Below are 212385 nucleotides of genomic sequence, written 5' to 3'. Positions count from 1 at the left end.
AGGTCTATTATGCTGCAGTGCAACCTCTTTATTTAACAGTGAGGGCCCTACACTGGTAGGCACGTCCTGCCACGGCCCGGCACACAAAGGGTTAACCACATGGCTCTGTGCCATGGCTTCATGGGAATGGAATGTGGAGTGCTGTGTGTGCAGGGCTCCTTTCCCAGCATCCCTCACTGCCCAGGCGCATGCTAATGATCAGTATTATTGAAGCACAATTGATGGGCTAGCAACCAAACAAGAGAAACTAATTACTACTAAGGCTTTATTGTCCTTTAATTACCGAAGCTCTATGGCAATTAGTGCTGCACAAAGACACAGCCCTACTTTAATCTCAAATAAAATGTGATGCAGATGAAAAAATTTGGAAGATGAAAGGTAGATAAGATAATTTGGCTTTCGGTTCATTCTGCAGAAATGATGCCTGATTTGGGTAAAGCGTGGAACAACAAAAGAACTGCTGAGGACCGTGCTAATTTAAACTGAAAATCATCTCAAAACAGATTCAGCGTGTGATATTTCAGTGACCTTGGACAGCTAAATAGCCAAAAAATGTGGATGCTGAAAACCTGTTTCCAAGTTACTGTAGAAAATATTCAGGCAAGCCTCCAACACTTGAAGTCATTAAAATATGACTTACAAAGTTGCCGTTATGAAAAAGAACAGTGTCTTTGCAAAGTCACTCTTTAGCTGTGTTACACCTTTCTGAGCTACTTCTTTACTGAAAGAACTGTTCAGACCCAGCTTGGGCAGGGGAAAGTGAACCTGTGTAATATTTATAGTGGCTAGGACTCAATATGTAGCTATGCTCAATATCAGTTTATTCTCAAGGAGACTGTGACAAGATTTCAACTTGGGACAAGATAACTTCAAATTTGAAATTGTTCTCTTTGTTCTCACTTTGAGCAGTTGCTGAATACCCTCCCCCCTTCTGCATCAGACTTTTCACAGTTTCGAAAGTATCATATCCATTTTAAACATCTAAGCGGGTTCATGCATTGTTAAAGGAGTTTCAAAATTAGTGTAAAACATACAGTAAAGTGAAGCTACACGTGTCAGTGATAGCCTCTACTAATTAAAACTAGAATTCATAAACAAAGTCACAGAGTCGAACAATATGCAATTTATCTGGAATTTGGCAATCTAGCTTCTCTGTCAACAATCATGCATACACAGCTGCTGATGAATTTCAGTTACAAAACTCTTAGCACACTGCAGAGTGCAACAAAACGTGGCAAAGAGGACAATAGTTGCGATATGCACTAACAAGAAAATAATATATAAAGGAGCAGGCAGTATAGTAGTTAGGTAGTAAGTCAGAGGTAAAGCTGGAATAAAAGGCACAAAAAGTTATGGTAATGGTTATACAGTGTGTGTTTTTTCACCTCTTCAGCCTCATTGTGTTAGCAAACCAAGTAATCTATCTGTTGTTACTTATTACATTCTGATTCTTAACCAGCTTTTTAGTATTATTGAATTATCTCATTTTTTATCCTTATTAGTTTATTTTTTACATTGACTTGCTTATAACTGCTACATAAAGCGACACACAAAAGAAGGAAATTGCACAATGTTTTTGTCACACAGAAAGCTGTGTGGGGGTAAATGTAGGTGATCTAAAAGAAGTGTGTTTAAAAATTTTTTTCCAGTGATTATTTTGCATTGAATCTAAAACAAATTTACATGATATAAACTCACACGTTTCTTAGCAGGTAGCCCCTCACCTTATTTTAAATAAAGCAGCACATTAGCACTTTGCCCGTGTGACTACATGTATTTTTCAGGGGAATTTAAATTATTATAATTCTTTTATGTAATAAGATTAGAAATAAACATTCATTTGCATGCAGCTGAATGAATTATACCACATGAGAGCATGACTTCTAATTTCTTATTTTTTTTCTTTTTCTTTTAAAAAAGTTAATTTGAGGTTGTTGGATTTTTTTTTTAAAATCATTTAGATATAAGGAAACTGAAATAACAAGGAATGACCTACATGCCATTTTGTGTAGGAAAGATTGTTCTGGTTTTGGTTTCATATGAACTTGTGTATATATGACAAACCCAGAGTAGTGCATGCTTTACTTGTACTAGTTAGTTCTGTTCATGAAAACTACGTACCTAATGGTAGATTTGTTAAGATATGTATCCATGTTATTGACACAAACAATATTAAAAAAAAACTTCCCCTACATTAACCAGGAAGGATTATTCTGTCATTTATGAGCATTAAATAAACCTTACAGTATATACAGCTTCTTCCAAAGAACACATTACCTACTCCCATACCTGCCTTGCCATCACTCCATAATAAATAACAGCAAATTCATGAATGCCTTCAGGGCACGTCCAGTTAAATTCATCTCAGGGCTAAGGGATACATTCAAAAGGTTGTTAGTTTACTGAGAATCATTTCATAAATTGTTAATGGACCCGTGTCATTACTCTTCTTTTAAAAGAAAGGAGTAGGAATATAAACAATTACTTTCCCTGGTGCCGTGAGTTTAACTATTATTTGTAACTCTGTCACCTGAGGAAAACCTAAGGGGAAACAGTTTGTCCAGGAGTGCTGACCTTTGACCCCTTTTGTCAGGTTGCACCAACCTGGATTATTATAGTAGGGCATGGGAACCAGCAGTGTGTCAACAACCTGATCTAAGTTTACAAACATTAGATAAAGTAAGATGTTAATAATTCATTTACAAAAGAATGATGGGTAATTTTCCATCTGTCGCGAATATAACTTTAACCATGCATTATGAAACAGAAGAGATTAGAGGTGGTGGTATATTGTCCACAGTGCAGCTCTGCAGACAAGGAGGTAATGACCTAGTTTCCCCAGAGGTCAGCTCCCACAGTCTGTTGCTGGACTTTAAGCCTTTAAAATCTGAACCACTAAAAGATTAAGTCCATGTGTGGTTTTTCCTGACTTACTTCATACAAGGAAAATGCTCACTCAATAACAGACACAGTGCCTGTAAATCTGAACTAGCAGCGAGGAAAATGCTGAGATATTACTTGACTGACATCATGTCCTCATTGTGTCATCCACCTTGCAAATCAGCCTGAAGCATAATTAAGGAAAATCACCACAGGGCTTACATGCATTGACTCTTGATTTGGTAAAAGAGACATGTATACCTTTTCCCCCTCTGCATGAATGGCTGCAGGAAGACAGAGAAGCTCAGTGAGAAAGAGAGCAGACTTGTCAGTCTGACCACGTTTCATTTAGCACTTAATTTCAAGGAAATTTAAGAGTCTTTTAATTGCCTATAGCATTTCAGCTCTCATTCTGGGTAAGAACATACTGTAAGTCTGCAGGAGCTTACGTCACTGTTCTTTCACATCATTAAAAAGGGCCAACAATGTCTGAATAAAAACAAAGAGTGCGTTATTTTGATTGCCTGTGTTTAGTATGCGCGATCACAGCAAGTCGGCGACATTCGATCAAGATTTTTATTTTTATGGACATATCTTATCTGATACATATGAGCGAGTGCATGTTTTGTGCACACGCAGGGAAACAGGACCTATTCTTACTCCTAATCAACGTGGCACACGGCATCATTTGACATCGAAAATTGTTTGTCGTTCAGGCGGAGATATTATGAGTCATTTCTATATAAAGAAATTCAAGCATCCAATCATGGTCCCTTTCAGATGAGCAATTAGGACTCTTTTTGAGTGCTCAAATTACATATGTTTTTATCAAGTGGGAGAAAAAAAAAGAAAGAAAAAAATAGGCTAATTTGGATTCATGCATCTTTTCATGCAGAAATAATAACTGATAAACACATTTTATTTTTCAGTCAGTGCATTTTTTTTTAATTTACACAGAGTGTGCTAACATGTTATATTTGTATCATTTCATTTCATATAACAGATACTGGTATCCCTAATTTATTTAGATCTGTATGTATAATATGGAACGACCATAAATTTCTATAGAAGTAAGTAAGTAAGTAAAACAATAAATAACTAAATTTTTAATGCAGATTCTAGGTAATCTCTATCATGCACGGTAGTGAAGGAGTTCTTTTGTTTCCATGTTCCAGCCACTGATTAAATGAAGCATACTTGATCTTTATCTGGGTTGAAGTATGATGCTTGCACTGGCCTTATCCAGGTCCTGTAAGCTCTGAAATAAGAAAAACATCACAAATTTAAAGGACACGTCGAAATAGTTTCAGATTTTTATATTGTTTCGTGTATTTATTTATTTATTTATTTATTTTTTATGTATAAAACATTTTACAAACTAAAGCGCTTTTTAATAAAAACAGTGGTAGAAGTGACAATTTCAATTAGAATATATTGGTTTGTTTACTGGATGATCAGGAAATATTACAAATAATCAAAAAGAGATCCTGTTATTCACTGGATAATTGGAAAGTATTTCACTTATTTAGCCTACATTATACAAGCTCTTCTTCTTTGTTTTAGCTTTTAAATTGGGAAAAACTAGTACACCCAGTATGTCTTTGTAACTTTGCAGACTTAAAACACTAGAGTGGGAGGACTGCTTTAGCGTCAAGCAGGATATGTTTTTGTTAGCAGGAGTTAAAATGTTCCTAGTGATTAAAACGATCATACAAGTGTCCATAAATTTAACTACAAAGCTATTTGTACTATAGCAGTTTATAGCAATCCTGTATTTTGTAGGTAACATATTTCTTCCCTATGAAACACTGACTACTCTAAATTGGCCTTGTTTGTTTTTATAGACAAAACATTTTGTCCAAAGGAACATTTTAAATCCACAGCTAAATTTTGACAGGAATTTGAATGAAAGAAGCTTAAATTATTATTCTACCCAGCACACAAAACAGTTAGTCAGTTTAGCTCACAGTTCAAGGCTATGTTCCCAAAGCCTTCTCGCGTCAGCCTTTTTAAAGGGACAAAAATATTTTACTCCTACTCTGCAAGAAGATTCACGTAGAGAGAAATGACTGTAATTACAAAATATGCAGAAAAAAATGGTAAAATGGTTAAATTCCTGAAAAGGTTACTGCTCATTCTGATGCCTCATTGCAATTATGCGTCACTGTACAATGCTTTAAGTCAAACCAAGGTTTTATTGCAGTGGACACACAATGGTGTGCTTTGTGTTGGCTAGCAAGCCAATCTGGACTATATTCTTGCTCAGTGTTTATGTGCTATTAAACCCCGCCATACCTTTTTGACAGCATTAAACACCTGGGTGATTTGAAAGAATCTGTTATGTAATTTTGACCTATTGTAGCGAAGGTGCCTGTAGGGAGGCCTGAGTGCCTTATCATGTCTAAACACACTTAGTAATGACAGAATGGAGCTCTGTCAGCCTGGTAGGAGCGGCATTGTTGCACACTGGAAAGCAGAATGGAGAACATAGTTTGTCGGTGGATCCCTTGAGAGATTGTAGATTAGAGTTTTATCGACGCTACCTCGCAACAGGATGAAGATTTTCTTCCAAAGACAGACAGAGTTGAGTCAAAGTACGTGTACTGTATGGGTCTCTCTGTTGGACTTGACTGCTTGCATGAATAAAATATGGCTGTTGAACACACTGTTCAACACTCAGGGAACAACAATATCCTTTTAAGAGTAATTTCACTTAGGCTGTGTATCCTCACCAGCCTCACCCCTTCTTTATTCCTTTTTTTGCAGACACAAACAAACACAGAGACTCATATTTTCAAGGGTGAGAGAATGCTACATTGCCATTACCAGTGAACAGAGAGGCTAGGAGGAGGGAGAAGAAAGAGGGAGGGGGAGTAGGGTGGAGGGGTGGGATGGGATAAAATCCATCAGATTTGATGGCATGGTGATGTAGATAATGTTTTCTCTTTTTAGCTCAGCTCACAGAAAAGATGGCAGAACACAAGCATTTTCACTCTCTCACACTCTGTGTTTTGAATGAAAGGGAGCACAGTGTACTGAGTTTGTGCGTCTAACATGTCTCTTTGTGCACAAACACCGTGCCCTTATACCTATCCAAATGATTGCCCCACCATTATGTGATTTAATGGTGGAAAAACCTCCCACAAAAAACAAAACAACATATACTCTTAATCCCGCTACAGCACTCTGGCAGAGGAGCTGGGCTTATACTCTATGGTTTAAAAAAAAAGAAAGAAAAAAAAAGAAACACAATTATCCAGTTTCTCATCTGTTTGCACAAATAGGGCAGAAAAGCCTTAAAAACTGCTCAACGCTACGGTAATTTGCTGCAGAGAAACATTGGAAAACAAATGTGTTCAGGAAATGTAGATGGGTTTTTAAGGTCTGAAAGCCACAGCTGCTTGGCAAGCAGGAACTGGCTCCTTTTGTCTTTTATCTTCTTCTGTAATGTGCACAGGTGCTGCTTAATTCAATTGGAGAACGTTGCCATGGTTTTACATTAATATATTTCCATGTTACCATTACGACTGTTGTCATGGAGATGATAGGACCTATTTGAACTGAAAGCAGTGATGGTTTTATGGGGGTTCTGCTCTCTCCCTCCTCTCTCTCTCTCTCTCTCTCTCTCTCTCTCTGTCTCACTCTCACTCTTTCACTTTTTTTCCCTCTTTCTCTCAGTCTCTCTCTTTCATTTGGTTGCTCCATGTCAGGTCACATGGTATGCAGCCAGATTTAAGGCTTGACTTCACTGTTCATTTCCCCCCTTTTTTACTGCTTCTAACTTAGCATTGCTGGAACAGAAGATGCATTGCTATCGTACCTGGCAACCAACACACCGAGGGATAAAACACAGCTCTCATTTGCTCATACGGGACTTTCACAGCACAGTGTGCTTCTGCTGTGATGCAAAAAATCATATCCAGTATTGTACTTATATGACAATGAAAAGAATTTTCACTTATGTTCCCACTGACTTTCATTACCATTGAACTCGTGTTGACTGAATGTCTTTTGAATCCCAAGAAAAATGCTTATATGTAAAAATAACCAGGCTAATCAGGCACAAAGGCTGGATTGCACTGGAAATGGAATTTGCTCAAAATCAAAACAACTGTATGCAATGCAGACATTTTTTTGAACATAGTCTACTACAAACATCTAATCGAGACACGGTTATTCCAATTAAAGTAATTGCACACTTTCATAAAATCAATACTGCTCCCTGGAACCGTAATTGCTTCTTTCAATCAATTTGATGCATTTTCTAGAACAAAAGGCAAAGCAGGGGTATTCAATTTACTCAAGCATACCAAAGTTGATGGAATGCTTGTATTGGCCATTAAGGCATTGCTTGTTTTCTTCTTCTTCTTAAGGATGCCAGTGGAATATCTTCAGAGGCAAGTTCAAAGTCACCTTGTTATCTCTGGATTTTGTCTTCGATACCACTGTAACTCATTATATCTGCAAGCACAAGAGGAGAAACATATTAGCACCCTGGTACCTTTCTGAAATGAGATGCAAAATGTGCCACAATATGCAGTAACTTTGTTGAAATCGACCTTAGTTTCTTAGTTTCAGTTAATGAATGTACTCACGCATAAACACACACACGGACACACGTACACAGGCTAACTTACACCTTGAAGGTCCAAATGAATACAGAGAAAATCTAACAAAAGCACCCATGAGAAACTGGGCTATACTGACAGCTTTGATCCATCAGCAAACCATGATGCAAAGCAAAGTCAAATGTGCCCTACTTTTCTTTGCATTGACTGAGCTCAAAACATTTTTCAGAATTTTTACACATACAGTATTTTAGGCTGCTCCTCCCTCAGCACTGTTTTGAAATGAAGCAAGTTAGAATTAGAAATGGGTTACAGTCTGTCTCTTCTTCTCACTCTATCTCGGTCTCGCACACAGACACACGCACGCTCGCATACAGACATGCACACGTGCACATACACGCACACACAGAGGGGAAAAGACAGAAAAACCCATGTTTAAGGCACTGCAATTTTTTCCCTTTTTCTGCATTTCATTCCCTCTTTTTTTCAGATAATGAAAAATGTCGGATATGAAACTCTGGACTCGCAGCGCAGCACCCAGCTTTCTGCTATTCTTATACAAACACAAAGTGACAAGATGGTTACTCTCTCTGCACACTGACAGTTCATTCCAGACTAGGAAAAATGTCAAAAATGTTTAGTCACGGCTGAGTGGACTTAATTACCATCCTCTAGGCTGCCTCAGAACTCAGTGCCACTAATGGTCCCGAGCTACAGATAAAATTCCATTTACAAGAATGTTTCAGCCACAAGATCTGATTTGGCCAATATGAAATATTTACTTTGATGTAATTAAAGTGACAATGCTTATCACCCATCCTGGTCCCCAAAAGAAGGGACTATCCCATTTAGATAAATATGAAAACAATGATTATTGGCCTTTTAGATCAAGTTGAGATTAAATTTAGCTTTTGCTGTGTCTGGAGATAATAACTGGAACAGTGTGAACTTTAATGAATTATTTGCATACACTGACAATCTTGGTCTTAACAAGGTTACTTACAGAGATAAAGCTGGCAATGTTTCAAGGAACCCTAAAGATAACTTATTTAAATTAACTTTTCATGAGAAAAATGTTTCTATAAAGTTTTATTTAACTTTATGTGTGTATCTTATAGCTTAAAGGTACATTACATATTTTAGTGTTACTCCTGTCACCTTGATTGACTTTAACATTTAGACCTATTGATATCTTCTGGTAATCTTCAGCAATGCTCTTGGACACAATTTTACTAATTCTCTTGGCTTTTAGAAAACTATGTGTACTTTCTGCCTTGATACAAGCAATATTTAAGATTTAAAGTGCAATCTTTATGACATGCTGCTCAGTCAAGTACTAAAGTGCTACCTCATCACTGACAGAAAATGTGTGACTTGATTTATTCATTGCAACAGGAAATCTCAATCAAACAACATCAAATGTTTATGTAAGTCTTAACCATAGGCTGAATGTAAAAGATAGCTGTAGACACAATGACCTCCCTGTTAGTTTGAGTCTCTTTTTGAGATTTTAAGTTTAACTTTATGGTCAATGGCAGCAGGAGTGACCACATTTGGACATTTGGAGTGTGGTCTACTAAGGTATTAGCTAAGGTTGATAAGACTGATTAACAAGCAAATACATAGAATGTATGGATGCACTGCACACATACAGAGATACCTGCTCTTTAGTGATTAAAGTAACATAAAACTAAAATACTTTAAAGTAAAGCTGAGCATTTCAGAATGGGTAATTAGTTACTTTTCCAAGGCAGTTGGAAAAATTAGGCTAGTGACGAAGTGCCTAAAAATCTGCATCGTCTCTTAAGGCCACCACGTGGCGATAGCTTTTGCTGCACAAAGGTTTTTGCTCCCCCAGAAGACTATAAACTACAAACATTTTCGTATTGAGTCTTGGGGCTCAAATATTATATTCCTATTAACTGGTAAATTAAGTCTATTTTGTAAATGTTGATTTTTACGATGCTTTAATCAATTGTTACAGTTGTTACTCAAAAACACTTACATGTTTTGTTTTTCTGCATGCCTAGCATACAAACAACTGAAGAATGTTTGTAACACATTGTAACTGGAATGTTATTACTGAATTTAGTTTAGTGTGTTAAAATGTAACGTGATTACAGTAATGAGATACTTTGGAATGTGTTCAACCCAGCACTGCTCGTCAAATCTGTTTTTTGCAACAAAGACGTCAACAGTGGAAATGCTCATCCAAAGGCTTCAAGCGGGACTTCAGAAACCAGTGGGCGACGTCACAGAAGTCCATCTTTTATTCTGTCTGCCTGTTTCTGTCCGTTTCTGCCTGTCTGTTTGCCTCAAGTGGCCACTGAAGGAACTGCAGTTTTTTTGCACTTCATTTTGGATTTGTTATTCAGTTCTTGAGTTTGCATGGTTGTAACCCAAGCAAGACCTTTTATCTGGTCAAAACTACACACTGTAGTAAAGCTAGAATTAATTTTTAAAAAATAAAATAAAATACATTTTCTGTAGTATTAAAATGCACACTTCATTTATAGTTTCCCTGGTGGTAGCAAGGCGAGCCTACTCAAGACCACATGTGGACATTGTGCCTATCTTTGCAATAACATTCATTTACAGTCATTTTCCGTGCTCTCTAATTTACCTATAATGCTGTCTAAACATAAAAATCGTTTATTTAGTTTTAATTTGTTTATGAGATATCTATCTCTGAGACTCCTGCCAACACAGCGGTAACATCATGGAATAATTATTAATAGATTAATATGCATATTTTAATCTGCTCACAGTGTAGTGCACTGTTTGGAAAGTTTGATACTTTTAAGCTGAGACCTCTGCAAATTAGACTGCATCCCTCACGTCAGTCCAATAAATAAATAACTAAATAATTTTCACTGAGATTCAGTCTCAACCAAAGTGTTGTGTTTGGCTAACTGTCAAACACAACACTATGTTTAATGCTAAAAACCACAAGAAGCTCCTGTTGTGACGCTCAAGCCTGAGCTGCTGTATGGGCCATTGTACCTCTCCTCATCCTTCCCATCCATCATGAGAAAGTGAGTTCATGTGCATTGCTGCTAACATAATGTTCTTAAAAGGCTGGGAGAATGGCTCACCTAACATGCAAGATGGCACAATAAAGAAGAACCCACTGACATTAATGAAAATGTATACCATTTAAAACCAGTGGAGGCAATGGCTAAGTGGAAGACAGAGCATTATTTATTATTAATAAATGGCTGAGTGACTGGCTGTTGATGGCATGAGCTATTTTAATACCATCCCTGTATAGCCGATGGGCTTTGTTGCCATGTTTTTCTTCAGTTCCGTTGCTTGTTGGATTTGTCGGCTTGATATCTGGTATTTTTGGATAATTCATGTAACATGTCTGTGGCCAAAAATGAAGTCTTTTCATTGAAGATTACAGCGACAGATATTTTAAGATCTCTGAGTATCAAGAGCTACATCAATTTATTAGATACATTTAAGTTGAAACTTTTTTTTTTTTTTTTAAATTTAAGGCCATTTAAAAGGAACCAGTTAAAGGAGGCTCCAAGGTTGTAACTGACTGTGTGTATTAAAACTGCCATTGTAAGGTTTCTGGCAAAAGACTTAATAGCGCATTGATTTTTACATACAAATGTGCAGAACTGATGATTTTTATTCAGTAATAATATATAATGTTATTTATAAAAATACAAAATAATAAATGGCTTCTTATAAATCTTATACACTGAGGTATTTCAAGTCTTCCCCAGTCCTAGTTTTATAGCCCATATTTACATCAGTAAGACTAATATGCAAACCTCCCTCCTTACACCATCTTCATCCTCCGTTCATCCCTTCCACCCTGCTCTCCCCCCTCCCTCATCTCCCTCAGTTTGTAACCTGAATACAGTAGCGCAGTGGACCAATCGATCACAGGGAGTCCTTTTTTTTCTTCCCAGCAATTTTCCTCTGAGGAAAGGGGGAATAATGTGAGCTAACAGTGTGGAAAATCAATGCTCCACTGGCATAGAATAACTTGGAGTCTGGCTGGCAGAGAGTACCGGGCTCCATGAGGCCAGTTTGAGTGATAAAGCCACCCCACGTCCCTCCTCTCATCCTGCATGATATGCAGCTGCCCCTGCAGAGCTACACTCACTCTCAACAGTAGGTTAACAATTTTATTCCCCAAATCCTGCGGATTTATAAGGTGTACACTTACGCCATAGGGCTTTGAGTGCATAATGGATGTGCGAGTGTGGCTGTTGTTTTCCAGTGTTTTCCTATATGCTTTCTACACACCAGAGCTCTATGTAACCTATAACATGTAAATCACTTTGATCCGTTGGTGGCCCAGTCATTTCAAACCAATGCTGTGCAGCTATTCTTTGCTCAAAGCCAGAGAGCTTAACCCCCCCCCCCAAAACTTATAAAGATAAAAAAAGTACCGTAATGCCAAATTACGATACTGTTTATGCCAACAAATTTTTATTAGCATGCCAAATAAGTTGGGCTGATTTGCATAAATGATGTAGACATAAAAAAAAAAACCTTTTAAGATTTAGTGGTTTAACAATATCTTTTATTCTAAACTTGGATAAAGAGCTGAATCACGCTAGAACCGTCAGACAGTTTGAAATATGAAGATATTTTTCAGTCAGAGAAACTGATTTGTTTTTTTAAAGTAACCCCAACACTGGAAGAAAAATGAAAACATTTCAAACCAAATCAATATGCAGTGCTTGTGTAGAGACATTCACTGACATTCAGAACTCACTGTGTATGTACAAAGTTTGGGCACATGCAGAACTGCAGGATGCCATTGTTTCAGTTTGTGAAAAGGTTTCATAATCAACAAGAAACTGTTTGACACCCTGTCATTTTTCATAACAGTACTGCCACAGGTACACCGCAAAGTGTGCTTGTCTGCCTATATGTGTGTGTGTGTCCTTTCAGTGGTATGCAATCCTTTCTTAAGCAACCACCCACACTGACCCAGGCAGTCTCAAACCTGCTGATGTTGCTTTTAGTAAAGTTAGATAAGCTCAGAGAAAGAGAGAAAAAAAGATGAAATGTGACCTAAAACCAGATAGATAGGTAGACCTATCTATCTATCTATCTATCTATCTATCTATCTATCTATCTATCTATCTATCTATCTATCTATCTATCTATCTATCTATCTATCTATCTATCTATCTATCTATCTATCTATCTATCTATCTATCTATTATAAATAAATTGATTGCCAGGTAACAACACAAGTTTTAGTTCCACACGAAAGCTCATGCATATGATTTCCTTCAACACAACATAATTAAGAAAGTTGCTGGTCTCTTCATTAGGAACTGCATGTTGTAACAAAGGATGGATCCGCATGGGAGACACCAGTCACATCTCGTCTTGCCAATTACACTTTGCATGATTCCTCCCCCAAATTAGGATGAGCCAAGATGGAAAATGATTCTTGGCATGTCGTGGGCCCTAATTATCCATTGAACAAATGGAAATATCACTGATGTTGTGTTCTCAATCCAACCGTAGACAGAGAGCAACAAAGCACTCTGACAGTTTTTTGGCTTGCGGAATAAAAATGTAAGACTGCCGAAAGCAGCATGTTGCGATGAGCAGCCTGGGAGCTTAAATACATACCTTGTCATTAAAATTGTATATGTGGTCGATGCAGATTTCTAGCTTCATTTTTGGTCTGATTGGATAACTTGGTCTGATGATCACAAGACAAGGAGGTAATGAATGCTAAGCTCATTGGAGCTCAGAAGAGACAGCAACCTTGAAAAACAAATGGCACTGTATTGCAAGAAGTTTTTAATTGTGCTATTGTATCTGAAGAGCATAACTTGAATCCAGAATGTACTCCTGCGTGAACAGAGGGGAAAAAAAACCCCACACACATACACACAACCTCTCAAACACAGACTGGGAGAAGAAAATATCACCCATCGAATTTCCAAGCATCACTTCTATAGCAAGACGCGAGCAGATCTCAGCAGCTACCTCCGAACACTTGTTATTCACAAATACACACCGCAATGAGACAAATATTATTTTAAAAGAAACTTTAGATATGTGGTGCATCTGCAAATTTGACTTTATAGGAATAGCAGTGAAATAACATTACCATAAGCTTGGTGCAATGCATGCATAATAGATTGTTGTTTTCACTCTGCATATGGTAGGAGCTGGATTCGCTTCAAAGTGCACCAAATTTGCATGATTCGATGTGAGGGATTCTGGGATTAGAGAACACCACTTCCTCCCCCCACCCTTCTTTCACTCAGCTATAGAAAGGTATCACATTCCCACAGATGGTGGGGAACATTGTGAAAATGCAGCCATTATGATACAAAAGAGCAAGCACAGGAAACTAAGAAAATAAAACAAAAAAAGCATTTTTTTTCTTTGTCATTTTTTATTTTGTGATGCATGTTTTTAATGAATATTAACAGGTTCCGGCATCAACTTTGTAATTTCTTTTTGTTCAGTTTTGAAGTAACATTTTGTCAAGATTTCTGAATACTCTGGTCAAAGATGAGATTTTTTTTTACCTCTTCCTGCAAGTTTGGAAACTTTTAAGATGTTGTGATTGAAAAGGAAAGTGACAGCTCTTACATGTGCCAGAACAGACCAGCATCAACACATGACACATACACACACACTTCTGTGCGGGTGCTTGTTGCTGACATTCCTCACCCTTGTCTACAATCACTTAAAAATGACAGAAAACAGAGAAAGCGAAAGAAAAGCCTGTTTGACTGTAGACAAGCCCCAGAGGCTGTTTCTGAACACTGTCTGGCAAACAAGAACAAAGTGATTCACAAAGCATTAACAGCACTCAGAGCTGTGGTATTTATGAAAAAGCAAATGGCACAAGAGAAACGAACTGCTTCCTTACAACACTTGTAAATTATTTTCTCTCTCTTCCTCTCTGTCTCTCTCTCTTTTTCACCTGCCTGTTGTCTTGTCTTGTGTGATTTTGGTGATACGCTTTCCTAAAAACACGAGGTAAAGGCGCATGTCAAAGGCGATGGGGGTGTTTAACCTCTTAAGCCCCAACGACCCCTGATACGGGGGCAAAAGGCAGGAGATCAGTTAGGCTTGGGGCTTAAGCGGTTAAGGTAGTGTGCACTTTTATGCAAATTGCATGTCCATCAGTGATGAGTAGTTCATCTTCTCACTGGATAACCTGATTATAATTTAGATCAGGGTGTCCATCTGTTAGGTGAACACCCACGCAAGGCATTATGCATATAGGATGAATGAAACCATGCATTCCCCCCCCAGTTTCTCCCTTAGAGACAACGTGAGTGAAAGTAGGCAGAAGGAAGGGTTTATCTTTACTGGTCTCCTGCAGTTTTACCATCAATTCCTGTTCATTTTTGGAGATAACTGGATAGATTTGAGGGTGTAGTGTCCAAAACTGAATAAACTGTAATAAGTTTAAAACATGATCCTGACATCAACCATTTGCAGCAGATTTCTGTGCTGATGAATCCAAGCCAGCTGAGAGATATCATTAATATGTTCACCAGTCTGAGGACTGAATCATTTCTATATTAAAGACAAAGGTTTGTAGATGGTATTTTACAGCTCCTGAAATTTGCCACTGGCAAGTATCATGTTACAGTGACTGCAAAACACAGCAGACAGATTGGTTTGAAATTGAAAAGTCATCTACCAGAATTTTGTGCCCTGCATGTATTTGACTGGTTGATAGAATTACACCGCACTGGTAAGATCTTAGCATGTTTTAGTAAAGTTGGAACCCAACAACATGAGAACACAGGTGCCTAATAAATGAGAGGGCTGTCACTGGTCTAAACAGTGCATCAATGGGTCGGTGAGGCTGAGCAGGGGTGTAGCACAACATTCTGGGCCATATTTATAACTAGTCTCTGTGGGCACCCTTCCTATTATAATCAATAGCTCTCATATTAAAAATAACTGAGCAAAGCTGTAACGCTTATCAAGGTCACACCACATAAACAACAACACCCGGTGATGTCAGTGCAGTCTCACCAGTAGTCTACAATTATAGTGTGATTCTGTTCGTAGCGGTGGGAATCACACAGTACTCTTACTATACACAGGACACCTTAACAATGGCATCACTGTATAGTGATTCTGCTATTCTGTAATACTTAAATGTAGTTACATCATGGAATATGTGAGAGAGAGTGAAGAAGAAAAACAACTAAAAAGGCATTCATTTACTGCATTATGGTGTCAGTGCGAGTGTATTATTATTATTTTCTTTAGCCAAGTCAATTCAGCTCAGTTTAATTCAGATTTATATGTAAATATATAAAACTAATCTTTCAAACACAAGCAACAATAGTGCCCTACAAGACCCTACAATACTTACACTACACAATAGTGTGTAGTGTACTTTCACGCTGGTTAAATGAGGTTTGCAGCATTGTGCTCAAGGCAAAAAGACAAAAAAAAGTTTACATTTTTATTTGACTAATTGTTATTCCCTAGATACAAAATAATGTTAAAAACAAGTCCCCCCTTAGTTTGGTAACACCTGCACTGGAGAACTGCTTATAGTATTACTTTACCAGACTTCCCTATGGTTTTTTACAGCCTATTTCTTTAAATATAATTTTCCTGTTTGAATAGTTCAAAAATATTTCAACTAAAAATAAATATTATATATAAAAAAATGAAAATTTTCCATTTTAATTGGGTTACAATTGCTCTCCTTCTCAGCTCTTGAAGCTGCCCTACTTTGAGCCCTTTGAAAATGAAGGTCCTCAAAAGAAGTAGAAAAAAAATCCCACAGGTCGCTTGACCAAGCAGCTTATTAAAACCTATTGTTGTATTAATAATTTCTGCTGCCCTTTTTTCCCCTTCCTGATCTCTCTTGAAAAAGAGAGTTTTAATATCAATCAGACTTTTTTTTACCTGGACAAATAAAGGATACATATTTCAAAATTAAATGGCCTATAGCGGTTGTGTGAATGACTGTAAGCAAAATTTGATTTTCACTCCTAGAAAACAGATATTCTTCACATGCATTTAATGTTGTAAAAGACTTCATTTTAACTGATCCTGCCTTTAGATAATTTTTGCCTAAACCTAAGCAGATTTATTACAGTGTGATATAATATAACATTTTCAGACATAAGACTCTAACCCTGGTAAATGGTAGAAAGTTATGTGTGGTTGTGCCTTATTATATCACAAATAAAATCAATCAATTCATACCAAACTGGCTACCCTGCTGGTAAAAGTGATAAAAAGTGAGAAGTGTGCTCCAAAGCTGAATAGTTTCTACCACAAAGTTGGCGGCACCTCAGGCAGTTTGTTAATAACTTTTAGTTGCCATTTCATGAGCTCACTTTGACTGCATGCTTGGTAACATTCTTGATGGCTTGGTTTCTGAAACTCAGGGCAGAGTGTTTCATGATGTTAAGCTTTGCTGTGTTGCCAGATATAATGAATCTAGCTATCATGCAGAACTTCTGGCTGACTGCCTAGCTCACACCATCGTTAAACAATGTTTGCATGGTCACCTTTTTGTTTTCCATTAGTTTACTTCTCTCTCTCTCTCTCTGTTGTTTTTTGGTCCTCTGACTTCCCACTCTTGGGAAGAGACGCGGCTCTGTCATAGCGCACATCTGCAGTTGCTCAGCCTGATCGGCTACATTCAGGAAAGAGTCCCAGTTTCCAGTGTAGGGGTGAACTAATTGAGTTGATGTTTTTGGTGTCTTTAAAACACTGCATTGTAAAAATTCAACAGTAAAGGACCTGTCCCAGCAACGCTGAATAATTCACTGAGTGCTCTCAGCGGGGACTACTTCTTTGGAAGAAAGAGGCTCAGATCAAAACTGCACCACATGTTGCTTGAATCTCAGTCATAAATCTCAAAACCTGATTACCACTTGAAGTAAGTGTTTTTAATGCAACTTTGGAGACCTGACCTTTAAAAATCCAATTAACATCTGTGGTATAACGCGTCCCTTTTTAACCACCGTGTGTCCACTGTTATGCTGGAATGTCTTTTTCCTGCTTTACTGATAGAACTTAGGCAGAGTTATTATCTGTAGTGCTTTGGATTAAAATTTGTTTGATCAGCAAACCAAGGATTTCCTTTTTTTCTTTTGCAAATCTACAGGTGACATATCTTCCATGAGTTTCAGGGATAATCTGGTTCTGTACAGAAAATAGTTTAATAAAAAATAAAATCTACTCCCTGCAGGTGTACCTGAGTAGTTGACAGAAAAAGAGAGGAGCTGTTGAAGTGTGTCCTTCTGGCAGCTGGTGGAGGATCAAGTCTTGTGATGCCCCTGACCTAATATGGCTAGGTCTGGACTATCAGCTGAGAATCAGGTGCTTACTAAATATTTAGGAGGATAAAGACTTCCTGCTGGGCTGAAGCAGTCATCATAAGGCTTGGATCAGGCTTTCTTTTCCATCGCTGTTTCTCAGTCACACTCTGCATACAGCTCACCCGTGTGTCCTTGTTCTCTACCAGCGTTGTCTTCTGTTCCGCATATGATCACATCTACTGTCGGCATCCAAGAGATTTTGTGTGGGAAGAAACATTTAAAAAACAAACAAAAAAAGAGGGTTTCAGTTCTCAGAGAGGACTTTGAGTTTTCTTTGAATGCTTTAGATGCGATTGGTATGAACCATGTTGATAATTTCCAGCAGTTAAATTTTGTTGTCATTAAATAATATTAACAAAGGTAATTCCATATTTTAGTGCTGAAGAATATTGATTTCACACACTTTATCACTGATGGATGTCTTTGGCATGTAAAATGATTTTTTTGTATGTTAAATTAAGCGTTTTGAGCCAAAATAAACCAAAAACTAACAATGAGGAGAGCTAAAATTTTACAGGCCCCATCGTATGATTACTGTTGTTTCAAAAAACAAAACATTTTGTAATTATCCATCATTTTGCATGTTTTCTGTCTCTTACAGAAGTGTGGCAAAATGACTGTTTACCTTCTCCTTTTAATTTCAAAAAATGATTCCTTGCACTATGTTTCTGCTACATGCGCAAAACAGGCGCACCTCCAGAATTTTTTCTCAGGGGTGGCCATATGGGGACCAACCCTGAAATAACTGTGGTGGCACACTGAAAACAGAATTTCCATGTTTATGATGCTTTTGTCAAATATATGTTACTTAAAAATATGGCAAAAATGAGTGAAAGAAAAGAATTGTATGCCTAGTTAATTTCCTGCTTTTAAAGCTGACATCACTGAAAATGGGTACATATGAAAAACAAATAACATTTTGAATTGATAATTATCTTTTATAAATAATAAGTAAATGCCTGAACTCATTGCACGATTTCTTCTCTTTTGGTCATGTTTGTTAAAATTATTACCAGCATGGGGCAGTCTTGCCAGGGTGGGCCACTGTTGGGTTCCAGCATTTTTTCCTGGGTGGGGGTCAGTGCCCCCCCTGGCCCCCAGCTTGAAGGTGCCCCTGAAGCAAAATTCAGTAACCATAAGTAACCTTGACCTACAAAAAATTCCTCTGAGGAACCACCCACTAAACAGGAAGCACATGGTTGTACAGTGTGCCCTTAGAAACTTGATGATGATGATTCAAATGATCCAAATCTAAAGAGTTTGTGTTTTTTTCCCCTAGCAGCGGGGTTACAGTATTTTTATTTTTACACTAACTTTCAATTTTAATATTCAGTTTAAATTATAGTGTACCCTACTGGCAAAAGTTCTAAACTTTGCTGTAGCCGCTGATTGCATTCATGTAAAACATAGCACAGCAAATTATGAATTTTTAACCATGAAGCAGAAAAATTATGTCAGGGTCTAGATACTCTTGAAACTGGGAACATGCACCATTAAGCATAAAGTTGTGGTTGCAATACAGCGCACATTATTCACATTGTCCGTGCTTGGTGATCATTTCAGCCTACACACATCAATACTCAGTCACTGTCACAGTACCCCCCTACAGTTAACAGGAAGTCATCTGATTTGACTGTGGATGACATGCCTCAAAGGACCCGGCCACAATTGAATCTTGGCCGAGCAGGGACATTGCCTTGATTTGCTCATTCGATCATCTGACTTAGTAGGCAAACATATTACACCTCTGTGTAACATTGATAAAAGCCCAAGCCTGAAGACATCTACATGACCCCCCCACCCACCCTGCCTGCTACTAGCTGTGTAGCACCCTAGCACAAAAGGTAAAAGGGCCCGATCATAGCTGCGTGCCATTTTTACTTTTTTTCTGAGCATGTAGCTGAATCCTTGCTGATTAAATTCTACCATAAATGCTTCTGCTCAATGAAATGCAAGCAATTAAAGTAAAAGCCTGATCAAATGGTGGCTCACCGTCAGTCAAATAAGGTGACATGTAATTGAAAATGCTGCCGTTCTCTTGCTCTCTACTGCCCCTGTAATATGAATCCGTTTAAAAACAGATCAAGTTTCCCTACTGCAGGGGAGTAGATGATACTTAATCAACTAATTGACACAACAAAGACCTTTTCAAATGTGTGCGTTCAGTAACATCTGGTCCTTCTCATGTTTAAGGCTAAATTATTTACCAGCCATAGAATTCAGTGTTTGGCATCCAAACTAGTAACAACTCAACATTTCAGCTACTGATGTGAGTGTCAGGCAGCAAAGGTTAAAAGGTTAAACTGAAGTAAACCAAAGTAAAGACCCTGGTAGTACAGCTGATGTAAAATACAACTTCACTTTGTAAGTGTGATAATAAACATGCTGGCACCTTCTGCAAAACTGATCTTTGCGACAAAAAGAAGAAAAGGCCAAAGACTTCGTTTCATTGATCGGCTATAGTATTAAACGTTATTACTCGTCAGGCTTTGCAGATCAAAGGTAATTATTCATAATTCACCTTTCCAAAATCCGTTGGTGTCGCTCTGCACTACAACAGGAGCAAAGAACACAGAATACAATTTAATGGATTACCATTTTTCCTGTGCTTTATGACACAATGACACAATTACCTTAAAGCTTATTTTCAAGGCGGGCAAAAGAGGATTGGGTGACAGAAAAATAAGGCGAGTAATACTCCCAGCTGCATTTAACTCTGACAAACTTACAGGCTCAAGGCATTAACTGTTACCTACTCGTTTGTGTCGTGCTGCAGAGAGTGGGAAGGGCCTTGCATGCTGTAGCTACAGGTCATTGTTGGCCCACAGATGAACTAAGTGACAATAATTGAGTTAAGAGGGGAAACAAATGATGTCACGAGCGCATGAAGTGGAACGAGTCGACTGATTTATTTTTCAAAACAATACATGCCAAAGCAAATCAGTTTTATTAGGAGGTATACGGGGGTGGGGAGTCAAACTGTAGCTTTAATTCACTCAGCTTCAGTGTAGCTCCAGCATAAGCAAAAAGTTTCTTTATGCGTGATTGTAGGAGGGCAAAGATTGCAAAATGAGAGAGTGAATACTTAAGAGGCAGGAATACGATTATCTGTGACTTTTACTTAAGCATGGCAGTATTATCTGCACATCTTTTAAAAACAAAGGTATTTTTTTATGCCAAGCATGCTCTTTTAGAATATTACATTCTATTATTGTATTGTTACTGATGCCTTAACATTAATCAGGTCCAGATGTTTTTCTATTAATTAATCAATAAATACAGATAAATACGCCTTCCTTGGAATTAGTTAAAGTGTTCTTGAGCTGTAGTTCTCCAGGTTTCCTTTGGAAATGCTTTTTCACTCTTTTGACCATTTCAATGGGAATGTTTTTTGAATGAATCACTCAAGTATAAAAAAGGCACCTAGCTTAAGGGTTAAACCAGCATTGTGTCAACACATAACAGATAAATTAGCATAAAATTAACTCTAAATTCTACTTTTAGGCTGTTACTACCATTTGTAAAATGCATTATTTGTTCCCCACAGAAAGTGCCGAAGATTACACAGTTTGACAAGCATCAGCGAGTATTTTTGGAAATATTTTTGAATCCCAAAGAGCTCTTAGATGAAAACTTGGCCTATCTCAGCAAGTGCATCCTTAAAAAATACAAGGAAACTGGACAATTGGAAGACAATAGAACACATTGCAGGCCATCTCCTGTTCACTGAAGCCTCATCAGAAATGATCTCAAGGTGGCTGTCAAGAAGCCATTCTTAAGGAAGGAAACAATGAGAAACAGTTGTGGTACTGGATGGTAAATTAGCAACAGGTCTTATGGAGTGATGAATCCAAATTAGTATGTATATGGAGGAGGTCAGGAGAGAAGTACAACAGTGTGTGTCTACAACCATCATCATTGTAAAACACGGCGGAGGCTCTGTCATGGTTAGTAGTTGCATTTCAGCCAGTGGTGTTGAGGATCTTGTCAAAAATAAAGAGATTGTGAATGCAGCAAAGTTAGATTTCGATCCACCATGCAGTACCACCTGGAAAGCATCTGATTGACAATGGCTTAATTTTTCAGCATGTCAGTAATCCCGAAACAACTACCATATATCTGGACTGAAAAAAACAAACAAACAAACATAATGGTAGACTGTCTCCATCAGTCATAGATTGAACTCATGACAGAAGTCATTTTGACAGAGAACAAAACAAAAGGCAGTAAATATCCAAAGAAGAGCTTTGAATGTCTTTCAGGAAGCCCGAAGAACTATTCCTGAAGACTACTTAAAGAAATTACATGAAAGTTTACCTAAGAAAGTTCAGGCTGTGTTGAAGAATGAAGGTGGTTATGCCAAATACTGACTTCTAAGCTTCTTAGCTTCTTACAATGTTTCCATGTATTTATTTATTTATTTATTTATGTAATTCCATTTATGTTTGCACATGTTTCAAAAAAAAAAAAAAAAATGCTGCACCTATTTCCAGTTTTCCTAGCAAGACTTTTGCTCAAGACTTTTGCACAGTGTGGTATATTATCCTATCTTCCCTGCATCACTAAGTCTGATTCTGGTAACTGTGCTGAGATTAACTTAGTTTACTTCATATACTGTGTGTTTTCATGGTGATCAGACAACGTGACCGCTGTTTCAGGAAATACAACAGACACAGTGCACACTCTTTCTAAATACACTAATATACAGCACAGGTTGATGGTGTCACAACATCATCTGAAAGAAGAGCACTAATGATGTGAAATAGGACTGAAGGACATTTTGAGTTGTTGACATTCAGCTGCAGGAAACTCAGTCCACTCCAGCGATGGGGGGAAAAAACAGAGGAATGATTAAAGTGATAAAGGTTCTGTCTGCTCTTGTGCTTTATCTGACTGATAACTTCACAGAAGAGATACTAATTGCGCTCAGGATGAAAGTGGCCACAATTATATCCATATAATGGCACAGATGCATCCATTTCAAAGAGAGGTTGCAACTTCATATGAAGTTTGGCTGATGAAGCGCGAGTGTAGGGCTTTTTGTTCCTGCATGTTTACATTTGACTGTTTGAGATTTCACATGCAACTATTTTGGTTTTATGAATTTGTATGCAACAATGATTTAATTTAGGTCATTGACGCTGTTTCTATATATGCCTGTAACGCTCTAAAAAGCCTATCAACTTTTGGGATTTTGCACATCTGGGATTAAAAAAAAAAACGAATGAAAATTTTGAAATATATTTTGAAAGGTCAACTGCTACACGTCAGTCATGGTTGTTTTCACAGCTGAAGGGGATGTTTACCTTCCAACATCAGTTTAAACCGGATCTAATCACTTCTGTTGAAATTTTAGGCTGCACCACATTAAAAAAAAGAAGCTATTGCCCCAGTTTTAGTGCGTCAACAGTCACAGGCATGCTGCAGTGGTAACTACTGTGAAAAGTTTTCCTGTCTGTAGGAGTGCGGTAAGGCTCTTCTTGTACTCAGGTAAAATATGACTCACAATCCCAGATGACTCATGTGGTGAGCTGAAGTCACACCAAGGTTTGCAATATACAGGATGGGTATAGTTTTGACAAGATTGGAGCTTCTTCCTTTTGTTCTACTTTTTAACTCTTGTCTGGGGGATGGCTGTGTTGGGTGGTGTGTGTGTGTGTGTGTGTGTGTGTGTGTGTGTGTGTGTGTGTGTGTGTAAGACTCGCTTATCTCTGGAAAAGCTTGATATGAATAACTGTGCAGAAGAAACTAGAAAGTCTGTTAAATATGCATTTAACAGCAACGAGAAATACAGACAGTTAAACTAGCTTAAAGGGATATTGTAGCTTTAGATATCACAGCAAATGATGCGCTGTGAATGCACCCCAAATGCCTGGGGCCAGCACAGTGACTAATGCATTTAGCTGTGATTAAACAGGCTATACTGTATATTTAATGTGAAAACTGGTCACATTTTCCAAGAAATAAAAGGAAAAACATGGGGGAAAAGGGTAGTTATATAACTAATATTTATAACTATTATTTTGGGTCTACTTAAAAAAAAAATTGATGTATTCTCTTTAAAATTCATCAAATAGCTCACACCATTTAAAATGCTCCTACTTACTCTTACTTTTGTTTTCAGGGCAGGGTGTTACAGGAAAAGGGCGATACACTAACTTGTTATTTACTTGTTATTGTGGACTAAGCTGTTTCCATTGTTTGTCACAATGCAATCATACAGAAGAACAAAGGGATGCCATCTAAAACAGGCTTGAGCTCAGGAAAATGTACGGCCAGCACAAAAGGTACCCTAATTGTGTGCTGCAGCTAAACACACACACAAATATGTGAGCACACGCCACAATTTAAAAAGAAATGAATGCATTAGTGTTTCTTTGCACTTTTCAAACGCTGCAGTTTCTGGGTCACAGCAGGGGGAAGAAAAGAGCCGTGTATAACTGCATTTAATACAGTAAATTTATAATTTTTCATGGACACATGCATACCCTGTAAAAGCATTGCATTGTGGTGTCAAAAACACCCTATGCCACCCTATGGCTTATTACTCACAAGCCATCTCTGTGTGCAACAATTCAGATTTGGTAACTGAATATCAGACAGCCGCAAATACATGACACTTCTTCTGTTCTTTTAAAAGGAACTATAAATGCTCATTCTATTTGAGATGATGTTACACTTCTTCACAGAAGCAGAAGTTGGAAGTTCTGGTCAGTCTCATATTCCCATGAGCACGAGCAGAAAGGACATCAGATCCCAGCGTTGACACTGGATTCTCTCACTGATGTTTACGAGGTAACGGAAACAATCCCGATGCCATAGTTGTAGAAACTCATTCCTTCTGTGTTTTCGGGTCAGTGGCTTTCATTAAATGTAATGGGGTGGCAGTAAATTATGAATGAAGAACCACTCTGTGGGCGAAGAGGATGATGCAGATTATTCATCCCTGCTTCCTTCGATGCCACTTCTCAGCAGAGGGATTTCACGCCAAAGGGATGAGGACTGTATTACTCAGTAGTGTAAAGTAAGTAGATTACAGGCTGCAGACAGCGACTGGTATCACCATCTGGATTATGGTGCGGATCAGGGGGTCCCCAAACTTTTTTATAATGTCAAAGACTACTATCGATATACGGTGGATTCAATCTTCAGTTGTTTAATCTGAAAAAACTTCTCCTGAGGGCTTTCTTTTAGTCACTGTTGAATCACTAATGTGTGTGTATTTCAAATGTATTTATGTAACTTTTGATCTTTGACCGAATATATTTTGGGGGGTTTTCTTTTAAGACAGGCTTCTGATCAAAGTGACGGTTCAGTTTATAGAAAAACGGGAAGGCTACATGGATGCTCGGCTTTGCTTAAAGATGATGATAATAATGATGCGTGGGTGGAGGAACTGAAACAGCCTGGGAGTGATGGCGATGGAGAGAACAATCAGACGGACAGAGGATCCTGAACTTCACCATTACTTCCTTCCTCCTTACTTCCTCTGTTCGCCATGACTACAAGCGAGCTTAGCATGAGAATAAATGTTTTTAATTTACTTTTAAAACACAGCCGTGCCTGGCAGTTTGTGGGCCCTAGGCTAAATATCAGCAGCGTGGCAGGGAAGAATGATTGCTGCTGATCATGCAGTATGCAGGCTGCTGATGACTTTATCGGAACAGATCAAGTTATGGATGATTAATTTAGAAACTGAATCAATGCTTGCCGTTGGCTTCATTGGAGGCCTTGCTGACCTTACAAACCTTCATTATGTAGTGCGAGGCGACATGCTAAAGCCAATTCCCCCCTTCCCAGCATCCTCGCTTTTTAGCAAATTATCTTGGAATTTCCTTTAATTTCCTAGATGAACTATGCTTCCTTTTTCATTTGACTTTATTTACCTTTGTCCAGCTTACTGAAGTCACATGTGTCTGTCCCAATTCCTGATCTCATGATTATAAAATGTTATCAGTGAGCAGCCAGCTGCGCACGACCCGGATAGGAAACACTGATGTGATCTTGAGTGTTAAAAAGATACCATACTGTTTCCTGTCTGCTGTCTGGCAGAGGTATAGGTGGAGAGCAAACCACATGCAGAAGGAGAGAAGAGTAGGGAGGGGCCCCTAGAGGAGAAATGAGGTTGGGCTCTGACGAGGAGGAATAGTGAAAAGAGAGGAAGAGAAGGGGGGAAGCAGAGGGTGGGGTAAAGAGGAAAGGGGTGGATTGAGAGGAAGGAGGAGAAAAGAGGGGAACCGATATTGGGGAAAAAAAGGTAAGGTGAGGAGGGGGAGAAGGGTGCTTAGAGGGGTCTAACTCTGGCATAAAAGTAAATTCAAATACATTATTCATGGATCTCTGTGTCAAAATATCATTTACGTGTGCTGTGTTGACTCATGGCTCGTAAAATGAGAAGGACATGAAAAGAAAGAAAAGGAGGAAGGAAATAAACAACTCAGGAGGCTTTCTCTATTCTTGGCCAGAAATAAAGAAAAATAATAATAATAATAAAAGGAACCTCAGTGCAGTCGCCTCAACTTATTAGGCATCAATAATTTATCGTACCCTTTGTTTACTATTCTTTATCCATGTAATAAGCAGCACCCCTTGTCAGCTGAAGTCTCAAATGTGTTGTCAGAGTTTCTAGGTTTGAAAGGGACGTTGTATTTGCGAATGTTGCATAAACAATATAAAGAAGAATAAAATAATATTATTTAGGACTGTAAAACTTGGCAAACGAAGCCACGGATTTGTGAGGGTGGCAATTTTAAAATCAACCATACTCGCCCTCTCAATACATTTTTGAGTCTTCAATCATCTGATTAAAATATGGGCCAGCTGTTTGTGAGGTTTGTTTTTTTTTTTTCTTCCCCCCACATTTTAATTTTCTGGATTTCCTGTATAATGAGTGCTGCTGCTGCTGCTACTGTAACCATCATCAACCTTCCAGTTGATACAGTACACCAACACCACAGCAGCCCCTACAGGTACACAGCGGCGCTGCCATCAGCTCCAGTCAGGTTTAATTACAGTAATAGAGGTTTCCAAACTGCAGGTTGATTGCAAGATAAATTCAAAAGGTCACGAGACGATTAACGGGATAGGGAAGCAGACAAAACGTTTATACTGCGCAAAATTAAATTCATGATTCCGGGCGCTTCTATTAATCTTTGCTTGTGAATTACTGGCTAATTTTACCTCTTTAGACATCTAAAAATAAGATGGGCAGGGCAGGAAAATAAACTTGCACATTAAAATAAAAAATAGAAAAGAAAAAATCTCTTTGTAGGTCGTGAATGACGTACGACCAAAACAATGGGCCACAAATACTTTGTTGTAAAGGTTTTAAAAAAAAGAAGCTACGATCTTGTTTTGGTGATTAAGTGTAAAGGAGAAAAATCCAAGAACAACTGGGCTTCGTTTTCTGTGTGGAGAATAAATACAACCTTGTATTCTGATTTAATAGAATGAAAATGAATAAAACAATGTTCCACAGACTTTTCCTCTGATTTCTTCTCTTCTTACCCCAGGTTTTCGTACACATGTGTGCCTATACACACACACACACATATATATGTATATACATACACATACAATATATATATATATGTGTGTGTATGGGGGGATGTGGGTGTATCCACTGACGGTAGGGGCACATATGACCTGCTCCACTTTTATTTTGATTTATAAGGCTAGTAGAGAGCATCATCACAGAATCGCTTCATCTTCTCTCCTTTATTACACCACATTTGTTTTCATTTTACTCCCAAGGCCTGGCTGAATACATTACAGATATCCCATGGGGCCGTGGGGGCCAGCATCTTCACCACAGGAGACAATGGGATGACGGGAAGGGATTTGCGAGCATGCTTCATCATTACAGGCATTAGTATTATTTTGACTTCAAAACACTATCTGAGGGATTATCATTATTCTTGGTATTAGCACAGCAAGCGGACACGTGGGTCAAACACATTGATCGTAATAAGAAAAGTAATTATTTGTCAAGCCTGCTGGCAATAATTGGAGACATTAGTGTCAGGTGTCCGTCAGAGAGGCCAGCGCTAAAGAGCTAAATTCTGTTTCTAATCAGAAAATGATGCTTTACATGCTCACCTGAAATTTCCCCTTTCATTTGGAGCTCTTCAGTGTGTGCTTTTACCTGACTTTTTGGTGAGTCAGGGTCCAACCCCTCACACCCCACAACCCCCAATTCTTCTCGCTCATTCAAGACTTTTCTTCTTCTTCTTTTTTTAAGCCCGGGGGTAAAGTGGGAGACAAAATCTGATTCACTGGGAGTGGGACATTACAGTGGAGATAATATGGCAATTGGGTTTAGCATAGAGAGGTCAATGGCAGGTTAATGCACAATGCAATACATCATTCAGTAGCAGATCTTAGAGGGGAGGGGCCTAGAGGTCAAGAGGTGGCTCCGAGTCTTGTTTTGGGGCACAAGAGCACAAGATGAGTTGAATTATGTCCATTTATCACGTTTGTCATTTGATTTTGTCATGATGCTGGAGAAAGGAAACCTAGGTTGTACAAGCTTTTTATATCTTTGTTACAACATCAACATTTTCTTTAATAGTTCATGAAACAGGTCCATATTTAATTTCAGAAAGCTAGACATCCTTAAAAAAATAAAAAAATAAAATCCCCCCTGTCCACGTTGTGCATATATCAATTTGCTGTTGTTCATAGCTACATGGCCACATCTATAAGCCTGTGTTTGAGGACAGTAGAAAAGGAATAATACGGCCATAAACGTGGGCAGATGACCTTATTTGAAGCTCTCACAACTCCAGTCATCACCACCGTCACCTGCTCGATTACAGTCGCACCGAACCATCTTTTTTTCCACCTCATTCACACGTTCAACATTCACAGCCAGCAGTGAAACTGATAGCATCTACATCATTTCAAGGACATACAATAACACCCACCAGCCAAGCCTTGTTACATGAATACATAGAGGAAAGGTTTCCAGCAACACTATTCCATGATTGAATTCCCAAGGACGAGAGGAAGAGGGAATAAAAGGGGAAGCAATGGAGATGAAAGAAGGTTCGGATGGCTGAGAATGCAAAGTGAAACATACCTCAATTTTCTTTTAATAAAACCAATTTATGAAAATATTTATTTCTAATCTTGTTTATGGGTTTGAAACATGCATGTGCAAAAGTATTCAGCATACAAACCTTTCAAACTGTCCAGTATTCCACACAACATTTGAAACCAGCTGACAGTAAGAACAAATGTCAGATCTTGAAAAGCCCACCGATGAAATCCCACTGGCTACTAAGCTTGCTATAGGCATGACGGCTGGACATGTAAATTGCACGGCCTTTCCACTCCTGGGGGTAAAATTAGTCCTCTCTACTCACTGCACCCCGTATAATAACCCATATATAATATCTCTCCTTGTTTGAGGATTCAGGGGATGCCTGTCAATCATCTCAAAGGAACACAGAATATATTTACATAGTTATACCACAGTGTAGCATCTCAGAGACACTGACAAGAAATATTGTCTGAATAATGCCATTTTTATGAACAAGATTTATGAGACTATCAGATTTCCTAATTTTGATCTAAACATTAAAGCAATCTAATGAAACACTTAATCTTGGCTATTGTTAGGAAGTGATCCATCTTAAGCAGCAATTATGTTTCTCTAATAAACTTATTTGACTGGAGGATGATTTAAAAAAAAAAGGTTTCGTTTGCTGAGATCCTCGAATGGAGATAGCCACCCAGAGGATAAAAGAGGTACTACAGTTCATGCATGTCTATTACTCTAATACCAAACTATTCCTGTGCATGTCTGCCTGCACTGCCATGCACTTTAAGGAATCACTATTACTTTAAAAGCATTTGTCAAAACCTTTATCAGCATATTTCATATCAACACTGAGGTTCTTTTTCCTATTAAGTAAACCAGTTATGACAGATCCTTTCTTTAACTGTTATTACAGCCCATCTGTGGCCTGCAGGATGCTCACCAGCTACTAAGGCTTCCTGTTTACAGCCCTCTTCCTGTTACTGCGATGGCCGAAATGTCACTAAAACCGCTGACAGAGCTGCTGACACCGCAAGAGCCTCGCTATATAATACTTAGTTAAAACACTTTGGGAAGCATTTCACATCATTTAGGTTGTGCTTGTTAATACTTTATTTAACATTAATGCTCCTTTTATTTGTACTTTTTAGATCATTTATTTAGATCAGATTGTTCATTTGATTTTAGTTTCAACTACTTTTTCTTTTTTTCAGTTTCATTTTTATTGTGTAACATGCATTTCGGTATCTGTTTAGTGCTATTTGGAGGAAAGATTTAAGAACTTAAAACAGGTATTGCAATACAGTTTATTCACTATCATGTCAACATAAAACCTCCACACATGCATAATACTAAATAGGATTCTGTGCATTTTATTTATATATATATATATTTTTTTTTAAGGGAAAGAGTTTTGAAAAGGACCACACCCACCCTAAACAGTAACTTTAGAACTCTTTCATCCAAACAATAAAAATATAAAATTATTATTTTGTTCTCATTTACAAAACTGAGTTCAAAACATATCATAATTTAAGGATTATGACAGAATTTCTTCTCCAATGATAAAACGACAAACAGCTTTAAATTGATTTGAATGGAAAATTTCCAAGAGACCCTCTTAAAGTTATTTCTATATCTTTATAAATTATAAAAATACTGGCATCTGCCAGTGCTACCCCCTCAGCCTCCTAGTAGACACACCTATTATATTTCAAAATCCTACATCGCCTTGTTCTCAAGTTTTTGCAATCACAAGATTTTCAGAACACTTGACCTCTGACCTTTAAGGGGGAAGATACTGAGATTCAACGATTTTCTAGTAGATACACCTATGGTATCAATTTGATACCATACTTCGCCTTGTTGTCGAGTTACAGCAAAAAAACATAAAGCAAACCACAATAAAAAATCCAAATATGATTGATATGCTTTTTGAGTTTTTTTTCCTGTTTTTGGTTTTTACACTGATACCCACACAGATGAGAAGTGTGAAATGCATAATATGCAGTTATAACAATATTGTTGCTCAACGAGGATTTAAAGCTAATGCATGTCAGGCAACAATTACAGTGAAAACTCTCCTGAGCAACTTTATTAAAAAGCAGATGGTAATAGCAGTAATTTCATTCTAAAATATTTCATATATTTTCATTCATTACAAATACAAAAAAACAACTCCAGAGATGTTAAACTCAATGTTATCAGTGTAAAATTAAAGCAGCTTTGCATCCTTCGCTAAGTCACAACAGTGCACATTGAGATGTAGGGGAAATAAAAAAACAAACAAAAAGCATTGTTTATTTATCAGTCTTTATTTATGAAAATAGCTTTTTTTTAAAATGCATTTGTACAAATACAACAGGAGTGAAAGTTTCTTATTGACTACATCTCATTGTTCCCATGTCGTTTTTGTTATCAGATGTATTCACACTTCGTCATTTCAGGCACGTTGAAGACAAAACCAAAGACACTGTATAACGGTGGATACAAAACCTGTATTTAATACCATGTGCAAATGGCTAAAGTCTTACTGCTGATCATCTTTGTGACTAAAGCACAAATACCTTAAACAGCGGGTCCTTGGAGAACAGAAAAAAAGTGTAAAAAAAAGAGGAAAAAAATGCCTGGAATTGTGTGACTTTGCAGACTAAAATAAAACTATAAATAGTAAATAAAGCACTGATTGTAGCAAGTACTCATCTCTGAACAGAGTCCAGTATTTACTTTCAGTGTATGGCAATCTCTTATTAAACGAAAAAGTGAGTCCGCCTTGTCTATCTTGAGTCTGTCTTTATGGTTGATATGAAATGAGTACGATTTTTTTACATTTGTAAAAATGCTTATTCTTTTTAAAATGTCTTTGAAACATTCATTACTATCACCTCTGTGCCTTTGGTAGAGACTAGAGGAATCAATGTGGAAGAGAGACTCGGGTATCCCTGATGGTTGGTGTGTGGAGAAAAGTGTCCGGGCACCATCCACCAGCACACGCTCGCACTCACCGGCATCAGAACACTGCCAAGGTTAAATTTAATTGGGGAAAATGCATACCTTTAATATCCTACACTTTCCCCAAATGTAAACACGAGTTAAACATCTTGTAAAGTGCTCAGTTTAAACTAGTACCATTCAAATATTCCTCATGAAGAGACATTCACTGCATTAGCATGAAAAGCACTAATGTGATTTTAAATATTTAGACGGCTTAGATTTTTTTACAAAATCGATTCACTTCTTCAGCTACCAAGTCAAATCTCCTTTTAGATAATGCCCCTTGAAAATATGTAATAAAAATATCGTATTGACACTAGCACAGGCATTTTTTGTTTTTTTACAAACCCCCCAAATTTTCCCTCGTCCAAAATCTGACTTGATATATACACATGTACCTCCCAGCCAAAGAAGAACCTGCTAACACATCAAACGTAGACACCGTCCTGAGCAGAAATGTAGTGGAAGCTCCCTTTCATTATTACTCTTTTAACAAGGATAATTTGGATTCTATATATAATATATATTCATTACTTCTACACAGATTTTTCCCTGTAGATGAAGACAGACATCGTACCATTTCTTATACCGGGTCACTGCTTTTAGAGCTCTCCTCCGCCCCTTTGGCAGAGGCTAGAGGAATCAATGGGGAAGTGAGATTCAGGTATCCCTGCTCTGAAGGTTGGTGTATGGTGAAAGGTGTCCGGGTGCCATCTGCCAGCACACCATCGTCCACCTTCACCCGACAGATTGCATCCAGGACGCCCAGTTTGTTACCAGAACCTGACGTCAAACTGATGACAAACCACAGATGATATGAAAATTGCCCAAATTACAAATATCAATCAATATTTTAGGTCAGCAAGCTGTTCTCTTAAAGTTGTCTTACCTTAGTGCAGACGTATGTAGGATGCTGTCAGTGAGAGCATCAGTGGGAAGCATTTTTCTGGCATTCTGTTGATCATTTAAAATGTATTAGCAAGCATGCCAACATATTTTTTTTAATACAGTGAGATGAGAAACATTTTTACAGTTTTTTTATTCTTCTTTTATTAAAAAAAAAACAAAAACAAAAAACACCAGTCATTTAGTGAAATGGCAATCCTGTCATTTTTAATATGAGTATAGAAAAATATTGCAACAACATAAAGATGTATAAAGAGCTACCTCCATGCTGTAGAGTGACTGGACATTCCTCAGAGCACGCTCTAAAGAACTGACTTGATTGGAGAGTTTCAAGGTTTCGTCCTGCAGTTGTTTGTTTTCCACTTCTAAGAGGTTAACCCTTGAACACAATAATGTTCACAGCATTCACTCACAACTTCACAATAATTTTTCCAACATATTCTTCACATCTTTAGTTACAAAAACATTCAGGCTAACAACTAAAAAACATGATTCTGTTGTGTTAAATACTAAATATAAAGCTTTCCAACCATCTCAATATATGTACAAGTAAATGTGATTTCTTAGCACTGCATTATGCAACTAATGAAGTTAACAAATAGTATTTTATACTTCTGGTTGAAATAATTAAAAGAGTAATATTCATACTGTTCTGCATCATGTACATGTGTAAACAGTGACTGAGGATACCTATATTGGACTGTTGAGGCGGTCTTCGTGGCCTTGCTGCCCATCTCCTCGGCCTCAATTATCTTCTGCACCAGTTCTCTCTTCTCCTCCAAAAGCTTCTCATTGACTTCCATCACTAACTGGATCCTCTCTTTGTCCTATCACAATTCAGAAGACAAGAGAAAAATGAATGAAAACAGATTTTGAAGAACACTTTTCTACAGTGCTTCACATCTCTTCAGGAATATTTAGGAGTCAGCATTCTGCTTCATGTGTGACCTTCTGAGAAAGCATGGAAGCAAGCTCGAGATCATTCTCCAGTTTCTGGATGGTGCTGTCTCTCTGTTCGGTTGACTTTAGAAACACCAGCTTAGCCTGACGCAGTTTGGTCTTGTGTTGACTCTGTTTTTCATTGTACTTTCTGGTTGGTGGAGCAGAGGCGATTGAGAGCAAGAAAGGCAAAAGGTTAATGTAACCTAATTACCATTTACTTTATTTTATATTATGGTTGTTAGATGCATCTAACCTGACATGCACGTCGAGTTGGAGGAGAACCTGCTGCAGCTCATCCTGCAGTCCTTTACAATCCTGCTGACTGGCCAACAGCTCCTCCTGCAGCTTTTGACGTGACGCCTGGCTGTCCTTTCCCTACAGAACATATACATTTCAACAGATATTACAAGTGCATAAAATGTACAATCGTGTTAAACACAGTGAAGCGCTGACAGCAAACTTCTTGCAATATGATAGATTTTTTTTGTATATCTGTCAGCAATTAAGCAATCTTAAATAATGTACTTAATAGGTTAAATGTGCCCTGTATAGCAGCTTACTGTCAAAACTGAGTACGCATTCCTCTGAAAAACTTTCTGGTTTGCAGCAAAGGATTGAAATCTTAGCTCGAAAACAGAGGAAGTGACAGAAGATACATACTGCGCAAACAATGTTTGATTTGGGCTGTCAGCAGGGCGCCTTAAAAAACAAACAAACAAGACACTTAATAACACACTCCTTTTAAGGCGTGTAGCAAACTTGGAATGGGTGTATGTTTTGACTGTCACTTTTCAGGGAAAACTTTCAGTTCAATGAGACCTCAAGTGCCACAGCAGATCTTAGGAAGCACGGTACACCATTCCTCACCTCCTCTCTAGCATTGCTAAGCTCAGCCTCCAGGACGGATAGACGGGTGTCCAGCTGCTGGACACGGTGGCTGAGCTCTGCATTTGTCCTGGTCAATGAGGCCTCCTTATGCCTCAAGGAGCGAACCTGTTGCTGCAGCTCCTCCTCGCGCTGTTCTAACAGCTTCCTGAGAGGAGACCGGAAGAAGAAGAAGAAAAAAAAAAAGACTATTCAAAGCTCTTAAAAAGCAGGTGAAGAAAAAGGACAGTGTCAGCTGTGCTGCACTTTGTGGAACCTGGTGATGTGCTCTTCCTGCTGCTGGGCTCTCAGAGCTAACAAGGCGTCAGATAGATCCCTGCTTTCCCTCTCCAAGCGGTTGGTCTCGCCTGCACGAGCTTCCTCCACACGCAGCTGGTGCTGGACAGACTTAAGCTGCTGTTGTAGTTCCAGGACCTTCCAAACCACAACAGAACCACAGGTTTTGCTCAAAAACACAAGCTCCTAACTTTACACCCATCAACAAAATATGTCAGGATTTCCTTATGATGTCAAACAAACAAAAAATACTCCACAATGTTCGCAAATAATGTTGACTGCAACCGCTTCTTCATCTTACTCAATGTTCAGAAAAGCATTAACTTCATTTGCTTAGGACCAAAACATGTCATAGACTGGATATTCCATTAAGCGCTCAGTATGGTGTCACTGGTTATTTCACTGATAAGAACAACTACAGCAAGAATAACATAACTGTTGAATAAAACCACTTGGAGCCTTTAATAACAGTTGACACACTGACAAACCAGGCGATCCAGATTTCACACCGGACTAGAGTCTTTACAGTTATGCTAACCTTCTTGTCAGCAGCGATGAGTCGTGCCCTCTCAGCCTGGAGGTCCCCCTGCAGACTAGTAGTGGCATTGCGGTTTGCGGAGCTACGAGCCAGTTCCAGCTCCAATTGCCTGATTTTCTGCTGCTGATGTTCACACTCGGCCGCCTGACCAGTGACTTTCTGCTCCATCTGTACCAGCTTTGTCTGGACCTGCTTCACTTCTGCACTAAGCTGAGAAAACATGTGGGAGGACAGCAGATGTAAAAAAACAAACAAACAAAAAAAAGATGTTGAGTGTTCATTTACATGTTGATTGCAGTTACACATTTGTTCATAAGTTAATATAAGTATCTAGTAGCTCAAGTGAGGGTTGTCCACACAGAAAGTGATCTGCATGTCGCGCATCACCTTGCTGCTGATGGTTGGTTGATAACGAAGATTTCAGGTTATGATCGCCCAAGTAACACTCCTATGTAGTTACCAGTTTCATATGTCAATCTACAGTATTATTTGCTAACACAGTAGTCACTTCATTTGTGGTTATTTTTCCCATCATCACTTTAAAATCATCCAGCGGTCTTTGGCCGTCATGTTGCTGTGAATCGCTTCCTATTTAGACATCTCTTAACAGTGGAATGAAGATGAGGAAGTGCTAAGTAAATTAAGTGATAAACCGAGGGTTTCAGGGAATACTCACCTTGAGTTTTTCCTGATCCAGCAGCGTGTTGTGTCTCTTCAGGTCCAAGTTCTTCTCTTTCTCATAGCGTAACTCTTTCTCTGCTGAGGTAAACAGGCTCTGGGCCCTCTGCAGGTCTTGCTTCATTTGTTTAGCTTCTTCTGTCTTCTGCTTCAGCACCGAATCTTGGGACTAAAGATGGACACTGTTGTCAGTGTTCATGTTTATGCTGATTTAGCAAATGAACAGAGATAGTCAACTTCTGTAATTTTAATGGAACATTAGTGAAAGAAGGCCATCTGAAGCTTCTGTGTTAATGATGAAAATAATTACAACATTATTACTTTTATCATTATTATTACTACAATACAAAAGAGAGGTAGACTGCCATAAAATTCCGGCTTTCTGTCTTTCAGTAAGATTGCTGAAGTTGCTAATTAATAAGAATATTAAGATGTCAGCTGCTTAAAGCATAAAGGCTAATGCAGCTGCTACAGTATGACAATTATAGCAATAAAGAGCCAGTTACATAATAAACCTACAGAATAGATTTTTGTTTTTCATATGTACCTTAATATGTGCCTGGGCTTCATTGACCTGAGCCTCGAGGGCCATTTTGTGCTCAAGACCCTGCTGCCGCTCCTTCTCTAGCTTATTCTGTAGATCACTCAGCTCCTGCCCCAAAGAAGGCAGTGAAAACATTTATATCCATCTTCTATAGTTCTGGCATAAGAAATACCCCATTTACCCTAACCCACCTAAAGAAACCAATCCAGTTACCTGAGCCACGCACTCTTCTCTGCGGTTTTCCACTGGACTGACTCTAGGTTCAAAATGAGCTATGTGCAGTTCAGGCTTCTGGCTGCTGCCAAGCACTTCCTTCGTGGTGGATAGTTGGTCTTGGTGCCACTGAAGCTGCTTAACGAGGCGCTGGATCTCCAGCTCCAATCTCTCCTGTTTGCCCTCTGCTGCTAGCTTCTCCTGAACACTAGAGCTTAGCCTGGCCTGTAGCTCTGCAGTCTGCATCCGCTCAGAAGCCATCTCATCTCTGGGAAATATTCACATATATGCAAAGTAAGTAAGCTACAATGTTCCAGTCTTATCTCATCACTGACTATGAAAAAAGGTACAAGTAACAACTGAAGCAGTGATATCAGTTCTCATCCAACAATGATCCACTTCAATCCACATCTCATAAATACCATACATGTACTATATATTATTTGAATTTCCCAAATATGCAATGAATAAAATATCTTATCTTATTGTAGGACTGGAACTAAAAAACAACCTCAGGCTGTTGTGTGCTGTCTGGAGGCTGCTAAGTTCAGCAGTAAGCCGGTCAGCTTGTTCCTGCAGCTGGCTGACGTGTAGCATGTTTTCCTTCATCTCTTCTTGGGTCTGCTTACTGTCTTTGTAGCACTGCAGCTCTCCCTGGAGTCTGCTATAGGCACGCTCCATCTGGGAGACCTGACAGCCACAGAGTTAAAGACAGTAAGGTGATGAGAAACTCAAGTTGGGGGGTGTAAATGTCAAACTAATGCATGCTATAAATTCATACTGACATATTTATACTGACACGTAATGTACAGCCCTGCACGAAAGTCTTGTAAAATAAGTACATTATTTGGAGAATAGTTAATAAATGTACTTCTAATTTTCAGTGTCAGAAATACCTTATGTTAATGCTAAGAGTCTGAAGTTTGTTTAATATGCTATAATTTTGTATTACCTAATAATCATGAACCAGTCAATTTGAAGCTGGAAAATCTTTTGTTTCATATGATAACCAGTGGAATTCTAGTCAAGAAATGTTCTCTTTTTAATAGAGTAAATACAAAGAACACAAATATCAGTTTGTTATTTTATCATATGCATAATAGCCTGCATATACAGTGGTTATCATCCTGCAAGGGTGTAAAGAGCTAGTTCATAAAGTCAGATTTGAAAGAGAAGGGTGTCTTTCAGAAATCCCAAAGCCGCTTCAAGTTTCTCTGTTTATGCTTCCAAATTTTCTCCTTCATTTCTTGCCCCCAATGAATGTCCCATATATCCATAATCATAAATAAAACTTGAATAATTAAATAAAGAAATCCCCAGTCTCTCTGTAGTGCTTTTTAAAATTTCTGTCCATTCACCACTTAAACACAGTGAAGACGCCTACAAACTTAACAGCACACTTGCACTTGAGCTTTTTGATTTTATCTGGGATTTATTAGACTCATTGGTAAACTTATTTAATTAATTAGGAGTCAAGATATTTTAGTATTATACACACACCTGTTTTCATATACTCTAAAGCTGTATTGTGTGCAAGGTATTTTTACTTTTTAAACCATTTACACCAAAGGCCTATTTCTGCCAAAATGTTTCTAGTCTATAACCATTTTCCTCTGAAGAAAGACTGTGACCGTTTCATTATGTTTAAAATGAAAAATTAACAAACCTTTTCTTCCAGAAGTGTTTTTTCCACCTTGACTTGAGTGAGACTCTTGATGAGTGTTTTCCCCTGTTGGCATTCTATATGAAGGCTGTTGTTCTCAAGTCTCAGTTTGTTTCGCTCTCGCTCACTTATCTGCAAAGCCTTTGGTGTAAAGAACCAAAGAATAACACCCAAAGAATACACGTGGTAACTGTGTGGCATTTAGTTTGTAACATTGTTAAAAACATTCTGAAAATACAACCATAACTCTTTGCATCAGTCCTAAATTGAATTTCTGTGTACGTGTGGCGTTTCTGTTCTGTATTTCACACAAGTTTTAGTTTTTACCTCTTTCTCTTTCTTCAGGGCAGCCTGTGCAGCACTGAGGTCCAACTCCAGCTGTTTCCTCCAGTCTTTCTCCTCAGTCAGACGAGCCTCAAGCATAGCCAGGCTCTCTTGACCACTGTTCCTTAGGTGCTTCATATATGGTGGGACAAGAACACAGAAACAGACATACTGCATAAAAACAAACAAAAAAGTTATTCATGTCACATCATAACTCGCACCCCCTTTGTACTTTGTAGTGAGCTTTACCTTAGTTACTCATTTAAATTTGTGACCTCCACGGCTACTGCATTCTTACCGCACATTGTTGTGTAATGATTAAAGGGCATTTCTTACCAACTTTAAGTAGGATTCGGTGGTTTTGACCTCTTCTCCATTCTGCAACATTTTCTCTTGGGTTTTCTGCTTCTTTATCTCTGCCTCCAGGTTTGTGATCTGCATAGAAATGTAAGACTATTAGTCATTAGGTAAATCTGTAACTAAACTATAGTAAACTGCCATTAGTAATTAATGACTGTGAAAACAGCTTTCTTTAGAGTTTCTGGTGCAGGGGTGTCAAACATAAGGTCTGGAGCCAGAACTGGTGTGGCAAAGACAGACAGACAAATAGACACACACACACACACACACACACACAACCCCTTTCAGCTATCTTAGTGAGGACCTTCATTGACATAATGCTTTCCCTAGCCCAGGGGTGGGCAACTTCAGGCCTCGAGGGCCGGTGTCCCTGCAGGTTTTAGATGTGTCCTTGAACCAACACAGCTGATCTAAATTAGCTCCTCAACATGTCCAGAAGTTCTCCAGAGGCCTGGTAATGAACTAATCATGTGATTCAGGTGTGTTGACCCAAGGTGAGATCTAAAACCTGCAGGACACCGGCCCTCGAGGCCTGGAATTGCCCACCCCTGCCCTAGCCCCTTACCCTAAACCTAACCATAACCTAATTGTAACCCTGACACTAAAACCACATTTTGAGCCTCAAAAATGCCTTTAAATGCCTTCAAATTTGTGAGGACCGGGTTGTGTGTCCTCACAAGTGACTGTTGGTTCTCACAAGTACGGTAGAATGCAGATTTCAGTCCTCACAAAGACAGCTAGACAGGAACACACACACACACACACACACACACACACACACACACACACACACACACACACACAATTATAGAAGCATATGTTTTTTTTTGTTGGTTTGTTTGTTTGTTTTTTTACAACAGGTCCATGGTTAAAAAAAATTCTGTGAATTAACAAAAAATGTGTTTTATAATTACATGACAGTCTGGACAATGGGCTACCAGAACTTTTTCTGTAATTTTACACATTTGTTTTTACAGGCTGTTTGTGGCCCACAATGTAAAATGAGTTTGATATTTGATATTTGAACCAGTTCTGATAAGTACCCTTCTTCGCAGGCCCTCGAGTTCTCCCTCATGTCGATGCCTCTCCTCTTTGCTAGCATTCTGGGCTTCCCCCAGCAAGGCCTCCAGCTCCTCGTTCCTCTCCTCCAGCTCTTCATGTTCCTTGCGTAGCCTCTGCAGTTGTCGCTGCAGGTCTTTCACCTGCACAAGCCCATCTTCCACAGCCTCTTGACACCTAACCGTCAATAAATTACAATTAAACAGCCAGAGAGAGCAGATTGTGAATACCCATCATAATGTAATTATCCAGGAATTCAAGTTTTTACCGTTTGTGAATGTGGTCTTTTTCTTGAGCTGATAAAGCAGACAGATTGTTTTGTTGGTCACTGCAAACACTTTTATCTTTTCTATCTTCTTTGGCTGCATCATTCTTTGCCAAGTGAAAAAAAAAATACAACACCAGTCAGTGCCAAGCTTCTATCATAACTTATTTTATTCATTTTGTTATAATAAATTAATAGGTATGTTCTGTAAATACTAACCTGGTCAAGGAGATTTTTCTTCTCTGACTCCAAAATACGCACTCTGTCCCTCAGAGCTCTGTTCTCAGCATCTAGTTTGTCATTTTGCTCTTTAGCCTGCTGCAACTTCATCACATCTGTGGAGTGAAAAATGTATTAATGTGAGATTAAAATGCCGGTGATCAGCAAATGTGATCACCCCTATAAAAGCAGAAGGTTTTGGCAGTTTGCAGTATAGTCATAGTAATAGTGGTTTACATATTTGTCTAACAAGTCATAGATGCCCAGTTTGATCTAAGGAGAGGATACAAATCCCCTGAGGGTTGCATGAGGAGCGGTATAAAAATCTGCCAAATCAAATATGCAGAGGCACAGATTGTGGAAACCTCTTGAGACAAGGAAGCAGCAAGAGTAGCTGTTTTTTCTGCTCTGGAGCAGGTATGTGTTAAAACAATGCCAGTCATTCACCCCGAGGTCTGACCATGCAATGTTCTGAGAAATTCAAAAGAACCCAAGAGCTACAACTCAGACTCTACAGGCCTCATTTAGCATTTTAAATGTTAAAGTTCATGACAGCACAGTTAAAAAATGGCTGAACATGATATGGTGATTTAGAAGGACTGCCAAGAGAAAGTCTCTTCTATCTAAAAAAGAAAAGGGCACGGCTTAGGTTTGCAAACAGCGCAAAACTTCTGAAAAAACTGCCCAGATGAGACTAAAGTAAAGATGCCTGGCCATAATGCATGGCACCCCGTTTGGTGAAAAGCAACACAGCAGACCAGCACAAACACCTCATAGCAACTGTCAAGCATAGTGGTGTACGAATTATGTTGCAGTCACTGAACTGAATATCAGGCAAAGGGGAAATATTTGTAACATTTATATAATGATTTTTTTTTTACTCCAGTGTTGTAGAATTACAAGTAGCTTCTCTCTAACAGTGACTAAAGTCTTAAAATGTATTAAATCTAAAAGAATAAAAAATAAACAATTTACTAGATGAGTAAAGTTTTTACATTATCCTTATTTTTCCTATGAATACAGATTAAATACAAGCAAAACTAAACAAGCACAGTTTATACTGAGATACAAAATATCTACATAGTGATTTTTTTGTCCACCTAAATTTAAAAATAGTTAAAAAAAAAAAAAAAAAAAACATCTGAAAAGTTTCCATCAATCTGTCTCACCAGAGTGTTTAAGATTTTCCACTTCCTTCCTCAGGTTCTCTACTTCTTGGACGGTTCCCTGAAGCTCAGATCCTGAGATTAAAAGCACATTTTTAATTCTGTGGACCACAAATATGCTTGGTGCCAATTTGTGTCTATTCATATTAACATTCAGTAAAGTCAAAGATGAGGTATGTTACCAAAATCTATGGGTATAAATAACAGGTAACTGACATTTCATTAGGGGAAGACATCAAAGCTACTGTTATGCTGACTTTAAACACTGGAAAGGTTAATAGGATGTGTGTGCAGGGCAGAAATTTAGGACCATACTGTAACTGCAACATACCGCTTGGGTCTGGGTTGTTGTTTTTGGCAGCATCCAGTTCATTAGTGAGTCTGCGGATATCCTGATGAGCCATCGCCAGCCTCCGGGATGCTTCTTCTAAGTCCCGTTCCAGTCGCTGACGCTCATTTCGCTCTTGGGAAATCTCCTCACTGTGGGCCTGATGTACAGGAAATAAGGGATTAACAACTGGAGTAGGAGAAAGGGGAGGAAAGAAAAATGGTAGGAATGGTAGACTGGAGATGCATGGACCCAACATGCAATTGTTAGAGACATGCATTTTCAGACTGCGAGTAATCATCTCTGCAGGCCTGGAACAAAGCAGGGGAAATTAAGTATATATTTATATCCCAGCATTCACCTGCACAGAGAGACCAGGAAGACCAAAAGTGCACATGCTGTTACCTGTGTTATGCCATCACTGCCCTATGATAAATTATGTTCTTTAAATCAGTTTTTTTTTGTGACAGCCACAGTAGACAGGAAATTGTTGAGGTGAGAGGAGGGTATGACATGCAGCAAAGGTCCACGCAGACAGTCAAATGTTTTGTAACCATTAAGAACCAGGGACACCCTTAAAAAATGCATTTATAGATGTATTAGTGAAATGCTCTGCAGCACAGCAGTCATGCAGATAACAAGGTATATTATTAATGTGGAAAACATTTCAAAAAGCAGTGGCCCTCTGAAACAAGCCGGTGAAGTTTGGCTCTTTATCATGATACCACTGTTAAATTACTTAGCATAAGCTATAAAGTGGAGACCTACAGGGTTAATACTGTGCTTGCTCTGACCAGACCTGCGAAGGCCAAACAGCTTCTTCCACGGACTCTGGGATGAGCACTGCTGAGAGGAAAAACCACTGTATACACACTCACAACAAACACTATTCGGACATGGATCTCAGCCAGGGCAAAATGAACGCCACTTCACCTTCACTGCGTTATTGAAGGTCTTCTGGAGATCCTCCTTTTGCTGTCTCAGGTCATCCCCCCTCATATGGCAAATAAACTCCTGTCCAAATGTCACAAAGAGACAAGGCCTTACTTAGCATTTTACATACACATACAGTCTTTGCACGTGTTAGCTTTAACCATTGCTTTTCACTACAAGCATGAAGCCTTTGGGCATACTATTTTACTCTATTAGCTCTCAAAACATTTCAAAATTACGTTGGTCCCACGAGATAACTGACATCCAAATAAAGCCTTTGATTTACGTAGGTCAGCTCTTTACCTGGTGGTCAACTTCCTTCAAGTTAACACTGAGACTCTGACTTTCCAGTCTCCTCTCAGTAGCCTCCAACCTTTCCAGCAGTGTGGCCCTCTCCACCAGTAAATAGGCCACTATCTCACTGGGGCTGGTCAAGCCCATCTCCACCAGGTCCTCCTGAGCCAGCATCTCTGCCAACTCCTTGCTCTGACTCTCTAGAAGAAAGGAGGGTTTTCTTCTGGTCAGCAGTTTGTCATGTACAATTATAAAAACCCCCCACATACGAACAAATGATGCTCTACAGCAACATAGTAATTACAAAGTACATTTCCACTGGTAAGCAAAGCTAGGGTATAGCCCAAAGGAAAAAATGCCCAACACATTGTACTACAGTTGTGAAAAATTCACCCAGCTGGTGTTGAATCTGGTGAAGTTCATGCTGCAGCTGTTCATTGTGTCTTTCATATTCTGCAGCCAGGCCCTCTCGCTCTTCTAACAGCCCACGAATATGTGCAACATAGCTCTCCAGCTGATAGACAAAAAGAATTGCAGTGTAATTTAGCTGTGACACTGATGTGTCCCGCACATGTTCATGATTGTACTTCATGTGAAAAGTGACACGTTCTTTTTAGACTGTTTTTTTGGGCGTTTCATTACACATCATTGGCTCACTCCATGATGAAAGTTGGTCAAATAAAACAACAAAGGAGAGTCTCACCTCCTTCATCTCATTGGCTTGCTGCACACGTAGGGTCTGCACCTCTTGGGTAGCTGCATGAAGCTTCGCCTCACTGTTGAGAAGCTGCTGCCAAAGGTGGCACTGCTTCTCTTCTCCACTGGCCCCTGGCGATAAGCCATCCTCCTGGAGCCGCCTAGAAATCTTGTCCAGCTCCGTCAACACCTGAAGGTCCAGAGAAGGTCCAGTTATCATATTTTTTAATGCAATGTTTACCTGCAGCTTTTAAGAATTTATACATGTACACTCCTTCCAGTCATCTTGCCGTTGCATATGCAGCTTTGGGTATTATAATTCTTTGTTTGCTAATGTTTATTCAACTCCAGTGTTATTTAAGTAAGAGTGAAAAGGTTTTACATTTTGAGTATTTTTCTATACAGTTTTCCTGCTAGCTAACTACAAGACTAAGCATAATGAACAATGGTATATCTTTTTGCAGTGGCACACGGTTCAATGATGTGACATTGAACACATGTTGCAGAATTCAACACTGTACGTTGTAGGGCTGGTAACTGGAGCCAGCGGTCATGCAAACTGCATACTACTCTGGGAGCTGTCACGGCTCCAACAACATCTTGCATATTGTCACAGGTTGGGTATCAGGTCTCATGTACTTGTTGTAGTCAAACATTGCACCACCTGGTCTATGCTATCGCGGACTAAATGGTTAAAAGATCAGAAATTTGGTGATTGTGCGTGCAAGATTTATTCGCCACCAAAACCAGTTTAGGTACAGTGTTTTCATAGTTGAAGAAAAGTTACATTGGCCAGCACATAGGAGCATAGCAGATAGGTCTAGTGTATCTCAAAAGTAGCCAATGCTGTGTTACCTCTTTATTATCCATCGTTACAAATTAAGTTTGGCACAGCAGCGTCTGTAAGGGATGAATTTTATCTCCATCAGTCGAAGTACTGATCCCACACAACATTTCTGCTAACTCAGGCTCCAACGATGCGCCAGAGATCAGCAGATCCTCAAACTTCAGCACTCACATTGCTGGAGTAATCCATCCAGTATCTCATGTCCGCTCTGTGAAAGACGCGATTCTTTAGAACAGTGCTGCCAGGTAGGACAGGCAGTCATAAGCTTAGAGATTATCTACCTACTACAGGCACATGCATTTTAACAGCTGACACACATTGCATCACCCGAGGCTATGCAAAACTCCAAACTGGTGAGCTATTTTATCTGCTGTTTCCTTAAATGGTAAGGATAACACATCTAGCCCTAAGCTTCCTCTCCAACATTTAGGAAGATTTCATGGAGCAGGGAGATCTATGAAAATTCCCTGCAATAAAAACAATGCAAGTGTCTTCCCAATAATAGACAAGGATCATTTAATTTTGTTAAAAAAAACATCTTTTTTTCCCGGCTAACCTTTCTTTCCAAAATGTCTGACGACGAGGAGCAAACGGGGATTTTTATATTTCTTTTGGCAAGATCTCCAGTCAGAGATATGTAAGAATCACAGATGTGTTAACCAAGACAAGCTGTTTTAGTAAGATATTACACAACGAAAACAGACAGATGTGACTTCCCACGATGCTAGTTAGCAAAGTTCTTTCCAAACTTACCAAGGCATACTTCACATTGAGCTAACGCTAGCTCGCTAACGGTAGCCATAGCTTTTACCACTGGCCGCTTGGCAGCAAAAGATAGACTCTGTGATATCTTAAGACTCCTACTTAACCCTAACTTCTCCGAGGCGGTAAAGCTGAGCACATAATGCAAAGTTAAAGTTCTACGAACCTTTTAGAGTAAATACGGACGGCTGTGGACAGGCTTGGCAGTGTAAATTGGCTTCTACCAGCACCTAGGCAACGGACCGTACCATTAAAAGGATGCAGAGGGGACAATCGATCACGAAACGTCACCACCAACACAACACTTAGGCTTTTAGAAGATTAGCTATTAGGGATCTTGCTGATCTAGAATGAAAAGAGAATGACGTTTATCGTCATTATACGGCCGTACAGATTGACTTTGTACTTGGCAATCTGGCAAGTCAATAACCATGAATACAGAAGAATCCCACTCTTTCCAGCTATATTAGTTCATAGCGTCTTTAAGGATTTCTCATTTCTCAGGTCATACTCGAAAACTGTAGAGGGCGACAAATGTTTGACAACTCGAAGACTCCTTATCGAACAACTTCATTGCTTGAGACTAGGGTTAAAGTATTTGCACATCAAAAATTACTCTAGTAGTATGTCCATCCACATTTTCTTTGACGCACATTTCAGAGTTTTCTGCAGTGTTATAAATGATATGACTTGATATCATGATTACTTAATAAACTTTATACAGTAGTTCAAGTAGATCATCCAAAAGAACTAAGAAACATGTCAAATAGGAACACTGAAACATGTTCTCCACCTGCTGGTGAAAAGAAGCAGCTGCATGAACCCGGTGCAGCTGTGTCCAAATCCAGCCATTTGCAAAATTTCAATCCTGCCCACATATCACTATAGGTTCTTAATCAATTTTGGCCTGTCAAAATGTGGTATGCACAGTGATGTGCACCCCAAAGCTCACCTTCACAGCACCTTTAAGCTAACAAGCATAACTGACAGAAGGCTACAAAATGAAAGCTCAAGTTCAAGGTTCAAGGTTCTTTATTTGTCACATGCATAGTTATACAAGTATAACACACAGTGAAATGTAGCCTGACACGCTCCTCGACATGTGCAAAAATTTTGGGGGGGGGGGGGGGGGGGGGGGGGGGGGTGTAGAGGAAGAACATTATATATATATATATGTATATATATGTATATATATGTATATATATGTATATATATATATATATATATATGTATATATATATATATATATATATGTATATATATATATATATATATATATATATATATATATATATATATATATATATACACACACACTGGGTGAATGTGCAGTAGTAGCAGCAAGCAGGTGAATTCTGTACATTAATATGAATAGATATCTGACTATTTTACAGGATAGACAATATAAACATATTTAAAATTAAAGGAATTGAAATGTACATTGTGCCTTGGTTTAGAGTTAAACACAGACAAGTTCAGCTGAAGTGGGAGACTTGTTATCATGCAACTTTAAAGACTGCAAAGAAAGGTCTGTGTATTCATTTGGAGGTCAATATATGTAATGCAAGGAAGAAAAAAAATAAAGATTTATTACTTTACCTTTAGATCAGGACGTGTTTTGTTATATTTAATATCTCATTCTACCAGTGGCTCCCAAATCAAGCTTGTTAAAACAGGTTGCTGTGAGGTGGCTGTATGATAGCCTTCTTGCTGAATATATGATATGCTAATTTTGCTTGACTAAATGGTATAAAGCCTAAGAAGTTCTTTTGATGACTGTTTGGCTGAGGGTTGTGTGTGAGCCACACTGTACATGCAAAAGCTACATGAGACATATATTTTTGATGAAATTAAACTATATAAGACAACCCCTTCATTTTATTTATTTATTTATTTATTTTCCAGAATGGCCTTTAGTGAATTCGATCCAATACAGAAATGTGTGCTCATGGTTGGCTGTCAGATAGGCAGATGTGTTATTCAGACTATACACCAAAACATTGTGCATCAGAAAAAAACCATTTTGCTGTGAGACAAAACTGCACATTCCAGGGTGGCCTTTTGTTGTGGGCAGTCTGAGGTACACCTGTGCACTACTCATGATGTCAGATCAGCATCCTGATATGGCACACCTGTGAGGTGGGATGGATTATCTCAATATAGCAGATGTGCCCACTACCACACATTTGGACTGATTTGTGACCACTGTTTGGGAGGGATGGTTATATTGTGTATCTGGAATGAATTTTAGGTCTCTACGTCCATCCCATGGGGAATGGGAGCAAAAACAAAAGTGTTGCGTTTATATTTTTGTTCAGTGTATAATACAATCTCTACTCTTCTTGTTCGCGCTCACCTATGCTGATGTGGACTAAATGTAATGAAGAGGGAAAAGGAGAAGAAAGAGAGAGGTCCTTTTCCATCTGCTGGAGAGGAGCTAAAATAAAAGGTAGCCAAGGAGTACAAAACACATGAGCAGCAGTAATTTATTTACAATAAAACAGGCCCAGGGAATTTAAAAAGCAATAAAAGACAAACAAGAAGCCCCACTTATATATTATATGCACAGGTGTAACAGTCTTGAAACAGATGCTCTAGCACCAACCATCACAGAAATCACACTTTTCACTGGTTCTGTCTCACTGGGAAAGGCCTTCTACAGGGTTCCAACACTGGTTCCACAGACAATTCCAGTCCCATCTTCTTAGTATCCTTCTGACCTATCCATCCTGTTGCTGCTGATGCTCCGCTGTGGCTTGCACTCCTTCTGTACAAGCTCCTTGACTGTCCTCACCTCTTATCTTTATGCAGAGTGAGCAGGTGTGGATAATTTCTTTGAATAGTCACTGGTAGGTACATGTAACAACCTCAAAATAAATGCAAAAAATATACAAACATGCATAAAACTATATTATAAAACCAAACCAACAAAGCACACAGTATAAAAACATGAAAACTACTTCCACCCTGTAACACAAAGATACTGATTTAGTACCTGACAATCTGGCAAGTCAGAAAGAATGAATACATAAAAAACCCTGTCAGTGTCATGCTTTATTTACTGTTCTCAGGTCATAGTTTTCTTTGTTTCTCATTAGTCCATAAACACTAGAAGGCAACAAATTGACTGGATTTCTTTCATTCATCCTAAAATGTGAACTACAATAACAAAAAGGTGTTGGTGACTGTATTTGTTCTGAGGACATTTTTATTTCTGATCATCAGTTTTCTTTTTCACTTGTCCTTTGTTGTGTCTCTGTCTCCTGTTTGCTACATGGTTCGCTCTTCTTCTACTACTGTTAAATATTCTGACACTTTTAATGCATTTTTATTCCCTCAAGATAATGTTGATGTCTCAACAAAATGGGGTATTTTTGTTTTACAAAATATATTTTTTAACAAAAAGTGTGTCTTGTTATAGCCAGGTAAGCTGCTGTTTTGAACTCCTCTCCCTGGATAATTGCCAGTACTTGCTGTTTAACCCTTTATTGACCGGCCCTTCAAATTTACCTGTAAAATGGGCCCGCCGGTGGGCCCATGGTCAATAAAGGGTTAATGTATTCTTGCTGAAAAGTTGAGTGCTTGCAGAAATAATATTAATAATGGATTGGATTTATATAGCACTTTTCAAGGCACTCAAAGCGCTTTACAATGCCACTATTCATTCACTCTCGCATTCACACACTGGTGAAGGTAAGCTACGGTTGTAGCCACAGCTGCCTTGGGGAAGACTGACAGAAGCGAGGCTGCCATATCGCGCCATCAGCCCCTCTGGCCAACACCAGTAGGAGGCAGGGTAAAGGACACAACGACCAGGACAGAGAGCCCAGGGATCAAACTGGCGACCTTCCGGTTACAGATACGCTTCCCAACCCCCTGAGCCAGGATCCAGACATCCAAGACATCCAAGAAAGGTTCTCCACTATAAAGAACTGGTCATGATTTATGCCTACTGGCTGAAGAAGCTGACTGCACTCCATGAGCGTCTGGCAGCACAAATGAACCAACTGCCAGATCCCCAGTATTCCCCCCAAGTATCCCCAGAAAGGACCGGTCTCATCAAACTACCGGCCAGTAATCTCCCTCAGTACCACACTGAAGCTTGTGTCAGGCGTTAAAGGACTGGTGAGTGTCAGAACACCTGTCCAGAATGAGATATCAAACATCCATGAGTGCATCAGGACGATGGCCCCAACCGACTGCGTGCTTAGTGAATACCTCAGGCAGCAGAAAGCAGAGTAAGAAAAGGACCAAGAGGAGGAACCATCATGGAATGAAAGGCCCCTGCACAGTATGTACCACCGGTAGATAGAAGTGGCTGACATCCATAAATCCTACCAGTGGGTGGACAAAGCTGGACTGAAAGACAGCACAGAGGAACTGACCATGGCGGCACAGTAACAAGCTCTAAGTACAAGATCCGTAGAGGCTGGGGTCTACCACACCAGGCAAGACCCAAGATGCAGGCTGCGTAAAGACGAGGTCAAAATAGGACAAACCCCACAGGGTGGGCGAGAATGACCGAGCTAAGATCCTGTGGGACTTCCAGATACAGACAAAAAAACTGGTGATGGCTAACCAACCAAAGATAGTAGAAGTGGACAAGCAGAGGAAGTCGGCTGTAGTAATAGATGTAGTGATTCAGAGAAACAGAGGAAGAAGGAACATGAGCTTGAGAAGTACAAAGGGCTAAAAAAAAGGGCTTGAGAATATGTGGAGGGTGAAGGCAAAAGTAGTCCCACTGTCCCACTGTCCCTCTCCCCTTCTGTTTTTCTTTTCCTTCCTCTTCTTTCTCCCTTTCCTATCCCTCACTCATGTCTGTCCCGTCTGTAACATCTGAAAATAAAATATAATAAATAATAAAAACAAAGGTCGATCAAATGGACCAATACGGCAAGGCCATGATGATCCGTTTGGCAAAGTAAATCCATTGGGTATCCTTGTTGGTCTTCAGACAACAATTCTGATGGCTAAAGAACCAAATGGGACAGGCAAAAAAACAAACAAAAAAACAAAACAAAAAACCCCCCAAAAACAAATGATTTTAAAAACATTAACAAGGACATATGGTACTGAACAAGAGATTAACAATTAGATTTCAGAGTACAAGCAAAAATATGTTATTTCTAAGAAACGATAAACCTTGGGTGCCAACAAGGTCTATTGCTATGAAAAAAAGTTAACATTGAAGCGGTGTTAATCTTCTTTATGACCATGTGGTTGTCGTCATGCTGGATAAAGAAGATACTGAAGTCTGTCTTGTTGCATTACTAATATGTAAACACAAGACTCATATCATCATGTGAGCAAAAAGAACAAAAAAATCAACCTTAAATGTGCCTGATATGACACCTTATTAGAGAGAATAAAACTCTAAACACACAAGGATCTGGCATCCTTTAACTGGCCTGTTCAGTCAGTGGTTGTGCACAATCTTTGGAGCAAGAGGTGAACATGGACAAACTGTCATCTACAGTTTATGTGTTGATTGTAGCACTTTGTGCATTTCCGCACTTTGGCACTGTTTTTCACGCACATGCTTTGAGAAGAGGTGGCATTTCGACAGGTGAGTTTCCTTTGTCTTTGTTTGCAATCTGTCTACTTATTGATTGTTTCTAAAATCAGGAGAATGCCCATGGCACCTTAATCTTGCTCTGTAATGTATGGGAATGACAACTATTGTAGAGACCAAATATGCTGTAACTATGATGGTGGAAAAGTCTGTGTCCCTCCTGTTTTCAGTACATGTTACAATGTTTAATGTCTTCTTAAGAGTGTGTGTGAACAATCTCATTAAATAAAAGCACTCGAAGTAGTACAAAAATTACGTTTCTTCTAATAAAAGCCACATTTGCATTTTCGAGAGCTCCTTGTCTAAATGGATGTTCTTGTTTTTTTTTTAAATAGCAAAGCCAGGAGTGTGTCCTGTCAGGTACTACATACATGCAGATTGTACCGAATCTTGCTCTAAAGACAGTGACTGCCACGATAATGAGAAGTGCTGCTCCAACGGATGTGGACATGAGTGCATGGCTCCAGTCATAGGTGAGAAATGAACAAAGTAGCTTTGTATTATATCTAAATATGTAGATTTTTTTCTCATTTGCTTTCTGTTCAGCAACCAATTTGGCAACCACAAATCACAGACTTCACACCTCATTTCCTACAGCTGATCACACTTCTTTCTCACTTTACAGCGTCAAGTCCATATTTTCTGACTGACTTTGTTTTCCTTTCAGTGAAGCCAGGATTGTGTCCTCACAGGCTTCCCGCAGCCCTTGGACCATGTGTTGAGTCTTGCTCGACAGACAGTGACTGCCACGATAGTGAGAAGTGCTGCTCCAACGGATGTGGACATGAGTGCATGGTCCCAGATATAGGTGAAAAAACAACAAAGCAGCAAAGACCACCCCAAAGTGAAAATGACCTACAGGATATCTGTTTATTATATCATCTGTATCATGTATATGAAGAATAAATTGTAAATTTGACTTAAAACTACAGTTTAATCATGATGGTACCTCATCACCAGTATGAGGTACAGTAGCCTCCCACTGGGAAACAGAATCAGGGCAAAACAGAGAGCTAAGAACTTGAACTAAAGATCACTAGGGTGAAAAAAAAGTTAAATAATGAGTCGCAGGGTAGAAATGATTATTGAATCAGACGACAGTGCTGAGTACACATCATCTTAAAAAGACAATAAAATGTTTCATATTTGTCACACACTCTTAGATAAGATTTTGGTTCATTTTTTAATCACAAATCACAGACTTCATACCTCATTTCCTACAGCTGATCACACTTCTTTCTGGCTTTACAGCTTCAAGTCCATATTTCCAAATATCTTTATACTGACTTTGTTTTCCTTTCAGTGAAGCCAGGAGTGTGTCCTCTCGGGCATCCCCCAACCTTTGGACCATGTGTAGAATCTTGCTCTAAAGACAGCGACTGCACTGATAAAAAGAAGTGCTGCTCCAATGGATGTGGACATGAATGCATGGCACCTTACATAGGTGAGAAATGAACAAAGTGACTGTTTACAGCATATCTTTTGTATCACATCATATAAAACAGCTCGACATACACTTTATTTAATCCCACACTGGGGAAATTCAAAAGTTACAGCAGTAACTTAGTTACAGTATTTTTATTTTAAGAAATTTTTAAGAAAAAAGAGAAGATAAAAGATGATGAGTTGTGGATCATGTTGTGAAAAGTAGTTCTTCTTTATGACCATGCGGTTGTTTGGATGCTGCAAACAACCACGTGGTCACTGGGGTTCAATGTTGGGCAAGTTACTTTAAAAAGTAATTAATTATAGTTACTAGTTACTTCTTCAAAAAAGTAACTGAGTTAGTAACTGAGTTACAATATTCTAAAAGTAATTAATTACTTGAAAAGTAACTATTGCGTTACTTTAAAAAAACGTTTAACCCTCTGGGGTCCAGGGTATAATTGGCCATTTTTAACTACTTTTGATTTTACCTCGACATTTTACCTTTAAAAACTATTTACTTTGTCTTGTTTGGTATTATTCTTTTTAGCACAACCTCACGTGTCTGAATTTACAGTTATGTTTTTATTTTGACATACTGTATTAACACAACTGATCTAAAATCAGACAAAAACATAAAATCAGAGTAGAAAAGTTATATTTTTTACTGTAACAACCACAAACATGAATCATATCTCATAACTTTAAATGCAAATATAAATTGTCAGTTTTAAAATCCTATGCACAAGTTTTGCAAACAACAAAGTTATTTGCATCCATTTACCTTTTACCTTGATTTTTCAAATAACCATTTCAAACTATTTACAGAACAATCAGCTGTTCTGCATTCAATAAGATGCCACACAAATTATTTGTGCCACTCCAAAAAAATAATTTGTTTGTTTTTTTGCTCATAAGCAGAGAGTGCTTGCTAGCGCTGCCCTTAGACCAGGGGTGTCGAACTCCAGGCCTCGAGGGCCGGTGTCCTGCAGGTTTTAGATCTCACCCTGGGTCATCACACCTGAGTTCATTACCAGGCCTCTGGAGAACTGCAAGACATGTTGAGGAGGTCATTTAGCCATTTAAATCAGCTGTATTGGATCAAGGACACATCTAAAACCTGCAGGACACCGGCCCCCGAGGCCTGGAGTTCGACACCTGTGCCTTAGACAGTAAACGTGACGAAACTATTGAGGAAAAAACGCCGCGTATATATTGTTTATCATGACTCTGGTTTTACGTGGCCCATCGACACAATTTAAAAACTGGTATATATCACCTTGTTGCTTTGTCTTTAAGTGGTCGTGTGATTGGCTCACCACGACTACTTTATTCTTCCTCAGTCAAACAGCAGCACTCATGCAATTGTTTTGCCCCCTTAGCTCCAGGTGTTGTGCTAGACAGTGATTGTGATTACCGTCCGCGGGAGCGCGCGCAGCTGCTTAAAGCTGTAGCGTCCAGATTACTTACGTAGTCAGCTACTTCCGTGCAATTGATATAAAATGCGGTAAGCTGAACACAGCTTCAACCGTCTGCTTGTTGAAAAATAGTAACGGACCGCGTTTTCTTGTTAGTAACTGTAACGGCGTTGTAACGATAGGAATAGTAATTAGTTAGATTACTCGTTACTAAAAAAAGTAACGCCGTTACTAACACCGTTACTTGTAACGCTGTTATTCCCATCACTGCTGGGGTTTAATAGCCTCATGGGATATTTTGCAGAGGGAAAGTGTAACACTCTCTGGTTAAAGTTCTTTGTCTTTAATGTTTTCTTATTTTTTTCAGTGAAGCCGGGAGTGTGTCCTCTCAGACTGTTGGATGACAGAAGGTGTGCTGAATCTTGCTCTAATGACATTGACTGCCCCGATAATGAGAAGTGCTGCTTCAGTGAATGTGGTCGTCATTGCATAGAGCCTTACATGGGTGAGATATGAACAATGATAAGTAGCTAACACTCCCTAAACACTTTTTAAGTGGTTAAAGGCATTTTGTAACAAATCATATTCTCTATTTTGGTGTATCTGTAAAGTCCCCCGAGCGGTGGTCACTTGAGGCCTCCACATGTGTGCCAAGTAGTACTATCATGATGGTCAGGGTGAGGGTGAGCTCTGCTGATTAGAAATCCCTTTTTTCTTTCGTTAACGTTATTAAGACTTTCTGTTTCTGATGATAATCATGTCTCTTACAAAGAAAAAGTGGTCTGTTTGCATTATTTTCTTGTTTTCTTATTTACATCATGCAATCTTACCTTAGTGTAAAAACACTGTATTCAAGAAACAGTGTTTCACAATGAGTAGTATATCTGTTCCACTTCTAATAAAAGAGTTATAGAATGATGCATTGTGTGTTGTTTCTTTATGTAAAACAATATAAATTGCCCCTCACCTGTTGATTTGCTACACATTTGTAATAGGCCTCTGATTTCAAAAGTCTGTGAGGTTCAACAGATCAAATGCAAACGTTTATGATGCTTAAATATTTGTATTTAACATTCAAAATGTAACTAAAATCAGTGCAAAATAAATTTTTGGTAAAGGGCTAAAAAACACACACAGATACAAAAAAAACAGAACCAAAAATAAGATAAAAGTCTGATAGAAACACTGAAACATGTTCTCCACCTGGTGGTGAGGACAATAGGTCATGCATTCAGGCCATGCCCTGTATGCACACTCGCCACACCAGACTCCATTGCTGCCAAGCATGCTGAAGAATGTTTAATGTCTACTGAAAAACATTTTAGACAAGCCTGTGAAATATTGGAAGAAGAATATTCTGTGGTAAGATGAGCCCAAAACAGAAATTTCTGTAGACCATAATACACACCATGGAGTTCAAAAAGCACTGCATTTCACCCCAAACAGTTTGGAGTTGGGAACATCCTAGTGTGGGGCTGTTTTTCATGCTTCCTATAACTAAAGGAAGGATGAATAGAAAAATGTAATGACACATTCTTGATTTTAAGAAAATCTGCTGGCATCTATCAGTAGACGATTTGCCTAAAATCCCACCTGAGCAATGCATGTGACTAGTTTCTCCACACAGGAGGCGTCTTGAAGCTATCATCACCAAGAAAGGCGTTTGCATGAAGTATTAAATACATTTCCAGCAAGGATGCTCCCCTGTGTCATTTCTCATTATTACATGTAATTTATGGACATATATGGGTTGATGTCTTTGCATGTGTGAATTGGATGGGTTGTTGATGACATCGGGTGAGAATTTCATGTCAATAACACCTTTAGAAATGAGCCTTGTTACATGCTCAATTATCCAGGTAAAGAAATCCCCAAAATTTGATTTTATTCATCTGGACGTAACGTTTTCAGTGGGAGAAGCAAATCTACTTGTAAACAGTATGTTTACATAGTGACTGAAAGTTTCTCATTTCAGTCACTCGAAGTCAAGAAGTCAATTGGTTGAATGACGTAACATTTCTCCGACTGAGAATGATACTGTTCATTCTGTCTAGATGAATAAAACCAACTTTTGGGGGCTATTTATTTAGAAAATTGATGACACATTGTCACAAACGGCAGCAAGACTGCCCCCGTGCTCACTTGGTTGGCATCCACCAGGATTGTAAATGCACTATCAAAATATGGAGCTGCTAAAACAGGAGGGAAGCACAACAAAGGCTTTACATTGTCAAACGCTAGCTGACATTGTTGAGATGAAATTATTTCAAGTGCCTTAATTCTATGCTTTATATGAACTAAAATGCCATATAACCATATAGTGTAGTATTAAGTGGACACGGCCCTGAAATAAAGGCATTAGACTACATGTCCTTGGGGCGTAGAATGCTGTAGACTCTCACCTACGCTTGCCTGGGAAAAAGTAGATAACAGGGGACCATCTTCTAGGGGAAAGTTACTGAGACACTGTTGTTTAGACCTGCATATGGCCAATAAAGCATTCATTCATTCATTAATCACTGAAATGCTGCCAGAGCATTTCTTAAACCAAATGGTATGACTTTATGAGAATAAGGAACTAAAGGGGTGGTGAAAGGTGATATTTCCTGTTCCCGTGCCTACAATGGCACCTGCCAATAACCTTTAAGCAAATCAAATTTACTTGAAAATGTGGCCGATCCAACCTGGTCAATACAGTCATCCATTCGTGGGAACAGAAAAGAGTTTGTTACAGAATTGACTTTTAAATCTATACAAAATGTTTTATCTGGCTTTGGCACCAGGATAGATGGAAAAGCAATGTCATTTCAGAGCATAAAAGAAACTTCAGCACCCATTTGTTTAAGCTTTTCCAGTGACCTGCGATAGAATCACTTCTTAACTGGCTGTACATCTCCAACATCAATATCATGTTCAACCCAGTCAGTGCAAAATGGTACATCACCAAACAAACAGGTATACTTTAACCACTAAGAAACAGACAAAACAGGGTGCACAATGTCCTTAACACTCTGACTAGAATTTTGGTCACTTATATGATACAGTTTGAGTTTGTTTATAAGACAAAGCTGAACTGACTTTGTCCAACAAACCAATTTGAGCCTGAACAATAATGCATGAAAGGCAATTCTCTTCATGTATTAATCACCAGGAGATGTGGCATGTCCATTTGACAGCTGGTACTTTCTCACTTTTACTTGAGTAAAGAAGCTTAATCGGTACTTCAACTTTTACTGGAGTAGGTTTTTTTTTTTAACAATAGCATCTGTAATTCTACTTAAGTACAGAATATCTGTACTTTTGCCAACTCTGGTCATGAGATGGTAAGGACTACAGATGAATTTAAAAATAAAAAAAAGAAAGAAGGAAGGAGCACAGGAAACTAGTGAAGTGCCAGGGGCTGAAGGAACAACTGAGCAGATGTGGATGTCACTTATATGATACAGTTTGAGTTTGTTAATAAGACAAAGCTGAACTGACTTTGTCCATTTTGATGTTGAAACTAAATAGTTCAGATCAGAAAGCTTCTCTGACCATATGAAGGTCTGTATATCAGGCCTGAAGTGGAGATCCCACAATTGGAGACGGCACCACAACTTGATCCCCAGGATTAAACTGACGATGTTGTGTGCCACAATCATTCACACTCTTCATTCCAGTCTGTGCCTTTTGCCATAAAACCAACTACAAACAATTGGCGTCTAAATCCATTCACAATGACAGCCAAGGTTTTAAGTGGTTCTGAATCAACCCCATTATCCTTTAATGCAGCCAAGGGTCCATGCGCACTATGTCTGAACACAAGCTCATTAGGGCTCAAGCCTGTGCTCTCCTGGACTGCCTGTGTGTGTAATGTTTATGAGAACTCCTTACTGAAACTGGATGTAAATATTTGACTCTGTTTCTCATCTTAATATAATACCTCTCATAATGCATTCTTGAATGATTTTTTCATCGTTTAAGGTGAACAAAACCGATTGCTTGGTAGACCTGTCTTAAATTGTTTCACCACAGAAGACTGTTCCTTTTCTCAAATACAGGTTATCAGCTTAAAGCATTAATTTTTATCAAAAGCATTAGTTAAAAAATGTACAATCGCTAAAGAAGATAAGTTTTAATAAATGATAAAAAAAAAAATATATATACACATCTTGCTACTTGGTCCTTTGATCTTAAGAATTTAAAAATATCGTCAATTTCTAATGCATTTTGGCCAAAATCATCCAACATGTAAACACATAGTGCAATAAATTGTAAAGATAACTGTTAGTAACAGTTTCTTATGCTTTTTAAGGTGAGGATTAAGGATCCTTTTTACTGCGCTGTGTTGTATTGTCCTCCCTGACTAATAACAGTTTGTTATCAGTCGTTCCTTTTAAGTCAACGTTTGCGCCCGTTTTTAAACTTTCATCCCTGGATAAATGCCAGTACTCGCTGTTTAAAGTGTTCTTTGAAAAGTTGATCTCTTGTGGAGATCAACTCGTTTACACATCCATCTCCATCCTTTAAAGGAACTTTTGTTTTGTTTTTGTCAGGGCTCTGTGTGCGGGCAGGCGGAGGTGAGGATCCAAATGCAGGACTCGGAGGCTGAATACAACTCAAAAACCTCAGCTTTCTTGCTGGCAGAAAACAAAACGCGAACTGAACAATGAATACTGAGAACAGAAACACACAGGCACAATCTGAGAGTACAACACGACACTGAGCAAAGGCAAACACAGGGCTAATATACACAGGGGAGTAATCAGGGAATGGGAAACAGGAGAGAGACACAGCTGGGAGAGGTTAGGGCTAACGAGACAGGGGGAGCGAAGCTGGACACACTGACATAAGACATAATCTTTCAAAATAAAACAGGAACCAATAAACAAAGACGCAGACTAAGAAACATGGACTTTACACGGGCAGAATTAAACCTAACCCAGAATAAGCTGGAACATACTAAATATCATCATCATCACCTGACAATAGATCAAGAAAATAACCAAAAATACAAAATCAAACCAAAACATGAGAACTCAAAATGCTGGGTCAGAACTGACCCAGAACCATGACAGTTTTTTTCAACATTTCAGTAATACATGTGAGGGACGCCTATTTTTTTTAAAACCTGGCTTCAAAGAGCAGAGGTAATCCTGAGGTATTATTCAGCAACCTTGGATTATGAACTCCTTCTTAACCAGCTTTAACAGTTCTTTCAAATTAGGCTGTAAAAGCCTTCTTGTTGTTTGTTTATCGTTGTTGTACTCCAGCTTTTTACCTGTTTGGTTACCTGAGTTTTCAGTGTTAGCTGACTGGATGAAAGCATCCTTCTGTTCTCACAAAATTTGACCTGCACCTTTGCTCAAAAATGTGTTTCAGTCTATCTGACTCTGTGTGCTCAATATAATCAAGGATCCACTAGAATCTGCTTGTTTTAAGAATCTTATATATCCACCCACTTAAAAAGAACAAACAAACAAACAAAAAACCATTTAGCTAACCTTAAACATTACCATTTACTTTTAAGAGTTTAGAAAAGGTTACAGCTGTGCAGCATACAGCTGTTTTACACAAATACAGCGTTTGTGAAAATGAGCTCATTTCAGTGAAACAGCTCTTCTCAGTGAAGTTATGAGAGAGTGTTCTGCTTTTCTGACGATGGACCTGACCTCTGCCTTTTATACTAGTGAACACCACATTACTTAAAGTATTATTTATAAGTGTTCATTTGTCTCATCATAAGTACATTTACTTGTTTTTGTTAGGAATGTTTCCCCACTTTTGATCACTTTGGACTATTTCTTATGCCATAAAAGAACTGCTTAAACACTCAAACCTTACATGTAGTACAAACATATTGTGTTTTGGGCTGGTACTGTACATCCTGACAGAGTACAGTAGATTATGTGTGCTGGCACCACTTTATCACAATCAGGGGACCGAATCAGATAGTCTGGCCGTCCAGTCTCCCAGCAGAGTGATCTGAAATCTAATACAGACTAAACTGTGTATCACCTCATGCTCATGCAGAAGGAAAATACAGTTGTGCAGACTCATATTATCTCACTAAGTTGTCCCTATCACGTCTCTCATGGTGAATGGACCTCACACAGTGATGTTTCTGATGTCTCATAGAAACAGACGAATCATCAACAACAGATAGAAGAAGAAAAGTTTGTGCAAGAAATGAAAGAAAAAAAAACTTAAAACGCATTGATGGTAATGTGATCAAATATAGTGCATTAATTTGTTATCCTAAAAAAACAGCAAAATCACTTAGACTATTAGAGACTGAATGGAATTCTAGTAAGAGGTGAACAAAAACGAGGGATATCTATACAACCCTGAGGAAGAACAAGGAGAAAAAACAACAATAAAAAGACGATAAAGAACACTTTACAGCTAAGGATAATTTTGTTATATGAATGTCATAGTGAGTTGACTCCTCCTTATCTAAAGGCACATTCTGGTCCTATCTGAACCACAGGAACAGAAAAAATAAAAATAAAATAAACAAGGATACAAAGCACATAAAGAAACAAAAGATATTGTGATTGTGTTGTCCAGTTCTCTTTCTAAGAACTTTTAAAAATCTTGGTTACCAACAAGGTTCAACAGTATAAAAATAAAGTTAACATTGGGATAAAGTGGTGTTAATTTCTCCATGACTATGTGGTTGTTGTCATGCTGGATAATAAAGATAATGAAAACTGCCTAGTGGTTTGACTAAGATGTAAACACAAAATTTGTATCATCATTTGAGCAACAAGGAACATAAAAAAACTAAATGTGTGTGATATGAAACCTTATCAGACAGAATATAAGACCACAAGCACAGTGATCCATCATCCTTTAACTGGCTGCTCAGTCAGTGGTTGCGGACAGTCTTTTTTTAAAAAAAAAAGAGGTGAACATGGACAAAAGCTCGTCTACAGTTTGTATATTGATTGCAGCACTTTGTGCATTGGTGCACTTTGGCACGGCTTTTTCTAAGGTGAAACCTAAACCTGACGTTTTAATAAGTGAGTTTCTTTTGAGTATTGTTTCTTTCTGAAATGTGCATGTTTGTCACCTCAGCTGTCACCTGATTTACCACAGCTGATCCATATCCTTTTTTGCCTCACTGCCTCGGGCTACTGTGGCTCAAGAGTTGGCAGTTTGTCCTGTGATCTGATGGTTGCCGGTTCAAGCCCCAGCTCGGACAGTCTTGGTCGTTGTGTACTTGGGCAAGACACTTCACCTGTTGCCTACTGGTGGTGGTCGTGGTACCAGTGTCCGGCGACCTCAAGACATTTTGATTCATTTGCTGCAGGGTTCAATAAGATTTTTCAGAGGGACAACCTAACGCACACTCTGGTTAGAGTTCTTGGTCACTTTTGATTTCTCATTTCTTTCAGCAAAGCCAGGAGTGTGTCCTCGCAAACGCTGGGACTTTGGGCTGTGTGTTGAATCTTGCTCCAATGACTATGACTGTCGCGGTAAAGAGAAGTGCTGCCCCAAAGGATGTGGACGTGAGTGCATGGCTCCTGTCGGAGGTGAGAGATGAACAAAGTAGCAAAGATCACTCCAAAGTGAAAATTATCTGCAAGATATTTCATTTATTATATCATCTACAATAGAAAGAAGAGAAAAAGAGTGATTGCAAAGGATGTCTCTACCTGACTTATTTAATTGAACTATAAAAAAACATTTACTTGCAACTTCATGAAACTTGAGAGGTCAAGAGGTCAGTTTTAAATATGTACGTTGTATATACATACGTGTGTGTGTGTGTGTGTGTGTGTGTGTGTGTGTGTGTACGCACATAGGACAAAAAGTATGAGATGGAGGTCCAGCACTGTGACAATCAGAGCAAAACAGAAAGACACGAATTTGAAGTCAGATAGGGTGAAAAAGAAAATTAAATCTTGAGTCAATAGACAGAAATGTCATTGAGACGACAGGGAAAGAGGATGAGTGAAAAGACGGCTGGAGCTAATTAAGCGTTTAAAGACATATTTGCAATTAACTTGAAGATATTTTAACAAGCAAGTTTATTTTGCCTCAGACATGTTCAGTTTATAATCTGCTGCTTACTGTTTATTACTAAAATGTGCATGTTTGGTTTGTTTCATTAAACAGCCAAACTGGCAATCACACAGCATCAGAACTCTTATCTCATTTACCACTTTACCACAGCTGATCTATGTCCTTTTCTGCTTTAGTGCCTCCTCCCAAACCAGAATGTCCACCGCATCTTAATCTTGCTCTGTCACGTAAGGGGTGTAATGACTGTCCTAGAGACCACACATGCTGCGTCTATAATGGTTATGAAGTCTGCGTCCCTCCTGTTCTCAGTACGTCTCACAATGTTTGATTTCTTCTTAAGAGGCTGTGTATTTAATTAAATCTTTTTAAAATTTTAAAATATAAGAAGTAGTTTAAAAATAACATTTAGGCTACATTTACTGCACTCTCTAGTTGGAGTTCTTTGTTTGTACTAATTTATTTTTCCTATCAGCAAAGCCAGGAGTGTGTCCTCGCACGCACCTGACTGTTGGACTGTGTGGTAAACTTTGCTCCAATGACAGTGACTGTCCCGGTAAACAGAAGTGCTGCTCTACCAAATGTGGACGTAATTGCATGGCACCATACATAGGTGAGAGATGAGCAAAGTATTCTTGCACACTTAACCCATGTGTGACCTCATGAAAAAAGGGACCCGTTTTTTTTTAAAACGCTGGGACTTTGGACTGTGTGTTGAATCTTGCTCTCATGACTATGACTGTCCCGATAACGAGAAGTGCTGCCCCAATGGATGTGGACGTGAGTGCATGGCTCCTGTTGGAGGTGAGAGATGAACAAAGTAGCAAAGATCACTCCAAAGTGAAAATTATCTGCATGATATTTCGTTTATTATATCATCTACAATAGAAAGAAGAGAAAAAGAGTGATTGCAAAGGATGTCTCTACCTGACTTATTTAATTGAACTATAAAAAAAACATTTACTTGCAACTTCATGAAACTTGACAGGTCAAGAGGTCAGTTTTAAATATGTACGTTGTATATACATACATATATGTGTGCGTGTGTGTGTGTGTGTGTGTGTGTGTGTGTGTGTGTGTGTGTACGCACATAGGACAAAAAGTATGAGATGGAGGTCCAGCACTGTGACAATCAGAGCAAAACAGAAAGACACGAATTTGAAGTCAGATAGGGTGAAAAAGAAAATTAAATCTTGAGTCAATAGACAGAAATGTCATTGAGACGACAGGGAAAGAGGATGAGTGAAAAGACGGCTGGAGCTAATTAAGCGTTTAAAGACATATTTGCAATTAACTTGAAGATATTTTAACAAGCAAGTTTATTTTGCCTCAGACATGTTCAGTTTATAATCTGCTGTTTACTGTTTATTACTAAAATGTGCATGTTTGGTTTGTTTTATTAAACAGCCAAACTGGCAATCACACAGCATCAGAACTCTTATCTCATTTACCACTTTACCACAGCTGATCTATGTCCTTTTCTGCTTTAGTGCCTCCTCCCAAACCAGAATGTCCACCGCATCTTAATCTTGCTCTGTCACGTAAGGGGTGTAATGACTGTCCTATAGACCACACATGCTGCGTCTATAATGGTGATGAAGTCTGCGTCCCTCCTGTTCTCAGTACGTCTCACAATGTTTGATTTCTTCTTAAGAGGCTGTGTATTTAATTAAATCTTTTTAAAATATAAGAAGTATTTTAAAAATAATATTTGGGCTACATTTACTGCACTCTCTAGTTGGAGTTCTTTGTTTGTACTAATTTATTTTTCCTATCAGCAAAGCCAGGAGTGTGTCCTCGCAGGCACCTGACTGTTGGACTGTGCGTTGAATTTTGCTCCAATGACAGCGACTGTCCCGGTAAACAGAAGTGCTGCTCTACCAGATGTGGACGTAAATGCATGGCACCATACATAGGTGAGAGATGAGCAAAGTAATCTTGCACACTTAACCCATGTGGGTTAAGACCCAAACGGGTCCCTTTTTTTACGAGGGTCACACATGGGTTAATGAATCAAACTGAGAAAAAAATGAAAAAATAAATAATTTGATATACATTTGCTTGGGACTGCGTGGAACTTGAGAGGGCAAGAGGTGGTTTATTTCCAGGAAAGTTGTGTTACATTTCTTCATGATGACCTGGTTGTTTCGGTACTGCAAACACCCTCATGGTCATTAATTCATTTGAGGGTTTAGTAATCTAATGAGATCATATCTAGAGGGAGAGTTTTTCTTTAATGTTTTCTTATTCTTTTCAGTGAAACCAGGAGTGTGTCCTCACAGACGCTTCGATAACATAATGTGTGGCGAATTTTGCTCTAATGATAGTGACTGCCCCAATAATGAGAAGTGCTGCTTCAGTGGATGTGGTCATCAGTGCATGGCACCTTACACGGGTGAGATATGAACAAAGTACCAAACACTCCCTAAACACTTTTCAAGTGGTTTAAGGAATTGTGTAACTAAGCTTATTCTTGACTTTGGTGTGTCTGTAAAGACTGGTACCTTGTCTGAGGCCTCCACATGTGTGCCGAGTACTACTATCGTGATGGTCAGGGTCCAGGACATCAGACGTGCTGCAGGACAACCTGTGATCACCTGCAGTGAGCTCTGCTGCCAATCTATAAAAAAACATCATTAAACTTACTGTGACCATCTCTGCAAATGAATCCAAAGTGCGATAAGCACTTCCTGTTTCTGATGATAATCATGTCTCTCTGATTTTTTTCAAACTGACATATTTGTCTTACAAATAAAAAACGGTGTGTTGGCATTTTATTCTTGTTCTCTTATTTACAACATGCGAGCTTACTTCAGTGTGAAAATATTGAAGAAACTGTGTTTCACTATGAATAGTATATCTGTTCCATTTCTAATTACATAGTTATAGCATGATGCCTCGTGTGTTTCTTCTTTATATATATACCAATAAAAATTGCCCCTCACCTGTTGAAATGTAGCAAGAACGGAAAGTGCTTATTGTCAGAGCACAAAATTATCCAGATGGATTATCAAAACATTCTGTTTCTCACTTGTGTCTCAAACTGGATTTTAAAAGCATTCATTCTTTCACAAATCTTTGTAAAAGCAGACTGCATGACTAGGTGCTTAATTTTATGCACCTGCAATAACTGGACTGAAAACCCCTTAATTCAGAAAGAAAGTGGCCCCATACTTTCATCAACATAGTGTACCTGCTTGAAAGTGCTTAAAATTGACACGTCACTAATGTAATGAGTCAACAAATCAAATGCAACACTTTATGACACTCAAGTAATTGTATTTACCTTAAAAAGTGTAACTAAAATTAGTGCAAAAAATGGTAAAGGGCTTCCCCTTTTATCTACAATCACTAGAATCACTTGGAAAACAAGTGATTTCCTGCTTTGAAATGTAAGAAAAAGAGAAAAGTTCTTTGAAGTGGTGGTGACCAGATGCCTCTCCAAACCACTGGAACACAGCAAGCCTGCTCCACGAATCACCATTAAACCCCCGACCCAGGGACGGTTTTTGAAAGTGTAACCTGACTATGTGAAAACTAAAGCACTGTTAAAACTTGGATTATAGATTTGACATGAGGACATGACTGTATCTGTACTTTATTCGAGTAGTAAACGTCAGTAAAACAAAGGAGCTGATAGTGGACTTCAGCGCTAAGCAGGAGAGGAACTACCAGACCCCCGTCATCAACGAGTGCCCAGTGGAGAGAGTGGACAGCTTCAAATACCTCAGAGTTCACATCACGCAGGACCTGTCATGGTCCTGTCACATCAACACCGTGGTGAAAAAGGGCCGTCAGCGTCTCTACCACCTCAGACGCTTGAGAGACTTCCAACTGCCCTCCAAGGTGCTCAGGAACTTTTACTCGTGCACCATAGAGAGCATCCTGACGGGAAACATCTTAACCTGGTTCGGGAACAGCACCATGCAGGACAGACGAGCTCTACAGAGGGTTGTGCGGTCAGCTGAGCGCACCATCCGCTCCGAGCTCCCTGACCTGCACTCAATCTACAGCAGGCGGTGCTGGACCAAGGCCAGGAAGATCGTGAAGGACCTCAGCCATCCCAACAACAGACTGTTCTCTCTGTTGAGGTCAGGAAAGCGATTCCGCTCCCTGAAGACCAACACAGAGAGACTGAGGAGGAGCTTCTTCCCGCAGGCGATACGGTCTCTCAATCACACCACCACACAGTACTGACCCACACATATAGTTCTTACACACACACTGGACATTCTGGACATTGTTTTCACTTCATCACTTAAATCACTTTAAGCACATTTGCACTGCACAAGACATAATGTGGATTGCACAACACTGGTCACTATATTCTTCATTACCAGTTGTACAGCTGCTGTTATTGTGTATATATATATACATATTTATATTTCTTCATACATTCTTATATAGTTCTATACTGTGTATTGTGTATTTTGTTGTACAGTTATTTTATTTTCAACTTTAATTTATATATTTATCTTATTCTTTCCCAGTTAAATTTACCCTTCATTCTAATTTGTGTTGTACAGTTATTTCATTTTTAACCTTAATTTTTTATATTTTATTCCTTCCTAGTTAAATTTACCCCTTTTAATTTTACATATTTATTTCCTATCTTATTCATAGCCTTTTCCTTTTCCTTTTCTTTTTCTTTAGGTCACAAGCAGTTGTCTAAGCATTTCACTGCATATCGTACTGTGTATGACTGTGTACGTCACAAATAAAATTTGAATTTGAAATTTGAATTTGAATTTAGTTCTTTCCTGACAATTTTTTGCCTTTTCTCCTTACATTTTCAAAACATGCTTTTTACTTTTGGTTTGATGCATTTGACGGGAGTTATCATTTCCTGTCTTTAAACAACAAACCAATTTGAGCCTGAAAAATAATGCATGAAAGGCAATTCTGTTCATGTATTAATCACCAGGATATGTGGCATGTCCATTTGACAGCTGGTACTTTTTTCACTTTTACTTGAGTGAAGAAGCTTAATCGGTACTTCAACTTTTACTAGAGTCGTTTTTTTTTAGTAGTTTTTTTTTAACAATAGCATCTGTAATTCTACTTAAGTACAGAATATCTGTACTTTTGCCAACTCTGGTCATGAGATGGTAAGGACTACAGATGAATTTAAAAATAAAAAAAGAAAGAAAGAAGGAGCACAGGAAAATAGTGAAGTGCCAGGGGTTGAAGGAACAACTGAGCAGATGTGGATGTCACTTATATGATACAGTTTGAGTTTGTTAATAAGACAAAGCTGAACTGACTTTGTCCATTTTGATGTTGAAACTAAATAGTTCAGATCAGAAAGCTTCTCTGACCATATGAAGGTCTGTATATCAGGCCTGAAGTGGAGATCCCACAATTGGAGACGGCACCACAACTTGATCCCCAGGATTAAACTGACGATGTTTTGTGCCACAATCATTCACACTCTTCATTCCAGTCTGTGCCTTTTGACATAAAACCAACTACAAACAATTGGCGTCTAAATCCATTCACAATGACAGCCAAGGTTTTAAGTGGTTCTGAATCAACCCCATTATCCTTTAATGCAGCCAAGGGTCCATGCGCACTATGTCTGAACACAAGCTCATTAGGGCTCAAGCCTGTGCTCTCCTGGACTGCCTGTGTGTGTAATGTTTATGAGAACTCCTTACTGAAACTGGATGTAAATATTTGACTCTGTTTCTCATCTTAACATAATACCTCTCATAATGCATTCTTGAATGATTTTTTCATCGTTTAGGGGGAACAAAACCGATTGCTTGGTAGACCTGTCTTAAATTGTTTCATTACAGAAGACTGTTCCTTTTCTTAAATACAGGTTATCAGCTTAAAGCATTAATTTTTATCAAAAGCATTAGTTATTAAAAAAATGTACAGTCGCTAAAGAACATAAGTTTTAAGAAATTATAAAAAAAAAAATCTTGCTACTTGGTCCTTTGATCTTAAGAATTTAAAAATATGGTTAATTTTTTAATGCATTTTGGCCAATGTTTTTTAACATGAGGGATAAGGATCCTTTTTACTGCGCTGTGTTGTATTGTCCTCCCTGACTAATAACAGTTTGTTATGAGTCTTTCCTTTTAAGTCAACGTTTGCGCCCGTTTTTAAACTTTCATCCCTGGATAAATGCCAGTACTCGCTGTTTAAAGTGTTCTTTGAAAAGTTGATCTCTTGTGGAGATCAACTCGTTTACACATCCATCTCCATCCTTTAAAGGAACTTTTGTTTTGTTTTTGTCAGGGCTCTGTGTGCGGGCAGGCGGAGGTGAGGATCCAAATGCAGGACTCGGAGGCTGAATACAACTCAAAAACCTCAGCTTTCTTGCTGGCAGAAAACAAAACGCGAACTGAACAATGAATACTGAGAACAGAAACACACAGGCACAATCTGAGAGTACAACACGACACTGAGCAAAGGCAAACACAGGGCTAATATACACAGGGGAGTAATCAGGGAATGGGAAACAGGAGAGAGACACAGCTGGGAGAGGTTAGGGCTAACGAGACAGGGGGAGCGAAGCTGGACACACTGACATAAGACATAATCTTTCAAAATAAAACAGGAACCAATAAACAAAGACGCAGACTAAGAAACATGGACTTTACACGGGCAGAATTAAACCTAACCCAGAATAAGCTGGAACATACTAAATATCATCATCATCACCTGACAATAGATCAAGACAATAACCAAAAATACAAAATCAAACCAAAACATGAGAACTCAAAATGCTGGGTCAGAACTGACCCAGAACCATGACAGTTTTTTTCAACATTTCAGTAATACATGTGAGGGACGCCTATTTTTTTCAAACCTGGCTTCAAAGAGCAGAGGTAATCCTGAGGTATTATTCAGCAACCTTGGATTATGAACTCCTTCTTAACCAGCTTTAACAGTTCTTTCAAATTAGGCTGTAAAAGCCTTCTTGTTGTTTGTTTATCGTTGTTGTACTCCAGCTTTTTACCTGTTTGGTTACCTGAGTTTTCAGTGTTAGCTGACTGGATGAAAGCATCCTTCTGTTCTCACAAAATTTGACCTGCACCTTTGCTCAAAAATGTGTTTCACTCTGACTCTGTGTGCTCAATATAATCAAGGATCCACTAGAATCTGCTTGTTTTAAGAATCTTATATATCCACTCACTTAAAAAGAACAAAAAACAAACAAACAACAAACAAACAAAAAACCATTTAGCTAACCTTAAACAATACCATTTACTTTTAAGAGTTTAGAAAAGGTTACAGCTGTGCAGCGTACAGCTGTTTTACACAAATACAGCGTTTGTGAAAATGTCTGTTGTGTCATTGAGCTCATTTCAGTGAAACAGCTCTTCTCAGTGAAGTGATGAGAGACAGTGTTCTGCTTTTCTGACGATGGACCTGACCTCTGCCTTTTATACTAGTGAACACCACATTACTTAAAGTATTATTTATAAGTGTTCATTTGTCTCATCATAAGTACATTTACTTGTTTTTGTTAGGAATGTTTCCCCACTTTTGATCACTTTGGACTATTTCTTATGCCATAAAAGAACTGCTTAAACACTCAAACCTTACATGTAGTACAAACATATTGTGTTTTGGGCTGGTACTGTACATCCTGACAGAGTACAGTAGATTATGTGTGCTGGCACCACCTTATCACAATCAGGGGACCGAATCAGATAGTCTGGCCGTCCAGTCTCCCAGCAGAGTGATCTGAAATCTAATACAGACTAAACTGTGTATCACCTCATGCTCATGCAGAAGGAAAATACAGTTGTGCAGACTCATATTATCTCACTAAGTTGTCCCTATCACGTCTCTCATGGTGAATGGACCTCACGCAGTGATGTTTCTGATGTCTCATAGAAACAGACGAATCATCAACAACAGATAGAAGAAGAAAAGTTTGTGCAAGAAATGAAAGAAAAAAAAACTTAAAACGCATTGATGGTAATGTGATCAAATATAGTGCATTAATTTGTTATCCTAAAAAAACAGCAAAATCACTTAGACTATTAGAGACTGAATGGAATTCTAGTAAGAGGTGAACAAAAACGAGGGATATCTATACAACCCTGAGGAAGAACAAGGAGAAAAAACAACAATAAAAAGACGATAAAGAACACTTTACAGCTAAGGATAATTTTGTTATATGAATGTCATAGTGAGTTGACTCCTCCTTTTCTAAAGGCACATTCTGGTCCTATCTGAACCACAGGAACAGAAAAAATAAAAATAAAATAAACAAGGATACAAAGCACATAAAGAAACAAAAGATATTGTGATTGTGTTGTCCAGTTCTCTTTCTAAGAACTTTTAAAAATCTTGGTTACCAACAAGGTTCAACAGTATAAAAATAAAGTTAACATTGGGATAAAGTGGTGTTAATTTCTCCATGACTATGTGGTTGTTGTCATGCTGGATAATAAAGATAATGAAAACTGCCTAGTGGTTTGACTAAGATGTAAACACAAAATTTGTATCATCATTTGAGCAACAAGGAACATAAAAAAACTAAATGTGTGTGATATGAAACCTTATCAGACAGAATATAAGACCACAAGCACAGTGATCCATCATCCTTTAACTGGCTGCTCAGTCAGTGGTTGCGGACAGTCTTTTTTAAAAAAAAAAAAAGAGGTGAACATGGACAAAAGCTCGTCTACAGTTTGTATATTGATTGCAGCACTTTGTGCATTGGTGCACTTTGGCACGGCTTTTTCTAGGGTGGAACCTGAACCTGACGTTTTAATAAGTGAGTTTCTTTTGAGTATTGTTTCTTTCTGAAATGTGCATGTTTGTCACCTCAGCTGTCACCTGATTTACCACAGCTGATCCATATCCTTTTTTGCCTCACTGCCTCGGGCTACTGTGGCTCAAGAGTTGGCAGTTTGTCCTGTGATCTGATGGTTGCCGGTTCAAGCCCCAGCTCGGACAGTCTTGGTCGTTGTGTACTTGGGCAAGACACTTCACCTGTTGCCTACTGGTGGTGGTTGTGGTACCAGTGTCCGGCGACCTCAAGACATTTTGATTGATTTGCTGCAGGGTTCAATAAGATTTTTCAGAGGGACAACCTAACGCACACTCTGGTTAGAGTTCTTGGTCACTTTTGATTTCTCATTTCTTTCAGCAAAGCCAGGAGTGTGTCCTCGCAAACGCTGGAACTTTGGACTTTGTGAAGAATTCATTGAATCTTGCTCTCATGACTATGACTGTCCCAATAACGAGAAGTGCTGCCCCAATGGATGTGGAAATGAGTGCATGGCTCCTGTCGGAGGTGAGCATGTTTGGTTTGTTTCATTAAACAGCCAAACTGGCAATCACACAGCATCAGAACTCTTATCTCATTTACCACTTTACCACAGCTGATCTATGTCCTTTTCTGCTTTAGTGCCTCCTCCCAAACCAGAATGTCCACCGCATCTTAATCTTGCTCTGTCACGTAAGGGGTGTAATGACTGTCCTAGAGACCACACATGCTGCGTCTATAATGGTGATGAAGTCTGCGTCCCTCCTGTTCTCAGTACGTCTCACAATGTTTGATTTCTTCTTAAGAGGCTGTGTATTTAATTAAATCTTTTTAAAATTTTAAAATATAAGAAGTAGTTTAAAAATAATATTTAGGCTACATTTACTGCACTCTCTAGTTGGAGTTCTTTGTTTGTACTAATTTATTTTTCCTATCAGCAAAGCCAGGAGAATGTCCTCGCACGCACCTGACTGTTGGACTGTGTGTTGAATCTTGCTCTAATGACAGTGACTGTCCCGATAACGAGAAGTGCTGCCCCAATGGATGTGGAAATGAGTGCATGGCTCCTGTTGGAGGTGAGAGATAAACAAAGTAGCAAAGATCACTCCAAAGTGAAAATTATCTGCAAGATATTTCGTTTATTATATCATCTACAATAGAAAGAAGAGACAAAGAATGATTGCAAAGGATGTCTCTACCTGACTTATTTAATTGAACTATAAAAAAACATTTACTTGCAACTTCATGAAACTTGAGAGGTCAAGAGGTCAGTTTTAAATATGTACGTTGTATATACATACATATATGTGTGTGTGTGTGTGCGTGTGTGTGTGTGTGTGTGTGTGTGTGTGTGTGTGTGTGTGTGTGTGTGTGTGTGTACGCACATAGGACAAAAAGTATGAGATGGAGGTCCAGCACTGTGACAATCAGAGCAAAACAGAAAGACACGAATTTGAAGTCAGATAGGGTGAAAAAGAAAATTAAATCTTGAGTCAATAGACAGAAATGTCATTGAGACGACAGGGAAAGAGGATGAGTGAAAAGACGGCTAGAGCTAATTAAGCGTTTAAAGACATATTTGCAATTAACTTGAAGATATTTTAACAAGCAAGTTTATTTTGCCTCAGACATGTTCAGTTTATAATCTGCTGCTTACTGTTTATTACTAAAATGTGCATGTTTGGTTTGTTTCATTAAACAGCCAAACTGGCAATCACACAGCATCAGAACTCTTATCTCATTTACCACTTTACCACAGCTGATCTATGTCCTTTTCTGCTTTAGTGCCTCCTCCCAAACCAGAATGTCCACCGCATCTTAATCTTGCTCTGTCACGTAAGGGGTGTAATGACTGTCCTAGAGACCACACATGCTGCGTCTATAATGGTGATGAAGTCTGCGTCCCTCCTGTTCTCAGTACGTCTCACAATGTTTGATTTCTTCTTAAGAGGCTGTGTATTTAATTAAATCTTTTTAAAATATAAGAAGTAGTTTAAAAATAACATTTAGGCTACATTTACTGCACTCTCTAGTTGGAGTTCTTTGTTTGTACTAATTTATTTTTCCTATCAGCAAAGCCAGGAGAATGTCCTCGCACGCACCTGACTGTTGGACTGTGTGGTGAACTTTGCTCCAATGACAGTGACTGTCCCGGTAATGAGAAGTGCTGCTCTACCAGATGTGGACATGAATGCATGGCACCATACATAGGTGAGAGATGAGCAAAGTATTCTTGCACACTTAACCCATGTGCGACCCTCGTGAAAAAAGGGACCCATGCATTTCACGAAATTTCACGAATGCATGGTACCTATGTATGGTGCCATGCATTCATGTCACACATGGGTTATCTAATGAGATCACATCTAGAGGGAGAGTTTTTCTTTAATGTTTTCTTATTCTTTTCAGTGAAACCAGGAGTGTGTCCTCACAGACGCTTCGATAACATAATGTGTGGCGAATTTTGCTCTAATGATAGTGACTGCCCCGATAATGAGAAGTGCTGCTTCAGTGGATGTGGTCATCAGTGCATGGCGCCTTACACGGGTGAGATATGAACAAAGTACCAAACACTCCCTAAACACTTTTCAAGTGGTTTAAGGAATTGTGTAACTAAGCCTATTCTTGACTTTGGTGTGTCTGTAAAGACTGGGATCTGTACCTTGTCTGAGGCCTCCACATGTGTACCGAGTACTACTATCGTGATGGTCAGGGTCCAGGACATCAGACGTGCTGCAGGACAACCTGTGATTACACCTGCAGTGAGCTCTGCTGCCAATCTATAAAAAAACATCATTAAACTTACTGTGACCATCTCTGCAAATGAATCCAAAGTGCGATAAGCACTTCCTGTTTCTGATGATAATCATGTCTCTCTGATTTTTTTCAAACTGACATATTTGTCTTACAAATAAAAAACGGTGTGTTGGCATTTTATTCTTGTTCTCTTATTTACAACATGTGAGCTTACTTCAGTGTGAAAATATTGAAGAAACTGTGTTTCACTATGAATAGTATATCTGTTCCATTTCTAATTACATAGTTATAGCATGATGCCTCGTGTGTTTCTTCTTTATATATATACCAATAAAAATTGCCCCTCACCTGTTGAACTGTAGCAAGAATGGAAAGTGCTTATTGTCAGAGCACAAAATTATCCAGATGGATTATCAAAACATTCTGTTTCTCACTTGTGTCTCAAACTGGATTTTAAAAGCATTCATTCTTTCACAAATCTTTGTAAAAGCAGACTGCATGACTAGGTGCTTAATTTTATGCACCTGCAATAACTGGACTGAAAACCCCTGAATTCAGAAAGAAAGTGTGGCCCCATACTTTCATCAACATAGTGTACCTGTGTGCTTAAAATTGACACGTCACTAATGTAATGAGTCAACAAATCAAATGCAACACTTTATGACACTCAAGTAATTGTATTTACCTTAAAAAGTGTAACTAAAATTAGTGCAAAAAATGGTAGAGGGCTTCCCCATTTATCTACAATCACTAGAATCGCTTGGAAAACAAGTGATTTCCTGCTTTGAAATGTAAGAAAAAGTTCCCTCTAAGCCTGAAGGGAAAAAGAAGAAATACACACATGTAAAGGAAGCTCTTAAAACATGTGATTATCCTAATTGGGCTTTCATCAAGTAAGCAAAGATGCACAGAAAAGAAGATCAGAGACCAACTAGGGAGGATAAGAAAGACAAACGCAACAACATTGTCATCCCCTATGTAACCGTTTTATCAGAAAAACTCAGGAGAGTCTTCTCCAAGCACGACATCACAGTTTACTTCAGACCCAGCAACACACTCAGACAAAAACTGGTTCATCCCAAACACAAAACTCCTAAACACAATCTTAACAATGTAGTATATGCTGTACAGTGTAGTGAGAAATGCCTAGACCTCTACATTGGAGAGACCAAACAGCCACTTCATAAACGCATGTCACAACATAGAAGAGCCACCTCAAGACTCAGCTGTCCATCTACATCTAAAGGACAAAGGCCACTCCTTCGAGGACACCAGTGTTCACATTTGGGACAGAGAAGAAAGATGGTTTGAAAGAGGAGTGAAAGAAGCCATTTATGTCCACTGTGAGCGACCATCTTTGAACAGAGGCGGTGGTTTACGACACCAACTGTCAGACGCCAATACAGTTTTAAGATCACCTCCCAGACGCCTTAACACCCACTCACCTGATGAGAGGTGTAACATCTTCAAGCAACTTAAAGAAGTCCAGACGCTTTTCTTTCCAAGCTCCTTAGCCATATTGTGAAAAATGCAAAACAAATTGAGGTAGACTAAGTATATTAGTTAAAGACTGATATTCCGCTATTTAGCGCAAGATAAACAAGTTAGTTTGCTGTAATGTCACAGGTTTAAAGCCATAGTTCGGTTATATCAACTAGATATAGTTGATATGTGTGACCCCCCTTTTGTGAGTGTGGACATTTCCTCTCGTTGCTCTTTAAATGCTTTGCTTCTTTTATTGTTTTTTATCGATTTTTATGCTTATTTTTTCCCTTTTTTCCATATGAGCTTACCTGCGATAGCTTCTGGACACTTATAGATCATTAGGACTAAAGCGTTCTTAACAGAAACAGCAACATTTTTATAGTTACCGTATCTTCAGCGCTCCGTGTGTCTGTGGCCTACACACAGCTAAAGCCTGATTACAGCGTCTGGTCACCGAACAGCCTCAATAGCCTGGAAAGGTGCTAACCGCTAGGCTAACTAGCAACAAGATGCCTTCCCTCTACACAGATGACTACCACAGCCTCCTGCAGAAGATTGCAGTACTGGAGACAAAAATTCATCGCTTAGAAGTAAACGTGGAGGTAAATGGACTGTGTGGAGATGAAACAACCTTGCTTTTGATTCAAAACAATGGCGATGAGCAAGCTAGTACACAGCTAAGGAGCACAGATAACATGACCAAGAAAGTAGACTCTGTGCATTATAAAAAATCCTCAAGCAATAATCCCCCCTTGGACTGTCTTGGTGCAAAACCAAGACATAAATCATGTCTCCTGGAAGGGGGAGGACGTATCACAGGCAGGGCACAGCGAGCTGAAATCTCTGAAACCGACTGGCCTTCACTTCCTACGAGACAGAAGCTCTTCTACCCCTGTATACGGGAGGAAACAGGACTGGACAACCGTGAATAGGAAGGTTAACAACAAACCTCCAAAACAACTGAATGTGAAACTGCAGAACAGATTTGCTCCACTATCAAAGGACCCTGGATCTATATCGGACAACCATCCATCTAAAAGTAGCGAAGTAAGGTCTGAAAATCTGTTGAAAAGTAAAAGGCCACAGGGAAAGCTAAAGGCTAGGCCTGAAACTCTGATTGTGGGTGACTCTGCCGTAAAGGATGTACAAAGGATGTGCGGTAAGAACACTAAAGTCCTCTGCTTTCCTAAGGATATGGTCAACAACCTGAAGGAGAGAATTCTTCAAATTGCAGATGAATATCCAACTGTGACAAACATTGTTCTGCATACAGGGTCAAACAATGTGTCCAAACAACAGACGGAGGTTCTGAAACCGGACTTTACTGGATTATTAAATACAGTAAACTCTCTGAATGCAGCTGTATTCATCAGTGGACCTTGTCAGGTTTATATTGTTGATTGTCATTTATGCTTAGAGTTTTATAATCAATGTCATGTTGGTAGAGGTTTGAGCCTTAGTAGTCTGTGGAGACTCTGTGTGCCTCCCAGATCACTCTGGCATGCAAACACAACTTAAGGTCAGGAGAGAGGTTATATCTGCTTTGTTACGTCCCCACAGGAAAGCCAGGCGAAGAGGGTGGGGGACAGTAACAGTTGGATCCGGGTTGAAATGAAAAGAACGCCAGGCAGAGGTAGTTACCACAAAATATATCTTTATCATAATCAATTAATTCAAAAGAACTTTGCCTACTCGTGTCTTGCTTTTGCTGTGTAGTAAATTGTCTTGAACGTTCCAGCGAATAGGTTTAAGCTACAAACCTATCAGACCTGTACCGCTCGTCAGAGGAGGAGACGAGCGATTCGGCAGGTTGTTTGCACTGAATAAATGGCTTATATCAGCATGTACTGACCACTCAGTGCATTTTATCAACAATTTTAATATTTTTTGGGAATGCAGGCATCTGTTTAAAGCAAATGGATTTAATTTTAACAAGTCAGGGGTGAAACTGTTCACCTCCAACTTGTTTTATTCCATACGTCATCCATCTGTGCTTGGTGCCAAGGCTGAGATAAACAAGGAATTATCTCATAAAGAGGAACAAACAGTACTCCAAGAACAGACAAAGCCCAGCAGAAACCTTGAGGAGGAGCCTCATCTGCCCCCACCTGGGATGAGCTTCAGAAAGGAGAGACATCAGAGGGGTCCCTATTTGCCTCCAACTCTCTCAACAACACCAACAACCAGGACCAGGGACCATGACCTTCCCTAGTCCCCCAAACCCCTGACAGGCCATCAGCCTCCTCCCGCTCCCTTTCGACCTCCTCGCCACACCTGAAATTCACTGAGGAGATGATGGAGCGGGTCAATGCTGGGCTCAGATCTACCCCCCAGCCCAATCCCTTTTTGTCCCCCATGAACCCCCCACCAGAGCAACCAAAGGTTCGCCATCGAGCCCCGCCTTCAACAGAGCAATCGAAGTTACATTGCCCAGCCTCGCAAATACGGCACAGCCTTTTTTAATGATCTCAGTGAACTGCTGTCTGTGATCTGTGTTGACTGTGTAATTATTGTTGGGGATTTTAACATCCATGTGGACAACCCTCAGGACAAAGGGACTAAAGACCTGAGTAACATTCTGGGCAACTTTGGGCTGACTCAGCATGTAACAGAGGCCACACATAATAGAGGACACACTCTTGACCTACTGATCTCCAAGGGCCTGAGCATTTCGAAGGTTACTGTGTCTGATGTGGGCCTGTCTGATCATTACTGTGTTTTCTTTGAAAGTAAAATTTCAGCCCACACAAATATATCAACAACAGTAATCACAAAACGGTGTATAACTGAATACAGTAGTGAGATATTTAACCATGTCTTCCCCTTAACACCTGGCCTGTCCAGAGGTTCAGTCAATGAGCTCGTCAATAGCTTCAATGCTAAAATGTTAAATGTAATGGACACTATTGCTCCCATTAAGGTGAAGGTTATCTCTGGAAGGAAAAAGTCTCCCTGGAGAAACTCCACACTGGTGAAAAATGAAAAAAGAGATTGTAGGAAAGCTGAGCACAGATGGAGAAAAACAAACCTCCAGGTTCATCCATCCATCCATTCGCTTCTGCTTATCCTCCTCCAGGTTCATTCCAGTTATAATTGTGAAGTTTCTCTTTATAGATGTCAATCTATAAAGAGAAACTTCGCAATTATAATTTACAACTGAGGAGTGCAAGGAGGTCCTACTTCTCTGACATCATCACCAAAAACAGTCATAATGCTCGGGTCTTTTTTTCTACAGTTGACAGGCTAACAAACCCTCCTGTGTCAGTGACAGCTGAACTTCATTTGACATGGCCTGCAATGACTTCGCCAAATTCTTCACAGACAAAATCCAAAAGATTAGACAAGCAATTGGTACATCAACAGCATATTCAGGATATGTACCGTGTCCACCGAAAAACTGTTTAAACACCATGAAACAGTTTCACCCTATTAACAGCAAAGACCTGGAGGACATCTTAGGTCAACTGAACTCCTCTTGCTGTTTAGATGTCCTGCCAACACGTTTTTTCAAAAAGGTCTCAAAGACTTTGGAGTCAGACCTGTTACAGATCGTCAACTTTTCTTTAATATCAGGTGTGTTTCCAGAACCACTAAAAACTGCTGTAATTAAACCTATACTGAAAAAGGACAATCTTGACAAGACACAAATGAACAACTACAGGCTGATCTCAAATCTCCCATTTTTAAGTAAGATCATTGAAAAAGCAGTTTCTCAGCAGCTCAGTTACTTCTTAAAACAGAATAACTGCTATGATGCCTTCGAGTCAGGTTTTAGACAGAACCACAGCACTGAAACCGCTCTGACCAAAGTGTTTAATGACATATGTCTGAATACAGACAGTGGAAAAATGTCAGTCTTAGTTTTACTGGATCTCAGTGCAGCATTTGATACAGTTGACCACAACATATTACTCAAACGACTGGAGAACTGGACAGGTCTTTCAGGAACTGTACTAAACTGGTTCAAAACATACTTAGAAAACAGGAAATACTTTGTATCAATAGGTAACTTCACATCTGAGCAGACAAGCATCACATGTGGAGTTCCCCAAGGTTCCATCTTGGGACCCCCTCTGTTTAACATTTACATGCTCCCACTGGCACAGATTATAAAGAACAACAAAATAAACTATCATAGCTATGCAGATGACACAAAAATATATATCACAATGTCACCAGGAGACCGAGGCCCTGTACAGGCTCTTGGTAAATGCATTGAGGAAATTAATGACTGGTTGTGCCACAATTTTCTCCAGCTAAACAAAAACAAAACTGAAGTAATAGTCTTTGGTGCCAAAGAAAAACGATTACAGATCACCAGAGAACTTCAATCTATACACCTAAAAACCACAAACCAGGCGAGAAATTTGGGTGTAGTGATGGATGCAGACCTAAACTTAGAAAAACACATTAAGACAATAACAAAATCAGCTTACTACCCCTTCAAGAATATTTCAAGGATAAAAGATCTGATGTCTCAACAGGACCTACCTGTCCGTCAGAGGATAGACTTTAAAGTTCTGATGCTGGTCTATAAAGCTCTGAATGGTTTAGGACCAAAATACAACAGTGACCTCCTGACCCAGTATGAACCTTCCAGATCCCTCAGGTCATCTGGATCCGGTCTTTTATCAGTTCCCAGAGTCAGAACCAGACACGGAGAAGCTGCATTCAGCTTTTATGCTCCATATATCTGGAACAAACTCCCAGAAAGCCTCAGATCAGCTGAAACACTCATTTTGTTTAAATCCAGGTTGAAGACTCACCTATTCTCAGCTGCGTTTGAATAAAGCACCAAATCCACACTTTTAAGCTTAAATTTCAAAACTTATATTTTAACTACTGATTTTATCTATTGTTCTGATTTTATCTACTGTTTTTTTTAATCAATTTTAAATCATGCTTTTGTTGTTTTTGTTTTTTAATGTCTCTGTAAAGCACTTTGAATTACCTTGTTGTTGAATTGTGCTATATAAATAAACTTGCCTTGCCTTGCCTTGCCTAGAGGTGAATCTGAAGTTAAGTTGATGATGCTGAGATTTATTCACCAAATTGCACCTTCATACCAACTTTATAGTGTCTAATATAAAGACAGCAGTCTAGAGGATTGAAATCAGCCAGGACAACTCATGAAACATCTGTTAAATTAAGGTGTGTAAATCCACAAAGAGGAGTGAACCTCAGTAGGCCAGCTGATTACAGCCCGTACACTAAGAAAATTAACTGGAGCTCTCAATAGAAGTTATTGTGAACTGAGCCACTACAACTGATTCCTCCACCTACTGAATCCCAGTTTAACCTCTTCCCTACTCATTTTCCTGTTTACAGGTAAAGGCACCCTCTACGTGGTAGCCAAAAGAAAATAGAGCTATTTTTTTCTTCTTTGCTAATGTCTTACTTTACTGATTCAAGCTGAGTGCATTCTTTAGAATTAAAATACAGACTAACATAAAGTTTGTATTCCCATAAAATAATATTATTTCATCATTACATTAATGTAGAGCAAGGTTCTGTCGGCATGCCATAAAAATGGGTGGTAGAAAGGTTCTTCAAAGAGCTACTTTTACTTTCTTGTTTTGAGTGCATTTCACAGCTGGTACTTTTTCACTTTTACTTGAGTGAAGAAGCTGAATCAGTACTTCAACTTTTACTGGAGTATTTTTTAACAATAGTATCTGTAATTCTACTTCAGTACAGGATGTCTGTACTTTTGCCAACTCTCGTCATGAGACGGTAAGGACTACAGATTAATTTTGTTAAAAAAGAAAGAAAGAGGGAGCACAGGAAAATAGTGAAGAGCCAAGGGGCTGAAGGAACAACTGAGCAGATGTGGAAAGAATAAAGAAAGAGCAGGACACAGCACAGCAAGCAAAGCCACATGAATGGTCCTGTCCACTGTAAACGAGACAAACTGATCCCTGATCTGAATGCACTCTAGATCATTTTTTTCTTGTGCCATGACTGAAAATTATGTATGTTTTTTTTCCTGTCAAATATCTGGATTGTTTCAAACAGGTGTTAGTTCACATGGGATAAGTGAAGACTTTTTAAAAAAAATTCCCATATGGTTGTCAGAAAGGTGTTTATGGCTTTTAAGCAGCTTTGATGCTTTGAGCTGGTTCTAGGCCCAGCCATGAGTTGCCCATACCACTTGGTCTGATCCATTTTGAAACACGTAGCAACCTATAATAATGGATTGGATTTATATAGCGCTTTTCAAGGCACCCAAAGCGCTTTACAATGCCACTATTCATTCACTCTCACATTCACACACTGGTGAAGGCAAGCTACAGTTGTAGCCACAGCTGCCCTGGGGCAGGCTGACAAAAGCGGGGCTGCCATATCGCGCCATCGGCCCCTCTGGCCATCACCAGTAGGCGGCAGGTGAAGTGTCTTGCCCAAGGACACAACGACCGAGACTGTCTGAGCCGGGGCTCGAACCAGCAACCTTCCGGTTACAAGACGAACTGCCAACTCTTTGAGCCACGATCGCCAATTATGCGAATATTTTGTTATTCACATAATTATCATATGGAGCAGTTGGAGAAATGCTGGGTTTCCCAGCAAAGGGAATAAGGAGGCCCTGGACGGAACGCCCACAGCCAACTGAGGCAGAGGCCGGCCATCCAGGACGTGTTCAGGGCCTGCTGATGCCACAGCATACAAGGCCAAAAATTTAAAGAGACTACTTTTTGTTTTTATGTTTTCGAAATTTTTTCTGAATCATTTGTGATATTTATCTTGAAAGGTGCTATATAAATACAATTTTACTGACTTACTTAATGTATTCATTTTGTCTCATGATGGCTTTTCATTAGAGCTATTTCCTTACTTCTAATTAGTTTGGAATACTTTTTACAATTGATCTACAAATGCAATAAAAACATGTTGGGTGTTACATCACGAGACAGCAGTAAATTTTGTGTGCTGGCGCCATTTTATCAGAGTCAGGGGACCCAATCTCATACTCAGGCAGAAGGAGCTCAGTGAGACTTATCTGAAGATCTGAAATCTAACACACACTAAGCTGTGTGTCAGCTCATGCAGAAACAAATTGTAATTGTGCAGACAATCTCACGAATTTCTCACTGTTCCTACTGTCACAGATATGACATAGTGATGTTTCGTTGGTATCATCTACAACAGATAAAAGAAGAAAAAAGTGACAAATTTGCAAAAAGCCTGTCTGGAACTTGGTAGAAAGGCTAAACAGACAAGAAATGAAAAAAAAAATTCAAATGCAGGTATATGGATTTGTTTAGAGTCAAAATATTAATTTGTTATCCTACAAAACAATAATGTCATATACATTAGGTGAGACTGAACAAAATTCTGGTATCAGAAATAATGGATATGCGTACAATAAATACTCGTTGTTAAATGTGATTTAGATAACTTCATAGCTTCATCTGAAGAACAGGAACAATCAAAAAATAAACAAGGACACAGTGTACACAAGGAAGCAGGGGACTGAACAAGATAGTAACAATTATATATGAGAGAACAAGGAGAAATATGTGATTCATTTGATACTTTTATAAATCGTAGGTACCAACAAGATATAGCAATATAAGAAAGTCAATTGTGGGAAAAATCTTCTTAATGTTCTTCATGAGCATGTCGTTGTTGTCTTGCTATATGAAGAAGATATTAAATACTGTGTAGATGTTTTACTAAGATGCAAACACAAGATTCATATTATCATTTCAGCAACAAGGAACGTAAAAAACAAAATGTTTCTGATATGACACCTTATCAGAGAGAATATAAGACTACAAGCACAACGATCCAGCATCATTCAACTGGCCACTCAGTCAGTGGTTGTGCACATTCTTTTGAGCAAGAGGTGAACATGGACAAAGGCTGTTCTACAGTTTGTGTATTGATTGTAGCACTTTGTGCATTGGTGCACTTTGGCACTGTTTTTTCCACAGTGAAAACTGGTGGCATTTTCACAGGTGAGTTTGGGTTTTTCTTTTTTACTTAGACGTGTTCAGCTCATAACTGTCTTCTTAACAATTCTTTCTGAAATGTGCATGTTTGTTAGTTACTTATATGGTCTGTTTGGGGACCACACAGCATCATAACTTTTGGCCCAATTACCACACCTCATTCATATCCTTTTCTGCTTCACTGCTTCTTCTAAAACCAGAATGCCCACGCCATCTTAAGCTTGATCAGTCATGTAAGGGGTGTGAGCACTGTCCTAGAGACAGACTTCTTGAGAGAGGGTGTGGAGTAAATTTTTGGTCAAACATTCTCAGTTTATAAAATGAGAGATAAAAAAGTTTCTTCAAGTTAAATCCACATTTACCACCCTCATTCCGTGAAACAGAATTCAAGAAAAACAGAAGAGGAAGAGGAGAGAGGAATTTGCTGCACTTCAGGAATAGCTGCTGCACAACAAAATACTGTGATAGTGACTGGCAGGGTCAATGCATGCAGACAATATAACAGCATGCAATCTTTGACCACAAAAATGAAACACAGCACTAAAGTAAAGTGAAAGGAAAGTGAGATCAAACACAAACACTGCCTGCTTACGGATCCTTTCTGAAATGTGCATGTTTGATTTTGTCAAACAGCCAATTTGGCGACTGCAAAGCATCACAACTCTTATTCCTCACAGCTCATCCATGTCCTTTTTTGCTTTTCTGCTTCTTTCAAACCCAGAATGTCCACGCCATCTTAATCTTGCTCTGTCACGTAAGGGGTATGAGGACTGTCCTAGAGACCACATATGCTGTGTCTACGATGGTGAAGAAGTCTGTGTCCCTCCTGTTTCCAGTATGTGTCACAATGTTTAATTTCTTCTTAAGAGGGTGTGGTAAATTTTTCATTGAGTCTTCTCAGTCAGTAGAATGAGAGAGAGTCTAAAAATCAAATAAATTCCAGTAAAATCCACATTTACTGCACTTTCTGATTAGAGTTCTTTGTCTGCACTAATTTCTCTTTCCTTCCAGCAAAGCCAGGAGTGTGTCCTCGCCGGCGCTTGCACAACAGGCGTTGTACTAAATCTTGCTCTAAAGACAGAGACTGCCCCAATAATGAGAAGTGCTGCTCCAACGGATGTGGACATGAGTGCATGGCTCCATTGTCAGGTGAGATTGAACAAAGTGACATTTTAACAACCAAGTTTCTTTTGACTCAGATTTGTTCAGCTTATGATCTACTGCTCACGGTTTCTTTCTAAAATGTGCATGTTTGTTTTGTTTTGTTAAACAGCCAAACTGGCAATCAGACGGCTTTATAAGACTGACTTCATTTACCACAGCTCATCCATGTCCTTTTCTACTTTACTGCTTCCTCCAAAACCAGAATGCCCAAGCCATCTTAATCTTGCTCTGTCACGTAAGGGGTGTAATGGCTGTCCTAGAGGCCACATATGCTGTATCTGTGATGGTGAAGAAGTCTGCGTCCCTCCTGCTCCCAGTACGTGTCACAATGTTTAATTTCTTCTTGGTGTGTGTGGCAAATCTTTGGTTAAACCTTCTCAGTTAATAAAATGACAGATAATAAAATTTCTTCAAGTTAAATCCACATTTACCACCCTCTCTGGTTAGAGTTCTTTGTCTGCACTAATTTCTCTTTCCTTCCAGCAAAGCCAGGAGTGTGTCCTCGCCGGCGCTTAGACTTTGGACATGGACTGCTCATTATAACATTTTTCAGTTGTCTGGTTTCATTACTAATATTAAACACAAGCTATGTACCATACACGCCACTATTGGAGCATGGTTGAAAATGAAAGTGTGTCTTAAATGACATGTTATTAGAGAGACTGCAAATCTGTGAGCACAAAGACCCGGCATCCACTAACTGGCCTTCTCAGCCTGTGGTTGTGCACTAGTACACAGACAGTATTTTTGCACACAGGAGCACATTCCTTTGAGCAAAAGATGAACGTGGACAAACACTGATCGACTTTGTCAGTTTTTTGTTTGTTCTGCTAGAACTTACTGCAAATTAACAGGCAAATTTTCTTTGGGGGGGGGGCTCAGATGTGCTCAATTTATAATCTGCCTGCTTACGGATCCTTTCTGAAATGTGCATGTTTGATTTTGTCAAACAGCCAATTTGGCGACTGCAAAGCATCACAACTCTTATTCCTCACAGCTCATCCATGTCCTTTTTTGCTTTTCTGCTTCTTTCAAACCCAGAATGTCCACGCCATCTTAATCTTGCTCTGTCACGTAAGGGGTATGAGGACTGTCCTAAAGACCACATATGCTGTGTCTATGATGGTGAAGAAGTCTGTGTCCCTCCTGTTTCCAGTATGTGTCACAATGTTTAATTTCTTCTTAATAGGGTGTGGTAAATTTTTCATTGAGTCTTCTCAGTCAGTAGAATGAGAGAGAGTCTAAAAATTAAATAAATTCCAGTAAAATCCACATTTACTGCACTTTCTGATTAGAGTTCTTTGTCTGCACTAATTTCTCTTTCCTTCCAGCAAAGCCAGGAGTGTGTCCTCGTCGGCGCTTAGACTTTGGACATTGTGCTGAAATTTGCTCTAATGACAGAGACTGCCCCAATAATGAGAAGTGCTGCTCCAACGGATGTGGACATGAGTGCATGGCTCCTGTCATAGGTGAGATATAAACAACATGACAGTTATCCACAGGATATCAACTGCTGCAACACATATCACGTTGCAAGTTGCAAAAAGGCTGTCACTGACCATTAATTTGTGCAGACATAATTAAATATAGGAAAATATATATACTAAGATTAATAATTTAATATATGTATACTTGGGACTGCACGAAATTTGAGAAGGTGAAAACTTGTGTTAATCTCCTTTTTTTGCTTGGGGGTAAGTTGGGTACTGAACAACAAAAACCATTAAGACTCTTGTAATGATGCAGTATCAGACTGCACAAGTCTTGTCTGATATATGGGAATTAGAGTGTAAATGTGGGGTGGTAATATGAATTTAAACTAGACTTCTCCAGGAAACTCATTCCTTAGCAGGAAGAAAGAGGTCCAATAGCATCATTCCGTGAAACAGAATTCAAGAAAAACAGAAGAGGAAGAGGAGAGAGGAATTTGCTGCACTTCAGGAATAGCTGCTGCACAACAAAATACTGTGATAGTGACTGGCAGGGTCAATGCATGCAGACAATATAACAGCATGCAATCTTTGACCACAAAAATGAAACACAGCACTAAAGTAAAGTGAAAGGAAAGTGAGATCAAACACAAACACTGCTGCTCATTATAACATTTTTCAGTTGTCTGGTTTCATTACTAATATTAAACACAAGCTATGTACCATACACGCCACTATTGGAGCATGGTTGAAAATGAAAGTGTGTCTTAATTGACATGTTATCAGAGAGACTGCAAATCTGTGAGCACAAAGACCTGGCATCCACTAACTGGCCTTCTCAGCCTGTGGTTGTGCACTAGTACACAGACAGTATTTTTGCACACAGGAGCACATTCCTTTGAGCAAAAGATGAACGTGGACAAACACTGATCGACTTTGTCAGTTTTTTGTTTGTTCTGCTAGAACTTACTGCAAATTAACAGTCAAGTTTTTTTTTTTTTTTTGGGGGGGGGGGGGGGGGGGGGGCTCAGATGTGCTCAATTTATAATCTGCCTGCTTACGGATCCTTTCTGAAATGTGCATGTTTGATTTTGTCAAACAGCCAATTTGGCGACTGCAAAGCATCACAACTCTTATTCCTCACAGCTCATCCATGTCCTTTTTTGCTTTTCTGCTTCTTTCAAACCCAGAATGTCCACGCCATCTTAATCTTGCTCTGTCACATAAGGGGTATGAGGACTGTCCTAGAGACCACATATGCTGTGTCTACGATGGTGAAGAAGTCTGTGTCCCTCCTGTTTCCAGTACGTGTCACAATGTTTAATTTCTTCTTAAGAGGGTGTGGTAAATTTTTCATTGAGTCTTCTCAGTCAGTAGAATGAGAGAGAGTCTAAAAATTAAATAAATTCCAGTAAAATCCACATTTACTGCACTTTCTGATTAGAGTTCTTTGTCTGCACTAATTTCTCTTTCCTTCCAGCAAAGCCAGGAGTGTGTCCTCGTCGGCGCTTAGACTTTGGACATTGTGCTGAAATTTGCTCTAATGACAGAGACTGTCCTAATAATGAGAAGTGCTGCTCCAACGGATGTGGACATGAGTGCATGGCTCCATTGTCAGGTGAGATTGAACAAAGTGACAGTTATCCACAGGATATCAACTGCTGCAACACATATCATGTTGCAAGTTGCAAAGAGGCTGTCACTGACCATTAATTTGTGCAGACATAATTAAATATAGGAAAATATATATACTAAGATTAATAATTTAATATATGTATACTTGGGACTGCACGAAATTTGAGAAGGTGAAAACTTGTGTTAATCTCCTTTTTTTTGATTGGGGGTAAGTTGGGTACTGAAGAACAAAAACCAACCGCACAGGAGCACATTCCTTTGAGCAAAAGATGAACGTGGACAAACACTGATCGACTTTGTCAGTTTTTTGTTTGTTCTGCTAGAACTTACTGCAAATTAACAGGCAAGTTTTTTGTTTTGGTTTTTTTTTTGGGGGGGGGGGGGCTCAGATGTGCTCAATTTATAATCTGCCTGCTTACGGATCCTTTCTGAAATGTGCATGTTTGATTTTGTCAAACAGCCAATTTGGCGACTGCAAAGCATCACAACTCTTATTCCTCACAGCTCATCCATGTCCTTTTTTGCTTTTCTGCTTCTTTCAACCCCAGAATGTTCACGCCATCTTAATCTTGCTCTGTCACGTAAGGGGTATGAGGACTGTCCTAGAGGCCACATATGCTGTGTCTATGATGGTGAAGAAGTCTGCGTCCCTCCTGCTCCCAGTACGTGTCACTATGTTTAATGTCTTCTGAAAAGGGTGTGGATTAAATATTTGGTTAAATCTTCTCAGTTAATAAAATGACAAGTAGTTTAAAAATAAAGTTTGCACATACAAATTGTGCTAGATCTTGCTTTGATGACAGAAACTGTCCCTTTATTCTGAAGTGTTGCTACAATGGATGCGGACATGAGTGCATGGTACCAGACATAGGTGAGATACGAACAAAGTGGCAGTTATCTAAAGCAGCGGCCCCCAACCTTTTTTGCCCCACGGACCGGTTTATGTCTGACAGTATTTTCACGGACCAGCCTTTAAGGTGCTGCGGATAAATACAACAAAATAAAACAAGTACCAGTACCCAAAAAAGAAAATTTATTCATAACACACTGGAAAAGAGCCAGGGAAACCGATTTAATGATAAAAACGATAAAAAATAACGAAACCCTAAAAAAACTATAAATTTCACACCCGAGCTTCAACTCTCGCAGCCCGGAACCAAACGACTCACGGGCCTGTACCAGTCTGTGGCCCAGGGGTTGGGGACCGCTGATCTACAGGTTATCTGTTATCATGTCATCTACAATAGGTAGAAGTCAGAAAAGGCTGTCTCTAACAATTGTGCACAAAAAATAGAAAATGTTTAATTTCATACACATTTCCTTGAGATTGTATGAAACATGAAAGAGTGAGAACTTTAAAAAAAAGCTTGTTAGTCTTCTTTATGACCATGTGTTTCTTTGTGTACTGCAGACCAGAGACTTACTGCTGTCATTTTGTGTGAGACTGTATAAGTTTTGCCTGATATTTGGGAACTGGAGTGTACACGTTGGGTGGAATCTAACTTGAAATGAGAGATTAATCAACTGGATCTCCATGAGAGTCATACCTTAGTCGAGAAGAAGGAAGTGCAGTAAGCATCCTTCAGAGAAACAGGGTGGCCACAGCCTAAAACACAATCAAATGTTTCACAATTTCCAGAAACTCTTAGAAGAGATTTTTATTAATTTACTGCAATTCAGGGTTCAATAAGGTCAAAGGATATCTTTCAGAGGGACAACCCACCACACTCTCTGGAGTTCTTGGTCTATACTCATTTCTCTTTCATTTCAGTAAAGCCAGGAGTGTGTCCTCACAGACACTTGGGCCACGGACGTTGCCTTGAATCTTGCTTTAATGACAGAGATTGTCCCTTTTTTGAGAAGTGTTGCTCCAATGGATGCGGACATGAGTGCATGGCTCCCTACAAAGGTAATAGATGCACAAAGCAGCCAAGACCCTTTAAATAATTCACCAAGTGGTTAACGGTATTTTGTAACTAATCATATTTTTGGGTTTGGTGTATCTGTGAAGGCTGGCTGCTGCCCCCTGCCTGAAACCACCTCCATGTGTGCTGGTCAGTGTCCAGGAGAGCAGAAGTGCTGCAGGACATCCTGCGGTCATGCGTGCAATGAGCCCCGCTGATTAGAAAGTACCAAGTCAATCTACATTAAACATCTTTACAAATTTACTGTGGCCTTCTCTTTAATGCAATACTTTTTTTCTTTCTGTAATATTATTAAGACTTTCTTTTTCTGATGATGACAAATGTTTTTGTAAAGGCAGACTGCGTGGCTAGGCACTTGATTATATGCGTCTGTGACAACGGGACTGAAAAAAACACCTCAATTCAGAGAACAGGGAGTGTGGCTCCAGACCTGCTGCTTTTACTTAAATCTACTTCAAAACAAGTGATTTCCTGTCCCATTAAAGATAATATTCATTACTTTTAGGTATCTTTCTTTGTATTTGTTTGTTTGTGAGAGTATTTGGGTATCGTGTTTTGGACAAAGTTTGCATTTAAAAACAAAAAAGAAACCATGTTGAATTCACTCTGACATAATTTATCTCTGTATCTGATTGTTCCTAGTAGGGAGATTGAAAAGAAGCAATAATCTCTCCATGTGAGCTCAGAGGCTTCAGAGGGCAGTGAGATATCAAATCAGAACAACCTGATTTGTATTTTATTACAGTTTCCTCACAGTAACATCATGCACTATGATTTAATGGAGTTACAGTTTCAAACTTCCAGAAAACAAATCTATGTTCAAACTAGAGCTGCAAAAATAAAAATAAAATAAAAACACCAACACTGCTATCAACAAAAATGGTATTTTAAGCACAGCTATCGAGTTTTTATAGTCAGTGCATGCCTGGTTTAGACACTGCCCATTGGTTTACATAAACAGATATAATATGATGATATTCCATTTATAGTCGCATATAACGTTTGAGCATAAGCTAAGAAACAAGTCAAGATAGGAACACGAAAATATGTATCTGACAACCTCCTTTCTTACAGAAAACATGACTCATGTTCGTCACTTTGTGGTGAAAGGAAGCAGCGGCATCAACCCTTACTATACCGTTCTCGTGTGATTCCTCTGGGAAGTAAAGTATCTTAAATTAGGCTGTGAGTGATATGGATTTTGGCCCGTCAAGCTGTGCGCCCTCCTCCACAGCAGCCTCAAGCTAACAAGCTAATTAATAGGAGGCAACAAGAAAGAAAGCTTAAGTGGGAGACTGACTATGGTGCACCTTTACACCACAGATAAAATACATTATTAACACATTCAAAGCAAATGTAACATTTTTTCTTCTGTAATTGGCAGCAGTTAACAGCATCCAACATTATTAAGGGTAATTTTGTGCTGAGGATGTTTAACAATGTCATAGATTTGTATAAATGATACCTGCTGCTAAAGCAAAACACACGGCTGTTTCCATTATTGCTCCCCATTCTGTGCAGGGGAGGAATTTAAGTGCTAAAAGCGGAAACTCAGAAGTAAATAGCATGAACATTTCACAGTTTGTGAGCACACAAAAACTGCAGAAAAATGAGTTTGTCAGAGTGGCCATATGTAGGATTTCACACACTCAATTTGGAAAGCTCTGTTGAAACAACCAGTTAAAATCAATCGTTGACATCTTTCAGTCCTATTTCCAAATAAAAAATATTTCAGTTTTAATCAAATGTAATGATTTGTTTTTATCAAGCCAAATCTTCATTTATTTATTCTTTACTTTGTTTATCATTTCATTTTATCAGTGCATCCCTAGTTTTAGCACAGCCTACTAATTTACATAAATATGATACTATGTGACAATATTCAGTCAATGACAGCATGTAATGTTGGAACAAAAACTAATAAACAAGTTAGATTGGAAGACTAAGACATGTTCTCCACCTTGTGGAGAAAAGAAGAAGTAGCTGCTTGAGACTTACCAACACTTCTTGTAGAATTTCTGTGGGAAGTAAAATATTCTGCAATGGACTGTGTGGTCTGCACAGTGGTGTACACGCCAAGCACACACCCAACTAAACTGAACAGAGAGGCCATCCTCCACATCACCCTTAAGCTAACACGCTAAACAATAGTTATTTTGTAGAGTCATAAAGTCATCTCATCCAGTAAATGCTGTAAATCATCATCAGAGCATAAATTATTAGTCTTAAACAGAATCATTATTAATATTGTGGACACCTTATGTATGTAATTGATGTGTGATTTAAACAATCTAGGGCCCAACACTGACCCCTGGGGGACACCAGAAGCATAACTTCCTTCTCTAATATATGAGCAAGAATTCATTTAACTTCACAAACTGGTGCCAGTCTCTTTAAAAAAAAAAACAACTCTGAAATTACTTTAAAACTCCTCATCTGATCTATTGTATCAAATTTGTTTCTGAAGTGTGTAAATAATCCAACCGCATATTGTTTTTGTTTTTTTGTCTATGGAGTCTAATAATGCTAGATGGAAATGCGGGCTGGTTCACTGGTTAAAAAGAAAATAAACCGCTTCGCACATGTCAGATACTGTTGGAGGAGAAATTGATTCATTTGCTGGAAGCACTAAAATAAAGTGAAGGTAAAATTAGGTCACATGACGAAAACTATTGTTCATCATAACATTTTTCAGCTGTCTAGTTTTATTACTAACATGTAAACAACATTAGAAGATTCATACCACAGTACATGCCATATTTTATCTGTAACTCTACAGGCACAAGGACCCAGCATCCTCTAAGTGGCCTGCTCAGCATGTGGCTATGGACTAGTGTACAGTATTTTTTGCACACAGCAGTACATGTTTTGAGCAAGAAGTGAACATGGACAAACACTGGTGGACAATTTGCGCATTGGTTTTAGCATTTTGCGCATTAGCGCACTTTGACACTGTTCTTTCAGCGAGCGCTTGTTGCAAAATAACAGGCAAGTTTCTTTTGACTCAAATTTCTTCAACGCATTATCTGACTGCTTACGGATTCTTTTTGAAATGCGCGTGATTGTTTGTTTAGCAACCAAATTGGTAACCACTCAAAATCATAACTCATGTCTCCTTTGGCACGGCTGATCCGTAATGCTTTTCTGCTCTTTTCTTTCAAGTCTCAGCTGTCTAAAAGTCAGTCAAAAGGCCCGTGTACCACACTCTCCCGTTCTATCTCTTTGTCTATACTGATTTCTCTTTTCTTTCAGTAAAGCCAGGAGTGTGTCCTCGCAGGCGCCTGGGCTACGGACGGTGTGCTGAATTTTGCTCTAATGACAGTGACTGCCCCGACAAGGAAAAGTGCTGCTCCAACGGGTGTGGACATGAGTGCATGGCACCGTACGTAGGTGAGAGATCAACAAAGTAGAAAACACCCCCATGTACATCCCAAGTGTTTAAAGGTATTTTATAACTAATCATATTTTTTTGACTTCGCTGTGATCAGTGAAGCCTGGCGGCTGCCCCCTGCCTGAGACCACCCCCATGTGTGCTGAGTACTGCTATCACGATGGTCAGTGTCCAGGAGATCAAAAGTGCTGCAGGACTACCTGTGGTCATGCATGCAGTGAGCCCTGCTAAGGAAGTCCATCATCTACATTAAACATCTCTCCTTTTTAAACGGACACATTTTTCCCACAAAGAAAAAGTGGCCTGTTTGCATTTATTCCTTGTCCTCTTTTTTTTTACCGCGTGTATTCTTACTTCAGTGTGAAAAACAGTATATCTGTTCCATTTCTAATTAAAGCCTTAGAGTATGATGCATTGTTTTTGTTGTTTTTGTATGACCAATAAAAATAGCCCAATCCTGTATAACCTTGCTATAAATGTGTTTTTAATAGATCCTGGAATTCACAAGCCTGTCGGGTTTTTTGAGTCCGTTTCCCTGCAAAAACAAATGATGAAATGTAGCAAGAATGGAAAGTGTTTCCTGGCAGAACACAAAATGATTCAGATGGACAATGAAAACGTTCTTAGTTTTCAGCATTGTTGCACACTTGTGTCTCAAAATGTATTTTGCTGTTTGTTATTTAAAGAACATTTTAGTTTTTTTTTTTATAAATTACTAGTTTGACCAAAGAAAGTTGCAACAATCAGTGACAAGTTCCTTTACTATATCATGTCCGAGGAGAAAACTTGCAGTTTGTAGCAGATCACATATGAACATCAAATTCTACATGTGGAAAGCTGCTTTTCGCTTTGTTTTTGTTCCACACTGTTGGCAAACACACAGGGGTAAGAACTGCTGACCTGGCAAATACAGAGAGACCTCTGTGTTTGTTCCTTCAGAGTCTGTCATCAGTGAGGCCAACTATGTTTACACAAAAATGTGGGCACTCAATAGGAAGTAATAATGTTCCAACTCCTGTTTAATTTAGAGTTGGGAACTTTCATGTCTAGTAATTTGAAAAATGATGTTTGGCAGTTTATTGAAAAGGCAGTGACAGTAATAACAATACAGAACATAGTCAAATATTCAAATGGAGCTCACTGTTTTACAGAAATATTTTTCTAGGAAGGAAAACAAACAAAAATGTGTGTAAAAGGCTTAAACAAAAGTAAATGCATGGCAGTATTTTATTTAGTATTTAACATCTACAGGAGCTGCTCAGCCATAGAACCCAGGACCACAAAGCTCCAGGCACAGTTTTAGTGCTGATGTTAATCCCAGCGGTGTTTGGAGTTCTGCAGTTGAGTCAGCAGTTTTGGTGACTTTTAGACTGTATCACCTCAGCCCTTGGTGAAACCCCTCTGAAGATCTACATGTCCAACAAGTTGTGGCCAAGTTGTTGTGGCTCCTAGATGCCTCCACTTTGCTATATCACCACTTCACCTGATCATTAAATATCTTAAGAGGGAAAAAATTTCATGAACTGACTTGTTGCGGTGGTGGCATCCTATTACACTACCATACTCAAATTTAGTGAGCTCTTTAGAACAACCTTTAACAAATAAAAGCAGACTGCTTGGCTGTTACCTGCAGCAACAGGAGTGAAAGCACCTGAATTTAGAGAAGAGGAAGTGTGGCTCTGTAGTTTTGTCCATAGTGTATTTGTTGTAAGACAACGAAAGTGCTTAAAACTGATGACTTAATAATTCAACAAATAAAAGGTTTTTATTATGCTCAGACAATTGCATTCAACATTCAAAACTGTAACCAAAATCAGTGCCAAATAAATATTTGGTAAAGGGCAGCTCGGTTTTACTTGACAATGATTGATATCCTGTGTAGAAACATGAAAAAAGTTCATTTTATCACTTTTAAGTCTATACTTTTTAGAATTCGTTTCACACAATATACGACATCATACTGGAATGAGTTTTAGAGTTTTTAATGCGCTGTCATGAATGAAGTTTCAATTAAGATAAGCAGCCTAAAAAGAAAAACGTTAGGACATCCTGAAGTGACTTTGACTTGGTGTATCTCATAGTGGCGGAGATGCCAAATAAGTCTTAAGACCACTTAGAGACCAAAAGCGATTATATTTCTGAGTCCAGAGGCTTCAGAGTGCAGTGAGATATGAAATCACTGTTTCCTCAAAGTATCAGTATGCCTTAATGACAGTGTGGCATTATGTTGTAATGGGTTATAGTTTTAAAAATCCAGAAAACAAACAAACAAACAAAAAAAAAAACCCTACCCCAAATCCCCCAAAACGAAGGGGTATTAAAACACTGCAGCCCATTGCTCAGCTTTGGTTCCTCATATTTATCAAACAAGAACAAATCTTCAACTTCCCGTCTACTTTTTTTGTCCTTAGGCAGCAAGAAATTGCTTTAAAACACAAATGTATCCATCTTATTCAATTCAACAACAAAATCCTCAAGTTGACAGGTTTTAAAACATTCATAGCAGTATTTGTCCCAGTTCTTCCCTGTATATTATATATTTTCCAGTAGTTCAACAAAAGGAAAACTTCCTTTCTAAAAGATGCCACTTGGCATGCTCACAAAGCCTCAGAGTGGCGGGACGCCCCTCATCCTTCGGATGACGTTAGCGATCCGCTTGGCCAGTCCTGGGTTGGGCTCTTCGATCTGGAAGCTCCGCGTTAGTAAGTTGTATAGAGAGCCGTAGCCCACAGCCACTACAGTGCATGTGAGGCAGATGACATTGTAAGGCATGCTGAAGTCTGGAGTGGGCAGATTGACAAGCAGAGGCTCTGTGTAGATGCGGACAAAGTAGCTGGACTCTTCTTTACAGGGAAAACTGGTGAGAGAGGAAAATTTGATCATCCCATTTTCTAGATAAACGTGTCTGTGCAGAAACTCAAACAGTCCGTGAATAAAACACAATAAATGTCATTTTCATCAAGGTGGGTGGGAGATGGGGCTGTGTACTTACAAGCTGCTGAAAAGTGGTCGTTCCCGAGTGCTGTTTGTATGCATGGCGACAGTGCTTGGTACAAGAGAACTAATAACTGAAGATCTAAATGTTAAAGACAAGGACAAGGACTTTAGACAATAAAAGTCTGAAATTAATTTAAAATCCTAAAAAATAAAAAGCAAAAATCATTTGAGAAGCAACACATGTCACACATGCAATCCTACGTGCATACCCGACATAGAAACCGTGGTTGGGATCGGGTGGGTATTCAGTCCATTTGAGCAGAGCCCTCTCAAACTGCACTGTAACCTCAGTCACAGAGTTTGGAGGAAGCTGGATCAGCATCTCCAGCAGGTGGGGCTTCACACGGTCCTTAGATGGCTCGTAGTGGATGTAGCCTAGCAGAGGAAGAAAAAAAACAAGTGACCAATAATACACTGATTAAATGTTCAAACTAGAACTGCACAAACACAAAGGCTCTGGCATCTGCTGTCAAGAAAATTGTATTTTAAACAGCTATCAACCCAGAGTTTTTACAGTCAGTGAATCCCTAGTTTAGACACAGATCACTGGTTTATATAAATTACATAATGGGACAATATTTAATCAATAACAGCATGTTATTCAAGTTAGAAATGAACACCAACATATGTATTTGATAACTGTTTCTTACAGAAAACATGACTCATGTTCTCCACCTTGTGGCAAAAAGAGGCAGCTGCATGAACCCTTACTAACCATTCCTGTGGGTTAATGTGGGAAGTCAAGTATCTTACAGTGGGCTGTGAACAGCATGACCGACTTACCCCTGTAAGGTCAAATGTATCATATTTGAAACATGAGTTTTTGAGACCTTTACATCATTAGTGTGATTTCTTTAACCTTAAACCCTTTACACATTTTTGCTGAAGATGAATAGTCATCAATAAATTGCACAGAAATGCTGGTGTAGCAAAAATCATACAAGTCAAAACTCATAATTCATGACAGGTTCAATAAAAACTCCAGCTTCAAGAAAATTAGATTTTTCTGGCAATTATTTCATGGTTCAGATTTTACAGGGTTAAGTAAAAGACTGAATAATAATATCCATCGTTGAAGAAGTCAACATCAAAAATCAAAGCCTGCAAAGATGCTCACATGTCCACAGGACATTTAAGCTAACTAACAGAAGGCAACAAAAATGAAAATGAAATCAAGTTGAAGGCACACAAGTTCAGCTCAAGTGGGAGTCTGACTATCGTGCACCTCTACAAAGTGTAAAGAGAAGGCTGTGTATTCATTTGCCACTGGCAATTTGTGCTTTTAAAAGAACATAATTAGCATCATCATGTTGATGTTTGAATCAAGGTATGGGGGTCAGAGGCAGGGGACAGCACCTTCAGAAAGCCACTAAACTGAAAAGATGCACTCATGGACTGTTTCTTTGAGCTGTAAGTGCAACTTTCATTTTTATGTGCAGGTGTTTCATGGCAATAGACAAAGCTGCAAGAATCAACTAAACAACATGATGTAAGATCTACTTTTCTTCTTTTATTTAATTAAACCTCCTAAGAAATGATCCAGTGGTCATATTCAGATCCATGAAACAGTCCCAGTAAGACTTGCAGACATAGAAACAAAAAAATAAAGATGTATTGCTTTACCTTTATATCAGATCTATTCTACCAAAGCAGGCTTGTTAAATAGGTTGCGGGGAGATGGCTGAGTGATAGTCTTCTAGTTGAATTTGTGATATGCTAATGCTAAACAGCGCAAAGGCTAATAAGATTTTTTTGTAGACTGGTTGAGGTCCTCTCCGTGAATCGCGACCTTATCGTGGTGGAGGGGTTTGTGTGTCCCAGGGATCCCAAGGTCGATGTTGTCTGGGGGCTTTTGCCCCCTGGTAGGGTCTCCTGTGGCAAATTGGTCCTGGGTGAGGGACCAGACAAAGAGCGATTCAGAAGACCCTTATGAAGAAAACATTGAGGGAACAGTTTACCCTGCCCGGGATAGGGTTACCGGGGCCCCGCCCTGGAGCCAGGCCCGGGGAGGGTGCCCGACGGGCGAGTGTCTGGTGGCCGGGCCTTAGTCCATGGGGCCCAGCCGGGCACAGCCCGAAAAGGGGACATGGGCCCATCCTCCCGCAGGCCCACCACCCGCAGGAGGGGTCGGGTCCATTGTGTGCCGGGCAGCGGCCAGGAGCGGAGGCCCTGGCGGACTGATCCCCGGCTGCCAAGACTGGCAATTGGGACATGGAATGTCACCTCTCTGGTGGGGAAGGAGCCTGAGTTAGCGCGTGAGGTTGAGAGGTACCGGCTAGATCTAGTCGGGCTCACCTCTACGCATGGCTTGGGCTCTGGAACCAGTCTCCTGGAGAGGGGCTGGACTCTCAGTCTGGAGTTGCCCCTGGTGAGAGGCGGCGGGCTGGGGTGGGTATTCTAATATCCCCTCGGCTTGCTGCCGGTACGTTGGGGTTTTCCCCGGTGGATGAGAGGGTTTGTTCCCTGCACCTTAGGGTCGGGTAACGGGTCCTGACTGTCATCTGCACTTATGCGCCGAGCAGCAGTTCAGAGTACCCTGCCTTCTTAGAGTCCCTGGGTGGGGTGCTGGAAGGTGCTCCACCTGGAGACTCTGTTGTCCTGCTGGGAAACTTCAATGCTCACGTGGGTAATGACAGCGAGACCTGGAGGGGCGTGATTGGGAGGAACGGCCTCTCTGATCTGAACCCGAGTGGTGTTTTGTTATTGGACTTCTGTGCAAATCACACTTTGGCCATAATGAACGCCTTGTTCGAACATAAGAGTGCCCATAAGTGCACGTGGCACCAGGATGCTCTAGGCCGCAGGTCGATGATTGATTTTGTAATCGTATCACCAGACCTGCGACCATATGTTCTGAACACTCGGGTAAAGAGAGGGGTTGAGCTGTCAACTGATCACCACCTGGTGGTGAGTTGGATCAGGTGGTGGGGGAGGATGCTGGACAGACCTGGTACACCTAAACGCGTAGTGAGGGTGTGCTGGGAACGTCTAGCAGAGGCCCCAGTCCGCGAGATCTTCAACGCACACCTCCGGCAGAGCTTCAACAGCATTCCGAGGGAGACTGGGGACATTGACTCTGTGGGACTCCGGAGGCAGCCGACAGGTATCGACAGGCCAAGCGGAATGCGGCTCGGGCAGTGGCTGAAGCAAAAACTCAGGTGTGGACGGAGTTCGTAGAGGCCATGGAAAAAGACTTTCGGACTGCCTTGAAGAGATTCTGGCAAACTGTCAGGCATCTCAGCAGGGGAAAGCGGTGCTCTACCTGCACTGTGTATAGTGCTGGCGGAGCGCTGATGACTTCGACTGACAAAATTGTCAGGCGGTGGAAGGAATACTTCGAGGACCTCCTTAATCCCACTGACATGTCTTCCGAGGAGGAAGCAAAGTCTGGGGATGAGGGGAATGACCCGCCAATTTCTGGAGGCGAGGTCACTGAGGCAGTTAAACAACTCCTTGGTGGCAGAGCCCCTGGTATTGATGAGGTCCGCCCAGAGGTCCTGAAGGCTCTGGACGTTTTAGGGCTGTCCTGGTTGACACGCCTCTACAATGTTGCGTGGAAATCAGGGGCAGTACCCCTGGAGTGGCAGACCGGGGTGGTGGTCCCCATCTTTAAGAAGGGGGACTGGAGGGTGTGTTCCAACTACAGGGGGATCACACTCCTCAGCCTCCCTGGGAAAGTCTATGCCAGGGTGCTGGAAAGGAGAGTTAGTCTGCTAGTCAAACCTCGGATACAGGAGGAACAATGCGGTTTTCGTTCTGGTCGCGGAACACTGGACCAGCTCTTTAGCCCCTCAAGGATACTTGAGGGTGCATGGGAGTTTGCCCAACCAGTCTACATGTGTTTTGTGGACTTGGAGAAGGCATTTGACCGTGTCCCTCGGGGTGTCCTATGGGAGGTGCTGCGGGAGTATGGGGTGTCTGGCCAATTGCTACAGGCCATTCGATCCCTATACAACCGTTGCAAGAGCTTGGTTCGCACCTGGTGGGTGATGGGCTCCGCCAGGACTGCCCTTTGTCACCGATTCTGTTCATAATTTTTATGGACAGGATTTCTAGGCGCAGCCAAGTGGCGGAGGGCTTTCACTTCGGTGGCCTCAGAATCTCATCTCTGCTTTTCGCGGATGATGTGGTTCTGTTGGCTTCATCGGGTGAAGGCCTCCAGCTCGCACTGCAACGGTTCGCAGCCGAGTGTAAAGCAGCGGGAATGAGGATCAGCACCTCCAAATCTGAGGCCATGGTTCTCAGCCGGAAAAGGGTGGAGTGCCCACTCGGGGATGAGTTCCTGCCCCAAGTGGAGGAGGTCAAGTACCTCGGGGTCTTGTTCGCGAGTGATGGGAGAAGGGAGCCGGAGATCGACAGACGGATTGGTGCGGAGGCTGCAGTGATGCGGACGCTGCACCGGTCCGTCGTGGTGAAGAGGGAGCTGATTGTAAAAGCGAAGCTCTCAATTTACCGGTCAATCTACGTCCCTACCCTCACCTATGGCCACGAGCTGTGGGTGGTGACCGAAAGAACGAGATCACGGATACAAGCGGCGGAAATTAGCTTCCTCCGAAGGGTGGCTGGCCTCTCCCTTAGAGATAGGGTGAGAAGTTCGGCTATCCAGGAGGGACTCAGAGTAGAGCTGCTGCTCCTCCACATCGAAAGGAGCCAGCTGAGGTGGTTCGGGCATCTGACAAGGATGCCTCCTGGGTGCCTCCTGGGGTTGGTGTTCCAGGCATGTCCCACCGGGAGGAGGCCCCGGGGCAGACCCAGGACACGCTGGAGAGATTATATCTCTCGGCTGGCTTAGTAACGCCTTGGTGTTCCCCCGGATAAGCTGGAGGAGGTGGCTGGGGAGAGGGAGGTCTGGGCTTCTCTGCTTAGGCTCCTACCCCCGCGACTCGGCCCCGGATAAAGCGGATGAAGATGGATGGATGGATGAGGCTCATATGTGGACCAAACTGTACATGTGAAGGCCATATAAGACATACATTTTTGATTGAATTAATAATTCATAAGTCAGCTGCTCCATGATATTCTTATTTCCACAGTGGACTTAAGTGAAGTTAAGGACATTGTACCGGACCAATATCCTGTACTACACTGTGTACTCACTGTACAGGATATTGGTCATCTTTCAAAGGAAAATTGTTTTTGGGACAATGTAAATTTATTATTCTGATTGCAAATGAACAGTGCACACATCCTTTACTGCTTTCTAAAAATACTCACTGGGCTTGTTGTCCTTTCCCTTGCTCGTCACACTGAGCGTGTGGATGTAGAGACGAAGATACCAAGGTACCGAGTCCAGCAGCAGTACAGGGAAAGACCTATATGGGTGGTTGTTGTACATTAATGTGTGAATCTCTCCTGTCTGCAGCCCGTATCCAGCCACATAACGCTCAGCATGGAGCAAGGGACGCAGCATTTCACCTGAGGACAGAAAGTCAGACTGATTTTAATAATTCACTGGGTGTAAAACAAATGTGACAATCAAAAAAATGCCTTAAAATTGTGTGAAGTGTGTGCATTTTATTATCTTGTTCTTGTTTCATCATACATTCTTCAAGACAATATTCTGACTATTATACACAGCTTTATACATTATACAGTCTCTACTCTTCTGGCTCACCCTCATTGGACTTCCATCGAATCAGCAGGTTGAGGGAGCGCACAGTGCCAAAGGTGGTTTCTTGGGTCAGATCGTACACAGAGAAGGTCCGTCTGTCTCCCAGCACCACTGCCTGGCTCAGCAGGGAAGTGGCTGGGCTGAGCTCAAACTGCTCCCCCTGCAAAATAAAAACAGGTTTGTTCCAATCATAACTCTTACAGAGCTTCAATAATAAATTTGACATTATCTATACATACAAGTAGTGCCGTTTATCAACAGATAATCCACTAGATCAGCAACACCTCCATGTTCATATAGCTGTCACAATTCGATGTTTTGTATTCTAAGGTTTGAATTATCTAATGATTTAGATTTGCATATTTTATATTAAAGGAAAAGCTAACCTGAGGGTTGTCTGTGATGTCGATATATAATTTACTGGAGGAGGCCAACGGACAAGCTTCTGTCAGGGTCCGAGAGAACATCTTGAACAAAGACCACTCTGAGGGAAGAGACAGCTTGAATTAACAAAAGCCAGGGGAATGTTACCAAAACCCAAATATGGGACAGAGAACAAAAAAAAACGTGCTTTCGCTCACCTCGTTTGGTCTGTCCAGAGTTGTGCAGGTCAAAGACTGAATTCAACGTCTGTCTCAGCTCCCAGGATGTGGTTTTGCACTGCCAGTCCTGACACACGGACCTGATGTGCACTGCCTGGGAATGAAAACTGCTGTGGAAGAGTTTCTCTGACTTCAAAAGGACAGCGAGACCAGCCTGTTCGGAAAACATAGTGAGGAGAAAACTTAATACGCTAACAGATGGCATTGATGTCCCGCGCTTTTTTTAGGAAGAAAAATGCACATGTAAAAGGGGGGGGGGGGGGGGGGGAAAGAGAGAGAAAGAGAGAGGGACATTTACCTTGGATCCACATGGCAAGAGTTTCTTCCAGGGTGTCAAATTCTCTGTGCAAACAATTTCTCGTGGGAGGGTGGCATAGCGAAGGAAGCTGTGGTCTGTCACTTTAACACACACACACACACACACAAATATTGCATATGCAGTACAGTGAGTCCTGGGGCATCTGCAGTGCTGTAATGGGTATTCAACTGTCTAACATGCACCTCAGAATAAGAATATCACATGCCCAAATAAAATCTAATATATATATTAAAAAAAAGAGGCACCTGAGTACAGGTAAAGCACTCATTTTATTGCAAAAGGTTTCTTTAATGCAAACAGGACCTGTGTAAAAAGTGTTCATCTGTTTACTTATTCCCAAACAACAACAACAACAACAAAAAAACACAACTAAACCAAGTTTCTAACGGGGTGCAGCACACCTGACAAGCCTGACAATCATATCACCTGTAAAGTCGACCATTTGCAGTAACATGAGGTGTAAAATCACTAGAAACTAGGGCTGGGCCATATTATACCGTTGACAGTAATACCGGTACAATGCTAGGCAACGATAAGAAAATAAAATATCGCGATAGAATATGGGTAAAACGCGCATGCGCAGTGCCTTTGTTTTCGCACATGGCAGAAAAAGCATGGCGGCAACAGAGAATGAGAAGGGAGAAAGCGGATCGTTGAGTGAAACGGATGAACCACAATTGGTTTGTAAAAAATGGTGCAACTTCAGTGGTGTGGAACTGGTTTGGCGTTTGTCCATCAGATACCCACCAAAGCACATTTTTTTTGTAGAACATGGAAGCGGGCCGTCGTTTTTGCCGTATTTGTCGGACTAAGGTGCTCGTAAATCTGGGAGTAATCTGTGTCCTAAACTCCGCTCCCTTCAGGTCCCAAAGTCAAACGAACACTGCAGCATCACTAAGAGTTAAAAACTGTCTAAATTCTTTCATCTTTAATAAAATGATCAGAATTGCTGCTTTACCAGGTGTAACTATGAAGTTTAACATCCAGGCATCCATGAAAACAGAATTTATTACATTTAACGGAGTTAGAAGTTAGCAGGAAGTTAGCGGAAGTTAGCTCGCTAGTTTTGCTAGTTACCTAAGCATGATATAGCATGTTCTGACTGAGAGATTTCTGAAAAAATTCAAACGTACAGCTCTGCTATCACTTCCAACATAAATGAAGACAGGAAACTAAACAGCAGTGAGGTTTGTAAGGTTACTGAAGTTGGGCTAGGTGGTATTTAATGATGTGCTAGGTGATCGCTAGCGACACAGCTATGTTAGCATAACATAAACAGTGAAGCTGGAGGATGAACGCTAACACTTTTCCACTCGTGAAGGTTCCTGATGGTTAGAGACAAATGCAATCGCATGGCAGGATGCTGTAAACGGACCAAACTTCAGTCAGGAGAACAACTGAGATAATCCATCCACAATAGAAGGTTAGTCGTTAACATACTGCAACAACATGGGAATAGAGCAGCTGTGATAGAATACAGCATTAATGAATCAATGGTACAGAAGTGGAGGAAGAAGAAGATGAGTTGAATAAAGTTTGATTTATCTGACTGCTTTGTTTTGCTTAATGTGTCTTATAATCCCGTGCACCTTATGGTCCGAAAAATACGTATTTGACTTTTTTATTTGGCACACTGCAGTTTAATGTTGCAAAGCATCTCTTTTTAACTTCAGTGGATATTATACATGGTTATGCTCAGGATATGTCAGCCCATTTCTACTGGAAATGCCTTTTGGTTAAACTTTCAACAGGGAATTTGCATTTGCACTGTTAAATTTTTTATAAAGCTTTAATGCACATAAAAAACAGCTGCTTGTTTAAGTGAAAATAAATGGATGGGGGTTTTTTTGCGCTAGTAAAGTTGTGGAGTTGTATTTTGTCTTGCATCAATTATATCGTCAGTTATATCGTTATCGCAAATTTTCAAATCTATATCGTGATTAATATTTTTGGCCATATCGCCCTGCTCTACTAGAAACAATAGTTTAAAAAACAAAACTAAAAACAGAGCACATGTCTAGGTTAGATGAGGAAGAAGGTTATTGCACTAAATCTCTGAGACTCAATTGAAATTGAAAGAAATTTGCTACACATGGTCGTTTGGAACAAATGAGAATCTTCCTAGAGGTTGCCAACCTTTCAGAATTCCTCTAAGAGCACTTTGAACAGTCATCAGTGAGGTTAACAAAGTTTTGAGCAAAATATTCAAGCTACCACAGTGTTTGTGACTCTGACAGACACAAGGTAAAAATGACAGACTGATCTCCAGTAATCTGAAGCACTTTATCGCAGCTGATGCTGTTAAAGTTGTATGAATCATAACTGACCAGTGATGGAACAAGTTGAGAAGAGGATTACTGCAAGAGGATTTTCTCTAGCACTAATTCTGTATAATAACGTGATATTAGACAGTTCAATGGTGGCTGATGACACAATTAGCTTTTGCAGAGGTTCATTACTAGAGATGTTTCTCTAAATGCAAAAAGGAGACTGACTGTACCGTTGCCTAGTCCCAGGGGTTTGAAGGAGGCACTGGGCTGAACAGTGTTGGTGGAGTCAATGAAGTTCAGTGATGCACAGAAGATGCCTGACAAAACATTGGTTAGCTCCTTCCATGTAGCATCGACACTGGGAAAGGCAGAAAAAAGGCATGTGGAAATGTTAACATGATTTAGCAAAGGTAGGTTAGGCAGCAACTATATCAAAACAAACTGTAGTCAAAAGTTGTGGGAGTAGAATTTCTGGCAGTTTTACATGGGTGGGGGGAAAAAATCAATACAGCAAACCATTACGATACTTTGTATGGTGATATTGTATCGATACAGGGTCACCAAATATTGATACTCTGGGAATATAACGAACAAGAGGGTTCATCACATGCACCACCATCCTGAGATTATGTTAGCTGAGCAAACTTGCATTAAATTCAATGAAATTCACATTTAATTGATGTATCATCTGAAACAGATTGCATGTAATTCAATCGCAGACTGATGACAGATTATCTCCGTCTTAATGCAACAAGTTTATGGCCAGTTTTTACTGAGAGTTATTTTACTGCATAACTTTTTACTGCAGCAAAAAAACTACCTGAACTGTCTGCTAGTTCGGCAAATGCTTGAGAAACATCACTGTCATTATAAGAACTAAAGGAAAAACACAAAAGCAAAAAACAGCAAGGACGGTTATGGATGAGCAAAACTGGTAGGTTGGTGGTTCAATCCTCTACTTGTCTAGTCTGCATGTCAATGTATCCTTGGTCCACATACTGAACTCCTAGTTGCCGTTGATGCCACCATTGGAGTGTCATGTGTGCATGGTAGATTAAAAATGCTAAGGCATAGAAAAAATGTTTACGAAAGCAGGTTAATGAATGTGTTTGTGAATAAGTGAATGAGGCTCATAGTAAGAAGGGGCTTTAAATGCTCAGAGTACAAAAACACTATATAAGTACGGGTCTGTCTCCCCTCCCCTTATTAATCCACACATTCATTTCATCTCTGTTGTACTCACTCTGTCACTGAGTCTTGGAACCAGACCCAGAGCTCAGCTCCAGGTGGGGATGGTATAAAGGGTTGCCCCCACTGCATGGTCCTCCAGTAACCTTGTGTAAAAGAGATGTGCAGTTCTCTGACTGAGAACTTGGAGATGACCTGGCCCAGAGACTTGGGGAAAAGCCGGTAGTGGGACACTGAGAAATGCAACAACGTGGTTTAGAGTTAGAAAGACCAAACATTGTTGTAATTTTGAGAACAGGAGAAAGAAAATCTTATTGAATGAATGTGGGGTGTATTAAACTCGTATAATATTTCCAATAATGTATAAATACTCCTGAAACCAACTAAACAGGAACAGACGCAGATTTTAACAGGAAGGGGATATCAATAAATGAACAAAAATATGGTGATTTATAAAAGAAAGTCAACTGACGGAAAATGCAGATGCCCTATCACGTGGTATTTTTAATGTTTCAATCTGACAGATTATAGGAGCATCGAGAAGCAAAAAATGAACCCTCATTCCGAAACATTTAAATGCTTATCATTTTATACATTTACAGCTTTTCTGTCAGCTATTCGACAGACTCAAGTATATTCAAAAGTTACTTCTATAAGAAGATAAAACATTTACATGTGTGTATTTTCTTATTCGTGCCTAACAGAGTGTTATCTCCCTACTAGCAGTTAGCTTACCTTTGTTTTCTCTCATGAAGTCTGTGTCCCACAGGGTGCGGAACTGGAAGCTGGCATAAATATCTCCGGAGTGCAGAGGTCTGATGACCAGCTCTTCTTGGAAGTCGTCTTTAGGCTGTGGTACCGACGAAGGTACCACTGTTTCAGGTGCAGAAGTGCCCTGAATGTCGGCTGCAGCATCAACCGTAGCGGCTTCTTTAACCTCGGTTGCTTCCCACCGTCTCTCCTCCACCGCGGGCTGGTCAGCCGTTTGTTCCGCTGTTTGTGCATTATGGTCAACCCCACCGTGGTGGTCATTAACTGGCGTCGTTTCATGAATGTCTGCGACAACAAACACGGACAAACTAAAAAGAATAAGCAGCCAAGACCAGCAGCTGCACCTGTGAGCAGCCATTTTTCTCGAGGCGGTGGTTGACTTCCGCGTTAACGCGTCATGAGTAGAATCAGCCAATGAGCTGCTTCCATATGGAGTCATTCTTGGCACTGACACGAGGCTGCTTTGTTTTAAGCCAAAATATTTTCTTAAAAATAAAAACATAAAAATAAATTATATATATATATATATATATATATATATATATATATATATATATATATATATATATATATATATATATAATACATGCTAATATGTAATATGTTTCTGATTTATTTTAAGCAAATTCTAAAATAAAATAAAGAAATACATTTTAAAAGCGATCAGTTACATGTGAAGGCGATATGGAAGCGGTATGGCAAATTATAATTTATATGTAGATTAGATAAATTATATTTATATCCATGTGAAGACAATAAATGAATCCATAGATAAATGTAAACTACAGTAAATGCACATAATGTGTCATATGTCAATTTGTGAATTGTAACCAATTAAACAATTACAGGCCTGAAAATTCTCAATTAATTTAGCCTATCAAACGTCTGCCCATCTTAATCTGTCATTTTACAGCATTACCAATGCTGCTTGCAAATATATTAAACCTTATAGACCCTGAATAAATGGTGCTACTGGTGTGTTGCCAAAACTCATAAAAAAGCTACATTAATAATTAATAAAGGCCATAAATTCAGGTTATCGGTGTGCGAATAAGCATGGTGCTCTGTTGAATATTTGGTCGCGTTGCTGGACAGGGATGGGCATCATCAACCCGTTGGCATCATCGGGGGCAAATCACCCCTCCCTCATCCACACATCATCGCGCACACAGCCCAGACTCACACGCACACACACACACGCACATACACGCACATACACAAACACACACGGAATTTCGGCTCAGCCATGGCTCCCTGTTAGGTACTCAAAGCGGCTGTTGTCAGAGCGAATTAAATCTACTCTCGCTCGTTGCTTTCCTCCTGACCTTGCCTGCCTCCGGTTGGGTTTTTAATATTTTATTTAGGATTCCTGCGCTGCCTCCCCATGGCTACATCGGATGGACTAGACGGCTGTCTGCAGCGAGGCAGATCTCAAAGTGACCCGAACATACTCACCGAACCGGGCATCGAGTTGGCTCACGGCACAGGTAAGATAGGCGTTATTTTGTCTACATTCATCCGCTCCATATGCGAGTTTTTATTTTTATTTTATTTTATTTTTCTAAGGTTGCCGCTTCTTTGGCGTTGCAGACCTCCTTGTTTGCTTAGTGGGATGTCAGAACACTAAGGCACAATTAGCGCATATGCTCCCGACACTGGATGTAGAATATGACTGTAACGCTGAATCGTGGAGCTGCATGTTGAAGACGAATGCCATCTCAGCGTCTGTGAATGGCTGCATTCCCCACCAGATTTGCGCCTTACAAAGACGCCTGTAGCCCTTTTGGCTGATATGGATGCAAGTAGTATTTGGGAATCCGCGTGTTGGCCGTTTAATGTGATATTACCGTGTGCAACTTTTACTCTATTGCCTATCTATTCCCTTCCATGCTATCCCAGCCCCTTTATAGTGAACCCATGCTATTTAGCATCACAAAATCTGCATGCATGTGTGGTCCATGATCCAAGCTTAACGAATGTGTTGTCCTGTCTGATCCACTGCTATAGCGTTGTTATTAAGAGAGATCCATGGAGGGATTCATGTTTTGACGTGTTGCATTAAAAAAGAAAGAAAAAAAAGCACATGCTTCTCTTATTGTAGGCCTATGCCTAGAGCTCTGTCCCTGTATTGACAGCACTGAATCCCCACCCCATACCGAACTGATCACTGCTGCGATCAATAGCCGACAATCCACGTGATATAGGCTATAGGTGGAAATGTACCCAACTTATCATCACAGCCTTGTACTGGTACAATCGGACTGGCCAGTTATTGATCCTTCAGGTGATCTTTCCAATATGGTGTCCTTGTTTGTTTCTCTGTGGGTTAGTCATCTAATGTTACTCATCTTTCTGCTTTATGGAAGAGGATAATGAATTAAACTTTCATTAATGACAGAACACCAGGGAGCACTCATGCCGTGCTCTCCTCTGGTGAGCTCCTGGAAGTGAATTTGGTTGTTATTGTGCTGGAAGAACTAGTAGCCTATGCATTCACCTGAAATACACTGATTTATTTTATTTTCTTTTTTTTACGTAAGTGAGACTATTTATGGTCATACTGTGTGGGTTTAGAAAGAGTCATTGCTTACACCCACACATGGCGAGTTTTACGCACATGAATGCTTGACTGAATGATTCAGAAAAAAAAGCAGAGTAGTTCACCTTTCAACTTATCACTAACGAGACTCGCTTTTTCACATTTCCAAAATCACACCTGCCTGCACTCATCAACTGGCCATAGCACGTTTATAATGGAGCCTTGCTGAATTCAACCCTCCCAGGGATGATTTAATTCACACGTAGGTGAATGTGATGATGTCACACTGGGTCTTTGACACACCTGAATAAACAACGCAGCAGTTTGGCGGATCAGCCAGGCCAGTGATGAGAGCTAAAGCTGTCAGGGAACGCTGAACGTCAGCCTACATCCCTGGAGTATGCACAACTGCATCACAGTTTCAGACACGAGTTTGCTACATGAAAGACGGAGTAAATAAAGTTGTAACAGCAAAGACAATATCGGTGTCTGGTGGCCCAAAGTACACAGCATCGCCCACCCCTTCTCTGCGTGGATCACCACTGCACTAATGTCTGGGGCACTAGTCTTTGCCAAAGTAATCCTTTGGCAGAGACTGCCTTTTTTTTCTCCTCCCAATACAGTAGATCTCGCAGCTGCAGAGGCTTACAATGTGTTCATACACTTACTCAATACTGGGAGGAGAGTCAATAGAGACAACAGTTACAGCTGACCATCTCAGAAAATCAGAGTAGTGTTTCCTTTTGAATGAGGCTGCAGTAATACTACAATACAGACTCACCCTCTCAGAGAAGGGCAAGTCGATCAGTCACATTGCAAGTGTCCAACAATGCAAATCCTACTGTCTTTTAATAAGGCGCAGAGAGTGACATTGCATTGCTCTGTTGGGAGTTTATCTAAATTAAGGCAACCTCTTTGAACAGCAGATTTACAAGAATGATTCAGAGTTACAGGAACATAAGTCCAGGAACAGGAGCAGCAGTATAAACACGTTTAATCAGTTCATTTGGACAAGGAGCCCTTAGATTCCCCTGCTAATAAAATGTCACTTTCGCTCAAAGTTCCACTTAGTCATTGCAGAATGTCGACCAAGGTAATGGTGTGGAGAGGACACCTTGACGCTTTGCGGACAGGGAGCTTGTCCAAGCAGGGTTATCCCTATGGCTTCGTTCCTCAAAATAATTCTTTTCCCCTGTAGAAAGACGCAAAGCTGGAGAAACAGTGGAGATGAGTTGAATCACACAAATATCAGCACAAGCAGATTTATAGTGCACATAAATCTGCAGTTAGAGACTATTTCTATTATTGATTAAGTTTCACTTTTTTATTACTTTTTTATTACATAGAATACAATGCACATTACAGTTTCCAAAGTAGTTATCTTCAGACTGTTAAATTCAGTTCACAAAGTTACAAAACACAGAAAAGAAGAATATCCTCCTCATGAAGAAATCACGTCATATATCCACAGTAAATTCTAAAAATAAAAAAATATATTCAGATATTTTTAATCTTTTAAATAATTTCTCAGTTTGTTTGACATTTCATTGATTAGTTGCAACACTTTATAAAGATGGCCAACTGCCCCTTCACTAAACACCATCCTTTGGCAAAAGACTGTAATAATTCATGATGAAATCACTTTCACTTGCAACCCCTCCCCACCTGCAGCTATAGACCACATTGCTCAAGACCACTTCTGTTCTCCGCTCACATGACGACTTATCCAATAAGTACCTGCTGATCTGTGTTTTTTTTTCTCTCGTTTTGTTTTATCATTCTCTCCTGGTCTTACTGGTACAAGAATAATCCTCTCAGATCTGTCAAAAAAAAAGAACAACTGAAGAATTCAGGTAAAAGGCGGGGACCTGCCTAATGAACAAGAAGATATGTCAAACCCTGCGGAAGCTGATATTTAGCCATGACAATGACTCACCCCAAACCCGAGCGCTGTGTCGTACATAATCCCTCTTATATTCAGGGCTTGGTGAGCAAATATGGGAAATTATGAGTCAGCAGGTCTTATATAATGTTCCCGCAATTAACACAACATTGTTTGAAAGTAATAATGTAAACAAAAAGGTATTTGTGCCACAGGAATTCCTTACATAACAATGGTTTAAGACCCAGTTTCAGATTTCAGCGAGTTGCGGCGGAATAAAGAAACTGTAATTACGTAACAAACAGAGATATATATGACCCTACCTTAAGAAACAGCCCTGCTTCAATTTAAAAAAAAGGAACTTTGACATTTTCAGGTGAAGAGAGGGTTAAAGATGCAAGAACATGGACTCCTTAGAAGTTTAAAAGGCACTCTTAAAAGGAGACAACCCGGTGCTGGCAGGCGGCACATTTGAAGAATGGTTTTCGTTCAACTGTAATGAGGCAGTCAAGTATCTTGATGCTGTGGAAGAGGGAGATAAAGAAACGCTGGATGTGGCACAGCATTTGGTGTGGCCTTCAACTGGCGCTGGCTCTAAACAGATAATTACACTGCACACAGTAACTATCTAGCTATCAATCCAAACTACTGGCAGTTCATCAAGTTGTTGGGACGAGTTGTTGGGCTTGCCCGTGTTGACAGGTTTTGTGATGAGCAAAACTCCACCAGTATCTGGGGCAGTTTTATAATTATTTTCTATTCCGAGTAATTAACTGTAAATTAAACTGTTTGAAATTGCAGTTTTCATTTAAGACAGATTAAGAGGCAGGCGTTCAGCGGTATGTGATGCCATTACAGCCACACATTCTGTCTTCCTGTGAGTCTATTTTTTCCCCACCGAGTGATTGTCAACATCCTCAAGAGTGCAGAGAAAAGGGTGTGAAGTTGTTGTATTCTGCTGCGGGTCGTACGTGTTAAGTGGTTAAAACAAAAGAGAGAGCGACGGTGACCGTGAAGTGGATACAAGTGAGAAAACAGAAAACGATCCCTCTGTTACAGTTTAGCCCGTGACACCATGCTGTCTGTGCTTAGATAGGTCGCCAGTATGCAAAACACAGCCTCGAGTTTTTATTCATGTGGATGGTTTTTTTGGAGACTTTTAATTTAAACAGGACATAAACTTCATCATACACATGCAGCTCAATACTGGTCTCTCATTTTTGATTTTTGTTTGTTTATTTGTTTGTTTTTTAGCTGCGGTCAAGTTGAAAACTGTAAAACCCGAGGATCTATCAAGCTACATGCACACGTATGGCTGACATAAACAATTTTAGAGATCTGGATGAACAACGAGAACATATTGTATATAGATTTGCACTTTGTTTAGAACCTGCAACTTTATCAGACTCAGCCAGGAAAGCTGTAATTCACGCTGAAGTCACAACTCATTCATCACGGTGAGCCTTAAGGGACTGTGAGTCAGTCAAGGCTACCTGTTAGTAGTAGCCACTGGAGAGCTATTTATTCTTCCCTCCACGATGCACAGAGGTCCCTTCAGAGGCCAAGAGAAAAAGTACATCTAATGTCAAGTTGAGAGGAGCGTTCTGGTTGCCATAAAAGGTATTTGTCATATTCAGAAACATATGAATCTCAACAAATATTGAGTCAGACTTTCACCCAGGAGCCAGGGGTGCACTGTTAGTGCCCACATGTCATATATATATATATATATATATATATATATATATATATATATATATATATATATATATATATATATATATATATATATATATATATATATATATATATGTATTGTCACAGTAACATGCTAACATGCCAAGTTCTGAAGTTTTCAGGCAGAACGCCCTCAAGGCTAACTTATCCTTTGTGTGTAAAATGTTCAGACATTTCTGATTGTCAAACCTAATGGATCATGTCCACTGTTAATGTGATGAACTACTCTGCTAGGGGCACTTGTGTGAACTTGAGCGTAACTGGCTTTTCATTTTCTATAAATTACTTCAGAACAAGTTAGTCATAGGCAACTGCAACATGCCAAATACAAGTGAAATGAGCTCAGGGGAAAGGGTCAAGCATCATTTGGCTGTACAAAAAGAAAAGTTAACATTCCACAATTTTGTTTTAAAAACAATAAAAAGGGAAGAATTTGTCTTGAGTAAAATGAAAACTAACGGGTACACACACCCCTGTTCTCTGCTGGCCATCGGGGCGGGGGGGGCTGGGAGGAGGTGTTGGCCATCCGATTGGGATCTGGGATGCGGGGCCTCCCTGTTGCTGCGGAGCCTAGGGCGGTCTGCTTGCCTCCACCCCGGGGGAAAGGGTGACATCTCCTGGGTCTAGGTGCTGTTTCCCCCTCCAGGGGCGAGGGTACCTGGACCTGGGGTATAGAGTTTGTTTGGGGAGTGTGATTGTGTGTACAGTGTCCATGTATGTCTATCCCTACGTTGGGTGAGTGCTGAGTGTGCATGAGGGTGGGAATGCATGTTTGTGTCTGTGTGTGCCTGTTTGTCTGTGTCTATATGTCAGGTCGGGTCTTACACTCCACCTCTCTGGGAACTCCCAGGCCCTCCAAAGGCCTATCTCCCCTCACCACACTCCCTGCCGGTAACTGATGCCCTCAGGGGTTGGTGTGTTGGTGGTTCTTGGTGTCCGGGGCTGGGCGCTCAGGTATGTACCAACTCACTCCTGGTGACTACTTGGCGGGGCCTGGTGCCTGTTGCTCGGTCAGGCCTCTTCTGGGGCAAAGGGGGCAGAGCCGGCGGGCACGCCACTGCAGCCCCCTCTGGCTTCTGCTCCGTGGCTACTGGGTGACTCCTCATCTGGGGCTCTCCTCAGCTCTTCCCAGGAGGGTGGCACGGATGCCCCTCCGGTGGTCCTCCTTGGGCTCTCGCACTCTGGGGCCTCTGGATGTCTGGGGCCTGGATCTCCTCCATGCCTGCTTCATGCCCTGGGGGACAGGGCTATGGCTCTCTACATCCTCTAGCAGACCATTACACAGGGAAACCTTTTGAATACAAGCGCGCTGATCCACACAGGTGTGCACACGGGTGTTCACTGTTCATAGACATAAACTACACCTTTATTGGCTGCTATTTCCAAGCACATTGTGCGCTGTCGGTCCTGCTTGCTATACAACAACATTCAATATTTAGTATTTACTGCTGTTTACACTTAGGTAGATTAACGTGATGGTGTTGTGTTTAGTATGTTGCTCTGTTTTGTTTTTTTCTGCTTGTTTTCTCTTCTTTTTCTCTCAACAGGTGATTCAGGAGATTTTTTTCTCTTCTTTCTCTTTTTAAGTGCCCTTTCTCACTGTCCCTCTTCCCTTCTGTTTTTCTTTTCCTTCATCTTTCTTTCTCCCTTTCCTATCCCTCAGTCATGTCTGTCCCGTCTGTAACAACTGAAAATAAAATAAAATAAATAATAACAACAAAGGTCGATCAAATGGACCGATACGGCAAGGCCATGATGATCCATTTGGCAAAGTAAATCCATTCAAAGAATGAGACATAATTAGATTTTCAAAGAAACATCTACAGAATGATAGCGGTTCTTGAGATCCATCTTTGTCAAATAATAATTCAACTGACATGGATCTAATGGCATCAAATCTGTGTAAATAAAACCACAGGAAAATTCCAACCAGACTGCACTGAGCATAAAGTAAAGATCAGATGTGGGAACATCAAAGTCGGGAGCTGTTTTTTACTTACAGTGGCAACATCCACCTGTTGAAAGAAACTTTGTACATCAGAAATCCGAAGACCTGTGGCCCTCACAAAGATTTCACTATAAATCCCTATGGAGGGGGGAAAAAAAGCTTTGCTGCCTTAAACACAGAAAACTCTCAGGCTCTCAGCACAGTCACTGTAGAAACCATGGGCTTCAAATATTCAAATCTTTTCCACCAGTTTTAAAATTAAAATAATGATTCTTACTATCATGAATTACTATCATTAACATTTAGTATTGGGTATCATTAAGGATGGGAATTCATAAGAATTTAGCGATTGCGACTCCGTTATCAGAGTCACCTATCGATTCTCTTTGGGATATCATTAGCTCGGCTTTGAGAGTCAACACAATCTCTAAGCAGAATATCAAAGACATTACATCTGTTCACATTAATGTATGCTGTGTGGTCTGATATTTGCGCAGGTATTTCCCCTCTTTGTTGTGATCAGTGTTGGGGTCATTACTCAAGAAAGTAACTCAACACAAATCCCTATCCCAACAAGGACACACACATGATCTTTCTCTTAGTAGAACACAAAGCTGACAGCAAAAAGCAAAGATGAAAACCAGCAAAAAGACACTTTAAAACAATTGCCACAGTGATTCTACTGAAACATGAGTTTATTACCTGTTAAAGTTCAGGGCCTGGTTGCTGGGCTGGGGTCAGCCTTTACTGAGCTTTATCAGCACTCTGGGTTCTTGGCTAGCTTAGTCTTAGCTTGCTGTTTGGCTAGCTTAGTGTTAGCATGCTGTCTGTGCAGGTGCTTGCGAAGTGCTGACGTTATGTTAGCAACATAATGCAGCTGTTTCTGTCCTAGATGCAGTTTACACTTTACCATCACGCTCTTGTCCATGTGTAAGATAAAAATAAAAGTAATGTCCATAATGGCTACCAAGAACCGGTTCTCAATTCCCATCCCTAGGTATCATATCACTCAACACTGCCGCTTAAAAAACTGAGAAGTCTATTAGTCATTTAGTCTCTTCGTGTTAAAAAACGGTGATGATGGGATCTCATGCTTATACCAAGTCATCACAGTATACCAACTAAATTCATTGCTTTTTCTCCTTCAAACCAAATCAGGCCACAAAAAAGTCATGTTAGCCTTATGTAAAAGAAAAAAAAGTCCTTTCTTCATTTGGAACCAAAATGAACACTGTGCTAACAATTCTGTCACATTTAGGATCCACAACTGCTGAGTGGTGAGCTAAGGAGATATGTTGCATGCAGATGCTTTGTTGAGCTCTGCTCTCCATAGATGCCTTTACAGTCTCCCAGTTCCCCCCGAAAATGGAGCGCATTAAATGACGACAGCAGCAGAAGTCCTACATCATGCATGCTCCCTGTGGATGCGGGAGCAGATTAGGCATTTGACAATGTTTGAGCCATGTGTTAGTGCGGCTGTTGTTTGGGCCATGTGTTGCTACGGCTGACACCCGTGCGCCTGTGTGGTTTTTTTTGGCAATTCAATCCATGTATGCATTCATTTGCAGAAGATGTAGCAGGTTTGCGCAGACGTGGAAAGAAAAAAAATCACAGTGTGTGCTAGAAAAGACAGTCACCCTTTTGAGAACAAAGAGTCGAAAAGCCCCGTGCACCTATCAGAGACCCCAGGGTAAAGGCAGCATGTGATGGAGCTATTAAGCCTCTAAAGGCCGGGGTTAAATTGAGTTCAGGAAGTTGCATGCACTATGTTGTGAAGGGTAAAAAATTTAAGAGAGAGAACTCCTTTTGGCATCGACTCTGTGGAGCAGTGGAAATACATTTCGCAAGAAAGCAGAAAAAGGAAAAAAAATGCCGGGGAGAAAAGGAGAAGGAGGCTAAACTAGTGAGGCAGAGAGGAGATGGAGGAGAGAGAAAGAAAGGAGGAGGTGGCAGCTTTTATTGAAAGAAAGCCAAGATGTTATCCTAATTGCAAACTGGCCACAGCGAGATGATGGATAGGCTGTAAGAGACCAGTTGCAGGCAGTGACTGTGTGGCTCTGGCTGGAAGACCTCTACAGCGTTCCACAGATCCTATACAGACCCTATACAGACCCTAAAGTGATGCAGTTAAACCAAGAATGCTGATATGCCAGATTTTTTTTCCTCTATCATTTTCCTCATTGATAATTACCTCAGATGTTTAAGCCAATTTAGTTAATTGAACTGTTCCTTTTAGTTAAATGTTCATTTCGACAAACATAAAAATGAACTTGCAAAGACTTCAAGGCAAGGCAAGTTTATTTGTATAGCACAATTCAACAACAAGGTGATTCAAAGTGCTTTACAGAGACATTAGAAACAAGAACAAATAAAAAGCATGATTTAAAATTGATTAAAACAAGCAAATAAACTAACTAACTAATTAACAAACAAACAAACAAACAAACAAAACAGTATATAAAATCAGAACAGATAAAATCAGAACAGTAGATAAAATCAGTAGTTAAAAGTAAGTTTTGAAATTTAAGCTTAAAAGTGTGGATTTGGTGCTTTATTCAAATGCAGCTGAGAACAGGTGAGTCTTCAACCTGGATTTAAATAAACTGAGTGTTTCAGCTGATCTGAGGCTTTCTGGGAGTTTGTTCCAGATATAAGGAGCATAAAAGCTGAATGCAGCTTCTCCGTGTCTGGTTCTGACTCTGGGAACTGATAAAAGACCGGATCCAGATGACCTGAGGGATCTGGAAGGTTCATACTGGGTCAGGAGGTCATTGATGTATTTTGGTCCTAAACCATTCAGAGCTTTATAGACCAGTATCAGAACTTTAAAGTCTATCCTCTGACGGACAGGCAGCCAGTGTAAAGACCTCAGAGCTGGACTGATGTGGTCCACTTTTTTGGTCTTAGTGAGGACTCGAGCAGCAGAGTTCTGAATGAGCTGTAGTTGTCTGACTGATTTTTTAGGTAGACCTGTAAAGATGCTGTTACAGTAATCAAGCCTACTAAAGATGAATGCATGGACTAGTTTTTCCAGGTCCTGTTGAGACATCAGATCTTTTATCCTTGAAATATTCTTGAGGTGATAGTAAGCTGACTTTGTTATTGTCTTAATGTGTTTTTCTAAGTTTAGGTCTGCATCCATCACTACACCCAAATTTCTCGCCTGGTTTGTGGTTTTTAGATGTATAGATTGAAGTTCTCTGGTGACCTGTAATCGTTTTTCTTTGGCGCCAAAGACTATTACTTCAGTTTTGTTTTTGTTTAGCTGGAGAAAATTGTGGCACAACCAGTCATTAATTTCCTCAATGCATTTACCAAGAGCCTGTACAGGGCCTCGGTCTCCTGGTGACATTGTGATATATATTTGTGTGTCATCTGCATAGCTGTGATAGTTTATTTTGTTGTTGTTTATAATCTGTGCCAGTGGGAGCATGTAAATGTTAAACAGAAGGGGTCCCAAGATGGAACCTTGGGGAACTCCACATGTGATACTTGTCTGCTCAGATGTGAAGTTACCTATTGATACAAAGTATTTCCTGTTTTCTAAGTATTTTTTGAACCAGTTTAGTACAGTTCCTGAAAGACCTGTCCAGTTCTCCAGTCGTTTGAGTAATATGTTGTGGTCAACTGTATCAAATGCTGCACTGAGATCCAGTAAAACTAGGACTGACATTTTTCCGCTGTCTGTATTCAGACATATGTCATTAAACACTTTGGTCAGAGCGGTTTCAGTGCTGTGGTTCTGTCTAAAACCTGACTGGAAGGCATCGTAGCAATTATTCTGTTTTAAGAAGTAACTGAGCTGTTGAACTTCAAAAGCTTTTGACAGAATTTATTAAATCTAGTTACAGTTACTTGTCTGGAAACTCTTTGCCAGTATGTTCAGTTATCAAGCTCGAAAATCAAAAATGTAATTTAGGTTTCATCTTTCTTCAGGACTGCGGCTAATGGTTCTCATCACTGATCTTAATCTATTTTTCAATCATTTTTTTAAATGAATAAAATTTAACAAAACACTAAAAATCATTCTCATTGTTGCTTCCCAGAGCCCACAATGGCAAATATAAAGTTGATTGTTTAGTGTGAGAAGCCATTGAAAACCTAAAAACATTTATATTAAAGACACAAAATAAGAGGAGTGTCGGGTTTAAGGCTTTATAAATGTTTATATTGTCTCATCAATTGATAATTGATTGATGTGGTGAACTTGAAACTTCTCTGCTTTGAGGAATGATCAGTAGTAGTAACGTGGACATGCGTCACCCCTGATAGAGGATAAAAGTGAAGATCTATTGGACTACTCATCAGTCAGATCTGTTCTTTTAAAAGTCTGTCTCACACTGTTGTCAGCCATGTCAGGAAGTGAGTGATTAAATTGTTAGGGTGTCCCTTTTAAGTAACACTGGATGACACAAAAAAGAAAGCTGCTCTATAAAGTCTTGTCTGGCTTGTTTCAGCATCACTGAATTGGCAGCATTCACATCAGAGCCCCCTCTCTCTCTTACACACACGCAGACATAAAGTCATGCATTGCACCCGTCACACCTGCTCATATCCCCAGCTTCTTTCTTCCCTATCAAATTTGCCAGACTCAGTCTGAGATCAGTGAAGTGAGAAGAGGCAAGTCCTTGGCCCCGTCAACAACACAAAAAAGCTCTTGTCTGTGACAGAGAAGCACAGAAAGCAGGAAGAAACTAAGCACATGTGATGGAGTAGGGAAGTACAAAGATAAACTAAAAGTAGGTAAAGCTCGTGTACCTAACACAATGGAGGTATGATGTTATGGCAAAGTGACAGACATTGAACCACCACAGAGAGGAGGGAAAGTGGTTTGAGGCTGTTTGATAGCCACTTACAGTACAGCATTATTGAACACTCTCTGCCAGGGCCACTCAGGAGATGGTAAATTAAATGCATAGCCAGATCAGATAACTGTACTAGAAGGAATACAGTCATAAAAAGAAAATGAATTAAAGCATTTCATTGTGCTGTCAGTCAGACAGTGAGTGAGTATAAAAAAAGCGAGTGGAGGTTAGAGAGTCTGACTGTATGTTTATCCACTTTGGTACTTTGGTTCACAGGTTACTTGCTTTTCTGTTTGTCACTTTTTAATACCACGATGTTGAACTTTACCTCATTTCTGTGATGGGCTTTAATACAAACACATAAACATACCAGATGAAACACAAAATGAAAGTTTCATAAGTCAATGATTAGTCTTTATAATTTGTTTTAAATTGGGCTAAAGCTAAAGAAGATCCCATTTATACTCTGTTTTGAGTTCGAGTGAACAAAAAGTTTCACACATTTATTTATACTGAGGTTATCTGTCAGGGATTGAGGTAAATTCAAGTTTTGGTTATTTTGAAAAGGTTTGAAGTTCAGAAACTGCACCCTGTGACTTTGAGCAAAGCCGTATATATAAGTGACACTCACGCAGTCAAAATCCAACATATTTACTATTTTCTATTCCGTACTGTGACAACTTTTTGGAGTGTGTAAATTAACTACTTGAGAAGCCACTCAGGTCTGCACCCTCGCATTGGGAAGCCATCTAAATGTAGACGTAACTACGATGACATGTAATCTAGCTGATAGTGACAGTAGACGTCACGCCTTAAACGTCTACCTTCTAGAAATTTCCAAAGCCCATGGTTACACATTTTCTAGCCAATCGTCATCATGAATGAAAATATCAGCAGCCCAAAGCAGCATGAGCAGTTTATAGTTTAGCGCTTATGCGTGATCATAATTGTTGTCATTATTGACTGATGAGTCTCGCAAAACTGTCATTTCCATCTATGACGCAGAAAGGTTTAATCGGTTAGTCAACTGGCAGGCGTTTATTCTGGCAAACTGATTAAATAAGAAAAAAAAATGGAAATCATTTGTTGAGTGACAGCTGAAAACAAGGCTTTCTACTTTTGTTACAGTGTTAGTGATTTTGACGGGATAGCGGTGACTAATTTTCAGACTAAGAATTCAAACTGTCAAACAGTATGATGCAAAAAGACAAATGGCGAGAGATCTCAAACTTGACTCTGATGTATTACACCAGGGTGAGTTTCAGCACCACGGACAGAGCCAATCTTTGCATTGCGGCAGGCTGCTGAACTGAGCAGAGCCGTGTTCTGTGTGCTGATAAGTCTGTCCTGGATCTCAAATGCTTTGACTCAACTGAGCCCTTGATCTGCTGGGAAAGAAGCCCAGCATGTTTTTGTTTTTTTTACCAGTTTTTCTTTCTTTCCTCTTTTTTAAAATTTTATATGTATACTTTTTGCAGCGACACATTAATGAGGAAAGCACATTGTGCAGTTTGAGGCACAAATTCCACTTAATGTAATCATCGGATACATCTACAGTTTGCAAGCCAAAAGCTCAAATCCAATCCCATTAAAACTACTATTAGAACTGTGGCCAGCCCAGTACGGTGACTTGGCTGTTATTGATAACTGAGTGGCTTCTAGCAATTTCTTAATAAACACAGATTCGTCATTGAGCCCACACCTTTTTTAGCTACCAGATACAGTAATGCCTTTTTTACACCACCACAGCGTCCCTGTGGCACAGAGCAACTGCTGTGAAGCTTGTGTGATCACACTAATGAATGTGTTTCAGTAACTGGACAAAATCTTTTGTTGACAATTTTCCTATGCTGCCAGTCCCATACAACTCTCTGACCAGACTGTACTGCAGATTTGATTACTTTTTGCTACAACCATGCTGCTTTTTTCTTCTTGTATTATATCATAGGAAATTTAGAAACTATCTTTCTATATGGTGAGCCTGCAAAACAAAACAACCCATGAAATCTTCTCAAAAACCAAGAAAGGAGTAGAGGTTTAATCTGCTAAGGTTATAGGGTTGCTGTTTAATTATTATTTTAATGTGCATATTTCATACCCTCATCTCTCTCTTCACAACCAAAAGGCAATGCATTTATTGAATCTTGTGCCCTTGAATAGTTTTCCATAACATGCATGAGATGATTGTTGACATGGCTATTTCTTGGAATAATGAAAAATGTGAACATGTCTGGCCTGTTTAAGTAGTCCATATGTCCATGGCAAATGGGGCTACAGGACAGTTAGCGCATTGACTCGTGTCTGCACAATCTGTCGTCACAAAAAAGTGCTGTTTTTCTACTGTTGATCCTTTGCCTGCAAAACCCTTTATGAAGTCCAGGACATGGGATGTAAACCTGCTTTCCCATCAATAACATGGTAGGAAGTGTTGTATGTTTAATTTGGTTTTGTGCTTCCCTTGAAAAGTTGCTGCTTTGGGCAAACTATTGTATACTGTGGTTCCCTGTTCTGCTTTCCATTTAAGCCCAAACCATCCCACACACACACGAGGGGATCCGAATGCAAGGTGTATCCTTGCTGTGGGACGTGTTTGGAAATTACAGTGCTAACAGTGGTGAATTGTGCTGTTCCTCTGTGCACCTCCCATTGTCTTTCATGCTTGTGCTCTCCTCCCAGCAGAGCAATGAGAGCCCAGCGGAGACGGGCTAACAGCAAGTGCAGAGAGAAAAACTTTGGGCTCTCCTTCTCCATCTCAATGACACACTCGACATGCTTTGTATTACATTTTCATGAACAGAGCCCAAATCTGTGGAAATAATGGCAATAAAGTTCACCCGCCTGTGTCTGCTGCTTGAGTTGCTAACTAACTGCACCTCCTCTGACACACCTGTGCAAAAACTTTTGTGGCGAAAAGTGTTACATCATTGAGTAAGCGATTACTCAAGTTATTGTTCAAGTTTGCGTAAAGCACTTGAGAGACGCACTCTGTACTGAAACTGTGATCTTTTTAAACACGAGTCTTTCTAAACGCAAGGCTGCCTGTGAATTTGAGGCATTCAGCAGGAAGGGGAAGTTTAATTTTATAATTAAATAATCACCCTGTGAAGAGGAAAGTCTTTTCCAAGCAGCACTTATGAAGATGTAAAAGGAGCTAAAGGAGTCAATATGAATCTCCCAGTTTGTTAGATTAATGTGGTAGACTGAAGGAGCAGCCCAAGGTGCAAAGGGTGAACCAAGACTTCCATTACGTGATTGGAGGGAAGCTTTCTGAACACTGAAGTGACGTTTCTTGGGATCGGTATAGGGAACGTGGCCCAAAACTTAAATATGAATGTGAAGCATGCCTGGATGGGTTCTCTTCCTTTATTTGGTAGTTCTCTGGAGTGAAGGTTGGCATGAAATTTTCTGAGGCTCCCCCTGTTGTGTGGGCAACAGGAAACACACTTTTAGCAGGGACATTTCCAGCCCACTGGGTGGATGCGATAGATACATGGAGGTTTTCACAGTCAAAGATAGCCTGGTTTGTTTTTTTGGGTTGCAGTTTCTACATTCTCTCTAACTTTACTCCTCAGTGACAACAAATATGTTCAAGCTTGATGATTGTCAGTGTATGTTGTGTCATTTGCTTGTGTTCTCAGAACATGGGACACAGTTTCAAAGGCGTGTTATAGTGATACAATATTTTAGTAAAGTTTTCAGCCCTGTGTACACTGATTTTATTGGAAATGCTCAGCTACACAGCAGAGTCTCAGATACTGTTAAAATGAACTAGGCATCACTGACACACATCGCTTTTGAGGCTCCAAGCTGAATCCACATAACCCTGATGATGTCACTAGGAGTCTTTATTTTCACACTTGACAAAGGTTCCTGTGGGACAATTAAAAGACGATATATGACAGAGTTTATGCTTAGTAGTCCTAACACTGAGGGAATGCACCTTTATTTAAAGGGTTTTTTTAAATAATATAATGTCACACAGATATTAGCATATACTCACTGGTAATCAGACGCGACAGGGAACCTTACAGCAATCAGCACCAAAATGCCAGTACGTTTGTGCCCGGTCTAACATCTGTGCGCCTGATAGCGCTCGTGTAAATCTAAACAGATGGAAGTAGAAACAGTGAAAACAGAGGAGCAGCCTTTCATCAGAAAGTGAAAATAAACTAAACTCTTAGTTCCTTGTTGATGATGCAGCAACGGCTTACAAGCAAAGCCACCCACCAGTCCCCATTCTCAGCTCTAACATATGGTAATAAAGAAGGGCCTCGGGCATTTTCTATTGGCTCCCGGACTCACTGACATCATTTCGCTCGCTTGATGCCCACACGCTGGTGTTTCACACTTTGGCTATAATTGCTTTGATGATCTAGAGACTTGACCTTTGCAGCTTTGCACCACGATACCCCGTTTCCCCAGACACGTTATATTCCCAAACAAGTTACAGTACACCACATACGCGTCAGACTGACGCTTTTATCTAATTAAACCTTTAGGCCAGAACTTATTTACCAGGGTTAAAATGGATCAATCAGTAGAGCATAAACATGCTAAAAATTTATTAGTTGGTAAAAATGAGAATACTGCTTCTTAGATATGGCTTTCATTACGGAAATGATGACTCTGTCATGTCTAATGAAGTGTATTGTATGAAAAATGAAAAAGGGCAAATAAGGAAAGAAGATAACAAAGACATGACCTCTGTGTCCTTAGTGGTGGTCGGGGTGCAAAATGTGCTCACTGTTGAAGCTATCGGCAAAACAAGAATGCTGTTTTGATCATTTCTAAATGTATTATTTAGTACTGCTGTAGGTCAATCAGGAGGATACTAATGTTGTAAATCTGCACATTGTGCCATTTCCTTTGAGTCAGGGGTCAATGTAGACGCAAAATATGTTTCTTAGAATAAAGAGAGCTAAGAAATAATCTGTCTGTGGCATGCCTGGGGAAGCATGAATAGAGTCATCTTCTGGACATGTTCATAATTCTTTCCTTTTTTCCTCTTTAAGTATAGCTGACCGCTGCCATTCTTGGTCTCAGCCTTTCTCTCTCATTCACACTCTGGTCATTGTATGTTGCTTCAGCCCTTCTGCTCCTCACTTTCTCCCTGCGAGATGATAGCTGTGTGCCCTGACTGTGGCCGGGCCCCTGAGGCAGAGGGGCTACAAACAGATGGCAGCACAGTTGTAAAGCCAGGGGGGTAAAGCGATGAGGTTAGCTGGCGTGGTAAGGAGGTGCTCCATTCAAGGGCACACTGTCCGTTCACAATGAGACTCTGTATGGTCTGCAGGGATGATAGACACCAAGGGGGAGGTTTGATGTATGTGATAAGGCCAGTGAAGCTCACATATATTATAGCTGTGTGGTGACAACCAATGCTAAAGATTTGGTTCTGAGATGTTCACAGTATTTTGAGCAGTGTACTAATGAGAGTCATAATGTTTCAATCATAAACATGCCAACATACTAAAATGCAGACTATCAAGTTTTTCTAATTAAAATAGCATTTGGTGGGGCAGGTATTGGGCCTTTAGTCATTGTATTGTACACTCAAAGGACTCTTTTTTAAGCACACGTGTTTAGCTTCTCATTAGTGCAAGTATTTAAACAGCCAATCACATGGCAGGAGCATTTATGCATGTAGACATGGTCAAGACAACCTGTTTAAGTTATAATTGAGAATCAGAAATGGGGAAGAAACTTGATTTAAGCGACTTTGAATGTTGTTGGTTCTAGTCAGGTTAGTCTGAGTGTTTCAGAAGCTGCTGATCTACTGGGATTTTCATGCACAACCATGTCTGGGATTTACAGAGGAAAAAAAATTCTAGTGAGCAGCAGTTCTCGGGGTGAAAAGTTCTTGTTGATGTTGGCGGTCAAAGGAGAATGACTAGACTGCTTTGAGGTTATAGGAAGGCAAATATAACAAAAATAACCACTTACAACCAAGGTATGCAGAACAGCATCCCTGAATGCACAACGCAGTGAACCCTTAGCACATCTGCTGCAGATATGTTACAGCAGCAGATGACCTTACCGGATACCTTTTGTTGCCTGGTCTGATGAGCCTCGAGTTCTGCTGCAACATTCAGATGGTAGTGTCAGCATTTACCGTCAGCAACATGAAAGCATGGATCTATCTTTCTTGAATGAACGGTTCAGGCTAGTGGTGGTTGTGTAATGGGTTCGGGGATATTATCTTGACATACTTTGGGTCAAAAATGGGCATCATTTAAATGTCACAGCTGACCTGGTTATTGTTGCTGACCACGTATATCCAATTATGAGCACAGTGTATCTATCTTCTGATGGATACATGGTAAAAAAAATTCTGATTCTGATGTAGTGTGGACCAACATTGTGTCCCAAATATTAGACACACACATTTTGCTGTTTGAGTTGTAACTTAAAATTGTAACATGATGGACAAACCGTATTTTCTCCCTCACTTCAAGGCCTTTTCAGCATTGGCATTCCAGGTTTAAACACCTGCCTGTAAAATAAGCAGTCTTAGCTGTAACGCAGTGAATAAACACAAACTATTATTGGCACAGTTTGATTCTTAGTTACTGTTGCCTTAATTGTGCAGTGCACTTCTATTTTGATTTGTGTCAGTGTCAGTGTCACTGAGTGAGCAGATCGGGTGTATTTAGCAAAGCAAGGCTTTGCCTCATGTAACCTCACTGCCGAAACTATGTCATTGATATTATCTTACTACCCAGAATGAATCAGTTTCATTCAATAGCTCACAAAAAGCTTCAGAGTTGTATTTATTGCTCACTGATGCTCTTTTGCTTCGTGGTTATCAGTGTGAGAGCATAACATTAAATGTTTGGGATTTATTTATAGTTGCACTTTAATTTTTTACTTTCTATTTTAAAATAATTGGTTCTTCTCAACTAGGGACTCTATATGTGTGTACACATAGAGATGTGTGTGTGTGTGTGTGTGTGTGTGTGTGTGTGTGTGTGTGTGTGTGTGTGTGTGTGGGTGGGTGGGTGATATCTTTTGCTCCAGAATGTGCTGACAAACTGGTTAAGTGGGGTGTAGTCCCCAGTGGCACACTAAAGCGCTGTTTTTTAGTTTCCTTTCCAAGTGACATTATCATATTGCCTTCCTTTTCCCACTCCTAAATCATTTCTGAGTTCAGACTTCACTGATGCTGTTTAGAGTCTACCATTTGTAGGTTATATTTACCTGTACTCCTAAGGTCAGGAGGTTTATGAGATGCCGGCACATGATTGGAATTACACTGTGTGCAGCCTCGCGTTGAAGTTGCAGGCAGGCGCACAGCAAACGACTGACTGGTCCCCTGCATGAGCATGACACATGGATTTAATAAATCCTATTTACATTAGCATAGTAATTAAAATTGCGCATCATCCCCACACGGTGCATGTCGTCCATTCATGCTTATCTGACACACATTTCGATGCATTCCCATTCAGCGGATAAAGGAAATCTCAACGTGCACGCATGTGTTTTCACCTAATTCTCGTGCTTTCGCCAGACTCCTGTCATTTTCCCTGAATAACCACCCCCTCTATGAAAAATGAACAGTTACTTGATATGCATTATAAATAGCTGCTCTGTGATTGGACGAGGCCGGGTTCTACTGCAAGCTCTTCCGTATAGCAACAGACCCCCCTCTCCCCCCTCCCATCTCTTCTTTTCGCCTCTTCTTCTCCCTGGAATCCCCACCCCCCACCACCCCTCTCTCCTCCTCCCCTCATCTCCTTCCCTCTTTCAAAATGCAGACACATCTTGTCCTCCATGTGGCTTCACCATCTACCCACAATGCACTGGGTGCTGCCACTGGCTTTAGATGTGGCAGTGTCTGTATAGGGGGCTCCTCTCCCCTCTTCTCTCTCCTCCTCTCCTCTGCTTCGGCCTGACTCGCTCCTCCCCCGTCCACCCGGCACCCACTGCTGCGGCAGCATCTGGATGTGGTCGCCATAGCAACAGCAGCGGGCCTGACCCCACCTCCTCTCCCCTTCTCTTCTCTCTCCTCAAACACACACACACTCTCCCCCTAACGCAGACATACCCCTCCTACTCCCCCTCTCCTTCTCTTAAGCTTTTTTTCTCTCTCTCTGAGCGACTGGGTGCATTTCCTTCCAGCTTGACCTGGATTTTGCGTGCGGCACCACATTTGCAACGCTGCATGTGTGACAGTGGTGATGATGAGACGCCGAGATGGATGGTCAACTGACCTGTTTCCAGGAACTTTTAGGGACAAGATGCCAAACTAGAAATTTGCTTCTTTCATATGTCCCTCACCATTGCCTTTTTACGACCCCTGTTCTGTCAGTGTTCAGTTTTTAAATTTGTTCTTTTACTGTTTTTCTAACCTCCTTCTCTTCTTTTTCTTTTTTTATTGGTCTTCTCTTGCTTCTTATTCTCCTTATTTTGCCTCTCCTCTTCTATTTTCCTTCCCCCAACCACTGCCTGCTTTTCACTTTCTTCTCCCTACCCATGTGCTTCAAGAAAGAAGCAAGGGCTGCAAAAAAAAAAAGAGGGTTGAAACAGAGTCAGCTGTATCCACCCTCCTCCATCACTGTACTCCACATCACACCCTGAGCCACTCTCCAAATCCCCCCTCTTCCCCCCAAACCTCCTTTATCACAAATCCTTGCCTCCTCCTCAGCTGATTGTTTGAACAACGCTCCCGGCATTGCGAAGGCAGATATTGCTTCATTTTTGTCACAATGACGCATGTAGCTCTTAAACACGTAGCACATATAGCATATTTCTGCTTTCTTGGCTCTCTTTGTAAAAAATTGCAGGCAAGCCAGCAGCAATATGCGCACATGAATCTGTAGACCCACACTTTTCCAGACATGAGTCATAGCCGCCGCCGTTCATTCAAAATACAAACTTCCTTTAAGAAGGATGCGCAGAGCGCCACAGTCAATAGGGACAACTCATTTACCACAATAAATAAATCGTTACAGTCATGGACCGTGTCGATTGCTACCATATGTTTTAATTTGTTTCTAAAACTGTTTTTTTTTTAATCTTTTAAAAATTAGATGTTTGTTTGTTTGTTTCATTCAGTATCATTTTTTGCTTGCAGAACTCAACACAAACACACAAGCACATGGTTCACCAGCCTCAGACACAATGTAAACAGACAAGAGTCTACATAGTATTAAAGTATCATGTCTTTATAGGACGATCAAGACAAAATACAGATGTACAAAATACAAATGAAGCATTTTTTTAAAATGCAACTGAAATATATAAAATCAAAGGAAAATGTGCTTGGTATAAATTAAATGTACACCATCCATCCATTCTCATTCATTTTCTCCTTATCAGGGTTGCGAGGGGTGCTGGAGCATATCCCAGCTACCATAGGGTGAGAGGCGGGGTACACCCTGGACAGATCGCCAATCTGACTCAGAGCTGACACAGAGAGAAAGAAACCATTCACACTCACAGTCACACCTATTGGTCAATTTAGAAAAACACCAATTGACCCAATCCTACTAACTGCATGAGGAAGCTGGAGTGCTTAGAGAGAACTCCACCCAGAAAGGCCACGGCCAGATGAGGCAACAGTGCTACCAAATGTACACCAATCAAGTTCATTTCACTTGACCATATCTTATAAAATGTAAAATTTTACACTGTACTTGTATAATAGAATTACATGGAAATTTTACATGTAATTAAATTAGGAGAAGCCTGTATTTTGGGTAGTAACAAAAAACATAATATACTGCATCTCAGCTGTATTTTGGACATTATGGAACATTTTGCAGGTATATACATACAGTGTGAGATACAACAAGTGACATATCAACATGAAGCACAGGAGTGGTTAAAAGGCATCTGATACTATTGTTGTTTTTGGGAAAAGAGCAAAACTGGCACACCTGTTGGTCTTTGGGGAAATGCTTCTTTTGTAGTTTTGTGAGGCTGTCTGTGTCTCTGTGCTTTCATATTTTGCCATATCTTGGACTGTGAGAGAGATTTATTTTGATGCATGACGTACGGCTGGGTGGGAGGGGATTCACAGGGAAATAGCAGCCATCAGGGAGCGTGCCTTGATCAAATTAGTCTTTCTAATTCAATCTGTTCACAGCACTTGGACTCTATCATGGTTTATTCACTAAGGTGAGCATACTAATTGGGCCCTTGCTCCTCTCTTTCCCTCTCTCTCTCTGTTTCATCTCTCACCTCCACCCCTTTTCCCCTTTGACTTTTCTTTGCCTTCTTTTTTTCTGTTTCATTCACCTTCAAATCCCCACCCACTCTGTCCTCAACTCATTTCGCTTGCTGTAAAACCTCTCCACCCTCTGTCATCATGCAGTAGATGTGGTGGACCAGCAGAGGGTGCTGAGGACCGGTTGCTTGGTGACTGGGGTGCACACACCGCCAATCCGACGTAACAGCAAGCTGGCCACCCTGGGGCGCATCTTCAAGCCCTGGAAGTGGAGGAAAAAGAAAAACGAGAAGCTCAAGCAGAGTTCCACAGGTAAGATGAGAACATGTGTTTGTATTTCCAGGTTTCGTACACGATGAAACCTGCAAAAAATGCATAATTTTTTATTTTTTTTATTTAAGCCACATAGATGAGAAGCACAACATGGTTCATACTAAGGAAAGACCTGATACATGTCTTTTAATCTTACTCTCACTGAATCAGATGATTGTTATAAGAGCAAAGCTGTAGGTGTGACATAATGTCAATTAGAATATTTTTTCTTGCATTGCATCACATATCAAAGTTGAATGTTTTAAACTATGTTTCAGTGTTTCGCATCAATAATCTCCTGTTTTTTACATCATATTTTTTACTTTTACATTTCAGTTAGTCACAGTGGTAAACATCAGATGTTGTTATTAGAAAACATATTACCAGAGTCCCCAAAGACTTGTAGCCATCTGGCTGGAATATTTTGCCTGCTGTACAAGAGAAAGGATTTTAAACTTTTTCATAATTGAATATATTGATTTGTTAGTAGAGTTATAGTTTCTATCTTTTAAAATCATTCATTTTAGTTTAGTTTTTATTACTCTCAATATTTGTTCAAGTCTCTTTTTAATAACACGGACAAGAATTTTTCAGCGGCCAGTTAAAAGTTCAGGGCAGACATTACAATTATAAACACTTTATGAAAGCAAATCACTTACAGTCATGTAGACATCCCGGTCTTACAACAGTCCCAAAAGCTAAATACAAAATGTATAAAATTTCATTTATTAAACAATATTTAATATTTATTATATTTTGATTTATTATTTCTAAATTTTAAAAAAATTGATACCCACTTTTAATTTTATTTAACTATTTTAAACTTCTTTTTCCGTTTCCTTAAAAAAAGTTAATTATAAACATTGTATTTTGTTTTAAAATATAAGCAGAGTGAGCAAAATCTGTATAGGGCAAATTAATAGCTGCATGACAACCATCTTCAAATTTCGAGGCTAAAATGTAATGGCTACGATATCAGATTGCTGCTGCTGCAAAAATGCATTTAATGTTTATTTTCTATTAATTTTATTAATTTTTTTTTTTTTTAGATGCGATCATAATGTTAGGATCCACTCAAAGTATACGGACCTTAATATTGATTTATCCCGAGTCACCTTGTGTGTCTACTTTTAAAAGCAGCATAATATTTGCTGAAGACAAGACTAAATGTGATGGCCTTGCTGTAATGGAGACTGATGTTGAATGAAGGTGACAGAAAGAGTGAATGTCATTTAAGGAAATCACAGTTGGTCACATCAGAGGTGTGCAGCAGTGTTTTTCAGCCCATCCTGCTGATAACTGCTCTCTGATAACTGTTCTTATCTGGACACAATGTCCAGTTAAGAGCTGCAATCTGATTGGTTATTCTATAAATTCAAAGCTAATTTGGAAGAACTTAAAAACGAATTCTATCTAGCTTTATATCACGTGTGTGTATTCTTATGGGTGAACTACTCTCACCAACAAATGAACTACATTCAGTTTCATTCTCCATTCACAGATGTAGCATTATCGAGTGGCCTTCTATGCCACGACCCAAACTCCACCACCCAAGGCTGCTGCTCCGATGGTGCGGTCTTACTTGGAGGATTTGGGGGACCATTGAATCCAAACCTCACAGTAAGCAGTGTGGAATACCTTGGTCCTGAGGAGGAGCATCCCCCTTCAGGTAGGACAATCTCCTGCTGTACTCAATGAAAACTAATCAATGGATATTATGGAACTGCAAAAGCAACAGATGAGGGGGAAATGGATTTGTGAAGTGGACGTGGCTGGATGTCTTTAACCCAGCATCAAAAGATCAATATGGTATAATGTTGCCGCAATTTGATAAAATGCTGTTTGGAGGGAAAAACGAAAGGAAGAGAGGAACTTTATTTTGTTACTTTCTCGCAAAAGCTCACAAATGTATGTTGACTTTAGAATTAAATTATTGGTTTATGTATTGCAAGATATCATAAGGAAAGCCTTGAGTTGGATGTAAACATTTTGCAATGCAAGTGTAATCCACTGTGCTGGCTTTCTCAAATGAAACTGAGATGCTTGTTTATGAACCCGTTTTTGGCACTTTGTACCAGTAGAGGGCAGCAAAGACAAAGGGATTTTAATCGTCATGCTCGGCTGGAATAATTACAAAACTAGGGAATTTGTGAATGCTTGGATGTGTTTGGAACTGGTGCAGCAAATAAGTACATTTTGTTAATTTTTTAAAGAGAGGCTTTGGCAGATTTTAAGTGTCAAGTTTTTAAATCAGGCGGAAACTGAGGAATTTTCATTTACTTTGTATTTAGCCAAAGTAAATGAGAGTTTGCATGGTTTCACCACACATATTAAGTATGATTTCTCTGTAACAAAAGTCCATAAACGAGCTGTCTCCAGCTTTTGGAATCAATCAAAATGACATTTTATAGATTATGTGCTGTGAAACTCTTTGATTGAGACTATTTGAATAAATGCCTTTTTTCCTCCTTCTTTAATGTTCTTCAGTAGCCGCTCCTTTCCAAGACTGTGATCGGGTGGAGGAAAATGTGCGACTACAGGAGGAGGAGGGAAATGAGGAGGTGCACCCTGCAGGGGATTTACCTGAGGGACTGCAAGACATGGGAGAACAGATGGAAGAGAGATCAGAGGAAGAGATTCCTCCAGGAACTTCCCCACCACAAGTACCTCCAAAACTTTTGCCCCAGCTGAGTACTGGAGATGGTGAGTGCTGAGTAAATAACTGTCATTTTCATCCACATGTAGTGGCGTGAAAACATATTTACCCTCTTCTTGATTTCAGAATTTGTTTTAGATGATCAAATACATTTTAATATTAGACAAATATACCCTGAGCAAATACAAAATGCAGTTTTTAAAGGATAATTTAATTTATTAAGGGAGAAAGGCGATCCAGCCTGTGTGAAAAAGTAATTGCCCCCTAAACAACCTTTGTTGCAAGAACTGCAGCAATCGAGCATTTGCGACAACTACTAGTCTCTCACGGTGGAGTGGAGCATTTAGCCACGTTGGAGGGTTTTTGGGTGGCTTGTTTAAGGTCATGCCAAAGCATCTCAATCTGATTTAAATCTGGACTTTGACTAGGTCAGTGTTTTTTGAGCCATCCAGAGGTACACTGGTGTGTTTCAGGTCATTGTCCTGCTGCATAGCCCAAAGTGTTTTAGCCTCAGGGCATGAACCGATGGCTGGATATTCTCCTTCAGGATTTCCTGTACAGAACAGAGTTCATGGTTCCATCCATTAGAACAAGTCATCCAGGTCCTGAAGCAGCAAAGCCGCCCCAGACCATCACTCTACCACCCCCATGTTTGAATACTGTTATGATGTTCTTTTTATGAAATGCTGTCATAGGTTCACACCAGATTTTACTGAAAAAATAATTCAAAAAGTTCAGCTTTTGTCTCATCAGCCCAGAGAATATTTTCCCAAAAGTCCTAGGGGATCATCGAGATGTTTTCAGCAAATGTGAGACGAGCCTTTGTGTTCTTTTTGGGCAGCACTGGTTTTTTCCTCAGCACACTTTTGCCAGTTTTGCCTATTTTCTTATTGTTGAATCGTGAATACTGACATTAACTGAGGCAAGTGAGGCCTGCAGGTCTTCAGATGTTGTTGTGGGTTGTTTTGTGACCTTCCGCATAAGTTGTCGATGGGCTTTTGAAGTAATTTTGGTAGGCTAGTCACTCCTGGGAAGGTTCTCCACTGTTCCAGGTTTTCTCCATTTGTGGATCATGCCTCTCAATGGAATCCCAAAGCCTTAGAAATAACATTGTAACCCTTTTCAGTCTGATGGATGTCAATTACTTTCTCATCTGTTTCCAGATCACAGCATGATGGGTTGCTTTTTGAAGTCTTTTAGCCAACCTCACTTTGTCAGACATGTTCTATTTAAGTGATTTCTCGATTCAGCAGGTCAGGGTATGGCTCATATTTTTAGTATTTACTTAAGTTATATTTGTCTAATATTAAAATATAAAAATTTTTTGGTGATCTGAAACATTCAAGTGCAACAAATATCCAGAAAATTATGAAAATAAGAAAGGGTGCAAATACTTTTTTGCAGCACTGTAAGAGCTGTATAAAGCATATCTCTATCTGAACTGTATGCTGGTAAATACAATTGAAGCAAGATAACAAGCAAAGACATTTATTTTTAATAAGTGTAAATGTGATGTGAATGTACCCTTTAGAGTCAACACAGTGCAATGCAATTAAACACCAATGGACTATTTTTGGAAGATGTGCTTGACAGTGTTTCCTCCACCATCAACACCACTCAGTGGTGGAGGAACTGTTTCCTTTCCTTAAGTAAAAGTACCAGTACCACAGTTATAAAATACTGCGTTAAAAGTAATAGTCCTAGATCTTTAAATTAAGTAGTAAGGCGTACTGAATTCAAACTTATACTTTTGTCATAAAATATAATTCCATACAAGAGAGGTGCTCACATTTACTGATGGTCAGTTAATCAAATGCATGTGACTAGCAAAACCTAGCTGCTACTTATATTAATCAGTAAAAGTGTTTTTCACACACTGCTTCTGGATTTATGCATGTATTGTGCAGCTTTTGGTAAATGAATAATAACACACTATACCTGCCTGCTAAGGACCATATGAATTTTTTATTATGTCCTGATAAATTAAACCTTAGCACTGAAAGAGAGTGTACTTTCTTTTTCACATCACTGTGTGGTTCAATAAAAACTGCAGAGCACAAATATCAATCTCATTTCTTTGCACGAAATCCTTGCAAAAACCTCTTTTCCTTCACACACGCCATTCTCTTGTCATATTTAGCAGATGTCAAGAAATAAACAAATAATAGAGAAATAAAATAATATGCTAAAGATAGATAAGAAGACATTAATTAACCTGCTCATCTTCATTTGTCAGATTCAGGTCCTCTATCACTCCCTATTCATCTGCCCAACTCCTACCTCCCCAAGGAGCCTCTACCCAGGGCCACAGAAAGTCTGGCCTCAATGACCCTGCCACTAAGAGGGCCTCTGGCCAACCCCTCAGGGTCCCCACATCTAGGCAATATGATACACCCTCCCATGCCCCCTAGCTGCATAATGGAGGAACTGCAAAGAGCTTTCGCTTCTAAGAACAGACAGGAGAGGTGAGTCTGAAGTGAACCCATACAGCTGTTTACATGTGATTTTGCCTTTTACCATTGCCACTGGATTGCTACAGAGCTCTTTTGTTGGTTTATCACTATTCTACTACGTCAATTTATGACTTCATCGTAATATAGTCTGCGTCTAATATACTGTGATAGTATTTTGTAAATTATAATGGCCTATAATTTCCTCAACTAAAATGTTGCCTTTAAATCCACTGTCCACATCCGCATCATGTTCCTCAGTGTCCACGATGGGTGTGAGCAGGGCTCACCCCCACGGATGTGGTGCTCCGACGGACGGCTCTCTCGCTCCTGCAGCTCGGACAACCAACACACATCGTCTCTGGGGGGAAGTTGTGTGGGGTTTGGAGGGTCTGACTGGCCCAAGAAGGAGGCAGAGGAGAACAAGGAGAATGTGCGGCTGGACCAGTGCTTCTCCAACACCTCAGGCCTCCCCACCGACTTGGACGGCTGGAACGAGTCTGTTATCTCTGGTGGGTTGGCCAATGTAAAAGTGCATGCAGAGTTTGCACATTCTGGTTTTGAACAGGGTGCACTTGTTTTACAAATGAAACATTTACACTCAACGGGATGAAAGTCTTGCATTTGCATCAATTTTAGGATTTTTGAGTAAGCTTACACTCATTATGGGCACAAATGTTTTGCTCATTTCAGGCTTTTAATGATTTCATTTAATTGTTCTTTTCTAGAGTGGAGTGATTGTACAGTATACATCTTTAATCGCTTTAAAAACAAGAATTAGATGCACAAGTTTGAATTCATTTCTCTTTTTTTTCTAATCCACACTGTCCTGTTCCACTTGTTCTTATTCACATGTTGTGCATGATAAGGAGACATGAGGGCTTGGTTATTGGTGATAAGAAATACCTGAACACTTAATTTTCAAGTATGAACTTTACCATGTGTAATCCACTGTCTTATACTACACAGCAAAACACCCAACAAGTTTCTGCCCAAATATTTCCAAACGCCACTGTAAACAATTATCTGTTAGTGTGGAGGTTTGGATGAGATAAAGTAGCCATTGGCAGCCATTGTTAGGATATGAATAGGAAGAAATCCCTTACAAAGTTCTCCAAAGTTTAAAAATAAGTGACAGCGCTCTGTGTTTTAATGCTTGCATGCGTGGTTGTAGGCACACTTCCTCGCAGGCTAAGGAAGGAGTTGCTGGCTTTCAAACTACGAAACAGGCCCAGCAAGCAGGAGCTGGAAGACAGGAATATCTTCCCAGCAAGGAGTGATCAGGAGCGCCAGGAAATTCGCCAGCAGATTGAGATGAAACTCGCCAAGTAAGCTATGAAATATTCTTTTGACTGCTGTCTGTGGAGTATTAGTGATTAATTTGTCATAATACCTGCAACAAAACCTTGGTCATTTTAGAAAAAGCAGTTTAGGTTATGTAGGTTGCCTTGTGAAGATATCTTTTAACTCAGTAACATCAACTTTGCTGGGGGGTTTTAAAGCCATGGTTCCATATTAGTGTCGTGTAGTCTCCATGTAATTCATTATGTAACAATGCACTGTAAGCCCAAAAAACATCTGGGCAGTGTCTTTCCAGGGTAAACGTATATTCTTAATTGCCTGGGTTACACAACAGCTAAGAGTAGGTGGAGGTGTGAGATAAACATTGGCTCTAACTGGATTATCCGAGTCTTTTGCACAGACTTGATTTATCTTGCACAATCTGCTCAGATTGCTTATGTGTAGTTCTTTTTTTTTTTTCTTACTAAAGGTCAGTTCTTAGTTTTGGAATGTTTTGTTATGTTCTTAGTTTTAAACTTAGAAGTTACCCATTGTGGTAATAGTACATCTATTCAAACAAGGCCAAACTGAATAAAACAATTTAATATATTCCGCAGAATAAAAAATGTACCAGAAATTCTTAGATGCCTTTAAAAACTTGCCACTCTTCAGCTTTCTGGAATACAACGGGTACAGACAGACAGTTCTTCCAGGAAATGTCTCTGTACAAAAGCGCTGCCAGGACATTAATTTTTTTTTTCTTTTCTTTTCTAATGTAAGTGAGAAACTTGATGTTCAAAGACTAACAGCGGAGGTCTCGTGTCACAAGACTGGGGCTCTTTAACACAGCCGTATCAAACAGGGGCACGGCACAGTGTTGCATAACCCACTATGCAATAACTCCCAGCCAAGCGCAGAGTGCCACCCACACTTTCTAAAGAACAAGATCTACAGTCTGTCTGCGGGAGAACTAATAATACTCCCGCCTCCTCATTTTCTTAGATTTACTGGAGGAAAATATATTATTATTTGGGGGAGAGGAAAACAGGTTTAAAGCATTCTCGAGCAAAAACACTCTACTCAAAGGTGAGGATGGAGCATGGCTGTAGCTTACATAAGCGCTTCAGGGTCTATATTTCAAGACAGAGAAGTTCCACTTGTAGCACAGCGGTTGTTACATAAAGACGTATATACAGAGCACTGGCTTTTGCTGAACTACTCCTTCTTGATTTCATTTTGTAAAGAATTTAGACAGCCATAAATCAAAGGAGCATCAGTGGGGATACCCAAAGCAGTCTTATTTGGGTGAACCTCTGCACTGCCCAGGTTTGTAGAATGATCTGGGTTCAATACAATTCATATGAGTTAAGCGGCAGAGAAAAAAAATCTACCTCTCTGTACTCATGCTGAATGATCATCCATCCTGTCAGTGATAAATGACCTTTCTATCTTTAGAATCGCACCACCTGGCACTTGTGCTGCAGTCATACTGTGCTGTTTCCAATCTTAGCTCCTGACACTGTTCAATAATGCATCTCCCCATGCGCTCCCTCCTCTCCATAAATGTCGGGGAGTTATAGCAGCAGAAATAATAGCAGGAGGGGGTGGGGGGTTTGCTACTGTACTTGAAACATGAAGGAAGCTTGGAATGGCCAATTTCGTCTCCTTGTTGCAGTTGGCAGCTGAAACAAAAGATCGAGCGCCTCCATCAACCACACATGGGCGTTTCTATTGTTTTGATTTTTTTTGTATTCCTCCCCCGGCAGGCATAGTTTGGTTTTCTATTTTAACTCATTTTCCTGCGAACATCTCAACTCAAGTGTCTAATGGAGATCCCTAAACCGATGGGCGTTTATGCGTCATTGCAGTATTCTGGGGGATCCCTTTTAAACATCTTACTTCTTCTCGTTCAGAAAGCGGTGGGTGATGTAGCGTTACAGTTATGAGTCAGAGTGTGGATATTCAGGGTTCCCCAAAATATAAAATCTCCTCACTTGAGAGCAGAGGGGTAATGTAGCTTTCGTGATTCATACATCTCACAAGGAAATCTCATTTGCCCACCAAAATAGCATCCAATCTTGACAGTAATGTGTTATTTATTCAACTCACCCACAAAGACCAAAAAAATATAATTAAGGGGCTGTTTCTAAAAATAGCCACAGCTTCTGCATAAAGCGCATAGGGCTCTTTCTGGAGTAGTGAAATCCCCTCCCCTGTGTTACTAGGCAGAAGACAGAATTTGTGCAGGAAGACTGTATTGTCTTAAGGATACCAAGTATCGTTGCTAAGCAACAAGGCGATCAGGTCAATAATAGTGTGGCTGGTGGCATCCACTAGGGCATTGGAAGCGATATTCCTGTTCCATGTGTTTAAAATGTAATATCCTCGGAGCTGTGGGAACACTTTGTCTTTGTTTATCGAAGAGTCATGAGGCAAAGAAAAGCAGCACGTTGGGCTGTTTCCCCCCAATGAGGTTTTAAGATATTGGCATTCACACAAATATACATAAAAAAAATTAAGTAAGGCTTAATAAATACATATGTGTGCATGTATATGTTTATAAAGATGGGATCCTCATATGGAACAAAATGCTGTAATCATTGTAGACACCCTTCTGCTTTTTGTTCCATTTCTAATCACACGTCTCAGAGGAGACCTCACCAAGGGAGCCAAGCTATTGAATAATTTCTCATGCGACTCCACGTGCTGTGTCTGGTCACACGTGTTAATTAACAAAGACTTGTTGCTTGGATGTACTCATTATCCTATGCAGCGTTGAGTAAAAACACAGAGAGCATCTGAAAAAATAAAAATCACACACCAGATTTTTCCGCTATCTTTTTTTTCTGCCAGTTTTGTGTCCCTTAATTAAAAGGCATGTCAAGAAAATGAGTTTGCGCTTAATGCTCATTACACAGTGCAACAGAGACCTGCATAGTTTGTGCATGGATGGTGAAAACAGCTCTCTCACAGATGTGGTTTTCTATTGTATTAACAGACTTTTAGAATACAACAATTTAATTGGCTGCTATGTGCCCGTCTATCCAGCGATAAACATACAAAACCTCATTCAGCTCGTTCTATGTGACTTAACTTTGATCTGTTACAGAACAAGAACTATAAAGAGTCCAAATATTGGTTTGGTCAAAAGGATAAAGAGAGCCCTGCTGTGCTCTACCCTCTCTGTCCTTTCCACCTGTAGAGGTGCACTGTGATGTGTGCCGCACGCTGTCTGAAGCTGAGCCCTTTGTATAAATAATAAATGTCAGCAGCAGCAAAAGATATTGAACTTTGAAGACCTTTTGGGCTCTTTGATGGTGATGGGTCAGCATGTGGGAGCCTAAATTCAGTCATTTGAGCACCACCACTGAGAGATTGTATTATATCACAAAGTAAATTATGTTTTTTATAACAATATTTCCTCATTTAAAAAACAAAAACAAAATAGGAAAAACTGAATTCAACTGGTGCAACAAAGAGGGTGAGAGATGACTGTGGCAGTAGTCCAGCGCACATCAGGATGAGGCTGGGGATGCCTTTAGCGAGAGCCCGCTATGCCCCGCCTCCATTAATTCGGCATGCAGTAACCAGGGAGACTGGGGGGAGTCGCGCACCAGCAGCTCATCACGACCCAGTTGAAAAGCGCGTGTAGCGAGTAGTAGAGAGGAGAGCCTTCACTGCTGCGGCGTTGTGCAGCAGATACTACCGCATCTGAGATGCAGCACACAGTACCCGAGAAATAATTAGCAGACTTCTCAAAATAATAATAACAACAACAAAAAAGGAGAATTAGCTTCGCTGATTGTTCCAGATGTGGGGAGCGCCTCCGCTGAAGTCTCACAGCCGCGGTTTGGATGCGAGATGGAAACATAGGGGATTCCTCTCGAGAACGCGCACAGCGAAGAAGCTGCAGCCCGTTTAAAGAGGACCGGACAGGTTATCTGAAGATACGATGGTTCAAAACGTGGTTTTGGTGTTTCTCCGCAGGAGGCTGAGCCAGAGACCGAATGTGGAGGAGCTGGAGAGTCGGAACATTTTGAAACGTGAGTTCAAACACCGCAAAACTACTCCCGAATATTTCACTCACAGCGAAGTATCTCACAGAGAGGCATGCCATATACATCATGCATTAATCAGCGCAGTAAACAACGCATGAGTACACTTTTTTCTTCATTTTTTAAAAATGTAATTATGAATTTTTAAAAGGAGCTGTTTTTACTTTCTTAGAGAGAAACGACCAGACAGAACAAGAGGAGAGGAGGGAGATCAAACAGCGGCTAAACAGAAAGGTGAGACTCCGTTTCTATTAAATACACTGTTCTGATGCTCTGGTTACTTCAATGTAAACAACAGACGGTGACAAATGTTTGGCACCTTGTCTCTTCCAGCTCAACCAGCGGCCCACGGTAGATGAACTGCGGGACAGAAAGATCCTCATCCGCTTCAGTGACTATGTGGAGGTAGCTAAAGCTCAGGACTACGACAGGAGAGCAGACAAGCCCTGGACTCGTCTGTCAGCAGCAGACAAGGTATGTATTGGATAGTGCAGTCACATCACGTTGATCTCTATGTCTTATTGCCACCACTCACTCAGGACTTATCGCCAAAATCAATTTCACTATGTAAGTCAGTTGGATTAAACAAATACCCAACATCTTTTCCCAAATTCCCCATTGACCTATTACTCAGGCTATCCAGCATTGCAAGTTGCTGTTATCAGCTTATCTCACAAAATCCCCTGTCCTCTTTAAACTTTTTAGCCTGATTTTATACACAAATATATATATTTCTTTCTTCCTGTTGTTGCTTTGCTGCTTGATGCACTGATGCATTTTTTTTCCTCTTCCCAACAGGCTGCAATCCGGAAAGAGCTGAACGAGTTTAAGAGCACCGAGATGGAAGTGCATGCCTCAAGCAAACATCTAACGAGGTCAGCATTTGGAAACGCCTGCCTGTGTTTGGAAGAACATGCATGCATGGGTTGATGCTCTATTCTAAGCTGCAGCAGTCTAAATTTAGCTCTCCTTGAGCATACAGAGGTGCATGCAGGAGCTAAAGATAGATGGGAGTGCTATAATGGGGAGGGGGAGGTTGTCCTCCAGAGAGTTCTCACTACCAGGTAGCAAAGCATGATGAAAGGCCACCGTGTCCTTGGCTTAATCATGTTTGAAAAGCACGAGACCTCGTGAGTTGTAACAGTGACCTAGAGGGAGGGTAGGAGTGTAGGTGCCTGGCTTCTCAGCACTGTAAATGGCTGTGCTAAAAATAGAGCCACAGAACTGATTAATGGCTGCAATAACAGAAGGGCATCTGGTAACAAAGGCACCCTCTTGCTCTCACCATTTATTTCTATTCCCTTTCTTTCTATTTGTCTCTCCAGGTTCCACCGACCGTGAAAGTGTGGAGTTTCTTCTGTGAAGAAATGCTGAGCTTTGACATTTCCTGAAGCTGCTAGAAGCTGCTCAGTGGCGACAGTTCAAAGAGCCCGGAGCCTTTCTGTCTTCGGCGCGCCTTTTTTAAAGAATCTTCCGCCACCCTTGACCATCATATTATCAGTATGAAGTCACGGGTATGGGAGAGATGATGATGGTAATGTTAGCACTGGCGTGTCCTGGAGACTGCTGAGTGCCAAACGTGGAAACTGGCAGGTGGAAGAGACTTTGGTGGAGCCTCTGACTCTCAGGACAAGAGCAGAGTATTAAAAAAACAAAAACAAAACAATCTTGTCATTCAGTCATTGTTTTTTTTTCTTTTTTTTGTACTAATTCATGGACTCCTGACAAGATTGTGTGAATCTGTGTAGTGGGAAGAAGTTGTGCATGTGACCAGCTTCACCTTTTCTTAACTGATGAATAATGTGTCAAGACTGTGTAAAGACTGTGCAGCGTGGGGGAGGTGGCATTGGGGGTTGAATTTGATATTAACTGTACATACAGTATGTCAATCAGAATGGGACCGTCGACATCTTCACTGAAAAGAGAAATACCTTTGTAAGCACTTACTTGTCTTCAAAATACAAGGCCTTTTTTTTAAACTGTGCTGCCTCATTTATTTTTAAAACAACTTTATTTTCATTTAACAATATGGTAGAGGAGTTATTAAAAAACAATCAATACAATTAAGATCTTGAAAGTTTACTTGACCATTTCTAGTACTTAACAAGCTTCAATGAATAAATCAAGAATTAGGGTTAAAAATAGAGTCAAGTCAATGAATAGCATGGGAGAGCTTACAATAACACCAAAACTTATTCAATTTATAAAAGCCATAAAATAACACCAGAACACAACATTTCCAATCAAATCCCAAACACTGGAACAAAGCACCATTAGAATAAACCAAAGACATCTGCATGGAATCAAAGCAGAATCCAGAAAAACAAACACTGCATGAAAATACTTTGACTGAGCACAGCAGAACTGCCTAGGACAGCACGAAACACACAACCTGCTTTATTGCGTTCCGGGACAGTGTTGAACTCAAACCCGGCTCCCTCATCAGGGGAAGAACAAAGCATGCAGTCCTTTCTTGACTCTCTGGAGCTCTCCCTCCAGCTATAAAGGACACAAAGAAACATTCGAGAAAGACGCTTAATTTGAGATCTTACACAACATCATCTGAGTCATACTTTTCTTTCAATGGTACGTGCTTATGCACAAGCTTTCACAGAACCATTGTTCTTTTGACAGAGTGATGGACACAACATTAAAGACACACAATGCAAGCCCAGCTCTTCTCTGTTTCCTGAAGTTTCACCTGTTCATACTCACCATCTCACTGAGGAATTTGTCCTGAACTGACTTCATGTCTTTTCTGATCGTGCACATCTGAAAACAGCACAAACAGCAGCAGGGTTTTTGGGAGTGGTAATAAAGAATATGACACAGTCAGGACACACAGGGGGAGAATAAAAGAGATAGCAAAATGTCACAAAGGCCACTCAGCAAAAGTCATATTTGATAGACAGCTTGACAGGCAGATGACCTCTTCTAAATTAAAACACATAAACACTGATTATTCAAAGCTGAATTTTGAGTTACAGCTACAGACTGCACTCAAGCAACACAATGAAGCAAATATTAGATATACTGTGAAGTCTATGCATGAGGATCACACCTCAGATGTGAATATTCTCTCCTCATACTCCAAGCTGTTGCACATGTTACTCTGAAGCGCTCTCTTCAGGAGCTCATTTCTGGAAATAAGGAGACAGACAACCATGGAGCTGTATATCTGATTTCTTTTACACATTTTTAAATATTTTCGTGGCTATCGTGTCACTCAGGATGGAACTACCAAGATAACAAAGAACAAACGACAAATTAGTGACACAAGTATGGACTGCAGAGTATTGTGGCTAAAGGACCCATTTAATACAATCCCTTCTCAGATTCGAGGAGTTAGCAGCATAATAAACTGCATATGGAATTTTTTTAAAACAGAGGGCATAAATGGCAATTAATAAAATATATGTTTATCAAAGGAATAATACTGATATTGGTTTCTCATATACTCACTGAGTGACGAAGTCAGACATATCTGAAACGACTGTATAGATTATGTGTGTTAATTACCATATGGGGGAAGTTGATAAATGGGGGTGCTTTATTTTTATTTTCAGCTACTAGCAGTGTAACTATGGAGGGAATGCTTACGATAACCCCAGCTAAATGATAGTAGGAAGAATAGGATGTATAGGACGTGTATTTAGTTGATGATTTCAAGCTTAATGAAAAAAGCTTTTTTCAAATCAAAAGTTTTAATCTTTCTTCCAACAGAAAAATTTGATAATTCTGTGTATTCTTCTTTAAACCTGAAAGGACACCATTGATCAGAGTGTGGAAAACAGAATTATAAGACTCTTTTAGTACTCAAACACACACAAACACACGCTTTAATTTCACCTTGTGATTTCCTGCTTCTGGTAAGAATGGAAAGCCGTCATCTGTTTTTTCCAGTACATCTGTATAAGGAAAAACCATTGGCACTGGTCAAATCTACAACAGATCATCCTGGCGGCAGGTATTATTCAACAGAACATTGTATGGCTGGATATTTTGTTTTTAATATCGCTTTCTGCATTTTCTCTATGTGGCAGACAGAGTCAGAATAACCTACAGTGAGGTCATTATCCATGTTTTTCAGCACAGTGTCATCCTGCTCCAATTTGTGTATCTCCTCCAGGAGGACCTTCTGAATCTGTTTAAGCCTCTGAGTCCTGTAGAGAGGACAGACAATTAACCAGAAAAGTAGAAATCTACAAGGAAATACAAACAAAGATTACAGTGTCCTATCACACTCATGAAAGACCACTGTAGGGTTGTAGCCAATAAAACATAAAAAGGATTTATTAACACAGCAAACTGACTTCTAACTAGATTTCACATTTGCTAAGGACCCCTGTGTGAAGAAGCCCAGATACACATTTTTTTTTGAATAGATTATTCTGCCAAATCTTTCTTTTTCATATTCTCCAGTTATGAACACACAAGAGAAAATAATTTAGGTTAAAATAAAATGATCACTATAGATTCTCACTTGCCTTTCAGGACTTCTCTGTTAGTGTGCTATCGGCCATCAAATTAATTAAAGGTTGGCGATAACAAATGTTGCATATTAACCGAAAAGATCAGACTTATAGTTCATTTACACACTGACAAACTAACTGACCTGCATTTGGTAATTTGCATATTAATGGAAGAGACGTGTTGCTGGACGGTCTTCAAAGACTGCTTGTTGTAAAGCTCCATCATGCTGTAACGTTTCTGAACATGAACATATATGGTTATGTAGCAGTTTTGTAAGTAATCATTCAACAGCAGTACACACTGCTGTCTCAAATACATGTTTACCACATACTAGATTTCTCACAACATTAAGTGTTCCTTTAAATTGTGAACACAGCACAGATGCAATGTAGTGTGCAGCACTATTCTCTAACTATGTTGTATGTCTGGACACATTTCCAACCTGGAACTTCTTCTTGAGCTCCGAGCTCAACTGCTGACACATGTTTCTTGGGTTTACAGCAATTTCTGGCAAATCTAAACCTTCATCAATGTCCACGTCTCCATCTGTTACTTCACCCTCCCAATGACCAGAGGAAGACTTCACCTGGCTCAACTCATCCACAGCAGGCACCTCAACTGTAGGTAACAAACAGGAACATTAACATATTAGAAAGGACAACATTAGAGTCAAATTCTGATTCAAGAATGTTTCATAGTTTTTTTTTACCAGATCTTTTAAAGATGCCACTGATATCTTAAATATCCTCACTACATCCTAAATCATATAGTTATAAAAAAACAAAGATGTTTTGACTGTGCTGCAAGGAATATTTTGACTTCCTGTGTATCTCTTTTACATCACATATAATTTAACAACGTCAATTTAACAAAATAGTTCCAAAAAATACATTCAGATAGATCACCTTAGATTAGATTTGGATGTAGTAAAATCCTGATCTAAAAAAAAAAACACATGAAGAAACTTCCTGTGCCAAAGTTGAAACACATATTAGCTTGTCTGATTAAGGCATGTGTAGTTAAGGTTTTCCTGTGCTTATCTATGTAAGAGACTCTGAATATGTCTTACACGACTTGAATAATTTCCGTGGCTTCAAATGAGGAGAGTGATTCCCTCTCATCTTGCTTCTCATACTCTCTTCTGTCTCCTCGTCCTCTGAATCACTAGACAAGGAAATGTGGCGCTTGCGGCTGGGCCCTGTTTCAAAAATCAGATGTGACAATTAGATAGGATGCCATTTTATAATGAAGCGCAACTTTAATTTGGTGCAGAGTGGACCTAACGGTGGAATTAAACTGTAGCAACCAGGAAATTTATGGCAAACCCCCCCAAAAAACAAGTTAAACGTTTATTTTACCTGAAACATGAGACTGTGCGAGTTTTGAGTCTTGGTCTGACAGTGGCGTCATCTATCAGGAGGACAGTAATGAGTTAGTTAGTTTGAGTGATTTAGTGTTCTTAAAGTTTTTTTTGTTCTTCAGCTGTAAAGTTACATTAATCAAAAAAAGAAACCAAAAATCAGTAAAGAGCCAATACCTCCGCTTTAACAGATAGAGCCAGGGCAACAGTGGGACCGTCCTTAACTTTTCTGGTGAGTACTGATGAGTTAATAGATGATGAGCTTAGTGAAATCTGGGATACTGAAGACACATTACTCAAACTACAGCAGTGGCCATGGCTAATTGTGTCATTTGGAAATGGTGACAGAGCAGGAGAAGGCAAGGGTGGTTTGTCCAGCTCAAGGAGTGTGGATGTCAGCAGGGGTCGAGTGGACAAAGGAGAATGAGGTGCTGAAGAAAGATGCTGTTCGATTGTACTAATCTGGAAACAAATAGAAGATTGAAGGCGGCAGAAAGTGATGAGAAATAATGTCAAAAAAAAAAAATATGGTAACTCGTTTTGTGGTTAGCTAATGATCATGTCTGCCATAGATAAGTGACAATAAATGAAAAAGACATTTCACACAATGCATGAAGAAGCACAGATTAAGTGCTGCAAAGCCATTATCTGCTCTGTACGGCATTAAGTAGGTCATTTCAATCATCATGTGCATTTCCCCATAATTAAAAGATCTATTTATTAGGAATTCCTCACATGGCTAACTCATAAGAATGGCTTCGTTTAGCCGTAGCCATCTCATGTTAGAGAAAATAACTGTCTGGAGTAGAATTTAGCAGTTTGCAAATCAAACTTTCCAGTTGCTTATAAAGGACAAGGTTCAAAATAAGGTTTTTAAGGGGAGGGAGTTATATTTTCAGTCATCCCTATCCACATTTTTCTCGGACAGTCTGGGAATTTCAGCTTAAGTCATGCTTAAGTCAGTGGCCTACGTTTTTACTTCAGTGAAATAATAACTCACACTACGATTCAAGTTGTGCTACTGATTCTCACAAGACTGTTGACTGACATCAATAACATCTATGCAGAGTTAGTGCATGAATAGCTTAAAGACCTGACAAAGATGCCAAAATGAGTGTATAAACATCTTTATGGTGAGTCCAGATGAATTTAACAACTCAGCCCACGGCAGATCGCTACAGATGTGCAGTATACTGGACTAACTTTATACAAAGAGGAGCAAAGACAAAATTAAATCAATAAGGCCTCCTCACTCTTTCCCTTCTGGCCTTTTTGCTGAGTTAGGTGTGACTACCCTTTCCATCTTACTTTGTTATTTATTTTCTTTAATAACAGAACACCACCCACACTGGAATACTCCACTATTTGCTGAAGCAATGTTCAGAAATAAAAAAAAATATGCTTTCAACTCAACAAATTAGAAAAAACCCATACTCATATATTTTGCACTGTGCCGTTTTTTAGGGTGAATGTGAAACAAGTATTTTTCTACCCTAAAACACTTTCTTTCTGTTTTAACCCTTGACAGATACCTTACCACAGTGCCATAATATGTCAGAAAGGTGATGTACCTTTGCTGCACTAAGTTCAGTCGGAGGTGCAGGGATTTGTCCTCCAAGTGAAGTGAGAGAAGGGACAGACTGCTTAGAATGAGTCTTGGATGAGCCATGATTCTTTTCTGCAGTGTAGAAAGAAGACTTGCACATTTCTTTACTTCTGACTTTAGGTTTGGGTAGCAGCAGGACTGGCGAGGGGGTGTCTTGGCAAGAAGGCTTAGGGGAGGCAGGCAGCGGGGATCCCCGCGGGGTGAGAAGAGGGGAGCAGGTCAAATCCAAGGTTGGGACTGACCTATCAGCAGCTGCGGGGATCCAAAATAAGCACAGATGTTCAAACAGCTGGCTTTAGAAGTTGGACAAAGAGTAGAAGGTCAATATACACAAGTTCCTCTACATAGAGGTTGGAGAGCAAAAGGTTTCTTTATGCAATGCTTTACATAAAGTGTTTAGAGTGAAAAGGTTTCACTGCCATGGAAACACACATTGCCGGCACCAAATTGTTTCACAGGGGTTTATACAAATATCTAACAGCTGATAAAGAACCAGCGTTACAAAAAGGGGGTTTTGTGTGAAGAGTATAATTTTTTACAAATATAAATGTTAAGAAAGATAACGAGACTCATCATTATGACTCGGAGTAATACGTTAAGTTAGCATTTCTGACGATCTCACCTTTTGAGAGTCAATGTTTCTACACAATAATGAAAATCAAAGATTACCATCCACTCTTCTGCTGAAGAAAAAATATGTGTCACTAAAGGAAAACTTTTTTTTTTCAATGTTAAAATGACTATTAAGTACAACCTGAATTCTGAAAAAATTGCGATGCAGTGAAAAATAACAACATAATCCAATGATTTGAAAAGTTCATAAACTTTTCAAATCATTTGTGGCTGTGGCTACAATGTAGCTTGCCATCACCAGTGTGTGAATGTGTGTGTGAATGGGTGGATGACTGGATATGTGAAGCGCTTTGGGGTCCTTAGGGACTAGTAAAGCGCTATATAAATACAGGCCATTTACCATTTTACCATAAACCCATATTTAATTCAGAATAGAAAGAAGTGAAAAATGTATCATTTTAAGAAAAAATTCAAGTTCATTTTGAAATGAATTTCAGGTGAACCTGTCATCTTTACTTCTGAGAAATGCACTTTTTACCCCCAAATCACGTTACTAACCTGTGCCAATCAATCTAATTAAGTGCATAATCTTTCTCCAGTGGTTTCATTTTAAGCACACTTAGTTTACCAGCCTTTTATTGCTTCCATCAAATCCAAAATGAGCTATTATTTTTCATGAAATAGTAAAATATCTCCGTTTAAACATTTAATATGTTATTTTCTGTGTTCTATTGTGAACAAAATATGGGTTAATATGATTTACAAATCACTGCATTCTGTTTTTATTGACAGTGTCTAAGGTTGTCAGGGGGGAATTGGGGTCATGATACATGTCACCACTGTGATGGAATTAACAAACCATTTGATCAAACATTAAACATTAAATAGACATTAGCAGCTGTCAGAGGGATCAAATGGCTCTTATCTAACTCTGACGCTAGAGAGTCGTTTTTTATTGTATCTTACATCTCATCTTTTCCATGAGAGGAGGGGATGGACAGAAAGAGGTCTGGCAAGTAACCCAGGAATCCTTCAATGAACTCATCTGTTCTTGGGCATTTGTCTTTTTCAATTTTGAAGTTTCTTGAGGAACATTTTCAGGCCTCTGCTGGAGAACAAAGTATGTTATTTATGACAACATATTATACTGTGAAATCCATTCAGAAACACAATCTGCAGGTGAAGATTTAAGACCACAGCATATTCTCAGCTAAATACAGCCAAAAAAAATTAAATTTCTCCTTTTGACGTTAAATAATAAACTACTGAAATATATTCAGATCAAAGACTGTATAAATATGATAAACATAGCTGCCAGGTCTGATAAAAAAAAAAATCTGGGGTTTTTCTAGTGAGTTTCTGGTCTCAGCTGATAGTTTAACGTCTTTATAAATTGCTTTCCCCTGTTGAGTCAAAGGGGTAAAGCAGGGCATGGTTTAGGGAAGTTCTACCTTGTAACTGAGAAGCTGTTAGCCCATGGATGTCATCGTTTTTCATTTAAATTTACCACTTGTTCGTGATACATGTGCTGTGTAAATTCTGAATTACCCATCTATAACATATAAGTGTATAAACACTTAGTATCTGCAAAGATATAAAGCTGTGAGTTGAAGACAACAAGTAATAAGAACATTTCTGTGCAGAACTGATGTCCTACCTTAAGTACAGAAGGTTTTTTAAAATCTGACTGGTTGTTGTTGCGTTTTCTCCTGTAGGTAGCAGCTGCTCGCTCAGAGGTTTTCTCATGCTTCCTCTGCTGGTCTATAAAATATTTCTGTTGAAATTCAGAAGAAAAATAAATATGATATTGCTCCAGCCATTTCTCGCATAACCACTTAGTAAAGATGACATTAAACACAAATGACCTTGGAAGTGGCTGGCTTCTTTGCGCATGGGTTTATATTGTTTTCCATTTGCTGGGTGCTGTCAGTCTTTTTCTTCTTTTTTTGAGTTGCATGAACTTCCACGGTTTTCGCAGAGAATGAGTACTATTTATAAAGAAAAGAAAGGTACAAAATATACATTATTATTGTTGCACTGGCTTGAAAGTTAGTTTTTTTGTCTTTTCACCAGATGAAATGTGTATTTTTAAAACTCACTATGGTTTAGTGAGTAGTTTATTAACACTGTGACTGAGCAATATATTTTCTACACCTGAGCTTAAAATTGTATACCTTTAGAGTATTGAAAGGACGGCCATGAAAGTCCATGAAAAAAGGCATTTTGATATTCAATATAATGTGTGGAGGCAGGATGAAGTTTGCCTTTTTACACTATATATATTTACAAAATGTTTTAATAAACATGTCTGCTTCATCTTTTGTTTACTCTTGACACTGTTGCCAATAGGATTACTTAAAAAAGAAAAGTGGTACCTGTTAACCGTTTAAAAAAACAAAAACAAAAAGCAGTAACAATGCTTAAGAAAAAGAAGTCTGTCTCCTGCCTTGGTAGCAGGAGGATCCTCAGGTTCTTCTGGCTGACTGTCATCAGTATCTGGCTCTTTGTAGCTTCTGGTAGAGGCGGCTGCAACTCTCTTGGGCCTCTTAGTAGCTGCATGTTGTCTGCTAGGTGCTGCTGCTAGCTTTACTCTCTCCTTTGGCTGACCAAGGTCCCTTTTCATGCGCCCGTTTTTCTGATACAACAGTGACACACTGTGGTTACTTAAAATAGTGCAGCTTGTAGCACACAATTTACAAAAACATTAATCATTCCTTACCTGAGTTGGTTTGTTATTACCCAATCCAGCTCTTGGAAAGGTTGGGACTAAATCTGGAGATTCAACTGTAATTAAACAAAACCTGTATGCAATTACTGATGTTTTCAAATAATTTTATTGGCATACAGTCGTGATGCAACAATTTTCAGACTTTGAGTCTGAATGTAACTTTAATGGCCTACCAGAAGCATGGTGTGGGACAGGTCTAGGTTTGATGGGCGCCTGCCTGGAGTATTTGATAACCTTGGGCTTGGACTTTGTGGCTGACTCTCTCAGCCAGCTGAGATCTGTTGTGGCATTTTCTGTGTCTGTGTCACTAAACAGGTGCTTTTTTACATGCCCCTTCTTCTGTAACACAGAATACAGCAGAGGACAGACATGAGTACACAAGCATGAAGAAAATGTTTCCACAAACATACAATGAATGCCTACTTTCGCCATAGGCTGCTCTTTCTTGGTTGTGCTGAGGAGTACCGAGGAGTGGATGCCACTGTCAAACAATATGGGAAGTATAGATTTAAGAAAGATTTGTAACAAAATATTAATATTTAAGACAAATAAAAGTCACAGAACATTCTCAATGGGGCCTACTTGCTCTGTATGCCACAGGTGTTTATGTTCTCCTTCTAAAATGAAATAAGTGAAACAAGACTGTTAACTTTAATCCTGAATTTTCTAAGTTCTCATGCTGATACATGTCAATACATAAAACTGACTCACATTAGTAACACTTACCTCAGAACTGAGGGGTGTATTGGTCCTGAATGCAAAAACGTCATCTCTATACAACAGGGGAAAAAACTATTACATTCACTGAAAGACAAATCTATCTTCAAATATCTTTGAAATGTTTTAATCGACTTAGATTACCTCCGCCTCACAGAGTTTGTTTTGGTTCTGCTGTAGGATGTAATTGGGTTTCTGGATGTTTCTCTCTAAAATACATCAAATGAATCAATAAATTATCTTTAGTAAAATAAATACAGAAAAGTGCTTTCAATGTTTTTTTTAAAAACTATATTTTAAAAATTACTCAAATTAATCCTAGACATAATTCAAATATTGATCACTTACTTTTCCAGTTGATAGCCAGCTCATATTGAAGATTGTTCTACTACAAAAACAACTCCATTAATGACATTATTGAAGTGGAAATTTAAAATGGAAAAATTACAGCCCTAAATGTTCATACCTGTTGACAAGAGAAGGAAACCAGTTCTGAGTGAGCTTTTCAGAAGTGTGTTTTTCTTTAGATTGGCCATTATCCTTATAGCGGCTAGAGATGAGCTTCACCATGCTGCCTGCAGCCTCTGAGTCTCTCTGAGAGCAGAAATTTGAAGGAATAAAAAAACCAAAGAAACAAAAAAAACCTTAATTCTTAACAAGAATTTTGGACTTGACATTAAGCTGCATAAACTTCACAGAAGTCATACCTTTTCTTTGTCTAATTGAGCCCTCTTACTTTCAGTTTCAGATTTGAGTGTTTTTTTCTCCTTTAGAGTTTTAGTTGTGGAGGTCTGGAGAACAGCACTAGTCTCCAGTGACGTCTGGCCCTTGCTCTTCCTTTTTGCACGGCCATTGCTCTGGGCATGTTGCGGCTTGGAAGTACATAATGAGGAAACATACTGGTCTTCTGCATTTGTTTCATTCGAGTCCCTTCTGATATCAGATGCTTCAGGAGGTGGAGAGTCTTTGTTCCTCTCCTTAAGGACCTGCTGCAGTCGCTCGCTGAGCTGGATATGCAGTTGCTTTTGGCAGACTGAGCTCGAGGCTGAAACTGACCACTTCGATGATAAGGAGCGCTCCTGAGGACGCAGCATAGCTGAACAAGGTTCTAAAGAGAGGAAAATAACTGTAATCAAAACCCTGATAATTGTTAATGGCATTAACATTTAACTAGCTTGTTTTTTGTATATTTTACTAGCTGTAATGTACAATGACAGTTTCATAATTTTAGCGATACTGAAGATATTTTTTGCCGCCTTAGTTTACCAGATCTTGGCAGGGAACTCGTTTTCTGTGTTGGCATCATCAGCATTTTTGAAACTGAAAATTTGTGCCAATTAGAAGCCCTGTAATTTAAATAAAAACATAAATATACTCAGATAGACCCATTACATACAGATATCAATCAGAACACTGGCTATGCAGCTATGCAAACAGACTGGAGGTTCTTCATGATACTTGCATGTTACTCCCAGTTTGGGGTTGGGTGTCAGGCACAAAATTCTCCTCTGCAAGTGAAAAGGCCAGTAATGGGTTGAGTCTTTAAACAAATAAAGCTGTATGTAACAAAGATAATACAGTTTATTTCTGAGTTAAGCAAAAAACAATGAAAATATATTTATATCATACCTCTGGATTTTTCTCCTCCTTGTTCAGCCAGAACCATGTTCACAGCATCTTTCAGTGGTATGCTCTGCAAATGACAGCAAATGAAACTGTATGATATTTCATATTTAGCAGAACACAGTTATTTACTTTGTGCCTCATACTAAATCCTCTGTTGCTTATAATTGCTGCACTGACTGCATTGTTAAGAACCCAACAGCAACGATTTTTACATCACTTTATTCTGACTGTGTGGAAATTATGTCTTTACATCAGGCTATGAGCATTAACCAAACAAACAAAAAAAAGAACAAACCAGTACCCTGATGGAAATTCAATGGTTAGGTGACCAGAGGAGGTCTAGATAAGTCTAGGTAGTTAAAACATCGAATTATTAAGAAACGTGAAAAGCAAAACCCCTTTTTACACAGCTGGATCATATTATGGTCTCCTTTAATCAAAAAGGTTAAAAAGATCATGCAAAAGTAGCAACAGTAGTAAAAAAAAAAATTTAAAAATTAAATCATTTATAGATAGACTGTACCTTTTTGTATTTGTCACCTTTATTCTTGATGGCCGGTTTAGAGGCTGTGCTCTGTAGAGATGCATCACATCGATAGTAACTGAATAACTGAATTTCCTGGACCTGGTGTATAACTACTCCTAACTTGGCTAAACAGTACACATTACAAAAACATGAACATTTACTTTACACTATTTGTGCGGTATGCAAGGACTTACAGTATAAAGCAATATAATCAGAGTATAACTAAAACTTAATACTGAATACATTAAAGAGTAGCTGCTATGACTGCAGTTCTTAACAGTGGTGATATGTGAACTAACCACTTCAAGAGGTGACTTTTCTGTTCCAATGCCATTGGCTGGAGTGTCTAAAAAGGAGGACAAAAAATATCATACTCATTCAGGATTTATTCAGTGGTTGAGAATGATACAACTGAGCACAAATGAAACAACTGGACACATAATAACTACTTAGTATTTACATACGAACTAAACTAACCCCAAAGGACATGAGGAATCTGATTCAGCTCTAGTATCTTTACATGTTTACTCTATCCATACTCTAAAGAGTTATAATACAGTCTATTAAAAAAAAGCAAAAATTACTTGTATAGGGTGTTCTTTTTGTCTTCTTTCACAACTTGTATATTTAGTTGTTTTTGTGATTATGTTTATTCTTGTGATGTAGCCCATTTATTTCTCTCACCAATAAAATAAAGCCTGTAACTTAGTACAATTGCTGGAATTGGTGTGGCTGCAGTTCTTCACACTTTGTACTGTCACCTACTTGATGCAAGAGAGAAGGAACGATGCACACTTCCAGCTCCGCCGCTGCTAAAAAAGGCAGTGGCCTCAGAAATCTTCATCTTGGCTGGGGTGACCACCTGGAGGGAAAATCAGATGTCTATAAATCTTTATGATGGTCTGTTTTGTAGATTTTATTTCACATCAATAATAACACAGAAGTCTTTACAGAATAACTTCTGTGTTTAAGAGGAATTTAGTGTTTAATCCATGGTGAGGAAAATACTGCTCAATATTTATTTGGTGGCTTGTGTGCTCCCTCTGCTGTTAAGTTTCAGGTGTGCCTTTCTATTGAAGTATCACAACCAAGAGTTGTCTTACACTTTCATTATATAACTGATGCCAGCCTTAAAAAAGATGTTAGAGTGTAGCTGTTAACATTTATATTAATAAATGGATAAATATTTGCAAATACTGACTTTAGCTGAGGAATTGTTTGTTGTATCAATCTTCGTTAACTTCCAACTTGTGTTTTGACTCATTCGTTTTCTCTGAACTGATCTTTTTCTGCTTTCCTTCTTATTTTGCAGGTAGTTGCATGTGCTGTATGTGTTGCATTGCTACATTAAATAATATTATACACATTACAGGGATTTTCCTGCATATCTCTAGAAGCAGCTAGTATTTTAACCGTTTTCAGTGGGGTTTAATTTATAAAGCAGAATTTTGTTCATACCCAGAAATACCAGGAAAAATATGCACACTTCTGTAAAGTAAGCTAAAACACTGCCTTCACTGACTTAACTTTATGTTGATATCAATCATGGTATGCCCCTGCTCCCACTCCATTTTCCTGTCTAGTCTAAACTGTCTGTAATTTAAAATTTAAATCTCTACCTGTGCTGGTGCAGCTGTAGCAGGTAAAACGTAGTTGACAGTACTTTTTTCACTTTCACCAAGAGACACCTGGCTCTCTGGAACAACCTAAAAAAAGATGAACATACAGGATGAAAAATCTTTTTAGACATTAACAAAAGATTTCTGATACAATAAAACCACATGAATAAAAAAACCCACACACAAAAGCTTGCACCCATTATAATTTCGATTTAAATTAATAATAAATATTATACATTTCAATATATTACACTACCAAATGTCCTTGGGGAGAAGATACAGAAAGCACTGAAGCATAAAGCGCTTTGAGAATCAGAGGACAAAAGCGCTATAGGAACCAGTCAATTTACCATTTAAACCCAACTCCAGCTCAAATATTGACAGTTTAATAAACACTGGAATCTGAGATGACAACTAATTATTACAGAAGTACAATAAGAGCATTACGTTGACAAACCAATGTTTACCTGAGTGTTGTTCTCCATTAAAGATCTAGCTGTAGCTTTCACTACAGATGAGCCCTGACGGAAGAAGAAAGTCTTAATCCAAATACTTAAATTCATCATGACCACAGTTTAGCTTCTGTTTGGAGCCCCATTCTATCAGTGGAAAATATAGACTTTTCCACTTGTTGTGAAAGTCTTTTTAACATTAATGTATACCTTAGAATTTACTTGTCATGTATCTATTGTGGTGTAGCAAGAAAATTCAGTAAAGACAGATAGACTCTACTTTATTTTTGCTGTGTCCATAGACATTTTGCACAGCCTGCAGGATGTCCAGCGAGGAGCTGAAATGGATCGTAAGAGTGGATCCTTCAGCTGCACCAACAATGACCACCTCTGACAGCTTGATCTGCAAGACCTGCCTCTTACCCTCCTCTGGACATTAAGAAATTTTTTATTAGAGCAAATACTTATACGAAATGGCAAAGTCGCATGCAAATAAAAATTCAGTGAATGCGAGCAGGCACATATGCATTGGCCTTTGTGTATACATTACCTTTTACAGTGTAGCTTTGGACTTCATGCTCATTGAGACATATAGTTTCCCAGTGGCTATCCTTTGAGGGTAAACCAAAGTTTGTTAAGCAGATGTTGACTGTGCTAAGCAAAAGTTGAGATTTTTTAATGTGTATATTACTATGTATATTGTATATGTGTGTATATTACTGATTTGAGGTATCTGTACCTCTTCATCAGCCAAGGAGAAGTAAAAAGAGATGCTGTGGCTGCCGAGGTTGAAGTCAATCCAGAATTCCTCAAGTTTCTCATCCGAGGGCATCAGCAACTGACAACATAACCACAACCTTATTATAACAGCAACTTATAGTATTAACAATACAGCATGAATTTGGACATAAGCTGTTATTAGATTAAACAGACTAGGACTGTGTGGTGAGAGATACCTTATGTGTGTTCAGACAATTAATAACTGAGTTGTTTCAAATTCAGTTTTGTTTTTCACATTTTAGAACAGAATCCCTGTTGATACTGACCTCACTGCTGTCCAGATAAGCTTCCAAACAAGGGTAGGAATACACCCTACAGTGCACAAAGAATTGTGTCATCAGAACTTTCAGTAAATCTTTCCAGTCAATATGGCCCAAATACAGAATGTAATTAGAGATTTTTATTAAAAGAGCTTGGCGAAAGAATTTGTAAAATGCAATATTCTTAGAGAAATAGACAAACATATGAAAATTCATATTAACTCAGGTTTAGAATGAAAGTTACAAATGAAACCACATGTGTTGTATAGCACTGAGCTCTGTTATGTATGTACCTTCTCTTGTCTCCCTGCATCCCATTCACCATGTTTAGAAATGTACGACAAGCCTGAAATCACACACACTTGCATTCAATTTTATGCAGCCTTTCAGCATAAACAACATCAGCAACAGCACCAGTACATCAAAAATCAAAAGCAAATATAAAATAAACCAAAACAGACTAATGTTACCGTCTCAAATTCAGAATCACGTATTTTGGCAAATGCACTGGCCACAAGGCTCATTCTGAACCATTTATATGCAAGTTCCTTCCTCTGGTCAGTTGTGGCCATTCTGCACAATGCCTCCATCAAGGATGACTGAAAGTCATAGTCTGAGGGGGAAACAGAAACAGTGTTTTACATATTTTATTTTTAATAGTAATTCTGGGTAAAGAGAAACGTATAAAGAAAGCTTACCACCAACATCCATTATATGATCAGCCAGTTTGATCCTGTAATCAAATGAGCAATCTACTTCTTAATAATTAGTAAATGTGGTAATTCATTCTTGATTGTGATCATTCATGTTTCCAATTGTATTACATTTAATGTTAATAATCATTTAAGAAAACTACAGTGACATACATGATATCAGAGGCCTCTTGTGACATTAGGATCTTCGTGTCTTTTTTAAGTTCCACTGGGATTTTATCCAGAATTAAGTTGAATTTCCGAATTGCCTGTTAAAACATTATTAGGCAGTTAATCAACTGTACCAAACAGAGGTCTTTCAGGTTCAGTGTTACTCTAAAAAAATTAGATAAACTATTGTACACCTCTTTCTGGATCAGGACGTAGATTCTAGGGTCAACAGCCAACTGGCCAATAGGATACAGAAAGGACTCAGTGATTTTGTATGTCCCTGCAAAAATAAAATAAAACATGGTATAGCAGACAAAGTCAATACTTTCTTCTTGTATACAGAGTCATCATTAAATTGCTGTAAACTTATTAGAAACCTCTTTTAAGTTAGAAACTCTTATCCATCTTACACTTAAATATGTCCCCATTCACTTTTTTAAACAGTATAAAAAGATGTCATTATCTACAGTACATAGAGATATGTAAATCCATACCCTCTTCGCATGCCTGATGAACCACCTTTAACATAGAGAAAGTAAAAACAAACCAAATTAAGAATACTGAAACAGTTGACTTTACAAAGTGTGTTTCTTATTAGAAGTTAGCTCACCGTTAAAGCATTTAAAAAGTCTTCAGAGAGGTTTATTAAGTTCTCATCCCACTGCAGCCCACACTGAATCCACACTTGTCTGCATTTTTCAAACCACTCCACCATCTGCACAAAAAAGGGTTCAATCAGACTACATAAGTTTACAGAACCCACATAGTATGTACCTTTATGTATTATTACGTGTGTACTCATCTTTTTTATTAGACCCTGTGCTATTAACCCCAAAAGTCCTTGGTCACCACCAGGTAGTATTAGGTGTTTTCCACACTTGTAAAGACTGGCAAATCCCAGACTGGCCAATTTGGGGTCTTTTTGAGCCAAACCCTATGGAACATAAATATGGTTTCATTAATTCCACTGATAACGCAGCATCATATTGTGTAACTGGGTGTTTTGAGTTTTATCTCACCCTGCAGATAAGTTTATCCAATTTGCTGAGAAACTGTTGAGAGCATTTCATGGGAGTCTCTTCATAAATCTCCCTCTGCAAGAACACATCCAGTGCTCGGACATCTCCGGACTTTACCGCCTCACTGATTATGTGCTCCAACTAAAAGGTTGAAGTATACAATTTACTTTTCACCATTAGGCCTGAATATTGATTAATTAAGTGATAGGAATATTTACAAAGGGAGAAAGTGTATGCATTCCCACCTGCGTGTTCTGTGCAGGTGCCATCCTTGTGAGAAAAGGTTTTAGCCTCTTTAAATTGACTGTAAACAAAAACAGCAGACATAAACCTACCAATCATAGGCCTATCTTAAAAGGCCTCACTTTATATAAATTATGTATTGACATGTAATTTTCAGAAGTTTAATTAATTTGCCATCAAAAAGCTAAACACTAAGTTATCTGTTATCTTCACATGAGCCTACATGAGATGCTTTATATAAATGTATTGCAGTACATGCAATCTGAGCTATGTCATGAGATATGCTGCTAACCTTTATGACCTCATCAGGCTTTATTGAAGTTAGCTAGCTTAACTTTGATGCTAATAGAAGCTAAACTTTCTCCGAGCCAACAATAATTTCAGACCATAACCATCAGCTAGCCCGGGATTACTACATACCTTAGGGAGATAATATTATATACACAGCTCTACTTACTGTGCTGTCAAATTTGGCACAAAAAGAGGACATGACAGGTTGCTTCTTATTTTAAGTTTTTCAGTTGATCCCCACAACGCGCGCGAAGTCTTTGCATTCTTTGCGCACGCGCGAGAGGGTTTACGTCCAGCCGGAACTGTCGACTCCGTTCATAATACAGTAAGACAACATTAAATACATTTTTAAAAAATCCTGTATACAGGCACTGTTGCTCAGCAGCTCTTTAGTCTGATTGATTTGAAATAGATCTGCTTATTCACCAGGGACAAGAGAACCATGTTTAGATTTTTTTTTCTGTTTTGCGGTATAGTAAGTAATATTAAAGGGTAAACTGTAAGTATTTGTACTTAATTTTGTTTACATTTTTAAACTTTCTTTTCTACTACAGTTGTCTGACTGCTTTATTTATCAGTTACTTTTCAGGATCTTGCCTTTCTGTCCAGTTATACTATCCTTCCCATGTGATTTTTAACTTGATATCTTCCTGATAAACTACACCTACAGGAGATGCTTGGCCATGAAACCCATATCAAGAAGCGCCTGGTGTTATGTTAGTGCGAGAGGAGTTTTGGAGTTCTGCACTTACTGAGTCAGCAGAGCGTTGCCAGCTTTTAGGGACCATGTGCCTCAAGTCTCAGCAACCCCGGTGTGTAACTTTATATGGTCTGCCACTTCGTGGGTGGCTGTGGTTTCTAAATACTTCCACTTTTCAAAAATACCTCTTACGGTTAATGTTGGAATATCTAGGTGGGAAAAATTTCCAGGAAATGACTCTTTAAAAATGTGGCATTCTATTACAATACAACGCTCAAATTCAAATTGAGCTCTTCAAACCTACCAATTATTTTACAAATGTTTGCTAAGCTTGAACACATGGCTATAGATGCTTGGTTTTATACACATGAATTCAAAGAGTGAGACATGCGACCCAATACTTTTGTCCTCATAGTGTATTTAAACACCTTTAAAAAAGAAAAAAAAACTTACAAAGCTAAAAACATGGTTGTTTTTCTGACAAGACAACAACACTACTAACTGAAAACGCTACGTCTAGATGAACAGAATCAATTTTTGGGGAACCCTACTAACATCTTCCTATAGAACCCATTGTTCTGCAATAAACTACACAGCAGCAATTAAACTTAGCCCCATTTTCAACATTACAGCATCCATCCATTCGCTTCCGCTTATCCTTTTCAGGGTCGCGGGGGGGCGCTGGAGCCTATCCCAGCTGTCATAGGGCGAAAGGCGGGGTACACCCTGGACAGGTCGCCAGTCTGTCGCAGGGCCAACACATAGGGACAGACAACCATTCACACCTAGTGACAATTTAGATTAATCAATTAACCTATCCCCACAAGCTGCATGTCTTTGGACGGTGGGAGGAAGCCGGAGTACCCGGAGAGAACCCACGCAAACACGGGGAGAACATGCAAACTCCACACAGAAAGACCCCGGCCTGATGGTGGAATTGAACTCAGGACCTTCTTGCTGTGCGGCAACAGTGCTAACCACCGTGCCACCGTGCTGCCAACATTACAGCAGTGAAATGCAATACACACAGGTATCAGGGCAACAGCAATTCAACAACAACACATATAAAAGGAAAACACAATCAGGAAGCATGTTTCCCGCGATAATACTTGCATATTCACACCTAAGTAAGATTTAGAATACAGGATTTTAGCTGGTAGTGGGTATTTTCACAGTGTGGTAGGCCTACTGCTACTTAGAATCTGCCACTTGTGCAAATATAAAACATTACATTTCCCTTGAGAGTAAAGTCATTTATTCTCTTATAGCTGAAATATTTACAAAATATGTTTGTTCGAGTATTCTGTAATTAGGAATATACATAACAGCTTTTTTTTAGAAAGGCATCTTCAAGCCCATTTGAGATGCAGGACTCCTGCATTTCAAGAGTATGGCTTAGCACATGAGAAACATGTACACTGTATCTATGGCATGTTTTGACAACATTTGACTTCCAAATACAGATCCTAAAAACTCAGCAAACTGGTCCAGAAGACCAACATCCAGCTGGTAGAAAGCCTGGACTGTGAAGTCCATTAATTTCATTTTAACCCAAAAATTTTGTATGGGATGTTCCCACACTGAAGTGCAACGTTTATTAGGAAAATATAACAATTCAGTGCAATTTTTACAAACAAAAATACAAGTGGCAGTAAAGCTGGCACCAGGTGTAAGTGCACTTGTGTGTGTGTGTGTTTTATTCAAACTGCTATTATGCCAGCACTACTAAGAGCATCAACAGTTTCCTGTGTGTGGTTATGCCTCCATCAGTGCATTTTATCTTATTGCCATTAACATTACACATAAAATACCCCCCAAAAAGACAAATCCCAAAGGATTTTATGGCAAGCTATAGCACGCTCAAAAACGTATTTTTTATGCAGATTGGTTAAAAATTGCAAAAATGACCCCAAACGGCCTTGACAGATGTGTTTACCGAGTGTTTTTTGTATAGATATTGCTACATGTAATCATTAAGTGTTCTAATGCTCAAACTCTTCTCCCTTTTGTGTGCATACTAACTAAGTGAAGTGCACCATGCTATCCTCGCATTCTTTGGGCACAGCGAGCTTGTAGTTCTTGCAAATTAATTTATAATTCTTTCCATCGTTGTTGTCCCAGTACTCAGCACCACAGACTTTGTACTGAATGGCAAACTCTAACACTGCTTCTGGTTGCAGGAATGGAGGTACAGGCAGATGAAAACGAAATGTATCGCAGCTGATTTGGCCCATTCTGCCCTCACAGTTCTTAGTGATGCTGGACACCCAAGAGGCCTTAGCTTCTGCACAACTCTTCCATCCTGTAAAAGAATAACGAGCCGTCACATCTTTCTCAAAGTCCAAATTGAGGACTTGGGTGATTCCGATGACCCCCAACTCAAAACACAAGACTCTTTCAAGACAAACTTTCTGCTCATGGAGACGATGCAGGAATCCTGGATGGTCTCCAGGTTGCTGGGCAAATGCTGGCTTCAGGTATGGCAAAGAAATCTCCATATGCCTTCCATCTGCCATCTCTGCACTCATCAACAGTCTAAAGGTAACATGATGGGGCACAAGTGGATCCTCTCCCGATTTAAAAATCTTGACGTCTTCCAGGTCCAGTCCCAAAGAGTCAACAAACCGTACGCCAACACTTCTGCACTGCTTCTTCTTGTCAGTGGCAGAAGGCAGCGAGTGCGACCGCTGACGGATGATGGGTTTAGGCGTAGGTTCACAGGAGAGACTGCGGTGAAACTGTTGTTTTGGGAACGAAACTCTGGGGCTCGGGGGACGGATTGGAACTGGCTTCTTCTGCACATTAGGCTTGTCAGCCCGGAGCATTTCAGTCAGGTTAATAGTAACACATGACCTCCTCTGTTCAGACTGTGCTGGAGGAATCCTCTCAAGTCCAATAAACCACCCTTTATCCATGTGTGGTGAGAGCAGGGGTTCAGTTCACCTGTAAAGTTGGGAAGTAAAAGCATAAGCTTCAGCGTCAGCTTACTAAATGCAACAAGCCATGAAGCAACTTTCAACAGAGCAACTTTGACGTTTAAACAGTAGAGAGTGGGCGTGTACTCGGGGAGTACGTGCCCGCATGCATGCATACGGTCTTTTTCTGCCTCTCTGAATGACTGCAGTATTCCTGAAACTGCCTTTAACATCACTTGCTGCAATCAGACGTTGACATCACCTCACCATGTGAAGATGCGAAGAGTCAGTCACGTATAAGCTGTAGGAAGCAGCCCAATCTCGATCCTCCATGTAGAGTAGTATTATCAGTGCTGCGTGTAGTGCCTGTTACTGGTTGCAACCGCGTAGCCTGATTTGTAACTGCTAACTGCCTTCATCGCTCTCCAACATCCCATACATGCATTCAACATGAGGTCTATACAGATCAGCTGACGTGCTCGCAGTTAACAGGAAACTACACACGGACCAGAATGACGTCGCATGGGTGATTGAGTACTTTAAATGAAGCGGGTGCGAGTTCACGCTGTTTAACTCCTTCTCTGGGACACGGTCCTCATCGGATCCCATCTTGTGCACTCCATTTGCTTATCGACTGCAAGCAAGACTCTGCAAAAAAGGGGCTTCAGCAAACGCTTTAAAATGAAGCCAGCGCGCTTTTTACTGCAACTCCCATGATGCACCGCTGACGCTCGCTTCGACACGAACAGGCGAGCCAGTCAGCAGCAGGTAAACAAACCTATCTGACTGGGACGGCGAGCCAAACAAAGCGTTTGCGCCGTGTCACCGTCTCGCATTTTTAATGGTGATGAGGACGACATCGGGGAAGGAGACGCGCCAGCTGTCAGCAAGCGATTCAAATAAAAGCTGATCTGCGATCGAGCAGCGGGGCCATACGACGGAGATTAGGAGGACGCGTTTCAACCTGCGGATACAGGGGACGCTTGACATCTACGCACGATGCACTGCAGCATTTTTGAGAAAATGGGTGTTTTTAGCCTAATTATCAGACTGGAATATGTGATCCGAGATGTCGGTTGGGTTCTTTAGCTACCGTGTGATCTAACTGCGTCGGACTCGAAAGCAACAATCATCCCCCACTGTGCTGCAACATGGGGCCCATCATGCAGGAGCGCACAGCATCCACGACACTGAAACGCGTCGTTTCCAAAGAGAAGATTCGGGTGAAAAATACCGAAAATAGCGGGACAGTAACCAGGTAGGCCTCGTTTACGCTGACGGGTATTGCACGTTTTTTTTTCTTTTTTTTCGTTTTATTTGTATCCTTGACGCGAAGGCGATCCTAACAAACCCGTGTTGTGTTTTTGCAGTTCAAAGAAGGGTAACAAGACGAAGAAATCTGTGGGCCAAATGAAAAATGGTCTCCCAGGACCAGGTCAAGATAAGGACACGGTGACAACAGTGCACAGAGTATGTAAATGATAGCCTGATAAATTAAAGGGATGTAAATGTATACAACGTCATTATTATTTTTATTATTTGATAGCAAGATAGTGTTGCCTCATGAGTTCCTACCTGTGTACAAAAAGCAGAAGTAATGAGAGATTGTTTTACAGGGTGCACAATCAAAAGGTGCCAGAGTTAAGCCTTGCACTACACGCAATACAAGCAAAGTGTCCAGGTAAGAGTGGAGTTGGGGGTGTGCATGCTTTGCGATTACTTTGTAAATCCCTAAATCCCCAACAGCTTTTCCCCGTCTGTCTCCTTACAGCCCCGAAGAAGAAGGGGATTTGAGACCTCAGCTCCGCAAGCAATCTTATGCACACAGGAAGGAGGAAAAGCGAGAAAATCAACGTGTGTCCCAATGCACCAGCGAGCTCCAGCAAAACCGTGGGGGGATGGGAAAAAATCGGCGAGCCCTCTCGCTGCCTCTCTCTCCGATATCAGGAGTACGGCAAGTGCCGGCTCAGCCCCTGATGCACTCCCCAGCTCCCACCCCCGAGGCACTCCAGCAGCACTACAACCACAAAGATGATGACACAGACAGTGCAAGTGATCTGTCGGACTCTGAGAGGCTTCCAGTTCTGCCCTCCCCATGCACTCCCTGTACCCCTCCCCATCTCAACCTCCGGGCAGAGATCATCAACTCTAGCGACTTTCCCCCAGACTTTCCGGGACCCCATGGGGCAGTGGGTGATGAAGATGAGAATGAGAAACCCAGCTACAGTTACCCAGACTTTCTTCCTCCTCCCTTTAACAGTTGGAGTCTGAGACAGCTGGCAGTGTTTCTGCATACAGAGGGTCGTGGTGCCCCCCGGCCTAAGCCAGTAGGGTCCTTAGAGAAGTACCTGGAGAAGCTCCTCCAGCTGGAGTGGCTCCAGATTCAAACGGTGCAAGCAGAGAGCAGCCGTCTGCCTGGGAGCCGCCCAAGGCCACAGGGCTTCTCCTCTGCTACTACAGCTCATCAACCTAGGCCTCACACAGCTCCACCATCCCGACTCAACTCCCCAAAAGGGCTGCGGCACACCCAGCGAGCATTCCCATTTGCACCTGTCAACAACCCCCCATCACCTGCCTCAACCCAGCACCAAGTCTCCCGCCTTCCAGTCTGTCCTCACTGTCACATTCGCTACCCATTGTGCAATGGAAGCTGCTCTGCTTATGTCTACCAGCGCCACTCACGACTCAGCCCACTGCTTGAGCGCAGAGCCAGACCCAGTGCACCGACAAAAAGGAGCAGCAGTGAGACCCGAGCTCCCTCCACAGAAGGTAGGAGCCCAGGAGGGCAAAGTGGAAGTGTGGGAGGGGCTCACACCCCAGTTAGCCCCTCAGCTGGAAAGAGTCACCACAGGCAAATGCAGGCTGCAGGCAATGCCCGTAAGCTACCCCAGGAATCTGGCACTAACCCAAACAGCAGAGGTCAGGCGAGGAAAAGCCGTGTCAGAGCTAACTCTGAGACAGATGTTAAAAAGGAGGCTGGTGGCATGAAAGCAACCGGTGCAGAGAAACGTGCTTTTGCTGCAAGTAAGAGAGAGACCATGACATCCAAGAAAGAGGAGAGGGACTGGCAGAAGACAGAGGCAGTAGGCCAGGCCTCTAAAACAGCCATGAAAAGAGCTGCTAAAGACCTGTCCTCTCTCCCCAAAGCCCCAGTCAGTAGTAAGCAGTGCGGCAAAATGAAAAATGTGCACTTTGTCGCAAAGTAACCCCTGTAGACTTGCAATATAGTGCTTTCCTTAGAGGTTACTCGGTACAGGAGCTTGAATCTATGCTTGCTTTCTGTGTAAACTGTGTAATACTAACATGTTCTAACTGTTGTACAGCTAAATCAGTAAGTGGTGTACAGCCTTTAAAGGTCGAAACCATCAGCAATCGTGCAGCTAGAATACAGAAAATAAACAGCAAAGATAACTCGACATTTAAATAGAGCAGAACTATATACGCTGCATTTAATTCCAAATGTACAGTTATAGTTATATGGCTCACTATGAGCCTGAACACTGCTATTATTCAAAAAAGTAAAGCTTTTGTGTACAATAAATAAATAAGTAAAACTATTGCACTGCACAGTCATTGCTCAGTAATCCTCTAATGTTAAAATAAGCATTTACTGTCCCGCTGGCCAGTTTTCAGCATAAGTAATTCACAGTGAAGATAAACAGAGGTCACTATGTTTCAACCATCAAATACGACCATAGCTGTTTCAGTGCAATTTTTGAATGTTGGAATGTATTTGTTTTCAATGTTCTTATTTTTTTTTCCTCAATGTTGCTTTTTATTGTTCCTTTGGTGCCTCCATGTTTTAAGACACATTTTAAGTTAAAGCAAGTTTAGGTGAAAAGGAGGCAAAGTAAGTGGTGGGGTACTGCAGTAATGTGGTCTGTTCCAGATATATTTGTGATATGGTTTTAAATTTTTGGTTACAAGGGCTTTTCATGTTTGAACAGCTTGAATTGTAGTTATGATAATATACTGTATTTTGCATAGAGCTGAGCTCTTTCTATCATTGAAGACGGTGTAATGTTTGCTACGAATGTAAATGCATATTTTTCCAAATTTTATATGCCATAGTTATATTTATCAGAAGTGCTGTGGTTGACTTGTACTTTCTTCTTCTTCTTCTTCTTCTTCTTCTTCTTCTTCTTTTTTCCCCCCATCATCATTGCTGTTTACACTGTCACGCACAAAAACAAAAACGCAAAGAAAAAGAGCTGAATGTAACTTTGTGTCATTCCCAGGATTCAATGGAAGTTCAGAGGATCATAGCTACTAAGCTGTAATGTTCTACATATCACCTCCATATCCCATACTTGATGTCTGTAGGACACTGTGTTTACATGAGTATTTTATCTGTTTCTTGTGATTACTATGTGCACTTGATTCATGAAAACACGACACCACTGTAAATGTGCTACTTATTCTGACTGCACCTCTTAACTTAAATATCTATGTAAACTATCAAAGCCATAGATAAGGGGCCTGGAGTGGCAGTGTTGTTCTAAATGTGTACATTACATCGACATGCACGCAGAAAGATTGTGGTATGTACAGTATTTTCTCAATGTTGAATGCGAGTATTTGTAAGGCATAGAAATAAATGTTTTGCACACAAGCGGCACTGGTCTGTTGGTCATTCTTTGAAGCACCTGAAGAAATGGTGCCAGATTCACAAGTGTTTTTGTCATTGACATTGTGCATGCAAACATGCAAACACACGCTGCCATTCAAGCACATTGATTACAGTATTGGATTCAAAAGAAAAACCCTCTGTACTGGTGTATTTCTTGTTGAATGTAATGTAGGGTTGTTACATGGTTTGTAGTAGATTTTAAGCATCAGATCTGCACAGATAACTGTATAAAGCATTAGAGATGTATTTCCCCATAGCTGGCCGCTTAATTAGACCCCTCAATGCCACCCTGATTATTCAATCTTTAACACTAAGTACTGGAGTAGCAGCATTGTAGTAGAAAATCTCAATCTGATTATGCCTTCCTTTGGCATGGAAATGGTTTTAGAAGCTGGCGAAGCTGTTTCTCTCTGTCGTTTACACACCCTGCAACAAAGAAGAGGTTCTTAGAATGGGAATTACTGTTGCCTCGAAAAGAAAAGGAAAAAAAAAAACCAGGAGCAGCACATTTAGGCTACCTAGGTGTGTGTTGGCTGTGAAACCTGAGCTGCCAAATGTTTGTAGGTTGGCATCCTCTCTGTAGACAGGACCATCATTCCACATGAGATCATAGCCACCCACTCTTTTCTCCTTCCCAGTGAGCCTAAGGAGAAAACAGTCCATTAGAACACAGTATGCAAAAAAAGGAAATGGAAGTAAGCTTTTCAAAAGTGCTTCTTCACACTCACATTCTTAACTTTTAAATGTGCTATAATCCAGGCTCAGACCATATAAAATGACTGGAGGGAGGGGAAGTCCTCGAACTCTGCTCCCTAATGACAAAACGGAAAAACATATGAATGAGGTCTTTACCTTCCCTCCATATCCACAACATTCAAAGTGTCTTCCAGCAGTCTGCATTTCATCTCGTAATCCTCCTGACAGCTGGGCGTGTGTGATGGAGAGGCATTCACCTCAATTAACCACCTGTGGAAAGATGAAGGGTTGATTATGTTCAGCAAACATTTACTTTCATGCCACTGTGGGCCAATCCACGAGTACAGCAGACAGTTCATTAAGGATGGCTAGTATTTGCAGTGGACAGAGGTGCTTTAATTAATCCGTGCGTTGTAATTTAGCACAGCCCAGCTCTCAGCTTATCAGATATGCTGAGCATTTCGTTTGTGGTTATTCATGCATTTCTAGTGAATTCTCCTACCTTAGGTATTTATTTCAGTTTTATTTTATAAATATGTAATACAAGTTATTTCAGGCCATTGAGAAACCCAAAAATTCTTAAGCATAGACATGCATGGTTTAGTAGTGTATGTTTAGAAATACACGTAAATATGATAGTGCACTGTGTTGGCATGTGTTTATAGACTTACGGTTTGAGGTTCTGATCCAGTAGTATGTCATAACCATAGAGCTCAAAGCAGTGTTTGTCATTAATAATGACCTTTTGTACACTCTGAAGACTGCGGACAAAGATGTTGTCCATCTCTTTAAACAGGGTTTCTACCATCTCTCTGCCGTGTTTTGCAGTCAGGTATCTTCGAAGCTGTTGCATCTGCCACTTGCATCCCTGCTTATCATTGGATGAAACAATGCAGCAATAAAGAGATAAAAGCTGTTTAAAACAGACATGTTTCAGAACATAAAAGTAACATGAGCTCTTTTTCTTTGAGGTTCCTGAATTACACACCTTCTCGTGATCATAGTCAGGTGCTGTTTTTTGAACAGACACATTGGTGAGATGCATATCTGAAAATAGGTGCTAAGGAGAAAACTTTACTGATGGGATTCAACATGGACAAAAGCAAAAAAAAAAAAAAAAATTAGGATGTGACAGTCTCGGAAATGTGGCCAAACTGAGCTATTTAAAATTTATTTTTACATGACAATTCATTAGACAGAGCCTAAATTTGTTATGCTGATAACCCAGGGCTAAATGTATATTAGTAAATGTATCAGCATTCAATTTAATGCAAAAAAACCCCATCAACAATAGTAGAAAAAGGGATACACTTGTCATCAATACTGCTGAGGGAAAAGCGAATGCCTGAGAAGCGCGCAAAGCCGTCTCGATACAGCCAGGCTTTCAGGGGTACATACTGAAAGAGAGACAAACTGATTTTAACATGCAGCAGATTTTTCATTTTATATAAAACTATGCAAGCTACAGGGATCAGTACATACTGATGTGACCAGCACATAGACCCTCATATCAAACTTTCTGCCTGTTGGGGAAAAAAGCATAAAAGGTAATGAAGCAAGGATATTTTCTCATCGACAACAGTCAACATTGCTAAACAAAGTATTGTCAATTTTCATTGTATGTTAAATGAAACTGTAAATTAATTATATTAAATTGTATTATTTTAGCATGCTCATTACCATTGATTAAATAAGGGTTCTCTATATAGCGCTGTGCCACATAGCTTTTCACTTGAACTCCGTCCTTCTGTTCCTCTGAGCGGGAACCATCCTGTGTGAGTATTATCAATCAGACTCTCAAAATGTCTCCTTTTAGCAGTTTAACTTACAACCAGTTCTTTACATAACCCCACCTTCTTCCACTCTATGATGTCTTTCAGTTTTCGAAACAGAAAAATGCCTTTGCCTTGAGATTTTCCAACCTAGACAAAAGAGATATATTTTCATGGTATCGGAGCAGCATGGTTATAACTTATTTTTACTTTCTGAGGTCATAAAAACTTTTTTTTGTTGTTTTTGCACCTGGTTACTTGTTTTTTTCTTTGCTTGTTTTTTAACTAACCGGCTTCATGATCCAGGTGTTGCCAGGGCTTCGATTGAATTCCTCTACAAAGAGATGATACTCACTGGGCATTGCAAAAGTGCAAGGGAAAAAATCACAGTTGGATGCTTCTATGCAACCAACCTCCCTTTCAAGCTGTTTCTGGTATCTCTTGAGGTTTTTCACCATAAGATTTTTGCGAGTCAGCTGTAGTGCAAAACATAGAAACAAAGGAAATGACTTGTTTACCACTAAAATGTCCATTTAACAGTTACATGAAACCACAGGCTGATGATAACTCACCTCATAATGGTTGCGAAAGTGGTTTATCCTTACGTGCTCCTCCATGTATGTATGATCAAAATTCTCCCTCAGCCATCCCACATCACACCAGTTGAAGTCCCACTCACCATCACTGTGAGGAGGAGAAAAGAAAGCTGCAGGATCAAAGACACCGCTGCCATCCATCCCTGGTGTAGCATTCTCTGGGGAATGTTCCTGATTTCCTTCTATATATGCAATCCTGCACATAATTCCACAGAGTCTTTCTAAAATATCAATCTACTCACTCTTTAACTTCAATCCAGTTTGGTCTTTGGTGCAAGACATCCTGTATGGTGTTACAAGGCAGGCCACATTTGTAGCGCACACAGCTTCTTCCTTCCCTGAGGAAACATTGCATCACAGTACATGTATTTTTAAATGTACAATCAAATTACGAACAACACTTACCGCTCTTCATATGAGCCTTTGTATCCATATGCCTGTAAAGGTAAAGGAAGCAAAAAGAACTCAGTGGCTGTGAGGAGTGAAAAAAGTTAGCTTTACAAACACTTGACAACTTCCAGCTTAATTGGTAATTGAGTGTGAAGTTGTAAGATGTTGAAAAATGTTGTCAATAAGCAATTTTTCAGAATTGGCAAATTGCTGCTTAACCCCAACTTCCTCCTAATTTGTGGCTCTCATGTGTTACTATTTTATTTCAGTTTTAACACCACAAAGTTGGGATAACCCAAGGTCAACGAGTGTGTTTTTCAGACAACTGAATACTACGCTGAACAGCACTCTTCTGCTTTGATTATTAAATTATTAGCATGTGTATCCCGTAAGTAAGTTATAACTCTAGCAGCTAGGCAATGCCACATCCACATCTTTGTTATGGGAACAATGTCGCTTCTTTCTTTTTACCTTATACTTTGACATGGATGCCCTGACCGCGAAAAACAGAGGAAATTGTCGAAATTACTATTATTACAAAAGTATTTTTAAAAACACGTGAAAGTAACGCGTACTGGCTACAATAGCAAAAGTTAGCTACTGTTCAACAGTGTTTAACAACTGCTACCATGGCAACCTTGCCCCGTACTGTCGGAAGAATGTCCTAGTGTACTTCCCGTAGAAGACGGAGACTTATTTTTCAAGCAGAAGCGCGAGACATGTAACGAGACATAAAACGCTCACAAACGTTATAATAATGTGAGGTTTTCATCCAGCTCATTTAAATCACAATCATGCACCAGCATCTATGACAGGGTCTCATGAGCTGCTTGTTAACCCGATAATATGGAGAACATATTAAAAATAACAGGCATACAAAAGCTTCTAAAGAATGATGGAAACAGTAATCATTATTATCTTTATTATTAGGAATCTGTTCTATCAATTCACCACTTAGTGGCGCCAAAACTCCAATGAGTGGGCCAAATGATGCATTTGTAGCATATGCTAATCAATAATAGTATTTTGTTTAACAGCATTTAACATTTATTTTTCCCTGCTAAATTAAATGAATTAATGTGTAATTGCATTATTTACATATTTGTATTATCTATCTGTCAACAAATATATAAATGGAAGCTAATACTGCTATATTATTATTATTATTATTATTATTATTATTATTATTATTATTATTAGTGTATATATAATCCTGCCATTAATAAAAACCAGAGACAGGAATTGCACTTAGTGAACTGTCATCACTATGGATTGATCTTTAATCCCTTGCTTCTTAAATTGACAGAACACAATGCTCTGTCAATGGTTAATTGAGCTCAGTTCAGTTCGATTTAATTTATATAACGCTAACCAACAATAACAGTCACCTCATCGTGCATATACACTGCAAAGGAAAGACCTACAATATTAGAGAGCAAAACACCAAGCAGAGGATTCATGGATTGTATCTATTATGCATATTTTTCTTTGTGATCGAAGCCTGCTCATTTAAGTGGTCATTACTTTCCTCGAATTTTTTTTAATGTCTCTGTGATATGATCAGGACCCACACTGTGTTCAACACCCACACCTTTAAAAATAAAAGTTCTCAAAGTGACACACTCTGAGCACCTTTATTTTTAAATATAGCATCACTGCTTCGGCACCGAATATATTTTCCAGCTCCTTCCCACAGAAAGCACACCGCTCGTTCCTGAGTCCGGGCACTAGAAAGGGGCCGAGTTCATTAGTTGTAATCCATCTCACCTGTCCTCTCCGTCCTCCCGGCACAGCCCCGTGATCTTACCGTACCACCCCTCCATTGCAGCTGAGCCAGAGTCCACACCGCTGCCACAGTCTCATTGATCCTTTGCTTATTGTTAATGTTCATTTAAAAAAAATCCGTGGTGGGTTGGGGTTACAGTACGTGGAAAGTATCTCTTTTTAAGCTATAGCCAGTTTGCAAAAACATTGACATTTGTTGTTTTTCAGCGTACTGTCAACAAAGTGAGGGGAGCTTATGCTGGACTCACATTTCTGTGAAAAGTTAAATAAACTGGCACATTACTTGTTACCTCAAACAATCATCCATACTTTAGACTCTGGCTTATATGTATATGTAAATAAAATTTGATCAGGCTATTTAAGAAGACTTTAAGATGAATGTTGATAACCTCTCAAATTGTAAAATGAATGGCACTCAAGCTAAACCAAAACCCAGCCTCAAAGCCTCATTGAAATGACAGCTGTTACAAAACGCAATGAATGATTTAAGGAACACATTAGACTGTGAGCCATTATGAGTTTTATTGTAATTATTGGGTCCTTTTTTTTATCACAAAGATGAAGGCCAGATCAAATCTGCTCAAATGGCAAATTTTTATGTTTCAAATCCAAAACAGATGGCTATAAAATGGCATCAGTTTTCTTTTAACCTTCATCTGCTTGGCTGAGGCACAGAAGTAAAAACATGCACGTATTAATTTGGTCTCCAAATGGCAATAAATATTTGGAGCACCCCCGACCGACTGTGCATGCCATGTGTAATAATTAAATGAGAGTGTGATTATACCGCAATTACATGTAGGATGACTGAAAACTGACAAATTGCTTAAACAGAAATCCTAACGTGATTTAGCGTTTTCAACCTTCCTCTGTGAAAAGTAAGCGCAGATACTGAAAGCTGTATGAAACTTGAGCCATCTAAGATTTCAATGTTTCCTGCTTTAGGTTACTTCTAATGCCTTTTTACATTTTTCCTACAACCAGCAACCTTACTGTTTTTAAACAACACTAAATTATAGTGTTCTGTTGTCCGTTTTAGTTCTTTGTGTTTCTTAAGAAACATCCAAGCTTTACTCTTTCTCCTTGCTTTTCAAAACCCAGTGTGTGCAAAAAACTTTGTTTCCTTATCCCTGATAATAAGTTAAGCAGTAGATGCCAATCAGAGGGCAGTGTTTCAGCAAGCTTTTATTCTGAGACACATTTCCTGCATTTGTGTCTGTGCAACAGTTTTGGTTTGGCACTCACTGTAGAGAGACTTTCTATCAGTCTCCAATAGTAGCTGTATGCATGTTGCCTGTAATTGTGGCTAACCGCTTATGTTTAAGTCTTTATGCAACAAGAAAAAAAACAGCTCCATCACAAGTGTCTTGGAATGCAAATTGTATTTGGGGGTGAATCCACATGGGTTTCTCTCTTTTAAATGTGCACCCTGTGTCTTCTGTGGATATAAAGTTAAATTCCAACTTTATTTTCCAATTTAAACTGTCATCTCAAATTTAGGTCATTCTTTCACAGGCCCTCTGTGACTGTTTTAGTTTGACAATATTGATTCAACCACTCTGTGGGTTTTGCATACCCACAATACCGCCAACTTAATGTGAAGCATCACGGAGGTCATACAATTTCCAGCAAGTGCTAGTCATCAGTCATGGTAAACCATATGCTCTTCAACAACAATACCGCAAAGCAGGAAATCTCTGGGGTAGACGGGATCAGCTGCTACTCATTTGAGCGCTATCTTGCTGTGTTTAGTGTTATAATCCTCACCTTGGAAGGATGTTCCGTTCATGGAAAGTTCAGCACAGCCATACATATTTCTGCAGAGTCTTACAAAAATTGGTTGAAACCCTTGTCTGCATCCAGACGAAACATCTTAAGTAAGTCACCATGACCAGTCAGAGGTGATGGGAGAGACACAGGACAAAAATTACCCCGTGGAAGTGAACCAGACATTAATAATAGCTAATAATTAAATGCAGAGTAGGCTACATAAGCACTGTTATGCCTTTTGGTCAGAAGTCAATAGTTAATGCATAGTCTGATTAAGTTACATAAGCAAAGTGATAAATAAGTTCAAAGTTAAGAAATATTATAAGTAACTCATGCTAAAAACAGTTAAAATGTCTGGGTTCGAAATTTGCTCAGAGTGAGACATCGTTATCACAAGCAATCTTTGTATTGTACGTGCGGAAACGGGAGCGAGGGAGCGCTCTGATTATTCGCATATCTTTGACGTGTTTTCTCCGTTAATGCTGTGAAAAGTGCTTCGGCAGTATTAAAAGAGTGAACGAGTTCATGTACACGCTAAGAGTGCCCTACACGCTTGTACCTTGGGAAACGTTCGTCTTTGGAGTATTAATATGTTCAGAAACAACCTTTATATGTGTTTACCTGGAGTGAACTGCGATGCTAATGTAACGCACGTGTTAAGCTAGGCTAAGTTTGTCATTAAGATGTGTATTAGCTAGCAATTTATTTTCATTTTCTGTATATTTCAATTACAAATAAGAAATAGCAAGGAGAAGCCTTGAGAGAGATAAGGCTTTAAAGGATCTTCATTAAAAGCAAGAAAAGCAGGCCTTGTGTGGAAGATCTCCTCTATTTTGTTCGCTTGCTGTCTAGCTTCACATGGTCACGTGTCGTGAGGGCAGGATAAGCACATAGAGAGAAAAAGGTGAGTGAACAAGAAACAGTAGATCAATGGAAGCCCCTCGTAGCCTAGGGTTATAGCAACATAACTAAGGGAGGATTCAGGGTCACCTTATCCAGGTCTAACTATAAGCGTTCGCCAAAAGGAAGGTTTTAGGTCTAATCTTAAAAGTAAAGAGGGCGTCTTTCTCCCGAATTCAAACTGAGAGATGGTTCCACAGAACAATGAAGGCTCTACCTCCCATTCTACTTTTAAAGAATCTAGGAACCCAAATGTTGGGTGTGTAATCAGGCAGCGGAGGCGACGTCTGGGTTCAACACTTTATTTTAGGCTTTACAGCGGAGCTCCATCTTGTTCTCGCTCTCTACTTTCTTCTTCTCCTCTTTCTCTTACCCAGCCTCATTAGCGACACCCCTGGTCTGACAGGGTAACAGCATGTACTAATTTTCTTCCCTTATTATAGAACCTTGTAAACACAACATCTCCCCCTTTTCTCAAATAATACTCTTTCCCTTGTAGCACAACATGAAACATTCGACAGCCTTTTACTTTTGAGGGAATTAGTAACTTCAGAATAGTATTATATATATATCCTGATAAAAGAACTGTAATGGCAAAGTAAACGTGCCCCGGATCAACCCTGAATCAACAGTAACAACCATGTGCCCTCTTCTCAGCTTATCAGAAGTCACAGCTGGAATTAAAGATAACTAATGAAACTCAAATGCACTTTCCCTTCACAGTCATTTCTCACATCTGCATATTTCTCCTTTCTTTGTACCTCTGAACTATTTCATAACAAAGTCTTTTGTCCATCTTGGTGGTTGTCTGTCCCTCTGCAGTGTGGGACGTGTAGCAGTCTGTGCTGAGCTGATGTTTTCTGTCTCTGTATCAGCTCTTTGTGTGTGTTTTGAGTTCTCTGGGACAAGTGAGAGACGTGCTGCATTCCATCTTCTCCCATCGCTGAGGATGAAAGAACTCTCACCCGTCTGCTGCTGTACCTCCAGCGGCTTGGTGTATTGTGGCTCTCCTTTTCCCACATGGAATGGCTTTCGTACTCTCACTGACGCACCCACAGTCACTTTAGTAGGTTTAGCACCTCTCTTTCTGTCTGTATAAAGTGCACTTCTTTTCTGTGTCAATGTCACTTTGGATCTGATGTGGTCATATTGTCCAGCATCCTTTGGTGGTGGCAGAATGTTGAGTTTAGTCCGCATGGCTCTTCCTCTGAGGAGCTGGAAAGGGGACTCACCAGTTGTCGCGTGGGGAGTCGCTCGATAACTTTGAAGCAGTTCTGTAACCACAGTTTTCCATGGTCGCTGAGTAGCTTGTGCTGTCTGTATGGAGTCCTTCAGTACTCTATTAAAGCGCTCCACACATCCATTTGCTTGAGGATGATAGACGCTTGTCCTGATGTGTTTTATGCCCCTTTCAGCGAGAAACTCAGCAAAGGCAGCTGAGGTGAACTGCGGACCATTATCAGTTGTAATTTCATAAGGGTTTCCTTCACGGGCGAAAATGGAAGTCAGGAATGCAATCACTGTCGCAGTTGAGGCGTTTGGTGTGAATGCGACTTCAGGCCACTTACTGAAATAGTCAACTAGTGTGATGGCAAACCTGCAGTCATAGGTTCCTTGTTCAAACGGACCAACAATGTCGACAGCAACATGTTGAAACGGACCCTCTGGGAATTTGATGGGTTGTAACGGTGCAGGTGAAACAGCTGCAGTCTTGTCACACGATTGGCAGGTTGTGCATGTGGACAATATTTCGTGGACCAGTTCATCCATGTTTGGCCACCAATATAGATCTCTCAGGCGTTGTTTGGTTCGGACCATGCCTTGATGTCCTTCATGGGCTAGGTGCACTACTTTTCCTCGCAGAGATTTAGGAACAATCAGCCGTGTTCCTCTAAATATCAGCGGTGACTCTGCTGCCAGTTCATGTCGGACCAGGAAGTAGGGTTTGACATCATCTGGTAAGGATTTTCTTACTTTCGGCCAGCCCGAAAGAACGATCTGTCTTAGTTTTGTTAATTCAGGACAGTCTTCACATTCTGCTTTGAAGTCAGCCAGTGGAAGCGCTGTTAGCTGAGGAGAAATTTCAGCAATCTCTGTAATTAAGTCCTGTTCAGAGTCTTCACTTGTGTTTGTGGTATGCAGGGGAACACGGGACATACAGTCAGCTATAACATTTTGGCTTCCTGGACGGTACTCTAAGTCATACTGGAAACACATCAGTCTGGCTGACCAACGTGCTATCCTCATGCCAGCTCTGTTCATCCCCTTAGTACTTAACAGGGTGGTGAGGGCCTGGTGATCAGTTCTCAGAGTAAATCTGCGTCCCCATATGTACGTCCTCCATCTTTCAACGGCCCATACGCAGGCGAGGGCTTCTTTTTCAATTGTTGAATATTTCCTCTCGGCTGGGGACAGGGTGCGGGAGCCAAAAGCAACAGCACGTTCCTCATTGTTTGAGTTGATCTGGGTCAGAACAGCTCCAAGACCATAATCTGACGCATCAGTGGTGATGAACGTTGGCAGATTTGGGTTGAAGATTGCCAGTGCTGGGCTTTTTAGTAGCATTTCCTTCAGTTTGTTGAAGCTTTCATTTGCTGTATCAGTCCATTGAAGTTCAGTCGTCTGGCTTGTCCGAAGTAACTCACGGAGTGGTTCAACCACAGTTGCATAGTTTGCTAGGAATTTGCTGAACCACGAAGTCAAGCCTAAGAAGGAACGAAGAGCAGCCATGTCCTTTGGTGCAGGGGCTTTGGCAATGGCAGTCAGGTGGTCTGGGCTGGGGCTCAGGCCATCCTTGGAAATGACGTGTCCCAAGAACGGAATAGATGTCTGTCCAAATGAACTTTTGTTGAAGTTGATCTGCAGACCGACATCCTTCAGGCGTTGGAGGACAGCCTGTAACCGTTCATCATGCTCTTCTCTGGAATGTCCATACACTATTATGTCATCCAAGTAGTTCTGTACTCCTGTCTGGTCTTTTAGGACTGTTTGCATCATCTTTTGGAAGGCAGAAGGGGCTGAAGCAAGTCCAAATGGAACTCGGGTAAACTGGAAGAGTCCTTCATGGGTTATGAATGCTGTGAGGCTTCGGCTATCAGGGTGAAGAGGTAGTTGGTGATAAGCTGAACTTAAATCAATCTGGCTAAATTGTGTAGCCCCAGCCAGCTGTGCGAACAAATCCTCCATGTGAGGAAGAGGGTAACAGTCCATGATCACACTCTTGTTAGGTTCACGCAGATCCACACAGTCTTAAGTCTCCCTTACTTTTTCTTCCAACCACCAGAGGACTCACCCATTCAGCTGCATCCACTGGTTCGATGATGCCTGCTTGGAGTAGACGTTTCAATTCAGCTGACACCTCCTCACGTATGCTGAGTGGTAGACGCCGCAGTTTTTGGCGAACCGGCTGTACTGTCTTGTTCACTCGAACTTTGTGGATAAACCCTTTAACAGCTCCGAGATGATGGGAAGAAGAGGAATCAATGTTATTCACCATGCATGTTTGTTTACTGGCTGGTGCTCCTCTTGCAGGATCCTCTCCTTTGTTGATGACTTTTCCAGCAATGATATCAATGTTAAGTGCTTTAATTAAGTCCAACCCCAGCAACGGTGATCCATCTTTAACTATGAAGAATGATCCTGGCACTTTTCTGTCATTGTTTGCAACCCTCACTGAAGCCTGTAGGCAGCCAATGACAGGTAAACCACCAGTTTGAGCCTGAAGTGCTCTTCTAGGGTAACGTGGTACTATGAGGTCTTTTAGATAAGATGGGGATTCAAGACCCCTCTTAGACTTGATTCTTAAACTTGATTCTGAATTTAACAGGGAGCCAATGAAGAGAAGCCAATATGGGAGAAATATTCTCTCTATTTCTAGTTCCTGTCAGTATTCCCACTGCAGCATTTTGGATCAGCTGAAGGCTTTTCAGGGAGTTTTAAGGATTGTCACAAATTACTTGTCAGTTTTCTCACACATATGGCTAAAGATTCACCAGTTAACATAACATGCATGTCTTTGGACTGTGGGTGCAAAACCAGAGCGCTCCAGGGATATCCATGCAAAAAACTGGGAGAAACCCTTGAAAGGCCCTTAAATCTATAAAAGAACCTCCCTGTTGTGAGATGATAGTGCTAACCACCGCTCATTTTACAGTGGGGCAAAAAAGTGTTTAGTCAGCCACCGATTGTGCAAGTTCCCCCACCTAAAATGATGACAGAGGTCAGTAATTTGCACCAGAGGTACACTTCAACTGTGAGAGACAGAATGTGAAAAAAAAATCCATGAATTCACATGCTAGGATTTGTAAAGAATTTATTCGTAAATCAGGGTGGAAAATAAGTATTTGGTCAATAACAAAAATACAACTCAATACTTTGTAACATAACCTTTGTTGGCAATAACAGAGGTCAAACGTTTACTATAGGTCTTTACCAGGTTTGCACACACAGTAGCTGGTATTTTGGCCCATTCCTCCATGCAGATCTTCTCGAGAGCAGTGATGTTTTGGGGCTGTCGCCGAGCAACACGGACTTTCAACTCCCGCCACAGATTTTCTATGGGGTTGAGGTCTGGAGACTGGCTAGGCCACTCCAGGACTTTCAAATGCTTCTTACGGAGCCACTCCTTTGTTGCCCGGGCGGTGTGTTTTGAATCATTGTCATGTTGGAAGACCCAGCCTCGTTTCATCTTCAAAGTTCTCACTGATGGAAGGAGATTTTGGCTCAAAATCTCACGATACATGGCCCCATTCATTCTGTCCTTAACACGGATCAGTTGTCCTGTCCCCTTGGCAGAAAAACAGCCCCATAGCATGATGTTTCCACCCCCATGCTTCACAGTAGGTATGGTGTTCTTGGGATGCAACTCAGTATTCTTCTTCCTCCAAACACGACGAGTTGAGTTTATACCAAAAAGTTCTACTTTGGTTTCATCTGACCACATGACATTCTCCCAATCCTCTGCTGTATCATCCATGTGCTCTCTGGCAAACTTCAGACGGGCCTGGACATGCACTGGCTTCAGCAGCGGAACACGTCTGGCACTGAGGGGGGAGAGAGTTCAGGAGCCTCGTATCCACAGGCTGTGAGGCTCCTGAACTCTCTCCCCCCCTCTCACGGACAATAACCATATCCAACTTCTTAATAGCAATGAACTGGTCTGCATTGGTGCATCATATCTTTATTCTCTTCCCCCTCCTGCCCCCCCCTCTTTCTTAAATAGATAACTATCATATCTGATATCATATCTCACAGTACAATAATATTGAATGGGTTGCATTGTTGTATTTTGTCATGTTTCTCAGGTCTTTGTCTGAATTTCTACGAACATTATTGCTAAGGATTGTCTTATTGCATTGGAGTCACACTGGGTTAAATATGTACACTTGGGTTTTAAGGGGTATTTATTATTTTCTTCTTTTTTTTGGGTTGTATGGAAGCCCCAAACGCAATTTCATTGTTCTTGACAATGACAATAAATAAATAAATACTAAATACTAAATACTGCGGGATTTGATTCCCTGCCGTTGTAGTGTGTTACTGATGGTGACCTTTGTTACTTTGGTCTCAGCTCTCTGCAGGTCATTCACCAGGTCCCCCCGTGTGGTTCTGGGATCTTTACTCACCGTTCTCATGATCATTTTGACCCCACGGGATGAGATCTTGTGTGGAGCCCCAGATCAAGGGAGATTATCAGTGGTCTTGTATGTCTTCCATTTTCTGATGATTGCTCCCACAGTTGATTTTTTCACACCAAGCTGCTTGCCTATTGTAGATTCACTCTTCCCAGTCTGGTGCAGGTCTACAATACTTTTCCTGGTGTCCTTCAAAAGCTCCTTGGTCTTGGCCATGGCGGAGTTTGGAGTCTGACTGTTTGAGGCTGTGGACAGGTGTCTTTTATACAGATGATGAGTTCAAACAGGTGCCATTCATACAGGTAACGAGTGGGGGACAGAAAAGCTTCTTACAGAAGACGTTACAGGTCTGTGAGAGCCAGAGATTTTCCATGTTTGAGGTGACCAAATACTTATTTTCCACCCTGATTTACGAATAAATTCTTTACAAATCCTACCATGTGAATTCATGGATTTTTTTTTCACATTCTGTCTCTCACAGTTGAAGTGTACCTCTGGTCCAAATTACTGACCTCTGTCATTATTTTAAGTGGGGGAACTTGCACAATCGGTGGCTGACTAAATACTTTTTTGCCCCACTGTACATGAGTTCATCAGATTCATTTCAATAGGCTTACATATCCCTATCCATCTTAATACCACCTGTTTATTGTTTTTTCCACTCCTTACCTTAGGAGCTCCACAGGATAATGAGCGTGGAAATCCCCAGATTTAGCACACACAAAATGTTTTCTAATAAAACATAGGAGGGCAAGAAAAACAGGACAAAGTGTTAGCTGGAATGCTTCTTTAATGTATTATGCTCCCTCATGTCTCCCAGGTCAGGCTAGAATGTGCTGCAAAGAGATTCCCTCTGCCAAAAGCACAGCTATAATAAACACTTTTGGCAGGCTGAAAGTGAACATAAGAATACACGTGTTATAATATGTAACTATATGCATGATTTCTTGAGTCAAAGCGAAGAGAAAATAGATGTATTATTTACAATTGCTACAACAATTTGGGAAATAACAGAAATTTCCAATTGGGAAAACGGGGTAGGTTCGGGGTGGATTTTTAGAATGGTATTGGTAATAGACTGTTATGTTTCATGAGTAAAATTAGAAAAGTTTAATTAAATAAGGCCTGCTATTAGGTTTCACACTCCACAGCTTCAGTTTAATATCCATGATCAGCTATGCCAAACCAAGGTATCCAAGGAGATTTTGTAACATGCTTATTCTGTTTTGACTGCCTAGTTCTTGGTACATAATCAGCATCATGAAGCCAGAGTGCAACATCAGATTCATCCACCCAGATTGCAGAGATCCTTCACAGAAAACCCAAAATGATACCTTGAAATCATGGGTACATTATGTGACTCCTAAACCACATATTCAGTTTTCTGATAGCTTTCTGTCTCCATAACACTGGTCAGGAAAAAGAAAACAGAATATGGTCTTAATTAATCTGGAATTCTTTCTGTTTCCCAGCTTGGGGATTGTGCCAGAGAACTGGGATATGGCACAAAACCTTAGCCTTGGGGAATTTGGGAAGGAACCAGAGGGCACTCAAGAGTCAGACAGATTTAAGTTTGCTTGGATGCTTCAGTAGGAAAGTTCTAATCCAGAATACTTAATGCAGACTATCCAGAGAATTAGAAGGTAAACATTATATACTTTGGATCATTACACCAATGTATCTAAGTAAGTTTTTCAGTAGTGTTCATATAAATGTGGATGCATTTTCTAGGTTTAATGACACCAATTCCAGGAAGAACTTTTAAATCAAGCCTAATCATAATCTACACTTTATCTTATAGTTTATTTTTAGACAGCTATTTCTGCAAATAGGAAAAAAGCACTTCCATATTTGAGAAATGAGCATTTCTTTGCGCTCCTTTTTGATATGTAATCTGATTCAGAACAGGTGAAGTGATACTGGAGTGTGTTTTGCTTTATTTTGTATTTCCTTTTTTTTTTTCTCTTTTTCCTAAATGAATCATCTGTGTATTGTTTATATGATAGAAAGAAACTGAACAATACAAAACAACATTGATACACACCGTAATGTTTAAGAAACTATGAAGATATTAGCAGGTTTGCTCATGAATGATCGCTGCCTCAAGATGGAAAGCCAGTTGAAAGGAAATTGGAGTTGGAGCCTCAGCGAGATATGTTTGTTTTTATTCACTTGAGCACCCTCATTCACAAACCCTTTGTGGTCTGTGGGGTTGATTTGGTTGGGTTTGCAATTTTTCAGCATCCAACATCTTAACTGACTATTTCTGTATGTGATGTACATCAGTAATGCCCCCCCCCCCCCCCCCCCCCCCCCCCCCCGGCTGCTTTCTTGATTTCAAATTCAAATTCAAATTTTATTTGTCACACACACACACAACCATACACAGTATGACATGGGGGTGAAATGCTTGTAGCTGTACAATGCCCGACCATTAAATGACAGAAGAAAAGTTTTACAATATTTACAATTTACTACAAAAATTTACAAATTAACTTAGGAATTTACAGTAAAGAATGAGCAAATAGCAGAAGAGATTATAAAGATAAGGATTATAAATTATAGGAATTATAGGATTATAGGAAATGTGTGGTGGTGCGTGTGGTGACGTGTGTGAGAGTCCAGTCTTATAGTGACGTGTTTGGGAGAGTCCAGTCCTACACCTGGTTCAGGGCCCGAATAGCCTGGGGGAAGAAGCTCCTCCTCATTCTCTCTGTTTTGGCCTTAAGGGAGCGGAAGCGCTTCCCAGACCTCAACAGTGAGAAGAGTCCATTGTTGGGATGGGAGAGGTCCATCATAATCTTCCTAGCTTTGGACTTGCACCGCTTGGTGTAGATGGACAGCAGGACAGGGAGCTCTGATTGAATGATGCGTTCTGCCGAGCACACCACCCTTTGCAGATCTCGTCTGTCCTGCTTGGTGCTGTTCCCAAACCAGGTGCAGATGTTTGACGTCAGGACGCTCTCGATGGTGCAGGAGTAGAAGTTCTTGAGCACCTTCAGTGGCAGATGGAAGTCTCTAAGTCTTCTGAGGAAGAAGAGACGCTGACGGGCTTTCTTAACCAGGGTGTTGATGTGACAGGACCATGACAGGTCCTGAGTGATGTGGACACCCAGGTATCGGAAACTGTCCACTCTCTCCACTGGCGTGCCACTGATGATGAGGGGTAGAGCAGGGCGATATGGCCAAAAATATTTATCACGATATATATTTGAAAATTTGCGATAACGATATAACTGACGATATAATTGATGCGAGACAAAATACAACTCCACAACATTACTAGCGCAAAAAGACAACCTTCCATTTATTTTCACGTAAACAAGAAGCTGGTTTTTATGTACATTAAAGCTTTATAAAAATGTAACAGTGCAAATGCAAATTCCTTGCTGAAAGTTTAACCCAAAGGCATTTCCAGTAGAAATGGGCTGACATATCCTGAGCATAACCATGTATAATATCCACTGAAGTTAAAAAGAGGTGCTTTGCAACATTAAACTGCAGTGTGCAGTACGCATTTTTCGGACCATAAGGTACACGGGATTATAAGGCACATTAAGCGAAACAAAGCAGTCAGATAAATCAAACTTTATTAAACTCATTCTTCTTGCTTCCTCCACTTCTGTACCATTGATTCATTAATGTTGAATTCTCTGGCAGCTGCTCTATTCCGATGTTGTTGCAGTATATTAATGACTAACCTCGTATTGTGGATGGATTATCTCAGTTGTTCTCCTGACTGAAGTTTGGTCCGTTTACAGCATCCTGCCATGCGATTGCATTTGTCTCTAACCATGAGGAACCTTCACGTTAACTTTTATAAGTGGAAAAGTGTTAGTGTTCGTCCTCCAGCTTCACTGTTTATGTTATGCTAACATAGCTGTGTCGCTAGCGATCACGTAGCACATCATTATATACCAGCTAGCCCAACTTCAGTAACCCTACAAACGTCACTGCTGTTTAGTTTCCTGTCTTCATTTATGTTGGAAGTGATAGCAGAGCTGTACGTTTGAATTTTTTCAGAAATCTCTCAGTCAGAACATGCTATATCATGCTTAGGTAACTAGCGAAACTAGCGAGCTAACTTCCGCTAGCTTCCTGCTAACTTCTAACTCCGTTAAATGTAATAACTTTTGTTTTCATGGATGCCTGGAAGTTAAACTTTATAGTTACACCTGGTAAAGCAGCAATGCTGATCGTTTTATTAAAGATCAAAGAATTTAGACAGTTTTCAACTCTCAGTGATGCTGCAGTGTTGTTTGACCTGAAGTCAAATATACGGAGTTTGGGACCCAGATTACTCCCAGATTTAAGAGCATCTTAGTCCGACAAATACGACAATAACAACGGCCGCTTGCATGTTCTGCAAAAAAATGTGCTTTGTTGTGTATCTGACGGACAAACACCAAACCAGTTCCACATCACGGAAGTTGCACCATTTTTACAAACCAACAATCGGCCATGTGCGTATGAAAACAAAGGCACTGCGCATGCGCGTTTTACTCCCATTCTATCGCGATATTTCATTTTCCTATCGTTGCCTAACATTATACCGGTATTACCGTGAACGGTATAATATGGCCCAGCCCTAATGAGGGGTTTGTAATTCCTCGCCTGCTTTGTAGTGAAGTCCACGATCAGCTCCTTAGTCTTGCTGATGTTTAGGAGGAGGTTATTCTCCTGGCACCAGGTCTCCAGGTTCCTAATCTCCTCCAGGTAGGCCGTCTCGATGTTGTCGGAGATCAGGCCCACAACAGCAGTGTCGTCAGCAAACTTGACAATGGAGGTGGTGTCGGATGTGGCTACACAGTCATAAGTGTACAGTGACTACAGCAGGGGGCTTAAAACACAGCCCTGAGGCACTCCAGTGCTGAGTGAGATGGAGGGGGAGACTTGTTTTCCTACCCTCACTGATTGGGGTCTGTCTGTGAGGAAGTTGAGGATCCACTGACACAGTGATGAGCTGAGTCCTAGATCCGTCAACTTGGTGAAAAGCTTAGAGGGAATTATTGTGTTGAATGCTGAACTGTAGTCCACGAACAGCATCCTAACATAATTCCCTCTGCCAGTGTCCAGGTGACTCAGGGATGTGTGGAGCAGGTGAGATATGGCATCGTCTGTGGAACGATTAGTCCGGTAAGCAAACTGAAGTGAGTCGATGGTGGGAGGAAGTGAAGAAGTGATGTGATCTCTCATCAGTCTTTCAAAACACTTCATCACAATTGAAGTCAGTGCTACTGGACGGTAGTCATTGTGGCAAGCGGGCTGTTGTTTCTTTGGAACAGGGACAATAATGGACCGTTTGAAGCACGTGGGAACCACAGCTTGGGCCAGGGAGAGGTTGAAGATCTCCGTGAACACCGGTGCTAGTTGATCAGCGCAGGCTCTAAGGACCCGGCCAGGGATTGCATCTGGTCCTGCTGCCTTCCTGGTGTTCACCCTCCTGAAGGTGTTCCTCACGGCATGCTCTGTGATGACGAATGCATTTTCTTCACTGGTGCACTCCGAGCGCGCGCAGCCGTTTGTTGTTTTAATTGCTGCGGCGTCGAAGCGAGCATAAAACGTGTTCAGCTCATCAGCCAGTGAAGCATCGGCATTCATCATTGAAGAAGCTGGTCGTTTATAGTCCGTTATAGTCCGCAGTCCTTTCCACAGGCTCCTAGAGTCGCACTGTCGTAGCTGTGACTCTAGTTTTTCCCCGTAGCTCCGCTTTGCCTTTCGGACCGCGCTGCGCACGTTGTAGGACGCAGCCTTGTATAGGTCCATATTACCGGAGACAAGCCCTTCATTGTAGGCAGCGGTGCGTGATCTCAGAGCGTCGCGGATGTTTTTATCCACCCACGGCTTCTGGTTGGGAAACGTTCGGATGATAGTTCTTTCTGCTGTGTCGTCCGCTAGTTTCCCGATAAATCCCACAACCGCTTCCGTAAACATGTTGATGTCATCAGAGCTGCGCCGAAACATGTCCCAGTCTGCGTCATCCAGTGCGTCCTGCAGCGCGGCCACCGATTGGTCCGTCCAGCGAGCGACCTCCCTCCTGATTGGTGGTTGCTGCTTTAGCCTTTGTTTGTAAGCAGGTATGAGGAAGATGGCGGAATGGTCCGATTTTCCAAATGCCGGCAGGGGTTGAGCCTTGTAACAGTTCTTGAACGGGGTGTAGCAGTGGTCTAATGTCCTCGTGCCCCAGGTGGGGCAGTTGATGTGCTGGTGAAGGTTGTGAAATGTCCGTTTGAGATTCACTCTGTTAAAATCTCCCATAACAATGAGTGCGGCATCTCGGTGAAGTGTTTGTTGATGTGTGAGAGCCTCATGTAGCTCACATAAGGCAGTGTCCGAGTCCGCGTGAGGCGGAATGTAAACAGTGCAGGCAATGACCGCAGTGAATTCCCGAGGGAGATAGAAAGGGCGACACTTAACGATCAAAAGCTCCAGATTGGGCGAGCAAGAGCGTGTGAGTGGGGAGATGTTTGTGCTGTCGCACCATCTGTTGTTCACCATCAAACACACTCCACCACCTCTTTTCTTCCCCGACTCCATTGTCCTGTCCATGCGGTAAACCGAAAAGAACCCCGTCGGCTGCACGGCGTGGTCTGGTATCGCTGGGTTCAGCCAAGTCTCGGTGAAGCAGAGGAGGTTGCAGTCCCGAATGTCTCTCTGGAACTTGATTCTGGCTCTGAGGTCATCAAGCTTGTTCTCGATGGATTGAACATTGGCTAGCAGGATACTGGGCATGGGTGCGCGGTGTGCGCGAGCCCGTAGCCTGTTCCTGATGCCGGCTCTTTTACCTCGAGGCCGTCGCTTAGGGTCGCGTCCTTTGTTCTCTCTCAGGATCTCCTTTGGCCAGGTTGGGTCCGGAGTTAAACATGGTGAAATGTTCGTGTACTGCAGACCAATAGAAACCAAAGTGTCTCTACTGTGGCGGATTTGTGTGTTTTGCATGATGCCCATGCAAGATTATCGCAGATATAGCAAAAAGTGACGAAAAACTGTAAAAAGTGGAGAAGTTAGGGCAGAGCATCCAGCACGGCAGCCGACCTCACCGGCGCCATTTAATGATTTATGCTGCTGCTTGAATTTTCAGTGTTAGTTCCATGTGTCTATTACTACTTCATGACTTAGAAATGTAACTTATTCCTCCCTCATTGTTCAGAGCTGGGCTGGAACTGGCTCTCACTGAAATATGACTGATATTTTCGATTTGGTTGTAAATCAGTCACTAAATGCTTGATATGTTTGTCTTACATTCATCACCAGACAAGTTCTGATGATTAATTGGATCAGTCAACAACATTCCTGTGTAAAACACCTTTGTTGCTTTGGCTGTCTCTTCCAAGTCTCTTCATTCTGGCTTGTGTTCTTGATAGGTGGTGGCCACGTAACTGATCCAGTTTTGTATGGGGTCCCAGGTCGTTTGCAAACTGCTAAGTTTACTTTATTTGCACGCCAAACACCAGCAACTCTAGCATAAACCTTTTATCTGGTCTGGAAGTTGAGAGGAAATTGCTACATTCAAAGGCAAATCTTTTTACTGTAACTCCTTTTTTGCAAAAATGCACAGAAGGAAAGCTGTGTAAAAAAAAATTGCAACCTACACAGGTCTCCAGTCTATTGCAGTGTAAACACTGAAAGACAGACAATCCTTCACGCTCACATCTACGGACAATTTAGAATTGTCAGTCAACTTAACATGTGTGTCTTTGGACTGTGGGAGAAAGTCAGAAACAACTTAGAACATAGGAACTCAATTCTTGGGTGGCAGGTGGATTTGAGCCCATGATCTTCTAGTTGTGAGGTGACAATGCTAACCACACACACGTTAAATACACTAAAATGAAATCATAAATAGGCTTGAATGAATTAAAACACTGACTTTAATGATATTTATATATTAAAAAAGTGTTTACAGCTGACTTAGTAACAAGCTCTACCCATAAAATTAAAAGGCCTATCAAGGGGGAAATACACTTCCTGTGTGGCAGCAACACCAAGATGGCCTAGAAGTGGGTTTGTTTAAATCAGCTGTACTATAAACTTGAAAATAGCAAAAAGTGATAAGTGGTTCTGGGCAGCACACCAAGAAAGCTCCTGGCTTCAGTCTCCTAGTTGGGGTGGGGTCTCTGTGTGTTGAGTTCATACCCTCAACTTATGGATAATATGCGCCAGTCAGTGGGTGGCAACAGGACAGCACTGATTAGTGCAGCTGAAGGACTTATTTCACTATCAAGACCACGTTTGTCTCTTTTATCCATCACTGAGCAATACCTTTTTATGGGTTATAAGAGCATTACTATTCAAGAGTATTAATATTCATTCATTGATTTATTCATAAAGGTGTCCAGTAAAAACGAGTAAAAGCATTAAATAAATAAGTATGAATAGGCATATATGTAAATACATACACTGCTGCTGCATCTGACAGAGGGTGGGTGCTAGGAGAGGTGTGGGTGTGTACCCTCCGAAGTCCCGCATGTCTTAGAAGGCAAAGCGACTTCAAGGGTTTGTTCCTCGCCTCGCTCCAAAGACCGCACTTGTTTTGCGACTGCGGCAGTCTGAAGCTTGGATTAGAATAAACACGTTCCCTTCACCTCAGTGTAAAAATTGCAGGTGCAGGATTTACGGGATGAAGTCATTAGAATGAAAGACGACGTCCTCCGACACTTGTTTTTTCATCTGCGGACCGCATGAACTGCACACGGACACGCGCCAAAGTTAATGGATCGATGATGGTTGGAGATTAATTTGCTTCCTCGTCAGGCGTTTGCTTTATTTTGTGGAATATATTGAGACATGGCAAAGATGCTGTCCATCCTCGCAAGAGTCGTGCTTTTCAAGATACTGGCAGTTATTGTCTTGCAAGGTAGGCAATAAGATATATTTATTTTTTAAGGTTGTTTATGAATGCACTCAGTACCTTTTTTATTTATGAAGAACTTCTGATTTAGCTGTTTACTATTATTTTTTATTGTTTTGTTTTTTTAAACATAGCTGCTTCTAATAACGGTATCTTGGCGTCCCGCGCCATGGTCCAATTGGACTCAAAGGTGTCTGGCTCCCGGGGTTCCGCTGACTCACAGCTGTCTGAGACAACAGAAGCAAAGTCCAGACAAAAGCGCTGCACCTGCTATTCCTACAAGGATAAAGAGTGCGTCTACTACTGCCACTTGGATATCATCTGGATCAACACCCCCGAGTAAGGCACGCTTTATTAAGTTCAATCCGCTTTTGTGCAAGAATCCCAGAGGTTGCACAACGTCTCCTCGTTTGTCAGGAGTTATAAGAAGTAGCAATTTAGTCTTTCAGACGAAGATTGGCACGTGGCTTTTTTTGCAACTGAAATAGGAGCCGTGCACTAGAGGCACCACACATTGCAGTTACACCCAGTTACCCACCCCGAGGCACCAGATTCAAGTGATGGCAGGCCCAACAGATTGCCAGTGTTCCTGCAAGAGTTTGGAATCAGGCAGGTGGAGGATATTATTTACCAAAGTTAGTGCATTTATTGTGTTTTCCGTGCACGCCATGAGTCATAGCCTAAGTCTGTCTATTGATAAAATGCAATGACAGATTTCTTCATTGCGCTGGCTGAAATGGTTTGACAGATATATTTAGGATTGGGTAGTAACAGATTATGTGGGAACAATTAAGTAAGTATTGTTACATCTTTAATGATTATTTGATTCTATGTTAATTAAGTTATGTATTTAGCTTTATATAGCTATAGCCTTTACTATTGCTATTAACTGGTGAAAAACACTTGATAAGGGGTGTTTCTTAGACAAGTTGTCAAAGTTATGGCAGGAGAAAAAAAGGAGTCGAGTTGATGTTTGCTGTCAGCAGCAAACATCTCAACTACAAATACAAAAAGGGGCAGTCTAAGATGCTATACGTCTACCAAGGATTTGGTTTAGTTTCAGATTTTTTTTTTTGTTGAAAAAATCTGACGTGAAGACATGGTGTAAAGCAGACCTTCCCTAAGTGTGGGGCCCGCCCCCTAGGGGGGGCGCAGAGCCATTGCAGGGGGAGCGCGGCATGAAAAGGGAAACAACAAAACAACGCTTGGACACTGCTAGCACGGGGCGCCCACACAAACGCAAAGCAGGAGATGAAGCATCGCTGAATATGTTTCCAAACCAACTTCATTCTAAGCCAAAGACTAGAAAATATGGTGAAGCATATCTTCTCTTTGGTTTCACCTGCACAAGTGCCAAGGTAGGTCTCCCCTGCAGAATTGGTTTTCCCTGCCTCGAGAGCATGCGCTGTGCTCTTCAAATCACGGACAAACAGTATCCCACATTCTTGATTTTTAGTTCACAAACACTTGTTGTAATAAATACCTACTCCTGACATTTTGGCGATATTAGCTCTTTATACAGTAAAGTTACAGTGGGATACAAATAATATCAGGCCGTACCTGCCACGATTTGTTCCCTCGGTTCAAATCATGGACAAACAGTATCCCACAGTTGTTCATGTTTTTAAACCCATTTTGCACAGAGAGGCATTTTTTGAAAAAATGTATTGATAGCAATGTTGAATATTATTACACAGGACAAAAAAACAACTACAAAAAAAGTTTGGGAACCACTGGTGTAAAGTGTCTGATCTCGCAACAGTATCAAATTCTGCACATCAAATTCAGATTTCCTTTTAAGTTAGGCCAAGCACCACATTTAGTAAGATTTTCATAACTTTTTATAACTTTTAAATAATCCTGCTCAGGAATGGACAAACAGTCAAACCAATCTAGTCACAAATCCTCTTTGGCTGAAGTCTTACAGATAAATATTCTTCTCAGTTAGTTAGCTGGCTTTTTATTTCCAGCTATAGGACTCATCATCTAACTTGTGGCTGCCACTTGCAGTTTGAGTTCAGCTAAAGATCTGTAAAGTAAGGTAAAGGCAGATGCCCAAACACCTGCCAAAGTTCTAAAACCTTTTTGTTATGTCAGTTTCTCCTATAGTGGGTGTGTCCTTACACACATATTTACATGGACACGCACACACACAAAGGTGAAAATAATACCAGTAACTCTATTGCAGCAAGTATTAGGTGCATTATGTGCGTGTTGAAAACTTGTTCTTACATGGTTGGAGCACTGCACTGAAACAGAAGATTCCCAAAAGGATTCGATGCTTTTGAAACAAAAACATAGCAAACCCTTAGTTAGAGGAGAAATCCCAAATGTTCCATCCTTTTGTTCTTGCTTACAAGACTAACTTTGAAGTATTTGTGTGTACAAGTTTGATCAAAAAGATCCTACACATTGTAAGAGTGTTTAAAGTAAAGCTTTCCTCAAATCCCTTCTTTCACTTTGGAATAACTGCCCCAGCTGACAACAGCATTTCGCTACATTGAGCGTGATCTCTGACTCACAGCCCCGACTTTAGATTGAACAGGTATTAGGTTCAAATGCATTTCACCCTGAAGTTAATTACACAGGCTGAAGTTCCAGTGGAAAAAGACACAGTAAAGGCAGCCCAGCAAGATGCCAGCAACACTGTAGGTACTCAGTCAGTTATAAGCAGCAGGCAGTCTGACATAATCTGTCAAATCTACAAAAGAAAGGCTTTTATCTGTCAATTCAACGAATCTTTTATTTGGCATACAGAAATGCCCAGACAATAAAATGTTGACATTGTCAGCAGACCCCCCCCCCCCTTCCCCAGAACCTCGTAGGTCCTAAAGATATAAAGGCCTCTATATAGATCCTTATTTTTCACAGAATCAATCACACATGGTTGAAAAGAGATGAGTGGAAAGAGAAAGAAAAGAAGTGATGCCTACCTGGCACTTGGAATCTAAATGTTATCCAGATGCGAGGATTAGGGCCAGAATAGACAATATGGTGATGGATGCTGACATTATAAATGTGATATATCGAAGTCATATGTCAGGTTTGTTTTTTATTCAGTTTCACTGACCTTTCTGGCTGCATTTTCCATTGTCAAAAGAACAAATGTTCCCTGGTTCACTGGAGAACATAAAAATGTAGTTGTTTAAAAATTGCTTTAAAATGAATAATTAAAACTTAAAACAAATTTTTTTCTGCGTAGGGTTTGAGCACTGACAGTGTGAAGGTCCTGATGTATCTGCTCCATTTATTATTTTTGCTTTGTTTTGCTCATCTGTTGCTAAATGCTGAAAAAAGGCCTCTCTCTGTCCTTCTAAGGCGCACTGTGCCGTACGGAATGTCGAACTACAGAGGACGTCAGCGAAAACGACGTGGTGTTCAGCCGTCCCAACACGAGGGGGCAGAGACACCGCGCTGCCGTTGTGTTGTGACCGATGCAGACCCGGAGTGTCGTGATTTTTGTCTGTCAAGGTCAGTCTGATTATTTCTGTAAAAATGATATTGAGACAATCCTTTTTCTCTCTCTACTTTTGTGAATTTTGATTGCATCCATAAATGAGCCTAAAGAGTGACAGAAGTAAACCTTGTGCTGACAAGAGGCTTATAATAAATTTAACATGAACTTCAGAAAATGCCCAGACAGAAATGTTGACATTGTCAGCAGTTCTACTTTCTGACAAGCCAGATCCTGCACTTGAATTACTCTGGTTTATCTGTATGGTGCTGCCTTTAGAGCCCACAGGACAAAAAATATGTCCGCACAGTTGCTTTGGACAGCTGTGCTATTCTCACATGGACACAGTTTGAGAAAAACACCCAGACTTTTCGCTTCGTGTAAAATATGTTTTCAGCAATGGCTTGCACTACCTAACAAGAAAACCAGTATTGAGTTAGGTTCTTCTAGGTGGACATCTTCTAGCATGTTGGCAAGGTGGTTAGCACAGTTGCTTCACAGCAAAAAGACCCTGGGCTTAACTCCACCCTCTGACTGGGGCCTTTCTGTGTGGAGTTTGCATGTTCTCCCCGGGTCTATGGGTTCTCCGACATGCAATTATTGGAGTTAGGTTAACTGGGAATTCGAAATTGATCCTAGATGTGAATGTGAGTAGTTGTCAGTCTCTCTGTGTTAGAGATTGGCGACGTGTCCAGGTGTACCCCGCCTCTCAAGCTATGACACCTCCAGCCCCCTCCAGGCTCCAGCCCCCCTCTCAACCCTGAATTAGATGGAAGAAAATAGATGGATGGTTTCTCTAGAGCAGTGGTGTGACTGGTACTTTTTTTCTTATAAATATAACTGATAGGCACATCGTCTAGCCTGTTATCAGACAGAATAGGTAACTTTTTCTTCCAGTGGTTCGTCATTGACATTTAATTTATTTTGGGCTTACCTTACGTTTGTTTTTTACGTAGTGATAGAAATCGATTTTCTCCTGCTGATGATTCAAGACCAGCTAACACAATTTCAAGTCAGCTCTGATGAATAGCAGTTTGTTCAATAGCTGTGCGGAAAACATCCCATGATAAATCACTGGGCGAAAAGCCTGAACTTCAGCAGCATGCAGCACTTTAAATCGCCACATAAGTGCAGGGTAATAGCTGTTCATAAGTTTCGTAGGCTGCACAAACAAGTGCTATCAGCTGCTTCTTGGAACTGCCCGTAATTGTTAGGGAGCTGAAATTTCCTTCAGTTTGACAAGCCTGGACAGTCAAAAGTTAACTTTCAAGCATGAGGGAGGTTCTCATACTGAAAGGAAAATGCTGTGACATTTACAAATCTAAATTAGGATTGTAGTGGGCCACCACAAATCCAGAGCAAGCACTTTTCTCTAACAAACTGTAGCTTGAATAGATTCCTGGTGTTTAAATATGCTGTGATCAATGGACAGTGTGCTAATTTATAAAATAGACACAAAACATATACACAAGTGTTTGACTCTTCCTACTTATTTTAAGCAGAAACTTGTAGTATATTTTTAGTAAATTGGGCATTTGTTTAAAATGGGAAGAAAGAGGTTGGTGAATAAATCTGTCAAGTATCTGATTTTACTGTACTGTGTGCTTCTGGATACAGCACATTTGTCTAAATAAGGGCAATTTGTATTACTGTATAATCCCACACTGGGGACCATGAAGTGAAGCCACAATGACACAGTCTCTTTTGAGTCTCCTAACTTTATGGATCTGCAGCACTGAATTGCAATATTTGCTTCTTCAGTATTACTAATTTAGTCTGATATGTTCTCTTCAAAGCTCCATACAGATCCTCCCAACCCGAAGTCGTCATAAAATTCCTGGACTTGGATGACAGTTTGATGCACCTCCATCTTCTTCTCTTCTTCTTGGGTGAATGGACCCTTCATTTCTTTCCGTTTGGCACTTTGCCTTCCCAGGTACGCACAGGGAAAGAACTTTGGAGTTTAACACTGCCGACATTCCTCAGCATCATAACTCTTGGAGCAAGTTGGTTTCAAGAACTCAGAAACTTCAGCAAATGTGATACAGACCGCGGAGCCTATCCCCTTTCGATCCCATCTGAGAGCCTCATGAGGAGAACTTTAACCACAACATACTAGCTGGTGACCTTTTGTTATGCAAAGCTCGTTTAGACCCACCCTTTGCGTTCATATGTAGTTTTATGAACTGCCTTTGACTCAGTCTTTAAAAATAATGAGATCATATCAATGTATATAGGAAGACGGAGGCATTTTTGCAAAAATGCTGTAGAGGGAAAAGCGCCAGGAGGAGCTATGTAAAACAGGGTGAAGCCATGATATTTTGATGTTTTGCCTGATACTTTGCCATTAAAACACCATTCCACAATGGAGAATACCACTTGTGTTATGAGGCATATTACTGAGTTTTGGTTTATAATATTATGTAGCCTGTATGGAGGGCATTTAATTATATTATTTGTTAAAACCATTATTGATGTTCATCAAGCTTTCATCTCAGTTCCACAGCAAGCTCAGATTAATAGCAACTTCAGAGCCAGTGAACTGCTTTATGGTGTATAGCTAGGATTCATGTAAAAAACAACTATGCGATACATCTTATTATATCATTAACCTTCAGCTGAGCAATAAATACATTTATTCAGTGTCCTCTAACAGATTCTGAGCAAGCAAACTTTGCTTATTTATTCTCTAAAATGTTTGCACCTTTCAGAATTTAGAGTAAAAGTAACAAAAATATTCTCACAGCAGAAAAACTGCGGTTAGTATAAACTAAAGCCAAGTCAGATTACGCAGACTGCTCTAGAAAATCAAACAGGAAAATTACAGGAGTAAATGTTAGTGTCTGTTGCTTAATTTATGGAGTTTAAAATGAGGAAGCTCTAATAATTGACTTATATTAGGCCCTCGAGCTTAAACTAGCATTACAGTGTTTTTCACATATTTCATGTGTAGTCACAGGTTCAGGAATGCAGCTCCTAAATTAAACTTGTCACAATTGGCATCTGTGTGCAAGAAAGATAAGAAAAAGGATGAGAGGCCGTGAACATTAAGCAATGTGATAATATTGATTGTGGGGAAAAAAGTAGTATTGTTACACTTAAAGAGCTACTTTTTAATGTGAGGAGAACAAGACCGTGTCTATAGTTTTATAGTTTAGTTTTGTTAAAGAATCCAGTGTTGAAAGCAAGCATATGATATGTAACATATTGGATGCACAGAGTCAAAACTATGCATACATTTTCCAAATTACACATAGACTTTCAAAAATCTCCTCACTTTGTGTTGTATGTACAGTGTGTGAGTGTGTGTGAATTGTATTTACATTTAAAAGCTCGTATTCCCATTCCTTAATCAACCGTTAAACATAGCAGGTCAATAAAAAAGAAGCTTACTCGAAATAGAGGTGGGAGCCAGGATTTCCTTTAACAGTATGACAAAACATCATTAACACTGGCAGTAACAGTGGTTTATTATAGAGATGAAATAACTTTTCTTCCTGTAAGACTGGTAACTTTATATAATCTGTTAGCCAGTAATAGTGACTATTTTCATGCTATTTACTTGTTGTACGCTTTTTATTAAAACAGGTGTGACTCTTAATCTTTGGACAAGATTTCAGGAGATATGAGGAGCAGTAAACAGAGTCATTTACATGTAAATCCTTTCAGTTATATAAGTGAACCTTTTTATATGGTGTGACAAAATTTCGCACTTCTTTTTCACCATTATGTAAATCCTGCTTTTTCTTTAAATTCTCTTTCTGTGTATTTGGTCCTCACACCATACAAATACTTCATTACACACATACAACTGCCTCAGACTGCGTAAATGTACAATAAGTACCCAGACCCGGTGAAGTGAAATTCTTTCATCAGAAATGGAGCTTCTCTGGTCTAGAAAAGTGGTTTGATGTGGGGAAGTACTGAGAACAGCACAGCTGAGTAGCCTCAGGGTTTATTGTCTGTTTATTGTCTGCACAAGGTCAATCACAGTGCTTTAACTCTTTTCACCAAAAATTACTCACTCGTAGTATTAAATTATTCTGTTATTATATGTTACCTTATATATGTAATCAAAGTAGTTGAATTAGAATACTGCTGTAGATCACATTATACCCTTTAATATAGAGTGTGTGAGCTGTATGTAGTTTAGTTCTCATTATACTTTTGAGTTAACAGAACATATTCACATATTAGTTCATTAGATAAATGTGCATCACTCTGTATCCTTGATCTGCTGGGAATGTGTTACACTGTTTTCCCTTGTGCTAAAAAAAAGATGAGCAATAAATAAAGCGAATACCAGGAGTTACAAAGTTTTTCAGCAGATACTGTGAGAAGCTGATATAAGCTGTGGTTTGTGACGCTTTCTTTCAATCTTGATATCTTGAAATAACAAAGTTATCCAGATAATAGGATAATGTCCTTGTAATCTATGCAAAAGAAAATATTTCTCCATGTGATCACGAGATAATTTTCTAATTAATTTGAGTCTTTGTTTTCTCAAGAACAGGAGGAAAATGTCTTTTCATTATAAGAAAACATGTTGGCTATCCTGAGATTGTGAGATAATTTGCCTTGTGATAACATATTTTTAAAAATCGCGACCATGGTCACTTTTTGCTGTTGTTGTTGTTGTTTTTACATTTTTGTTTTACATTTTATCCATTAAGGCATTATTTTGTGTGAAATTTCTATCACACAACACCTTTCCCTTGTAGACAGACTGAGGTCATATGGACCCTCTGAAACACTAATACCACCTATCGTCTTGGAATGTCACTCTAAGTCCACCCTAAATAAGCCTACCCTGGAGCCTCAGTGTAAACCTACAGTGAGCAAGGTCTTATTCCCACAGTATACCATGGGAAATATTTCCGAGCAGACATCCTAACTATTCAACAGCAGGTCCAGGGCCCCTGTGTGGTTTACAGTTTGCTGTTTGTGTTCTGGCTCATTAAATAAATGAGCCCGGTGTGTCGTAGAGTGAACTTACCGGTCCTAATCACTGATAATAAAGATTGCTCCTTTCACAACAGATTATCCAGATATGATAAAATCATCAGGATGTTTAATTACATTTATTGTTTGTTTATGTTCAATTTATTTTGATCATGTAAACAACATACAGAAGCTCATTAAGGAAAGAAAAGAAAAAAGAAATGCTTCACAAAACGCACGTCAATATTGCTTCACCTATTCTGATTCAGTTACATGTAGAAAAGTACGGCATCTTATCAAATATGATATGATAATTATGATATTATGTTGCTCAAATGCACACTAACTGAGTCTAATGGAGCCCACCTTCCACATCGAACATGATATTTGTTGTCATTTTACAGTTGTTTGTAAACAAAATGTAATGTATTGTGATGTGAATATGCATTAAAGTCTTTTATGCTTTGATTAAATAATAACCAGCTTTTTAAAATGCTGTTATTTCATTGTTCATGAGACGACAGCATATTTATTATTATTATTATAATAGTAATAATGTTATGAGCAGGCACCATTTGGATGCCAACATCGGTATATCAGAGTATTTCAACTGCTGCTGAAAAATGAATTATTAATGCCAGAGGTCAAAGGAGAATAACCAGACTGTGTTGTTAAGCTGTAAAAAAGGCAACAGTAACTCAAATCAACACTTGTTACAAGGTATGCAGAAGAGCACAACACAATACAAGGAAAGTTAAAGCAGATGGGCTACAGCAGCAGAATGGCACCAGGTGCCATTTCTGTCAGCTAAGATTGGGAAACTGAGCCACAATTCAAATGGGATCATCGAAATTGGACTGAAAAACCTTGGACAAACATTGCCTGGCCTGATGAGTCTCACTTAAAGGTGCAACATTCAGATGGTAGGGTCAGAATTTGGTGTAAACAACATGAAAGCATGGATCTTTTTTTGGCATACTTTGAACTCCTTAGTACCAACTGAGCATTGTTTAAATGCCAAGCCTAGTGAGCTTGTTGTTGACCATGTTCATCCCTTTCACTGTACCCAAATGACCCCCACAGTCTCACACATAGCTCAGTCCAACAGAGCATCTATGGGATATGTTGGAATGAGAGACTGGCATCATGGATGTACAGCCAACAGATCTGCATCCACTGTGTGATGCTATCATTTTAACATGGGCCAAAATCTCTGAGGAATGTTTCCAGCACCTTGTTGAATCTATGCCATGAAGAATGACAGCAGTTCTGAAGGCAAAAAGGGTGTTCAACCCAGTCCTAGCAACGTGTAACAAAGGAAGTATCTGAATGTATTTGTGTAATTAAAAAAAGCACGTATAATATTTTAAAAAATGACGAAATGCTTCTCTACTTTCCAGAGCAAGTTTAAAACTACATTCTTTCTTGATACTTCACACTGAGGGGGCTTTATTTCTTTATTTCTTTTATTTATTTATTTTTTAAAGTTTTTTGCGTTCCACTTAAACCTCAACCTGATGTTTCTAGATCTGAAAAATCACTCTAAGATGAAGCCAGCATAAAAGAGGTTGAAGCCAAAGTGTGAAACATTTGGAATCAATTCCTTGATGTATGATGAAGTGGTCTACTGAATCATGCCTGACATAAAGGCCCCCTGGCATGTTTATGAGTCACACTGTATTCCAAATGATACTTACAAGGTATTGGGGTTCTAAAGATTGTAAGTCATCTCTGTAAACCGGTACAAAGCTCAGCGCTTACAAAGTTCTTATGTGCCACCTGAAATTTAACTCAGAGTTTTAAACTTTCATCAAGTATTTGTATGTTTTTTGTTTGACCCCTTTAAAATATCTAAACATTGATTGAATTCATCCTGTGAAAATGAATTAAAAGCAGAAGATAAAATTGTGAATCTAATGTTATTGCTATGTGCCAGTTTAGTTTTGTTGTTAATCATAAATAAAATAATAAAAAAAATGTACAAGACATAAAATTAAATGATAATAATATAATAATACATGTGGCATGCAATTAAAAGCAGTTACCTAACTATATATATGTATGCATATAAAAATTCATATGAAATAACCTTTGGCTTTTGCAGTCACCAGATCCTAAGCTAAAAGGACAGCTGTGGGAGATTTTAATCGCCCTCGTCATCACCAATATTAAAACACCAAGTGCAGGAATATGTTTTGTTCAGTGGATTTTTGCTAAGGTCCAATGAAGCTTTTCTGTAGAGACATGGTGCAGCCAACACCTCAACGCCGCAACTTAACTTTAATTTCTATATTAAAAAAAAAAAATCGATTGTGATTCTCCAGTTGTTTTAAAGACCACTGAGTACTAACAGCCAACATTTTCTGTGTGTCTGACCTTTTGTCGCGCACTTTTTTGCTAATGTGAACTGTGAACTTAGACCCCCGGAGAGCAGTCATTTTGGTTTTCTACCTTAGACCCCCGCGGAGTCATCATTTTGCGTTTCTACCTTTAAAAGCCGGAGAGCAGTCAGTCAAATGCTGGAGTCATTCATATGTATATTAGGTCGTTACCTAGGAATTCTGGAGGGAGGGGAGTGGGGGTGAGTGATTGAGGGGGTGGGGGAGTGGAGTGTTTCAGTTTGCCATCTTAGGGAGAAATCAACACACATGGGTGTAGGTCCTTTGTTGCTGACATTTATTGATAAAAACAGTACAAAAAACCAACCATTTGTACACATATGTACAAATAATAATAAAAAGTGAGTGAGTACATTTCAACATTTTCAGCAATCACTCACAATCCTGGCACTGCCATGGTATCTGTAGTCTGCATTTACCACATGTGTATCTGTAGCAGTGAACACATCGCACAGTGGCCTGATTTTTCTTGCATTTGTGTTTGACCTGACACGTGGCTCTTTTTCCAGGGCAACCCGTCACACCCCGCTTAGCGACACTGCAAGCGATGCCACAATGGACCACTGATCAATTGTGATCAAGGGTATATATCAGAGCGTTCTCACTCCCGAGGCGTAACATGTCGACGTTTTGTCACGTCCCGCGGCGTTCCTGAGGAACGCGAAAGGAGACCTTCGGCGTTCTTATGGTACGCGGCGGGTTATGGCTGGGATCCAGTGCAATGACGCTTCCGCGGTAATAGATGTTCCAGCCCTGTATTCCAGCCCTAAACCTAACCTTATCCCTAGCCCTGACCATAACCTTATTCCTGACCTTAACTAGGACTTTAATGAAGTTAAATAGCGTGTTTCTAAGCGATTTGAATAAAAAGAGCGAACATGTGTAGATTCAGTCCAGACGGTTCTCATATTTCCTCTTTTTTCCGAGGTCGTCATTTAGGAACGTGGTGGGTAGCCGAAAACGTAATATGGTGACGATTTGTCACCTAGCGTAAAATGTTACGCTTTGGGAGTGAGAACGGGTTGTATATATATGATACAATCTCACTGCACTTAGCCTAATCCTTCATTGCCCTGAAGAATTCTGTGGTGTACGGACCTCCTCTCCAAGGAAAGAAAATGCAGAGGATACAGAGGAGGAGATACTGGAATTATAATTAGTATCTATGCATGCATTTGTGATTTTGTTTGACCTTCCCATTGCTCAATGGGTGACATGTCCGGTGAGTATGCTGGCCATGCAAGAACTGGGACATTCTCAGCTGCCATCTGCCCTGAACAATGTGAACCATGATTCATCCGTGAAGCGCACACCTCTCCAACGTGCCAGACGCCATCGAATGTGAGCATTTGCCCACACAAGTCTGTTACGGCGACGAGCTGGAGTCAGGTCAAGACCCCGATGAGGACGACGGGCATGCAGTTGAGCATCCCTGAGACGGTTTCTGACAGTTTGTGCAGAAATTGTTTGGTTGTGCAAACCAATTGTTCCAGCAGCTGTCTGGGTGGCTGGTCTCAGACGATCTTGGAGGTGAACCTGCTGGATGTGGAGGTCCTGGGCTGGTGTGGTTACACGAGGTCTGCGGTTGTGAGGCCGGTTGGATGTGCTGCCATATTCTCTGAAACACCTGTGGAGACGGCTTATGGTTGAGAAATGAACATTCAATGCACGGGCGACAGATCTGGTTGACATTCCTGCTGTCAGCATGCCAATTGCACGCTCCCTCATTGCTTGTGGCATCTGTGGCATTTTGCTGTGAGACAAAACTGCACATTCCAGGGTGGCCTTTTGTTGTGGGCAGTCTGAGGTACACCTGTGCACTACTCATGATGTCAGATCAGCATCCTGATGTGGCACACCTGTGAGGTGGGATGGGTTATCTCAATATAGCAGATGTGCCCACTACCACACATTTGGACTGATTTGTGATCACTGTTTGGGAGGGATGGTTATATTGTGTATCTGGAATGAATTTTAGGTCTCTACGTCCATCCCATGGGGAATGGGAGCAGTAACAAAGGTGTTGCGTTTATATTTTTGTTGAGTGTACATGAGAGCGAGCCAACTCTGTTGCAAGCGCCACCAGGAAGTCCACCCGTCTTTCCTTCGTCCCGGTGCATGCTTGATACAGCACATGTGCATTCAGTGCTGCCATGTCAATCATGTTATAAAACTGGCCAGCGCCGTGTTCCTTTGCGGACAGTGTACTCCCGAACCATCTGGTCCATCACATCCACGCCACACTTTGTTTTGTTGTAAACAGTGTTTACAGTGTGACAGTGTTTGGCTTCCTTTTGGTAGTGTTATCAGTCTGAACCACGCTGTGCATGCTGCTAAGAATATAGACTGTCTTCTTCCGTTTGGCCGCATACGCCGTCAGTGTGGCAGCAGAGGTTGAAAACACCTAAGAAATAAGATAAATTGTTATTTCCATAGCCCTTTTACACAGAATTCTTCAGGGCAATGAAGGATTAGGCTAAGTGCAGTGAGATTGTATCATATATATACCCTTGATCACAATTGATCAGTGGTCCATTGTGGCATCGCTTGCAGTGTCGCTAAGCGGGGTGTGACGGGTTGCCCTGGAAAAAGAGCCACGTGTCAGGTCAAACACAAATGCAAGAAAAATCAGGCCACTGTGCGATGTGTTCACTGCTACAGATACACATGTGGTAAATGCAGACTACAGATACCATGGCAGTGCCAGGATTGTGAGTGATTGCTGAAAATGTTGAAATGTACTCACTCACTTTTTATTATTATTTGTAAATATGTGTACAAATGGTTGGTTTTTTGTACTGTTTTTATCAATAAATGTCAGCAACAAAGGACCTACACCCATGTGTGTTGATTTCTCCCTAAGATGGCAAACTGAAACACTCCACTTCCCCACCCCCTCAATCACACACCCCCACTCCCCTCCCTCCAGAATTCCTAGTTAACAACCTAATATACATATGAATGACTAGCCAATTTAGCTTCCACTTCCAGCATTTGACTGCTCTCTGGCTTTTAAAGGTAGAACGGTAGAAGCCTGGCAATCCCAGTGTTCCATAACATGCAACTGTACATTATGGATGGTAAATACATACATAACACTGGGGAACAAAGTCAGTCAGGCCTTTACAACAAAGGTTTGTGTTTCAACTTGAAAGACAAGGGGAACATTACCATGCTGCAGACAACCAGTACCTGCAATTTATTTGCACTGCGGAAATCAGAAGTTAAAATACAAAGAACAAAAACCAACAACCCAAAGCATTTAAATACTTTTTATTTACCCTTTTTCTATCTTTGAGTGTACATTTAAGCTCCTTTAAACAACATCTGGCCAGTTGGGGGACAGAGAGATTCATGGCCTATAAGCAGTCATTTCCCTATTAAAATATTAAAACTGAGCAATGTGTTATTAATCTAGAACAAGGACAAATATCTTCACAAAATGGCACTGTCCATGAAATCTAACTACAAGCGAAATAATTCAGAGCAGCTGCAGCGACATCAGACCTTAGTATTTTAGTTAGCTTTATTGTTTTGGTTTACTGCCTCCGCAGCAGTGTAAAAATAACAAATTTAGGGAAGAAGCTCTAAAAATGTAGACTGTCTGCCCAGCGCCAAACTGCAGGATATTAGCAGAGAGCCAAGTGAACATATTAAAGCGTAGCATCTGAATAACAATGAATTTATTAATATGTAAGATCCAGCTGTGGTGCAAATCTACACTAAAGAGAATGTCTTTAAACAACTGGCAGTAAACTGAAACCAGCACTTGATTTACTTAAAGAGAACATACATCACACATACAGAATATGATCTCCAGTCCAAACCTCTTGGTATTCAAGGATGAGGAAGTTTTTCTCATACGTCTTAAGAAAAATATACTGCTACCCAGAGGGCATGATTATGTAGAATTTTCCTTTCTTTTTTAAACCGCAAGGTAAATCATGGGAGGAAAAGTCTTTCATTACATTTGACTTCTTATGCAGCTGAGAGTCAAATCTCACCTCGAGGAAGAAAGTAACATGCAAACACTGGTTTGTTCTACTGAGGAATGTGAGGAGTGTTCCCAATTGAACTGTTGTTCCCAGTGGATGACCTCAACATTCAACTGTTGCTTTAGTAACATTATTATAAACAAACTAATGAAGCAATCCGTTGTTTGGTGATTAAACCTGTTTTGTACATGTATAGTTAGCTTATATGCTAACTACAGTTTTTCTGGCTTTTTTGTTTTTGTTCAAATTGAAAAGTTTCCTAAATAAATCAACTTACTTCTGGTTGTGTCAAATATGAGAAATCTTTATTTTATCAATTTGAGTGGGCTCAAGCTCACCTAGGGAAGGCTGATGTATAAAAAAATCTTGCGCTTTGTAGTCATGATCAATTAGATTGTGTGTGTGTGCTTCACTGAACTTCTCATAAATTGACTTTTATTATATTTCTAAATACTTGTTGTTAAAAAAATAATAAAAGGAATATTTCCAAAGAACTGCTTTGCAGCCTGCTGTTAAATAAATTGTCTTCTGTTTTCCAAATTATTAGTCGATGTCACAGAAGAGAAAGTGTCTGTTGTGTGAAAGAGAAATGGGCACAACAGAAGCAGCAGGAGTCTTCAGTCTGTTCACTTTAGTGTGAATTTGTTTATTTAACCATGGACGTTAAACTGCACTATTGAACAATGAAGTTAATTATCTTTCAGAAATACCATCGATTTTGGTCCTTTCTGTGTTTTTTATTTTCACTTTTTGCTTTTGGATTAAATAAAATGCGCTCTGATCAGTGATCACTGCAGATACCTGCAGAACTTACATAACTGAAGCAAGCATCTCATTAATTGGCCTAAATAACACCTCAAAGTGAAAACATGTTTATTAGCTTGAGTAAAAATGCTAAATGTTTGTACCTGTAAAAAAGCAGGCCGCTTTGGAGGATGATTACTTTCTCATTTATCAGAATAAAGCTGTCTGTCAGAGCTTTATTTGATGATGTGCCCACAGGGAGCCAAGAAGTGCAGTGTATGAGTACAGGCTGTAGCACCACACCAGGTGCACGTAGATGTAATTATGTGTGAAGATTCCTTCAGGAATTTAATAACATGAATGAACAAACTATTGGCCTCTGGGCTTGATTACTGCTCCCCTCTGACAACTCAATTTTTAGAACACAACATTTTACGATGTAGAGTTAACACTTACAGTACTGATCGGAGAAATGATTGTTCCATTTCACTGATCCCCATTTTCATTCCAATGTGGTTAATTTCATAGGGGTTTTCACAATTTTGTCAAAGAATGATAACTATAATTATTGCAGAGAAAGACTTTATTTATTTATTTTTTTTTACTGTTTTTCTTAATAAAAGCCAAAAGCGGCGAGCTGGCTGCAGACCTGCAGTTTTCACTCTGAGTGACATTGATGGGACATACTGAGTACTGTATGTGGTTATGTGCAAATGCACATTAAGTGCAGTAAAAATGATGTGGCCTGTAATTTTAGCCTCAAGGGTTTATTTCTGCTTTCAACACCTTTGGAAATTTGCAACATTAATCATTTAGTTAATGCACTTGCAGTAGCGTCATACTTTTCTGTGTGGGTTTTCTCAGGATTTAGTGCAAACTCATTGCCCTGGTCCCTCACGAACCTCTTCATGCCTCCCCACAACTCTTACGATTAATTAAAACTAATTTAATAAAGTACATTTATCCAAGTTTTAAAGCCTAATGCGAGTGCTGTACTTTAGGCTTGCACAATAATTTTCAATTTGGCTAACTTTTTACATTAGCTTTACAACATTTCATATGGAAATATTGCACTTGTTACTTAACTGTATTAATATTTCAGCAGTATATTTTGTAATATACTACTTGGGATTGATTCTACATATAGTTGAATCCATCTTGATCGACTACAGTAGCTACACATTAATCCATCACAAGCAATTGCCAGACATGGTTAGAGTGCATGACTGGGTAGGTATTGGTAACATACCTATATGTGCATCACTAATGACACATGCATGATTGATTTGTTTGTCTTTTGAATTTTTGAGTCAGACTTTATATTGGCACCTACAGTCAAGCCTCAAGGATGAATTTTCCCATCAGAAGTGAAGTGATTATGTGCAGCCGTGTATTGCACATCAAAACGTTTCACACTTCTTGACATCAAGATTACCAACTTGACTGATTTCAACTTGTCACATAGTTTCCAAGCTGTCTATCCGTGACACAACAACAACATCATTCCATGGCGCAGTGGAGCAATTTGGCTTTTTCTTCCTTCTTTGCTGTGTAAATCTGAGCAACAGTGATCAAACCAAATGGCAGATTTATGCTTCTCCAGACAATACAGATGTTTGTCTGCAGCGTGATATGGTAAGGTTGTTGCAGCTTGCAGATCGGTTTAAATGAACACCTTCCAGATCTCAATAACAGGTTGTGTGTCAAGGCCCCGGGATGTTTGAGCCATACTGAGCATTCTAACAAGCTGATGTTTAGCAGGTATAATGTTTTCCACGTTTACCAAAGCGAGACCCTATAGATGGATGGGTTAAAAAAAAAGCAGAACAAATCATTTCCCCTAATTATTGTAAGTACAAAGTTATTGTGTCATTTCATTGACATGTTAGAGTCAAACATTTTTAATAGAGAGCAGCTTGGAAACTTCCAAACTGGAGAAAACTGCCACCAAAAGTCATTTTAAAATGTGATATTTGGGTTTTTGTCATATAAATTAATGTCTGAATAACACATGAACAAACTCCCCACAGAGACAACATAGAAACACTACTAAAGTTTTCAGGGTCATAGTACAAGAAGCAGCTGTTTTAAGTTAAAGAGGTTTAAATAAAAATAAGTATTTTATGATTTTACACATTTTTATTGAAAAGCACCATCAGGGATGACAGCTTAGCCGCCGTTCTCCTGTCACTCACCACCTCCACTGGGTCCAGAGGGCATCCTAGAACAGAGCTGGCCCTTCGGATCACCCTGTTCAGTCTCTTCCTGTCCCCAGCAGAGATGCTGCCGCCCCAGCAGACCACGCCATAAAAGATAGCAGAAGCCACAACAGAGTCATAGAATTTCTTCAGGAGTGGGCCCTCCACTCCAAACGACCTGAGTCTCCGCAGCAGGTACAGCCTGCTCTGCCCTTTCCTGTAGAGGGCGTCTGAGTTATGAGTCCAGTCCAGTCTGTTGTTCAGATGAACACCAAGGTACCTGTAGCTGTCCACAGCCTCAATGTCCATACCTTGGATGTTCAGTGGTTGCAGTGGAGAATGCTTGTGCCTGCGGAAGTCTACCACCAGTTCCTTGGTTTTACTGGCGTTGATCTGGAGGTAGTTCAGCTGGCACTAGTCCACAAAGTCTTGAGTCAGTCCTCTGTACTCCTTGTCGTCCCCATCAGTGATGAGGCCGACTATTGCAGAGTCATCAGAGAACTTCTGCAGGAAGCACTGGGTGAAATTTAAATTTAAATCAAAAGCTAATAAAATTTAAACTTCCCAAGTTGATTTCTTACATAAAGACAATTATTATTATTTTAATTATATGTTTATGTACATAAATAGTTCTAATATAATTAAACATACAAAAATGTGCATAAATTTCCCAAACAGTATTTTAGAATACTTGGAAAGCAAACACAATACCAAAGCCCAGAATCTCAATGATGATCAGTACATCAAAAAAACAACAAAACAAAACAAAAAAACAACAACACTAGTTTACTTTGAAAGCTTGTAAAAGCATGTTTGCTTTTAAACAAGAGATGCTGACAGAAATCTTCTCAGTGTTTATTTGGTCACAAGTCAAACAAACTGCAGACAAACAAAAAATCATGACAACCATCTCACTGTATAAAACCTTATTTATTACTGTGTCCAGCAATGAGCTAGATTTAGATCATATTAAAGAAAACAAGAGCTCTGTTATTTCTGGGTTATAGAAAATCAATTAAATCCTTTTTTTCCTTTCAGTGTTTGAAGGCAGTGATCAAAGCTGAACAAGATGAAGACAGAATGAGTGGAAGAGTTAGTGCAACTTCCCTTTTCACTCGATATGTGTAAACCACAGCAACCAAGATTGTAAATTCACTCACCATTGTGGATCGGCAGAGAGATGAAGAGAATAAGCTCATGACTCTCACACCCACGGGGAATTTTATGGGAACAGCAATGCCCTGTGCACCTGCGCTAGAGTTTTGCTTTTATTCCTTCATAACCATTTTCTTTTTTAGTTCACCCAGAATCTAGCAAAGCAGAAAAAGACACTCTGTAAATGCAAAAATGTTTAAAAAACAGTGATGTTACAGTCTTTTTTCTTCTTCTTCTTTTTTGTACAAGGTATAGCCTGTAGAGCTGTCTGATTTGACTTAAAACATCTGGAGGCCAAGGACGTGCCTCACAGAGGACGGTGGAAGGTACACTGACTTTGATGTTTACAGTTAACAGCTAATTAGATCCAGGCAAGAAACTTGGCTGCCCGTCATTGCCTAAATATTATTTCTCTGTCTCTTGTAATTTTCTGCAGTGCCGTCACTTTCATACTATCCCATAAAACAGAAATGCCATGTCAAGCATTCGTGGCCCGACAGCAAAGCAACGTTAATTTTTAGTTTTTTACATTAGTAATGAAAAAACGAATCTTGTAGACTAATTTTTCATTCATGTTAAAAATTTTGTCAACAACCAAATAAAAAAATGGGAATGTAATGATCTAATAGCGGCCACTGTATTTTCACTTGAGTCTATGTTAACATATGGAGAATATAGACATGCACCACTTCAGTATATTTAAATTATTTGTTTTTTTTAAAGAATGCATGCTGGGGAAAAATCAGTTTGTGAAGTTCTTTGGAAAGTATGAAAAAAGGAGTGCACTTAATTTAGTTTCATGGCTTTACTGTGATTTTGTTCACCCCTTCTTCAGGATCTTTCAGATGGCTTCTCATCCTGTTTCCTTCCCATGCTGCAGAAAACAATATGCAAGGGTATTAACAATGGTAAAGAATACACACCAGACAGACTTTTAGGTGAAGACCAGCTGTGTCCAAAACACAGCATTGCTTCAAGCAACCATACATTTTGATTCACCCACCAAATGCCTTATCACGAATAATTTATCTTCCAGCGTTTTCAGATGCCAACACATGCCAAGCATCTGCTTCTCACACTTACTTTAATTGCTGCATTCCTGAACTATCTCAATCCCTGTCATTGAGGCTGAATGTGAGGACTGCTCTGTGGTTACGTGACACAGTTGAAATTTCCCATTTTCCATTTTCTGGTCTAGTTATTTATCAAATCCTCACTTGGGTCAAACTTGGCAAAGAGCACGGATTCGAGGCTATTTCTGCTCAAGATGTTTTCAGTAACATATTGTAGGAACAGCAGATGTTTGGAGCACTGCGAGCCTAAGCTGAATCCTCCTTTCTGTTACCACATTACTTCAATAAACTAAAAAAGGAAGAAAACATTTGTTATTGTAGTAGCAGTTTCAGAGTTATATGAGGACATTTATATTAGCTTAATCCATAAATGCTTATTAAAGAGTTTATGATGTATTATTCAGCATGTATACAAATACTTATGCAATCAGCCTTTGAGCTTACATGTACAGTTCACATGTATGACCTGAGAAAGCCCTTTAACAAAAAAATGGCCCTCAGTAGAAGCACATTATTGCCAAAATGGAGCCATATGGGAATGAGCCATAGTGTAGTCTTTTTTTGTTTGTAATTTAACCTTTTAAATTACTGGCAATTCACTGTGGGATTGTCCCCTGTGAGATACATGAGTCTGAGAGCTCTGGAGAAAGAAAGAAAAAAAAAAAAACCACTAGAATAATCGCTGGCTCCTGTTTTTAACTTATTTTCATTTCAGGGTCTACTGTCACCAGTAGGTCAATGCAGCAGTGACAGGAACTTAAATTGCAGTACAATGAAAATAAAAGTTATGTTAAAAATGTATTTGCTTTAAAGTTGGATATTGGCCCATAATCATTTTTTATATTACTAAAATACAATAAATGTTTCCATTTGTCGGTTTATTGAATTACATGGATAATGCAACTTTTATAATGTGAAGACAGACATGTGCAGTTATTATATTAATACTGGTTGGAAAGTGTGTATTTACAAGATTGCAAGAAACATTTTGAGGTTTACATTTTTGTTTGCAGTTTTTTCTTTGAAGAAAAATATACTGAGCTGTGTGTATTATATTTTCACAAAAGAAACTCGTAAAGTTGGCTGCCTAATATTAAAACAATCCAGTAAATATATAATACATATAACTGTACAGGGACATGGTCATGAAAGGATTTTATATTTCTCATTTATACCTTTTGATTTGTCAATCAGGGAATGTCATATAAAGGAATGTTGGGACGCGGTAACTTCCAGAGAAAACGGTGAGTAAGAGTGCGCAACCAGGCCATTAAAGCATGGCACATGCCAGAATACGTGTGGTTTTACAGAAAAACTGCAGGTGCAGAGCAAATGAAATAGTTTTAGGAGTTTGATCTGTTTTATATGCACCTTGTTTATAGGGGAGCGTTTAAATTTTTATAGTAAATTCCAACCATTGTGGCGGCTGTGACAAGAGTAAAGCTGGTAAATGACTGCCACCAAGTGGAGGAATATTATCCTAACCACTCTGTATGACTTAAGCTTATTATAAAGACAGGTAAATAATCCTCTGATAGCCAATAAATGTTGATGCGGGTACTTGGTCACTGTAGAGACCACAGACAAACTTGGCAATGAAGCATCAAGACATATCCTATAGCATTAGTTTTTCCTCCAGAAATCTTACCCCTCCTTTATGCATATCCTGTAACCAGCTGAAGCAGACCCAGCGAAGCGTGAAAGGAATTGATTTTCCTGTATGCATATTTGCATTTCAACAGAACACACTTGTGCATGAAGCCAAAGAGGGCGTTCAGCACAGAAGGTTCCTATGACTCACCATTGCAATACATCACCCACAGAGCCTCCATCCATTCAGCACAGTGCTTGCTTTGCACAGAACAGTGTGGCAGTTTTTACTTAACCTTGTGAGATATGGGCTTTGAAAAACTCCTGAATATAAAATAATATGAGGGGTTAAACCTTGTCACATATGTTTGTAATTGTATCATGCAAAGATTAAGGGAGCTGTATTTGCAGGTAATGATGAAAAAGGAAAGGCAGCTCTCTTCAGTGGAATGACGCCTGCCAGAGAAAATTCTGGGATCATCTTGTGAAGATTGCTTCCCATCAGTATTGCCTTTACACTTAAACCTGATCTCAAACTAATCTTAACACAGTGGCTCAAACAGAGGCGCCCTCTGATGGGCCACAGAGTCACTGCAGATTGGGCGTGGACGACCAGCATAAAAACGCTAAGTCCAATTAAGTCGAACGAATATGATTTTTGAAAGGAAACAGCAGCATTTACTATGTTACTGACTTTGAACAATATTCAACTTGGTTTCTTTTTCTTTATTATTATCTGTTATTGACTTATTTAAAAAACAAAACAAAACTGGAGGGCTTGGGCCATTAACTTTTTTCAGCTGCTGAAGGGAAGAATTGAATCCGTTTCTTATTAAGCCTAAACTGACCCATAGTGTTGGTATTTCCAGC

General features: G+C 39.9%; 10 protein-coding genes across 21 annotated transcripts; 5 read left to right on the top strand and 5 right to left on the bottom strand.

Moving 5' to 3' along the window:
- Window positions 1-31104: 31104 nt before the first annotated feature.
- ccdc30 (coiled-coil domain containing 30) lies at window positions 31105-45948 on the bottom strand. 6 transcript variants are annotated; one of them, XM_076878370.1, is made up of 29 exons: window positions 45867-45948; window positions 44947-45146; window positions 44099-44281; window positions 43789-43909; window positions 43405-43595; window positions 43102-43182; window positions 42937-43014; window positions 42172-42328; window positions 41844-41915; window positions 40675-40790; window positions 40459-40562; window positions 40175-40367; window positions 39108-39206; window positions 38775-38903; window positions 38451-38588; window positions 37296-37474; window positions 36785-37052; window positions 36575-36679; window positions 36026-36196; window positions 35350-35559; window positions 34792-34949; window positions 34518-34683; window positions 33904-34025; window positions 33657-33798; window positions 33399-33535; window positions 32970-33087; window positions 32692-32756; window positions 32380-32596; window positions 31105-31826 (listed from the first exon to the last, which is right to left on the bottom strand). In XM_076878370.1, the coding sequence occupies exons 2-28, from the start codon at window positions 44959-44961 to the stop codon at window positions 32386-32388; spliced, it is 3729 nt and encodes a 1242-aa protein (XP_076734485.1). In that variant the 5' UTR covers window positions 44962-45146; window positions 45867-45948; the 3' UTR covers window positions 31105-31826; window positions 32380-32385. The 6 variants fall into 6 exon arrangements, with proteins under 6 accessions (XP_076734485.1, XP_076734484.1, XP_004554205.2 ...); XM_076878369.1 differs by having other exon boundaries at window positions 31105-32596; XM_004554148.3 differs by having other exon boundaries at window positions 31105-32596; window positions 42937-43011.
- A 15772-nt stretch (window positions 45949-61720) lies between these two features.
- LOC101470228 (WAP four-disulfide core domain 2) lies at window positions 61721-89675 on the top strand. Its single transcript, XM_076878377.1, has 17 exons — window positions 61721-62433; window positions 71798-71935; window positions 72645-72776; window positions 72933-73070; window positions 73269-73406; window positions 73508-73524; window positions 82861-83059; window positions 83775-83888; window positions 84065-84202; window positions 84420-84533; window positions 85259-85372; window positions 85549-85686; window positions 86838-86951; window positions 87128-87265; window positions 87831-87944; window positions 89054-89191; window positions 89294-89675. Exons 1-17 carry the CDS (start codon window positions 62283-62285, stop codon window positions 89314-89316), a joined length of 2058 nt encoding a protein of 685 aa, XP_076734492.1. The 5' UTR covers window positions 61721-62282; the 3' UTR covers window positions 89317-89675.
- On the top strand, window positions 62642-64899 carry wfdc2 (WAP four-disulfide core domain 2). The gene is made up of 5 exons (XM_076878105.1): window positions 62642-62926; window positions 63613-63744; window positions 63901-64038; window positions 64380-64517; window positions 64619-64899. Exons 1-5 carry the CDS (start codon window positions 62773-62775, stop codon window positions 64633-64635), a joined length of 579 nt encoding a protein of 192 aa, XP_076734220.1. The 5' UTR covers window positions 62642-62772; the 3' UTR covers window positions 64636-64899.
- A 4669-nt stretch (window positions 89676-94344) lies between the features above and the next one.
- On the bottom strand, window positions 94345-106766 carry pigt (phosphatidylinositol glycan anchor biosynthesis, class T). Its single transcript, XM_004554153.5, has 11 exons — window positions 106321-106766; window positions 105641-105818; window positions 104628-104755; window positions 102107-102207; window positions 101788-101962; window positions 101593-101690; window positions 101210-101366; window positions 100810-101010; window positions 95805-95970; window positions 95591-95674; window positions 94345-95455 (listed from the first exon to the last, which is right to left on the bottom strand). Exons 1-11 carry the CDS (start codon window positions 106712-106714, stop codon window positions 95206-95208), a joined length of 1932 nt encoding a protein of 643 aa, XP_004554210.1. The 5' UTR covers window positions 106715-106766; the 3' UTR covers window positions 94345-95205.
- Window positions 106767-107517: 751 nt separating this feature from the next.
- Window positions 107518-142217, top strand: phactr3a (phosphatase and actin regulator 3a). 2 transcript variants are annotated; one of them, XM_004554156.5, is made up of 12 exons: window positions 107518-107843; window positions 129586-129750; window positions 131252-131419; window positions 132241-132453; window positions 134643-134871; window positions 135118-135368; window positions 136031-136184; window positions 140125-140180; window positions 140365-140426; window positions 140526-140666; window positions 140991-141067; window positions 141518-142217. In XM_004554156.5, the coding sequence occupies exons 1-12, from the start codon at window positions 107741-107743 to the stop codon at window positions 141531-141533; spliced, it is 1635 nt and encodes a 544-aa protein (XP_004554213.1). In that variant the 5' UTR covers window positions 107518-107740; the 3' UTR covers window positions 141534-142217. The 2 variants fall into 2 exon arrangements, with proteins under 2 accessions (XP_004554213.1, XP_076734456.1); XM_076878341.1 differs by having other exon boundaries at window positions 107520-107843; window positions 132238-132453; window positions 141518-142216.
- On the bottom strand, window positions 142156-159601 carry sycp2 (synaptonemal complex protein 2). 5 transcript variants are annotated; one of them, XM_076878335.1, is made up of 47 exons: window positions 159495-159601; window positions 159040-159098; window positions 158795-158935; window positions 158580-158709; window positions 158386-158492; window positions 158270-158294; window positions 157970-158055; window positions 157779-157873; window positions 157611-157645; window positions 157383-157525; window positions 157206-157258; window positions 156919-156964; window positions 156612-156710; window positions 156423-156483; window positions 156153-156301; window positions 155888-155941; window positions 155421-155507; window positions 154567-154663; window positions 154101-154147; window positions 153799-153849; window positions 153279-153342; window positions 153112-153157; window positions 152916-152995; window positions 152357-152757; window positions 152116-152243; window positions 151998-152037; window positions 151794-151858; window positions 151659-151704; window positions 151515-151549; window positions 151356-151413; window positions 151106-151271; window positions 150924-150988; window positions 150651-150839; window positions 150070-150192; window positions 149862-149978; window positions 149171-149312; window positions 147597-147883; window positions 146203-146487; window positions 146024-146075; window positions 145735-145863; window positions 145108-145283; window positions 144808-144902; window positions 144256-144355; window positions 144042-144100; window positions 143254-143332; window positions 142908-142964; window positions 142156-142691 (listed from the first exon to the last, which is right to left on the bottom strand). In XM_076878335.1, the coding sequence occupies exons 2-47, from the start codon at window positions 159061-159063 to the stop codon at window positions 142635-142637; spliced, it is 4671 nt and encodes a 1556-aa protein (XP_076734450.1). In that variant the 5' UTR covers window positions 159064-159098; window positions 159495-159601; the 3' UTR covers window positions 142156-142634. The 5 variants fall into 5 exon arrangements, with proteins under 5 accessions (XP_076734450.1, XP_076734453.1, XP_076734454.1 ...); XM_076878338.1 differs by having other exon boundaries at window positions 149171-149309; XM_076878339.1 differs by having other exon boundaries at window positions 151106-151268.
- Window positions 159602-160443: 842 nt separating this feature from the next.
- On the bottom strand, window positions 160444-163482 carry ppp1r3da (protein phosphatase 1, regulatory subunit 3Da). Its single transcript, XM_004554158.5, has 2 exons — window positions 163211-163482; window positions 160444-162971 (listed from the first exon to the last, which is right to left on the bottom strand). The coding sequence occupies exon 2, from the start codon at window positions 162941-162943 to the stop codon at window positions 162050-162052; it is 894 nt and encodes a 297-aa protein (XP_004554215.2). The 5' UTR covers window positions 162944-162971; window positions 163211-163482; the 3' UTR covers window positions 160444-162049.
- A 203-nt stretch (window positions 163483-163685) lies between these two features.
- fam217ba (family with sequence similarity 217 member Ba) lies at window positions 163686-167555 on the top strand. Its single transcript, XM_004554159.5, has 4 exons — window positions 163686-164201; window positions 164314-164413; window positions 164560-164624; window positions 164715-167555. Exons 1-4 carry the CDS (start codon window positions 164095-164097, stop codon window positions 166147-166149), a joined length of 1707 nt encoding a protein of 568 aa, XP_004554216.2. The 5' UTR covers window positions 163686-164094; the 3' UTR covers window positions 166150-167555.
- Window positions 167556-167801: 246 nt separating this feature from the next.
- ttll9 (tubulin tyrosine ligase-like family, member 9) lies at window positions 167802-171659 on the bottom strand. 2 transcript variants are annotated; one of them, XM_004554160.3, is made up of 14 exons: window positions 171499-171659; window positions 171043-171074; window positions 170880-170975; window positions 170614-170725; window positions 170332-170517; window positions 170123-170191; window positions 169950-170040; window positions 169752-169792; window positions 169579-169666; window positions 169258-169316; window positions 168941-169137; window positions 168426-168539; window positions 168092-168216; window positions 167802-167999 (listed from the first exon to the last, which is right to left on the bottom strand). In XM_004554160.3, the coding sequence occupies exons 1-14, from the start codon at window positions 171511-171513 to the stop codon at window positions 167929-167931; spliced, it is 1296 nt and encodes a 431-aa protein (XP_004554217.3). In that variant the 5' UTR covers window positions 171514-171659; the 3' UTR covers window positions 167802-167928. The 2 variants fall into 2 exon arrangements, 1 of the variants encoding a protein (XP_004554217.3); XR_013094746.1 differs by lacking the exon at window positions 167802-167999 and having other exon boundaries at window positions 168091-168216; window positions 168302-168539.
- A 17932-nt stretch (window positions 171660-189591) lies between these two features.
- On the top strand, window positions 189592-198840 carry edn3b (endothelin 3b). Its single transcript, XM_004554161.4, has 4 exons — window positions 189592-189972; window positions 190101-190305; window positions 193285-193437; window positions 195217-198840. Exons 1-4 carry the CDS (start codon window positions 189903-189905, stop codon window positions 195269-195271), a joined length of 483 nt encoding a protein of 160 aa, XP_004554218.1. The 5' UTR covers window positions 189592-189902; the 3' UTR covers window positions 195272-198840.
- Window positions 198841-212385: the final 13545 nt, after the last annotated feature.

This window comes from Maylandia zebra, linkage group LG20 (genome assembly GCF_041146795.1).
Source record: "Maylandia zebra isolate NMK-2024a linkage group LG20, Mzebra_GT3a, whole genome shotgun sequence".
Taxonomy (NCBI): Eukaryota; Metazoa; Chordata; class Actinopteri; order Cichliformes; family Cichlidae; genus Maylandia; species Maylandia zebra.
Note: the sequence above shows the minus strand (reverse complement) of the source record. Positions and strands in the feature narration are given on the sequence as shown.

What these genes read in the sequence shown, in the direction of transcription:
- ccdc30 (XM_076878369.1), bottom strand. An exon ending in TCATCGCTGCTGACAAGAAG is followed by an intron (nt 34,950 to 35,349) that starts GTTAGCATAACT and finishes GTGGTTTGGAAG; the next exon opens with GTCCTGGAACTACAACAGCA. An exon ending in CAACTCGACGTGCATGTCAG is followed by an intron (nt 33,799 to 33,903) that starts GTTAGATGCATC and finishes TCCACCAACCAG; the next exon opens with AAAGTACAATGAAAAACAGA.
- LOC101470228 (XM_076878377.1), top strand. Translation starts at nt 62,283, where the DNA reads ATGTCCTTTTCTGCTTTAGTGCCTCCTCCCAAACCAGAATGTCCACCG. An exon ending in AACTGGTGGCATTTTCACAG is followed by an intron (nt 83,060 to 83,774) that starts GTGAGTTTGGGT and finishes TTTCAAACCCAG; the next exon opens with AATGTCCACGCCATCTTAAT. An exon ending in CTGCGTCCCTCCTGCTCCCA is followed by an intron (nt 84,534 to 85,258) that starts GTACGTGTCACA and finishes TTTCAAACCCAG; the next exon opens with AATGTCCACGCCATCTTAAT.
- wfdc2 (XM_076878105.1), top strand. Translation starts at nt 62,773, where the DNA reads ATGTGTGACCTCATGAAAAAAGGGACCCGTTTTTTTTTAAAACGCTGG. An exon ending in GTGCATGGCTCCTGTTGGAG is followed by an intron (nt 62,927 to 63,612) that starts GTGAGAGATGAA and finishes TTTCTGCTTTAG; the next exon opens with TGCCTCCTCCCAAACCAGAA. An exon ending in ATGCATGGCACCATACATAG is followed by an intron (nt 64,039 to 64,379) that starts GTGAGAGATGAG and finishes TATTCTTTTCAG; the next exon opens with TGAAACCAGGAGTGTGTCCT.
- pigt (XM_004554153.5), bottom strand. Translation starts at nt 106,714, where the DNA reads ATGGCTGCTCACAGGTGCAGCTGCTGGTCTTGGCTGCTTATTCTTTTT. An exon ending in TTCCAAGACTCAGTGACAGA is followed by an intron (nt 104,756 to 105,640) that starts GTGAGTACAACA and finishes TGCCTTTCCCAG; the next exon opens with TGTCGATGCTACATGGAAGG. An exon ending in CTCTGGACAGACCAAACGAG is followed by an intron (nt 101,691 to 101,787) that starts GTGAGCGAAAGC and finishes CTCTTCCCTCAG; the next exon opens with AGTGGTCTTTGTTCAAGATG.
- phactr3a (XM_076878341.1), top strand. Translation starts at nt 107,741, where the DNA reads ATGGCTACATCGGATGGACTAGACGGCTGTCTGCAGCGAGGCAGATCT. An exon ending in GGAGGAGCATCCCCCTTCAG is followed by an intron (nt 131,420 to 132,237) that starts GTAGGACAATCT and finishes AATGTTCTTCAG; the next exon opens with TAGCCGCTCCTTTCCAAGAC. An exon ending in GAGTCGGAACATTTTGAAAC is followed by an intron (nt 140,181 to 140,364) that starts GTGAGTTCAAAC and finishes TTACTTTCTTAG; the next exon opens with AGAGAAACGACCAGACAGAA.
- sycp2 (XM_076878335.1), bottom strand. Translation starts at nt 159,063, where the DNA reads ATGGCACCTGCACAGAACACGCAG. An exon ending in ATGGACACAGCAAAAATAAA is followed by an intron (nt 155,942 to 156,152) that starts GTAGAGTCTATC and finishes TTCTTCCGTCAG; the next exon opens with GGCTCATCTGTAGTGAAAGC. An exon ending in ACAAACTCTGTGAGGCGGAG is followed by an intron (nt 151,705 to 151,793) that starts GTAATCTAAGTC and finishes CCTGTTGTATAG; the next exon opens with AGATGACGTTTTTGCATTCA.
- ppp1r3da (XM_004554158.5), bottom strand. Translation starts at nt 162,943, where the DNA reads ATGGATAAAGGGTGGTTTATTGGACTTGAGAGGATTCCTCCAGCACAG.
- fam217ba (XM_004554159.5), top strand. Translation starts at nt 164,095, where the DNA reads ATGGGGCCCATCATGCAGGAGCGCACAGCATCCACGACACTGAAACGC. An exon ending in AATAGCGGGACAGTAACCAG is followed by an intron (nt 164,202 to 164,313) that starts GTAGGCCTCGTT and finishes GTGTTTTTGCAG; the next exon opens with TTCAAAGAAGGGTAACAAGA. An exon ending in CGGTGACAACAGTGCACAGA is followed by an intron (nt 164,414 to 164,559) that starts GTATGTAAATGA and finishes ATTGTTTTACAG; the next exon opens with GGTGCACAATCAAAAGGTGC.
- ttll9 (XM_004554160.3), bottom strand. An exon ending in TCTATGTGCTGGTCACATCA is followed by an intron (nt 169,667 to 169,751) that starts GTATGTACTGAT and finishes TCTCTCTTTCAG; the next exon opens with TATGTACCCCTGAAAGCCTG. An exon ending in CTGGATCAGAACCTCAAACC is followed by an intron (nt 168,540 to 168,940) that starts GTAAGTCTATAA and finishes ATCTTTCCACAG; the next exon opens with GTGGTTAATTGAGGTGAATG.
- edn3b (XM_004554161.4), top strand. Translation starts at nt 189,903, where the DNA reads ATGGCAAAGATGCTGTCCATCCTCGCAAGAGTCGTGCTTTTCAAGATA. An exon ending in GGCAGTTATTGTCTTGCAAG is followed by an intron (nt 189,973 to 190,100) that starts GTAGGCAATAAG and finishes TTTTAAACATAG; the next exon opens with CTGCTTCTAATAACGGTATC. An exon ending in ATCTGGATCAACACCCCCGA is followed by an intron (nt 190,306 to 193,284) that starts GTAAGGCACGCT and finishes TGTCCTTCTAAG; the next exon opens with GCGCACTGTGCCGTACGGAA.